General features: G+C 32.0%; 11 protein-coding genes and 1 non-coding gene across 16 annotated transcripts; 3 read left to right on the top strand and 9 right to left on the bottom strand.

Annotated features, from left to right (window-relative positions):
• Nucleotides 1-1,332: 1,332 nt before the first annotated feature.
• Nucleotides 1,333-8,770, bottom strand: LOC116774826 (facilitated trehalose transporter Tret1-like). The gene is made up of 7 exons (XM_032667598.2): nt 8,579-8,770; nt 4,109-4,264; nt 3,291-3,493; nt 2,769-2,955; nt 2,286-2,665; nt 2,078-2,192; nt 1,333-1,926 (listed from the first exon to the last, which is right to left on the bottom strand). The coding sequence occupies exons 1-7, from the start codon at nt 8,631-8,633 to the stop codon at nt 1,613-1,615; spliced, it is 1,410 nt and encodes a 469-aa protein (XP_032523489.2). The 5' UTR covers nt 8,634-8,770; the 3' UTR covers nt 1,333-1,612.
• Nucleotides 8,771-19,102: 10,332 nt separating this feature from the next.
• On the bottom strand, nt 19,103-27,626 carry LOC116774955 (facilitated trehalose transporter Tret1-like). Of its 2 annotated transcripts, none has more exons than XM_061524108.1 (7): nt 27,404-27,626; nt 21,775-21,930; nt 21,265-21,482; nt 20,719-20,905; nt 20,234-20,613; nt 19,958-20,072; nt 19,103-19,728 (listed from the first exon to the last, which is right to left on the bottom strand). In XM_061524108.1, the coding sequence occupies exons 1-7, from the start codon at nt 27,456-27,458 to the stop codon at nt 19,430-19,432; spliced, it is 1,410 nt and encodes a 469-aa protein (XP_061380092.1). In that variant the 5' UTR covers nt 27,459-27,626; the 3' UTR covers nt 19,103-19,429. The 2 variants fall into 2 exon arrangements, with proteins under 2 accessions (XP_061380092.1, XP_061380093.1); XM_061524109.1 differs by having other exon boundaries at nt 21,280-21,482; nt 27,404-27,625.
• Nucleotides 27,627-31,861: 4,235 nt separating this feature from the next.
• On the bottom strand, nt 31,862-38,625 carry LOC116774947 (facilitated trehalose transporter Tret1-like). Its single transcript, XM_032667739.2, has 7 exons — nt 38,507-38,625; nt 34,958-35,113; nt 34,408-34,610; nt 34,011-34,197; nt 33,503-33,885; nt 33,200-33,314; nt 31,862-32,367 (listed from the first exon to the last, which is right to left on the bottom strand). The coding sequence occupies exons 1-7, from the start codon at nt 38,559-38,561 to the stop codon at nt 32,069-32,071; spliced, it is 1,398 nt and encodes a 465-aa protein (XP_032523630.2). The 5' UTR covers nt 38,562-38,625; the 3' UTR covers nt 31,862-32,068.
• Nucleotides 38,626-45,544: 6,919 nt separating this feature from the next.
• On the top strand, nt 45,545-55,904 carry LOC116774665 (facilitated trehalose transporter Tret1-like). 2 transcript variants are annotated; one of them, XM_032667371.2, is made up of 7 exons: nt 45,545-45,739; nt 51,578-51,733; nt 52,377-52,579; nt 52,934-53,120; nt 53,279-53,661; nt 53,751-53,865; nt 53,946-55,904. In XM_032667371.2, the coding sequence occupies exons 1-7, from the start codon at nt 45,685-45,687 to the stop codon at nt 54,269-54,271; spliced, it is 1,425 nt and encodes a 474-aa protein (XP_032523262.2). In that variant the 5' UTR covers nt 45,545-45,684; the 3' UTR covers nt 54,272-55,904. The 2 variants fall into 2 exon arrangements, with proteins under 2 accessions (XP_032523262.2, XP_061380037.1); XM_061524053.1 differs by lacking the exon at nt 45,545-45,739 and adding an exon at nt 49,466-49,569.
• On the bottom strand, nt 54,489-86,254 carry LOC116774664 (ABC transporter G family member 20). The gene is made up of 16 exons (XM_032667370.2): nt 86,059-86,254; nt 69,986-70,140; nt 68,831-68,990; nt 65,893-66,155; nt 62,182-62,272; nt 61,147-61,288; nt 60,091-60,191; nt 59,663-59,766; nt 58,824-58,945; nt 58,331-58,455; nt 57,574-57,748; nt 57,352-57,455; nt 56,944-57,026; nt 56,228-56,381; nt 55,602-55,800; nt 54,489-55,119 (listed from the first exon to the last, which is right to left on the bottom strand). The coding sequence occupies exons 2-16, from the start codon at nt 70,099-70,101 to the stop codon at nt 54,905-54,907; spliced, it is 2,154 nt and encodes a 717-aa protein (XP_032523261.1). The 5' UTR covers nt 70,102-70,140; nt 86,059-86,254; the 3' UTR covers nt 54,489-54,904.
• A 6,424-nt stretch (nt 86,255-92,678) lies between these two features.
• On the top strand, nt 92,679-134,021 carry LOC116774814 (ABC transporter G family member 20). The gene is made up of 16 exons (XM_032667578.2): nt 92,679-92,817; nt 116,073-116,327; nt 116,605-116,764; nt 123,687-123,823; nt 124,283-124,408; nt 125,670-125,763; nt 127,042-127,227; nt 127,934-128,172; nt 128,313-128,556; nt 128,834-129,011; nt 130,560-130,675; nt 130,876-130,946; nt 131,452-131,549; nt 131,891-132,058; nt 132,700-132,807; nt 133,243-134,021. Exons 2-16 carry the CDS (start codon nt 116,077-116,079, stop codon nt 133,434-133,436), a joined length of 2,370 nt encoding a protein of 789 aa, XP_032523469.1. The 5' UTR covers nt 92,679-92,817; nt 116,073-116,076; the 3' UTR covers nt 133,437-134,021.
• LOC116774828 (lysyl oxidase homolog 2B) lies at nt 134,011-142,827 on the bottom strand. Its single transcript, XM_032667601.2, has 9 exons — nt 142,475-142,827; nt 142,139-142,279; nt 139,409-139,662; nt 138,924-139,155; nt 138,280-138,431; nt 136,717-136,853; nt 135,315-135,472; nt 134,835-134,929; nt 134,011-134,439 (listed from the first exon to the last, which is right to left on the bottom strand). Exons 1-9 carry the CDS (start codon nt 142,650-142,652, stop codon nt 134,317-134,319), a joined length of 1,470 nt encoding a protein of 489 aa, XP_032523492.2. The 5' UTR covers nt 142,653-142,827; the 3' UTR covers nt 134,011-134,316.
• Nucleotides 142,828-159,042: 16,215 nt separating this feature from the next.
• On the top strand, nt 159,043-165,212 carry LOC116774759 (facilitated trehalose transporter Tret1-like). 2 transcript variants are annotated; one of them, XM_061524141.1, is made up of 8 exons: nt 159,043-159,166; nt 161,574-161,729; nt 162,079-162,159; nt 162,914-163,031; nt 163,665-163,855; nt 163,924-164,306; nt 164,387-164,498; nt 164,724-165,212. In XM_061524141.1, the coding sequence occupies exons 1-8, from the start codon at nt 159,112-159,114 to the stop codon at nt 164,990-164,992; spliced, it is 1,365 nt and encodes a 454-aa protein (XP_061380125.1). In that variant the 5' UTR covers nt 159,043-159,111; the 3' UTR covers nt 164,993-165,212. The 2 variants fall into 2 exon arrangements, with proteins under 2 accessions (XP_061380125.1, XP_032523397.2); XM_032667506.2 differs by lacking the exon at nt 159,043-159,166 and adding an exon at nt 160,255-161,393.
• A 9,660-nt stretch (nt 165,213-174,872) lies between these two features.
• On the bottom strand, nt 174,873-190,820 carry LOC116774760 (facilitated trehalose transporter Tret1-like). 2 transcript variants are annotated; one of them, XM_061524101.1, is made up of 8 exons: nt 190,706-190,820; nt 188,393-188,548; nt 187,923-188,003; nt 184,497-184,614; nt 180,174-180,364; nt 179,713-180,094; nt 177,054-177,165; nt 174,873-176,717 (listed from the first exon to the last, which is right to left on the bottom strand). In XM_061524101.1, exons 6-8 carry the CDS (start codon nt 179,827-179,829, stop codon nt 176,446-176,448), a joined length of 501 nt encoding a protein of 166 aa, XP_061380085.1. In that variant the 5' UTR covers nt 179,830-180,094; nt 180,174-180,364; nt 184,497-184,614; nt 187,923-188,003; nt 188,393-188,548; nt 190,706-190,820; the 3' UTR covers nt 174,873-176,445. The 2 variants fall into 2 exon arrangements, with proteins under 2 accessions (XP_061380085.1, XP_061380084.1); XM_061524100.1 differs by lacking the exon at nt 174,873-176,717.
• Nucleotides 190,821-202,142: 11,322 nt separating this feature from the next.
• Nucleotides 202,143-211,550, bottom strand: LOC133319489 (facilitated trehalose transporter Tret1-like). The gene is made up of 8 exons (XM_061524095.1): nt 211,430-211,550; nt 208,533-208,688; nt 208,089-208,169; nt 207,833-207,950; nt 204,597-204,787; nt 204,132-204,514; nt 203,543-203,654; nt 202,143-203,006 (listed from the first exon to the last, which is right to left on the bottom strand). The coding sequence occupies exons 1-8, from the start codon at nt 211,482-211,484 to the stop codon at nt 202,735-202,737; spliced, it is 1,368 nt and encodes a 455-aa protein (XP_061380079.1). The 5' UTR covers nt 211,485-211,550; the 3' UTR covers nt 202,143-202,734.
• Nucleotides 211,551-223,457: 11,907 nt separating this feature from the next.
• Nucleotides 223,458-232,200, bottom strand: LOC116774956 (facilitated trehalose transporter Tret1-like). The gene is made up of 8 exons (XM_061524096.1): nt 232,082-232,200; nt 229,194-229,349; nt 228,750-228,830; nt 228,494-228,611; nt 225,260-225,450; nt 224,798-225,180; nt 224,210-224,321; nt 223,458-223,842 (listed from the first exon to the last, which is right to left on the bottom strand). Exons 1-8 carry the CDS (start codon nt 232,134-232,136, stop codon nt 223,571-223,573), a joined length of 1,368 nt encoding a protein of 455 aa, XP_061380080.1. The 5' UTR covers nt 232,137-232,200; the 3' UTR covers nt 223,458-223,570.
• A 12,604-nt stretch (nt 232,201-244,804) lies between these two features.
• LOC116775006 (U6 spliceosomal RNA) lies at nt 244,805-244,911 on the bottom strand. Its single transcript, XR_004353799.2, has one exon. It is a non-coding gene; the product is annotated as a U6 spliceosomal RNA (small nuclear RNA).
• Nucleotides 244,912-269,443: the final 24,532 nt, after the last annotated feature.

Genomic DNA, 269,443 nt, shown 5'->3' with positions numbered 1-269,443 from the left:
TTTTTGTTAAACTATATGACTAGCGAAGTTTAGAATCTAAAGTCTGAATATAAAGATAGTAAATATCCAATTATTCTGAACGTATGTATGTTGTTGATTCGAAGCCTTTATTTTGAATGTTTTCTTAAATTTTTCGGTTGAGTGTCATAAGTTACGAAACTTATGAAAATTTTGTATGGATCTTTTTTTCTACTTTATCTTTTAGATAATCTAACTAATAACTCTGCTAGTTTATAAGAGACAAATACTATAAAGGCCAAGTATTTCGCTTCAGCATTTTTCAAAGTTACATCGAACGAAATACGACTCTATATATTTATACAGGTTTTTGTATTCGATTGTCCGATAAGCCTTAAAAGATGATGTCATAATTAAAATATAGTTTGAAAGATTGAAAAACTTCTAGATTACACATAAATTTAAATTTATATTCTGCAAAAATATATACCTTAGCGATAATTTTTAAAAATATTTACCTACAAACAAACTGAATTTTACACATTTAAATTTATATTATTATTTTTTTATGCTGCATTCGTTTTTCAAAAATAAAATTTAATATTAAAAAATTATCGAAAATAAAAGATTATATTGCAGCGAGGAATTGTTTTAATAAAGAAAATAAAGATGATAAAAAATAATAATAAAGTAAAAACCTTTATCACTTCATTTTAATATTTATCCCCTCTGCACGTAATCACGGTCGTGGCAAAAGAACTAAAATGTCGGGATTATGTAGTTATACAATAATAAACCCTAGCTACATTTAAATGGATGCTCGCCAAGATCTTAGATATCTTTACTCAGCAAATCATTGAATCAATTTCTTTATTATTATTTAAGGCATTCAAAAATTTTTGGCGCTCTTCTATACTACTTTATAATCCTTCCAGCTTTCATTTTTTATACTCCTTTTATCTAACTTTCGTGTTAAAAGGCGTTTCTTGTTGAAAAGAATTCTCTTTTATTTAACTTTACTCCTAAATCGATCGTATTTTATCGAACACATATGGTATCTTAAGTGAACAATGTAATATCTAATCGCAATCTCAATGTGACTTAATTTAAACTTGAGAAACAAAAAATTACGTACCTAAATGTAGGTTTAAGATGTTACCTAAATATATAAATAGGTGATTATTCTCTACATTGATTTATTGACGATTGATTGCTGATAAAAATGTTAAGATAGCATTAGATAGTTTATGAAGAACAGATTTAATATGATATTTAAGGATATAAAATTGTTACGTGAAACAAGAGGTACATAGATTATGTGTTTGGTGGGGATGAGGTACTTTATATGTCAGACAATAAAAAAAAACGCAATGCTATATAACAATATGATGTAATAAATAGTTATATCCTCCTTATACTAAGTAGGACCCTTTTTAAATGTTACATATTTTAACTTTGAAAATCGTTCTTAAACAATACACTTAACTGTAGGCAAATAAAAAATTGTTTCAATTTTCTTTTAAATAAATAACGATTAAAACATTATGGCCTCTTTTAAAATATATTTAATTTTTTTTTATTTAGTTCAACTTTCATTTTAGTTCTCCCTCTATCCATAGTAGCTTCTGAGGCTTTTAAAAGTAGATATATGGTCTTAAAACTTTTGTATTTGACTAGTTCCAGGCTCATCCACTAATCTTTGACTACCCAGAGAAACTTGTATTTCATTAAATGTTTTTCCTTTGGTTTCCGGTAGAAATAAAGCTATTAGAATACAAACAAGTAAACACATTGCACTGAAAAACCAATAAGTTGCCGAAGGTCCAAGCACTGATGTGAATTGTACGAAATATTTTGAAGATAAGAATGCTAAAAATAAACTCGATGTCAGGCATATTGAATAACCAAACGCCCTTGCTGTTCCGTCGAATAACTCAGCTGTTACTACAAGAAGTAGACATCCGATACCTGAAAATAGAAAACGAAATTTTTTTTACCAGAGCAATTAAAATTAATTATTTAAACAATTTTTCTCATCATTGCATGAAGCAAAACGAAGTTTATTTTTAAAGACCTATATTTTATTCCAATACTATTAATCGACTTCCCAGACACTCACCAACATTAAAGTTGTATGTACATAATATCATCGATATAATAGGAAGATAATTCAGAAACCCAGTAATCACGTAGCCTTCTTTGGTGCTGAACGTGAAAAAGATTCCCAATCCAAGCTAAAATAGAGACGTTTATGATATGTTATTTAAATACATAAAAAAATAATTACAAACAGTCGGTATTTCAAAATATTATTGTTCGTTACTCACCATACCAACAAACATACCGAGGAGCGAATATATCAAAATAGGCCGTCGCCCAAAAATTTTTGTAAAGATTGTTGTACATAAGGCAGCAAGTAGCTGAATGCAACCAATAACTAATGATGCGATTTCTGGGGCAACGCTTGTATTGGTCGATTCAAATATGGTTTGCAAATAAAACGATATTGCGCTGTATCCTATCATGTTAGCTCCAGCACAGACTAGAATACCTAAGGAAAGTGATTTTAAAAACGTCCTGTCTCTTATCAATGCCATCTTGTTGACTTTGATTTGTTTGCTGGATCTATAATCCTCTAGCTCCTGTTTAATAATTGCGTCTGATTCTCGAACTTTTGATAGGACATTTATAGCCTCGTCTATACGACCTGGGAAAATATTTTTATAATTCGAAACATTCTAATTTTTAACCTATATCGAAATAATTGGTAAAACGCAGCACGCATTGCTTTAAAATGTTTTTTTTTTTACCTTTGGAATATAAATAGATAGGTGAATCTGGCAAGAATGGTACAGGTAAAAATGTTACGATAATAGTAATTGCCAGGAAAGCGTTGAGTTCTACATAAGACAGAAATGGTCCCACGCCCAGCGTTATCACAATTCCTAAACATGAAACAATGTGCAGAAAGGTCCCGAGAGCTCCACGATGTTCTTTCTAAAACATAACATGTCTGCTATAAAACAAGATTATTGATTTCTTTAACACATAAAACCTCTACTTCTTCATCGCTGTTTTATGTACGGTTATAAAATATTTATCATTATATTTTACTTCAAATTATGAACATATTATGATACACGTCTGAAACAAAATAAGATTTCAATTTTCGTTAGATCAATGACATGGTCACTATTAATAAATAGTTTTTATTGAAATATATGTGGAGAAAACTATAAAATTTTATTTTATTTGTAGACATTTTTATATCATTTTGTTATATCTATTACAATAAGATGTAAAACAGTAAAAATGTAAAAAAATATACTTACAGAGGCGATTTCGGACACATACATCGGAACAACAATGAAGATGAAAGAGTCAGTGAAAATCATAACGGTTCGACACAAGATCAACATCCACACTTCAGTCACGAATATTGTCCAAATAGAAGCGCAAATTCTTGGTATTGTTACTAAAATAATGCAGTATTTGCGGCCGATTTTGTCGATAAGTATTCCACCTAGCAGTGTTGCTGAAACATTCAATTATAATCACTGTCCCAATCTTGTATATATCGGCGCAAGCAGATTCAATGACGGATGCAATAGAAAATAACTCAAGGCTGTCATCAATTATTATAACAACTTATTGGTCGTCGTTACTATTGTTAAAAATAAAACGAAATCAAAGAGAATAGAACTATGTTTGAATTCTGGTATAAATATGACGTCTGGACGCACGACAGCAGACTGCAGAGTTCTGCGAGTGCGGATCATAAAGGATGTGATTATGAAGAACCTTCGAGAAATACAAGAACATTTAGAAGAATTGAAGTTTCATTTTAAAATATCTGGAACGTAGTGAAACAAGTGACGTAAGTGACGTCAGCGAGGCTGGCGTCCTGTCTTTAAAATAATGAATTTGTAATAAATCCTATATATATATTAAAAGACCTATGCTAGCACCTGGTGTGGAAACAGAGAAACGAGTTTCTATGTTAGTACGACACCCTCAGCGTGTTTGTTACTACGCTTTCATGATGTTTACCTAGTCGAATCAGATAGAATTTGCGTGGTGTTCAAAACCGTTCTCAGAAGCTAATATAGTGAAATCAAACCAGGTATTAAGATCATCTAAATTAGCTTACTTCCAACAGCAGCCAAGTAGCCTCCAGATACAATCCATGATCCTTCCTCTTCCGTAATGGGTCTCGACAATGGGGTATCGGTTCCGTTACGGAGTTTCACGAGCATCGGCGAGGCCCAGAACAAGCTAATACCCGTGGTTAGCGATCCGAAATTTACTGTAACAATTATTTTCACATATAAAACATTTCCATTTACTTTATAATATCATCTCAATTATATTTTTTCTTAAATTTAAAGCATCTTACAAACAAACAAAAGTTTCTCTTTATCAAGATAGACAAGGTTAATATTATAAGCATTCTATGAATTTCATAAGTATGGGAAGTTTGAGCGGCAGTCGGCGTATTTTAAATCGTTGTCTTACCGAATAATATTTTTGTAGATATAATAAAGGCCAAGGTTAGAGCCAAGGACAATAGTTAATGTTAGCCAATCCGCTCTGTACAACGCATAACTCATGGCAAAAACCAAAGCATTACAAATTAAGGTAATTATAATTGATCTTGTTGTCATTACGGCTGAACACACATGTAAAGTGATAAGTGTGTTTGTTTAAAGTTGAATACAATATTGTTAAGCATTGTTGACGATAAGATATGAACAAGTACTTGGATAGAGTTGTATAATAGCCGTATTATTATTGGTATCTAATGTTAATTTGAACTATTTGCACACTTGTCATTGTGTATTGAGACGGAACATAACGATGGATTCATTGTCATTATAAAAATATATATTAAACTTAATACATACTTAGTATATTTTATGCTATACCTAACTTTTTATTTAACAATCAGATGGCCTCTCCATTTTGCTATATCGTTATGCGTAGTTTTACGGTAACAAGTTAGGTATGTTTTATTACAAAAAATGCGTTTCGGGACACGTTGTTTTGTAATCTATATACCTAAGTATATTTAAAATTATCTATGCTAAATGAAAAGATAGAAACATATTTTTTTCTTTAGAATATATAAGACATATATATAATTAAATATTTGTCAGGTAACGCTCGTGTTATCGGAGACGTAGCTATAAAACACAAACATATAAATTGATGATTTTGTAATGCTTCAGAAGTATGGAATTACTTGTACAATATATCTACCGATATTTTTTGAGCTTCTTTAATTTTATGTCCAATATTAATAAAAAATAATCTGAAAACAAAAACTTTCAAACGACAAATAATTATAATTATAACACAAATATAATAAGGATACTAGAAGAAAGTGAGTTTTATAAAAATAGTAAAGTGACAAAATAAAACTAATGTTATTCGTATTTACTACGCGAATTTTATTATTTTAAAAACTACATCCTCCCGACGTTTCGTCTACTTTCCAGCAACCGTGATCACGGGCAGACGAGAGGATAATGCGAAAAATATAAGTTTAATTTAAAAGGAACATGATGTTAAACTTATTATTTATTATAAAAGAAATTAATGTATAGATAATATCAATGTTATATTCTCACTTTCCTTATTAGAATTAATGGGAGTTTTTAAAATAATAAAATTCGCGTAGTAAATCCGAGAAACATTAGTTTTAACTTAATGAATATTCGCGAAAAGTCTTAGATATCATTAAGTATAGCAACATTTTAAACTAAATAAAATGAGGAATTTTATGAATAAAAAATTCTATTCCATTAAATTTTAATGGCAACATGACAATGGATTGATTGTGGTCATGACTCACGCGGCTGAAGCTAAAATATTAACCGAATTGAATTGTTAACAATGCACTGTTTAGGGATTAACGCACAGGAAAGAATAGTAAACAATTACATATAGATCATTAAATATTGCTTAGCCAACGTCAAACAGATAGTTAAATTTACGTAAGCGTTAGTTTTGATAACTTTTAACCGTGGCTTGGCTTGATTGTAATTTATATATGTTAATTCCTTATTTCTGTGTATTTATATAATTTTTTAAATCAGTTTCTTGTTGGACGGTAGGCAGAATATAACGTTATTTGGTTCAGTAATAAAAAATATTAAAACAACTATGAGATTTCGTCTAATAGCCAGACTTGGGAATAATTGCTAGTCTGAATATCCTCGACGTTTTTTAACATGAGTTTACATAGAATATTATTTTTAGATCTAGAAAGTGATGAAAGTCGATATAGTTTATATAAGATAAATATTGAGAGAGCATATTTGTAAATACTTAGAATTCTAAAACTTTCTTTAGGCATTTAACTAAAATATTTTGGAGATGTCGAGAGAGAGAGGAGAGGAGAGTGAGAGAGTGTTTTCATCAATCTAGATATCGGTTTACACTTATATTATATTTAATTCGTTTTATTTTTTAATTCATATTAAAAAATCATAATAATCTATTAAGTTTCTGCTATTATTGAGAGAACATGCATATACAACTAAGCTTATATAGTTAGTTTGTCACGTTGATCAATCATATCGATATTATTATAAGACATTTAAAGTAGTAAACAAATACACGTGGAATACGTAATTAAATGTATATTTCTCATACTTACAAGTAATACATAATTGTTACAATTTTGAGTTATATTTTCTAAGATAAATCACATGCAAGTGTTTGCAAAAAGAAAAAAATATATTTTATGTAATTAAATGTCAGTAAAATTCACTTTATAGTATGAATACTGAATTTAAAAGTGTTTGAAAGTGCCCATGTTTGGAAATTAATCTAGCAAAGGCAATGAAAATGATTTGGAGAAGTTTTGGTACTTGATAGATATATAGCATTGCAATTTCATGTAGCGGAAGCCGAGGAGTAACTCAAATTATAATCTTTATATTATTATATTATTATATTTTTTATTACACATACTTAATTTCTACTACAGATAAACGGCAGGCAATTGGCACATGGCCGTTTTGCTGACAGTTTTTCTAGAACATAAGTATGTAATTATTTGTATCTGGCGTTTATTTTTGCTGTTTAGAATAGGTTCTGTTTATTTTCACATGAATTGGTTGTTAAAAATGTTTTTTTTTATATAATCATAATTAAAATTTTAATATTATTTTTATTATTAAAGGTATTTGAAATTCAACTGACTTCAGCAGAACTCAGATAAATGAAGTGTGTTTTTGTATTGAGATTAAGTTGTATCTTACGTTAAACACAAATACAATGTTGTTGTACTAGAACGCAGTCCACAACTCTCAACTATCGAGGTCATGTCCATAGTCAGTTGATAAAAGATAATTATATTTTATCCAACTAAGGCCATTGAAAAAGTGAAAAATTTACACCTCAATGATAGCAAAGGTATAACAGAAATAGATTCTGTCTGTCTAATTTCACTAAAATTATTATTGATTTTTACTTAAGAAAAAACATATATATTTATTATACAGGTTAAGCGACGGTCTTTGTTGATATGCTGACAACATATATGTCATGCTTCATCGAGATATGTCAAAACAGATTTTTTAAATAATATGTTTTGACATATCTCAATATAAATACGGTAACGTCAAACATGTGAACCAATTGAGATGCGTGATTATGAAAACCTAAACATATTTTCAGTGTATAAAAGTTAATGATTTTACGATATTTTATTTTTTATAACAAAAGCTAAACGAGATGGACTGTGTATTTGTTCGACGAGACAGTTGTAGAAAAAATTATGTCATAATTACAAATTACTCATTGACGTGAAAATGTATTATTTTTTATTGTATAACAAAGATTTAATATTAAAAAAAAAATACAGAATAGTGCAATATATAATAAGGATTTGTTTTTATATTTCTTTCTGTTGTCTATGATGAATACAATTAGAAATATTAATGTACTTAAATAATACAATTTTTATTGCAATTACAATGCATATATATATATATAATCAATTTAATTTAAACAAAATAATTAATTGTTTCAAATTTTACTGTTGTCTGTTTTTAAACTCACATTAAATTTGAATAGTAATACACCGAATAACAGGTATTTTGTTATCTACCGTCGAGCGTTTAATTTATCCTTAGACAGTTAAATGAGGCAAATATTGGACATCCACATTTTCCTATTAATTATAGCAAAAGAAGATAATAACTGTAATTAGCATTATAAAGGAAGAAATTAAGTTTTTTTCTCGATACGCTTTCAAGATATTTCCATTAGTTTTCGGTCTGTATATTTCTTTATATTTAAAATTTACTTTAATAGGATTCTGAATGATTGATGATTTTGAGAAGCTAATAACATGTGTCTAATATTTTGTTCCTTATAAACGTATTTTTTTTTTGTCTTGTAACTGATGTATTTTCTGTTTAAATATAGTTAAACAGTGTATGATAATACAACGTTAAACAATGTAAATAATGATCTCATTTCTATTACATATTTATAAAGTATATGTGAAATCCTAATAAATATATTAAAAATATTTAAATTAGTTTAATGCAAATATTCCAATAGATTTAGTTAGATTTTTTTATGAATAAAAAGTAAAAATATTTACCGACTGTCGCTATCAAATATTGCCGTACTACAACCGGTGATAGCACGATTTTCATTTTTGCTGTAAGTATTTATTTGAACCAATGCGAACACTTTCCGTACGACACTGAGGCGAGTTGCTGTTGTCACGACATCCTGTGATCAAATGGAACAGAAACCTGACAGCGTAATTATAAGATAAACTCGCTCGCCAGCGATCACATCTTCCGTTGACAGATATTTTTGTGTGCTGTACCAAATATTTATGTAAATATATATATAATAATCTTCCTTATATAATCATCTATCAATGTTTTAAATAATTACTATACTATGAAGCAAAACTTCGAACTAAGTATATCAAGAACACGTATAAAACAGAATGTTAATTCTTAGATTATAATCATTTACGCATATATAATAATAATAAATATGTGTTATATATATGTGTAAATTGTATTAGTTATTCATATATGTACATGTCTTTAATACTGTAAACGTAATGAATACAGATAAAATAAAATCATAGTAGTTATTGATTAAAATTTTAAGATGGAGCACTTGTATAAATACATATGGGTATAAAAATAAAAATTAAAACTCGCTTTATCTGATAACACCAAAGCATAAATATAATTTTCATTAATATCTTTTATGTTTCCTTCGTATAACAGTACCGGTTATACTATCAAGGCGAGAGGACAATTGTTTTCCCGGACACGAAAGTGGAGATTGAAACTGTCATAACATTACTATAAAATGTTATAAAAAATAACTATGCAACTGTCAATTGACATATTTTTCACATTGACTTCATTTACTGACACCTGCTGAATATATGAGAATACTCTTGCTGTAGTGAATACACACTTTCCATAAAAATATTTTGAAATGTCAGAGTATATTTAAATCAGTATTAAAATATTTACCTAGCTTAACATATAACGAGATCTAAGACTTTCGCGAGTTTTATTCATTTAAATGAAACTAATATTTTACGGATATACTACGCGAATGAATGGCATTCACATCTCGAGTGCCCGTGATCACGGTTGCTGAAAAGTAACCGAAACGTCGGGAGTATGTAGTTTTTTAAATAATAAAATCCGCGTAGTAAATCCGAAAAATACTAGTTTCGCTCATTAAAGTTGTAGAAAATTATATAACTGAATATAAAAACTTAAATTCAACGGTAGTGACTTTATTACTGTACTGCAATGTGCTATTCCTCAATTCTATTTAGTTGTATAGAAATTAAGATTTATTTGTTTTTCCATAAAAGCTTAGAGATTTTTTCTTTACATTCTTATTATTTTAAATCTTACTAATATAAATGCAAAAGTTTTGTAAGGATCTGCTAATGTTATTGTTCTAAACGGCTGTTCAATGTTCATTGCTCTGTCTGGCAAATACTGCTTAACGAATATTGATGAATTTTCACAGTTATATAGCCCAGATATCAGAATAAACATAGGCTTTAATTTATCCTGGGATTCTTTATAATTCTTTTAAGAACATGTTTAGTAAATGTATTTTGCATGAAGTTTTGACGTGTCCTTACTATACACGTCGCTCTGAGTTGGTTACCATATTTATTGTTTTATTACACTTGATATATTTCTCTATGATTACAATACCGATGATAACCAGTAAAAAATCTGGTAAAAATAACAATAAAATTTTAATAGACAGTTTTAATAGTCGTTTGTTACTTTATAATGAGGCAGACGTGATTATGTGCTATCTAGTAACGTCATACTTAGATGATTTCCATTGTACAGAGGAAGTAATTAGGTAGTCTTCAATTGCAACGAAGCTTAGCACAACTAAGGCCACTAATATTGAACCATATATTTTATGCTATATATACACTCATTTTGCTTTACTTTTTAATAATATTCAAAATATGTTTACTTTAAGCTCTAACAATAGATAACAAAAGATAAATTGAAGAGCAGTGTCTACGAAAAATAGACTAAACAAAAATAATTTGTTTTAATTTATTGATATAACTTAAAAAAATCTTTGAATAATTTCTAGGAACTGATGATATCTATTTTATTTGGCCAAATCACTACTAATGTTATAAAAGTGAAAGTAAGTCTGTCTATCTTTTTATTACCTTTCTACGCTTAAACCACTGAACCGATTTGGATGAATTTTGGTATAGAGGTAGACGGAACCGTGGAGAAACACATAAGCCTTTTATTGCGATCCTGGACCAGAATCCCGATCCCGAAACTCACGGGTGGAACCATGAAGTTCAGTTCAGTGGTCGCGTTTTAAATGATTGTTTAAATAATGTTACAAGCGGCGCCGTCAGTGCCATGCTAATTATAATATACTATAATTCTTAGAATTAACTATATTAAATACTGAACAATTGTAATTTTGTAATGGCAACATTTAAGTATCAACTTGTGTTTGAAAATTATAAATAATTCAGCCATTTTGTTAGACGTTACTGGAAGTAACGCTGAACATTGAAAATCAAATCTGAAACTGTACATAAAAAAATAAATGATTTAATTTAATTTTTTTAGTATAAAATTAAATCATCGATAAATACAATACTGAAAAAAGTGAATGCAAGAGCGGTGGGAATGCTGTAGATTTTTTAATGATTAGATTTTTTTAAAATATTTTTGCATAAGAGTAACGAATCGTATATATCGGATTTTATTATAAATTCATTGTTTTAAAGACAGGACGCCAGCCTCGCTGGCGTCTCTAATGTCACTTGTTTTAGTACGTTCCACATATTTTAAAATGAAACTTCAATTCTTCTAAATGTTCTTGTATTTCTCGAAGGTTCTTCATAATCACATTCTTTATGCTCCGCACTCGCTGAACTCTGCAGTCCCCGGTCGTGCGTCCAGACGTCATATTTAAACCAGAATTCAAACATAGTTCTATTCTCTTTGATTTCGTTTTACTTTTAACAATAGTAACGACGACCAATAAGTTGTTATAATAATTGATGCCAGTTATTTCCATGTTGCATCCGTCATTGAAGCTGCTTGCGCCGATACGGCCATTCTGGCAGGCGGTGCGTGCTCTGCACCTGCCTGGTGATGTGTTCTCTCTTGCTTAGCTTTCGTAATGTTCTCGTACCCGTTGCAGGTCTCGTAGAGTAGATGGGCCAGGTTCAAGAATTGATGCTTCATCATCCGAAGTCATGCCGATACGGTTATACTGATGCGTGCTCTGCATTGTTTTCTGTGATAACAGAGAGATACTTATGTAGTCTAGGTACTTCCACAGTAAACCTAGATAACTTTATATTGTTATAGTTATGGTAAACAAATTTGTTGTTGTCGTATGGGTTACGTCGTTTATTACGACTCATCGTGAGACGAAATCATAATATCAGGTCCAATTATTTAATCTACTTATGGCTTTGGGGCGTCACACGAACATTCATAACATAGGACGTCTCCATCCGCCTACAACACTTTTTTTTTTGGTTTTTTTTTTTTTTTTTTTTAATTGTTTGGCGTAAGACGTCTCCACCCGTGTACATTTTTTTTTTAAATTTTTTTTTTTTTTTTTTTTTTCTTTATTTGTTTGGCGTAAGACGTCTCCACCCGTCTACATAATTTTTTTTTTTCTTTATTTGTTTGGCGTAAGACGTCTCCACCCGTGTACAATATATTTTTTTTTTTTTTTTTTTTTTATTTTTTTTTTTTTTTTTTCGTAAGACGTCTCTACCCGTCTACATTATTTTTTTCTTTATTTTTTTTTGGCGTAAGACGTCTCCACCCGTGTACAATATTTTTTTAATTTTCTTTTTTTTTTTTTTTTTTTTTTTTTTTCGTAAGACGTCTCCACCCGTCTACATTTTTTTTTTCTTTATTTGTTTGGCGTAAGACGTCTCCACCCGTGTACAATATTTTTTTTAAAATATTTTTTATTTTTTATTATTATTTTTTTTTTTGTTATGGTTCGGATCCGCACGCCAAATGCATCTTTTATAGTAATATATCTCAAACTAAGTGTTAGACAATCACATTGCTAGCAATGATTAATGGTAATGCGTTTGAATGAAGCAATTTGAACAAAATGAAATACGCTCACCGGATAACTATTAGGTAGGCGAACCGTCCACCTAACTGCTTGCTTAGTAATTCTGTGTAGTCCCTCAGATGCTGTGAAGTCTCATCGTAGCTGGTCATGTGCCACATTCGTAGCTGGTCATGTGCCACATTTCGAAGTCATCCATTGTCTAAAATCACTTTACAAGATATTAATCATTCTCAATTATTTTCTGGATTTTGTATAGTTCACAAAATTTTAAATATAGGGATATCCGATTTCTGGGGTTATATTTTTATTATTACAATATCTCCCTTCTGGAATCTTTTAATCGTAGCTCGACCTCTCAAAAACCTAGCTTTGTATCTTCTCTCCGCCTCGACCATCCTGTTTTGAATGTGTTGGTGCATTACTTCGATTTAAACGGACTGATTGTTGAATTGTAATCTAAATTGTCAAAGCATAATTGACTTGTTCGTATGTGCAAAACATCGGCAAGGATACTAAATTTTCCACATGTATTCTTATCACGTAATAAATCTGCTCCGGTTAATATATCAGTAGTCGTTTCAAAACCTGGAACTATAGAAAATTATTTCTACATTAATAACTATTTAACTATTCATTGAAATAGTAAGGTCCGATCTCAATCCACGCAAATAGTTTACGATTTGTTTTCTACACCCAGAGATTTCATTTGCAATTGATTCTTGTATAACGCACCACTGCGATCTTGCATTTTATTTAAGAGTACATTTACCAGTTGGTATTAAATTAAAATTCGGCGTGATCTCCTTATTCCCGTCGGAAACACGATTCAAACGCATGACCACGGTTAGCAGAAAAGGAACAGAAATTAGTTATATTCGCAATAGATGTATTTGATCAGGATTTTGGAGTCGAGTATGCTTTCGTTTGAATTACAGCATCGTTTTTGTAGAGGCACTGCCGTGTGTTAACCAGACATGTTGCAAATATTACTATGAAGAGTATGTCTATTGTCGTATTTAAATAAAGCAATGGTCTCAGTAGTTTGATATTAAAATCATGCAAGTTCTTATAGATCTTATAGATTTCTTATAGATCGAGATTCTTATAGATGCAAGTTCTTATAGATCGAGTTTATACTCAAGTCTTCCCAAGGCCTCCCTACGTCATCTCATGGTATTCTTAAGGATACAGCAAGGAACTGTGGTTAGCTCAAGAGTAACACGCGATTAGTTCAGAGGTACGCTTTCCACATCTGTGGTGTAGACTTGTCTTCTCACGGCTCCACAAGGCATCCCTACGGAATCTCATGGTTCTCTTATGGATACATCAAGGACCCGTGGTTAGCTCAAGGGTAACACGCGATTAGCTCAGAGGTCACGCTCTCCAGATCTGTGGTGTATAATTGTCTTGTCACGGTACCACAAGCCTTCCCTACAGAATCTCATGGTTCTCTTTAGAATACATCATGGACACGAGGTTAGCTCAAAGGATAATAACAAATGTTAGCTATGGTCTCACGTAATGCCTCTTGTGTAGATGTTGCAACTAACCAATCGTCTGCACACTTTCTAGCTCGCTCCTTTAAAAGACTTTAATTCTAATGTCGTAGTTACTGATTTGGTACGTATTTACAGCCGTAAAGATGCGTTTGAATCAATCCCGAACACACACACTATCACCGGGATCAAAAAATCTTGTTAGTAATTTTAATCGTATCTCTTGTTTTTTTTGTAGTAGCAAACGTTCGGTCACGCTCTGCATTGTTGACATCATTTGCATGAAAGACTGAGGAGCGTTCTTCATTACGCAAGTTCTCCGGATGATTATTTTCTTGAGCTGGATCAGGATTTACAAATACACTAAGACCGGCAGTAACTGATCACAAGAGCGATCCCACTTCTGATATCGGATTTTATTATAAATTCATTGTTTTAAAGACAGGACGCCAGCCTCGCTGGCGTCTCTAATGTCACTTGTTTTAGTACGTTCCACATATTTTAAAATGAAACTTCAATTCTTCTAAATGTTCTTGTATTTCTCGAAGGTTCTTCATAATCACATTCTTTATGCTCCGCACTCGCTGAACTCTGCAGTCCCCGGTCGTGCGTCCAGACGTCATATTTAAACCAGAATTCAAACATAGTTCTATTCTCTTTGATTTCGTTTTACTTTTAACAATAGTAACGACGACCAATAAGTTGTTATAATAATTGATGCCAGTTATTTCCATGTTGCATCCGTCATTGAAGCTGCTTGCGCCGATATATAGTATGCGTTAAAAATTCCAAATTTGTAAAAACATGTCACTACCGTGGTATAAAGTTGTTTTCTAAATAGCCATAATCACCAACAAAATCTTTTAATCTCTAAAATAATATAGTCATTCATTAACGAATGAAAAGAGTAGCAAATATATTACAGATAGTTTCCGTATCTTAGGTAATTTTTAAATTATATTTAAGTTGTAAGATCATTTTCATCATTATATATATATATATATATATATATATATAATGATGAAAATGATCTTACAACTTAAATATAATTTAAAAATATATATATATATATATATATATATATATTCTTTTTATATATGTTATAATATATTCATTTCGAAACAGACAAAATATTGTTCTACGCTGTGCCGTGCCGTAGTCAAAATAATCAAATTGGGTCAGGACATAGACATGCCTATTGCATGATGACAAAAATGTTAGCAGTAGAATTTTTAAAAAAGGTAACAGTTGCATGTCTAATAGGTGGGTAGCTTAAAAAAGTATAACAACGATATTTTAAAACATTCAGACTCATGTTTACTGCATGTTAAATGTTTATTAGGAGTTAGACAAGTTTAAGTGACATTTATCTTTGTGTTGCATAAAAAGTTATATATATTTATATACTAAATATCAGTGTTTTGTTGAGGTAAAAGAGATTTCTTAGGTGTCACACCATATTTAGCATACATATTATTTCTTTTACTGAAATTAATTTGAAGGAAGCATCAACATACTTGTAGATACAAAGTAATTAGCAAATACGAAATACATCTTTGTGCGTAATTGCTATAAATAATGGTTAGATGTCTATTTCAAATTTATGTGAATAGTATAAATGAATCCTCGCAATCATCACGAGCCTTTCTAGTATTTCTTTAAAAAGAGCAAAACCTTACTAGTATGGCCTTTTTTATAATACTAAATAATTAAATTAAAATAATTAAATGTTCACGTTATATATTAAGAATACTTGCATTAAGAATACCTTTAATATAATCATATAAGGGAAGAGTAACTCTTAAATCTATAAATTTCTAACAAAACTGAAGACAAAATGTTTTTTTCCTACTGGACTATAAGAATGATTTAGAACTAATTGAATGGATACTTCCGACAAACCAAAGGTGATTAATTTATAACAATTTTTATTATAACTTATATGAGTTTTACATTGATTCTGTCTCTTATATGGATACTATTAATTTCTTATTTAATGAAATCAAAACCACACAATTTTAAACTGACTAAAAGTTGAATTGAGTTGAATTAATATTCATTTTTTTTTTGAAAAAATCTTTTCTTTAAGATTAACATATCAGCCAAAGCTAAATTGGCAGGATCAATAAATTTTATGGGATATGTTTTTGAATTTAAAAAAATTCTATTCTTAATTACGTCAATATAAATGAAGACAGTCATGAGTGTTTTTCTTATATAAATATAGTAAGAATATGAAAGTAAAATGAATAATAATTCGTTCATTGGTTTAAGCGGGGATGTGTAATAGACAGACAGAGTTAATTATTAATTTATAATATAAAAGGGACAATGAGTGTTACTATAAAGAGAGTCAATTAATTTCCCATCGAGTGTGAAAATCAAAACAGAAATATCCTCAAAGTTATCGTTGTCAATTATCTCAGACTAATAAACATTTTAGAACTGATAAGTTAATTGCCTGCGTGGGTAATACTTAAAATGTTTAGAACTGGCCAGTTAGAAATATTGTTAATGAAAACTTTTTTAGAACTCTTCGGTAACCTTATTTAGTCTATTGCTTTCATTTGTCATTTGTTTTTTGTGAATTTTCGAAAAATCTAATACTTGTTATACATGAAAATGAACCTAAATAGAGAAAACTATCGGTCAATGATTACTCAACAACAAAGCTATCATAGGCTGCGATTAACGTTTCTTTATGAAACATCAGTTCGTGCAAGTATTTTTAATTGCTTTAATGAGTTTAAGCGTGGACTTAGCAATCTCAATGATGATCAGCGTGAGGGACGTCCTTTAACAGCAACTCCTAAGATAACATCAGTGCTGTGAAACGCATCATAAAGGAAGATGAGAGAGTGACCTAACAGTAATACAGGCAAGACTAGTCATTGATATGAGTCAGGTTCAAAAAATATTAGATGTACGATTAGATATTGACGTCAGGAAGCTTTGTACCACGTGTATTTCCAATACTATAACCGATGACCAGAAACACCTCCGCATGGACTTGTGTCGCCAAATGGTAGATAATTTCAACGGCGGTGACAAAAATTCAGTATTTGACATCGTCACAGGTGATGAAAGCTGGATATATTGCTGCGAACCCGGAACCAAAAGACAATCAGTTCGGTGGATGTTTCCTTTCAAGGATCGGCCAACTAAGGAAAAGAAAGGTAGAAGTCAAGGAAAAAAGATGATTTTCTCTTTCTTTGGTCGGAAAGGCCATTTAGCAACAGTTGTGCTAGAAGATAGAAGGACAGTTACTGCAGACTGGTATATAAATTGTTGTCTAAGAAAAATTCGACAGCAGCGCCTACGAAGCAGGATCCTTCTTCACCACGACTATACTTCAGCGCACTTCGCAAAACCTACTGTTGAATATTTGACTATGGCACGTGTCGATACAATGAGTCATCTTCTATGCAGTTCTTACCTGGCGCCCTGTGACTTTTCGATGTTACCTAGGTATTCATAGAAATTGATCACTATCACGATTTTATATTCATTATAGTTTTTCAGTTGCTGGAAGCTGGGATCCCATTCATGTTATCTGGATTGATCCTATCATCTGACTGTATCTGTTATTCCCTCCACGTGTTTGCAAAATTTGTAATGATCAAGTTATTGTATGTCTCCAATATTAGGTATTTTATACAAATAAATTCAATTGAGCAGGTGTCTTCTGTCAAGAAAAGACTTTCATTGATTTGTAACACCTTTTAGAAGTAGATCTGGGGTAACCATTTGCCAACAGATGGAATTTTCTGTTGCAGAAAATAAAAATAAGAGAACTGGTCGTTTTAATTTCATGTAATTTTTACGAGGGAGGATATAATAGATAATATATAAGTCTAGGATCAGAACTGTTTCCAAACTTATTAAAGAGATGTTTGGGATATTAAGGATACTTGTACCAATAGTGATCATTGTCATACATAGTAATAGTGATTCTTTTAGAATTTGAGTTTTATAAAGACCATTTATATAATGTGTTACTGCTATCGAAATAATTTCTGCGGTACTTAATAATGTAGGTATGTATTTTATTGCAGAATATAAGTTCATTTGTATAATTATTAGTTCGATTTATTAATTGCTACATATGATTTGTAACGTTCAAGTTGATTTTAGTGATAAATTTTGAAAATGGAATTGTCCATATTTAGAGATTAGTCTTTTAGATGGTTGTTTATATAGTGCTAAAGGCACCTAAAAATATTTTTTTCAGAATGGCCCTGTCACAATCAAAATAATAAAGGAAAACTTGAAATAAAAAACAAATTATTAAAGGCGTGGACGTGGTTCACAAGAAGAAAATTTGCACTAAAAAAGATGCAACATTTTTAATTGTTTTAAGATCGAAATTGCAGTTTTTGAAACGGAACTTAGTCCTCTAAAAGAGATGCCATGACAAAAGGTAGAAAAAAAAAAACGTTTTCGATACAATTTGAAAACGTTTTGGTAGAAGATATTTTAACGTTGCAAAGCAATTTTATGGATTCACGAGGCCTGCATCTTTGCAGAATGATATACATGTAAGGCAGTCTCTTCTCTCTCTTTCTTGGTCCTATGTCCCCTAGATGGGGCAGAGGGCATCCACAGTACGTCGCCATCTCGTTCGATCTTGAGCTTCGCCTTTTATGTCGCTCCAAGTCTTGCCGATGTTTTTGACCTCTGCAATGATCGTCCGCCGCCAGGTCTGCTTAGGGCGACCACGTTTCCGCTTTCCTTCAGGGGTCCAGTCTAGGGCTTGTTTCGGTATGTGTTCCGGATCCCTTCGGAGCGCGTGGCCGATCCACTTCCACTTGCGACGTTTGATTGTAATTGTATTGATGTAAGGCAGTACGTATCAATTTTGCAAAATCAGTTTGGTGAATCTGGTAATGTAAGAAAAACATGGTTAGGGCAATTTTCGAAAAGTGAAAAGTCTAAAACTATTTTCAAGACATTTAACTTTTGTTGAAGTAAAAATTGATTGAATAAGTAAACCTACGGTAATTTCGACATTTTAAAAGCACCAAATTTTATCAACATTTATTGAAAATATATGTACATGTCTAAATATAAAATTGATTAACAGTTTTTTATCAATTAAAAATAAGTGAGGTTCTCAGTTTACGTTGTAATGAACCTTGTAACTCATCCTTTTAGGTTTGCAGAAAAGAATTTTCAAATATAACAGCTGGGTAAATAATATAAATAGGCAATGAAATGATGATGATGATGATGATGATGAGGAAATGTTCATAAAAAATTGCATCGAAAATACTTAAACAAAGTATCACGATAGACGTATCACTTCAGAAATCTAATAACTATGATTTTATCTACAGTGGTTAAGTATTAATTTACTTATTCCCAACCTCAGCCTCAATTTTCTTGTTGCCTAATGCAATTTGAATCTCAGTTATCGTTTTCCCTTTAGTTTCGGGCACGAATAAGACAATTAAAGTACAAATAATTAAACACATTGCACTGAAGAACCAGTACGTCCCAGAATAACCGAAGGCGTGGAACATAGCCTCTAAATATTTAGTTGTTATGAACGCGCTTAGTAAGAAGAATGTAAAACATATTGTATATCCAAATGCTCGCGTTCTTCCTTCAAATAATTCAACAGTAACTATGAAAAGAAGACAGCCGATTCCTGGAAATAATACAAAGGTATTTAAGTTTGAAGTACCCGATATATAGAAAATGTGTGTTTTTTTTCGTTTTGGGTCTTTTAAGATGAAAAATTTAAAGCTTTTTGGAATTACAATAACTGATATATTAAAAGTTTTGATAAGGATTGGAATTGAAACATTGAGTAGGTCTAAGCAGGCTTTAAAAATATAACATTAGAAAAAAACACTGAGTTTATAACTTATACTCACCAATATTGAAACTGTATGTAGCAAGTATTAAAGATATGATAGGAAGGTAGTTAAGGAAGCCAGAGATAACATAACCTTCCCTGGTACTATATGTGAAGAAAACTCCCAATCCGAGCTGCGGATACAAAACAGAAAACATAATACAAATTTATGTTCGTAATGAATAACTTACCCCTAATCTGTTACGGTATGTTTGTTTGAAAGTTGGAAGTTTTTTATATCTATTAAAATAATATATTACTAATTTTATACAAATAAGGAAAAGTTTTCACTTACCATACCACACAACATGCCAATGAGGGAATAAATTAAAATAGGTCGTCTCCCAAACATTTTTGTAAAAAAGGATGTGCAAACAGCAGCGCTCAGTTGGATGCAGCCAACTATAACTGATGCTACCTCAGGCATTAAGCTGGAGTGCGTTGCTTCCAAAATCGTTTGCAAATAAAATTCCACTGCATTGTATCCTACGGCATTGCAGCCGCCACAGACCAGAATGCCCAATGAAAGTGACTTCAGAAATGTTTTATCCTTCATTAAGGCCAACTTAGCTATTTTTTCTTTCTTGCTAGATTTATAGTCTTCAATCTCTTGTTTGACCTGTACATCAGTTTCACGGACTTTAGACAGGACATTTATGGCATCATCCGTACGACCTGAGATATGTTTGTTGTGTCAGTAATGTAATTTGAATCATTTTAATAGTAAAAAAGAGGGTAAGTAGGAGTTAAAACTTATATGCTAGTATATCTGTAACTTACCTGTCGTGTATAAATGGACAGGAGATTCTGGTAGAAAAAGTAGCGGTATAGACGTCAATACTATCACACCAGCTACTAAGCAGTTATAGATTGTATAAGATACAAATGGACCGATTGAGAGAGTTGCAACAATACCTATGCAGGCAAGTATGTGTAAGAACGTACCAAGAGATGCACGAAATTCTTTCTAAAAAAATATCGGGAGAAAGAAGAATGTAGAAAAAAAAGATATACAATTTTTGGTCTTCTTAATATTCCATACAAATTCATTGAAAATATTAAATTATTGGTAATGTTTATGATTTTAAACCTACTGAAATACAGAGTGTTCAATAAATTTATGTTCAAAATTTTGATACGTGTTAACAATTTGATTTTTAATGCTCTCAATTTAATCTTAAATAAATAAGTTAAATTAATCCGTGACAAAATCTAAGGTTGAAATATCATTATATTATATAGAAATAACTAATGTTTAAGTGGCATATAAACTTAGTTTTGAACATGTACATAAAAAAAAACTACTTTTTGAAAAAAGATACTTACGAAAGCTATACTCACATTAGCTATTTCTGATACGTATACTGGGATTACTACATAAATATAATTATCAGTCGACACCATGACCATTCGGCAAAATATCAACATCCACACCTCGGTAACAAATATCGTCCATATGGATGCACATATCCTTGGTATGGTAATTAAAATGATGGAGTACTTCCTTCCTATTTTATCTAACAATGTCCCGGCTAGTAAATTTGCTGAAATTAAAAATGTTACTTAAAATGTGGCGTCTCATGTTGTTTAACCATTCATTCACTCACTCATTCATTCATTCATTCACTCATTCATTCACTCATTCATTCATTCATTCATTCATTCATTATTTATTTATGGGAATATATACAGCTTACATTACAATAAATTATTTCGATAGCGTAAAAATAATTCGCCAGAACAGTTTCCACTGTTACATTTTAACATGGAGTGTATTTTATCTTACCTAAGAAAAAAATTGTTATGAAATATTAAAAAAAAACACAAGTATCTTACTTATGCAAGCAACCAAATACCCTCCGGAGACTATCCATGAGCCTTCTTCCTGTGTGATGGGTCTTGATAACGGAGTGTCTGTTCCATTCCGGAGTTTAACGAGCATTGGAGAAGACCACAGCATACTCACACCAGCTGTCAGTGAAACTAAATTTACTGAAATAAATATTGGAGTGAATAATTATATTGATAGCTTTGTTTCCATTATTTTTTTTCATTAACAGAACCTTACTATTGACTCTTAACCAAATCTGATGTAAACAAAAGAGATATTTTATTCTAGACAATAAAGCTCTAGTTTAAATAGTGTATATTTTAATCAACAACATAAACAATCTGAAAAACTGTTTATATTATTCAAGGACAATAATAATATGAATAAGCGAATGTAATCCAAATTTACTATTTTCAGAATGTTCCTAGACATCAAATAGCAATTAAATCCATGGATTTTATTTCTTGTATGACAAAATATTTAATTATGGCACACTCGTTTAGAGTCTGCTAACATCAATGTTCGTAAAACCGAGCTTATTTAAAAAAAAGCATATTTACACAATAGTAATAATACTAATATTACATTAATTACAAAGTAACTCGATGACTACACGTGAAAATCTTAGATCTCATTACACATATTTATTCAAATCATTGTAACTAAAGATTTCCTACTGATAATAAGATAATTATATATTACTAATAATTCTGTTAATTGTAGTTTTACGTTGATATAACAGATTGTATTAAGTCCTTTATTGCACTTAAATAGATCATAAAGTTGAAGTAAATACGTTGACTTTTACATTAAAAAAAAAACAACAAAAATATTATGAAAACCAACACAATTATATGACAACAACTTACTTGTATCGTACGTGATAATACTGTGGATACGTGAATAGATTTTAGTAGAAATAAAAAGAGAGTTGAAGCTGAAAAATAAACATAGAATTTTTTCAGTAAAATATATATATATATTTCTCTACTCACATCTTCTATTTACACAAACTCTTTAAAATCACGTTATATCCTTATTTCTACATGTTAAGGGATAAAACAATCTGAAATTTTTACATTTATATAACATATAATTTCCGTAATGTTGTTGAAATATTAAAAAATAGTTTTGAAATAACAACCATTTAACGAACAAAGTTTAATTATCATCATAGGAATTATAATAATATATTATTACAGCGTAATCTAGTTTTTGTGTTCTTATTAGTCTACATTATCGTATTTACAAACATGACGTATGAAACAAAGTAAATATTACAAAGGGACATCTAATCTACCGTATTACTAACAATATTTAAGATATAATTAAATCCTATGTAAATCCTATAGCGGTTTTCCTAAATATGAGCAGTATAAAAGTCTTTATTCAACAGAAATTACGTACCAAATTTAATGTGCGTTATCTACACTATTGTTAAAAATAATACGTCCTAATTAGATTCAATTTAAATAAGATAAAATAGGTAAACATCTTACAAAAATTAGTTCTATTCAATCATCAGGAGCGGAGTGTTAAATAATGATAATTAATTCCTTTGTATCAACAAAGTTATTAAGGAATAATGAGATCTAAGATTTTCGCGAGTATTCATTTAAATGAAACTAGTGTTATTCGGATTTACTACGCGGATTTTATTATTTAAAAACTACATAATCCCGTCGTTTCGGTGACACCTCGTCACCTCGTCTGCCCGTGATCACGGTTGCTGCAAAGTAACCGAAACGACGGGATTATGTAGTTTTTAAATAATAAAATCCGCGTAGTAAATCCGAATAACACTAGTTTCATTTATTAAGGAATTCTGCAAATCCCGGGTGTTCCGTAGTAGTTGGTGAAGATAAACATTACAAAATATGTTTTAGAAATATAGATTGAATACAACGATATGTCCTATGTAATTTTATTCTTCAATTTTAAGTACACTTTAGTTCGTTATATTTCACCATTAGTGAAAATAAAATAAACAAAGAATTATTATATATTTACTTTAAATGAATTGAGACAAGTTTTTTTTACATTATTTTATTTAAAACTTCTGTTGAACAATGTGTTAGTGTCTGATTTAATGTAAATAATGATTTATTGACATTCCTCTGTAAAGTTTGAATTAATTACGCAACTTGTTATTGAACAAACTATTAAATTTTATTGATCGTGATTATTATACATTATCAAATATCTGTATCCAACATATATAAAAGTGTAACATCTGGAAGTGTAACATCTGGAAGTGTAACATCTGAAAGTGTAACATCTGAAAGTGTAACATCTGGAAGTGTAACATCTGGAAGTGTAACACCTGGAAGTGTAATATCTGGAAATGTAACATCTAGAAGAGTAACATCTAGAAGTGTAATATCTGGAAGTGTAACAAGTCGCTACATAGCTAACACAGGTAATTTTCTTTCAAAATTTTTTTGTATTTCATATTTTTTTCTAACTTTTGTACCTATATGTTAATTAAAAATAATTTGTGTAATTTTCAAATTGTTTAAATTTTTTAATAACTGGGTCCTGTAAATATAAATGAATGTAATTTGTTTCTTTGGCTATAAGATATAGAATAAATATCTAAAGGATAAAATAAATAAAACTTTAAAAATATTTTTATCTTATAAAAAATATTCAATTAATTAATCTTAAGTTTAGTGTTATATAATAACTCTTTAATATTTCGATATAAATGATTATTTTGTTAAAAGCTTTATAATATAAATATAATAAAACAGTGTATCAAAAAAACATTGTCTGTGAAAGCAAGCAAAAATCTTACTATTCTTTTTTATATTGTAAACTTTGAATCAGAACAGATGCAACCGTTCCTGATTTCGGACGGACGAACCGCTACTAATATTTTAATATCAATACAAAATACCTAATCATCAAGATTGACCAAAATGTCCGTACTGAAAAACAAGCTCGCTATTTAGTTAATGTTAAAAACAATAAATTTATATTTGGAATAAGATGTCAACATATCTCGGGTATCTATATTCAAATGCAAATATAGCAATACGAATTGAAACTGTGGCATTCTAATAAAGTAATTATGTTGTAACAGCGTTGTGACAAACATACCTACATAATGTGAATTGTAATACGAGAACTTGTAGGTATAAAAAAATTATATCATTAAAATTATTCTACTCAATAATATTTACAATTGTATTGAATTTATAGAAAAAATAAATAAAAACAATATGCTTAGAATAAATATATATAAAATAATTATGTATAAAATAATTATGTCGACTAAAATACGTTTGAAAGTATAATACTATATCTATAGCTGTTATAATGTAAAGCCGATATTGATATTATTTTATTTATTTCAACATACATTCAATAGAATTTAAAGAAAAATTTATTATTTCTTTGCATTTAAACGAGATAAGAATTTAAAACTTATAACACATAAATAATGTGAAATATATTTGGAAAAAATATAAAAAAATATTAACGTTTTTAATGACTTATCAAACTGCTGATAACTTAATGCTTACGATTTTACAAGTTATAAATATTTTATAGCAATTAGCACATATTAAAATAAAATTTAATATATTATTATAATAAGTATGTGTTATTTACTTGCGTCCTTTTATTGAACACGTAAATTGTTTGAATGCTTTGGTTTATTTTTAAGATATAATAATAAGGCACTTAGCAACTTTAGGTTTGATTATATGCATTAGTATTAAGCGATGCTTCTAAGACTTAAAATAAGCTTTAAAAGGTTAAAAAAAAAATATTACAAATATGAAAACAGTACCCAGACATACAAGTCTGCGTCGACACACTATATACAGGACGTTCAGAATTTTTCTTTCATAAACCGACGTTGTTACTATCAGGTGGGATGATATATAAAAAACTGGAAAGGTTCCGTATGTAATGTGACGATGTTAATGTTAAAACCTACTAATATTATCATCGTTGAGGTTTGAATGTATGAAAGATCCTTTTTTTTTGAGGGCGAAAATCATTAAATAACTCTGGGTTTGGAAAGAGGGAGTGTCAGACTCGTACTGACTAAAAACCTCCAGTATCTTTTCCTGCTCTGGTCCAGGCCAAAAAATCCGGATTGGAATTTAACAAAACTTAACAATAATGTTATAAATTTTAAAACAATTAATCTCATAACGCCGCTTAATTTGATCGACAAAATAATAGAACAGTAATGTTTGTAGGTTTGATGACTTTGAAAACTTTCTGATGTTATGAAAAGAAATAGAAGGTGACTGCTTTCACAATAATATGCGTTAATCGTTTCTCATACAATAATCTACTTCAATACTGTCTGTATAACGTGCAAAGGTGTACCGATAGAATACAGTTAATGCTCCGTAGTGATGTCACAAAACTTGGAGTAAGCATAAAGGTCAATGAAATGCTGAAGTTACAATGCTATTTCTCACACATTTAAAAAATTAAACATGTGCGAGTCGGACTCGCCCATGAAGGGTTCCGTAGCAGCAAGTAGATGGCATAATATAAAAGTTATATTATAAAGCGTTGTAACTTTGATCGATATGAAAAAAATAATTTGGTTTTACATATGGTGTTTGTATGAACGACAAAGTTGTATAGGCGTTTTTTGAATATGTATTATTTCTTAAACAACTAATAATGATATCTCGTTCAAACCAATTTTCGTTGAAAGTTTCCATTGAAATCTACAGCATATATTTTTTTAGTTTTCTCATTCTCTTATTATAAAAGTTAGGGGGGGGGGACACTCATTTTTCCACTTTGGAAGCGTCTATCTTTCAAACAATTGATTTTGCAGAAAAATGGTTTTAGGAACCTTCATGTCTTTTTTAAAGCCCTATCCATAGACACCCATCACGTATAGGTTAACTGAAAAAAAATTTTTTTTAATTAGTTCCATATATCCCTCTTTAATTTTTATTCAAAATTCAAATAGCGATTAACAGAATACATTAACCTACAAAGTTTCAACTATGTTGGCCCAACAGTTTCGGAAATTAATGGCTGTGACATACGGATGGACGGATGGAGATACGCACAGACAGACATTACGAATCTATAAGGGTTCCGTTTTTTTGAACCCTAAAAATGACTTAGTTGAATTTTATGCGAAATTAATAATTTTCCTATTCTATACACACGACCATGAAATATTTCAATTAAAGTTTAACTACGTATAGTTTGCCTCAGTTAGTGATTCGTCATACCTATGTGTTTTTTATAGAATTAGCAAAAATAATTGAATTTAATGATTAATTATATGTTAAAAGATATTTTTTGTAGTTATAAGCTGTTACAAATATTATAGCTGACTCAAACGAAATAGACTAATAATATTAGTAAGCCCATCATATTATATGTAAACTTCAAATAAATATGAATACTTATATATGATGTCTCTAGAACCAATGTTAATGAGAGCTGACTGCACTTTTTTATACTATGTACTAGTAACACTCGATGTAAAAAATATATATATTTTCTTCCTTTGAATATTTTTCCGTCAAGAACATCAGATACGACACATTTAAAAACAGAAGTATTTCTTATACTAAATTTTAAAAAGCATTTACAAGATTTTAAGTACTTTTAATTATTATCTATGTTGTATATATTTACCCAGAGTAGCTATAGTGAATTGTCGTATTAGAGCCGATGATAATTTTCCTTTCATTATGCTTTAATCACTGGTACTATTGTTTATTAATATAATAAAGTACATTAATTATGCTACATGAATTTAATTTGTTCTCGGTTCACTTATTTCCGTAATATACACCGAGCATAATGATATACCGTCACACCGGTTATTCTGTATTGAATAGAAACACTACTGAGTGCTGATGCGTCGCTGTTAGCCTTATGACAGAAACTCATTACGATTGATAACCATTGCAAGTGTCATGTTTATCTCATATCATAGTTTATAACCGATTAGTTAAAACCAAAACTACTATTTTCAATAACTTTCAGTTATTTACATTATTTAATGGTTGATATAATGTTAACCAATTTATTAAAAATATCACATTGATTTTTATGTCCGTATATTTTAAGACATTTTTTTATTAAAATTTAATTTTAAATAAATGAAATCGGTCGCGTAATAATTTTATATAATTTGTTGTAACACTGTGTTGTAATTGCATACCAAGCGACTAAAGTAAGTCTTGCTAGCTGTGTAATATAAAAAATAATTGAAGCCAGGTTAGTCACACATAAATGTTCAATTTTCCTGTGTTGCACGCTCTTCTCTTATTATAAAGAATTCGCAAGAATATAACTTTAAATTTAATTTCCTACATCTTATTAAGGCACATGCTATTATTTTGTGATTTAGGAACGAATAAATGTTATTTGACAGATATTAAAAACTACCCTCAATTAATATACACTGTCTTAAGTTAATTGAAAGATTTTAAGGATTATATACCCAGACCTACATCGAAGGCAACTAAAAAGCTACAGTTAAAAGAAAAGTCAACATAAGAAACATTTTTTATAACAACATCTTTATTTCCGCTTGACAAATATTAAAATAGTGTTATATTTTACAGTTTCTGTGCTTCAGTCGCTTCTATAAATGTAAAACTGCTGCTGTAGTTCTTATGTTTAATTTGCGAGTTGGACTATAAGAAAAGAAATATATTTATGATGATTAGTTGTTAGTCAGCATATTAAAAGTATATATATTTTTTGCGTCAATATATATAACATAGTATAATATAATCTAGCCCTATCAAACTAGTCTATTTAATAAAATATGGTCAGTAGAATAAAGGGCCATATGATGTGTGTACTTGTAATAAATCACTTGAATATTTTTATCTAATCAAAATTCGGTTGAGAAATATTAATATTTCGTAATCATACCTTGAACCTTCAAATGAGAGACGGACTTATGACGAAACATTTTATAGTTGGTTAAGTTTCCAAGTCCACTTAATATATTCCAGTGCTACCTGCTTAACGTCCAGATAAATATATAATTAATTTATAACAAATTAACAATATTGCCTCTTTAAATGTATATAAAATTATATACATATATATAATTAATAAATTATATATATAATGAAAAAAATATTCAGCTGATAGACAATAAAAATTTCAAATACAACATCCAAAACACTGCTACGGGGCAATTATCTTAGGGATTAAACATATCCCTTACATGCGACATGCAACAGATGGACGAAAAGTTTCCGTATGTCAAAGGTTATATGTCAAAGGTCATTTTGCCATATTATATATACTATTGTTAAGAACTAATTTAAAAGATCTTAAACAGGATAATATGACATTACGATCAATTTAACAAATAGCTTTATTTGATGAAGCACAGCGTATCGTCCTTTGATAAAAAAATTGTAATCATACACTAGTACCATATATACCTAAAAACCAGCGAAGTTAAAAAAAAATCTTGTTATAAATGAGATCTAAGACTTTCGCGAGTTTTATTCATTTAAATGAAACTAATAATTTTCGAATAAACTACGCATGCTTTATTTTTTGTTAAAACTACATACTCCCGACGCGACGTTTCGGTTACTTTTCAGCGACCGTGATCACGGGCGGACGAGATGATCTCGTAGTATATCCGAAAAATATTAGTTTCATTTAAATTCTCGTTAAAAAAAATTACACTATTTAATTATTATAATTTCAATATTACAAAAAACGTTAAAATGATTCATCTTGCATTTATATATGATTAATGATTCAGAATATCGGCTAATACTTTACCCCTATCATAACAAAATACTACGTTAATAAGAAGTGGTGTACAATGTCGTTTTATTGAATGGTTTGTTGAAAAGAAATGTTGATATTCAGATTGAAACGTCTAACTAAACAAGTTTCGTATCAAGGCTATTTAAATTGGAATACTCGGTGTATGAAGTACCTATGAAAAGTATTTCTGAATACTGACAAGGTAGTTGTGGTGATATTAAAAAAAAAATCCTTCCTAAACGCTTTTACGTAGCACAAAATTCTCTAGATATACCCTCCATTAAAATTTTTTTTTTCGTAAATCCTTCTCTGTCCAAGGTCCGCACCGTTCAAATTCACACCCTTTTTCTGTTTACAAAGAGTATCTAAGTGCACTTTTCTTTAAATCTTGTTAATGAGACATCTTTTCGCATTATTATTCTTTGATATGTAATGTTTTTTATTTTTTGATATTTCGTGGTGGCCTGGAGGTAAAAGGCCTGCCTCATACGTGAAGGCGCGGGTTCGAAACCTGGCAAGTGCCAATGTGATCTTTTCCGAGTCATATGTACTTTTTAAGAGTATTTAGACACCACTGACAAACTGTGAAGGAAAACATCTTGAGGAAACCTGGTCTTATAATTTCAAATTATAAGATTGAAATCGCCAACCCATCTTGAGCAAGCGTGGTAATTAATGCTCTAACCTTCTCCATGCGAAAGGAGGCCTGAGCTGAGCAGTGGGCTCTGATAGGCTGATGATGATGAATGTTTTTTTACTGTTCGACATATATATATATATATATATATATATATATATATATATATATATATGTTATTGTGTTATAATTTATAACTTGTCTATTTTTATATATTTGTTTTTATGATTATTTTATAATCCTTTTTTTCCTTCTCTTGTTTATGCAGATAAATGGGTACAGACCTACACAACTATTGCTGATGCTGTTTCCTCTATCAAAAGCATTTTGGAAGAGATCTCTATGAAAAGATAAGTTATACTTTGTGCATCACATTTCTTTTAAAAAAAATCCCAACTTCCTAAACAAGATATAAAACTAGATTATTTGTTATAAAATAGCATAACAGTAGTATATACAGATTCTAAACATCTTGTTAAAACTAATTTATATTTAAATAAGAATGTATATGGTAACCATCACCTTGGAAGGTAGCTAAAATAATAGTTTGTGTAATTGAGGTTCTTATCGGTGAGGAATAGTTACAATAATTAATGCTCTTTATTAATTATCAATACTATTGAAGATATAAAAAAATGTCTATCATAAAACTTATATGTCTCTTTATTTATCCATTTACATCTTAAAATAGATATTAGTATATAAAGTTGTAGAAGTCCGTGGTTAGAATGTATATTTTTAAAGACATTGACACGTCCACTGTAACATTGTTTTTCAACTCTTATAAAACCAGCCAGAATAAAATTTAAGTGATTAAAATAAGATAAAAAATAATCAGATATATTAAAATATCTTTGCACTGAAAATACAGTGAGTACTTACGATCAATCAAGTTTTTATTCCGTTAGTTCCATAGTCAGCACCAACCAACTCTTTTTTCGTCAGCAGAATACAAAGTGCTCCACACGGGGTCTTCATGCTTAAATGCCATAATCTTTCAAGATTATTTAGTTAAAAAAACTGAATATTATTTTATCACTTTAAACATAATATATCTCTTCTGTCAGACATTTCGTTATGTGGTATCTTCTTTTGAAAGTTTTTACAGCAATTCAAACAAAGTATGCAAAGGTTCAGACTGATTGCCAAGTTCCATGTGTTGTTGAGATGGCGGAGGTAACAGCCTGATAAGATCAACAGTTGTTTCTTAGAATACATTCCTAGCTCATCGACTGACGGGCTTCTAATTGAAGATGAACATTCTCCCAGTTCAATAGGAGTCACCTCTGTATTTTCTATTTTAGAAATGGTTGAGTGGTAGGGAATTTAATAACAAATCATTCAATACACTGCGTATATTATTTCAATAATTAAAATTACCTTGCAGTCGATGTTTTGTGAGAAATACAACCGGGAATATTTAAAAATTTGACTGGAGTTATGACCTCCGACTATAAATTCAAAAGTGACTTCTAAGGTCGTAATATCATATCCGTTACCCGTGTCTTATATCTACATTGTCTTACTTTATCTAAAGTTTAAAATTTTTGGCACTCTAGACCTCCACTTGTTATGTGAATGTGTCTAGTCGTAATGATGAACAAGTCAAAATGTAAAAAAAAAACTTATCTTGAAAGAGAATATAATTTCTGGGCGAACATGTATAAAATAAATTTATCAGGGTTTTAAATTATAGTCTTCCAGGAAAGCGCTGATAGCAATCTCATTTTATTAAACACTATTTACATACACTTGTTTTTAACATTCTGATTTTAAAAATATTTATTACGCAGAAAAAAACTAAACAAAAAATGATGCATCATATGCTCCACCCAATTTATGGAAATTTAAATTTTCCGTTACGAGAATAGCTAAACAATTAAACTTGTTTAAACTAAAAATTACAGCGCTTAAATTTCTTGATCTTTTTTTTTAATATTTCCTCCACCTAATGCAGCCTGAATTTCTTGTAAAGTCTTGCCTTTAGTTTCCGGCAGGAAAATTGCTATTAATACACCGAATAATATACACAATACTGCGAAGAAGAAGTAAGTTTCAACAGGTCCCATCACGGTAGTCATAATTGGGAAGTATTTAGATGTAATAAATATAAATAGTACAGTCGCGATTTGACTAAGACACACTCCAAAACCTCGATGCTGACTGTCGAATAATTCGGCGATGACGAACCAAAACACCGAGCCGACACCTTAAAGAAATAACATTATATTATTGTTAACAGTATCATTTAATACCAACTGTGGAAATTAAACCCGAGCACTGAAATGATAGTTAAATGAAACTAATATTTTTCGGATTTCTTTTTTGGACATTGGACAGACAAAGAGGAGCATCGGTACAAGGGTTAAAGAACATATCTCAGATATCAAAAATAGGCGCGCGTCGAAGTCATCAGTGTGTGAACACACAATGGACAAACCAGGCCACTACATTCGGTTTGATAAACCACAAATCCTCGCTCGTGAAGACAGGTATATACCGAGGTTAATCCGCGAGCCTATTGAAATTAAAAATTTCCCAATTTCAATAGGGAATCTATCAAACACCTGGGACCCCCTTCTTAAAAATATAAAATCCCATGTCCGAAACCACACCACAGGACCTCAAGACACCGTGAGCGCATTCTGCCAGTATCCAGAGCGGTACGCCAGAAAATTAAGAAATCGTTGGCGGTAGATGATAACAGGACCAACTAACAGACACTCACATCTCGTCTGCCCGTGATCACGGTTGCTGAAAAGTAACCGAAACGGTGGGAGTATGTAGTTTTTTTTTTACAAAAATAAATCACGCGTAGTTTATCCGAAAAATATTAGTTTCATTTAAATTAATAAAACTCGCGAAAATCTTAGATCTCATTAACTGAAATTGTAGTTAAAATTGGTAAGTTGTCTTAAAGATATTAAATAAAGAAAACAATTTTAATAATAATAATAATTTACCGCATTTAATTAATACAGCATATATTTGTAGAATTTTCTTTATGTATATATTGAAAATTTGAAATTAATAGAACTCACCAGCACTATAAAAGTAGATAACAAGTATAACAGATATAAGAGGTAAGTAGTTCATGAAACCGGAAACCACATAGTCGCTTGATTCACTGACTTTGAAGAAAGTACCAAGACCAATCTGAAACACGAATTCGGTTTTCATGATCCCTTTTAGTACTTATACTTTTGGTTAGTTAAGCAATTCTGTTAGTGTGTAAAATAAGTCACATCTCCGTTTAAACTGAGAGAAGTAATCTATCCAATTAAATAAAGAAATAACCAAAATAGATAATATAATATAAACATTCTTTATCAAAATAAACTTACCATACCAAAGAAAATACCACATAGCGAAGACAACAAAATGGTCCTTCTGCCAAATTTATTGGAAGCAAAATTAGTGCACAACGCCGCAAATAACTGTGTGCAACCAATTATAACAGATGCTATTTCTGAAGGTAGCTTAGTGTTTGTTGTCTCAAAAATCGTTTGTAAATAATAGGAAACTGCACTGAAACCAACCAGATTTGTACTAGCACATAATAATATACCCAGAGCCAATGACTTCAAAAAAATTCTGTCTTTAAATAATGACATTTTATTGATTTTTCCATCGTCCTTCGATATTCTATACTCCTCTAGTTCTTCTTTGATTTCGGTATCGCTTTCCCGAATAAGTTTTAACACTCTAATGGCTTCCTCTTCACGTTCTGAAATCAGGTTTCTTATAAAAAATAATTTCTTACCCAGATAAATACTATTTTTTAAATTTATTGTGATTTTAATATCACTGAAATTATAGATATTTAAGGACACTCTGAAAAATAATATTCACCTTTAAAATATAAATGGTATGGACTGTCAGGGAGAAAAAATAGTGGAACAATTGTCAGAGCAATCATCGTGGCAATGAAAGTATTCAGAGCCGTATATGATATAAACGGACCGACAGACAAAGTTATAAGTACACCCAAACAGGAAGATACTTGTAACAATGAGCCCAAAGATCCACGATGTTCCTTCTGGAATAAAACGTTTAATAAAGCAATTAGAAATGTACGAAAATATTGATATCTTGGCATGGTGGCAGAGGTCTTTGTGATTTGACCAGTACGATGTAAAATATTTAGTAATATATATTATAAAAATTAAACATAACTATGTTAAAAGGTACATCAGTGATATAATTTCTGTCAAATGTAATTTATATACTAAACTCTAAAGATACTTACAGATGCGATTTCCGAAACGTAAACACTTACGATAGTATACGTAAAACAATCAAAGAGAATCCATATGGCTCTAACCAATATCAACATCCAAACTTCTGTCAAAAATATACAAAGTACAGCCATAATAAACTTAGGTAACGATGACATAATAATACAACGTTTACGACCATTTTTTTCTAATAGGATTCCACCAATGGCATTAACTGTAATGAAAAAATAATAATAAGTTTGGACACGAAGTCGTTTAAGGAGTCCGTACGTGGTGCATATTTTTCAATCACATAGAAAAAGAGAGTAAAGCAAATTTATATTTTTAAGTTTGATACTGTTAGGAATAAAAACTTTTTAAAACAAAAATATGTTTGGATAAAAGTAAGCTGTAAGAATAAGTAAGTTAATTTTTTTTTTAAACAGATATGAAACTTGAATTTAGATTATTTAAAAATTCGAACTTAATTATAATTTAATGAAAATATAAATAAAATATACATATCTCTATTTAGTTTTATTAGTGTATTATTTGAAATATTTTTGTAACAAAATAACTTACTAGTTATACTTAAGAGATATCCTCCAGATACGGTCCAAGAGCTTTCTTCATTCGTAATAGGTGTAGAAAAAGGTGTATCTGTCCCATTTTGAAGTTTTAAAATAACTGGTGACGGCCACGCAATACTCATGCCCGATGTCAGTGTTGCTAAATTAACTGAAATATATAAAATACGTAGACAAAATCGATTTTAATATTCTTTTACGACTTTTGAACGAAATATTACTCTAAGTCTAATCAAATGATTTAAAATGGGATCGAAATATTTTCAAGATATTAATACAGCAAGCAAGCACGCAAGTTCTGATTGGAAAACAACATAAATTTCCCACATAAGATAGATCCTAAGTTTTAGTTTTAGTCAATGTACTCAGTATTTATTGAGATACAGAAAAACATTGCTGCTAGTTGCTAAGCCTTAATGTTTTTCAAACTCTTCCTCACTCGTGTATTATTCTCTAAAGTTACACATAATAATTTTGTTGACTTATTGGGTTATAATTATTATTCAGGATCCTTTGTAGATAGAAAAATTCTACATATTACTAACGTTATCCTAATTGATGTTACCGAAGTTTGTATTTACCAATATATCCTTTTCTGGAAAATTTACGTTTAAAATAAATAAAAATAAAAAGTTGTCATGGTTTTCGACTAATCTAATACCATATGCACTGAACCTTAATTATTATACCCTATAAGCAAATTTTTAATCAAGTTCTTGGTTTTGAATTGTTGTACCGTTTAAAAAAATAATAATTTGACATTGAATTTCTTTGGAAATACTTTATGTATTCTTCTCAATCAATTTCATTCCCATCAAAGTAATTCTTGCTTGCTTGAAACAGTGATTGTAGTCAATTTCCGGGATGGCCTTCAGTTCCGCCTTCAGTTCAATTTTGAATGAAATGAACTGGTAATTATTTATTAAATATATAGCAATATCATATTTTAGTTTTTTGTAAATTTTAATTTAAGAACTTCTGCAGTCACTTTCCTTCGGCTGAAAACCGTGTTCATTAATGAAAATATATCAGCGGTCGTTCAACGTTTCATTATAATCATTTGATTTATATCATGGACTTTTATTTTTTACCCCGTTTGTTTTTTTTTAAATATTGAATTAATTATACATTTCCATGTTATTAGCACAAATTGTCAAACTTATTGTAGAAACGTAAACGTAACGTAGGTAGGATGGATATTTTTACTGTGAGTCAGTTCTGCAATAAGCGAGCTATTGAATGAGCGCGTGTTTCTCTCATAGAGATAAGTACCTACCTATAAACACTACAAATGCAAAGAACAACTGCTTGTACACAATTATTTGAATTGATCCATCCGTTCAATAATTTTAAACCCCTTTTGAGACACGCTACACCATCTGAAAAAGGTTCCATTCGATTTTTCATCTCAATACTGTCTTGTATTAATAAGATTTTCCTACGAATAGAACAAAAAATTTTGAATGGGATTTTTTAAAATATAGAACTCCTTTATATTGAAAGCGGGTTTAAAAGTAGCCTAAGTTATTTCTAATGGCTTTATTTACCTGCGAATTATAGTTTTTTTAGTTTCGACTTGTCTTTAGCTGTTAGACCTATTGGCTTTTACATCGTCACCGGGAGGGTTGGGTGGCCCGATGGGACCAAACCGTTTAATTCGTGCCCGAAGGGTCCGACGGATATAAGCCCGTCCCAAGGGTGCCTCTAGGAGGCCGGACCTAGGATTAGGACGTCGTTGAAGGGGAGGTTGGCATCGGGTGATGGGACTAAATGACGCCCCCGAGGGCAGAACGCCGGAGCGACGTGTAAGAAACGGGAAAGTTCCACAACAATTAGTCCAGCCGTTACATAAATTATGCCAAAATATAGACACCAAACGAATGACAATTTAATTTTCGATGTTAGTCATGTATATACCGGCGCGAGCAGCTTCAATGACGGATGCAACATGAAAATAACTCAAGGCTGTCATCAATTACTATAACAACTTATTGGTCGTCGTTACTATTGTTAAAAGTAAAACGAAATTAAAGAGAATAGAACTATGTTTGAATTCTGGTATAAATATGACGTCTGAACGCACGACAGCAGACTGCAGAGTTCAGCGAGTGCGGATCATAAAGAATGTGATTATGAAGATCCTTCGAGAAATACAAGAACATTTAGAAGAATTGAAGTTTCATTTTAAAATATCTGGAACGTAGTGAAACAAGTGACATTAGTGACGTCATGGAGGCTGGCGTCCTGTCTTTAAAATAATGAATTCGTAATAAATCCGATATATATATTTTCATATTTGTTAAGCGAAAAGCTGTCAATATAAATTTACAAACAGACACTTCAATTTTAATTATTAATATAGATAATAAAAATTATAAAACGACACAGCCCTGACTGTCAAATCATTTGAGCTATAATCCGTACAAATATTCATGAGCAGACACAAAAGTGCAAATAATATAATCATTATAAACTCGGCAATTAAGATTATTTGTAAAGAAATAACAAAAGAATGAATACAATGTTGTATTCAATGACGTACAAATTATGAGAACTTATTGAATTAAATCAATATAAAGGTGTCATTTAAACCAGAATATATCACCGAATTACATTTAAACATAACTAATTTTAAGTGAGAAATATTAGTAAGGGATAATTAAAAGAATGTTTAAGAAAAGATTAGAATTAATGAAATCAAATGCTTTATTTTATTGTATATTTAAAATGATTGAAGTCACTATCATTGATTTTCTATAGCAGTTCAGCTACAGTAATTATTTACAAATAAAGCATTGAAATAAAAAAAATAAATATCACTTTATTAAATGATATTAAAAGGAAAGTGAGAACATTAATCGAGAGATATAATATAGCAGATCATACGACAGAAAAGATAAATAAAAATAAATAAATATTGAAATATCACAACGCATTACTTGCAACTGGACGATCGTACTGGTACGTAAGGCAATAAACAGTAGTGCTTTATATTATTATGGAAAAGTGTTGTTATTCTTTCACTTCTGCAAAATATTTAGAAAAAATACGGCTAAGAACCACTACAAGGTAAGAAAGACAGGACAGAAATGACATTAGTAAATATAATGTTCTGGCCTAAACGAGTACGTGATTAATGTGAACTCTTAAATTATAAACTAAAAATAACCAAACTCCTTTTAAAGTCATCCTTCATGTTGAGAGTTAAATTAAGATAAAGTGTTACTTTGCGAACCAATATTTAATTTATGATCTTTCATTTAAAGTAAACGTTCCTATTTTCGAAGAATATTTTTTTTTATAAGATTTATTACGGATCAATTTAAATCACAGGCTCCTATTGATATGGCACATATTTTTGATCAAGTAGAATTTTGATGATGAAACCGAATATTTTTTTTTCTCATATATTGAAGTATTTTTTTATTAGTTTCACTGCTAACACTGAACGGTGATGTAAGCTTACTTTTGATAAAAATTTAATATAATGTTACCCTATTTTTACATAATAAAATGTTGATATATATATATAAAAAATATTTACCGATTACAACTGTTATGTATTGTCGTATTATGGACGGTGGGATATTTGCTATCATCTTATTTCAAGTTTTTGAACACAAAATAAATATACTGTGAAACACGATTTGTTCGGGCGGGAGGCTTGACAACAATGTGGCGTCGTAAGACTAATTTTAAGATGTAATTAGCATGAGGATATTGTAACGTCATTTACATTCGCCGATTATCTTAAGATAAATGCATTTCATTTTTTAAATATTATTACATAGTGGTATTCAAGTGTTCAGTACTAAATTTTCATTCGTCTTTTGCATGTTGCATTACATTTAACCCCTGTCAACGTTTTAGTGTATTAGTCTTGCATTGGCTTATCGTGTAACATAAATTTGTGCAAATGCTCCTCAATAATGTGTTTGGTCATTGAATCAATAAATGTTATTGTTAATTTTGCACAAGCACCCATAATGTTAATTGTACTCATTGCAGTCATATGTAAACAACAACAACAACAACAAAAGCAAACAATAATCTTAAAAGTAAAGGCAATGAATACAATCTGATATTAAATTTTATATAAAAAGTGCTTTCATAACGCCAAACACATTTTAGCAATTGTTTTATACGATTCCTTATCATTATAAAAATCATTTAGGAAAATTTTAGTTGTTATTATATTTTATAATTATTATTGTTTTTCTGAATACATTTGATATCATCCTACCATGCAGCTTTTTTTTCGTCATAACATGCACCAAAAAATGAAGTATTACTAAAGTAAATAGTATATGTGATAACGCCTATCTGAAACAAATACGCAGAGTACTATGTTCATCTTTGCTCTTTTTTTATTTCAGGCTCTAAACGACTAGTTAATTATTTTAAAACTGCGACTAGTTAATTATTTTAAAACCATGGTTACTTTTCAGCAACCGTGGTCGTGGGCATCTCGTATCGTTCGAATAAAACTCGCGAAAGTCTTAGATCTCATTATCTAAATGACTAGTCTTTATGGTAAAATTAAACTTACTATCTTGAAAATGGTTTACAACTCTAGCATCTAAGTATCAATCGTAGGATGACCATAATAATCAATATTGTTTCTGTTAATGGGAAAACTAATAATGAACTACCGCTAAAAAAAAACTTCAAATAAGAGGTCAAGTACCTTAATGGCTGAAGTCCTGTGGGTGATATTTTTATGTGACGCTTGAACTATTTTGATAATTTCTATCTTCGATCGCTTTTTAGTCCATTAGCTCATATCCTTAATTTGTCAATCTTTTCATATGAATTTCCTTAAGCGTGGAAACAAGACCATTGCATCCATGGCATATAAAGGGGTAAATAATTAAAAATTTTACGTTTTCGTCCAATTTCTAGCTAACTACTAATGTTCCTTTCAGAATTTGTTGAAAGCTATTCAACGAATAGTTTAGCCTATACTTTAACGTTAATTTTATCTTCAGTCCCTTTAAGTCCGGGTTTTGGCCTCTACATACCACTGCATAACACTTATCAAGGTCTTGGATGACAACTGTCTGACCGTCTTCAGATCATTCGGACGGTAAAATCTATGTTGTCCTGGTATGACGTCACGTCAGTGGTATAACAAGGTAATGTTTGTCTCCATTATTGTTCACTATATCTATTCAGTCAGGTATTGAGAATTCTACACCTGCTTAGCAGTAAATTCATAACGAACTTACGATGTGATTGATTTGGTCTTAAATAAACCTCCCAACATATTGGTGACAGTTATTGCCAGTAACCGCATGCTAACTAAAATGAAGTGGCAACATTTTACTTTAATAATTTATGACGTCCTAACTCTTCCACACTATTTTTCAGTTATAAAGAAGTTATAGTTGAGTTATATATTGACCACACTGCAATTGTCTATTCATGTTACAAAACTAAGATTCTTTTACTTTAAATTATTTATTCTTTCTACTTTAAATTATTACGACTTAAGTTTTCTATATTAAGAATGGATCAACTAATAAGTTCGAAAGACTTTAACATTGCCATTCAGGTTAGGTATTTATTTCATTAGGTCTTGTAGAAGAATAGTCACATTTCAAGATTTCTTCAAAGTAACTTGCCCGCCTCGATCTACACGTGACACCTCTTTTATACCGTATATGTATTTTGTTCTGCTCAGGAAAACGTTATTACTTAAGGGAAAGATTTCATTTTATTTGATTTCAGCGTACGTCTTTCTCAACACAACCTTTGGTTCTTAAAATACCTCATCTTGTATATTTAACATTCATAGACATTTATCACTATTTATTTAAGTCTTATTTACTTATTAGTTTCACCTGATTATATTTAATGTTAAAAGACGGTGAGCAATCGACGAGGTCGACTTGGAGAGGATGGTTTTAATTAAACACTGAATTAAATAATATTTGTATCTTTATATAATCACAATGTTTATCAACAATACTGCTCACTAGTAATAAAACACAGATACCACTCCTACTACTGAGATCTAAGATTTTCGCGAGTTTTATTCATTTACTCCTACTACTACCTAACTATTCATACACAGAAAAATGTGCCAATCGACATTTAGAATTGGGGGAGGGCGCTAACACCATATTATAGTGACAAAGCTTAAAGCTAATTTTAATTTACATTTGTTCAAAAATAACCAATAACACGAATCGTGTAAATGAAACTAATATTTTCGAATTACTTTGCATATTTTATTATATTAAAAAAACTACATACCTACTCCCTACGTTTTGATTACGGGCAGACGTGATCAAGGTTGCTGCAATGTAATCAAAACTAGTAATCCGAAAATATTAGTTTCATTTAAATGAATACTCGAGAAAGTCTAGGAATCGTGTTACTAATGGACACTTTAGGTCTCGAGTCTGCATTGTCTCTCATTTGATTTGTATCGACTTAGTCAAGATGCCAAAGTGGCGGGTTGGTAACCGCAATTTCAGGAAACTTATCAGCATTGATATTTTTAATAACAATTTTATGCAGATATACAACCACGAGATGGAACTTTTTCTGTTAATACGTATGATAGATCGAAAACAGGTAAGTTTGACGGTATGACTTAAGATATTAGTTCTCCATCCCTTATCGTTTATATTTCTCCTAAACACCTCCAAATACGACCCAAAGCGCGAGCATTTGAGACGCTATAGGGTGCTTGTCATGATGCGCATCCTTGTATGTAGAAAATAAAATAGTATAGTAAAATAGATGTATGTAGTAAAGAAATATATAATATTAAGCTCTTATTCATTTGAAATACTCGTATTGTTATGGGATAATTCTAACGTTTTAAGAATCAATAAACATTCGTATAAAATTTAAATATAAACGACTGCCGTACATAGACAGAGTGTCAGTATCACGTTCCGGCTCTCAGTAGGATTTCTTATCTTGTTTACAAGTCAAAACCATTACAATATTATAAATTGGAAAATCTGTGAGCATACATGGACTATAATTTGTTGCGAAATACTGTGTAAATGCCGCGGGATCATACAATAAAAGTTACACTTAGTGTAAAGCCACAGACACACAGACTGCAGATGCTTCTACCCTTCAGTTACTATAGATTCTTTTTTTACTCACTGTTCATTTAAATTAAACTGAAAGTTGCGAGAAAAATTAGTGAACCTATACTTACCGTGTAACCCATTGTTTAACTGGTTCTCCCATATAAGGGATCGTAGATTATAAATAATCATGTAAAAGCCAGAGTTTATTACCCGATATAAAATAAATATGAAATATAATAATAATAATTTAAAAATATATATATTTTTTTTAATCTTTTGTTATGTAATCTGTCGTATATATTTTTTTCTACATAAATTTTTTATAATAATATTCCTACCATTATATTAGATTGTGTTCTCAATACAAACAATTAATTATTTATATTATATGAATAATCACGCCTCCAGTTTGTTCTTCGGCACTTGAGTTTAAGTAGTTACCAAGGTTATATTTAGTTGATTGTTTTATTGTTGCCTTTTATTAAATTAAAATAATATATATTTTTTAAAATTTTATTGTATATGTCGAAGAGCCATGTCCAAGTTGATTATTAGGAGCTGTGACGTTGCGATGCTATCGTCACTAACACTATCCAGGTTATCCATTTTCACCAATAAAGCACTCTCACTTACTCGCACCATTTTATTTTCAACTTTAACTAACACTTAGTAATTTCTCCTGGATAGCTCTCACACCACCGTGTCCTCGCCACCAACGTCTCCGAATATAAATGGTTTTCGTGGAGTCATTACATTTACTCTTAATTTTAAATAATAAGTTACAAACATTATTCGTAGTAATTCAAATAATCATTAATCATTAATCATTACATAAGTTTTCGTAATCAATTATTAAACCAACTAAACTTTATATTGTCACTTAAAATTTAAAGAAATCATAATTGAATAACATTGATTATAAAATGGTTACTGTTTAAGTTTGTGGTTTACTAAAACTTATAAAAAAACTTATCTTTACATATTACAAATAACGATACGAATTGCCATTTACTTTCCTTCAATACAAATCGTACGACGATCTATAAAACAAATAATTTTGTTAAAGTTTTTACTAAGGCCTTGACATTGTTTATGTCACATCTACCCTCTAAAGTGAAATACATATGAAACAACTACCCTTTATAATGGTTTTTAAATGACGTTGCGCCGACATATATATATTTGATAATTCATAACAATATTTTGAACAATAAACGGGGCAACGGACAATTTACTGTCAAATTTTGTTAGATAAAGATAATCTATTATAAATCTTTGTATATTCGGTGTTGTCATAAATATATATGATTCTTATTGATTTGATAAGATAAGAGAAATAGTAAGCTAGGATAAGATAACTGTTAAGGAGTGATCGGAATAGTTTTCTTCCGATATATACTAATAACGAAGTGTAACAATTTTTGCATAAAACTAAATGAAACGGGATATTTTTTGTCAAATTTGAAGCACGAAAACGGAAAACCATATACGTATATAGTAGATTTTTTTTTTGTTTTACAAAACGCAGCATTCCGAGTCACTGTTAATTATTAATTAAAAAATTATAAAAAGAACTTCAAAAATAAATTGATAAGGGTTTAGTTGGTTTAAAAAGTAAATTGTTTAAATAGTCCAGCTTCTCGTCGAGATCACGGCTTCGTGTAGTCTCCTACGAGAGCCACTCGTTTCATTCAACTTCATTCTTTATATTGCAACAGGCAAATTAAACTGTCAACTAAAATAAATACCTTTTATATATATATTTCCTTAACATTTAAAAACCTTTTTTCTATAGCAATACCAAATATTTGTTTGGAAGATATATAGCGATACTTAAATTTACCCGAAACTTAAAATATTCTTGTGAAAGATAATGAGATCTAAGATTTTCGCGAGTTTTGTTAATTTAAATGAAACTAATATTTTTCGGATAAACTACGCGTGATTTATTTTTGTAAAAAACTACATACTCCCGACGTTTCGGTTAATTTTCAGCAACCGTGATCACGGGCAGACGAGATGTGAGTGTGTAGTTTTTTAAATACGTCGGTAGTATGTAGTTTTTTACAAAAATAAATCACGTGCAGTTTATGCGAAAAATATTAGTTTCATTTAAATGTTCTTGTGAAAATTAGAACTTTAAACTTATATTTATGCTCGTGGTCCTATTATTAAAAACTCTCAACTGTACCTACAAAATCTTTTTATTCTAAATAAAAGTAGGCGAAACAGCACACTCATAAACATGGTCTACTAGATAATAAGAGTACTTTAAATTTCAAACCTCGTGATTTTAAATAAAATATGTCACACAACGTAATAGATTTATCTTAATAAAAGTAGCTGATAAATTGGATTTTGTTATAGAAATAGTACTTGGTAAACGACTTGTTTACATGCATTTTTAAATTAAATGCATTTCTAAATCTTATAACAGAATAGATATACCTCTTTTAGTTTATCTGGCTTCATATAAAGAAACGAGGTGAGAAATCCCAACTATTTTTCCAAATATTTCAAGGAGTTCTCTGAGTGTTACATAATGGTACTAAGTATTTCGGATACTACGAGGTTTTTTTCTACGAGTACATGTTCCCCTACACGTAGTAATCCCCAAGTATCCGAAAACGTAAGTAAGAAAACGTAACTGTAACGCGTAGTATGCAAAAAAATTAGTCTCATTTAATTTTCAACTAGTTGTTGTTAATCAACATCTAGAAGGAAACACTTAATATGACCAATGTATTAGTCGTGGTGGCCTGGAGGTTAAAGGTCCGCATCTCATGCGTGAGGGCGCGGGGACGAAACCTGGCAAGTAACAATGTGATCTTTTCCGAGTCATATGTACTTTCTAACAGTATTTAGACACCACTGACAGACGTTGAAGGAAAACATCGTGAGGAAACCTGGACTTACAATTTAAAATTATAAGTTTGAAATCGCCAACCCGTCTGGAGCAAGCGTGGTGATTAATGCTCTAGCTTCTCCGTGTGAGAAGAGGCCTTTGCTCAGTAGTGGACTCCGATAGGCTGGTGATGATGATGATGCTTCCTGATTACAGAATATCTTATTTTATATTAAAAATTATTATCCATTAGAATTGTTATCGATATAGGAACAAATCGAGAATCACTCATCCAAATAAATTCGTTTCTTTTTATTATAATTATGTTATTTCTTACCTTTTTGTTGTTATATTTCATTTCACCGCTGTTATTGTAGTCATTGTGTACTTAAAGTACACAAGTGTTAATTTATAAGTGAGCGTTAACGATAATGTTACACAATCATATAAAAAATAAATAAATTATTTAATTCAAATTCTATAAACACAGCGAGAACGAGTAATTCTGACAAATATTAGCACTCGTATACAATGTCGGTATTGTTTTCCCCAAATATACATATCTAAGCAATGACTATTGTGGTATCGGATGAGTGGTAATGAACAATATAAGAGAAAGTATCCCTACCACATCGCCCGCAGACTTCAAAGCAAGTTTACGCTAAAGTCAGAAGCCAATAGCAAAGCATGACATTCGTTGGATATCTTCAATGAAGTAACTTGTGCGTCTCTTTTTAGCTGAATATAAAATAAATAAATCAAGTGTTTTTTTGACCATCGCAAAGTTAATCTGTGAGGTTTTATATTTGAACAAAAAACAGAATGAAGTTGAATATTTCGCAATGTATTATCCGTCAATACGTCGCCGTTGTGATTGGTAAATATATTTTTTATATATTCAAAAGGAAAACTCCGTACATAATTATGTCAGATATTAATATTAGTTGCATAACATGTATTATGACAATAGTACCTATTAACGTAATTATATTTCTGTGAGAAATAATTTTTATATTACTCATTATCAACTCGCGTTTAACAAGCTGAGTTCGGTCTCAATAGAATATAATATTTTTACTTCGGAACCCCTACTATTGTTAACACTTTAACAGTAGTAAACCATTTCCATCCTCAATTGTTAATGTATTGTGGAACCATTTATACCATCCTATCCATTTTGATAGTTGTAACTTTTGTCTTTCGTTATGGAATTTTTTATTACGGCCTTTAAGACTTCTTCTTACTTATTTTACTAACATCCTAATTTGTTACTAATTATTTTAGTAGTGTTTGATAATAACTATAAGTATTTTTTGATACTTTTAGAGTTTACGGGCAAAGCGTTTAAAGCCTGGTTTTTCCTTGCAAATTGTACACAACTATAATGTAACTATAATAGTAGTAAATAGATTCATGTGATTTTTGAAACAAAAATAGAAACATTCATATAAAAGCAAAAATATTTTTTTTTTTAATCAATTGTTCCGTGTCTATTTTAAGAAGCCAAAGTCTTATACAAATAATTATATTCAAACAGGTGACAAATAATTTTACATTAATAGTAATTCGGTTCAGTAATTGTGTTGAGTGAACAAAGAAATTATTCAATAACTGTTTTTTCTGAAAGGTCATTGACATAATATCATTTATTTCCAGTAATACATTATCACGTTATACTTATTATGTAAGTTACGAAAGAAATTAACTATAATTATAATATTACAACGTCATTTAAACAGCGTTTTTAAAATACGTCTGCGTCTGGAAGAAGGGTTGACAGGCCATTACTGAAAATGGTGAAGTAATTTATTACGTAATTTCTGTATTTTTTTTAATAAATGAATTTACATCCTAGACATAAATTATTCGTAAAAAAATTTAAATTACATTTACATGTTTATCACTCTTTACACATTTCAAATTATAAAATGCATCAAAAACTTTATCGTGGGTGAAAATATATTAAGTAATGTAAATTTTTTTAGACAAATAATTTTATACTGTCCCACTGCTAATAGGAACCCAGCGTGTACTCGATGTAGTCAGTATCGTTAGTCAAATCACCGTCAGTTTGAAATAAAAAAAAAAAAAAAAAATTAACTCTTTATCGCATTATATTTTCAAAATACATTTCTTTTTTTATTAATTCATTTATATATATACTCTTGTAAGCTTTGTCTCTATCTTCCAGAAATCGGAAAATTATCTTAATTAAAAATGAGTCCTTAAAACAAATTTTTTTTCACAGGTCACTGACACTGAAAACATTTGTTCGGACTTGGAAAATATAATTTATACGTAATTGATAATTCGTTCAGGAGTTTTAATTATGTAGATATATATAAGTATATTTGTTCAATAATTTGACAACGTTTTATTATAAAAGTAAACTTTATAATAAAATTATCATTTTCAAACATATGTACGTAAGTTCAATACCCCCTTCTTAACAGATGTTTAATTTTTTTAGAGTTTAAAATATAATGTTAATAGTATATTTGGCTTCTAAATTTCTAAATTCTCGCCTAGTTTTCAGCGTTTTATTTTTTTATGTCTTAAATTATTCGTTGCTACCATTAGCTATATTCCGATAAGATTTCAGTGAGGGTAGTTAACGTAATTAATTCTAACTAATCCGCTCAGTTATAAAATATGTATAATATACATATAAAAATATTTTTATTTTACAATTTTATCTTTATTGGATATATTTAAAAGTTATGATTAGATTATAAAGATTATTAAATAATCGGTAAATATGTTAAGGTCCCCAAGGAGTATAATAAATTTAAGTATGGTCGGTTAACATATTCCTTTTCTGCATTAAATTGATTTTTGCAACTAAATTGTTTATGTGACAAATGTTAAAAGAAAGAACAAAACTACCTCCTTTTAGTGTTAATCTTAAAAATAAATTGACCCAACAAATTAAATACACATTTATGATATTTAATTAAATTTTGAATTTTGGTAAATGTTGTCTTTTGTTAAAAACATATCCTTTGTAATACAATAGAAGAAAGAGATGTTAATCTTCTTGAGGTTAAAATTATGTTTGTCTTAGTCAAGAGGCTTAAATATAAGAAACTATTCTTATCTTTTTCGTTTCCACTTGTTATTGAGTAATTTTATTACATTATTAAAAGCATCGCTTTTGCTATTGCTTGAATAGCGTCAGTGCCTTGGAGTTGAAAAAAAGGCATAAAATATTGATTTCCAAAAACATTTTTTATTATTTCTATGATTGACCGTGGCTTTGACCTTTGCTTCTTATGGTTTCTAACCAAGTTTTGTAAAGCTGTGCAATATATTCTACACTAGCTGTTGCCCGCGGCTCCGCTCGCGTGTTAGTCGCTTTTTGCATAACTTAATATTATAACATACAGAAAAGAGATGATGACAAATGACCAACAAACACACCACAACCAACAAACAACGAAGAATTCCGCACCGCATGGTAGTCATTACACAACGGAGAATCTTGACACCGCGATCTAGGTTGATGACTTATTTTATCAACGCCATCTATCGAGCACAGTGTTCAACTCTTCAACCGCGCCCGCGCGCACTGCGTCATTTGTTATTTTTGTTACCTCTCATAAGTTATAATATTAGAACATATTTTTTTAGTAACTAATATAACTTATTAACTAATATATAACTAATCAATATTAAGTTGTAGTGTTTAAAAGTTTTGAAGCAGTGCTTAAAGTAAATTTTCAATTGACCAAACCTCTTTTTCCATTAACCGATTTTGACGAAACAAAGTTTTGACAATGCTCTTAATTATATGTAATCCAACTGTGGAAACCGCGTTCAAATCCGTTGAGTAGTTTTGAAGTTATAACGTACCAGACAGACAGACAGACAAACAAAAATTCCAAAAATTGTTTTTTTGGTTTCTATGACCCTTCTTTAATTGCTTTCTATAAATTTTTTGGAAAAATATTTAATGTACATACAGTCGATTTTCACTGTCTTATGTGTAGATAAGGAACATATAGATATAATTTTATCTTACAGTCACATAGGCTGTGTTAATTAAAGCTGTATGTCAAACGGCTTCATTTTATTTTTCCGAAACGGTTTTAATTTTTTCTTCAATTATTTTACACATTTCCCGAAGTTTCGCCAACCATGGTCACGGGTAGACGAGATAAAATGTCACAGATTTCAGCTACAACAAAAAAAAGTTGAATCTTCGATAAGAAGGGAAATTCTTTCATTTAAAATTTTTACTCACGATCATTATTTGACCCAAGCTTTCAATAATAATAAGATATTTCGTATTTTTACTCGATCGCAATCGCGGTAATAACAACATCAACATAACATTGTACTAAAATCTTTAATCTTTTTCAGGACAAAAAATTCATATTCTTTATTTATATAAGCCAAACATAGGAATTATAAGACTTTTTTCTATATATTTTTCGTCCTTGCAGTGGTCACGTACAGTTTGATCATTCGTTTTTATATACTACATACATATGTTTTTAATCGTACAAAACACTCACATAAAGCGAGATCATACTAACACTAACTGTACTAAATAGTTGCAACTTTTATTTGTATAGTGTGTGTGTGTGTGTGTGTGTGTGTGTGTGTGTGCATAAATTAAAGTTGTGCATTTAAATTTTATGACCTAATATTTATCTAATAACCATAACTATAATGGATCGTAACCAAATATATTATATCTATCATGTAAGTCAGCAAAACTTTCAGTACATGAATAAAAATCCTATTAGAGTAAATATGTTCTTTGGGATACAGAATATATAGAATGTTCATATAGTCAATTTAAACAGAGTACCAAGTCTCAAGGATATTTCTTACCAATGGTTTGTGAATGGAATATTTTGAAACTGACGGCGGTTAGATCAATGTAACTCATATAAAGGTCGTACTAAACATTGAGCACAGATAATCTTACAAATATATAAGTAAATTTCTTGATTATTTTTTTTCAAAAAACTATATTTGAACATATTTGCTTGCATTTTATTTAAAATAAATAAATGACAAACATTAAATGTTTTTAACAAATAAATATTTAAAGGTTTCATAACTCTTTATATTAAATAAATTTTTCTTAGGAAAATATTATTTAAAATAATATTTTATTATATTACTTTTGAATAAAAAGAAATACCTAGTATTATTTTATTAAAAAAAATACTTTATAAAAACTTTAAATAAATATTTGTTCAATAAAGAAAATCATTGAATAGCTTCGTAACCAGATTTTATTGGAGGAATAAATTATCAGCATATACTCTAGGAATATACACCGACCACCTTAAGTTATTGGGTATTGAGGTATTCTCGAACTTTAACTTCTGGCGGTAAATTGAGGCTAAGCCTAAGATTTAGCTACTGTGTGGCAGGACTTTATACCGGGAAAAGTTTTTGTTTCTAAAAAATTAGGTCATGTCATGTCTATAATACTTTGCGTAGTTCTTTTCAGATTTCTTGAGAGACTCGCAAAAACGATTTTGAGTTACCACACCTTGGTTAAAAACAATCTAGCAAGAATTGAGGATTTACTTTGGAGAATATGCTCAGGAATTACACGCTTTATTCCTGCATCTCCTTTTCATCATCGGATGATCAGATACACCAGGCCGACCTTCGTTCTAGACCTTCAAATCTGTATTAATCTTTACGCTTTCTCCTTGCTCAAGAGAATAGTAAATATTTGGAATAGTTTGCCTGCGTCTGTTTTCTTCCAATGCCAACTTTTATGTGTTTAACTCTAAAAGGTATAGACTGTCACTGAGATAGTGCGTTCAGCATCTATGGTCTCATTTCCACCTACTAACGGTTGAAATTACAGTTACGTGCAAGTTAATCGAAATTTAAAAAAGTTGAAGTCTTTCCTTCCTCATGCACACAAAAAGGGATCAGAACAGTTTGCGTGTACCTATGATTTCTGAATTAAATAAAAGAATTTTCTAAGAAAAAACAGAATAGCTTAGAATAGTGAGCAGGGGCGTGCACAGAGATTAGTGGTAGAGTAAGCAGAATATGTATGATAAAAAACGCTAAGTTCTGCTAGTCGCCCCTTTATGAAACTTATTTAAATCGGAATATCCAGTGAAGTTTCAAACATTCTTATTTTTATTATTTGTAAACAACAAACAAGAAAAACAAAATAACTTATTAATGTATCCACAATCCGCTAGCTAATTATAACTATCATAATTCCGCACAACTACAACTACCATACCATACGTATGCACAACTACCAGGTGCATATGCATCGCTCCGCGGCCTCTCTGGCTGGAAAGCGGCGCTAGACGCTAGCTGTGACCGATCGAAAATAATAGTTTTTACGTTCATAGATTGCAATTTTATCAATTTTACCAAATCGTGAATCAAATGATATTTTAAATGTCTGTTAACATTCGTATTTCGTAATGTATGATTAAAAGTATGAAAGTAAGAATTAAACGATGTAGGTTTAGTCGTTGTATGGGTAGGGTAAGCAATGTTTTTTTGCATCTATTGTGTGCCCTCTACTGATAGTAGGAAAGGACTATCCAAAGCTAATACAAGCAAATATCTGTTCTATGCATGCATGCATTTTTTATAAGATAAATTCAATAAATAAATTATTTTAAATAAAAATCGTGGTTTGATTGTGAAGTAACATAAAAATATATTCATTTAGAGCATAATTATTTTTTTAACAGAATATTATTAATTTTAGTCAATCTCGGCGTCCTAACAACGGGAATGAGTCTATCTTGGCCGTCACCTGTCATCGTGAAACTACAAAATGGAACAGACAGTCCTTTTGCTAGACCAATCACAGAAAACGAAGGCTCATGGATTGTTTCTGGAGGATTTTTGCTAGGCGTTGCCAGTGAGTTCAGTCTATTACGTTTTTCAATTTATGCGTCTCATTAGTTTATCTATAATTATTTACTATTTTTTTTAACCACCCAACAGTAATAAAATGACAGAAATATTGATCATTGGTTTTGAAAATAAAAATAAGAAACATTTAATAATTTTTATTGGCAAAATGACATTTACAATATAAGTTTAAAAATTGTTGTTGGAAATTAGTAAAAAGGCACATCGGAAATGTTTTTATTAAAACTGAAATGTTGGTTATTTCTGTACTACATTAGGCTGTAGATAATAAAGTTGAAGAAAAATCATATAAAAAGACAAAAATAAAGAAAAATAACAAAATTTTGGTTGATCAAACAGCGTTTCGGCTACAATTTTGCTAGAGGCATTTATTGCAGATCAGGTGTTATTCGTCAAATCTTGGGGATCTGGACACTTTTTACTTTGAAAAAAGTGCTTTCGTATACGTTGTGCTGATATGGAATAACTAAATATTTGAAAGAATTTATTATTATTTAGAGAGACTTGAATAAAAAGATAGCGACTTAACGAATGTAAAGAATTTATATGTAAATGTAGCTGCTCAGTTAACTACCGTATTGTGTTATGGACATTTAATCTTATTAAAGTATAAATTTATTATATTATAGCAAGTTTCCTTGGAGGAATTCTACTAGACAAAATTGGTCGGAAGTACTCCATCATACTTGTATCATTGCCTAAGTTATGTGCATCCATATCTTGTATATTTATAACTGAAGTTTGGGCTTTGATAATAGCGAGAGCAATATGGATATTCTGTGATTGCTTTACACTTGCCTTCGTACCAGTTTATTCTTCAGAAATTGCATCTGTAAGTATTTACATATGAGTTTAATTTTTATTGTTATTTTTAATTTTATTGTTATCTATTGATCAATTTTGAACTAAGGTTTTCAACAAATTAGTTAATATATAAGTGCAATTGAAATTTATTTATTATTATAATTATAATACACATAAAAAAATTAAAATTAAATTATGCCTTTCAGATATTTTAGTTTAGTCACAATTTTATTATTTTTTAACAAGACCGTGTCACAGACGGACAGTTTCATCTCATCTGTGTATGATTACGGTTGCAGTAGTAGTCACGCAGTCACATCCGAAAAACATAATTTCATTTTAAATGTGTACTCACGAAAATATCTATTTTTTTTTATTTCAGAAGGAACATCGCGGTTCTTTGGGCACACTATTGCAGCTTTTTTCCTGTCTAGGAATAGTTATTGCTTTGTCTGTCGGGCCGTTTGTATCATATAAGGCACTCAATATATTTATCGCCACAGTGATCGCAGTGACTAATGTGCCAATTTTGTTTCTCCCGGATAGTCCGTATTATTTATATTCAAAAGGTACCTGTTTATGAATTGTCGTTATGTATTTTTGTTTATTTTTCAGAAGCCTGAAGTGATTTTAAAATACAGTATCAGTTTGTTCTTCCTAACAGCAGTGGCTAACAAGTAACTCGGAACACATTTTGCACGACTACATTTATAAAACTATTTTTTAGGGCGTGAAGAAGAAGCTAAAAAGATTTTAATCTTTCTCCGGGAATCTGACACATTAATTAAAAATGAAATTGAAGACTACAAGTTATGGAGCCAAGAAAAAACAGTGGATAGGATAGCGTTACTAAAAAATAAAGTATTTCTAAAATCTCTCTCCTTGAGTATTTTATTATGTGTTGGTTCAAATTTAACGGGTTTCAATGCCGTGTCCTTCTATTTGCAAACAATTATTGAATCCACTCGGACTAAGCTGAGATCGGATATAGCTTCAGTTGTTATTGGCTGTATTCAAATATTTGCTGCTCTTTGCGCTACTTTGGTTTCCAATAAATTTGGCAGACGAACAATTCTTCTTGCCTCATTATCAGGAATCTTTTTGGGATTGGTGAGTATTCGTTATGAAGGACGGGATGAGTATTTATTTATTTACTTTACGTTTTTTGAATATTATTATCTCTATTGTTTTCTTTGCAGGTTGGTCTTGGAACTTTCTTTAAAGTCAGTGAATCAGATGGTTTCGTTGTTTCCGGATTTATGAACTATATACCTCTTATATCATTAATACTTGTAATTTTTTTCTATAGTTCCGGTAAGTTTACATGCTAGTCTTGATTTTTACGTACAGATATTTATAAAAATATTCAATATTGATCATATAATTTCTTTAAGGTATCGGATCATTGATCTGGCTGGTTATGGCTGAATTATTTGACAGCCAAAGCCGAGCTTTCGGTGTGTCTTTAAGTCTAATAATGGGAACACTGGTGATATTCCTTACAACAAAATACTTCCCGATAGTAACCTTAGTGGCAGGAGCAGCTGCTACCTACTTTTTCTTCTCAGCCATGTGTGTGGTCATCGGATCTCTAATAGCCATCTTTCTGCCAGAAACTAAAGGAAAGACTTTCCAAGAAATTCAAACAGAATTACAAGGCAGTGTCAATCTAAAAGATGGATGTGATAAAGAAAAACAAATTTCTGAAGTTAATTTATAGTATAATGATGTAATGATAAAAGGCAATAAGCCTATGTTCCAACACCATTGTCTTTTTCCAATTATACATATACTATGTATATGTTTTATTGAGACAAGATGTGATATATCAAAGATTTGACTAAATCTATTTTATATAATAGAGAAAAAACATTCGAACTGTTTTATTAAATCCCATAAAAGGACAAGATAAGTTTTGGGTGGATGAAAACATAAAGTATTTATAAACTGCACCTTTATTTTACAAAACATGTATAAACAATTAAAACTAAATGGAAAATCAAACTTTGATCTCACGACAGCCAATACATTATAATTTATCTTAAGCATATTTTTTTTTCTATCAGATTACGCTAATCAAGCTATTTACAGCTACCCGTGAGCCTCGAGCTCATAGTTATACCTAAATATCACCGGACAAGTTTGTGCCATAATCTATTGTTGAAAATGTCAAAGTAAATAAATATTACACTTTCAATGTTTGAGTTGCTGAGTTTGAGTTTATGTAATCACAAAAGTTCACAGAAAAGAAAGTTCAAATTGTTAGCCTTAAGTCGAAAGAACGTAAGGCACACAAACGTTTGATCTTATGTAATATATAAACATTAAAAAATCACAACTAAAATATTACATATTAAGTCTTTCGAAACCTTAGTCTCAGGAAACATAACGCTAGAGTACCGAAAATCCACCCTAAAGTTATCAAAAATCCGGTGTAAACGCTTGGGCTGGTGATGGATGAACCTTTCTCCATCATATCTCGTAACGATATTGAAGGTAGAGTGAAGGGCAGCGCCAAAGAGAAGAGTCGTAGTGCTTCTGGCATACCCTCCAGAGGCCAGAGAATACCTTGAAAATATAAAAATGTTCTTTAGAATTTTATATTCGACAAATATACAATATTAAATATCTATGAATAACATTTATCTAGATTTTTCGACATCATATTTTAAGTTTGCTACATATTTTATTATATTTCATATTAACACCCAGTCTTTCCTCGTTCAAACTCCGTTATACAATACAAAAATCTATTAAAAAATTAGAATTCACTGTAGAATATAGTTTACAAACCATTAAACAAACTAAAATACATTTTGAATAGGTGACATATTAATAATCATTCGAAATAATCAACAAAATATCATACTATTTATGTCTTCTACTATTTTCAAGAAACCTTGAACTTATATCTTTTAACAACAATAACTTTGAACAAAAACAACAGAAATAAATTAAATTTTTGTTCTTCTCACTATCATTTATTACCATTCAAATTGTTGAAATAAGAAACGGTCTCCATATTTTTTATTGATTTATTAAGTACTTACCACAGAGCAATATCATTGGATAGAAGCTGCCGGTTGCTATAAAGAAAGAGACAGTAAAGCTGGAACATAATACAGACAAAAGGAAGCCATAGCACATTCCTCCGAGGCCCTGGAGGAAAAGCAGCGCGCCACACGTCCATAAGGAGCCGTTAAATGGCAACTTGTAGCCCATAAACGCTACAATCATCATCTCGAATGTCTGTGAAATAATTTAAGATGGATTTAGTTATTGTTTGATACTTAGGAACAAGTTTAACTGGTATTAATGTTGATTGTAAATATTAAAGTATGTAGAAGTTTCAATGTTTTTTACTTGCAGTAAAACTAGTGTTAAATATTTAATATAAGGATTCTTTAATTTTTCCTAAGAAAGGAAAACTCAGATTTAAGTTCAGAGACTTTTTTTATAAAAAAATATAATTTTTTACATCGAAAAGAGCTAATAATTGATTTGGGACATATCCAAATAAACTGAACGTGGTACAACCGTCTAATTTAAATTCAACTGTTTAAGGAAAAAATAATTTTCAAAGGATATATAAGTGAAAATCTTGATTGGACGATTAGTACAAATTAACTAACAGCAAGTCCTCCTATAAACAAGAATACATCAGAACCGAACCCACCTGTACAAGAATGACCATGCTCTGTAAAGTAATATGAACATGCAACATCTCCTTGGGTCGGACTCCGGCAACCGCGCTTCGCTCCCACACACCCTCAAGACGGTCGGAGATCATAAGAGTCGACGTAATTATCGCAGCCAGAAAGAAGATTATACTAATAATAATAAATAGATTTAGAATTTGGAAACGATATACTTATTTAATTGCTGTAATAATTCCCTCGAAAATTAAAAATATATATATATATATTATTCTATAAAAAAAATACATATGCACGTAGATTACATGTTATAAAAAATACATGTTTCTTTTGGAGCAGTTAGAAAAATCGATTTATATAGATTTGCCATAACATATATAATTTACATGTGTTATTTAACAACATGTTTCCCTCATCTACAGGGTAAACAGTTGTTGCTAAATGTGCTAATCAGTATAATTATAACTGCGGTCCTTCTGGTGTTACGATGACTAAATAATTAAGTTAATTTCATAGAAATATAGTTCATTGGTAATATTAATAGGAAGATCTTTTCTATTTGTTTAAAACGACTGAAATGTCTTTCATCCAGATAATATCACTTTGACATTAAGATAAGGAATCCACTTTGTTTAATTTTATAAAATTAAGTGAATCCCAACAACGATATTTCATCGCGTTTTATAAAAAAAATATATTTTAGACGATTTTATAAGCAATATAATTGATTACTTACGTGACCATTACCCCCGGAGCCATGTAAGCAACGACCTCAGTATTCATCGATCCGTAAATGGGTTCTTCAAATCTCACCGGAATCTGATGTGTTATGAAAATGTTCGACATTTTTAAATATGAAGTCTAGAAATACGGCTAGCAAATTACTTTTTCTCTCCCTTTTATACTTAAAATTTATGAAAGGGGCTATTAAATTAACCACTCAAGACCAAAACGTATGCAAGAAACCGTATGTGTAACTAGAATTTTTTAATGTCATTAATAGCTCTATACAATAAAGTTAATAAAACTATTGTGAAAAAACAATATTTCTCTTGTTTAAGACCAATCAAACACATGCTACAAGTTATAGTCTACCAATTATCACAACCTAAATATTTAGCATTTATCTTGTATTAACATTTACCTGCACGAGGTCTTCATTCTTTCCGCAAGCAGCCATGGTACGACGAGCGAAGTGTTCGTAAGCTTTGTGAAGTTGCATCTTTATAAAGTGTGATATTTGATGGTCTGAAAAATAAAACCGATGTGATAGTCACAACTAAATGAAAAGTTGTAAGAAACTAAACATTTGTTATGACTTTTACAATATAAACTGTTATGGTATTTAAGTAACAAATAAATATACCGGTCATATCCAGCCAAACGCTGATAGTACTGTCGTTGAGGATGCTGTCTCCCACGAAACCTTCAGCAGCTCGTATCCCAAGCGCTAAGCTGAAGTTGGAAGGGAAACGGATCGCTCCATATAGCTTGCGAGTTGCTACAGCTTGTTTTGCTTCTTCGGTCGAGTTATATGTCGTCTGGGGCAATTACGAAGGCATTAGTTATGAATAATTATGGTGATAATAGATTATATTATTATAAACATGAATTTTTAAATTAAATAAAACACATTATCATATAACAAAACATAATTTTGATATTATTGCGTATATGATATATGTATTATAAAGTATCCAGAATTATTTTACTTAGACTGTTTATTAACAAATTTAATTTAAGGAAGATTTAATGAATTTATTTATCAAATAATTAGACACTATTAATAAATATTTATACTAATCAAAGCAAACATTTATAGGAATAGCCTTCTTTAGAAAAGAAATGTTTTTAAAGTTATTTTAGTGAAATGAACAATTTGATAAGAATAACTTTGAAGAAATAAATTTTAAACGCCGTGCTAAAGTAACGGTGACAACGATAAAACGGTAGGATTTTGTTAGATCCTTAATTTGTTTTCGTAATACATTGGATATTAATAGCATACTTCTAATATCGACAAACATTTTAAAGAAAACATCACATTTTTTACATACGTATCCTGAAACTGAGCATATATTAAAATCGATTGTTATATAAAAGTTTGTCCGCTAGCCACTTACAGGATACAATTTTCGTTTTTCCATTTCCTCCAGAAACCAGCAGCTCAGCATATATTGTTCGCATGTCTCGTCCTCCCTCTGTATCACAGTTGTTAGACTTCCATTCTTACACACATCTATACCCACTGGAAATGTAAAACAGAATAAAATTATAAAAAAAATGCTAACTAATTATTCAAGTACAAACGGGTCATACTCAGGAAAATTATTTTTACGAAACTTAATCAGATATTTAATAATTTTAGATTATTTTTTTTTTCAAAAATATTAATAATGGACCAGTGTATTACAGCATGTATAAGTAAAAATGTATGTGTGTATGTTTCTTTTCTCAGTAATCCCTTATCAATTTGATAAAACTTTGTTAAGCGCTCGGGAGGCCTTAAAGAAAAATAATGTAGATACCATTATTTGCTTTTTGGTGTTGCTCTTTATTGAACAGCTCGTAGAAAATGAGCGAATACACCTTTATTTCAAGGGTGACTGTGCTTACATGGTGACGTAGCAGCTTCGTAATTGACGACAGCAACGTGTAGATCACGAGGGTCATGACCCACGGCGAGGAAGAATGCGACTACTTGGATGATGGGGAATAGCACCGAGAATATTAGTCCCCTGGTGGAATAAATGAAAATCTTTACAAATGTGATTTTCTATGTGAACTAATAACAAATTGTACATACAAAATTCTTGTTGAATCATAAATTTTATTTTTTATATTCTAATATGAAAGATAATATTAAATCTTTCCTTGTTACTATGTTTTCAAACCATAACATATTTGCATAACTGAACGCGTTTTCCCGAACCAGTTTGTTTAGCAGGTATATTGCAAACACCTTCAATGAATATTGTTGGATACAGTAGGTAGATTAAATAAGCAATATAGTTAGAAGTACTTATGTTAACGAGAATATATTAATGCTAGTCTTAGAAACTAATTGACTGAGAGTGTTTTTTTATATAAACACGATGAACACTTAGTAACCGAATGATTTAAATTAAAGAAAAACAATATGTAGCAGATCAGATAAATTCGTTAATTCTAAAAGAGACCTGAAATACGACGATTATAATATTAATACAAATTAATAAGGAAGATTTCCGACGTATGTCACTAATTTAATTCCGTCACGTCACCAGCCAAATCAGTTGTCGGAAGACGTCCAATGATACGTGTTATGAATTAAATGTTAAAGAGTGGTATAACAAGAAATCAAAGACTATCCGTTAGCGACATATATATAGACAAACTATACCTGTTTAAATTATTCTTATCATAAATTTCCCAACTTCACATAAGTATGTAATGGTTCATGTCTTTTGTCTTACCCAGGATGCCTGGAAAACTGTTGTATACTTTTAATAAACACTGCTTTGTATCTGCCTTTTGAATTGCTCGGAATGTGCTGTGGCTTCTGTTTTTTAGTTAGAGCCTGAGATATAAGAGAACCAGATTTAGTTTTACAGACTTTAACAACTAACTTAATACAGCTTTGTTAACCTAAGACCATTTCAAAACTATTTCACAACAAACGTCATCATATGATCATCATCATCATATGAATAATCCAAGTAAGTGAAGTTAATTTTTTTGACAACCAGTTAACCTGCTAATTATATAAATAGGAATATTATAAAAAATATTTTATTTTATTTTATTTGTTCATATCTTCGAGGAGAGCCTGGGCTTATCTAAATCTGATTTTATAATTATTCAATTATTCTGTATCGTAAAATAAGTTTTTGATCTAACTTACGTCGGTGCTACTAGTTACTACATTAAACTCTTCTCTTGATTGGTATCGACTGTCATTAACTATGCTGCTCTCAGGTATAACATCTGGAGAAGCTGTGAGAGCTGGAATTACAAACATTCACGTCAATATATAACAAACATAAGTTTGAAAGTTTAATGTGTATATAAAAATTATAGTCATGAACACACATATGAAGTTTTTTAAAGTTTGAACATATTTTTAACATTTATTTGTCATTGCAGAATATTCTATTGAATGTCATGAATATTGTAATAAGATATTGTTGCTGTTTAATAATTAATTACAGTTACGAAGGAGCTCACGAGAAACAACAATTATATATTTTTTTCTTATTGTTTTATAAGCAATACACGCAATCTCTCGGTTGTTACAATAACATATTTTTTCTCCTTACTTTACTTATAGTCTATTACGAAATTAAACACGACTGGTAAAAACTGTTAATATTTTTTATAAGATCATCATCATCATCAGCCTATCGGAACCCACTGCTGAGTAAAGGCCTCTTCTCACATGGAGAGGTTAGTGCATTAATCACCACGCTTGCTCAAGATGGGTTGGCGATTTCAAGCTTACAATTTTAAATTATAAGACCAGGTTTCCACACGATGTTTTCCTTCACCATCCGTCAGTGGTGTTTAAATCCTCTTAGAAAATACATATGACTCGGAAAAGATCACATTGCTACTTGCCAAGTTTCGAACCCGTATGAGAGGCGAGCCTTTAACCTCCAGGTCACCACGACTATAAGATTATAGCAATGTGAAGTTTGAAAGTCATTAAAATGTGTGTGGAATATTTTTTGTCAGAATTTATAATGGCATTGTTAAATAAATAAGTAAAATAACCATCAAAGATTTTTATAATGAATAGAGTACTTCCTGTTTTTGTTTTAATGAGAAAAAGTCACAGGCACCAAATAAGATCTTGATTAAACAATTATGTAGGAAAATGAAATGAAAATTTGCTTAGTAGGAATCTATTAGTATTGTGAATATTAAGTGGTGTTAACACTGATAATTTAAAATGACTTACTAGGTCGTCTTCGGTGTTTCATTTCAGTTTGTCGCATCGCCATCTTAAGGAAGGCATCTTCAAGGTTATTGCAATTGTATCTTCGGAGGATCTCCTCGGGAGAATCTTCGTCTAATAGCTGACCGTCTCTGAGAAGACCAATCTAAAATATCAAAGTAGAATATTAAAATTAAATTCAATATTTTTTCAATCATTTTCTACATTTTCTAATATGTCTTGCACAATAATGTCTCTTGCTCATTTTGACTTTCCATTAATATTATTTTGAAAAATAATAAAAAAATAACTTAATACTCATTAATATGAGTTATTATTTATATCCATGCTAATTATTTACATAAATAAAAATATTTATTCGTTGTGCAATCAGAAAATCTTTTATTTTGCAGTTTACTTCTTATTAGTTTTTAATCTGACTTCGTAAATAAATTGCAACAGGTTTTGCAATAATGAAGTGGGAAGATAGCATATCGAATTGATTTAACTATGAAATTATTTTTTATAAATTTTTATGTAAAACCGTAAGTTATTATGCTTTTAAAACTATTAAATAAGTCCAATTTTTAAATTTCAAAACAGTATATTAATATTTTTTTTAAAGGAAAATTTTATATACCGTTAATTTTTACCTCTGTACATAAATACGTAAATATAAAACTAAATAAAATTCTTAACGGGTCAATCATTTTAAATTTCTATCGGCCGCAATTCAAATATTTACTCTTATAGGTTAAAATAACGCCCTGAATTTAATCGTTGCAATACACATTTACACAATTCTATGTAACTTTGTAAGATAGCTTACAATGGAACAATGAAAATGATTACGAAGTTTATATTAAAAGAATTATGAGAAAAATTCAATGCAAATTCCAAGGCTGTTATAGCACGATAATCCTAGCAATAGTTATATACTAAAGACAATGAGGCGTGGATCGTGTAAACAAATTTATCATAACTTTTTACTATTAATGTGTACATATATAAAATGTGATCTCTGTTTAAGTAAGAATAATATAACTATATTTCTATGACCTTGTGCGCTTGTTTCGTTTCATCAATGTAGTGAGTGGTGATGATGACTGTTGTACCACCTCTCGCCAGCTCAGCCAGAAATTCCCAGATCCTGTGGACAAATTTTTCGTTTCATAACATACCCTCGACCAAAAGCTGATTATCGAAGAGCCTGCTATTGTTTGAATGTTTATTGCTATAAAATATATGACTTTCTTGAGCTACATTTTATATAATTATAAAATAAGGGATGTGATGTTTTAATTTTATATAAATAAAAGTTTTTTATGTTTATCTAAAAATCAAATAAAAAACCGAAATTTATGTTTTATTTATTTTCGATGTCAGTAATAACTTGTCTTAAGGTATTATTATTTTTTATATTATTAAGGCTTTTATTCACAGTGAATTGTGATTTTTTATTTTGCAAAGGTTAAAGTATTATTTACTGTATACTACTAGTTACAGAAACAAGACGGTGATTAGATTATTAATTATTATTGGGGCTTTTAGAGAGTCCGGTTAGATTTTGACCAGCACTCGGAGCAAAATAAGAAGTCAAGAAACAATAAACTAAACAAATAATGGAGATATTCTGTGGAAACTTATTAAATACAAGTACAATTTTAAATCCTTATATTTAAACATAATACGAAAGGACTATAAACCAAACAAAATACTCAATTTTATTTGACAGGTGTATTGGGAGGAACTACTTCATGTAGGAAACAAGTTTTTGGACAAGAAAATAAAATAAGACTAATTGTATCGCAATCCGGGCCATATTCATATAGGCAGTGACGTATTGTCTTAATTTAAAACACGTTAACTGCAGTACTAGCATGGCAAATTCTTATTACGGTTACAGAGCAGGCCGCTTTTGGTGTAGAAAAACATCACGGTTTAAGAGCTATAGTCGGCTGAATGAATACGTCATTTAATGTCTTTTGATAAAGATAATCGAGAATTCTAGTACTTTTGAAACTATAGTTAAGCTAACCCTAAAGTGTATTTAACACTTAAAGCTACATTTTATTAAAAGATAAACCGCAATTCTTTGTTTATTTACGTATATGCGCATGTTAACAACAAATTCTTACCGCGCTAATGATTGTCAATTTAATTGATTAAATAAACTCGATTAATTCAAACGCAATATAAAGCATAAATGTATCAAGCAAGTACTATTTCCTTGACAGAGAGTGAATATGATAAATTAATACAAGGTTATTTATTACCTTGACCTAATATTTTAAAGTTGTGTTTAACATGAAGATTATTTATATTATAATCACAGCTATTGATATGATTGAAGGTTAGTTAGTTTGAAATATCCTGACACCTCTACATAGAAAATCGTGATATATTATGTATGCTTTAGGCTGATGTTATAAACAACTATTGTCAAATTGTTTGACCAAAAAATGTTGCATCGATTACAAATAAAAAAATACTATTACGAATTTTTTTAAGTGTAATATATTTTAATCGTTACTAATTTAATATAAGAATTGACATTGCGACTTATAATTATTAGAAATATGCTCTATATGGATGACTAAAAGAAGTGTGATATACAAGATAATATATAAATATGTGTTTTACAGTTAAATGAAACTAATATTTTTCGGATAAACTACGCGTACTTTATTTTTGGTTAAAACTACATACTCCGGACGTTTCGGTTACTTTTCAGCAATGTCGGGAGTATGTAATTTTAACCAAAAATAAAGCACTCGTAGTATATCCGAAAAATATTAGTTTCATTTAAATGAATAAAACTCGCAAAAGTCTTAGATTTCGTTATGTCTTTACGGTATATATTTTAAATGTACATATATATATTTTTTCTCAATGAAATGATTTTCTTTATTCTGCTTCAAAGTTTCTTGTTAATTTTTTTTTTACAAATAATTACTATCGAATGAAAGATTTAAAATAAGAAAACATAAATCTCCCCAACAACAGTATTTTACCTTAATTTTATACTATCACAATTCATTCAACTAAAAGATTTTAATTCTCCAAAAGTTTTAGTTCTCTAAAAGTTACTTTACGAGATCTTAGTCGTATCTTGTAGGCATATGAGTGTGTGTGACTGTGGCTACTTCGTAACCCTATAAAAACTGGTTAAACGTTAAAAAAGGACCTGTCCTTTGACAGAAATTATTATACACATTAAAGAATACCAGTTCTTTATCGCAAAATTGAATTAGTTACACGTGTCCATAAATTAATTTAACATTAATAATAATTATATGTTTATTTTAATGAAGTGTAGTTTAGAATAGATTATTGTTGTATCCTTTTCTTGTCTTAAGTGTATTCTCAGTTTATCTTTCAAAGCAATCGATTCATCCATGTAGTAATTAGTTTTCCTTTTCTTTTGTCTATAACTTTGTCGAACACTATCGTCATTAATCGTAACGAGTTTAACAGTCTAATTGGCAGTTATTTTATAGTTCTTTGGTGTTCGTTGAAGTAAGTTGTGAAAATTACAATCTAATTTACGCCATAGTTTTATTTGATCATTACTTAAAATCGGTAATTTGTATTTTTTTGGAATTTTATACACATTACAATACAAAATTATCATAATATTTTTTGTATATCGTTAAGTAACTATACTATAATCGATAAACTTTACCCTTTTACTATTTTACAACAAAAATAAATTAAACTGATGTATGTATATCAATTTTTTTTTTATGTACAATAAATATTAGAAAGCTTTTGACAATTTGTAAAAGTTGATAAATTGATATATTTCTTATAATTTTTGTTACGTTATTTAAGTATCCTTGGCATAATTATAACACTTCGAGCCGCCTCCGCAAAATTAATAATTCAATGTCATCCTTTGATTCCTCTTGGATATTTATTGTAAATTTAAAAAAAGGAGAGGAAAGCGAGTTTTTAAGAGAAAAAAATAGTCATTTCATTGCTTTTCAAACTTATATCGTAAAATATTAACAACAATATGTAAATACAATTACAAAAACATATAAAAAGTTTATAGTGGAAGATAAAATATTACAGAGGATTAAAGATTCCTCATTAAAAAAAACAAATTTGATGCAATAAGCAAAATATTATTCAAAGCTTTTATTTGTCTGACTGACGGAAGTACTTACTAAGCCAGCTAAATATATCTCTATTTTTTTTCGAGTATTTGTCTTTGAGTTTATAGCTTAACGTTAAACGGAGCAATTTAAGACTTTGGAGGTCAACGTAACAAAGCTTTTTATAAAAGCATTGTTAATGTTTAATCTTTAATGTGTTTTTAAATAGGGTTCAAATGGAATGATATCTGTATAATTTAAAGTTAATTATTAAGAGCGATTCTATTTTTTTGACGTTACAAAAAGTGGTTCCTTAGTCATTAATCAACTAAACGGACAAATGCGCAGTTAACTGACAAATGTACTGAATAAGCAATACGTAGTTGTATTGCATTTGAAGAAATAAGTAGACCCAATATCACGGTACGATATCGCAACGAATGCTTTGACACTGTCAGTATGACGGTTATTAGCATAATCTCTAAATGAAAATTAGTGCAATCTTCGGTGAGCGGATATAATTCAGATTCCAATTGTGAACATGGGATTTAATGAAATACGTTACATTTAAAACTAAAATTATAATGATTTGAATAAAATATGACTGTTTTTTTTTCTTCCTCATCTTTGCAGGTCAACAAAAAAAAACTCCTAATCATCGAAAACTCACCGTTCTCTTAAGACCGGATCCAGTCCAACTGTGGGCTCATCCAGAATGAGAAGTTCAGGCTCGTGGACCAGTGCAGCGGCCAGCGAGACCCGCCGTTGCTGCCCTCCGGAAAGTGATTTGATGAGTCTACCGCCTTTTGGGAGCTCTAGCAATCTAGTCAGAAATTCAAACTGTTCTTGGAGTTTCTTTGGCTTCATCCCATAGATCCTACCGAAGTAGTATACAGCATCCCGTACTGAAAATTCCGCAACAAGAGCGATATCCTGGGGGAAAAGATGTATTGAGTTATATTTAATGTTGTTGAAACAAATTCCCATATGATAGAGCAACTTTGATTATTTGTTCGTCAGGTTTAAAAAAAATGGAACGTTATTAACATGTTTCCGCTAAATTGACTTAAGCCAAGCGAGCAAATCTTATTATTCACACAATATTTACTTAACATTTTGCTAGTTAAACTTCCTAAAGGTCATTTCCACACGGCTAGTATGTGATTCTCTACTAAATGACTTGAATTTTTTAATCTGCAGTAATTTTCTAAAGCCAGGACGAAGCAAAACTTACAATCGTTAATAATAAATGTGGTCGTAAATACCTTTTATTTAAAATGAATATATTATTTAAACAAATTACAAGTTAATGATGTGTCACTTTTCTGTTGTGTAGTCATTATATCTTTATGAGTTTTTCACATACATCACTTAAATAAATAACGATTGTTTGTGAAGCTGGTAAAATCCTTTGATTACATATTAGTGAACACTTTAAGTTAATTCTACTTATAACACCTATATGGAAGTTTAAAATTATTATATGTAGGTATTTTTGATATATAATTTCGTTATTTTGCACGTCTTCGAAATATAATAAAAATTAATTCTTATGTTAGTTTGCTGACTATGAAATTATTTGGAAGCAATAATAGGTAAATTAAAAAAGTATACTGTGCTTTTTAAGAAATCGCAAATCATCTGAAGTTAATCGATAGGTTAAAGATTTTGGGGGAATAGATCGATTAGGGTTATGAAAATCTATGAGTGATAATTTGGAAATAAATGATAATGGGACATATTAATGTACATACATAACCAGACAAGATATATAAATATCAATTTTTTTTTCCATCAGCGTATTAGGATACGAAATACATGATTTAAATAATAATTCTGTTTATAGATGTATTTTGAAAAAAAAGTATCACAATATTTTATTTAACCGATCTCATAAATCTAGCAGAGTAAAATTAGTGAAACATAAATGTTACGTAATCATGGTTACCGCCCTACAATCCTTGTCTGCTGTTCCTCGTGCCTTTCATGGTACTCCTACTTTGCGGCCGACGATAATGCGACATGCGATAGTTGGTCGAAAAAATTTGTGGCAATGAATCAAGTGTAATCTTAAAAAAGTTTGTGAAAAAGGTTTTCATAGTTGTTCTAGAATTTTTGAGTGATAACAAATCAGAAACAAAGAGGTAAAAAAATAAGTAAGTATAGGATAAGTTGACAAAATAGTTGTTATAGATAATAATTAATACATTATTCATTACCAATCAGTCAAATTAACATTAAAAACACAAACGGGTTTAGTTACTGGAATACCAATTTGAGTGGACCTAACCCATTTAATTTGCATTTAAAACTACTTTTGTCAAAACTAATATTTTTCGGATTTTACTATGCGAATTTTATTACTTTAAAAACTACATCCCGACGTTTCGGTTACTTTTCAGCAACCGTGATCACGGGCAGACGAACCGAAACGTCGGGATGTAGTTTTTAAAGTAATAAAATTCGCATAGTAAAATCCGAAAAATATTAGTTTTATTTAAATGACTCGCGAAAGTCTTAGATCTCACTACTTTTGTCAGTCAAATTCCGGTGAGTAAACTATTTTCCTTATAATAAATGTTACTTTAGGACAATAAATTAGTATTTAAAAGAAAAATTATTTATCCTAGTCAAATACTATCGAAATGATGATTTCGATAAACTAATAAATTTATCGATATCAAAAATCGTCTTATGTATACATTATAAAATTGCGGCCCTAAAAATTTATAATGAGATTCACTTTATACCTTTTAAGAAAGAAAAAACAGTATTTTTATATCTTTATTGCCATCGATAACGCGTTTCTATAATTATATGACGTAAAAAACTAATTTATTATTTTACTCCACTATTATAATATTTTTGAACTTGGAAAGATCAGTATATCTATAAGAATAAATCATATTTGAGTATCTGTTTGTGATATTCTAAAAAGTCCTTTTTACCAAATGGATAATAAAGTATATTTTACACTAGAAAACTTGAATTTAATTTTGTCTTTGCTGTTTGTTTATCTCGTTGTTTCGGCGTAACTTTGTTACGGCTGGAACGGCTGCGACGCGATGTTAACTGGCAGATAGCTGATGTAATAAAATTATTTCAACTTTGGCATTCTTATTTTTGGTTTTAAAATCCTTTTCAAGAGTACAATGTTTGAAGTATAATCAAACTTCTTTTGCATAATATAAATTATAGCATCAAAATTAAATTTTGTGCGTTGGCCCTATTGAAACCTTCAAGACCTGTCATAAATTCTAATATATGTAAACCAAAAAAGGTTTTCTGATAGAAATATTTATTGATATGTAAGTCATCCTTTAGCCTATTATTTACTTGGTTATTTTAATCTGTATTTCTTTTGTAGTGTTCCACAACCATAAAAAACCGTTACCACCCCTCGAAACTACGTAGTATAGTAGTCGAATTTCCTAACCCACTTATAACCTATTTAAAAGACCAGTAATTTTTTGTGAATAGACATCTTTTAATCCTAAAGCATAAACACGTGAAAAAAAAAATTAAACGCAAAACCATTTTCAAAGAAATTACACACTGTTCTTGAGCAAGTATAAAGCTGTGATAGAATCGTGGAACTCTTAACATACCTGAGGCATATATCCCACTCGAGGCCCGGGAACTCCGCTGCCTTTCTCCCCTGGTCTTCCTCCCAGCACCCAAACTTCACCACTGTCGAGTTTTCGTCTGCCGACTATGCATGAGAGAAGTGTTGTTTTTCCACATCCAGAGGGTCCAAGCAGGCCATATCTATAGCAGTGATGATATGTATCTTCTTAACTTATCCGTTTTATATGTACGATATTAACGCACGTATACTTAAATCAAATAATAATCTAATATATTCAAACACTTATTTATAAACACTAACATAATATGCCTTAGTTTACAAGACCCAATTAAAAAAAAAACAAAATGTCTCTTAATTTAATTCCATGGCTGGTTCCATGGTTGTATTAACTTGTAGCGATAAGACTGCCATACCATAAAAAAAAATTGCTAATATATTCGATATAATAATAATCTTTGGATTTAAATTTACATAATTTATTGGCTAACAAACTTATAATTAAGGCAAAAAAACTTGTTGACATTGTTTTAAGAATTTGAATTTGTAGCGTATAGTATAATTAATTTCTTAATAAATAGCTATATGTTAAACTGAAGGTCTGTTATAAGGATCATTTCTTTAAAAACTGAATGAAACGAATGAAAACCTTAGTTAGTTAGTTACACTACTGATTACCAACTTGGAAAATGTGAAAACAAAATGACATACAGTCGACTCATAGCAAAATACGCTTCCTATTACTAATTAATATCTTCAGCTCTAGTACTTATAACCCAGCTCTGTCATTTAGTTTGCTATTAATAAATCGAGCTATGTAATAGTGTTATATCTAATCATCTACCTTCATAATCATTTGCTGTTGTCTATGGATGTCATAAACATCAATAAACTTATATTATATTTAAAGTGTTGTCAACTGAAACGCATTTTAAAACGTATTTCATATTAATTATTCAAACATTCTTACATTTTAATGTATATATTTTTTCAATGTCATGCGAGGATTATAATCTTTTTTTTCATATATAACAACAGTAAAGGTGTAAATAACCAAATGTTCTAAAGAAAAAAAAAATGGTTTCTGTTGTAGGACGAGGCCAGTTTTTTAAATATTGGACTATAATTTAAATCAGATCATTATATTGGTATTATGTTATAAGGCTTTATCGCTTACATAATTCCTTTTTCCACGGTCATGTCCAAGTACTGCAGGACTGGTTTGAAGCTGGGCTTGTCCTGTTTGCCATAATACTTGTAAGCCCGCTCCACAACTACGGCTGGTGCCGCCATTTTCTTTGTCTTGTCAATCAGTTTGCGGGCATTTTACATCTGTAAAAATATCATAGTTTAAAATTATGTTCTTACAGAATAAGAAGAAAATAATATTATATTTTTACATCTCGTTGTTCATAATTAAACCAATTAAAAGAGTGGCTATTCAAGATGAAGGAAATAACTTTATGATGTGTAGATATATTTTATTTAATATAAAATGCTTTTGTATAAAATTGCGGGCATATTATAAAACAGGGATATTATAAAGATTAAAAGAGATATGGAAACTTATTAATGAGTTTAAATTCATACTAAACGCCAAGATAAACTCTTCCAGCACCTTCCACATTTAATTCAGCAGTTACTTAATACAGCCGCAATGAAGCAATAAAAAGGAAAATAAAAAATATATATACATTTTAAAATCAGATGTTATCTAAAATTTCAACGAGAAAATAAAATCAATGCAGGTACGTAGTTTTGGGCGATTTGATGTTTTTAAAGTAAAAAAAAACAATTTACATTATTAACATTTCTGTATCTTGAATAACAATCTTAAAACTCATTAAAAAACATAATAGACCAGGAATTTAGCCAGATTATTAACAATAACACGCTTCAAAACGATTAAAAGATTCAATAGTTTTTTTATGTTCAACAAGAAACAATATAGGTATGTGTTTATAAACATGTAGTAAACAATGCTTCGAGAAATGTCTTGATGTAATAAAATTTAAAGACGCTAATTTCGGTACATTATAAGAATTTGAGTAAATAATTTTATTAATTCCATACCTTTTATTGTCAGTATGTTTGTACAATCATCAGACATAAATTAATAAATGTAACTAATAGACCCTTACTTACTATATTTGCGTCGAAAGTCATATATCCTTTATTAACATTTTAATCAGTAAGTGTGTAATCAATTAAAACGCGGACAGTACAGCGAGTCCTAGTTAGTTTTCAATATTAAATAAAAGTACCTTAGTTAAATGATATTTATTTAATAACGTATCTCCTTACTATCGTCTTCTTGTTTTGCTTTGCACAAATATAAGACCTTCTCACTGATTGCCTTTTACATTTAAAACAATACGATCCGTCATAAATATGTATTATTTTATCTTGTGATGAAATAAATATAATAACTTCTTGTAAATAAAATTACAATTCTTGTCATTATGACTTAATATTAAATCATTTAAGTCATAAAATAGTCACATAATCTGTGTATCGGGGTCAAGAAACTTGTTTGCTATGTTCTACTCTTTCCTACGCACACACTTAAATTTACGCACACATATGTTTATGTTATATTACAAGAGCTTCGGAAAGTGAGGGTATTTTCATAATCAGTATAAAATATCTATAAGAAATACCTCCTAAATCCAGGATATCAAATCCGAAAGAAAGTCTGGTACATACTTTTTCCAACTTCAGAATAAGACGTTGTACTTTTATTTAACATTTCTTATACGTGTACTTAATAAGGTTTTTCAATGTATAGATAAAGATATTTAATATTATTATTATAATGCAGATTAAATTAAATATATATAAAAGCTTCGCAGCCTTTGGTAAAGCAAAGCTTGACGCAACTGTTACGTGCTATCGGATGACCGGAACCAGTGTGCTAACCTTATGTTACATCATGCCCTCGTATAAGCGAAATTTTGAATATGACCTTCTTTGACGGCCTCAAGATTTTTTTACACATTCCACCTGCCTATAATATTGGCTGTATGATTAGTTTATTATCGTCGAACGAATGCTCTCGTGAGTCCGACCTCCATGTGTGACCTTAGACATATTTTTTTAATCCTCGACCTGTCGTTAATTAAAGGATTTATAATAACATAGAAAAATTGATATTTAGTCGGGTTTTAGAAATAATTAAAGCCAATTTCAATAATCTTAATATGTCCTAGGTGTTGCAAGATTTTATATAAGGATATTCATGGAGGCAATCCTGGTAAAAGGTGTTTCCAAATCTGACGTCTGAATGACTATTTGAATTTTAGCAAACATATGGAATTAGATAGTTGAAAAAGTGGAATAACAAAGTATTAATTTCTAACATAATTTTATCTTTTATTATAGTAATAGTGAAGGGGTTTTCTGACATACTGAAAGTAATCAGAGAGAAGTCTGTCTATTTGTGTATTTGTTTTTAGTGGGTATAGTAGAAGGTTCCATATATATCCCAAAAATAACATTTTTTTTTTTATGTTTAGGTATGTTCAATTATCACTTCTATATCTGCATGACAGTTGTTAATGGAAAATTATACAATTGTATCTTTTCTTGTTGACACTTTCCATCATTCTGTTGCAGAATCATGTTGGGCCTATTTACAGTAATAAAACAACTCTATATAACTTCTTATAATAAATTTAAAAAACCTTCTCATTCTTGGCCAAAAAATACTTAAACATGGAGCACTTGTCCTTGTACTAAAAAACTTAACAAAGGCTTAATCAGACTTCTAGAGGTAAGTGACAAATAAATAGAATTATCTCCGTTAAATAATTTACATTTCAAAGTATTTTTAAAATAACGGTGCTATGGATATTATTTTGCAGAATAATTACGTTTCGTCTGCCCGTGATCACGGTTGCTGAAGAGTAACCGAAACGTCGGGAGTATGTAGTTTTTTACAAAATCACGCGTAGTTTATCCGAAAAATACTAGTTTCATTTAAATAATTACGTTTATGAGAATTATAATTCATTAACTTTCCGTAAGGAATATTAATTCTAAAGAGGTTTTTTGCAAAAACAACCATTATGTACAACACATTTTTACAGGATGCATAACTGTTTTCTTCGGTGTCCAACCTTCTATAGGACCTATAACCTTCACCAGGAGACTGATAGGTTTGCAGTTTTGGTTATGTTGAAAGAATCAGAAACAAAAAAACTATTGTTAACAATATAAATAAATAAATATAAATATAACTATAATTAACAGAAGAAATCAGTCAAAAACTGATTACACCCAAGGTTACAAGGTTTAAACGATGTTTTAATTATCTTTATGTTTTTAAGGTTGGCTAAAAAAATATTTACATAATATATATAAAACCTTGTTTATGATTCTGTGGCGGAGGTCATACAGACAACAGTTTTTTATAAAAGTCTATAGTAATTGTAATAGTTTATGCTCTATAACATACGTTATATTATTAATTTTCATGAATGTTTATGTACTAAATATTGTTTTTGGGATATTTTTTTAGGGCAACATTAAAAATGTAAGTTAAAAAATAAACTGAAAATGGTATTCTTATTACAATAAGCATTAAACTTAAAACAGATCTCTAAAAATTACAATAAAAATGTATAATTGCAATTTTAAAAGTTGTTTTTTTTTATAATTAATACATCTCTAGTAAGATGTTTCACGTTATGGATAATAAAAGAGTCCCTTAATAACACTTTAAAAAATATTACGTCTTGACGAACTGGTATCAATTCAAAAGTCCTTTCCCAATCTGTCTGATTAAAATTATATCGGTGCTAGTTATATCCCATGTTAGAATAATTAAAACCACAGTTATTTTAATAGGGACCATTAAAAGGCACGGATGAAACTTTGTTGATAAACAAAGATACAGTATCAAATATCACAGTGAACTGCATGAACCCGGAAAGGTTCTGTTTTAACTTAAGTCATTAACGTCGTCGTTACAGTAATATCAATAAAACCAGAGTCTTTAAATTTTATGACAAGGATAAAGATAATGTTATTAATTGGGAATAAACGTAATTTGCAAGACATCCGACTGAGAATACGAAAAAAAAAAATGCAAAACATAATGTGAATTCAAGAATGTCTTTGTTTTCTCTGAAGTCACAACGAGGACGTTTGTCATAATTTTTACACACAAATATAAACTTAATGGCTAACTTGAAAAAATTCAAGAAAAGCCCAGAAAAAATTACTCATAATTTATAACTTTTTATTTCATAACATTATTAAAATTATTTTATTATTCGTTCGCTTTATACGACTATTAAAATATATATATCTGTTAAATCAAGTACATTGATATATTTTATTGTTTAAATTTATTCAATAAATAAAATGCCAATTTGTCTATGTCCATTAACTATATATGTACAATATTTCCTACTTTCTTTTTTTAAAAATTGCAATCACTGCGAACCATAGGGTATATTTTAGTTATTTTAATGATTTAGTTATTCATAGATACGGTTCCAGTTACTCAAGTCAGTGGTGACTCGGTCGTAATACCAATTAGGTTTCCCCGTCAATCATTTCAATTCAGAATTTGATATAAATATCTAGACCGATTTTGGTCATCCGCTACCTAATGGAGAAAGAAATCTTTTAAACTTTATATTTAAGAGATGTAAATTTTAATGAATTCACAGTTTTATATATTAACATTAAGTTATCGTATTAGCAATTGTGTAAGTCGAACGGTTGGAAAGCCAACATATGATTGTAATGGGTGGTATTCGAATTTGATCGGATGAACAAGGAAACAGAAGCTGGTTTTTAATAAAGATTTTTTTAATGATATCATTGGTATGTTACGCAGACGAGACGAAGAACTGTTATGCAATAATTCCTACTTTACGTAAAATTTCTTGTTTTTTATATTGTCATCCAATCAGGATGATTAATAATTAATGATATCTGAGATTTTGTGCAGAGACAAATAAAAATAATAATTTTTAACTTAGCAATGTTACAGCTTTTTTCCCCCATTTACACCATTTTTCAGTAACCAGAATCACGGGTTGCCGATATAAAACTTCTATAAATAAGATTAGTGTTTAGATACTTATTTGTATAAAATTTCTTATGTCGTTATATCTTTTATATACATTACTGTACGCATAATCGATTTAGTAAGCCTTTTTATAACAATAAGTACATTATTATGAAGTTGTATTAACGTTATACTATTGAAATAAAATTAAATTTGGAATTTTAGATAAAAATTTTCACCTCGGATAGCAGTAAAACCATTGATAGCAAAATAACTTACAAATTATAACTAAACCTGTACTGAAAATAGAATACCAAACTAAAGAATACAAGTACAAGTACAAGTACAAGTACAAGTACAAGTACAAGTACAAGTACAAGTACAAGTACAAGTACAAGTACAAGTACAAGTACAAGTACAAGTACAAGTACAAGTACAAGTACAAGTACAAGTACAAGTACAAGTACAAGTACAAGTACAAGTACAAGTACAAGTACAAGTACAAGTACAAGTACAAGTACAAGTACAAGTACAAGTACAAGTACAAGTACAAGTACAAGTACAAGTACAAGTACAAGTACAAGTACAAGTACAAGTACAAGTACAAGTACAAGTACAAGTACAAGTACAAATACCACAATACAAAAAACAAAAACCGTTAAAAAATATAAAATCGTTAAATCTAAGTCATACTTCATCCTCAATTCCACTAATAAATGGTAACCTGTTATAGCTCAAGCACTGAATACATTATTGACAAAAAAAGATGCCCTGCACGAGATTCTTAAGCGTGAGCGGACAATGAAGTTAATAATGACTGCCATATTGTGGGCTATGAAACATTAATGAAGACAAAATTAACAAAGAACACAGCTTGCGTTGGGCCATTATACTTATGAGACGTGTTAGCAAATAAGTCTTTCAAGAAAATACTTAAAATTAAACAATTTAAACCAAGGTTATGAATAAGCCTGTAGTTGAGTATGGAGCAAATGATCGGTATTCAATTGGATGTACATGTGTAGGTTTTAAGACGGCAAACGAACGGATAAAAATTACAAAATGACTGTTCGTAGTCATAAATATTTCGGTAATCCCAAATGTACTTGGCTAATCTCAATAATGACGAATCGGGATTTTGGAAAAAAAGGCAAGAAGTTGCTAGAATTGAGCATTCTGTTTGAAGTATGGAACAGGAAAAAAAAGACAAGAATTAAGAACTAGTGGTCCTTAAATAGAGCTGGTATTTACAGCTCCAAATATATATATATAGGCTGCTATAAACTGAATAGGTAATTTATTTTATAGACAGCGTAGCGACTATTGGTTAAAATCATACAATTCTATGGCGTCAATTTAAATTATCCTTTTGAAATTTTTTGTTCTCTTTACAAAACATATCCTTAATGTAACCGTGACAGCAATTGAAACCTTATATCCTACACAATTGGATTTAAAATTTCACATATGAATTCTCATAACTACACTAACCTTATGAGAAACTTAATCATGGTCCTTATTGTTTGATGTAACATGTCCGCTTCATTGTTCACACAAGTTTATTGATATGCTAATGTTGTTCTAAACGAGAACATCATGTATTTTTCTTTGTCATAGCTTAAATAATAATTTGCAAGATGATTTTGAGGCATACCTCCGCACGCTTAAGGTTAGTTTGTATTTAATTTATTACAGCCTGAAGGTTAAGTTAATAAAGCGTTAAACTTTATACGTTATAAAAGTGCTCGAAAATATTGCTATTTTTCATTGTAATAGAAATTAAAAATATGGAAAAGCTACCTTTAACAATAAAACGAACTTTAAGAAATTTATTTAATTCGGAATATCCAGTGAAGATCTAAACATTCTTATTATTATTATTATTATTATTTGAAAACAACAAACAAGAAAAACAAAATAACTTATTAATGTATCCACAATCCGCTAGCTAACTATAACTATCATAATACCGCACAACTATAACTACCATACCATACGTATGCACAACTACCAGGTGCATATGCATCGCTCCGCGGCCTCTCTGGCTGGAAAGCGGCGCTAGACGCTAGCTGTGGCCGATCGAAAATAATAGTTTGTACGTTGATAGATTGCACTTTTATCAATTTTACCCAATCGTGAATCAAATGATATTTTACATGTCTGTTAACATTCGTATTTCGTAATGTATGACTAAAAGTATGAAATTAAGAATTAAACGATGTAGATTTAGTTGTTGTACGGGTAGGTTGAGAAGCGCTTTTTTGCATCTATTGTGTGCACGCTACTGCAACAATATGCAATAAAGAATAAGTGCCTTTTAAGAACTTAATTATATCGCGAGGAGTAGAAATTCACTTATAATTTTAAACACTAAAGATTAATGATACATAAATTGCATATTGCGTCATCTTACTACTTATAAAGTATAGAAGTAAGGAAAACGACAATTAATCATATTGGATATTCCTGACTTAATTATGAACAAGGTGTCATCCAAAACTAACCCTATTTCAGTGTACATTACTTGTTATGTCCGTGTGAGGTCATAGCACCATTTTTGATAATACGCAGTGTATTGTTTAGCAACTGCATCATTGATTTGCATTCATTGAATTTTTAATGATAGTTCCACTGTATAGTAGACTCAGTATTAGACTGTATTAGTTACACTACATCCGTGCTACAATAATTTACTATATGTTACATTGAAGACTTCTTTACCTTTTATGAAATATAATTTTGAAACGATTTAATATTTAACCCTCTTTTTATAAAATGATATCTTAGTACACGTTTTCTTTAAAGTGATTAATATTAAATTAAACTTATGAATATTATTATTTTTTCTATTATTTGTACATATTAATCTTTACAGCAACATCTAAAGTTTTGAACTTTCTGAATTCATGTAAACAAAAACACAAAAATCTCAAAAATCAAATTAGTTGTTCACAAACAAAATAAAATAAATTACTAAAAGGACCGTACGCGGTATTTGAAATGAAAAATCTTTTTATCCAAGGAAAATATACGGGAATGGTATATTTTCCTTGGATAAAAAGATTTTTATATTAACCATATTTGATGGTTTGTTCATTCTCAATCAGAGGCTGAAAGGGTACATTGTATTCGACGGTCCCTCTCACGTTCATAAGCTTTTACGTCTATAGATATATTTAAATCGACATACAAAAAACAAAATCACATCAACTCGCACACAAACGTGAAAGATTTTGCAAGTTAATGCGAAAATAAATATTTTACTATATAAAATGGAACAACATATAAGACGTCCAGACACACCATTAAGCAATGTTAATGTATTGCGTAACAGTCCTTCCGAGAAGATATCGAGAGGTATGGAGTCGTACAGTGTGAAATGTACTATGTATTATTCCGTCATTGTATTTAGTAATTCAATATAAATTTAGCATTCTTATTATAACAAAAATCTTTATATTTCTGTCAAAATATGTTTAATATGTAGAAAACATTAAATGCCTGAATCGATTTAAGACATCATAGTTAAAGAAACGTAGAAAAGTATTTAGGCAACCTATCCTGGACACTGCAAAATCATATACCACTCATGTCTATGTTTTTTAGACTACATAATCAAAATTTAGGTTAATAACTACCAAGAGCAATAAGAAGAAAAAAAAGACATCAATAGTACGATTCTTACTTGTAACAAGTCAGATTATTTTTATTCCTGATAATATTAAAAATTTAATGTTGATATAAATAATATTGATTTTCAAATTAAACTTGTTCAGTCCTTTTTTGTGTATAAAAAGACTATATTAAATAACCTTTGAATATTATTTTATTTATTTTTATATATCCTTGTTATTTAAAAACTAGTTCACGTCATTGAGTTAATTCATTTAATTATTCTTTTAAGTTCTCACAAGACACGCTGTGTTATATCATATTTTGCGAAGAAAACTCCAAAGATATAGGTATTATTGTGTAATAAAGTCTTTTTATTGCCCAAAAATATAGGCTGACGCACATGCTAGTAGGGTCAGAGATAGTCAGGAATAAAAGAAACAGGCGTTTTATTCATTATCGTCTTTATATAGAGAAAATAAGGAGATTATTAAAAATATATAAGTTTTTTGGTTTTTCCAAGCCTTCAAATTCTGATGTAATTTTTTTGTTTGTCATTTATTACATTATATGTAATACAGTTTTATGAAAATCAATGATTTTATTCTTATTATATTAATTCTAAAACTCTTTAGTTGATTGACGTCTATAATTTTACTTGTAAAATGAGACATCGATGTCGGAGCAGTAATTATTAATTACTATCAAATCTTTCAATGAACATGGCGTACTACAAGAGCTTTAAAAGAACTTATACGCATCAATACAAAAAAAAAATATTAAAATTGTTGGCTCACATTAAGTAGTAATATGTAAATAGTGAACTGTTTTACAACGTATTTAATTTAACATCCACATAATGACAGAAAAAAAAATTAATTCAACACATAAGAATAAAAAATTGCACGTAAGTTACAGTATTATTTTATCTTACTGTAAACTGTTAGGTTAGTTGCAGAGAATTTAAAAAAAAAAAAACATTTTTTTTACTCCTTGTTCTGTGAAAAGGTTTTTATTTTAAAGCAATTAATAGAATTATTTATTTTTTGATTTGTAAATACATAAATACGTTGTGACAATGGTTTCTTAAATAAATTTTAATGGTACCTATATAGTCATTTATAAAACCAAAAAAAAAAAATCATAAAAACGACAATTATACCATAAAAAAAAATTCAAGCATAATTTTGTTGCAATTCATTTGTACCAGAAACAAATATGTGTAGAAAATTAGATTTCGCACTGGCAGATACTTTTAATAAAGATAAGGAGAAAACTCGCCGCCTTTAGTTTGGTTTTCAGACCTAACCCAAAAAGTAAGGGTGTATACTTGAGTGGATGTGTGTGCGTTTGTGTCTTAGTGACATTGTAGCTCTTAAAGGAATAAACTAATTTTAATGCTATTTTTCATTTGATAGTCAGTTTCCAGACGGAGGATCCTATCTGAGCTGTGTTAATAACGGTCCAGGAGTCTAAGAGAATTAGCTCTTTTGTTAAATAGTTTAAGGTGTTTCCTACGTATAAGGAAAGCTATGAAGTCCTTTGGCCTTGCCAGTGTTACCATCGGAAAGGATAATTAACGACTAGAGAAAATTTTGTTCGATATATAATATTTAATTATTTGATATAATTTTTCGTCTATTTCTTTTAATGTGAAATTAATACTCTATATCGCTATTCTATTCAGTGTGAAAATATAATTAATATAACGTAAAAAATACCGTTTTTCTTTAAATGTCGTGGGGTATGAACAATCGTATCGTTTGGTATAAATATAATTTTATACCGTTAGTATAGATTGAGGTCAGTATGTCAAGTAAAGAATTATGTGCAGAAGGTAGATCATTTTTCTATATTGGTTTAGAAAATTGCAAGCCACAATCATATATAAATCGATTCCATAAAAAAAAAAAATCTCTACATGTTAATGAACTATATCTTTAACTATATTTCCTTTTCGAATTCAAACTCCAAGGCTCTCCAGTTATTTGGTATGTCAAACAAATTATTTAAAGATCAATGAACTTCCTTAAATCGGCGGTTAGATTCAGGAAATGTCATTTGTAATATCATTCTAGGTCTAAAGGGCAGCAGTTAATATTTACAGTGACCTCAACATATTGTTAATTAATGACAGTTTTTTGCTAGTGTTTTTTTTACATAAAGTGGTAAAGTTCATAACTTTCATTATATCTTTTTAATATACCCTCATAGCAAGATGGCAATTAACAATAGATACGGAGTTTCACGTATTTTATTCACAGAACATATACTATATGTTAAATTCATGAATTCACAATTGGATATACCCGTATTCAGTTTGACAAAACAAGTTTGTTATAAAGATACTTACGATATAAAGATACTTATGTCATAAATATACTTACGATATAAAGATACTTATGTCATAAATATACTTATATTTGTTTTGAAGTTGGTTTTTAATTGTCAAAGGCATCTAGTATACGTTGAAATAACGACATAGAAGAAGTTGACCTACAAATGGCAAGTATCATTTTGCTACCTCTGGCTATTTACAAGTTCTCTAATAAAGAATGAATTTATTATCAGCTAATTTGAACAATATAAACAAACAATACGTTGATGATGAAAATTATGAGAAGACGAAGACATAATTGCGTATTTAATTTGCATGACCGTAAAAGGTTTTATATTTTTATGATTAATTGTATGCCTATTCAATCACAATGAACTACGCAATAATAAAATTACAACAATCTTCAAGACATACAATAAAGTACTAATTACCAACGCTTGTTAACTTTTCCATGTTAAACTAGGTACCTACTTAATTACTACTCGCAGTTTTTATAAAGTTTATTTTTAATAAGCTATTCTATACATAATATAAAAATGATTAATTTATATCAAACCTAAAAACAGGTGTACTTTAAGCATACAATTTGTTAAGGGGACAGAATGTGTGTTTGTGTTCAGTAAGATATCATGTTTTTTGTTATCACCAAAATGACTGAAATATTATGCAAAGATTGTATGCTTCTTAACCATAACACTATATTATTTGTGATTTAATTGAGTTAAAGATTTTGGTAAGGAATTTCACAATTTATTTGTTACGTACTTAAATTTTTTTAAATATAAAAACATAAAATTAATACAAAAAATACAATATAATAATCAATGTACAAAGTACACTTTAAAGACGATCAATAATATTGATAGTTTTCATATCTATTTAGTATTTAAAAGTAGTTATTTTTAATCTCACATATTTGTAACGGACGCGAGCTGAATCATTACGCATGAAGGCGTACGACGTAGATATTGATTTCTAAATGTAAAAGTTATATTGTATTATATAAAGTATTTGGATAGATCCATGAAAAACTGATAGAAAATTCGAGTTAAATCGGATGTACTCTTATAAATATAATCGGTAAAAATCGATTTACAGATTTAAATAGACAAATAATACTCAAATATCAGCTAAATTAAATATCGGAAGCTATTATAATCTTGTGGCCTCTGAGGGAGATTTAAAGGAAATATAAAAAACATTAAATATTTAAGAATTGTTATAAACTAATTACACATAAAAACATTATTAAATTTTAGTTCTAGTTGTACGATTTTATATGATAGTATATTATAGTATTTAATTCCTGTATTGAAATAAAATATGATAGTTGTAATATCACTTATTATAGTTAATTTTGGAGGGTATCTTTATATCTAAAATTATTTTAACACGACTTTAATAAAATGTCATAAACATTATATGTTAACGATAATTAATAAGATGCCATATCGCTGCTGATGTAAATAGACGTTTGTTAGGAAGAACATGTTAAAAAATTTCGTAACAGAAATAATTCCAAACAAAAATTACTTCGACTAAAATTATTTCCTCCGATCAACCAACGCGAAAACCTAATATTTGATTTTCAGTTACGAAATTATTTTCTAATATGTAAATCTATTTTTTGTTATAAATATTTCATTTGAATATAGATTGATATTTTTAAATTTAATTGTTTTTGTCAATAAATGATAAAATATTTGGTTTAAAGATGTCTCTGTAACTAATCATTGTTACAAATGCGGAAGGATGTATGTATGTATGTTAGATAAATCGCGGAAACTGGGACACTGGACAAATGACTAGAGAATGTAGTTTCCTCGTGGGCTCAATTATTTGATGTTTCTTATGGAAATGTTTTTTGTCATAACGTATAGGGATCGCAATGCCATGCTGTTATAACGATATGTTTGTTAAAGATTATTTTGGCATTTCTGATATCTCTTTTCAGTGAAATCTAAGTATAAACAATGATTATGAAAATGCTTTAGTCCCATATGTTTTTGTATTAATTTCTTCTCTGATCATTTATGTTTCATTAACTATAATAATCTAAAAATAATAGGCCATTTGTGTGTAGATTTGTTATCTAGACTGTTGGTCTGACCCGTCGTTTGTCGCGACTACATATTTTATCTAAAAACATGGTGATCATTCTACAAATTAGAAGTAAGAGTTACCGGACTTTAAACTGGTATCTTGCGAAAGTTCATTGGTTTTGTTAAATACGTTTATTATTCAGAATTATATATACTAAGTAAATTAAAAATTTTGATTTGGCTCCAACAATGCGGGGTTATTGCTATTGAAAATTACTACTTCTTAAGTAACAAACAAAAACAAACCATGTTCAATGAATCATACAATTGCTCCGTATATTTATATATATTTTTCTTCACAGGTTCAATAAACCCCGTTCTCGACGCGTATCTATTACCAAGTGAAATTAACCTTGTTTATTTGAGAGTCCTGTCACGAGCGAGCTTGTAACACTTGTCCTTGGTAAATAAGTGCGGATATATATTCGTGTGGCGTACTGAAAATGATTCCAAGTGCTCTCGCAACTGTTTCCTTAGAGTATTTCGTTTATGACCTTGATTGATATGCAATTTTGCGTGCTGATAACTTTTAGTTTATTTACAATATATAACATGATTTATAAAAGAAAAAAATCAAACGCGAAACGAAAGGCGACAAGTAAATGAGAGTTTTGTTTACAATAAACAATAGGTACTGTTTGTACAATATACTTATATTTAACTTTGATTATTTTTTAAGTATAAAAATCACATTTAACATATGAAGTCAAATGTTTTTGTTGTGTTTAAAGTTGATTATGGTTAAGTTTATTACAGTTGAGTTGCTGTTAAAAAAATAATTTCATATATTAAGAATGGTATTATTTACAAAATATCCAATTCCAGTTTCCTACCATGGACTCGTATGTCATTCATAGACCTTTGTAAATGGAATTCAAATGTCTCTCGAGTATTGTGTTGATTTTTATCTCTTTCCCACGACTAGAATGTGAAAGAGAAAGATCATGTCTAGTTAGATTTCTAGAATTTGATTTTCTTTATACGAAGGTACAAAACAATTAGCTCTTAACTCACATATGTACATCTTTATTATTCCTAATGTTTTGTATTTAATTCCTTCTTCAAGAGGTTTTTAAAATACCACTGCTATTAGTATATTTTGCGAAAAAGGAAAACAATTTTTTTTTATAAAATTCTAATATTAATATAAAAGCACGATAGAAATACTTCATTCATGTACAAAAAAACAGTGAGACATAAAGTTTATTACCTGTTTTGAAAATAACATGTTTTGTTGTTTTCTTGATAAATAAAATATTTTAAAATGTGGAATCTTAATAAGGTCAAAACATGACTAGTTAGGTATTAAAAATTATTATATAACGATTTTGCAATTCATCTGTCAAAATAAAACAAGGCATTGAAAAGAAATATTATAACCTATTAGATTATTTTCAAATGTCAATTTAGCTATATTCTATCCAATTAACCTTGACGAGGTTTATAATATTATGGCTTAAAAATTAAAATTAAATATCGCATTTAACATTATAAATCATTAACTCATTAACTATTTTACATACATACATTTCATTTTCTTTATTTTTGCAACAACAGGTCGCTTGGTAGAAATATTTAATGTCTGTGTATTTTTAGGGCAAAGTCGCTATGATTATAGGCACGTGAGATTACACAGCTATTGTCTCGTTTGGGGAACGCATGCAATAGCAAGATTGCAATTTTACTGTGCGTGCGCAGTCAATAATAATATGCATTAACACAACAATTTATTATCTTCTTTAAAAATAATAATGCAATTATATATTCTTGATCTTTAGTAGCATATTGGATTTCTAATATAAATAATTTATGCGAAAAAAAAAACTTTTTTTTTGTTTTAATACACGCGTGTCTTAAGTTATATTTTGTATATAAAAATTAAATTGTAACAATACATATGAATTCTTCAATAGGCTTATGGTGTTCCAAATGATTGAGATGAATATTACGAAGGTGATAATTAAAAGAACATTTAAAGATTTATTAAAGGATAAATGTTAATACGTGTTAAGCAACTTGACATTTCCGACGGCCCTTTTGAATTTTCCACGGCTGCTAGTAATTTATGTTAGTCATTTGGTTTTTTCGTTAACTTTATGTCATATAATATTGACACATATATATTTTTTTAATGACAATTCATAATGATAATTTGTCTTTCGACTTATTCTGCTTCGTTAATTATAATTAACTTTTTTTACTTGTATATATAAATCATCAATACATATTATAAGACTAAATCACTCCCCGCCCCGTCTGTCTGTCTGTTAGCGATAAACGGAAAAACTACCGCACCTATTATCAAACAGTTATCACCACTCGATAGCGTGATTCTCGAGGAAGGTTTTAGTATATAATTTGTTAAGTTTTTGTATTTACTTGTGTGTACATTAATGATATTTGTTGAAGATGTCGGGAAAACATGAGCCGTCTGAGAGCTTTAAACGAAAACGCTGCCTAAAGTCTTTGAGATGTAACAAAATAATATATGGTGGAATTGTGTGTCTTATATAGGTGTAAAGAAAAGTAATCGTTGGCATATGTCTATACCTTGAGAATAACATACTATATCCATTTTACAAATTTTAAAAGTAGGCTAAATAGGCTATTTTATATTATTTGTAAAGAGCCCGTGCGAAGCCGGGTCTGGTACCTAGTGTTTTAACATTTTATAGTTAGATAAAGATATTTTAAGACGATTATTTGTACGCATCATATTTTTTACGAACGTGTAAAATATTAAACAGCTGCGGTTCTTAATATAAATATATTTGGATTTCATTATCAATGATTATTTTCCGTTTGTTACAGCATATTGAGTTCTTTATTATTGTAGCCAATGTTATGTGAATAAATTGCTTATACCTGCTTGTTAAAAATGTTACATCATTATATTGTGTCACACTATCATATTCTGAATCTCTTGCGAATATAATCAAAATCCGTCCTATTTTTTTAATATGATTACATAAATTTTATGACTCTTTTTGAGTTAAATATATATTTTTAACACCTTTGATATTTTTTTTTTTAGTTTATCACTTATATAATTCGACGACCTGAATTCGGCATTTCATTTTTATTTTTAAGATCAAAGCAAATAGAGCGGAAACAGAAAAAAATTATAGTTTATTAAAATTTACCAATTACTCATATAGGTCGAGAAAAATACTCACCAAAAAAAAGATTAAAATACAACTTCCTTTTGTAATTAAACCGAGCACTTGCACTATAAAAAAAAACAATGTCACCAGCTTTATATATTATTTGAGTTCCAATTTTATTTTATAAAAAGAGGTTAAGGTTGATAAAAGTTTGCCGTAGTGTTTTGAAAGTATTTTTTAGGCAACCAACGCGTGACGCGTCTGATTGTTAACTGCCAGATAGCGGTCGAGAGATCGCTCTCTCCCAGCGACATAGAGTTACAAACCTTGAGACGCGGCAACTTAAAAATTTGTTCATGTTCAACTTACTATATTGCCAAAAGCAATTTAAAGTTTGCTATTAAAAATATCAATTAAAGATGGACGTCGTTATAATTATAGTTTCGGTGAAGTAATTTTTTTTACATAAATTGTTTATTGTTCTCTAAGTTTCAAGTATGTTTTTATTATTTTAATGTTAGATCGTGCTGTATTTTAGCATACATCTTATATATTATACATTATTCTTATTTATCTTTTTTTTACCTTTGCTCGTTTCTTTCTAAATATCAGCCATGATCTCTTCTGACACATAAAATTTCATTATAATCAGTTTGCAGGAAAAGTAACCGGCTGACAGACAAAATAACATTTGCATGACGTCCTAAAACAAGTACCTACTTTTTGTTCATAAAGTTGCAGTAACCACCGTGTAAATCACAAAATGAAACAAAACAATATTATTATTATTATCATTATATTATAATAATAAATTATTAATTCGGATTAAAGTAATCAAAACACTAAACCTTATAAAATTCTAATGAGCTTAAATTTACAACATTTTAAGTAAGGAGATTTAAATCTTATTCGTTAAATTTGTTCAGAATTGACAAGTCAAGGTGACGGTTGATGATTAAATTATTTAAATTTTATATATATGAAAACATGTCCGTATATGTAAGTATTATACTAAGTGTAAATATTTAACTATTATAATAAGTATTATAGTAGTATACACTATAATACTGAAAATGAATACCCTAGAACATTTATGTAAGAAACGAAAATGCTGGTTGCCACCTCTCTTCTTTTATAGGCCTTCTTTATGATGTCACACTAAGTGAACCTTTCTTTGAAGCAAATTTCAAATTAAACGATTTTGTAGTAAACGTAAATATTATTCATTGAAGTTATTTTGTCTTGGCATAAAAATATTTAAAAGTGCTCGATTCAAATGTTAAGACTGATTTCTTAAGATGTAAGGCAACAAAATATTATTTCAAATGACGAATCAATGCAAGGTTAGTCATAAAAGAAAGTTTATTTGTAGTTTTGAGCATCATAGGGTATTATGATTTTATATAAACAAAACCATAGGCTGTTTGGAATATTGCAATAGTGTTCCGTATGTTGAAAATAATTCATTGCAGCCTTCAATAAGATTTCAATTCGATGTCCAATGTCTAATAGTTTTCTTGCCGACCTCTAAAACAAACAAATATAGAAGTCTCTGAGGCCAGTGTATATTATATAATTATTTTTTCACAACCGATTGAGTTTTGACATAATTATGTGAGTCCGAATAACTTCCGCGGTAAGTGCCTCAATTTTACAATTCAAAATGTATACCTAATAATATACCTAGATATTTCATATTAAATAAGTAGTTATTTTGAGACATCTATGACAATTAATGATTTATATTACTCTATGATGCGGTCGCTTGAATTAAAAAAGAAAATTAAGGTAGATTCAAAATTGTGTGACTTGTTAAGGGTGTAAGAAAGTAAATAAACAAGTAAATAATTAATGAATATAGAGGGCGCTCGTGATAGTACATGAGATAGCTTAGTAATTTATGATCATGACGATAGATGGCTTTACTAGGTAAGTGAGTTTACTAAGTGCTTCGCAAAAGTTTCTGTAGATGGCATTTATACCGAAAAAGACATTCAATTTTACTTCGACGTCATTTCATTGCTTGTCAAGAGATGGCGTTTGAATAATCTACTTTTGATACTATTTCTGCATATCACTCCAATTGTCGTAATTATCGAAAAACGAGTCTAGTTCTATCTTATTCATAATTATTATAAAGAATAGTTCTTATAATTATAAGAAATAGATCTAAAGTGCGTAAATTTTTAGTTTAAGTTAAAATTCGAAAACAATCCGAGAGTCCAGTATAACTCATAAGTGGTCATTCAACCCCGACAGACATTCACTGATATAATCTGTTCTATAACAAAACGTAATTCCAGTATCTATGTACTTATATATTTCCACGGTTTTGTTCTCGGCTTATAAATGTTGTACTTTAAATTTATTATCTACCTATTTCTATTTATCTATTAGTAAACTAATATGCAGTGGGTGTATTTCATTTCCTATTTGGTCCAATGTAATTGTGTTAATCTCAAACAATTAATAATATTTACTGCAACAAACTTTATGACGTTGTAATTGTTCTTTGAAATGTCGTTACCGTGTGTAGTGTTACAAAGATCGATTTACTAATATTTGATCTTCAAAACAAGACGCCTCCGAAGTTCATAACAGCATCATTATTTTTCGTGACTTTCATTTTGTTCTTCTGTACGTGCCTGTCTGTTTAAAATGTAAAATATTTACGTGCCTTTGTTAACATATTTACCCTGATATTGCTGATGATTAATGTTCTTACATTTCTTTATAGTATTAGATATAGATGTTTCAAATAATTTATTTTATAAAAGATATTAATAACCTAATTTTTGAAGCCACGTCCGACTAATTACATACAATGTTTATTGTATTTTTGAGATATGCCTCATGGGGATACAAATAAATATCCAGAATTCCTTATTTTCTTCACTTATAATGTCCTTCTTGTGCCACTGATATAATTGGAAGTAGTTAAGTAACATCCTATGTTCCACAACCGAGACTGTAGTTGAAACGATAATTAATCTATTATACATTGTAAATACAGTGTATAGCTCACTTAAATATTTGTTATTGAATTATGAACGTTTCTTTCGAATAAAACGAGTCTTAAAACTTTTAATGTATATGAGATTAAAAAAATTACACTTTCGTTACTTAATCTTTGTTGTATATATTGTGATTTATTAATTGTACTGGAGACAATGGACTTTTATATATAGATTACCCTAATATATTCGTTGATATGATATATGTATATATATATATATATATGTATATCAGAGCAGGTTTATGTCAGAGCATGTAACTCGTAAACGATAGTGCTTAAATATACCATATATAGTGTTTCTGTTTATGTTTATAGTCATAATAATTGTGTTCTACTTGAACAAATGCCAAGAATTGTAGTAGTTGTCTTGTAAATGTCATGTTGAATCATTTACTCTTATGTTAACGGAAAAGTTTGTATAAAAAAATATATATTTGAAATGTTATATTTTTGTACGGTTTCTACAAAGATACAAGTAGTGATTTTACATGTTAGAAATATTATTTTCAATTAATATTTCATAATTGTATATGAAACAATTGTTTTTTTTTTTACAATTTGAACACTTTTCTGCTAGTAAATAAAACATACGACAAATATAGATGATGACTGTTAGAAAGACAATTATTCTTCAAGAACTCACGTTCATATTTCGGTATAAATTTCTAAATCTTATATAAAGTTTAATTGTTATTTACACTATATGTATTGGTGACACTTGCTTATTTACCATAACATTATTGTAATCATCATCGTCGCAAAAGTCTTTGCAGACTCGTCGTGGTCACCATGTATCAGTATCCGTATACATGATGACTTTCTTGGGAAGATAGTTGCAGTGGTTTCCCTTGCCTTCTGCAACAGAACTTTTTGGGGCTATTTAGACCCCAAGGCTTGCTGTAGCCTCTTCCTGGCAGTTTACCGGCTGGGGTTGTGGTTATCCCGCCATTGACCGGTGTATTGTAACACTATGTTATCACCAAAAAGTTTAGACAATTGACATAAAGATGTGTTTGTTTTTTAAATATTATTTCTTACGTTAAATTAACCTTTAAATACGTCATTCAAGTAATCAAGATACAACTATCACGGAAATGACATGCTGATAAAAAAATAATAATTTAATAACAATTTATATCAAAATACATTTTAAACAGCGTTGGATTCCCAATAATCTATAAGATAGTCTCATTTGTTTTTCTTGTATAAAAGTGAAAAATGAGGATTTGCTAACCGTTGAGAACTTAAACAATTAAAAAGATGTGAATGTGTCATTAAATATTTTTTTGTTAAGGCTATCCATTGTTTGTCGTTACAATGACAATTGAATAAAATCATTATTTGAAGGTAAATCGTCATAACAATGTCGCATAAAGGTGAGTTTTTCCTGGATTGATAATTGATTGATAATCCTCATTCCTCAGTTTTGTATCAACAAATCATTAATTGGAATATTTTATAACGATTGCTTTAAATATAATAGAATATTTTTTAACCTAAAAATACAAGTTTCGTAACTCAGTAATTTATATGTGAATTGTAAATATTTTAAATACGACCTTAATATCAGTATAACGTGTCTTTTTATTTTGCACGTATAAATATACAAAAATATCACTTCTGCAAAGTTTATGCAATACTGGAAAATATTAACAACACGAAAAGTCATAGGATTCTGTCAAATATTTAATTTTGTTCTTGCTAATTACTTACTGACAAATTCTTCCTTTATATTCGGTTGTAGTGGCAATTCTCAAAATGAGTCGTTGGGAGACTGGTGAAAACATTGAAGAATATTTTTTAACTTGATTTCATGTTACTTTTTAAAGGTTTTCATTTTGGGATTGAGTTGTTCAATCGGCAAAAACGCAGTCATTATCCCACATTTAGATTTATTTGCAATTTATATTTTTTTGGGTGAAACCTTGAAACTTAGAGGCTGTTGAACCTGTTGAGCTGCAATTAAGTATACTCGTTTGGTTTGGATCATAAAGGAAGGTTAATTTTGTGACGTCATTCAAAATCCCATTTCGTGCCAACGCAGGAACTTGTTTGGTTATTTTTGATGGAATTCTAAAGTATGAATATAACATGACAGGGCTAAGAATATCTTAGAATTAAGTAATTTTATTTACTGAGTTTGAACATTTTCATACTTAAAACAATCACATCAAGTCATTTACTTCTTTTTTACCTAATATTTTTTTTTTAAAGTTTCGTTTTTGCTTTTGCAAAGAGATCTTACTTTGTTTAAAAAATCGAAGCTATTCTTATCTCAGAAACACGTGTGAGTATCAAATTATAATTAATATTACCTCATTAAAGCAAAAAATCTAATTTCTAAATGACAACAAACTAAATATAAGGTATTTCGTCTAGTACGACGTACGTAAATATTTCATATATTTTAATTACCATTATTTTATTTTACTTACCTAAAATCAAGAAGTATTGTAAGAAGCGATGTCTAGTTGCACAGGTTAAGTAAAATAACCAAACCATTCATTTAAGTTCCATTGCCTAGCAATTATAATTTTGCAATTAATAACTTGGCACACTTGATGGACAAGCTGCATCTGATGATGATGATACTTTGCAGCCACCGTGATCGCGGGCACACGAGATGATTATCTGGTCAATAAAATAACGTGAGGTGTTCCGTAAAATATTAGCTTTATTTAAATGAATACTCGCGAAGGTCTTAGATCTAATTTTGTAAACTCTCATGACATATAATATAAATGCTTAAATAAGATTCATGAAGTAGATTATTTTTCATCAAAATGTCTTGAAGTTATTAAGTAGGGTCTTTTATTATAGTCCAACTTACGTTGAATTCAATGAAAGTAATAATTCTGATGCAAAATGTTTAATTCTTCCAATTTATACGATTTCCTTTGTGCACGATTATTTAATTAATTGTTCAGCCTATATATAGTGTTACTAAATTTACGTCGGCTAGAGATAATAATTCAAAAGTTCGAGATTAATTTCACAAAAATATGTCGTTATTTTTATGACATATTTTTTATAAAATACAACAAACAACTAAGGTTGTTAGATATAGTTCTGAGATATGAACAACCAGTAACCATATATTATTTATTGAGCCAACTTAATTTAAGTGTATAACAATTTGTGTATATGGTGATGGAACGTCAGGTGCGCGTGCGCATGTTACAAAATCCACCTTATATCCTCAGTAAGAGTTCGACTCATCCAACGAAACACAGACAGTTCCAACGTTTACCATAATTAATCGGCGTCAATACTATTTTAGTTTATATTTATTTATTTTGGTCGTTATATGTATGTTCTGGAAACTTCCAATAAACAGCAATATTTTTAATACTCAGGTTTATAAATATAGAACAAAGTAACTGTATAGTTTGAAATGCAAAATCTAAGTTAACAAGACTCAATTCGAACGTGTGGTCATATAAATTAAAAAGATTAACTAACACCACCTTGGTCCGTTGGGTTTTAGTCCAAGTGATTCACTTTCGTCATACATTTCGCAAACCAAGACTACACACAGACGAAAAAGTACTCCACAAAACTTAGGAAATCCGAAATTAAGTATATGATTTAATCAATATTTACGATAATGGACTTTTTGGTGTTATAATAGAGATGGTTTTAGATTAATTGCCACGAAGGCGAGCAGGCTTTGCAGACTGCGCAAGACACAAGTTCAGTGCTAAGCGATCTTGCGTCGCGCGCGCATTACTGTTTTTTTTTTAATATTTTATATAAAATTTTTCGTTGTGTTGTGTTTGTTTTATGGCTTGAGTGTGTTTTTTCATTAAACATATGTAAGTAATAATATAGTAATACATTTTTTTTTTAAATATTACCTTTATTATATTTATTAAAGAAGAAAAAAGCGAGTAGATTTATTTGAACGCAATTGATTCACATAATTATCATTAAGAAATAATCTTCGTGCTGAGGACGGACAGACCTTCGGTGTAGTTACCACTAGGATGAGATTATAATTTAAATCTTGTTTTTATTAAGCGGAAACATTTTTTTTTCTACTATTCACTTATAAATCACAGTGATACAAAAAAAAAAAAAAACTACACAAATTGCAATAAATTAAATTGACATTTGCATAATTGTATTCGCATTATGTGTTACAATGGTAGTGCTATCATATATATATTAATAAATTATTATTAATGGTGTTAACATTTCTTAAATAATATATTAATTTAAATGTGATTAAATGATCATTAAACTAAAATATATTAAATTTAATAACGCCTAATTGCTCGCCTAGAGGCTAGTTAGTAATTGTGTTACGGGAATCTGATAAAATATTATTTTTCGTAATAAATTTTTGTCGCTTTATTAAAATGTGTTATAAGCAATCTGGCTTAAGGAGTGAGGTTTTAATTTAAGGTTTAGTTTCTTAATAATTTCGCCTGAATACTTTGTCTAAATATATCTTAAGGCTTACTTTTTTAAATTTAGGGAATAGAAAATTACTTATCCACTGCAACTGATGTATTACGGGCTTGTATGTTAGCTATCTTAAAAAATCTCAGAGCATATAAAATCTTGTAGTCGAATATCCGGATACTTACATAACCAAAACCAGGTTAAGGTTACTAATTATTTGGTAAATTACAATAGTTGAAAATCTCGTTAATGACGTCATGAGGCCATTTTGACCGGTATATATCTGTTAGTTACAATATTTAACTATTAAAATGGAATATCTTAGCAATTTAAATGTTAAAATCTAAAAAAAAATTGTCGTAAGACTTGAAAAACTTGTACGTTTATAAATAATATTAAAAACTTATAAATTCATCATTTTATAAAATAAATATTACCATTAGAGAACAGCTATAAGTGAATACAGTTTTTTATAAATAATTTTTTATTTATTACACATAACTACAGTTGTATTAAAATCTACGGGAAAGGGGATTCCTTTGTGTCTAAAGATGATAAAGTATATGCTATATTTCATGATTTTTTGAATTGGATTTTTTTCTAAAGTCTTGTGTTTTATTTATTATTTTTTCTTTAGACTATACTTTAATCCTACTCTAATTTTTCCGATTTAAGAGGTCCTTTTTGAAAATCTACATGACATTTCTATCTTTATGTATGTTTTATTGAAAAGAAATATGTTTGTGAGTAAAATCAGATGGCGTTATACAAAATTCGTTAAGTATTTAACAAGTATTCACAATATATAGCTGGTAAAGTTACAAACTTATTTATCATTTTAATGTCGTTAGATTCATATTAAAACGATGAAAGCCTTTTTAATCCTTTTTTTTTTGTTTACAATGCAAGCTATATTTTTAAATATAATTCATAATGTTTTAATAAATATAATTTTAGACACTTTTGATTCTCACAACTTGATTGCAATAACTTTTAAATGATTGATTGGCATCATTTGTTTGGTGTTCGATAAAAAGATTTAATTATCGATAAACAAGAATAATACAAGGATGTATATATAGTTACTATATTAAGAAGCAAGGTGAGTTTTAAAAGCCTTCGTAATGTTTATAAAAACAGGACACCAACTTCCTGCATCTTTAATTTTTTGACGTCATCGAATCCGTATCTACGTTAAATCGTTAATTATACGATGAAATTAAACCTGATACCTTTTATATATCAATTTCCTGAACATTTAAAAAGAAAATAGTTTCATTATTTTGTATATAACCTTCATTTCGTATATTTTTTAATCATTTATTAATTATTGAAATAAAATCATTGTTTAAATTGTTTTAATTTTGTTCAATATATCGTACATCATTTTAAGTATTAAATTCGTTTCCTTATTATTATAAAAATAAGCAAAGAATATTTTGATAATGTCACAAGGAACAAATCATGTATGGGTTAACCGGTTTTGTACTCTATGAAGCCTTTTTACAGCAAGCAGTGCTTTAAGAATATTATGTAGAATTAATTATCTTACGAATACAGGCGAGAAGTATACAAGCTATAAACAATTTGAGAGAAAAGCTGGAATTTAATGTGTTCATCATTAGAATTATTGCAATCATCTACCTGACTTAGCAGTACGATATTATGTGTCTTTCTTTCTTCTTCTTTCTTGGTCCTATGTCCCCTAGATGGGGCAGAGGGCATCGACAGTACGTCGCCATCTCGTTCGATATTCGATATTATGTGTAGGTAAAAACATTTTTATATACGCCATTGAAAACCTTAGGTTTCTAATAGACATACTTTAAAGTGCAACGGAATCGTTTACTATAATTATAATATAAATAACATTGAAAAACATGGAATTTTTCCATTAAAAAAAAATGGAATTAACACGTTTCACAATGTATGTATATATATACATATATATATGTATATATACGACCTCTCATATATTTATGTGCCTTCTAAATAAATTAAAGTCATAATTTTAAGCCACTTTTTTGTTAAATATCTTATGTATGTATATTTAGAAAATTTTCTGTCTGTCTATCATTTAAAAGAGTCGACTTATGTATAACTAAAGTAACAATTTAAATTCGTAAAATGCACAACATGCCTTACTAAAATAATGTTTTATCAAGATTCTTTACTTGCTAATGTTTTTCAGGCGATATAGTTTATTTTGTATTAAATACTATAAAACTAAGTCCGTCTTATAATACACAGAGTAAACCAGAATACTATGAAACAAGCAAAGGAAAATTCCCAAATGCATTAGCAATAATTTCTTCACCTGCTGACGTCAATCTGAATTCCAACATAACAATTGAGAATTCTGACCTCAAACGTTTTATATGAACAATAAAATATTATAGAGATATTTTATTAAAATTATATGATATCAGTTTCAATAGACTATAATCGATTTAGGTATAGTTTTTACTCGTGACTTCAGTCGCTACTTCTGGAAATTTTGACTTTTAAAAACAATTCATGCATTTTTCATTTCAGTATGCATGTGTGTTCCAACATGTATTTTCTATTGAAAAAATATCTTTTGATAATTAGTACGCATAGAAAAAGTAAAAAAAATGTAATTTTAAAGCGCATACGTTAAATATCTATCCGTCTTTTGATCGGTCTTTTGGTGCTGTTTATACGACCCTTACAATGTTTATATGTGAATATGAACTCTCTATTAATGCTGATTTGATAATGTTATATATATATATATATACATATATAATACATAAAACGCGAATACGAGAAGACGGTAACTTTATGTATTTTTTTTTTTAATTTTCCATTCATCTTGCCACAATTCCTTGACCGCGTGAATGTGCTAGCGGATATGATTATTATTTTACTTTCGCTACACGTTAAGCGTACCTATGTCTTAATTTGATATCATAGTGTGACGCAATAATATTTCTTATTAGGTTACAGACCGGCAAATCAAAATATTTTTGGATACAAAATTAATTTACAAAATCAATTTTCTACTTAACAATTGGTCTTTAATGACTGAACTGGATGGCTATTAGTTTCACAAAATTTTTCATTCAAGTTATTATTATATGATCGGTGCACCAATCACGTTGAAATTAAAGACATGTTCCTGGTTGTGTGTGGCCAAATATTATATATATATATGTTTCAATTAAATATCTTTGTCCATATTTCATACATTAAGGGGTGTCAGCTAGTTTGACACTTTTTTAAAACTTCTGTTAAATATTTAACGAGTATTAAATATACTGTTTTAATATTTGCAACTGCAGGTGAAAAGTATGTAAATACGCATGCATGCAAAATTGAGAAGCTATGAACATTTTCTTTTTTAAAATAAGTCATCCCAGCCATACCCTATCGATATTTCGCTTTATATTATTTTAGTGTACTGATTAAACTAGTTCCTGATTTGTAATAATTGCTTATCTGTCTAGAATATGAAGGATAATAAAAACTCTTTAGTCACTGAAGGTTTGTCGAGCTCATATCACATTCAAGTTGATGTTTCATAATAATGAGTACTTAAGAAAATATCTGTTGACTTGACCTTACTCGGCCTTTAAATGATACCAAGACGAACCAGTTATTAAAAAGATTGTTCAATATATTTAAAAACTAAGATGTTAAAATGTAGTGATTGGTGTCAGCTCATTGAAAGGGGATCATGGAAGACAAAGCTTTCCATACTTATAAGAGTCCATAGTCTAGGAATCTCTAACATTTTTTATTAAGTCCATAAGTTAACATTGAAGAAGAGATAAAGGTCGCGCTGAATGCCGCGAGACGTAAGAGGACTTATTACGCGTGATGACAAAGTTACAATTAAACGTAATTGCAAAAAAATATATCACCATTAAAAATCTAACATTCGGAATTCAAAATTATTATATTCAAAATACATTTTTAAGTACACACGTCAAACAGCGTAAGTTGGTAAAATCACATGCCTCTTATTAGATTCCATTTGGTCTCCATTGATAAATAAATATGACAAATCTGAAACCAAGTGTTGGACGATAACTATTTATACCAACAATGTCTGAGACATCGTATTGTAATTGACGTCTTCATGCAAACTTCTTGTTTTTGATGGGCTGAGATGATAAATTCGACAATATAATGTTTCATCTAATATACAGTATGTTATAAGACTCGTAGAGACCGATTAGTATATTTTAAATTCAATGTACTTTGTAATTCTTAAAGTGGTATAGGTTATTATATAATGTGATGCTTGTTTCAGCTTAAACAATTCCACTCACTTTTCTCTATGGCGAAATATTTTTGAGGTAATAATTTATATTATTGTCACAACATTGCCTATTCAATATTTATATCCAGTGTTGAAAAGAGAAATAAAATTAAAAACGTCTAACGCCGACTTTCAGTTATATTGTGAATTATAAAAATATAACTTCAATCTTTTTTTTTTAAATAAACAAAATGTTATTGTAAACAAGTAGGTTAGACTAAGCGCTTAGTGTAAATCCAATTCTATCAAAGATATTTTTCTTACCTTATATTTTCTTTACTTCTAATAAATCTTGACAGACGTTTGTATTTATAAATATTAAGTTTATTTTCAATATTTCAGGAAATCTAAAAGCAATAAGAACGTTTATTTAATTTATTAATTTGATAATCGTTAGTTAACTTCATAAACAAAACAAACATATAAATTAACGTTAAAATTAAAACGTCAATTAAATTACACATTGTTTAACACAAAACTATGTTTATATAGCTGTTTGTAAGTCTCCCTAAATATGAATTAGTAAGTAAGGATTTTGTCTGTTTATTTTATGTTTGAATTTTATTGTTATGAGACCGATTAAATAAATACCTTTTATTAAATAATTTAAATGTCAAATATATTAATACTAATACATCATCGAAATACATCTAACAAGAAACTTTAAAATGTCACAAAATGAATATACAAATCACCTTTTTCTTACTAGGTGACGGTTTTTCTTAAATAATCTCTGAAAATTATACATTTTTCGTGCATAACTTAAAAATATAACGAAGAAAATATCTTAAAAGGCTTATATTGAGAATTGTGATTTTTTTATAAAAAAATTTAAATATTTAATATCAACGGAGATTAATGAATTATCGATTTATATTTGAATACTCCAAATAGAATTAGTTTAAAGTGTTTGAAATTATTAACACTAATTACATACCCTGACTGCACGTGTTTCAGTGTACAGCTATGTATACAGATAAATAGTATAATGATCCTGTTCTATATGTTTATTTATCTGAAATATGAAGATATATTTATGCAGCGGCATTTTAGCGTTACTTAAAGTATTAATACTGATTTTATACTAAGATTTCACACGGCCCGTCAAAATTTTCGTTAGCTGTATATCACGTATTCTAAACCCACATTGGAAATTGAATAGCATCTTATTTTAATTTAAATGAAACTAATATTTTTCGGATATACTAGGCGTGCTTTGTTTTCTGTTAAAACTACATAATCCCGACGTTTCGGTTACTTTTCAGCAACTGTGATCACGGGCAGACGTGATGTGAATGTCTGTCAGTTTGTCCTGTTCACGTGTCGGTTACATAAAACAAAACTATGGTGTTTATAAATTGAACTATTTTATGAACATTCTATAAATAAGTCAAATGTTAGAAACCTTTGAACATTTTTTTTTTATTTATTTTTATATTAAAATTATAAAATATTAACATATCATTACGTTCCATTCTAAAATGTCAAAATTATTAATATGAATTGGTACATTAAATAAGCATTTATTTTACAATCCAGAAATAGACTCGTATATATTAAAAAATTAGTAGCAAATTGTTTGAAAAACTTGCATCCATAAATTTTTGAAGGATATATTTCCTACAATTACATGAAGAATCTGTTTCCTGGTCAATACATAATAAATTATTGGGGACATATTGCAGGTAGCTATAAATTTTAATTTAATTTTCGAGTAATATGATGTAAAGACATCGTCCCATATTATATGAATTCTATATTTTTACATAACTAGACGTAGACTCGATAATTTTTTTTTTCAGTTTCATAACTATGAATTCAAGATTGTTAACATTTTATAACGGTTCAATTAGTTCAAAATTTCTATGGTGTTTCTAAATTTATTAAAATTCATCAAGTACCAATTAATATACTATATATAATTAATATTTCAAAAAATAACTTCAAAGCAATTTTAAGAGATTCTTTAAAAATATAATTACGTATTCGCATGTGGTTGGAATAAACAATTCGTACATGTATTTGTATCTTCCAAACCGTTAAGGTTATATATTTTATTTTTAGAACGAGAAGCATCGCCAGCGAGAGAATAACATAATTATACACACCACGATTTTATTTTATTACATTATTAAAATATCAGTACAAAAAAAACAACCACTTTATCGTTTAACAACCGAATGTTAATCTATTATAAGGATGTGAAAATAATAAGGAAGGTGAATTGACACTCAAAATGGCACGTATTAAAATTTAGTATTTAATAAATTCTTTACATGCTTCAAGTGATTTTAGGAGACAAAAAACTGTGAAGGTCAGTTTTTTGCCATTATAAGATTATTTAGCTTAAGAGACTGAAGGCGGATAGGTGGTCATATTTTTAACATATGTACATAAAAAAAACAATTCTCTTACGATGATTATTTATTGAACGGTTTTTATACTTGAGCGTGTTTTTCTATATAAGATTTTTTCTTATAAAACGTTAATTAAAAAATATTGAAGGTATAGTTATATAATGACGTGATTTTCACTGACTGACTATCATGTTAATATGTATATATCATCTTAAAATTATCCTCGGGACGACGGGTTTTTTCAAAAATGGTTTTATTTTTATGATAAAAGAGTAAAAAATATATACATATTTGATCATAATTCTAAAAGTCTCAAAGACTATTAAATGACTGACAAAATACTTTAGTAATAAAAAGTATATAAACCTTTTATAAATAATAAAAAAAAAACTGTAGTAACTTAATTACCACGTTGTACATTATTTCGTTTGTTGCCCTTTTTGTCTTCTTACCGTACTTGTTAAGGTGCTTAACGTTTTGCTAGTAACAGAAAAGCCTAAGGTTTCTTTTCAATAAACTATTTAAAAATGTTTAAGTTAATTTGTATTTAATGCAATTAATTTTCTTACAATCATTATTTTTTTCTATCAAGCGAATGTTTTCATTATCATCATCAGTAATATAGATTAGCAAAAACTTGTATATAAACATCACGTTTGTATGAAGATTGCCACAATTACAATATTATTATACTTATAATAAATTAAAAGATATTTCTTTTTATTATTCGCATTTGAGATACTTTAATAGTTTAAATAAACTTTGAGTCTGGGATTTTTTTTATCAATTTTATACACACGAGTGCACATAATTCGCCCGCAGTTTATTTGTTTATGATTAAAAATTGTATATCTTTATTTTTAGCCACTGAAAATTCTATTAAGAAAATTACTAGAATTATGTGTTTTTGTGTGATTGTTTAAGCAGTAAACTAAGTCGTTGTTATTTCATGGAATTACTCAAAGAATGAAGTAACGTGTGTCGGTTTTATGACTTTTTACCAGAATAAAAGCTAAATCATAATGAGATCTAAGATTTTCGCGAGTATTCATTTAAATGAAACTAGTATTATTCGGATATACTACGCGGATTTTATTATTTAAAAACTACATAATCCCGACGTTTCGGTTACTTTGCAGCAACCGTGATCACGGGCAGACGAGGTGTGAATGTCTGAAGTAAATCCGAATAATACTAGTTTCATTTAAAAGCTAAATCATCTCTCGCATTATGTATGACACTTGGTCACCACACAGTTAAACCCGACAGTTATAGATGATTTTGTATTTGTTTATAACTATAAAATTAAACTATGTTTTTTAAATTACGCGTATTTTATATACATATATTATTTTACATTTTACCCGACGTTTCATTTACTTTACAACAGACGAGATAAAAAAACACCATTTTCTATCTTATTTTATAAGATTTAAGTCGTTAAAGTTTGCTTATAATTAAATTAAATATGTTTTTATAATTAATAAGAATTAAAAATCATTTATATCACTTATTCAACCGACTCGTTATGAGTTGACTTATTGAGACCTTTATAATGTTTATGATCTACGTATATATTCAAAAACAACACTTATATTCTGTGTTATATAAATTTAAATATAAATTTGAAAACGTGAAAAAAGGACTTATTTTCAATATTCCTCTTCATAAACGAACAGGATCGGAAAAGGACTAAAGAAGTGAAAATTATTTAATGTGTCCGTATAGATCGATATTACTTAACAAAATTTAAGTAATGCCGTTTACAGCTAAGAATTTTGCAAAGTTTTTATGACAGCTAATAAAATTCAAGATTTTACTTATAACAAGGATATAACAAAATTTATTATAAAATTATATCAAGACAAACATAGTACTATGAGTCTGAATGAATTAAATCGTCTAAGAATTGTGTTAATTTTTATTTACATAAAATTACACACATAGCTATATAAAAATGAAACATAATGATATGTTATTTGTATGAATAATTAGTTTGTGTTAAAAGCGCCCTTACACGTGGTTTACTTTTCAAACAAAATAACCGGAAACATTGTAAATTAATAATATATATTATGTAATATTTTACGTTGTAAATTTTAAAATGTAATGGGAACCGAATGCTGTTTTAGAATGGAAACGGAACATATTCTATTAAAAAACGTACATAAAATATAAACAATAGCTCTGTTGTCAATCTTTCATATTATTACGTAATACTACGAGCATCTGCTTAGTAGAGTTATGTTTGCTCTTCACACACTCAATATATTTTATACTCTTACTTAGTATAGTATACTTTGATGAAAATAGTGATTTTATATGACATATTGTGCTTTTATTATTAGTTAAAAAATATCTATGTTCTAAATACAGATTTAACATACTGTTAATTTTTGATATTATATTATTAAAAATCTTAATGTAAATAAAATAAAATAATGTAAAACTAAATATAGTGTGCATGATAATTGTTTGAGAATTATGTTGTTTCGTGATTCTCTTTAAATAATAAAATTAAACAAAATTGTACTTAAATGCGCAGACGCAAGTGGCTCGCATGACATGGATATTGGTATATTTAGCTATTCCTACATGTTCAAGGAAGCATGTCAGGCGCAACCGTGTAAGGCTTTTAAAGGTTATCAAGCGGTTAATTTCAACCAATAATTAACCTTCAGGCAGCATTGTTATTTGTTTATAATGATTTTCTTACCGGACATATTTTTATTTTATAGAAATCAAAAAATAAAATATATAACAGTCCAAAGGAAAATCTTCGAAAACCGACAAAGTTCATATTACAGTTTTATTAATAAATATTATAGCATGGCATTCATCAGATTTAGAAGACAATATTTTATTGTACCATTAAATTCAATTTGAAACATTATTTCACAATATTGGAAATAAATATTCAATTTCAATGGAAACCTTCATACGGCCTTGGACAGAGCAAACATGAGAAAACATTCTTAGAAAAATATGAATAGTGTTAAGTGCTAAAGGCAACTAGTTTGGAATTCTAACATAGTGAGTCATTAGCGAAAACCAGAAGCTCTTATATTCCAGGTGGTAAACAGTGCTTACAAAAATTTATTTGAAACGGCGGTTTTTTTTGGTTTTCATATTATGGAGTATTCTTGTTATCCTTTGTGGAAATTATTTATAACATCAATACTCAAAGGTATGGGTTATCGTCTTAAAATTGATGCGAGTTTTATTATAATTGTTAATCAAAATACAACAGACCACAGTTTTGAAACTGTAATCCAAGCGATCGAGCAATGTTCCGTCTTTTCTGGTCCGGTTCTGAATGTTAAGAAATAAAAGCAACGAATATTGGCAGCAGATATGGTCGCAACAAAATTATATTCGAAAATATCGCACATATAACATTTTATAATGACCATGTGGTACCGTTTTTGGGCAATGTCAAAAACCTTGGACTAACTATTTATAAAAAAAAACTCCTGCAAGTCCCAAGTCAGCAAAACATAATTTATCTATCAGAAATTTTAAATGTTTGAGGACTAAAATTATTCTCACCTTTTGCGTACTGTTACATATTCCCAATGCACCCTTTTCTGCTGACTCTATACCTTATTCCTGCCTCATCAGCACCTCTTCTCCTTGCCCCCTCTCAGCCATCCATCACACATTTCAGTCTCAATCCATCATCCATAAAAAACGGTCGTGTCTACTTTCCATACTAAATCTTTTTTTTAAAAACCCTTCGACCCCGAGGCTCATAACATTTGGTGGCAGCGTAAAGGGATTCAAAGAGTCCCCGGAAACGTCTCTCCTTTATTTAAAGTGTTAAATTCGGTGGAAAAGTGACAATTGTGAAAAGAATTATCATACAGATATATATATATCTATAAATAAACTTTTTCCATATCCTGGCAATTTAAATTACAAAACAGTGAATAAAATTGAATATTTGCCATATAAAATATATTCAATTCATCAACATCAACGCCCAGAGAAACAGCTCCGATCTTTATTGCGAGAAGAATTCAAGAAACATGATCCTGCCCGTTATCGCTCTGTAAGTGGAAGCCTTATGTCTTGGTCATTGCCTCAATATTATACTCTATTATTTTTTTGAACTTTCACATTAGTGATTTGTCTGTTTGTATGGTGTTTATATTGTACTTTATACTGTCTATTTGTGTTTTATATTACATTTGGACTATTTTATTATTATTTTTGTTATATTGTAAAATATTTTTCTGTGTTTGGGGTGATTAAAAATGGCTGAAAGTAGATCACAAAGTCCCAAAAATGAAAGACCAGAAATAGCTGTAACCGACACCGAGGACGATAGAGAAGGTCTCTGTCCGCCTCCTTCAGGACCATCAACCAGGTCCACGTCCAAAAGGAAAACACCAGTAGCTAAACCAGAATTAGAGCTCTCAATCTTATTAAAATTCGTTAAGCCCTATGATGGCCGAAGAGATACATTAAACTCATTTATAATTAATTGTAATAATGCTTATGAATTGGCATCCGAAACCCAAAAAGATATTCTTTTCAAATATATACTATGTCAATTACAAGGAAAAGCCGAAACCGCCTGTTCCATTAAAGAATTCACCAACTGGCAACAACTAAAAGAATTTCTTAAGACACAGTTTAGTGTCCGTAAACATTATGCTCACCTATTGACCGAGTTACAAGAATGCAAACAAAAATTAAATGAACCAGTTAGTCAATATGCTTTAAGAGTAGAAACTTGCCTTTCATCGTTGCTCACAGAAATTTCAATCTCACACGGAAATAAAAGCCGTGAAATGATAGGTCGCACAGCAGCAATGGAGGAATTAGCCCTTCATCATTTTCAAATGGGATTAATACCGCGTATTTCAAATATAGTGCGATGTAAATCAGTCAAAACTTTAAATGAAGCAATAAATGCAGCGATCAGCGAAGAGAAAATTCAACAATCTCTTAATAAAAATATTAATTACAATACAAACGATAACATCCGTGTAAATAAACCTTATAACTTTAAATCAAATTTTCAAAACAATCGTAGAATCCCAAATGAACAATATGTTCCGAACCTAAACCCAACTACTTCAAATTTTAATCGCCAGCAAAGTTCAAATGATTCCAAAAACATAATCTGTAGATACTGCAAGACTCCCGGGCATACCCTGGAACAATGCCGCAAACGCGTATTCAATAACCAACGGTTCAGAAACCTCCATCAAAACCAAAATGTAAGAATTCCCATTCAAACTATGCCCAATATAAATTTTATGACCGAAGAAACTAATGATGAACAGTCTATTGAAAACCTTAATGATGAAAAGGGTTACGATACTGTTGACATTTTACCAAAAAACGAGTAAAAGTCTCGTCCCTGTGCCGAACGGGACTGCCCAAGCCAAAAATCGGCACCCCAAAATCTAAACCGATTCCGCTACATGGCAATCGGAGTATCAATTCACCACTGGCATCGTTACATGATTCGCCAGTCTCCACTGTATCCGTGCAGCGACAGCAAAGTCTTCGTCTGCCAAAGTCCACTGTATCCGTGCAGCAACAGCAAAGTGTTCGTCTGCCAAAGTCCGCTGTATCCGTTTCTCATAATGAAACAAAAATCTTTGAAATCACAACAGATCCGACCAAAGTACTACTTCCTCATGTTATTATCAATTCGTCAATTTCTGAAATTCCATTAATTTTGCTAATAGATTCTGGCTCAGCAATTAGTTTAATTAAATCCTGTTGTATTCAGAAACCTGTAAAATTAACAAAAGAACAAATAGATTTGAAAGGGATTGAACCCGACAAAAGTTCTACAAAAACTTGTGGCCATTTTCCCTTAAAATTATATTTATCCGATTCCTTAAAAAAATGTGTGAGTCATAAATTTCATGTTATAAATAAAATACATTTACCTTACGATGGAATCATTGGGACCGATATGCTCAATTCATTCGGTTGCAACATTAATTATACAACGAATAAACTCCAAATAAACGGAACTCAAATACCGATGTATTTTAATGAACCAATCTATACTATTCCTGCTAGATCCGAAATGATCATAGAATGCTCTGTTTCAAACCCTGAAGTGAAAGAAGGGCTCATATTAGACCAAAACCAATTCAAAGACATCCTCATAGCTAACTGTTTAGTGAGAGTAAAAGGTAACAATAGGGTTAATATATCCGTTGTCAATGTATCCGAATCTCCTAAATCACTTTGTTCCAATATATTCCTTACCCTAATTTCGACTGACTCCGACAGTATTACAGAAAATAAATCCCCTGAATATTCTATTAATACCGTACAATCCTATGACTCGCTTTCGCGCACCCAAGAAGTTCTAAATCAATTAAGAACCTCACATTTAAATAACGAAGAAGCCAATGCTCTCCACAACATTTGCTCGAATTACTCAGATATCTTTTATTTGCCTGGAGATCCCCTATCTTTTACCAGGACTCTGGAACACGAAATCAATACAACGAACAACGAGCCAATACATGTTAAGTCCTACCGTTTTCCTGAATGCCACAAAAAAGAAGTTCAGAACCAAGTTAACAAAATGTTAAAAGACGGGATCATAAAACCTTCTATGTCCCCGTGGTCTGCTCCCATTTGGGTTGTTCCAAAGAAGCTAGATGCTTCTGGACAACGGAAGTGGAGAGTTGTAATCGATTATAGACGCCTCAACGATGTTACAATTGGTGATTCATACCCAATACCTAACATTAACGAAATATTAGATCAGCTTGGTAAATCCAAATATTTCTCAACTCTCGACCTAGCATCTGGATTTCATCAGATTAAAATGACATCAAAAGACGCAGCAAAAACAGCATTTAATGTTCCTCAAGGACATTTCGAATTTCAACGGATGCCCTTTGGTTTAAAAAACGCACCTTCTACATTCCAAAGACTAATGAACACAGTGCTCACAGGACTCCAAGGTACCAGATGTTTTGTTTATTTAGATGACATAGTAAATATTCTTATGACCTCAATTCACATATTAAAAATCTTGAGTTAATATTTAATCGTCTCAGACAACACAATCTCAAACTTCAGCCTGACAAATGCGAGTTTCTTAGAAAAGAAGTTTCTTATCTTGGTCATCTTATTACTGATAAAGGTGTGAAACCTGACCCTGAAAAAGTCAAAGCTGTATCCCGTTTTCCAATTCCAAAATGTCCTAAAGATGTCAAATCATTCCTAGGCCTCATGTCGTATTACAGAAAATTTATTCCCGATTTTTCACAAACAGCGAAACCCTTAACAACTCTTTTAAAGAAAGATATTCCCTTTATTTGGCATAATGAACACCAACTAGCTTTTGAAAACCTAAAAGCACGTCTTATTTCACCCCTCTTCTCATATACCCAGATTTTACAAAACAATTTACCCTTACATGTGATGCTTCTAATTATGCTATCAGCGCAATCCTTTCTCAAGGAGATCTGAATAAAGAACAACCAATAGCTTATGCCTCTCGAACTCTTAACAAAAACGAAATTAATTACAACACTACTGAAAAAGAATTATTAGCTATTTTATTTGGATGTAAGACCTTTCGACCTTACCTTTATGGTCATAAATTCATAATAATTACAGACCACAGACCTTTAAAATGGTTATTCAACCATAAAGATCCAGGAAGTAAACTACAACGGTGGCGCTTAAAGTTAGAAGAATTCGATTATGACATTCAATACCGCAAAGGCAAATTAAACTCTGCCGCAGATGCCCTTTCGAGATATCCCGTGAATCCTATATATCCAGAAAATAACGCAAACCCTGAACAACAGCAGCAAAATCCAAATTCACCCGACATCATGGATGAATTACAAAGTCTTTTAATGTCCCCACCTTCAGCTGTTGAAAATCTTCTTAACCCTGAAATGGAACAAGAAGTTTTAGACTATTTTAGTTCCATCAATAACGATACACCTGTCAACGTCGAACCCAATCCACAGCCTTCAACTAGCAGACAAAATCCTGAAACTTTACCTGTATCAACGAATCGTAGCTCTCAACAATCTTTACCTTCTAAAAATCTACATTTATCTAACGAAAACTTACCTTTACCCGCTGACTCTAATCCCAAGACAATTCAATCCACTGAAAACCAGGATAAATCGCCTGACAATGACTATAGTAATTTCCTTAAATCCCCTACAAGAACATATAATACCACGATTACAGAACACAATGAAAGTCTGCTAAAATGTACACAAAATTTAATAATAATACCAACTTCAATAGACTTAGACGAATCCATGCCCTATGTTCAAGAAATACTTGATAATTGCCCCGAAAATACTCGCGACGAATTCTTGAAACTAGAAAGAGACTTATTCACCACACTACCTCTTACAGTCGAAAATAAACACTATCTCTTCTTATTTACTAAAGTACATCACTTTGACAATTTTTCTTATCCAGATATATACAGATCCTTAAAATTCACCCGCGACCAAATACTAATGACTTACCCAACAATAAACGACGTCAGCATATCCGACTTTAAAAACGCATTCGACAAACATTCTTTTGTAAAAATATTTAATATGTTAGGCTACTTATTCGACGGAACTAACATTAAAATCCATATTTACCATGACAACATAATTTATCCTTCCCCTAGTGAGATCCCAAAAATCCTTAAAGAAAATCATGACCTTCCTATCGCAGGTCATTTAGGTAACCTTAGAATGTATAACCGTATACGTGAACGATTTTATTGGAAAAATATGAGAAATGATGTTGAAAATTATATCCGTAAATGTCAGTCATGCCAAGCTAATAAAGCCCTACGTCGAATAAACCGAGCGCCTATGATAATAACATCAACCTCAACAACTCCTTTCGAAAAACTCTCAATTGACATCGTAGGTCCATTACCCGAATCTGGAACTGCTCGACTCAAATTTATTGTTACAATGCAAGACGACCTTACTAAATATTCCTTAGCATATCCTATCCGCTGTAATACTGCAGAAGAATCCAGTGAATGTCTCGTACACTTCATATCTATGTTTGGTATTCCTAAACATATACTCACAGATCAAGGAACCAATTTCACAGCGGAACTATTTAAGAAGACATGTGAATTCCTTAAAATTAAACAGTTGTGGTCGTCGCCGTATCATCCGCAAACCCAAGGCGCCTTAGAAAGGTCACACTCTACCCTAAAAGAATATCTAAAAACATACGTCAACGAAAATCAAGACAATTGGCCTCGTTATGTATACACCGCGATGTTAGCATACAATACCTCAATTCATTCCACAACACATTATTCTCCTTATGAATTATTATTTGGACATAAACCTCGAATTCCAGACTCCCTATATGACGACAACTCTGCGGTAACTTATCCCGAATATGTTAAAATGCTTCAACACAGAATGAAACACTCTCGTGAAAAAGCCCTTGAATTTATACACAAATCTAAAGCAAGGTCCAAAAGTTATTACGATTCTCATAGTCGTCCTGCCACTTTCAAAGTGGGTGATTACGTCATGTTAAAAAATCATCTCAGGCTGCGAAAAGCCTTATCACCTTTGTGGAAAGGCCCATACAAAGTGGTCAAAATACACGGGAATCACACTTTATCATTATTAATAAATAGACGACATGTAAAACATCATTACGATGAAGTCAAACACGTTGATATTCAAATATAATCTTCTACTTAAAATATTACCTTTTTATCTTATTTAAGTATAGACTAAGTTATATTCAATAACTATTATTGCGAATAAATAATTTTAATGTATCTCTTATTACAGCATTCTGGCCCAAGGCTATTGTCAAGAGTATGTACACGAAATCAACTCGAGTCCTGGAATATATTTTGATCAAATCGGTGAACTTAAAATTAATATAGGTCATTTAGACATTGTAACCCCGATAGACATTTCTCATATTGAACCACACATTAAAAACATTAATTCCATTTTAAATACAACTCGTCACTTGTGTAAACAATTTCTAAGCGAAACTTCCAATAATAATTTGGAATGTAATAATGTTCTTGAACCCCTTACAATTAGATACAATGATATGGTTTCCGAGTATTCCTCTATAACCCATTTAATAAGTAGTAAAAGAGTTAAACGAGCCTGGGTAGGAGGCATCGGAACCTTGGCAAAAACAATTTTTGGGACTTTAGATGAAAACGATGCTATTAAATATGATAATGCCATTCGAAACATCCAAGACAACGAAAAGAGAATAGCATCTTTAATTAAGCAAAATATATTAATTACTACTTCTTCCTTAAGTGAATTTAATGATACTCTACATAAAATTAAGCTTAATCAAATTGTACTCAATGAAGCTATCAACAAATTCTCTATTTCTCTAAATAATATAACTACTCTTTCAAACATTTACGATATAGAAAATAATATTCATTCTATCCTCAATAGCTTAGAAGCATCGATACTTACCTTATCATTCCAAATACAAGACATAACAAATGCAATTATTCTCACCAGCAAAAACATTCTTCATCCATCAATTCTGCGTCCATCGCAATTATACCAAGAACTTGTTGATAACTACAGGTACTTACGCGTAGATTATAAATTACCTGTAAGCTTAACGTTGAGCCAAATTCATGTATTAATGAATATTTCTAATGTAGTTTGTTATGGTTTAGATAATAAAATTATGTTTGTTTTAAGATTACCTTTAGTTTCCCCTAAGGAATATAATCTATATCATACAATTGCTTTGCCTACTCCTTATAAGAATGTTAACCCAAATTCCTTTAGTTTTATAATACCTAATACAAAATATATAGCAATGACCAAGGATAAGTTAGAATACTGCAACTTAGAATCACTCAAGGAATGCAAAGCGATAAATCACCGTGAATTCATCTGTGATGTGATGACTGTATACCCTACAAGTGCAAATCCCAGTTGCGAAAGTGAAATAATGTCCAAAGTCGTTAATTTCCTACCAAAACAGTGTAAAACGCAATTTATTTACGGAAATATTGACCTGTGGAAACCGCTCTCAAACAATAATTGGATTTTTGTGCAGTCGCAAACTAATAAACTTTATCTAGAATGCCAAGATAAAAATATAATTGAACTAAGTATTATGGGAACAGGTATTGTAAACGTCCCTATCAATTGTGTGGCATATTGTAAGTCTACTAAATTGATACCCAAATTTAATAATTTTGTAATTAATGTAACCTCCATAAAATCCGATTTTAATATAATTAATGACTCTTGCTGTATTCCAGACAAATTTAAGTTTAAGATAAAGAAAGAGTCTCCTATTGAATTAAATAACTTTGACCTTGATATCTTTACTAAAGAATCGAGATCTGAATTAAACTCAATTTCATCTGAGGCAGATAAAATTTTAGACCAACATCCTATAATTCAATATGAGACTCATTATTCTATTTTGTTAATAATTATAATTTGTATCATTCTTTTATTTTGTATTCTTAAACTTTATCTTTATATTAAATCGAGTGGCCGTTTTCCTTTCAATTTTCCACGTCCTTCCATGCCCGCTCCAGTAGACTCATCAGCCTCACCAGCAGAAATACCTATCCCTGAAACAATCTCTTTTACCAGAAACAATGATAGTCGTTCTGAATCTAGAGATATCCCAGCTCCTTCGTTAAGAAGAAATATATAACTCTCCTTCTCTTTTCCCTAAACATCGTATTTCAACCCCGATGTTTAGTCTTCCCCGGGGAGCTGTTACATATTCCCAATGCACCCTTTTCTGCTGACTCTATACCTTATTCCTGCCTCATCAGCACCTCTTCTCCTTGCCCCCTCTCAGCCATCCATCACACATTTCAGTCTCAATCCATCATCCATAAAAAACGGTCGTGTCTACTTTCCATACTAAATCTTTTTTTTAAAAACCCTTCGACCCCGAGGCTCATAACAGTACCATTGCTGTTTTTGAACTGAGGTAACAACTTTTCACCGCGTACTTTTTTTAGCTCCGTAACTATCTTTGCTGGAATTGGCATGTACGTATTTCTCTATATAATGTCCTTATAATCTTATCATTTTCCTATTTATTTAATAAAATCCATCCTTGGTCATCTAGCAACAACGTTAAGCATATTTCTATGACAATTAAAGCACTCAATGCTTCTTTCTTCCAAAAATCCTTTACTGTCCTTTCAGTGTGGTTATGGAACTATTTTGCTAGTTATGAAAAAACAGTCTTTCTACTGCTAATTTTAAATGAAAATTAACTCTCCCCTGCGATATGATTTTAAATATAATTAATATGTGAATTAGCACCTATCACCAACTTACTCCCTTTTCTTTATATCCGTAATCGGCCATCGTATTTTAAACGAAAAGAAAATTTTAGGCTATACGTTTTATGCTATACGTTTCAGATATAAAAAATGGCATTATGAATAAGATTTCCATTTCATATGATACAAAGTGCAGGGATAACTACTTTAAAATGTTAAAATATATCTATTAACTAGAATCTCAATGACCAATGATTAAGTACTTTGACATTTATGTTATGTGTCCATAATAATGATGTTAGTTTTAACATTTTTTATGGATAACTTATTATAATAAGTGACCTAGGCGACTATTGATTACATTATTCAAAAGTTTTGACGTCTATTTTTGTGACGTGCTAATTCATATCTAAATATATATAAATGCCGTCCAAATAAAATGTTTCGTATAATAAACATCTTCAATACGGCTTATACTAATAAGGCACCTACTTAAAAAGTGTATTAATTTTATTCTAAGGTGTGCATTTTTATTAAAACTACCACAGGCCTTATGGGTCTGCTGAGTGAGTAAGCATATATTTAATTTATACCATTTTTAAGAGGTTCTTCTTCATGTACCGTGGCGTTGAAAAAAGATATTTAGAATAACATATGTATATGTATTTAATGTTCAGGGAGTCAAAATATAGGCATAATGGACTTTACGATAACATGAAATACAAAGTGGGGAAATCAAATTAGGCAACACAAGCTAAACGAGCTACATAAAATACCTTTGTACGATTTACGTTAGAGACAGGATATATATAATTTATCTTACATTCCGTAACAAAAACTATCGATTAAAAATCGCTTTAGAGTTGAGTAAACATGGTTTACATTGGAAAAATTCTGATCAAAATATAAAATGTAAATTGATTAACTTTAATGGTGACAAGATCAAAGGAATGAAACCTATGTAAAGATGATACGGAAAATTAAAATTATTAAACATTAATATTTTTGAATATTTCGCAAAACTATAGTTCAATTATGTCTATATTGTATGTATGTTTGTACCAAGGTACATTATTCCTAAGAATGTTAAGAAATTTTTGCTGATAGTCGAATAATATTATAACACTAGGATAATTTATTTAAAAGTCTAAAAAATGTACATATGTATATTAAATACATATATAGCAGCGGACGTGTACTACCGATTCAAAATATGTTTGGTGTAATAAAAGTAATCTCGATGAGTCCATATGTTAATTATATATTAATGTTACTAGTAAATAAGGTTATCGTTTTTGGATGTAATGCCAAGTTATTAATGAAGAATCGATTCGGTGCTTATTTAACCTAAAACCCTGACACGTTTTCGGAACCTTGTTATGCCCAAATAAATAAGAGACGTACGAAATTATTGACCATCCTTATTTGGCCTAAAACGCCTTTAATAGTGTACTCCTATTGGCCGTTTGAAATTACATTAAATCGGTTTTTATATGCCAAAACAGGTATGATGTAGTGGAAATGACTTTGAATTAAGAACAAAATTGTCCGTTTTAGACTTAAATATAGTACATATTTTAATTTTAACACGTTTTAGTTTAATTTGTTCACCAATTTACTGACACTCGATTATCAAAAGTCAATAAACCATTAAGGGCCAGAAGGTAATTAACAAGACTAGAACATTCTTCTACATTATGAGATCTGGGACTTTCGCGAGTATTCATTTAATGGAACTAACATTGTTCGGATTACTATGCGTATTTTATTATTTTAAAAAACTATAGTACCCGTGACCACGATTGCTGCAAAGTAACCGAAACGTCGGGAGTATGGAGTTCTTTAAAATAATAAAATACGCGTAGTAATCCGAAAAATATTAGTTTCATTTTTCTACACAACTCAATGATAGGCACTGGTTATAATAAAACTGAAAAAATATTTAAAAACTTGGATTATATTAAACATTACTTTCTCGTTTAAATACAATTATTTTCAATAATTATCCGACGAATATTATAATATAATCCAATTACGTACAATATATATTACATGTATATATATTATAACGACTTATAATATATATACATATAATATGTTGTACGTAAAAACTTTATATATTTTTTTTCCATATGATGTTATGTTTTCATTAATGACATAAATTATGAGACCAGACACAATTATGAGAAAATCTGCTCAAGTTTATCATGTATAATAACTTTAAAACCGGTTTGGAATAATTTGATAATATTCCCCTTGCTTCCGTCATAAACACGTTTACGTCATGACTTGTTTATCAGAGGAATCCTTTTCGGTTTTTCTAACATCATCATTTTATACAAAAAAATTAATAGAACTTACACAGATATGTTAGTACTGACGTCACGCGGTAATTGCCAAACTATGTTACGGTTAAAATACAACATACCTATACGATGCTGTATGTTTAAAGCTACATAAATTAACAGTGCATAATATTTAATAATCTTATTGTTCTGACTCCCTGATATTATAGATATAGATAATATCAGGAAGATAACTGGATTTTGAGTGTGCCTCAATCCGCATGAATATCGGAATACGCTCTAGATGTTTAAACTGTGGAAAAACAACATGTACGGTAACCAACCGGCAGCGAAACTTACTGTCTGTCTGTGTTACTTACATTTATACAAAACATAACTGTTAGACAAGGAAATATTCGGAATTCCGAGATTGATTAATAGAAAAAAATACATTCATCGTAAATCTTTCGACATTTGAATAGGTTGCGGATTAACTCCATATAATGTTCATATAAGGTTATTAAAGTCGTTAAGAGATTTTTAATGAAACAACAAATCAGTCCATAGTTATATTCTTTCAAAATTTTCCATTCACATCACATATTTTCTATTTATATGTCATTGAAACCTGACACCTTAATATACTACTCTTGGCCTTCCATTAGGAAATTAGTATTTTTTTTTGTTTCCATGCAAATGTTTTCTGAGATAATTACCATAAAAACAATTTGAATATTAATTTATTAAATGGATATCTTCTGATATTCTTAAACTATATATGTATAAGTAAAATGTATAAAATGTAGATAAAATAGTTTGTTTACGGGAATAATTTTATGATCTTAAAAAACGAACTAATGATCATTCTGACTATATAAATATAGGTGAAGTTGGGACTTTGACAAGTTTATGTACTTCGAAAATTTAGTACTGATATAAATAAGAATTTAGAAGTTTAATTTTCATTACAGAGCTATAGTTATATTTATGATAGTAATAAAATAGCAGTTATATATTAATTAACACAATACTCTAATAGCGATAACGTTTAGTTTTGTGTAGAATGAAGTAATACTTGTATCTGATGACTGTATAATGGTTTTTATGTTTGAAAATTTGGCACATGATGAGAGCTTTTTGTCTGCTAGAATGACTCATCTATAGACACACAAGATATCAAATTTATTTTTAGAATATGCATGAATTTAAAAATAACCTATAACCGTCCTTGCCACATAGATGACGATGTTATTACAGCAAAACATCAAATTAATGTAGACATTTAAATATACAAAACAATACGAAGCCAAAGGTGATATGTCAAGTACAAATATGAAATAGAATTGCCCATTGTCAATCTTATGTTTATGAATATGTTTTGTCACCAAAATGAAGCATCCAAGCTTGGTTTGCACAAAGGAATCCGAAGTTTTAATAAGAAGTAAAGAATACTTATTTATATATATATATATTTCAGAATCATGACAGCCTACGACAATGAAGGTGCGGACATAAACATGGAAGATGTGGGTCCAGATAGCGTGACTATCAGTACAATAGAAGAGGATTTGACCGCCAGAAGAAACCGAATGCTGAAACCTCAAAAGTCCACAGTAGCTTCACGAAGACAGCAAGCGGTGTGTGTTAGAAGAGCCCACAAGAAGTATGGACCCAGAAATAACCCAAATATCATCCTTGATGGGTTAAATATGACGGTACCGAAAGGTGCAATGTAAGTTGATTTTTGTTATTGTTATTCTGTTTTTGTTTTGAAATTTATTTAGGTTTATTACAACGGGTTGCAAAATTATATTTTATGATTTGATTTATTCTGTTTTATTAGTGCTAGACCATTGCAGTCGAGACTTATTTTACTGGAAACTATTTTATTTAATTTTCTATACACTTATAAAAAAGAAGAACTTAAGGTTTAAATTTATTTTTAGAGTTGCGAGTTTTCACTCCTTGAAATTAAGTTAAATGAAATTAATATATTTTTATTTCATCAGATACGGCCTTCTTGGTGCTTCAGGGTGTGGAAAAACTACACTGTTGTCATGTATAGTTGGAAGGCGGAGATTAAATTCCGGGGAGATCTGGGTTTTAGGTGGGAGACCCGGTGGACCCGGTAGCGGGGTACCGGGACCCAGAATTGGATACATGCCTCAGGTACTGCTTTCTGTGATTATTTAATATTAACAAAATTTAGAAAAGGTATCGATAACGCTGAAATATGTAGTTAAAAATGCTAGTCTGTTTGAATATCCCTTACTCTATAATATAAGATAGATGGCAAAAAAAATACGTTTCATTTCTGAAATGATAGTTGTTAAATTAATATTAAAAATCATAACATTAAAAAAAATTGTTTAAAGTCATCACCAGATAAATATCTATCAAGCATAACAACAGGCTTTATACATAAAATAAGAAAGACTCTATCAATGATAACATCTTAATCTTAACCGCAAGGGTGCTCTATAAAGGAGCCTTTTCAGCCCACCAATAAAACTCTATTTATAAGGCCCTTCATGGCCTTTGAAAAGAAATCGTTTGAAATCCTCGAAATTTAAGCGATATTTATTTTTCGGTTGCACGCTTACTCGGTTATTTGGTGCTGATAGTGTGCCAGTCTCTGAATCTTATTACTGTATCAATGATATAAATATTTTTAGAAAACCTTACCTTTCGTATTTCGATATAAAAATTTCCATGCCTATTGTATTTTATATGATATGACTTATGATGTTTCACACAATATTTTAAGTATGAATATTTTTTTAATAGTTTTAATATTCCTAAAACATGTTTGCCGGTGTTATATTTTATTTGGATATAGTAATACGAGATCTCGTATCGTAAGATACAAGAGAGTAATTAATGAATTTCTGATTTTTGTATTGCATACATTAGACGTGATGTTGTATAATTTGCACGTTTAACACAGTTTTTAGTTAAGAAATCAGTGAATATAAAGTGAATGATTATTTTAAGATATAAATAATTACGATAGCAAAATAGAAATACTAGTTATAATGATGGAAAGCCTTGAGTTCAATCATATATTTTTATTTTAAATCCATCTGCTACTTGTTAACTAATCTCTTCCATAGTCTACGTTCAACAGTTCACTTGCACGTCGGAATATATTGTTTGATTCATGTTTATAACGTTACAATCATTGTAAGGGTTACACAATCATAACCTCTTAAGTATCCTAAAATTTGATTTGATTTCCAACCTAATTCCTGACTGATTTATTTATATATATTACTTATATCTTTTATACTAATTATTCGTGAAAGACGTTTAAACTGACAGTATAAAATTAAGATTCAAACACGATCTACAGATACAAATATCTGAAACCTACTTATGTAACTAGATTTATAAATAACAAGGACTTGTATCAAGTTAAAGGTTAAACTATTGGAACGTAACGAGCTAATTTTGAATAACAAATGTAATAAGTAACAGGAGAAAGAAAATAACAAAATATATTTTTTATGAAAAACATCATATTGACGCATAATTTCAAAGTGGTGTAATTCAAAGAAGAGCACAGCTTATATGTTATTTTTGTAAAATAACAACGTCAATGCCTTCATTATTTATTATTACAACCATGCAACTGGTTCTTGACGTCAATAAGCAAAAACCGTTTGACGTTTCGGTAATATTCCTACAGCTATAAAAACAAACAACTGCTATCAAAGAGCTAAAAGCTAAATCAATTGTGTTCCCAATGGCTTGGTTACTATAACTTAGTGTTACAAAACTTTTGATAGGTCAGATTCTGTAATCAAATTTATGATAAATAAATAAATACATAAAAAGTCTTATATTTCTTGCATAAAAGCAAATGTAACAATGGTATTTATAACTAATATTTTTTTTTTTTGTCTAGCTATTGTATCTTTACTTGCACAGTTTAGTGCATCTACAGCTTTAGACAGTTTTCTAAATTTGTGTGGCGTATTTTTTGAGATTTTTTAATATTTAACATGCTTCGTTCTAGTCCGCGTTGACAAGAAGTAATTCTTCTGTTTATTTCTGCGGTATATTTCCAGGAAAGTCGTGGTGGCCTGGAGGTTAAAAGGCCCGCCTTTCATACGTGAGGGCGCGGGTTCGAAACCTGGCAAGTACCAATGTCATCTTTTCCGAGTCATATGTACTTTCTAAGAGTATTTAGACACCACTGACAAACGGTGAAGGAAAACATCGTGAGGAAACCTGGCCTTATAATTTCAAATAATAAGATTGAAATCGCCAACCCGTCTTGAGGAAGCGTGGCGATTAATGCTCTAACCTTCTTCATGTGAGAAGAGGCCTTTGCTCAGCAGTGGGCTTCGATAGGCTGATGATGATGATGATGATGATGATATTTCCAGGATTGACAACCATAAGTTAAACATGGTAGAAGTCAACTCGAAATAACTTTTGTTTTAATTTTTATTGGCTTATTACTTTTAAAGATTTCTTTCAGGCTCCAATATTTGTCCGAAGTAGTTATTCTTCTTATTATAACTAATTTGCTTTCCCAAGTATATATATTAGTGTGTATAGTTTAGTACTTCGTCACCGACAGATATTGTAGTTTCTATGCTGTTTGTTATTAGCATTGTCTTAGTGAGATTCATTTCTAAATCTACCTCTCTGCTCAACTCGTTTAATGAATTTATAATTTTTTGTATTTGCTACCAAGATTCTGACACAAGTACTAAGTCGTCAGCAAATCGGAGGTGACTCGGGAAGTTGCCATTTATGTTAGGCCCGCTGGTTTTTCAGTTCAGTTTTCTTATTACTTACTCTAGGACAGCAGCGAACAGTTTTAGGGAAATCGGGTCACCTTGCCTTACTCCTTTGTTGTTAGAGCAGCTTCGTCAAAAGTTTTTCATTTTAACTCTACCCGTGTTGCTGCTGTAAATGCTTCTCAATATTTGGATATATTCGTTCCCTACCCCCTGTTCTATTAATGCCTTCCAAATACTTGGATGTGATATGGTATCGAAGGCTTTTTTGTAGTGGATATAGGCGGTAGAGCTTTCTGACTTTCTTGATATTTCTCAATGAGTAGTTCCAAAGTATGAATATGACCTATTGTAGAGAAACTCTTTTTAAAGCCTGCTTGTTCCATAGGCTGTTTGGCTTCTGATGTGGTACTCGTTCTATGATTTATGAGGAAGGAGAATAACTTATATATACATGGCTTTAAGCTTATGGGTCTATAATTTGCAATATCATGCGGGTCTCCTTTTTTATATACTAATATTATTTCTGACTATGATAATTGTGTCGGTGTTTTGAGAGTTTCCAAGATGCTATTAAAAAGGTTAGTTAATGGTAGAGCCAGTAATTAATGGCCTGCTTTTATGGCTTCATTTGTGATGTTGTCTGAGCCGGGGCTTTTGTTTTTTTTTAGCCTATTTATTGCCTGGACTACCTCTATTTCGACAAATGGTGTGCATCTCGTTGGCAGCTGTCTAGTTTGGAGGGTTAATATTTTCAGTAACTTCTTGGGCGCTGTATAAAGATTTGTAAAATTGTGTTGCAATTTATATCATATCTTTACGGTTATTAAAAGTTTTCCCCTAATTATTTAGTCGTTCAATCCATATCTTGTTGGTACGTAGATCCTTAAAAGCTCTTTTTGGACCGTCTGACTCTACTAGATGTCTCTCTATAGTTTCCGATCCGTATTTTGTGTAGTCGTACTTTATGCGTTAACTTCTTAGCTTCTGCAAAGCCTCCAGTTCAATTTTCATCACCATCATCATCATCAACAGCCTATCGAAGCCCACTGCCGAGCAAAGGCCTCTTCTCGTATGGAGAAGGTTCTGGCTTCTGGCTTCTTGAAGGCTTTGAGAAACATCTTTTACTATTGCATCGTAAAAGGTTGAGACTGATGTATTTTTACAAGGAGTTTTCTTCTAGTAGAGTTGGTAGGTGGGCCGAGATGCTCTCTGGGTATTTAGTGATTTCTTCATCGCTTTTCAGTGTAGCATATTGTATGTTTTTAAATATGGATTGGTTCTTTTTCAATATTGATAAAGTTATCGTTGCTCTTATTGGTCTGTGTTCGAAGAGAAATTTAGATTGCATACCTCAATATTTTGCACCCTATCAGGTTTATTTGATAAAATGTAGTCATTTTTATACTCCCCATTGGGTGAACGCTAGGTCTGTCTAAACTTTGGGTGCTTTTTGAAATAAATGTTTGTAATTGCTAATTTACTTTCAATTGCAACATTGATGACTCTTTGATCCCTTTGGTTTCTTTCACTATACCCATAAGCTTACATTATTAGATGTTCATCGAGTTAAGGGTATCCTATTTTTTCATTAAAATCACCTATGATCGTATGTGTTATGCCCAAGGTCCATAGGTTTATACAGATTTATGTATAACAGTTCTATCTCTTCTTCTTTTGCGGCATCTGTGGGCGCAGATACTTGAAGAAAATATCTCTTGTTTCTTTGTATGACTATATAGGGGACTCTATTAGAGATAGATAGATAGCCACTTAGTCTTGTTTCCGAAATTCTAATAACATCAAAGTTTACGTTCTTTAGTGCTTCTGAGAGTTCTATTATACGTTCATAAGACGATAAACTTCTAACGTTGTATGTAAACATATACATTTTTTTAGATATTCTGGGTGATGGGATAATTTTAGGTAAATTATTTTTTCTTTTCTTTGGAGGGTTTTAGTCATAATCTTCCATAGTGACAACCGGGTTGGAAGATACTTCTTGTTTTTGCTTATTTGTGTTGTTTCCTTTTTATAATTCATGCGAGAGGGGGTCTTAATTGTTATAAATTGTTATCTTTGTTTTCGTTGTCTTGTTGAGATACTTTACTAACACTATTTTTAGTTGGAAAGTTTAGCACACTTTGTTTACTGGCTTGTTTTATGACATGCCTTGATTTATTGTTTTTTTTTTTTCAGGATTAAATGTTATGCAATTATTGATTTTCATTTGTATTTAATACAGGATATCTAGATGTATCATTATTGGGAAATACCCCTTAAATGTTCAGTTTGTATTCAACTTTATAAAAAGAAACTATACGATAAAATCTTTACAGTTTGGTAAAATGCGAAAGAATATATATATACGATTTTTTTATTTAATATAAAGAACAGAACCTACAAAATAATAATGAAAATAGGTTCAATAGCCAATTAAAATTTAACACCTAGTAATGAAATAAAAAATGGTTATGTTAACTTATGAACATAAAATAAATATATTGGTATTCACTCTTCTTGTAATAGATCGGACGTTTATTTACTTTTCAACAAGCTTTGTCGTAAATGCGAATAACGCATCAATAATTTCTTAACCGACGATGAAACGGAGGTTGTCAATTGGAAGCGTATACAATTTTTTTTAATATATAAAGAAGCATAATTCTCTAACAGCAATAATTCACTGAGAATAACTTTTTATCAAAAAGTCGGATTTTGGGATATCTTTTCATATAAAAGTAAGGGATTAACTTAACATTACGAGATTTTGAAAAAAAAAAACGTACACGTAGTTAATATTAGCAATCAGAAGTTTTGGTGAAGTAAAGTTATAAAATAAAATCTAAAAAAAATATTAAGCTGCAAATAAAAATTATTCTTTTTAATGAACTCTCAAAACTACGTTAATATAATTCATTTATACTAATTTACGCCTTAGTCGGCGCCAAACATTCAATGACTTAGATCTATAATTAAAAAGTACCTTAAACAAAGAAATAAAATGCGTCAAATCAACCATGCAACATGTGCTCTCACATGAGTACCTGTTGTAGTTACTGTGTCTATGCGAACCCATCATTATACGGGAATCGTAATTAATTCATTTTATTTTGTTTATTTCTTTGTTCTAAACATATATACTAGAAAAATATTACCCACTTGAGGCATTCCATAAAACTATTGGTACACTTGAGTATTGAACAAGTACCAGTAGACTCCACAAAATAAATATTTACATAGCAGAATATATTTGTGTTTCGCAATGTAAACACAGCTTATATTGACAGTCTATAATTCATAATTATAGGAAATATGACTTCACGGCTAACAGAACAGATATCTATCATTGACGATTAGGTCACAGGAAGTAGAGGCCTCATTAAACCATAACTTAATGTTATTCTGTTAAACCTGTAATCTATAAAGCGTTTCTATTCAAGTGATTAAACAATGCTGAACTCTTCGCAAGATTATATGTTCCTAAGCTGTTATAGTAATCACTATAGTTATTGAAATTCAATCTAATATTTTAATGTTTCAACAGCGCGTTATTTTGTTCTGACATTGACTAAAATAGATATTTTTACAATATTAAGAGCTATAAAATCTTTATGGAGAAATAGAACAAAGAGATAAATAGAGAAAAATGAGGCAAATCGTACTTTTCTATTAAAACCATCGAATAGCAAATTTATAATAAAATTGTAAAGAGAAGTTAAAATTTTACAGTAATTTGGATGAAGTTCGCAACGCCAGCAAATAATTAGAGCAAATTTGCCTGACTTACAAACAAAAGAACCACTACATTGATCATCGCTAACTCATAACCAGTTTTGTTGGTTCCTCGATCTATTATCTCATAAAATAAGTATAACTTAACAGGTCCCTATAATTTGGTTGAAAATGTATTGAAGAATTCTATATTTTTATATTAAGAATGAAATAGTGATTCATATTACATTATTTACTTGTCTAGCTAGTTCTTTTAATGGCGAGCAAAACTGGATAATTCTGTACATATAATCGACTTTTTATATTCACATGTTTCAGGGTCGGAAAGCAGAATTAGTTTCTTAAGTTAATTATGTTGTTACAAAAGTTCTTAAACCATCTAGAATTCACAGATGTACGACAAGTATAAAGTTTCTTCAACGTCCAGACAAATAGTTTCGAACTTAATTAGACACGTAGATGTCACAATGGAACGTGGGGATAAAGTCGTGAATTTAATTTTGTTAGCAGACGCAAATGTTTTCTTAAAATATTAGTTGGAAACTTAATAATATAATTCACCGTCGTATAATGGACACAGCCCAATATAATGTATCTTATTGCAGGAAATCGCCTTATTTGGAGAGTTTTCTATCAGAGAAACGATGATATATTTTGGCTGGATAGCAGGCATGGCCACGAAAGTTGTTGATGTAAGGATTGACTTCCTAGTAAATCTGTTGCAATTACCCAATCCTACCAGGTAAACAATTGTTCATTTATTTTTCTTTATAACCAATATATAGAACGTAGTTTGTGAGAAGCATTATTTCTACAAACAACATATTGTTTGCGTGTTCATTATAACTAACTGAATTGAATTTACTCTCTTTCTATAGTTTCCTCTAAAATAAAATGAAAATTCAATAACCCTCTATCTTTCTTCGTCAATAATAAGGATACCATTTAATATCAAAATCCAAAGCTAACCTACCACCAAATATTATCCTATGTCTGTCAACTAAATATTATATACTAAATCTTTCAATACTAATGATTTACCTAAAAGTGTATAATAACAATAATTAATATCTTTTATGTTTATGTGAACTAATAAATTTCTATAACATGCTAGGGCCTTTGGTACTTGACGCTGAATCGAAGAATATCTTTGTATTGTTTTATATAATGTTCTGTATAAATCTATATGATATATTTATAGGCAAGTCAAGAATTTATCAGGGGGGCAGCAGCGCCGCGTGTCCCTAGCCGCAGCGTTGCTCCACAGCCCTGAACTTTTAATCCTGGACGAACCGACGGTTGGAGTGGATCCAGTGCTTCGGCAAGGGTCAGACATGAGTTTTTAATAATAAAGGAATACTTTAAAAGTAAAATAACAATAATCTGCAGTAATATATGATTTATACACATTTTCATCTAAGTACTTCCGATTATTTTCGGTCGTAAGAAGTTAGCATGCAATATTTTACACGCAAACCTCTGTCTATAAAAAATCGTACCTTTTTCCTTGTTTATAGTATCGTAAATTTTGAAAAGGTTTATTACTTTTTATTTACTTATCAGATACAGGTTTTTACGAAAAATTGGAAATGTCAATTAGTCAGTACATAAACTATTGTTATGCAATTTTCTTAGGTAGATACGTTGGACGAAACTAACAATCATTTAAAAATTGTTACAATCCAAGCACGAATTAATGCCACAAATTAAAGTGTCGCACTTTTGATAGTTGACATATATTGGTAAATCTCGGTACTAATTTCATCTAAGATAAGATATAGAATAACTAAATATTCTTAATCTTTTGTATCTTGTTTTTTGCACGGAAATTCTACCTGTATAGTTTTATTATATGTAAAAATGACGTTACTATTAGGTAGCAATAAAACTCTTCTCTGTGAGACACGGTAGTCCTTTTTTGTCATTAGCATGATGTTTTTTAGCGGTTGCATAATTCATGGTCAGGGCCTCGAAATATTTAAATGAGTTTAAAACCATTGCTGTGGTCGTTATCGCAATAATAATCTAAAATTTATATGTTCTTGTACAATTTACCAACCTCCTATTGCGAACTTATACTATTTTATAATTACAATATAATGAGAGAAATCTGTTATTGAACATTTGAGTTATAATAAAAAACAATATATATTTATGAATTAATAAGAAAAAAAGATTTTTTATTTAAGTTAGAAAATAAAAATGTATTAACGGTGTTATGTGTACTAAATTTCCAGTATAAGGGCTGTAGTTAGAGACCCTACATTGACACCGACTGTTATTAAGCTAAATAAGAAAGAAATGGCTGTTTTCAATAATATTAATATGTAGTAATTTTTTTTTATAGTCGTAGCAACTGAAACGATAAATAGGCATTAAAATATAGGAATTATGTTTGGGAATCTACCTATAATATTTTAGGTACTCTCTTTAAGGTCGCAAAGAAAATATTTGGTTATTTTGTAAACACATTTGTGAACATCAGCCCTTTTTGCCGTCGATTAAAGTCTTCCCAGAGGCCATTATAGTGTAGCTGACTTTTATACTTTTTGTTATCCTTTGCTATGAACATTTATTTTATTTTGCAGGATCTGGGACCACTTGGTCGAGATAACGAAGGGAGGAAGAACCACTGTTATAATTACGACTCACTACATCGACGAAACGAAGCAAGCGAATATTGTAAGATTTTTTTTTTGTTATTAATAATATAATACTACGTGGGATTTAAATTTTCCATATAAAAATACAATATTTTAAAATTGACTTTAGAAAAAGAAACAAATAAGAAGGTACCAGCAATTAAAAACAATTCGAAATTATAAATGATTTAAAATCATGGCTGTAAAAAAAAATTTACTATCACAACAAAGGACACAACAAAATTAAGCAAGAGTTTATCAGAATCTGTATAAAAAAGTATGTAAAGTTAACATAACTTACTTCTGATAGACTGATATGACTTACAAATTTAAAGGAAAACTCACTTAATAAAATATACATAAAAAGACATATTTCTACAGGTAAAACTAAAAAATATTGTATTGTAAAGCCACAGTCCTTTTCAATTGGCTGAACGTAATTACATTTTTTATTTATTTTTTATCCAGTGAACAAAAACTGTGGGAAATAATATTTTTAAAGCTGTTATTAAGGCAACTGCAGTTACATTATCGTTATCTTCTTATAAATAAATATTTTACCACTGTAAATATCAACAAGATTAAAAAGAATACACTATAAGTAATACTGCTTTTTCTTGTAAATTGTTTATGTATTCTAAATTTTTAGTTTATTATATAGTTTTTGTACTGTCCTTGCATTTATACTCTTAGAACGCTTTAATTTTTTAACTCTTTTTAGTTAACTTACGTTTATTTTTTCTATCCACCTATCGCATGTTGAATATAGTAGTGCCGTTTTAGCAAAATGAAATGAGCTGACCTATTCGCGATCACTCCCTATAACTTGTGTGTTATGCACAATAAATTTAATAATGATGTATCTCATATTTTACTTGCGTTTACCGTATCAATGATTAAATATACAATTAACATATTATGTAAACACAAAGTACTTCATATTAGAACACGCTTAATACTTTTTTACAAGGGGTGAAAAGCTGACGATGACGGCGGTGACACGCTGTTTCACACGTGTCACAATAACCGTTTACCCTTAGGAAGTGTGAATTTATTCCATAGGGTCTTACACGGCGTGCGTGGTGTTTAAGTGGAACCTTTGTTTAATTTACATGACATCTTTGAAGGTTATTTTTGTTAAACAATGTAAGTGTATTAAAAAAAAAATTGGCACATGCATACATTATGTAAAGTCTGAATTTTGATGTATGTGAATGCGAAACCTAAGAGCACACATCTATTTAATAATATGATATTCATTTTGTAAAATCGCTACCAGTAGTAAGACATGGAGATGTATCGCTAACTTTTGTTACAGATCGGTTTGATGCGTGGTGGTAGATTCCTAGCGGAGGAACCGCCGGCGGATTTGATCCAACGTTACGCGGCCGACAGCTTAGAGGATGTCTTCCTTAAGCTGTCAGTTCTCCAGAATCTTGGCAAGCGACGCCGTTCGAGTATATTGGCCGATGTAGTGGAACGTGTTGAAATACCAGCGTTGCCGGTGAGTTGAGGTTTAATCGTATTCAAACTATATAATTGTAAACTATAAATCAATTCATCTTTTATAGTGTGGGATAATAATTTTGTCGGTGCAATATTCCCATTAACACCCGTATACTCTAGCACGATTTATTTTAGAACATCCCTAAATGTCTAGACAAAGACGCTATTAAATATATCTTTAAATCAAACACCAATAACGGCTGCTATAGTCGCAGGTTTCTTTATAAATGTTAAATAATACACATACTATTTACCAATTCGTTGAATAAACTTTGACAGAACTATAGAGTTCAGAATTATAGAACTATAGTATTCAGTATTGAGTGAAGTAATAAATCTTTTAATCTCAACGCTTGCAGTTGTTTTTATAAATATTAGACATTGAAATTAGATAGCACTATTTAAATAACAAGATAATATTGTGCAATAACATGATAATACTTTGAATGTATTATGTCCAATTTGAAGGGTAGGGATCCCAAAAGTTCAAACTAATATACCTACATTTAATTATGCAAAATTATTACATTATATTAAGAAATAATTTTATACTAATATAGAAAAATTCACTGAAAATAAAAAGATATTGTCAGTATGATCAAAGACATTTTTTTTAACATTAGAGAATAGTTATAACCAGCTACGTTCTATTTCATAAAGACAATGTTTTATTATACTACCATTGTGGTCAATTATTGCTACAGGATCCCTCAGCAGATATAGAAGAAGCTGAAATTGGTGAAATTTCTGGAGAGTTTGGGGACAATGTATCTATGAGTAGCAAAGGTAGAACGATAGTTACGGAAACGCACGCAACTATAGAAGCTTTACCCCCAGAAGAGAAGCAAAACAGGGCTTTTATAGAGAGGATTAAACCAATGAAATTACATCACATGGAAGCTCTTATTTGGAAAAACTTTTGGAGTCTCTTCAGGAATTACGGGTTAGTTTCATCGTCGTGTCTATAACTTTATGGTTAAGATAATAGACATACTTTCAGGTCTTTGCTAGTTCTACAAATTTACTTATATACAATGGTACAGTAATGCCTCTGAATTCAGAACCCGTGTTATTTTATTTCAGGTTGTTAACATTTATAATAGGATTACCGCTATCTCAAATGATCCTATTTTGTCTCGCCATTGGCCACTATCCTCTTGAACTACCGATTGGCGTAGTGAATTACGAGGTGGGACCTAACAATACTAACGTGTTATGTCATTATAATAAAAATACTTGTCCTCAAGATCCCGAGACCTGGGAGTGGAATTTGACAAGGTTCAGTTGTACATATTTGGACTATTTATCGAAACGTCAACATAATTTGGTGAGTAATTGTAATTTTGTAATTATTATAATGAAAATGTCTTAATTCGTATCACTAAACTGTCATAGACATTATTTATTAGAAAAGTCCTCCTTAGTAATTCATGAATATGAATAATATATATAAATTGCGAACAGCCTCCGCAGTTAAATATATTGCGAATTAGTATTCAAGTGTTCGTGATAATTTAATATTATGAGAATTTTTCCCAAATTCATTGATAATAAAACCAGTACTTTAGATGTCAGTTTATAGTGTAATGGTAAATTCTTTGCAGATTCCATTTCCATCTAAAGCTGTAGCATTGGCGGAAGCTGCGAGGGGAAAAGCTAGGGTTGTGCTTGTATTTCCGGCCAACTTTTCCTCAAGCTTACAAGATAGAGTGAGAGATGCAAGACACGCGGATAATTATACTTTAGCGTCATCGGAGATTGAGGTTCACTTAGATGATACAGGTATTTAGAATTGATAACGATTAATACAATATCGTTCGTTACGTATAATATCATTTCATACTTCTGAAAACTTGATTATTTCAATTCTATACAGCAAGGTAAAGAAAAAATATTTGAATGGCTTGAAATCTATTATGACTTTACATAATATTTATTGGTTTTGCTTGTAAAGTTTTGAGCGTAGAGTTTGATTTAAATCAACTTGAATTTATTCTGCCATACTCGTTGTAGTAAAACTGAATTTTATTCAATTAATTAGAATAATTAAAGCCACAGAGCCTCTTTCCATGCCATTCATTTTCTATTGATACATCCTTCCCAAATTTTCATTACACGTAGCCGTTTACGTAGCGTGTGACTGTCAGACGATACTTATTTTTACAACTTCGTTTCAATAAATTTTAACGGTGTGTAAAAGTTTTCAATAGATTAATTAACTCTAGAGAAATGTTAAGATTTGTTCTTATTAGATGTACTAAGGATAAATGCGTTACATTTAAACGAAATTGTAATCTAGAAAAAAGAATAAATAGTTCGTAAACAAAGATTTATTTATTCATACACTATAAATGTCATATAACTGAATATTTTTCATTCCTAATTTAAGGCAATTTATACATTTATTTATCGTCCAGGTAAAAATTGCTTTTACATCAGGAAGTGGCCGTAACGAAATAGCTCTTCATTTGCATACAAATTAGATAAAAACAAAAATTTGACGTTTTTTTAGACTCTACCACACTGTACTTAGGTTCATTTTAAATAATGCCAAATTTTTCATCCAGAATTTTTCGGATTTCATTTGTTTAATTTTTATGAATATACGTATTGTTCTATGTTATAAATACTTTAATGTAATTTTTTTTTCATCATATCAAATTTTAAGTTAATAGATTTAAATTGTTTAATAATAAAATAGAGAGCGCAATTTACAAAGATAATTGCGGAACCGATCAAGAAGACACAAACAGGGTGTATGATAAAAAGTCAAGCCTTATCACCCTGATATTGCCTCCTGATAATATCCCTTTAAATCTCCTTTTGAAGGTTTTGCGGCTAAATTGATATTTTACCGACATTACCCACGTTATTTCATATTAATGTGATTTTGTTTTTCTGTATAAATAGTATAGATTTGAAGTTTAATAGCGTTTGTATATCAAATAGATTACTTTTAGCAAAGAAATAACAAAATATCTGGTCTTTATATACGAGCTTAGAATGCACGTATTATATTTTGTACACTCGTATTTTGTCAATAGTGATATTATTATAATTATGTTTTAAAACCTATTCCTTGATCGATTGGTTGAATTAGGATTATATTTAAAGAAGGAAAGATTCACATTTCATAATTAAACTGTAAGCGGTTGATAAATATTAATATCTACTGTAGGTTATAAAGGAATCGATTACGAAAACGTTATATTTGGTATACTTTAAGTACCTGTCAAAGCAATTTGTGCTTTCTTTTCGTTTTACCTGTCTAAAATTTGCTTTCAGCTTTACAAAACTTTTTATCATTTAATAATTTTCTTTTATTCACAGACAAACAAATGGAATGGATGTTAAACCGTGATATTCAGCTCTCGTTAATGGACGCGACTGAGCATTTGACGGATATTTGTAATCTGCCTAGACGAATGTTGTCTGTACCAGTTCATGTAAGTCCAACAAAACACAGGAATTTAATCACATTAAAATATACACCCTTCCTTTTTTCTATATCATTCATATTGTATCATTTAAAATACGACATAGTTAGTTAAGACATAGAATTCATTATGTCAGAACAAAGTGATATTTATTAATATTAATTCAAAATAGAAAACCTTTTTTATGTATTGAGTATTTTTGTTCACAGTTTAATAAGCCCATATTTGGCCTCGAGGTTCCAAACTTTACTGACTTCGCTGGTCCCGGAGTAATATTAACGTGAGTTTGTCATTTTGTTATTTATACATATTAATAAAGATTAAAATCGGTTAATGAGAAATAAAGTTGAAGTAATCGATTCCCTTATCCTATATTCTAGAATATTCTAATGATATTTGCATTCGTTTGCTAATTTGGTTTTTATATTTACATATTCGTTTAATTTTTACAACACTGGAAAATTGAAGACTCTTACAGGACTAGAGATTGTTTCGCTATAGTATTTTATTTGTATGAAAATTAAATGTACATTACTCTGAAAAATACATCATGTTTTATGCTCTTGTGGCTTTCTAAAAATATTTTTATTTTTTGACCTAACTCATGTTATCAAAGCCAATATCGTTTTTTGATTTTTTTCGCCCGTGTTTATACGAATACGAATATTCCAGCTCCCTGATAAAATAATATATAAACGTCTACAAAACATTAAATATGCAATTTTTCTCTGCAACTACGAAAAGGAGTGTTAACTTTCTTATTAAGTATATATTTTTTTTCACAGAATTATATTCTTCTTGGCCGTCGCTCTGACTTCTGGTGCCATGTTACAGGAACGTAATGAGGGTATCTTGGAAAGATCTCTTGTATCGGGTATCACAGGTACGGATATGAAGAAATTGTCTTGGACTTTTCCTTTTCTTTAAAAGTAAAAAGAAAAAATCAAACTTTACGTTCATGCTTTATATTTATATTATATTAAAAATTATATTTTATGTTACGACTGATATTAATTCCTTTTATGCATCCATGGGTAAAAAGTCATATAATTTTTTAGATAATGAACTCGTTTTTTATAATAAGTATAAAATTTAGTTTCATATAATTATTACGCTTCAGAATTATTCGTTTTGGAATATCAATACTGATTTTAAAATTGTAGTTTAATTGAAATATCGAGCAGCCAAGAACCGTGTGTTCTTAATTCAAATTTTTGTCACTAGGCACGGAGATTCTGTTCTCTCACGTCATAGTTCAGATGCTAGTGATGGGCGTTCAAACGGTAACTGTACTCCTGATCGGTTTCCTCGTATTCAAACTAACTCTTGAAGGTTCTCTTGTGTGGGTGGTAATACTCACACTTATGAACGGACTCTGCGGGATGACGTTTGGTAAGTATTATTAATAGTACCTTTCCTAAGTTTAGATTTATATATAAATGAGCACTTATTGCTATTTTTGCAAAACTTTACCAATGCTGAACCAAAGGAATTTAAATATATTATACCGTTTAATTTTCTGTAACTACTTTTTAAAGTTACCTTCAAATACTTTAAATAGTGGTCACTATATCTTTTTCATTATTTCACGTAAGCAAATTGTTTTTGATTATTTATTTTAAAACAGACGCTTTTATGCGATTTCTCACAATATTAAGTTCTGAGGAAACCTTAAATAACGGAAAATATTCTACGTATATCGGATGAATTTCATACCATGTTTTATATAGATGGCAAAATAAAGCTTTGTACTCGTATAGATATATAAAAACCATTCTTTTTTCATTATAAAACATGTACGTAGATTGTACATAGTAGATGGTAATGATATTTTACTAGCTACAATAATGAAATCTTATTTATATTGTCTTTGAATTTAGATAATATTATTTACCTGGCTTTGATTTGCCTAATTGTATTTTCCTTAAACTACTATTATTATTCAGAAGCTTTACACTGTAAAAGCAATAAATTTAATAAAGCTAATGTTATGGAAGTTATAGAAGTGTTTGTATCAGAATATTTTTTTTCAGGTTTTGTAGTCTCATGTATATGTGATACAGAGCGAACTGCCACTTACCTCGCTCTGGGATCTTTCTTACCAATGATGTTGCTCTGTGGGATTATATGGCCAGTTGAAGGTGAAAAAAAAAATTTAAATATACCCACAAAACTCACAATAAATGCACCATAAATACACACACAGGATCACACAATTATCTATTGTAAATTATTTTTGTTCTTTAGGTGTTCAATTTAGAACCAGGAAAAAGACCAAAGCCATTTCCTTAACAATTGTTTTCATCGAGTAACTAGATGGATATAGGTTTTGAAAGTCCTGACATTCAGTTAACTATCCAATGATATTAAAAAATATTTCTGTGAAAGAAATTCTTTTATATTACATTGTTTACTCTTGGTAGCATTTCTAAGATTAACTTGACCTACGTAATATATTTTTTGAAGCTGCTTTTGTTTCTTCTTCGTCATTAAAATATTTCATATAATTAACAATATGCATCCTTATATACTATTGAATTTTGCATTTTTTTATAATTTTTTTTTGATGTTTGAAGGTATGCACAGGGTGCTTCAATGGATAAGCTATGTACTCCCACTAACGAAATCAACGGAATCTTTGAGGTCGATGCTGCAAAGGGGCTGGTCCATCGAAGTTCCTACAGTGTACTCTGGCTTTATATCAACAGTTGTGTGGATTGTTGTATACCTCACAGTCAGTATATTACTTATAAAGTTCAAGAAAGGTTGAGCTGAACGAATATAATATTATGTAATATTATGTGTACTATTATAGGAAGGGTATTTTTGATTTCTTTTGTTCTCTTCGCTTTCGATACTATTTTTTAAGTCGGTTATGTAAAGAGTTTTATATTATGACTTTTTAAAAACTACTAGTTATTAGTGGAGTCTGTTATTAAGATCAGTTAATTGTGATAATATTTCGGGTGAGGTTCACAAAGTGATATTTAATCGTAGTTAATTTTTACGGGATCAAAACTACTTGAATAATTGTAAAATTATATACAATTGAACATTTATTAATTTATTTTAATTTTATACGGTCATTTTATTGATTTGGTGTGTTGTAGAAAGAATGTATTAATTTGAACTGGGGGATTTTTTTTATGTTAAAAAAATATATATTATATACTTATATTGCATCTGCGACATTATGCAGTTTTGTAGTTAGTGTATTGAAGTAGTGTTCAATGTTCATATAAATTTGACTGTAAATATAATGTTAACAAAATTAGGTATTATGTAATAAATATTAAGAGATTAGTCGGTTTGCTCAATGTAGACATGATATATAAGAAAATAAATTTGAAATTCATTACCGTTTTTTATTAAAATAAATTTAATTATAATATGAAGTAAATTTTGGCTTACTTTATTTTTACATATATTAAACATACATACAAAACAAGTATATATATATATATATATATATATATATAAATGATTAACACAATCAAAAATAAATAAAGAAAATGTTTAGGTTACATTCTTTGGTTCCTAGACAAAATTTTACATTAGTTCAAAGTACTCTAGACACAATAATGTCTATTCCTTTCACGACTATCTCAACTTATAATCGGGAGCTGATGAACAAAGTTAAGTTTTTCATTTTATGGCTTTTCCATATTACACGAGTAAACGTAAGCGTTAGTATCCGACAAACGTAGTGAGCACACAGCGGCATTGTTGTGATAGTTTTGTTCTGCAACGCGGGCGTGTGGGTTCACAGCAACCTGTGTAAAGATATACAAATACATATATGAAACTATTAATAATCCAGTTACTTCAAATAGTTAGTTTAATTTTAATTTTAGAATTTTATTACTATTTAAGAGTACATAAAATCAATTGACAATGAAACAGAAAATAATGGGAGATGCTACAAAAACTTCGTCCCAGAATAATATATAGGTGTAAAGATCATAAATGTTTGTCTTAATTGTTTTATCATTGGTTATTATTTGACATTTTGATTTATACTTTATAACTGGTCTTCGATATTAATCTTGATATGAAGACAATTTTCTAAATATGTTTCTTGTCCAATTGTAAAAGACGCATGACATATTGCCAAGCAATCTGGGAACTTTCTATATCAAAAAATATATAAAAAAAATTGATTTCTCACTTTGAACGTATAGTCTCCTGGAGCCACGTCCGTTACATCGACCCATTGGCAGTCGATATTGTAAAGATAAATATCCGAGCAATTGATAGACACACCTAAAAACATATTTATTAGATATCTCAAGAATGATCTGCTAATTACATAAATCACAAGATAATTATACTGTTATAATAATTATTGTGTAATCGGTCCATAATGAAATAAAAATTAAATTACAACTTATGTGTTAATTTGGAGTATAAATTATATAAAGGGTCAATGCCTTTAGTATATTTTGTTTATAACTATTATATATCTAATATTCATAAATTCATACAAAAGTTTACGTATGTACCAAGAGAAACAAATGCCATGATTTTAACAACTAATATTTTAGCAGGACGATATTATAATAGCATCATAAAAAATATACACATTTGTAATCTTTTTCGCTATGAATTCCACATGCAAAACTAAAAACATTTTATATAAAGATAAAACCTTGGTCGCCGTAATTTCTGCATGAGTATTTTTTCTCGACCCCCGGCAGGCAGGTATTGTCTTCCAAGCAGAATGAGGCTTTGTGTCCCTCAGCTACTCTACGTCCCGTCATATCCAGAATATCGAAAGTAGCGAATACCTCCATACTGTGATAGTGCCTTTTAAATAATAACTACGTATGAACTATGTATAAAAAAATAATATATTAATTTTCCAGATAAAAATGTAGTGAACTTTTACACAAATGTACTTTATTTTAGCAAACATAAAACGAAATCCCTAAAGACGCAGTTAAGTAGAAAAACTAAAGCAACATGTAACAGTCCGAGTAAACATGATGAGTTCACCGGTTAAGACATAATATGTTGAATATTCAAGTTCTTATCTAAGGTTTTCATAACTTATTTGACGATATAGAAGTAACTTGCGAGTGAGTTTCAACCTTGGCTTCCTTACTAACAAAGAGCAAACACCTTGACTATTAGCTTCTATAAAAAAATAATTATATCAATTGTAAATAAGTCATGTGTACCAAACTATTGTGTGTGCGTAAATAAGTCTTACCTCAAACATAACTGAAATAGATTTTCTTAATTTGTTTCTGCGTCTAATTATAATTTAAATATAAAATATTACCATAAATTAAAGATAAAAACATGAAGACATCACGCGTTTGATATAAAAAAATTAATAAAAACTATTCCTACTTAATAAACATGCCGTGACAGATGAAAAGCTATAAATAGATTATGCATTAGGCCTACTTTGCCCTTTTAAAAACTGATAAAAAGTTTTCGCCTGAATGAAATATTAAGTACTTAGATAAAATTTTCACATAGATAAATATCAAATTTCAGATACTTTATAAAAGTTGCTATATCAAGAGATTTTTAATTTATATAAATAAATATAAAATAATGTTATAATATTTTTCTGAGTGTGAAAATAATTACAGTGTTCATTTGAATTCCTCAAACAACAATTACAATCGTTTGAATGGATTCGACATTTGGTTTCATACTTGGACTCATCTCTGAAAGCAGTATTAAAAAAAAAGACAAAGACGTCTGAGGAGACAAAACTTAAATCCTTTTTGATATAATGATTTCCATATTTAAAAATGATAGAAAATATTTTTTAAAATATATGAGCGATATGAGAAATGTAATTAGTTGCTCATTACTATTGTTAAGAGACGAAATCTCTCATCATTCCACGGATCCATCGCGTTGCAGGGAGAGGAGCTTCAACAGTACCTGGGACTTGCAGCCCAGGTGTAGGTTTAAGGGGCCCTTCAACGCGCGTTAAACGCTCACCTCGACCGTCCAAGCTCCTCTCTCCTTATGTATATTTCGTTCGTAATTACTATGTCGTAAATGTTCGTAATTACTGTCATACTTACATATGACATAAATGCCACTGCCACAAATGTTTCGGTAGATAAGGTCTGAATTCTGCGTTGCCGATATTGAGCGATGCTGCTGTGAAACGCAAAAGACGCCGCGTTTCGAATTGCCAATTCGGATTTTTTTTTTGTATCTGGAAATCGGTTATATAATTACATAAGAGCAGACAGAACACAAAGTGGTCTAAACAATAAGAATTTAAGTTCAAACAGTCTCAGTAAAAATCACTTTATGAAACTGCAATAAATACAGTATTAAATTAAAGTTATCATTTATATACTTTTACTGTAAGAAATTTCATAATGAACGAAATGTTGCGTACATGACTACAAATCAAAATGATTGATTGTTATGCTACAAACTTTTAAGTTATTCGCGAGAACTGTGTGAATATTGTTTATATGTCTACCCCTGTTTTTGTTAACAAACATTTTATATACAAGTGTCGTGTCAAAATAATTTGTTTTTTACCTCGTGACGAATATTTGATTACTGAAAAATATGTTTGACATTAGCTAGTTAATCGTGTAATCTTCATACGATTAAAATATTATAACATCACTTTCATATTTCCTCCAATAGACAATAATGAAAAGTACTTTATATGGATTTTAAGATTGCCTCTCACCAGTTTCTACTTGCCAGTCTACGCTTGAAGTCGTTAAACCAGGTATAAAGGGTGGTACGAGAGATCATTAAAAACTTACTACTGAAGGCTGTCGTAAAATTGTCGAATGGTATGAACTAATATAAAATGATATTTCAATGCTCATACATAACTATATATATATAAAAGAGCTTCCTACTTATATATACTTTTGTTTTTAAAAAAATATATATAACTTCGTAAGAAATAAATGAGATTGTAGGTTGATAAACAAGTGACATAATTGTTGCACAACGATTTCATATCTGCGAAACTATTATCAAATTTGGGATGTGCTTGTTCAAGGTAAGTTTTATAAAATGTAGGACTAATCAAATACTAGAAATCACGTCTCTAACTGGAGTTTCATAGAGAAACAACAAGATTATTGTCTTAGCCTATCTTTTCTACAATTTAAATTCTTTTAAATTATTTAGGTTTTCAGACTAGATTTTCATTTAATAGTAGCTGTATTTTGTTTTATTCTTTTTAAAAAAAGTTTATTTGTCAATTCTATCACTTATTTTTCATATATTACATTTCATCTTATCTAAATTATAGGAGTGTAATAATTCACAGATTTATTACAAGTTTATGTAAAGTAATGAACCAAGGTCTAATAAATTGTACTGTAGCTTATTTGCATGAATAACGATGTAGATGCGTATCTACCATCAAGTCTATGAGTCTACAATTGTCTTAAGTGACTCGAAACAAAGGCAAGGCAAATTTTACTAGGTTGAATTTATTGGATGTGTTTAGTATAATGATCTTGATATTAATGTTTCTTGTTAGTCCCCAACAAGAAAGTATAAGTAAACAAATATTTGGAACTAAATCTGGCAAATTGTGTAGTTATTAAGGAAATTTTTATGAGAAAAATATACATAGGTCACTAGATATAAAGGCTTACCTCATAAGCGGATTTACTCAAACAGTTTTCTTCCATTGCACACTGCAGTTGAAACATAGGTACATCTTGAAGATGGGCACTTCTTACTATAGCCAACGAATCAAGGTGAAGATCCGCTAAGTACTGAGTGCATACTACAGCAGCCACATGTCCTAAATTTTTGGATACGAATGATTAATTGTCACTTGTGTTAATTACTTATAAAGTATAAAAAAATCTAATAATGTAATAATAACAATTTTATTCTCGAATATAATCACATATCCAGAGATTTTTTATTCAAACGGGTTTGTAACAAAAAATGTGAAGCTTAGCTACAAAAATTTTTAAAATAAATGTCAAGTTATGGAGAAATTAACGTGTAAATGAAGGCCTATCGGTTCGGTAGTATCGAGTTGATTACTGATTTATGCGTTCAATATTTGAAGCTTGATGACATAAAACGAAAATACAATTTACATGTTAATTACATTAAATTATTTGAAGACAGAGAGTTACGTAGATCTTAATATTATGAAAGTTTCTCCCAGCGATATTTTGCTTTAGATTAAAAATAGTTCTCTTTTAAGTTATTATAAGTGCAGTGGTTAAATATTTATTGAAACAGAAAATAAACGTCAAAAATGTTTCCCGTCAGATCTTACCAATATCTCCTGGACAATAGGTCTGACCAAAGTTTCGATGTTTGCACATAAACAAATTAGATTCATTCCCTTCACATGCTACACCACTTAAAATTATAGCAGAGTTTCCAAAGTAATCAGTCTGTAAAGCTTGTTCAGCAAAACCGAGGGCAAGGTGTCGACAAACAGCTGCAGCCTCAAAGATAGTCCAACCATCCGGACAAATGCTACCCCAGACTCCATTGTAATAAATCTGAAGTTGCAAAATTTCTTTACATATAGAAAGGCAATACCCTTATTAAGAGTTATTGCAATAGCTTTATGCATAACTAAAAAAATAAACTTAACGACCACTCAAACATTACTACTGCTAGAGAATTGAGCATTATAGAATCGTCTGACCGAAAAATTTAATTGTCATGTCTAAATATTCATTTGTTACATATTTCACCAAATTACAGTGATTTTTACCAACAATCATAAAATATATTTTTTGGAAGTCTTACTTCAACTCTTCCTTCCCTGCTACTTCTGCCTCCTACGAGCCTTAAGCTTACTGTTCTAACATCGACAACTTCATGTATTTTTATTTTTTCCTCTTCTTCTATCTTGATGGGGATAGAATTTTTAATTTTATCGTCACATATGACACCGGCTACTTCATTGCTTTCACAGTCAGAAGAACCCCATCCAGAAAATACACATTCTGTTAGTGATTTTTCATCACCTTCGCAGACAGTGTCGTCCATCCAAAATTTTTCTTAAAAATAATAATTTTGTCACAGTTTACAATTATTCTATAAAATAATATATTATATCATTGGCAGAGAGCTTAAATATTTTTTTTTATCTGAAATACCTTAGAAATATTGTTAGAAACAACATTAATACATCTTTTGTAAGGTCACAAATAGTAACATTATCAGAAAATAATTGTTTATACTAATCAAATTAATAGGAATTCTTAATTTAATCATTTGCAATAATAAAAAAATATATTTTAAATTTAAAAATGTATTATATAACATAATATAGGTTGATGTATTATATTTTATAATATCAATTGTGTCATTATCATAATAATGTCAATGGTGAGTCCTTTTAAAGCAACAAGGACAGATGAGTTAGTCGTTTCCAGTCTAAGTAATGCATCATTATCTGTATATGATAAAGAGACAAATCTATAAGGAGGTTTGAATAATGACTTCTTATTTTACTTCTAAAACTTTTTCTGAGATAATATTTTGTTATAGAATAAATAGTACATATTAAATTACCTATTAAAAGTTAGTTTAAAAGTAAGTTTTTTTTAAAATTTACTGTCAAGGGATGAGTGGCTCATTAGGAACTTATCGTTGCATTTATATGTAAAAGTAACTAAAATAATAGATAAATCTCCAGAAATGTTTATTGTACGTGTAAGTTTCTACAATTACAAATACAGTAATTAGTGGAGATCGTTTCCAAGCCTATATACCTCATCATTCAATCCATCTAGATATTATCATTTAAAGGATTCTCTTAAAAATATAAATATATGAATTAAATAACAGAAATTATTTTCAAAACCAAAACAAGTAAGGGAATTTTGTATCGTTAAATATAGAACAGAATATATTTATGGGAAAATAAATTAAATATAAAAAATATTAACTTTTCCCGCATTAAACCTTATTATAAAAAAAAAACTTTATGCATATTATTTAGTAAAATGCTTAGCATGATCAAAAAAATCAAAATAAGCAAAAATCACTATATCAGATTTTTCCATACGAAACGCATTGAAATATTGATACCATTCTTCGATTTTATCCGGATTAAATTTTTTGTTTTTTTTTTTTCTAAGACATCGTGTAAAAAAATCTCTAATAGATTTTATGTCAACTTTACGAATATATTAAGAACTTTTCACGAGATTTATGAATTATTCTTTATTTCTTGTCTAATAAATGTAACACTTTTCTGTTTAAACAGTTATTTGTCTTTCTTTGGTAGGAAATGTATGTTATTCAAATGCCAAAATTCCGTAAGCAATATTCGTATCCACAGATTATTATTCTTACTTGCTCTCAAAAACAATCATATATTCAATTCTTATCCTGGTCACGTCACTTGTAGTTGTGTTGTTGTACTTGTAGTTATAGTTGCAGAACATATAAAATGTGCAAGGAGAATGGCTGGGTAGCGGTAATAGATTTCGAAGTTTTTATTTTTACCTAATGCGTTTACATGTTCAAATTTCTGATATTGCAAACGGCTAATTATACACAATTTGTAAAAATGTATGTACTATATATACATATATAAACATATATGTATATATATATTTAAATGTAGATGGCCAACTTTATTCACTGTTTTATATTATGTAATAATACATTTTAACTGATTATTATTTTTCTCTTATACAAAAAAAATTGTTTGCATCTTCAATAAAAAATTTCAACACTTCGTTAGGTTCCTTGAATATTCAGAAAAAGCCGTCGAAAACAAACCGCAGCTGAACTATATCACAAAATAGCTTATTTTCCATTCATAGGACTTGTTTATAAATATGTATAAATGTAAATTTGTATTTTCTACTCATAACTATTGCTTAAATTTTAGAAACAATCTTAGTTGAGACTTACTTATATTTTAATTTTTAATTTAATTTTGGGATAAAATTTAACATCATTTGAAAACCTGTCCATTGAATTATCTAACTCATTCTGAGCAAACTACTTTTAGGTTTGCACTTACAAAAAAAACACATTCTATATGTACGTTAATTTCCTTGTTAAGTTTTACCTTTTTTATTTATTTATTTTAATTTCTTTAATGGATTTTTGTAGATTTGATACGTTTTAAATATTAAAAGAATAAATGGTACAGTTTTTATTTTGGTATAATTTTTCAAAAATAATAACCGAACTTGATTGTGTCGGAGCGAGATTTAAACGACATTAATATATGCTTTCCGATTATAGTGAACTGTCAATTATATTTCAATCGTTCCAATGTAATAGAGCATAATTTGAAGTCTGAAGCCATTAGTGGTTATTAGCTGTATCAAAATTATACATTTCAATTGTCCTACGCTTTAGAAGTCTACAATATGTATATATTCAAAGTGTATGTAAAGTTTATTATTAATACAATTCTAAAATCTATGCATCTAAGGGGTAAAAGGAAATTCGAGGTTTTTATATGTAAATATAGCTTTTATATAGTTATCGTTATTATTGTGGTACTACCTTCAGTTTCACCAAACTGTCCACCGTGCGTCGCTGCGCCACTTTTATTGAAAATTCCACAAACGACTGTGGCGGCAGCTGCATCCCACGAATCATCACACACTGCACCCCATCTACCAGCGTGGTAGATGTATACATTGCCTATCAACGAAAATATTTATACATAAAATTTTAGAGAACAATAAAAAAAATATTCCTAATCCAGTATCCACTCTATCGAATTTTTTTCATTTACAACCTGGTTGTTACCATGTTTCATAGAGCGTCTTAGTCTATCTTCGTACATACTGATATATTTGAAAAAACGAAAATGAGAGAATAAAAATTTCAAACTACCTTCGTATTTATTCGATCCTCCCACTAACTTTATTCTCCCCTCCAGATATTTATTACTGTTCAACAACCTTTGAACAAAAGCCGCTCGCGTTGCTCGTTCATTTTCACTTAAGTCTTTACACAAAATTAATGCTAAACTCATTAATATTATTACAACTTTGACATTCATCACAATCATTTTATAAAACGAAACAAAAGTTATATTTGCTGCAGATTTATGAATCTTAAGAATGTTTATATATTATCACCATCAACATGTATCATTTTTAATAAACAGTCTTCCCAAATAAGAACCAGTTTTTATTGACTATAAACGACAATGTACACTTGATGTTGTCACAACACTATTTAAAACACCAGAACGATCCCGATAGAATTCTAGTTCAATGTCAAGATGGCGTCATACATTATTTCACATTACAATGAATTTCGAATAATGAAATGATCGAGTGTGGAAAACAACTTTTAATTTCCATCAACGAATTTGTAAATCATAGTATTTTCTTTTAAAAAGTTTTTCTAATTGGTAAATTAATCACGTAAATTTTATAGCAATCTCATCTTCTCTCACATCAGACCGGTATAATTATAATATAGATATAATACAGCTAAGTCAAACAAAAAAATTGTGACAAAAAATTTGTTTCATACGTCACCATTCAGTTAGTGTCTGACCTAAATATACAACGGCCATCTGTAAATTGAATCGCATCACACAGTACGGCGTACTAGTTTTTGTGGAGCCAATTAATGGACAAATCACGTTGACGTTCCATTACTTTTGTTGCTATGTTTTCATGTAAAAATATTTTTAGTTGTATTGAAATAAAGTACACATTTAATTTCTCAAACTAATACTAATCTTATGGTCATTTGTTTACTAATTGAAGATCTGTAATGGTTCAGTTGTAAGTGTGTAATGGTCTTAACTAACTCATTAAGGCTATTTTAATGAGCTTAAAATGCAAAATTTCTAAGAATCATATATAAAAAATCCATTTTCCAGCTTAAGGTCGAGTCAAACTTTTGTAAAGTATATTTTTCTTAATAAGACGTTTTGTACGATATTTTTTTAAGTTTTTGTTTTTATTATGTACAACACATTGCTTAAGAATAGAGCCGATGATTAAATAATATTTGCGTCATAGAATATATACATCAAGTGTGAATGTTAATAAATTCTTCACTATATTCATATAAATAACCAAGATATTAAGTAGCTTCATTTATTTGGAATACCTGTTGTAAAACATATTAAAAGTACTTCCAACGGACGTTTATTTTACTTAAAACAAAATTTTACAATTGCCTTTTTATTGGTATCGTTAAAACCGACTAGATGTGAAAAAATTTAATCATTGTTTTTTGTTTCCTTATTAAAGCAAAAGCAACTAACAAAAGTAAATGTACTCAAAATGTTTTTAAATCACTTAAACACGCCCTAATTATGGAACACGTTAAATATATTTCAAATTTCATTTTCCTTAGTTTGGGTTGGTTTTAACAGGAAATCCTTTCATAAATAATTTCATCCCATAAATAACGTTAAGTAAAAGCATTCTGGTTTTGTATTTTTATCAAATAAATTGACCAATAAAATAAATCGGATCTTTTCATTCGACTTCAGCAAAATGTAGACAGTTAAAATTCGAAATTTAAATTATTTGAACGTATGTCCATTCTTATCCTCCGAAAGGGTTGACGAAATCTTAGAAAATAATAGTTAGGTTATTATATATTGAATAAAAAAAAATACAGGTTGCATTCTGAAAACATAATTTTTGTTCATACAAAAACATCTTCTTTTACCTTATTTTTACATCTAAAATATTAAAACACTTTGCTACAGTTATCCTCTTGAAAAAAAAAACGGCTGCAAATAAGTGTATATAGTAATTAAAACTTTCCAAATAAATCTCAAATATCATATATATATTCAGTTTTTGATTGGGTCAAATGTCTGGAGGATTCTCGTATTGTGAAAAGGGTAGCATACGGTATCCGCGGATATTAAAAAAAGAATATTGTGATCCTGATTACACGCATCAAGGATTTATGTGGACTCAAGAAGAATAATGTTTGCTAATTTTTATTCTGATATGTCTGTTTTTGGATACGGATAAGATGAACGAAATAATAGACGTTTTATACAATTTAAAATTATGTTTAAACTTCAGTTGTATATGTATGTTATATAAACATGATTTGTTTAGACCTTTGAGAATTAGGTTTGGCCACACCAATTCTCAGCGGAGCGAGCTAGCTAGTTAGTTTCTAACAAACCGCAATCCAAAATTCTATCATCTTCTATGTACAGACAACTCAAATATAGAAACATGTATTAAATTAATAAAGTAGGTGAGAACTCAATCATTTCATAAACATTGTTAAACGTTACCTTATGCTTTCAAATTTGATTTTTTTTTTTTGATTGCTAAAGTACGATATCAAACAATTTATCCTGAGTCTTCATTATATGTAAATTAACCTGAACTTACGTCAGGTGCGTAACTTCCTTTGGGTTTTTATTATTAAGTCTTATATGATTATTATTATACAGTTATAATATTCAGGTGGTAAAGTGTAGCTGTGGTCAAGTTAATACAGCTCGAACATGGACTGGCTCGACCGGAAGAGTAACACCCTCTCACAGAAGATCGGCGTGAAGTAGTCTTTAATCCGAGAGTGAGAAAGCCGAATGCCCTTTCCCTTCTCCCATACTCTCCTCCCTCTTCCACAACCAAGATTTGCAACGCATCCACAACAAATCTCATGTTACAAATGTCCATGGAAAACGGTGACTACCTTCCATTAAGTAGGCCACCTGCTCGTTTGCAACCTTTGAAATAAAATATAAAATAAAAACCCAGGCAGTGCTCTTACTTACAGCGTGTTAGGTGTTCGAAATACGCGATACAAATCAAAACGACGTAAGTCGACACAATTTTTTTTGTATGTTTACATGTAAAACTCGATTGTTAGCTTCCACACGGACTCAAAATAAAAATAAAAACTCGTTTATACAAAAGCTATACTATGATTTATTAACTACCGTTCATTTTTAAAATCTTTGTACTTGAATTTGATATTGATTGATATTTATTTGTGATGTCTCGTACTAAATATTCCAAGCAGCAAAACAGGAAATACTTATATTATTTTGGATTCTTTGGAGACTTGCGTTTGTCTTGCAACCCAATTCAAGTTTTGAGGTCATTTTGATATGTTTTGTGTTTAGTATAAAATTATATATATATTTTTTTTTAATAAAGTTAATTTAGAAGCTGTTTATCTAAATCTTAAGAATAAATGGTTTTATGTTCACTGGTTACTGAAAAGGGTGATAATCTGACGTAGGTTAAATTGGACCGGTATCGCTAAAGTGATACTCCGTTTTAAGATGTTTTCTCGGGACAAAGAATCGTTTACCTAAAAGTATAAATAAACGTATTATACTGTAATTAGTTCATTTTCTTTTATTATATTTAAAGTATATATAATTTATTACAACTAACAGTTTCAAAAAAAATCGTAAAATGTGTTAACTATTTTAACATTTTGTATATATTTTTATTGATATTGATTTAAAAATAACGATAATGTTCTTTTTATTTACTGATAATGAATAGCAGGAACATTAGTTTCAAAATTGTTTACGTAGTTCTTAAATCATAACAAGCTTCATTGAGTACTAAGAACGCAGTGAACTGGATGTCCAAAAAGTATAAAAAAAATGTATGCATATTTCTAAAATATTTTTTCATTTCTTATAGTAACAATTCACCCTATTTACACTCAGATCACGAGGGAAGTCCGGTCGTAAATAACGCAACATGACTGTGGTTTCGTGGTGTATGCCGGTACGTTAAATAAACAAAGAACTTTTAGAAGACAAATTATAGTAATATTTAAAATAAGTAAAGCCATTTATATATAGTTATTTTAATCTATTTACACAAGCAATTTTCTTTTTCGTACCTGCAAGTATTGACTAGCCATCCGTTTTTTATTTTATGTTTAAACACACATGCATATATTGTGAAGAAAAAAAAGATAATAATGAGCGATAAATAATTCCAGAAATGGACGTTCAAAGTATAAAAAGTATTTTATAGAAAAAATTATGACATATATGAATCTCTTTTCGTTTGAAACTATTAATAATCTAAATAACTAAAGGTGACCGTTTACAAAGTTTTCATTAAAATTTCATGTTTTCAGATTATTGTTGTGTTAGATATGGGCCCCTTAAGCCTACAGCTGGGTCGCAAGTTCCATGCACTGTTAGGGCTCCTCTCCCTGCAATTCTACAATTTTCAATATCTTTAATTCATTCTTTCTATGCTGTAGATTTCACAACATGTATTTCCTATATATACTGTTACGTAGAAAATCTCATTTATTGTTTTCATTAGACATTTAGAATATTTTTTGTATGTCCATCGTGTACGACTACGCTAAAGCATTTGATTGCGTGCTATGGGAAAACCTATGGAAAGTGAAGGAACCCTGGTTATAGGGGTACCCCGGAACACCTAATAGATTTTATCCGCAACCTCTACGTTAACAACCAATCTTATGTCAAGCTGGACACCGACTGTTTAAATGTGTTCCAAACTAAGAAAGGTACAAGGCAGGCCTGCATTTTATCTCCCTTGCTTTTTAATATACATGAAGAATACGTCATAAGGAAATCCCTTGAGAACTGGAATAAGGTTTTTCAATTGATGGAAAACGCCTGTCCAATTTACGCTACGTAAATGACACAGTTCTTCTGTCTACAGACATTGAAAACATGATCACCATATTAAATAAGTTAGAGGTGGACAGTGGAAAATTATGTCTAAGGATAAATCGTCAGAAAAACAAACTCATGGTAGTTGACCGCGCTCTCAAACTATCAAATGCTCAGACTGTCCAGGGCATTGAGCAGGTTGACAGTTTTTTTTATCTGGGCTCAAAAATCTGTAACGATGGTAGCTGTGTTCCAGAGATCCAACGACGCATCGGAATGGGAAAAGGTGAAAACCTGAAGAAGTTGGTCGTAGTGGGTAACATAGAGGGCAAAAGAGTCGAAGGTTGTCCACTTACTCGATGGGCTGTTAAGGAAGCCACCTCCTCAAAAACTTTTTACCAGGCTATGAGGGCAACAGCGGACTAGAACAAACAGCGTCAAATCGTTCGTTGCGGGATATCACATGGCCACGATCAACGGTAATGAGGGACCGATAAGGGAGAGTATTCGCCATAGATAATAATAACTGGATATTTTTAACCATTCTGATTACTTCTGATTGTTTGAAATTGAATGATTTCACACTTCTTAGTATTAACACAAAGGCGTACAGGGTAATTGAATTTACAACTGTATTAAATTATTTTTCTGGGTATGTATCAGCTGCTCACGAGTACTTTTCATGTATACAAACCATATTTGTTGTATTATTCATTTATAAAGTACTTTCAGCGCTGTTTTAATATATAGAGCAGGATCATACTTGGGTAACGAATTTTTGGTAAATTTGAGAGTTTCAGCAATCCTTTTTAAGCTTTTCTTGTAAAGTGAGATAAACACTGAATGCATACATAATTATATCAATTTTGAGTTTTAAAGTAATGTCTATAAGATATTAATAGTAATAATTGAAAAGCATGAAGTAAAGTAAATTTTATTCTCAAAGACCCTTAACATATGAATTAATAAGCCTTCCGCTTTTAAGTTATTTAAAAGAAAAATAATCGCGAGTATGTGTAAATTATTTTTTATTCAAGTAAATTTTGTAAGAAAAAAAATTAAATAAATTTTTCAATATTCTTAATAAAACAAAAATTTTGGCACTAAAGTTTATTTTAAAGTTTATTTGCAGAACAAAAGAAATATTAACTTATATAAATATTAACTAAGTAAAAATAAAATAGCTTGTTATTAACAATATGATGACCTCGTTACAGATAAACATTGGAAAGAGGGGACAGTTTTATCAAATCATAGATTTTGTAGGACAAATACTTTTTCGAATAATTTAGAAAATTATCTTAATTATCTTGGGATTAAACAAAAACTTAATTAGGAATAATTATTTGATAATCATCGAATTGTACTATTTACCCTCGTTACCTCTGTTAACTACCACAATCGAGAGTTTTTTACAGGAAATTTTTCGCAGCTAATCATAATGAGTTTATTAATGAAAGAAAGTCTTGTTAGTAATTAAGTACAAAGTTTACCATTGGTCTAGGACTATTATATGAAATATTAATTAATTTCAAAATATTTATAACATCTCGTATATTAGAAAAAAGTTTACACCCTTAATTAGGAGGTGGTAAAGCCGAGCTGTAGTCATGTAACTACAGATCGAACATGGGCTAGCTCGTTCGGGGAAGTACCACCCTTTCACAGAAGATCGTCTTGAAGTAGCCTTTAATGGCTGCGTTTCGTCCGATGAGTGAGAGAGCCGGTTGCCCTTTTTCTATTCCCACCTTTTCCTATTCCTAAAAAAACTAAGGTTAGCAACGCACCCGCAACAGAGATGTAGCTGATGTCCATAGGTGACGGTAGCTACTGCCCACCAAGTAGGTCATCTGGTCGTTTGCCAAGTTTAACGTTAAAAAAATATGCGACTAGTTTGTCTTATTGCTTGGTATCTTCTACAGAGAAAATATGTTAGAGTTCAATATAATGTGGTTTTATTATAAACATACTGTTTTTAAATTAAATCTCTTGTATTCAATAGCAGGTAAGATAAATAAGTATTATTTAAACAGAGACTTAATAATAATATCATGAATAACATGATGAATGATAATAAAAAGAGAAAATCATCAGTACTTTACGAAGATAACGAAGTAATGAAACATTTGCACCTGAAAGGAAAATATAGTGCATCTAACCAATATTACATTTGGAAGTCTCTGGAAAATGTATAATTACATTAACGCTCCAATATATATTAAAATATTTATCAAATAACTGAAGTTTTTTTATCTATTCGATTATTTTACAGGAAGAAAGTCCATCACTTTTATCGCTTTACATTTTGCAAACAAAAGAAAAACCAATTCATCTATTATTATGGCCACTGATATTCTTCGAACTATTTTTCAGAACTCCCAACGAATAATAACATATTATATTCATGAAAAGAATTTCATGAATATGATATGCGTCATCACATTTATGAACTCGTGTAAAGGTAATAGATATACTTAGCTGAGGTCTTATAATGCACTCTTTTACCCTGACAACAAATTTTATTTGTTAATAAGCATGTACCTTTTTTTTATTGCCAAAGGATTCAGTGTAATTAAAAGATTTAAAGCAATTGGATTAAAATAACAAACAGTACTTAAAAAATATATCTTTCTACTTATGTATGAATTAATGACGATGGTGATTAACTCGTCTTAGATGTACGTAAGCATTTCAAGGGCAGGGCATTCGCATGTATTAAATTTTATTTTTATTTTGAGGATATTTGGAGGATAGACCTATGTGATTCAAAAGTTTATAAAAGACAGTCTGCCTTTTTTTTAATTTAAGACATTAATGTTATTGACTTATTTTAATTTATTGTTTTATAGACATACTAGCAGACCCGACAGGCCAAGGACCTGGGTAAGGTATATTATTTGTTTTTAAAACCATAAATCATGGGTTATAATAATAAGGTCCTGATTTTAGACTAATATACGTCTAATAAAAGATTAAAATATGCTTAGAAAAAGTATAGTTTTATAATAAAGGTATATTATAATAAAATGTTATGTTTACCGGTCACTCTTCAAAATGTTTGATTTTATAAGAACCACGTTACAATACAAACATAAAAATAAATAAAATAGTAAAATCGATCTCGACGTCCACGCGTGTTGGCGTGACCAAGCGGAATAGAAAAGACTATCAATTAAAGGTACTATCTTATCTTCTTTAATTCTTAAATTTCTCTGAAAATATAAATTACACAATTGCTTACCGTTAAACTGTGTTGATAACTATAAAATTTTTCTGACATGCAAGTCTGAATTTTAGTAATTTTATGAGTACGATAAGAAATTACTTTTTGCAAAGCAATACTTTTATCTAGTCATCACAAAGGCCTGCAAAGCCATACTTTTATCTAGTCATCACAAGATTACTGTCACTGTAAAGAAAACGAGTACTGGGATAAAATGTTAAAAATAAACGAGAGAGATTGAAGCGAAAAATTTATTTTGTTATTAAGTGTGTATGAGTATTAATTTAAATTTTTATTATTAATATCTGACAAGTACATATTATCTTCATATAAAATAAATATAAATTATTTTATTACTTATATATTTCCAATGAAAACCTTTAATTTGGTCCCAATACCTACAAAATCATAAAAATAACATCTTATTATTTAACTAAATGACATACCTTTCACAGCCATTGTCTGCAATATCTACTTCCGATAGACTAGTTTTTTTAAATAATGAAACTTTTTTACTTCATATTCAATGGTTATATTTTAACATAAAAAATCAGGGTAAATAAGATATTATAATTTGCTATATGCCAGGTAAAGTGAGATATAAGAAGAAAGTTCAGACAACTGAATACATACCAGTGTAATAAGGTCTGTTACAACCTTGAACAATTAATATTCATACATTTCATGCCGAAAAATATTCTAAGAAAGATAGATAATTATAAACTATACATATATTAAGGCTCGGTCAAAATCAAAATTATGAAGGTTTCCAACAGGGAATCATTTAAGATATATCAAATAAATATTGAAACTGATTTTACAGACCCATTTACATCTCCAGAGATTCAGTTCATTAAAAATAAAGCAAGAAGAGAGTTAGCACTGGTTAACAGTTTTACTTCCAGTTATGTATAGTATCTTGCTACAGTAAATTGAAATACAAAACATATAAAGTTAAGAAAAATCTACTGATCTCATGTTTTCACTTTTTGTGAATAGATAGTTGCCTAATTTGATTTTTTTTTATAGGCCTTCTTTATTTCATTTAAAAAAAATCATAAACTACTTGTATTGATATTGGATCTAGTAAGATAATTAATAATAATAATAATTCTGAGAGGCCGAAAACATTTTATAGCAATTGTAATCTAGGTTAAAGATATATTCGTTTAAGACCCTACGATGCTAGAGTAATAAAACCCCGGTCATGTTTATGACACTTAAGATTTTTGTAACTTGTCTAATACTTCCCCATCTGTTATTTTATTACTCATGATGATGATGATTAAGCTAATAGTGATGACGCCGACGAAAATACTGCTCCTGTACGACGAAGAAGGATAATGCATCGTAAAGATGATTACAAGCTTTCCCTGCTCAAATTCAAAGATGTGGAAGAATCTATGGAAAAGTTTAGTGGTGATGATCACTTCAACGTAAAAAGATGGTTAGATGATTTTAAATTAATAGCTGAACCGTGTAAGTGGGCGGATATATAAAAAGATATAAAGACAGGGATCACATTAAAGAAATCATTAAAAGAAGAATTTGAAGAATTGGTTGATGGTTACCAACATCATAGCAAGTTACCTCAAAGAAAAACAAACCGGATGAGAACTACCAGGCGTATATACACAAAATGCTAGATATTACTTATCAAGCGGATGTTGATATTCGTTCAGTGATTCAATATATTATTGACGGAATTCCTGATGAATCAAATAATAAATCAATACTCTATGGTGCAAAGAATATGCTTCAACTAAAAGAAAAAATGTCACTATATGAAACCATGAAACGTAGTTAAGCAAAAATTTTAAAATAATAAAAGGCAGGGATACAAGGACAATAAGAAGAAAAAAGCTTCAGATAGTGATAAAAAAGTGAAAAGTTGTTTTATTAGTAGCACGAAAAACCTTTTAAATTATGCTTTTCTATCAAAAGACAAAGAGGTTAAGTGTTTCGAGCGCTATGAACATGGCCATATTGCTGCAAAGTGTCTTCATGGATCATCGAAAGCCGGTCAAAAGGAGACCAATATCGTTTCAAAGGCAACTAGAAAGAAGTTTCAATCAACGAGATTCAACTTACGGCGCTGATAGATACGGGCAGCGACTTAACTTTATTGAGAACCGAAGAGTATATTCAAATAAGTTCACCTATATTACTTAAGAATAATGTTAAGTTTGATGGTATTGGGTCTTCTTCTAATGAAACGATTGGTGAATTTGTAACTGACGTAATAATAGATGGGGTCAATTTCAATGTTAAATTTCACGTCGTCTCAGGTAAAATTTTAAAGCATGCGGTTATTATACGCACTGATTTTCCTTTCATTATCTTCTGCAATAGTAGACATAATATAATGTGGCCATTGACTTTCTAGTTGTAATAACCAATGTGGCCCAGTGGTCCATAGTGATTTTTTTTATAAATTCCACTGGAGTTTGTCCTCTTGAACAGGCATCTGCAGGACTGTCTTCAGATTTTATATGTCTCCAGCTGGTAATTGATGTCTTGGCTTGTATTTCAGGTACTCAATTGGCAACAAATATTTTAAGTTGATACAAAGGAGTTTTTATCCAATTGAGTGTGATGGTTGAAACGGACCACATTATGACTTTAGATTATTAAACTGGTAATATTTCTCCGATAGTTTTACAAAGAGTAGCTAGCATTAGAGCAGTACACATTTCTAATCTTCCTAGTATTTGTGTTCGTAAAGACGCTACCTTGGTTTTAGCGCATAGAAGATTTACCTGTATTTTACCTGAAGAAGTAAATTGTCTTAGGTATATACATGTCAAGTAAGCCTTCTCACTGGCATCCGGAAATCCATGTAATTGAATATTACAGGTATCTACCAGTACAAGTGATCGTTTGTAGTTTATTTCTGGAATTTGATTCAACTCTGTAGTAAAAGGTCTGCCATGCATTTTGAATATGCCGCGGCAATTCTGGATCCCAAGTAACTTCTTAACGCGAGCATTCTTGTAGAATCAGTCTAGCAGCCAGAATATGTGGTCCTAATAATCCTAGAGGATCAAAAATTTCAGCTAAGATAACTCTCATGGTTACTTTAACTGGAAGTTTGTTTAATTTATAAAATAGCAAGTCTCACTGTGTTTGCCAATATATGCCAAGAGTTTTGAGCATTGTATGTACTTCAATGTGTAGATTTTTATTTATGTGTTCTTCTGGTAATCCTTCAAGCACCTTTGGTTCATTTGAAGCCCATTGTCTGATCTTAAATCTACCTCTTTGTAAGAGCTATAACAAATCGTTTCTAATTTTTATGGTCTTACAATGGATTTCATACCTGCAATCAAGTCATCGACATAGAATGCTTCCTTGACGATCTCTGCTTCTTCAGGAAAATATTGTTTAGCGTCTTAAGCTACTTGTTCCAGTGTACGTATCGCTAAAAAGGTTGCTGATGTTACCAAATGAGTCGACAGTTAGTTGATAGTCCTTGTTTGCTCCTGATTTATCCCTCCAGATAATTTTGAGATATTTGCAATCCTGTGGTCTCACCCACACGTACCGAAACATTTTTTCAATGTCACCAACTAGTATAATTGGATGCATCCTGAAACGAATCAAATGAATAAATAACGCTTTCTGTAGAGTAGCTCCTGTTAATAACATATCATTTAATGATAATTCAATGCTAGATTTTGCTGATCCATTTTTATGGATTCATACTTTAGTTGTGTTGCTTGATTCTTTCAGGACTGCATAGTGAAGGAGCTAAAATTCTCCTTCACCTGCTGAATTGTAAGATAGTTCCATAGGCCCTAAGTCGAGGTATTCTTGCATAATGTTTTTGTATTGTTTTGCAACTCAAGATTCGTTTTGAATTTGTTTTCTAATGATTTGAATCCATTGAGAGCTTGTGTTTGAGTCTCTCCGAGCAGTGATTGCTTGTAGCTAAATGGAAGAGCCACAACATAACTTCCATCATTGTTACGAGTTGTATGAGTGTTATAATGTTGTTCATATAAATTTTCTTCTACAGATAAATGATTATTAAGTTTGGGTCCATCTTCTATTGCCCATGTCTTAATAAGTTGTTGAAGTGCTTGTATTGTTTGGTTTTGATATTTTCGGACTTATTATTTAATGATATTGCTCCACCGATGACCAACCGAATTGTGTATTTTGTAAAAATATATCTGAGCTCTCTGGTACTGACATATCTTTTTGTCCAGGAATGAATGCTGATAAAGCTGGTCTTGTCCCAATGAGAAGGTCAATATTGCCTGGTACATTGAATGTTGGAACCGCTAGGTTGATTTTGTCTGATAAATTAAACTTGAATTTATCAATATAATTATAAGGGTGTTATTTTGTAATTTCTGGAACAGTATAGAGTTCCAAATGTCTTTTAAAATTATTAAATCTCGATTGAATTGTTGTTTTGAGTCTGAACGAAGTTTTTATGTCGTTTTTATGTTAGAGACGTTTTTATGTCACCGAGTCCACCAACTGCTATAAAATATTTTCATCTAGTATATTTATTAGTGCAATAACCATTATTTCTTCAACTTTTTCTCTATTTAGAAGAACTACGCCCTTAGTTATCGGGCTTGATGACGTCAAAAGTCAATCCTTCTTTTCTTCATTCTTTGTATTTCCTTTTTCCAAGTGTAGTATCGTACTATGCACTTTTCCACACTTGAAACAATTAACTCCGTGGCACTTATTAGTGCGATGATTGTTTCTTAAGCAAATTAAGCAAAGATTGGTTTTTCTTGCTGCATGTTTCTTTGAGGTACTGTTTATTCAAGTAATTTTTGCTTCTTTCCGTAGAAAGGTAAGTAGATCATCAAAATTGCGTTTTGTTTTGCTTATTTCTCTTCGATACCACTCTTATTTGGTTGTATTATTCAATTTGGAAATTGTGTGATATAATAAGGGGGTATTCAATTGGTCGGTTGGTTCACCTAACACTTTCAGACCATGACCATGCACTAAGATTTCTTTCATTATTTGACGGATAGATTCACCTGAAATGTTTTGAATTTTTGGAATGGCAGCCAGCAATTTGAAATGTCTTGCAATTATCGTTTTCTTATTGTTATGTGTTGTTTCAAGAAGATCCCACGCTTCTTTATAGTTGTCGTTTATAGCTTCATGGCCCACGATAATGTTTGGTGCCTCACCAAATAGTGCATCTTGCAAATATGACATACGTGTACCGTCAGATATATCAACCCGCTCATACACTTTTGACTTGAACCAATGGGAACATGATTTCCATTCTTCAAGTTTGCCATCAAATTTGCGTAACTCTCGTTTAGGCATTCTTGTCAGATTGTGGGCAAGATTTTGATTGCTACTACTCTCTGAGATAGCTGGAGTCACCGATCCGAATGAAGATTAACTGTAATACAAAATTAATACATAAAATAGTAAAATTGAATTTAAAGTAAAGAGGGTGGTGTCAATATGACGATAGTAGAAGTGACAAATTTATATAGAGAAACATGCTTTGACACAGTGAGGTAGCGTTAGTGGCCCATAAGGATCAGCTAGCTTGGGACCTATTTTTTATCTCATGCTCTTTACTGAGGTCACAAATAATTTTTATGAGGGTTCCATATATGAAGCAATAGAAATCTAGATAACAAAAGTAAAAGTAAAGGATCAACGTAGATTTTTTTTTTATTTTGTAAAGATTAATAAATAAAAATAAAACATTTTTTGAAAAAAGAGTGTTTGTAAAATCATAAATTTTGAAGCGTGAGAGAATCTTCTTGTACAATTGTTTTGCAGATGTTTTGAAAGTTATAAAAATGTTGTATTTAACAAACATTATATTTTACCGTACGTCTGTTTGTTGTTTGTCTTGGTTTCGAACAGTGTTATAAAAACTGAAATATTATAAAAAAAAAAGATTTCTGGTTTAAAGGTTGAGAGGGTCGTTAAAAACTGAGTTGACTGTATTTTAGGTATAAGAAAGTATGGTAAGCAAGAAGAATGTTAAGATTACAACAGGGGCCTTAAGAGCAATGGTCCGGTAGAGAGTGTTAATGGCACCATTATTCCTTTATTGACAAAAGTGGACTCCAAAATCTCAAGAATGGTATAAGCATCTAAATACCGAATAAAAATATTTAAATGCAACAGTAGTACTGGATCAACACCATTCAAGCTATTATTTGAAACTAACATGCGTTTAAGAAACGATCCCAAAATACGTACAATTATCGAAGAAGAATGGGTAAAAATATTTGAAGAAGAACTAGACAAAATACGGAAGAAAAAATCAAGAAAATTCAAGAATATAATTTGCAAACATATAATAACAAGAGAAAATAAGCTACTAATCACTAAGGAGATGATCAAGTGGCAATAAAACGTACGCAATTAAATCCAGGTTTAAAGGTACTCCTTGGACTAATCCTCGATAGTCGGTGGAACTTCGGGCCGCACTTTACACGGCTTGCCCCTAGGTTGTTGGTCACCGCTTCTGCACTCTCGCGCGTGCTGCCCAACCTGGGGGGGCCCGAATGCTCATGCCGGAGACTCTACATGGGGGTCTTACGGTCGATGGCTCTATACGCTGCGCCCGTGTGGGCAGAGGCCCTGACGGCCCGCAACGTCGCTGCGCTGCGAAGGCCGCAGCGCGTGATGGCTATTAGGGTCATAAGAGGGTACCGTACAACCTCCTTTGAGGCAGCGAGCCTCCTAGCCGGATCCCCCCCCTGGGACCTCGAAGCAAAGCTCCTCACGTCGCTCTATTGGTGGCGCGTAGAGGCGGTCGAGCGAGGCGAACTCCTGATGCCTCGACAGATTGAAGCACGGAGGGCGGAGCTCCGCCAGGTCCTAGTGGCAGAGTGGCAGACGCGCTTAGCGCAACCCACGGCGGGTCACGCCGCTGTAGCGGCGGTAAGGCCTGTTATCGAGAGGTGGCTCAATAGGAGCCACGGCGCCCTCAGCTTCCGGCTGACGCAGGTACTCACCGGACACGGGTGTTTCGGGAAGTACCTTTGTCGTATAGGCCGGGAGCAGACGTCCCAGTGCCACCATTGTGGTGACGGCCGCAATGATACGGCGCTGCATACGTTGGCGGAGTGCCCAGCTTGGGCCGAGCAGCGCCGTGACTTGGTCGCGGCTATAGGTGATGCGGGAAATCTCTCGCTTCCGACTGTAGTGTCTGCTATGGTAGGGAGCGAGTCAGGGTGGTGTGCCGTCGCCACCTTTTGCGAGGCTGTGATGCTCGCAAAGGAGGCGGCGGAAAGAGAGAGAGAGGCTGCCTTCTCTCTCCCCTCCCGCAGCAGACGCATTGGGCGCCGAAGGGTGGCTGAATTCCGGCCACCGTAGAGCGCGGCCTGTGGACGACAGATTCGGGGCATCGTGTCGTCCGAACAGTTGCAGGCTTCGAGGCGGCGGCGTGTGTCCCGCGCGCGCCTCATAGTTGAGTCCTGTGGCCGGGTGACGGCCGCAGAGCGGCTGACGGGGCCCACCTGACCATCTGGTGGGTTAATACTTGTCGGGGGGGTGGCGACGAATGCTTTGGCGATACCCGCCCCTTTGACATACGGGTACATGAGGAACGCGGGTTGGTTTTTAGTCAGTAAGAGTCTGACAGTCCCCTTCGCCCTTCCCCGAGGGCGACGGGGCTCCATGAGGATTTTCCAACCCGAAAACAAAAAAAAAAAAAAAAAAAAAAAAAAAAAAAAAAAAAAAAAAAAAAAAAAAAAGGTTTAAAGGTACTCCCTAAATACTTCGGTCCATATCGAATAGTTCAAGTCTTGCGAAATGTTCGATATGTAGTGGCTAAGGTAGAAGAGCATGATGGTCCAAGAGAAATAACAACCTCAACTGATTATTTAAACCCCAGGCTGATGATGACCAACACACTGATTCGAATTCATATGATTTAATTGAAAGTAACTCTGGAAGTCAAGTAACGAACAACAAGTTACATCTGGGGTCAGATGTTGTTCAGGATGGCCGAATGTAGTATCGGGAACGTCGTGGTATGAATGTGCACATGTGTTTTTTTCTTTTTTGTTGTTTTCTTCTTTTACTTTTAGTTAAAGTATTTTATTACATTGTAAACTAAGAGCTTTTATGACACTGCGATGCTAGAGTAATAACACCCCGGTCATGTTTATGACACTTAAGATTTTTGTAAATTGTCTAATACTTCCCCATCTGTTATTTTATCACTCTTGCGATTAGTGTGTAAGTTAGATAAGCATAGACCACATTCCCAGAAGGGGCAAGTATGGGTCATAACCTTTCAAAAAAAGGCGAACTAAGTTACTTCTTAAGCCATAACTCAAGCTAATGATTGTATGAGAAAAATCATCTCTTGTACCAAATATATTTTTAATAAAACTTAATATAACCGAATTATCATTAACCTTACTATATACCCGATATTGTATTATTATAATTGTGTAAGCGACATTCCAAGCATATTTTATTTTGCAAATATTTTTCTGAAACGAGAGGATTTTTATAAGATTAGATTTTGAAATAATGAATCCTCACAAAATGTAGATAAAATGTCGTTAAAAATAATACTTCAACAAACAATGATCTCGCTGTGAACAATAAATGAATGAAATAACAATAGTTTGTAGGTTTAGAACAGATTTGTTATCAAGTGCAGCGAGTTATCAGCGATATAAAACAGTGCCTCAGTTTATTAACTTTCATGAAATGTATAAAATAAAAATCACTGGATTAAAACTTCAAGTCCTCCTGTCATCATGTAGTAAGTTATTTTTTGTCTAGATTTTCTGTCAAAAATCATTTCTGCTAGTTAAAGACTAAAGTATTTTTAAATAGAGTACTTAAAGTATTTTCATATATTTTCTTCAAGTCAATATATCTATATTAAATTATATGTATCACACGAAGTTGTCAGATTGTCGCAAGGTCCGTAAACATTGACTCCATGTTTAACAAGTGTTTAAAATTCTTTAATAGACTATTTGCGACAATGCAATAACATAAAGGGACAAAAAATAATGTAATAAATGTCATTTATTGTAGGCGAAGGTTTGAGAACTTTTGAGAAACTTTTTCCAACAAAGACTGAAATTATTGAAGTGACAATAAACGCTTACAGTGAAGTTTTGAGTCAATAAAATAACAAAGTGAAAATTTGACGCCAAACATAACCCCAAAGCGCATGATTTGGAATTTTGTAAAAGTGTAGCCAGTGACATCTGCTGAAAGAAGCCTACAGTACCAATACACACAACAATCGACCGGGACCGCTACTAAAAGATAATAGATCTTAATCAGTTCGTAGTCAAACCACAAGAGGACGCTATTTACAATTATAATTATACCATTACTAAACAACTTCTGTAAAAATGAAGAAAACCATCTGAAAAATATTAATGTGCTTAGACAAATACAAATAGATCTAGGTGATTAAAAATTAGAAATCAGAAAAAGTGGGGAAACTATAATAAAACAAGATACACAGAATGTTAATAAAATATTGGAGGATAATATCTTTAAAATTGAAGAAAATTAAGAAAAAGAAATAAAGAAAAGATAGAAAGTCAAGAGAAAAGAATATACTACTTGGAAAAACAGACAAAGCAAAGAAACTTAGTTTTCTTTGAAATTTAAGAGACAGAAACAGAAAAAAGAAAACAACACAAATAATTAGAAACAAGAAGAATCTTCTAACCCGGTTAACCACCGTGGAATATTATGACCAAAACCCTCCAAAGAAAACAAAAAATAATTTACCTAAAATTATTCAATCACCCAGAATATCTAAAAAAAATTATATGTTTACATACAACGTTAGAACTTTGTCGTCTTATGAACGTATAACAGAACTCTCGGAAGCACTAAAGAACTTTGAATTGAAGAAATTGTAATTTCGGTAACAAGACATTTGGGTACAAAAGTAGAACAATACAAAAATTTTATATTATGTCACACAAGCGTAACTTGGGCTGTATGGAGTCGGTTTTCTAATAATCTTAAATCAAAAGAAAAACATTGAAAGCTTCATCGGCATCTCTAATAGAGTTGTTCTATCCTATCCTGTCCTAACATATTTAATGTTCATACATGGAAACAAAATATACTTTGTACAAGTATATACGCCCACAGATGCAGCAAAAGAAGAAAAGGTAGAATTGTTTTATATACCCTAAACCGGATGAATATCTAATAATGAGCTTATGGGTATGGTGATGAATCTGGCGTTCACAAAATGGGGAGCACAAAAATGAAATTGACTATATTTTTTCAAATAAACCTGATAGGGTGCAAAACATTGAGGTATGGAATCTAAATTTCTCTTCAGATCACAGACCAGTAAGAGTAACGATAACTCTATCAATATTAAAAAAGAACCGATCTATATTTAAAAACATACAACTTGCTACACTGAAAAGCGACGAAGAAATCACTAAATACCCAGAGAGCATTTCGGCCCACCTACCAACTCTACCAGAAGAAAACTCCGTGTAAAAATACATCAGTCTCAACCTTTTACGATGCAAAATTAAAAGCGGTTACTTAAAGCCTTCAAGAAGCCAGAACTGATAATGATAACAAAAAAACATAAACTATTATCAGAAAATACATTAACGTTATTAGAAAGGAGACGTGTATTAGAAAATACACCAAACAAAAATAGGTTCATGAAAATTGAACTGTCGGCTTTGCAGAAGCTAATAAGAAAACGCATAAAGTACGGCTACACAAAATATTGATCGGAAACTATAGAGAGACATCTAATAGAGTAAGACAGTCCAAAAAGAGCTTTTAAGGATCTACGTACCAACAAGATATGGATTGAAAGACTAAATAATGAGGGGAAAACCCTTAATAACCGTAATGGTGTGATCGAAATTGCCAAACAATTTTACAGAACTGTACAGCGCCCCAAAAGCTACTGCAAATATTAATAATCCAAACTGGATAACTACAAACTCTACGAAATGCACACCTTTGTCGAAATTGAGGTAGTCCAAGCAATTAACAGGCTAAAAACAAACAAAAGTTAATTTAAAAAGTAATATTTAAGGTTAATTAATGAGATAATAACGATGAAATATTGTAAAAGGAATAGGTCATTTCTGATACAACTTATTCAAAGAATGTTAAAATATTATCCCTATATAAACTGTACATTTTTATTTCAGTGTATCTGGGTCAACTATTAGTAGGGTTCACAATATCTTGGTCGGGGCCAATGATACCGAAATTGCAAGATGTAAAACATTCTCCTATTCCAAATGTGTTAACAGATACACAAGCTTCTTTAATTGCATCTTTAATATATATTGGGTGCATACCAGGTAAAAAGCATTTACTTAAAAATAAATTAAAGGAATTATTCTTAACGTACTTAAAAGCTTCTCTTCGTATATTATATCCCTATAAACTAATTATGACTATTGTAACTTCAATAGAGTACGAGAAATTCTAGTACAACTACCATTGTATACATTCAGTTTTTCAATACCTAAATTCCTAAAGAGTGTTTAATTATTATTCTCCTACTCATAGGTTCTTAAAAATGCTCCATCCCGACTTTAATTTTATGTAAAAAGATTCTATATAAATTGTATCTTAAAACTTATATTATTAAAATTGATTTTTAAAGAAATATATGATCTACATTATCTTTTCTATCTATATTTTCAGGCCCATATATTGTGGGATGGTTGTCTAACATGAAAGGTAGAAGACCGTGTTTTGTTCTTGGTGGTGTTATTGGAACAATAGGTCAGTTACAAACCCTTCCTATTCATAATCAGAAATAACGGATTCTTTACTTATTTAAATATTTCACAGTTTTTTTGTGTCATAAAAATAGTTAAACCCAATATCACTTCTATCACTCATTCCTACTAATATTATAAACGTGAATGTAACTCTGTCTCTGGCTGTTACGTTTTCATCCTTAAAACACTAAACAGATTTTGAAGAATTTGCGGTAAAGATGGAACCCTGGAGAAGGACATAGTCTACCTTTTATCCTGATCTTGAAATTAAGCTTTATCTTGGGCAAGTCTTATATAAAGCAACTTTAAAGTCAAACAATCTTTCAAGGTCTTTTCATCATTTCCTAGTGTGTCCTTTAGTCTTAAGTAAATTATGGAAGACTAGAAAATTTTCGATAAATTGAATATTAAATATATAAAAAGATTAAAATAATAAATTTAACTGCCACTGAAACAGAATAACACAGTTTTCGAGATATTTATTTGTTTTCAATGAGCGTTGTGTTATTTTTCTACAAAACATTATTTATAATTTATATGGCCAGTAACATGAAGGCGAAAGTATAAATAAAATCGTATTTATTATTAAGCAACTCAGATTTAAACATCAGCAGGAACTGAAAAGTATTTGTAATTAAACATTTTAAGACGTGTTGTTTAATTTTGTAATTTTGAGGACAAGCTGATTTTATTTTTGGACGAATTTGACTTTTTTCTGAAATAATTTAATGTTAAGATGTTTTAACTTTTTATAGGTTACCTCTTGTTAGCGACTACTCGTACTCTAGTGTTGCTTTATATCGGAAGATTGATGACTGGGGTTGGAATTGGCTGCATTTTTCTGATGATCCTGGTGTATACTGGGGAGATTGCGTAAGAATTATAATAGATATAAAACCTTGCAAGAAAATTTGGCAACAAATTAATTGTATTCATATTATACATTATATAGCACATCTCAAGATATATGCGTGTACTAGTTTTTGCCCGTGATTCCGTCCGTATGAACATTCGGTTTAAAGTTGAGTTAAGTATGAAGTGTGTAAACCAATACATCTCTTAACCTACGTTGGAGTCTTTTCATTTTAAATAATGAACATTCCGACATTAGTTCCATCTGTCTGGCAGATTTGTAAATCTATACCATCTGAGGGGGCCACCCAAATACTAAAAAAAAAAAATGTTTTGCGTTCTTTTTTATCGTCCATTTAAATCAAAACGAATGCGTTTAGGAGGAGTTCAATAACACACATATTACACACGTGTAGTAGAATTATATATTATTTATAATTATGGGTGAAATGCTAAACAAAAGTCACATTAGAATAATTTAATCTACTATTGAACTTTAAGGATACTTAAACGTAATAAGATTAAGAATTACTCGTATTTTACCTATATGCAATATATGAGGATGAAACTTCAAAACATTTTGATATTTGAGTAACTGGTCTGACTTTCCTATCTTAAAAACATAATCTGAAACTATTTTAACACTGTCTACAGATCCACCAATATAAGAGGAGTCCTGCTCACACTTATTGGATTGTTCACTACTATTGGATCCATAGTATTATTTTCGGCAGCATCATTTTTATCTTATAATGCGACATCGTATCTTGGTTTCATATTATTCGCAACATTCACTCTATGTGCATTTATGTTACCGGAATCACCGATGTACCACGTTTTGAAAGGTAAGGAAATTTTATTATTATTCAAAATTCACCTATTCAACAGATTGGAAAACAAAGTTTTGTTTCAGAAAATGACAATGCTGTAGAAAAAATACTCCGAGATTTGGATAGATTGGAAGATTTAGAAAAATTTATCTCATCAAAGAAAGATTATAAGACTATAAGTAGTAAAAAAGACTGGGAAGATTTATTTACAATAAAAAGTAACAGAAAAGCATTGTTTCGAGTTATGTCAATTAACATTTTACAACACTGTAGTGGTGTGATGGCTGTTGTATTTTTTTCTTCAACAATATTTGAAATAGCTGAATCGAAAATAGAAGGTAATACAGCGATGATAATAATTGGTGGTTGCCAACTATTGGGAAGTGGATTTACACCCTTCGTTATTGAGAAAGTAGGAAGAAAACCCATATTGATGATTTCATGTGTTATTTGTTCTATAACTATGGTAAAATCCCATTTTTTTATGTGCAACAAGAAACAATCCTAACTTGTATTTACTATTTAAAAATGACATTTCATTTCTAGCTTATGATGGGGATTTATTTTTACTTATTAGACGTAGAGAATTCAGCGGTAGGAAATATGAAATGGTTGCCACTAGGACTTTTAATATTATTCTTTATTGGATACGATTTAGGTAAGTGAAGAACAGCAGAGTGCTTAAGCTAGCTAAGCCCAACAAAAAAATTCTGTAAGCAGTTGAAACGGATCATATTTAGCAATTAAATAGTGTTATAACGTTTAAAAGTGAAAGCAAGAACTCCCGTAGCAGTCAACGCTTTTAGTAATTGAAATGACTTCTATATCTTATACTAATAGTTTTGTAGTTATACACTTTATTATTTCTAACTTATTTTTTTAGGACTGGGAATCATCCCAAATGTGTTAGTGGGTGAGATGTTTACCCCAAATGTTAGAAGCAATGGTTCATCTTTAGCATTAACCACTTCCTGGATATCAGGTTTCTTAATAACCACAGCGTTTGGAGCGGTTGTGAACAAGATTGGTGCATTTTATCCATTTTGGTTCTTTTCCTTTACGAGTGCCATAACCTTTTTTTTCACAATATTTTTTGTACCGGAGACAAAGGGTAAAAATTTGTTGGATATCCAAAAAGACCTTCAAGGTTGAATTATGTTTGTATGGAATTCTTCTTTTCCTGACAACAACTTCTTTTCCTGATGACAAAGAATTGAGTTTTTATACTTAAATTTATTTAGGTGTTGTCAATTATCTTTTCACTTCATACATTTTCCTCAATTAAATATTAGATTGCTTATTGTGAAAGGTTAGAGAGAAAATAAATCTATTATCAAAAATATTTCTCTCAACTATTAGTAAATGTATAGCCATATTATAAAATAAGTACACAGGTAAAGTATTTAAAAAAAGATATTTTTCAAAGTAAATGAATACTTTAAAGTGAATTTTGAATATATTGTCCCCACGTTTTATATATTATGATGTTATTAATGTGAGTAAAAATCACATTCCATATTGGCACTTAGAAACAAACCGATATTCGATATGTTACATAGTAAATTAATAAATTATTATATTTCTGTCGACAGTCGCCATCGGAACTTAGCACTGTAATCTCGTCTCAATGAATAAATTGTAAATTATAATATTACAATACATGTATATACTAGATTGCCTTTTTATTACATCAACTACAAGACCATCAGGCAAAATATTATACAGATTTCATATTTTGAGAAAAGATTTTAATATTTTAAATCTAATAATCTTATTTTCTTACTTCATCATCATCATCATCATTGAAATTGTCTTACTTCATCATCATCATCATCATCATTGTCTAACCTAGGATAATTTGTTTATATCTAAAAGTTGATTTTATGAAGCAAATCCCGTTTTGTGCGCAATGTTGGAGGGTTAGAACATTAATTATTTATTTGTTTCTAATTTCATATTTAAATTACAGCAGTATCCAAGGAAAAGGCATATGATATGTAAATAGAATAACGAGTTTAAAAAAAATTACTTTGTTTAAAATTCAAGGCATTTAATTTGAGTCACTGAAGACTTATTGAAAATAAAAAGACAATATCTTAGATCTAATTCAAAACAAAGCACTTGAGACGGGGGCATGTAATAAGTACATTAACAGCTATACATTTAGAGGAGATATATAAATTCAAGGCCATTATAAGAGGAATGATTCCACAGTACTTGACTGATGTCAACTGCTGGAGAAACAGGTTAGCACAGTCTTCCCTACCTTTGTCCTACCAAGTTAAGACAAGAATTTTTTTTTCGTGTATGATCTAACAATATTTTGAAACCAGAAACTGTATAAAATTTGAGATACATTTTTAATCTGTCGAGACTTTAAATTTCGTTCCTGTTCTAAGAAGAAATTTTTTCATAATATACATATATATCTACAGAATTTGTGAAATGTTAAATATTTTTCTACTTTAAAAAATAATAATTAATTAAGTAGGTAACACTTTGGTTGAATAACAAGAGAAAAGTGTCAACTTATTACAAAAAAATTACATCAGTTAAGCCGAATTGGTCTCAGTGTTATATTTTGTCACCTTAAAATTGTAAATAGTTTCAGTTCATAGCTGAAACTATTTAGAGAATTCACGGCCATTGTCGAAAACAAAATGCCATTAATCACTGGGACAAGTTAAGGCTTGAGGTCTTGACAATCATACAAACAACTAACTATGTAACAATAAGTAAAACAAAGAATTTTCTGGAAATTTGTTGAACTGAATATAAACGCTGTAATTTTAGTTGTTTCAAAAATCTGTTCTATATTTCATTTTATTTCAGTGACAGAGTTATATTCACCAGTTGTTTACAGTATTTAGTTCTAATAATTTATTAATTGACAGCAATTAAAATGAAATAAAAAAATAATAAACTTTATATTTTCTTAGCTTAAATATAAAATAACAATGACTGGCTGTTATATATTTTTTATATTTTTATAGATGTTTGTTTGCCTATTGTAGAGCGTAAAGTACTTAGTGGCTTTCATTTGGTATTTGTGACGATATTGCTTTATAAATTACAATAATGGTGGTTCAGAGTTAAAAAAAAAAATATATGTAGTTTTTTAAAATAATAAAATACGCGTAGCGTAGTATAATCCGAAAAGATATTAATTTTATTTAAATGAATACTCGTGAAAGTCTTAGATCTCATTAACCTATAATTTTGATTTTCCTTTCTTGATTTAGTCATTTAGTCATCATCATTTCATTTCATCATTCAATATTTTTAATAAATTATTAATGTTATTTCTAGTTTCACTTAAATATATAAACTCATTAAATTAAATTTTCTGAAAGATCTTTGGATTTTAGAAAACTGTAACCCATCGTCATAAATCCAAACCAAACCTCTATTGCAAGAGTTTTTAAAATTATGAGAAGTCCGTGAATTACTTTCTTTGGTAATTTATTTGTCCTTCAATGATTTCGGTAATAACATTTTTCTTTAGAACCCAGTCATAAGAGATCATGCAACACAAATAATTTCGCTTAAAACCGCTCATTTTAGCAAAAGTTGTCGTAACACTCGTTAAATTATAATTAAAATAATGGACTTTTTCTGTCAAACAATTTTTATCTTTATAATTAACAAAAGTAAGAATGTTCTAAAATAATTCAAAAATTTACATCTACTTCAGGTTTTTTCCGTGTTTTCATCCACACGAATGAGTTTTTACGGCTATTTAACTTTTCTCCATGAATGACATCCCTCTTATATATCTTTCTCAAACAAACTTATTATTTTTTTTCAAATATTAGGAAAAACTTTAATAGTAAAATTAAGAAACAATTTGATCTATATATGTATAGCTACAGAATAATGTAAATATATTTAATTCTACATGATTTTCCTTATCATTGATTGCTTAAACTTATTTCTTGATGCTGATTTAATCTGAAAAACTAAAATATGTACCGATATTTTTAAATTTAGTTCATAAACGGTTCCTATTTTATGTCATAGACAAGTTTAGCTTATTAATAGTACGTCTTGGATATGACTTTTAAATGAAATTGACTAATTAGCTGTACTTTTAAATGTAACTTATATTCCTGAGCCTTAATACGTAAACTATAAAGCAAATGTTAGCTGTCAATGTTTGAAATTCTCTCGCTTTTAATCAAAAATATTTGTAACATACAACTAAACAAATATGTTTTCCCTTTAAAACCGAATTTCTTAATCCAGAAGTTCTATTACAGCTCTTTTCAAACATTCCTATATTATGCGGCGAATTGAAAGCATCATGAATCAACATCGCTGCACCAAATACTTAAACTAGCAAAATTGAATATATTCCTTGTCAGAAATTTTTAGGGGTGTCACTAATAAATTTTATAATATTTGTCATACTGTCCCTGTAACAAACATAATGGTTGAAAGAGCCTAATATCTGCATTGTCCATCCAGCTAAGGACAGGATAATTTGCAAAAGGGAAACGGTTCAAAGGCACACATTATCCTTCGAGATTACCCAACATTAGTTTAAACTATAGCCATATATTGTATACTGTTCTGTAAGTGTATTGACACTTGTTCTGAGATTAGGTTCGTTTCCAACTACTTATTTATTTTTTAAGCGACTAGGTTTAAACAAGTTTCATATTTATAATTAAATATAATAAAATTATACATATTAAGAATTAAAAAATGATTTTGAAAAATTACTTTCATCTATGGTGCAAAATAGATTAAGTCAAATACAAGAATAAAGTTGTACACGTAATTTAAATTTTAAAGATAGAAGTAAAAGTATATTATGTTTTTTATACTCACTTCATTCAAACACTAACTAAATGAGAATCATAAACTTCGTAGTATATACATATAATGAAGAGTATCGTCAGACACAATATAGGATAATTATTTATAATCAAAATTACAGTTCTACTTGGATGTCATACTCGATAATAATATATTTTTGACAAAATTTGGATGCCGTTTACACAATCTGAAATAAGAGAAGGAAATTATGAATGGTATACTGATCTTCAACACTTTCATAGTTTATTAATGATGGTAAGGATGATAAAGTAGAGAACGACAACGATTGCTCATTTAACGTCATAAAGCCACCTACGTCTTTTTGGATATTTAAATGACTTTTTTTTAACTTTTTTCAAGACTGAATCCACTTATACATAAATAAGAAGTTATCCTAACCTTTTTATAGATTGTAATGGAGCAGAATGTTGGACACTATTCTAAATTTATGAACAGTATGAAACGCTTCCTTACATTCCCAAGCTGATATTAATTAACAGAAAAATTATTTTCAACAGTAAAACACGATACGGTTGTCTGAATGTAACTTTCGTGTCTTTCTCTATAATCTTTACAATAATTTTAACAAAATAAGTGGCATTTAAAAGTTTATTTAGAAGAGTTACGTTGTAAAGCAGTGATACATATTTATAATACATTTTGACATCACACACAGACACACACACACACACACACGCACACGTACACACACGAACATAAACACACGCGCGCGCACACGCAAACAGTATTAAATTTTCTTATCGTCTTCATGTTGCAAAATCAAATTTAAATTATTTAAAATTGAAATTTATAAAAAAATTAAATTTATTTATTCCAGGACTTGTTTTCAAAACCCATTTTTTAAAAGACTTCAAAAAAGAGGAAGTTTTTCAACTCGGTCGTATATATATGCTTATTTTTATGATTGTTCGAGAATAACGTCGTCGTTTATGAACCGATTTTGGTGATAGTTTTTTTTAATAAGAAGTAGATATTTTAAAGGTGTTCCCATGATAAGGAAACCAGGGTATAATTATGGCAGAATAGAGAAATCGAGGGAAACTTTCAAAAATTGTAGGGGCATGAAAAAACACTACCATTTGATGAAGGTCTGGGGTAGATCTGAGGATGGAGATGAGAGACGGTCGAGGGAACTCTTCAATGATTAATAGCAGATACTTTGTGTTTCAGCTTCATTAATTTGTATTGATAAGAACTTGACAGACAGATAGACGATGACTGTCATTAGGGGTCTGATGATGAAGACGAAGGATAGTGCCGGGAACTCCTTATCGGTTTACAGTAGTTACATTGTGTTTGGACTTAATTCATTTATATTGCTGAGAAATTTGCACCTATATGGATTATAATGAAGGTCTGCAGTATATCTGATGATGGAGACCATTGCTCGGTCTACTCATCACTTGAAAGCGTGAAATAAAATATTTTTTTACTAAAACTAAAGAGACACAAGTAGTGAACTAAAAAGCAAAAAAATAATTTATTTGTTACAAAGTAATACGTATTTTAATTTAGTTAAATAGAAAATAATCTTGAATGATTATTTTATAATTTTGAAGGTGCCAATGAATGTGTCTAAAAATTGTTCAAATGGTTGCTTAAAGGGTGCAAAAAATATTTCAACAATTCTTAGAGATATGTGAATAAGTTTGATTTGATTACCAAATTAAAACGAATAAAAGGGTTCTTTATTCGAAAAAAATCTATATTTTTTATCACTGCAATGTATATATAAGTTACTATTAATTTAGTATTTAGATCAAACAGTTTACTGTAATAGAGAAATAATTGTAAGGTTTAGTACTGTAATATAAATAAATATGTTCGGTTCTGGAATGTTGTGACAACCGAATTCAGCAATTTATTTGATTTGTAAAACATCTAGCCATTATATTAACGTTTCGAAAGTTTGTAAAAGTTCGGCCAGATCGAGTAACTTTCAAAATTGAAATCGAACTGTTGTACATTGTTTGTTTGTCTGGATATCTCGGAGTTTAGAAACTTTCAGGCATTTCTAATATCCTGTTGCTACATTGATTTGTAGAAATAATGTTTTTATTAATTCTAAAACTCCATGTAGGTGATTAGGGTCGCAGTAAAAAAAAATATGTATTTTTATTTGTCAGTTTTAAAACTTTTAATATTATGTATAATTTTAAATCTATTAAATAAATGTAAAATAATACAAAGTATTGTTAAAGGAAATCACTGGTCCTAGCGTTCACACTCTAGATCACTGTTTTGTATCTTCATTAAGATTCGAGCGTTATTATTTTAAATGAAAAAAATAAAAAGATATTTTTTCCCAACTCTACAAAAAAATCTTTTGTCTTCCTCGTAAGCCCAACATATTGTATGAACTTCCGGGGAAACTTGAATAAGAGATAACAATCACTCACAATTGTTTAAAAAAATAACTGACTCAGAAATAATAACACAAATTGTATAGCCGAGTTTTGTTATATAATTTGCAATCCCTGCTATGTCACATAGACTTGCCATCTGGAATGTGATAGTATAAAAGATTTTGATGGCATTTCGTATTTTGATTCAGTATAGGTATCGCAAAATTAGAAGACATTCTTCCACATAAACGCATCATATAAACGAGCACGCTTCCAGATCAGTTATTTAACCGTAAAAAATACAGAACTAAGTTAAGCAATATTTCTTCTGTTTGGAGATAACAAACTTATCGCAACTTCGTGTCCCAAGTTTTTAATGTGTGATCAAGTTTAAACATATCTTAAATTAGCATCGCTTAAGTATGTGACGAAATTTAAATATTTATTAATTTTTATCTACCGTAATGTGTAATGTTTTCAATAATATATATGATAATCAAATAGTTTTATAAGATTTGTCTGTAACTTTATTTACATTTTACCTAGTATTATATTTTTTATTTTCTATGTGCTATACATATATCCCTTCCTTTGAAATATATATTTTTTGCTAATAATTGTTATCTTTCCGAATGCTGACTACATATCCTTACTGTAATATTCAAAAGACAGCCTGGCTCACCTGTATATGTTATTTTTGTTGAAGTACTGAAAAATCAATTTATAATTTCATAAAAAAATCCAATGTATTCGATGCTCAATAAGAAATGGATTGAAACTGTGCTATAACGGTTAATTTTTAATACCAATTTTTTGTATAGGTCTCCCAGTCTGCTCCTATGAAATGGGGCCAATTTAATAGATGAACCAATTGATAGATTTTTATAAATAAAATTAATATGTAAATGTGTTCTATGTTTGCATAAATATATTTTTTTTATTTTTCGGGTAACTTTAAATCAGGTTTAACGGTCTGAATCACTTTTGAAGCTAGAAGCTAAAACTACGTATTTTGAGCATTCCAATGTGTGATATCAACACTCAAATCTTGATTATATGTTATCAAAAAACCGAAGTTGTCTCATATTAATGTTTATCTATCTCAGTCTGACACATAGTTCCTCGGAAGGCTGGTCTTAGTTTTTGTTTCGACTGCTAACTATGTGAAGAACCGCTAATATTAAGATTGCTTCCGATACATAATAACTTGAATTACGGTTAAATTTTACATCACCTATTATTCAATGTTTGTGTGTATTTAGCTGTAATTTCTCTCATATAATTTTCTTTTATATAGACATATCGAAATGCACGCACTTCATAATTAAGGCACTTATTTTTAATATTCAAACAATTTTCATTCCTTTTAGAATAGACTATAGGAGTAAAAAACTATATTTTCGTTACGAAATGTGAATATTGTGAAACACAAATTACTACAAAGAATTGCATTTTGTTTTTAGGCCCTTAACTTTTATACGATTTATTGTAGAACATTTCATTCGTGGTTTAATTCATTATTTTTACGTCAACTGGATTCAGTGTTGTGTAATACTGTCGAACTCGTTTAAACAAATGCAACGCCTAAACAAATAGAACGTATAACATAAAAAACGAAACTGGACTTCTAAACACAATATTACTAAAGAATAAATACTGAATATATAAGAATATATATATATATATATATATTTAAGCCCTTAAAAGCTTTTTTTAATTTTAGATTCACCTATGTGAAGTACCATAGCAACGTTTCATCACAAACTGATCTATTAGGAACGCTAAGAAGACAAACATAAACCGCAATTTTAATGTAAATTGACATATAAACATCTTAATACGTATTTTTATTGTAGTTTAAATTGTCCTAATAATTTTTATGATCATCATCATCAGTTCATCGGTGCCCACCGGTGAGCAAATGCCTCTTGTCACATGAAGAGATGTTTTAAAATTATAAGTCCAGATGTCCTCACGATTTTTTTCTTCACCGCTTGTCAGTGGTGTCTAAATACTTTTAGAAAAAAATCACATTGGTACTTGATAGGTTTCAAATCCGCGCTCTCATGCATGAGAGGCGGACCTCAACCTCCAGGCCACCACGACTTGATTTTAGTCACTCAAACTCAAACATAATACTCAATCAAATGCACTGCACTGCACACATGCACTTGCATTTACTCATCTGTATTGTTAACCCAACATTATCTAATCGCTGTAGAAATGTGATGAGCCTCTGTTTATGCATTTTAAAGTGTGATCCGGTCACTAAAATATAAACTAACAGAAAAATAATCTCGTCGATTCCCCAGAGCAAACATTCTATAGCGCGCTGAAAAAAGGCTTGCGCGCATGATAACCCAAACACTAATCAAGTGTAATTGAAGAGATCGCGACGAGTGTTCGTCCAGGCTATTTTCTGAGAGTTTTCGTTAAGCAAAAATTGATTTTGCCCCATAGATAAATAAATTTTACTAAACTGACTGCGTGTAAGCACGACAAGGCCTGGCGTGCACATCGCACGCTCTCTGGAAAGTCGATGGCCTTCGTGAGGGTCAGCTCCCGCTGGTCTTGCATGAACAATTAGTCCCGCTCACGTTCTGGCACCATGCCCATGATGAAATTATCCAGCAAGGCCTCCTCCAAATTCTTGAGTGCAAAGTGTGTCGCCAATCCTCTTATCCTGGCCGCCCATTGAGTGTGCGTTTCACCTGGACGCTGTGTTGGCAAATAAAACACTGGCTTTTCAGCAAACCCGAATCTTTTAGGTGTGAAGTGGTCGTCGAGGAAATTTATGATCTTCCCATAATACAATTCTTCTACCTTCTTAGGTAACGCCAGGTCACTCGCAAGTTTAAACGTTGACTCGCATAATGACATTAATAATATCGCCCTCCGCTTGACTGTAGCTTGTCCGTCTGCGAGGTATTGTCGTTCGCGATGAACCAATGTCCCCGTGGCAATTTGTAGGTATTCCACTCCTGTTCCTGGTTATCAAAAGTGGTAAGGACACCATATATGGTTCACGCTGACATTTTTTCAGCAAATTATAAGTTCGCTTGTCGCCACGTGTTAAGTATTGTGCGGAGTGACAGGGACGTCATTTTAAAACTCAAGTCAGTTGCACACTAATTGCTTTATTAAAAGAAAGACAGCACGCGGGACGCAGCACGCAAACATAGACAAATGCCATAAGTAACAGATAGAATTAAAACCAAAACAACAATTTTATTGTATAGGCTCCTGACATAATACATACAATATGTACAGTTTATAAGTTTGCAAACTATGTGGGCGCTCGATATTTAATCATAAAAAAATACCTTTCAGTAAGTCAGTTAACACAATATACGTCTCATATAAATTAAATGTAGTAGTTTCTTTGTAGAAAATAAATTTACAATAGACAGTGATAAAGTACTAAAAGGTGCTTTTTGAAACGCCGTTTTTACACCACTATTGTAATATTTTTATTGCGATAATATTATAAATCTATCGCGAATGAAAATTTAAAAAATCGAAGTCGAATAAAATTAAAACAATATATTCTTTAAAATAATATGTTAATGCAATAAATACTTATCATTTCTGCTCTTAAATTTAAGGATATTAAAAAAAGACTAATACAAAAGGTTAATTATATTTTGAGCTAGAAATATTGAGAAAGAATTATTGTTTAATATACGAACTCTGTGTGAGACATTTTTTGTATTATAATAATTAAACTGAACACTATCGGTTAGTCATTTTACTTTCATATAAAATATATATATATGTCGGATCGCCGAGCCCATTAGGGTCTAGTGAACTACTCATATTGCAATCCAATCACTAAAACTTCAATACACATTGCAATAACTTTATTTCACTTATTACTATTTGATTAACACCACGAAAGTAATTTACTATTATAGAATAGCAATTATGAATTTGAGCCACGTGGATTGGCGAGTGTGCGTCCAACACCGTGTCCAAGTGAACACTGCCCTTACAATGTGACTGCTCCCATTTATATACTTTGGTGACTGCTACGATGTTGGCGCCACTCGCAACCCCACTCGGCAATCTAACTGACGTTAGCGTCGGCTCTTTGCAAAATTAAAATAAATTGAGTTTCTTTTTAAAATTACATTTGTAATATTTATCAACTAAATATAATCACATAATTAAACGAACACATTTAAATATAAACATAAAAGAAATATAATCAAAACATCAAATAATTTTCTTAAAATGAGGTAGTTTATAGGATATTTTCTGGATACGCTGTCATATATATATTTTAATATCGTTTGGAATATCAATAATTATCAATCATACCATAGGACCAGATTACAATTAATTTTATTTCATTGCAATTCTATGACGAAGTATGTAACAGTCATTTAATTTATAAAAACTTAATATTCTATAACGCGATCATTGAGGTTGATGTTTAACACAAAACCTGATGGAGGTAGAATGTTTTATATACCAGTTTTCATACGTTGGATAGAAATGCAGTCGTGCACTTTCGTGAAAGGTGGCCTTTGTTTAGGAGTAATTTTATAAAAACTTTTAAACGTATCAGAACACAAGAAAGAAATATAAAGTGATGAGATTATAAAGAGCTAAATGTATTGGTAAATTTTACACAAATACTTACATACATGTAAATGATATACATAAGAATTTGATAAAGCAAATATTTTGAAAAATAGGGAATGTACCAAACATAGGTATTAGTTTAATGAAATAAATTTAACTAAAATATAAATTAATTATTGCATTCAGTAATATCCTACTAGCCATATCCTTGTCGTAAATATAATGATTGATATCTTTAAGGTAATGCATAAGTCAAACAAAAAATCAAAAATTAATCTAAAGAATTTTTCGTATTTAACTCAATGTTGCTCGATATAAGTCAGTACAATAAGGTGTTCAGAAAAATGTAATACTAAATAAATATAAATCCTTACGATGCATTTGGGCATCCCAAAACAAAAGAGGAGAAATCATCCTGTTGAATGGCTAGAGGGCGGTGGAAACTTATAATTAAGAATATTATATATAAGAAGCAATTTAAGATTCTTGTTACCGACTTCTATATTTCTATTCTTTTCTCTCTATAGTTCTCTCGATGTAAAATTATCATCCTGTATTATGTTTCTGTAACTTGTTGTCTGACAGTTTACATTTAAAAATAATTTTACGGGTATTTTTGTACATTGGAAGAAAATTTATACAACCTCTTTAAGGTTCACTATGCGTTGTTTTCGTAATTATATCCTTAGTGTTCGATCAACATATATTACAAATTAAATTTTAAGAAAGATACAATAACATTTATGTTACTGTTCACATAGAATTAAACTCTTAGTGAAATAACAGCAGGAATAACCAAACATTATGTTTTATGGCCGTGGCAATGTGTTGCTATATTTTGTCCAAATCCATTTGTATTTCTAACAAACTTTTACCCTTAGTTTCGGGAATGAAAAATATGGTGAATAAGAAAGAAAGAGCAGTAGTACAGGAAAAGACCCAAAATGGAATGAATGGGCCAACGTCGTTAATTATCGTTCCGAAAACTGTTGTAACCAGGAAACCAACTAAGCTGCTCATCGTCATTGTTAATGTTGAACCACAGCTCCTAACATTTGGCGTAAACATCTCACCCATCAAGACATTCGGTATGATTGCTAGACCTGAAAAAATATATTGTAAATGACCAGAACATATGTGAATAAATAATAATGCTTTTAAATGGGTCAAAGTCAAATGCAGATTAGGAAAAAGAGGCTGAAAATCAGCAATGTTTCATCGAACCTTACTTTGTGGGACGCCTCTTTTTTATAGCATAAATTGTAAATATAATAATATTTATATAATAATCTTTATATAATAACTTCTTATTTCATTGTTAATTTTACTTTCTTATTTCATTCATAAGCATTCCGTTTCTTAGTCTATTTTAAGTTTTGTTTTAAAATTTTCAATTTATATCGCAAGATAAAGAAAATCCATTGCTATGAATAACTTACCTGAATCAAATCCAAGGAAGAAAATTGTAAGAACTACGACTGGCAACCAAGATACATTTTGTATCCCTGGATTTTCAATGTCCAACAAATAAAAATATAGTCCCAGCGTGAACTGAAATATAAACATGAAGATAACATTAAATTCAAATATAAGAAATTTTATATAATTGTTGGTCGATACACCTCAAACAAACAATTTGTTTATAAATGTAATCATCGAATTGGAAGACGTACAAACAAGAATTATGAATTAAAATAATAAATTAAATAGTAATTGGGTCGTAATTTCCTCTAAAATACAAATTCCAGCCGTACGTGAAACTAAAGAAGTAAAAAGACATAAACAAGTATCTTTGAAAAGAAAAATAAATTAAAAGTCATACATTAAAAACACTTTAAAGTAGTAAATAAAGTTTTGTAAACCGTATTATTTTGATTTTTGATTTGAATTTTACAAAAGTTAAATCTAAAACCTCTTGTCAACTTTTTTATTTCTAGGTCGACAGATGTAGATCCATATAACATGATACAATTATCACATTGTAAGACAATTGTTAAAATATCAATTACTCTACATAAGTAATAATGGAAGTAATTTTGTATTTCAGGGGTCATGATCAGTATAGTGCAATGGCAAAGTCAACATAAAGTACAAGTAAAAATGTGTCCTTAATTAATGGTAGGTTCTTTTTGAACACTTTCAAATAGAGGACAGCAAAACGATTTGAAATTATAGAATACTTTACATATTTTGCTATTATATTCTAAACAACTATTTAAAATTTTTGTCTATATTTCTAAATAAGAGTCAATTAAATCAAACGAAGTGCCAACCTTTGGTCAAACTATATTTTTTGTAAATTTGATATAACAATAACGGGTAAGTTAAGTTTCCAGGCTCAAAATATCCTAAATTCTGAACAAACGTATCACCTAACCTAATTTTTTTGTATTAATATTTTTTTTGGAAACTGTTGTGAAAAATTTTGTAATGTTAAGACGAAACCGCTTAGCATTCAATGGATTCACCGTGCGGGTGCTGGATTCATCGCGTTGCAGGGAGAGGAGCTTCAACAGTGCCTAGGACTTGCGATCCAAGTGTAGGTTTAAGAGGCCCCTATCTAACGCGCATTAAACATTCACCTCCACCGTCCAAGCTCCTCTCTCTATCTAACTAAATTTGAAAAAAACCTACAAGAGCTGCCTTCGAAGTACGTTCCCAGAATGAATTGATATTATTTCTGGAAAGGCCCAAATCTTTTAGTAGATTTTAGAGAGATTTAGCCTTTATACTTCTCACTTCCACTTCTACCGCGTACAAATCCACGACCAACCTATTTTTAGCGAGTTCGTTAGTGAGCTCATAATATTTACTGACCTGACTTGACTGTCTTTGGGGATTTTGGTTTTCGAAGGTACCGTAAGCTCTAATATCACAAAACGCTTTAAAATTCGTGAATACATAAATATGTCTGGTCTGGAGACCGTCGCACAAATATCATCTGGGATTTGGTATTGTTTCTCATACGTATCCATCATTATAGTTCGATCCAAAGCCGCATTAAGGATAGAGTAAGGCTTGACGTTTGATTTTATGGTCCTAGTGCCTTTTCTCACAAAACCTACTTATCACTCGTTTGTGGTTATTTCCCTTGGTGCTCTGGCTACCGAAAGACTAACCGCTTCGCGTGTGATTTGTAGAGCCCTATCGTGATGACACGAGTATTGCTCACTATCCAGGAGTATCTTACATCCCACAAGCAATTGATTATCAGTTCTAACTGCCTTCCCACAGATATAGCAAGATTTTTCGTTACCTTCACTCCATCTTACTAAATTACTTTGATCTGGGAGAGTCATTTGAAACGCATTGAGATTAAATTATAAAATGCCGGCGACCGATCATGAATTCAGGTGCTCCATTTTAGTACTAAAGGGATACAAAAATCTCCTATGTCTAAACACTTGTTCGGCATCTCTAAACTCATTGCATGGATCTTATATTTAGCATTATCGTCTTGCCGAATAAAAGACTTCAATATATCCGTATCTTTGACTTTCTTAATTGATCCTAACCCTACTCTGTTACTTTGCGCCCCTATCATAAACTGATTATGGAATTGAAATCTTAATTCTAGCTCTGTGGCATCTTTGTCTTTTGGCAGTGATGTAACGACGTCATCATGGGTTTTCCCCAAGATATATCTCTTGGAAACTATTAGGTATTTTTTAGAGCTCTGACGACCATTTTAAACTCATCAAAAAACTATTGCGATCCCTGAATAAAGCTGATCAATCAGCCTTTAGCACGAGCCCGAACCACAACTTCAACATCTTTATGACGCCTGCATCTAATTTTGACAAAAGTGTTTTATTAAAATTATAGACGAGTAAAGGCCAATTTAAACGTGAAGTTAGGTAATTTTCGTAGATCCAAGCTTTTCTGACGTTACTGATCTCTTGGCTGACCTGTATGTACCTTTTTGAGATCGTTTAAAAAGCTTTCTACAATTCCTTCTGAAATTCCTTCCTTAAATTAGGATAAAATATATTTTTAACAAAACATTAAAATCAAAATAACTAAGGTATGAATGTAAAATTTTAGTAATTTAACTAGCTCAAGAAGAAAGTTTAAAGTGCATTTAAAAATATGACGTACCATAGACAAACAACAAATTGCACAGGAGATCATCAAGATGACCTTTCTCCCTATCTTTTCAATAAAAATAGGGGTCACGGTGCTTCCCATTAATTGAAAACATCCAATAATTATCATTCCAAGATTTCCTTCTATTTTTGAGCCGGCTAATTCAAATATTCTAGGGAAAAAAATACGACGGCCATCACACCACTGAATTGTTGGAAAATGTTAATCGTCGTCAGTCGGAATAATGCTTTTCTGTTATTTCTTAATGTAAATAAATCTCTCCAATCTTTAATATTGCTTATAGTTCTGTAATCTTCTTTTGCTACAATGAATTTTTCTAAATCGTCCAATCTGTCCAAGTCCTGTAATGTTTTCTTAACAGCATTGTCATCTCCTGTAACAATAGTCCGAGCTTCAATGTTGTAAAGTTTTGAAATAATATAAGTAAAATTTTATCTGTTACCAAATTTAACCTTTTAAAACGTGAAACATCGGAGATTCTGGAATCATTAGTAGGCCTAAAATAAATATTATACTGAATGCCAACCCAACGGAGGTTGATTCTCGATAAGAGAGGAATGTTGCTGCTGAGAATAATGACATCGAACCTAAAGTTGTAAATATTCCTGCAATGGCAAGCAGGGTACCACGCCTATTGGTAGATCTGGGAACAAAAATTTATTTGTCACAAAGACAACATCATTAATATTTTTAATAAGAAAATATATTAAGGTTAACGAGTTATTTCTTTGTCCTTTTAAATATATATTTAATATGAATTATGATTATTAATGACTAAAAACGTATGATTGACGAATTCATAGTGACTAGAACAAAATAAATACCACAACTTATCAAAATCGTATTACATCTCAAAAAGGTTATCAAAAATAAAGTAGAGCAGCCAGAAATAGAGATACAGTACAAAACAGAAACGCAGGCAAACTTTTTCAATCTCTTTCTGTGCGCATGAGAAAGTAGAAAGCGTATTGCTTTGTGTACCGGAAGCGAGGAAGATCTACAACGAAGGGATAGAAGCCCACTATGCGTCTGGTTGTCCGGTGATAGAAACGGTAATGTAATGCCCGTATACATATATACGTCTCGGCGTGACTTACTGCCGAATTATTGCTAGGAGCCCGAGTTACTTTGCAGCTGTCTTAGCTTTGGACTCACCCACCGCCCAAACTTAAGGTTCGAGGATACCTCAATACCCAATATCTGGAGACGGCTAGAGTATTCTAAGGATACGTTTCGAAAAGGTGGAGTCAGGGTGAACGGAGTCTTCTTGGCAGTGAAAAGACACGCTTCCGTTTTCGTGGCGTTAAAGTTCACAAGATTGGAATCTCCCCCTTCGGAGACTGCCTGAATTGTGCAATTGAACACGCTTTACCATGGCCTTTCCTTCTAGCTCTAATTGATCCCGACTGGACCTAGGACTAGGTTAATATAGTGATATAAAATTTCTCAGTTGACAGCACAGTCGTTAAGCGTTACGACTGTGCTATCGATTTCGTAATAAAAACCACTCGGTAAAAACAGGTATATAATTATTATGTTGCAAACTTTGAGCTGTGTAGAGGACAGACCCCTGAGGTAACGCAACGTTAACAGCCATTGGCTCAGACGAGCAGCCATTAACAACTATTTGAATTTCACGGTCCCTCAAAAAGTCAGATATCCAGCTAACTAGACGAGGGTATATGCCATAGCTGAAAAGCTTACCAATAAGGCCAGAACCTGACGAAAGCTATCGAGTAAAACTGCGAGGGCCACATCGTTATTCTCTAGAGCTCTCTCGTATAAATGTGTGGCGTGTTCCAGACGATCCCCAGTTTTTCGATTTCGGCGAAATCTATATTGACGGTCACTGAAGAGATTATTGTCTTTTAGGTATGCCATGCGGGGTCCGTTTTTTATACGTTACATAACCTTACAGATTATGGAAGTATAATTACTTGCTATGGAAGTATAAAAGATCTGCTTATTACCGTCCGATATATTAATATCGGACTGAGCAGATACTTTCGCGCCATAATGATTAGTACAGTAGAGACAAACCTTCTTTAACGTTCTTTTGTAGGACTTGGTAGCTTGGTTAAAAGCTTTTTTCTTAAATAGCCTCCAGAGTTTTACGGTTTTTAGTACATAACTCATGAGTACATAACTCATGAACGATAAGCAGAGCATATATTAATTATGCTTCTCAGCCTTATCACATTCGGCTGTGAACCATGGACGAGCTTTGCCACCAGTGGGTACGTCGGTAAAGGGGATAAAATATTCCATTGCCTGACGTAACACATCAGTTATAGCGTCCGCGCGTCTCGACGAATCTCCTGTAGACAATCAAACCTACCGCCAAGGCTAACATGCAAAGAAATATCGCAACCCATATAGCGAGACTTCAAGAAATATGATTATTTGATAAAAAATATTTTTGGTATTGTTAAATATTACCAAAGATCTTCTTTATTTAATATAAAAATATATTGTTTTTGGTTTCGTCGAATTTTCCTATTATTAATTATAAGAAGTCTCAAAATAATTCTTGTAGAGTAATGAGATCTAAGACTTTTGCGAGTTTTATTCATTGAAACGAAACTAATATTTTTCGGATATACTACGCGTGCTTTATTTTTGTAAAAATTACATACACCCGACGTTTCGGTTACTTTACAGCAACCGTGATCACGGTTTACGTAAAATTAACGCGAAGTAGATCAGAAAAATATTAATTTCATTTAAATTCTTGTAGAGCTCTAAAACCCAACATCGCGGAAGTTTAATACAAACTTTCAAGCCCTAGTTTTAGGAGGTGAACTCCTACGCTGGGAAAAAGAAGGCGGGAGTACTCCCGTTGCTTCCAGTCTCAACTTTAGGTCTGGTGTCAGGGTAGCCTTTAAGCCCTTCCTTCGACTGAAATTTAAACTGTATGGGTCTCTTCAGTGGCGTAGCTAGGGGGGAGCGGCAGGGGCGGGCCGCCCCGGGTGTCACCCATTTAGGGGTGACACCCGAGCCCGACTATGACCATCAGATGTAAGGGGTTTTCCAATAGGCACTTCGCCCGTTTTACGGTCGCGATGATCGTCCTGCCGAGTCGACTATCCGTCGATTGGTGGACAAATTCGAGTCAACCGGGTCAGTTAACAATCAGTCGGTTCCCGTGCGTCAACGTAACGCGAGATCTGCCGAGAATATCGCCGCTGTGCGCGACAGTGTCCTCGAAAACCCGCGGCAGTCAATTCCGCGTCGCGCACAGGAACTCGGCCTTTCGCAGACGACAACTTGGCGAATTTTGCGTTGTGACTTGAGCCTGCACCCGTACAAGATCCAGCTGACCCAAGAGCTCAAGGTTAATGACCATAGACAGCGCCGTGTGTTCGCTGACTGGGCATTAGAGCAGTTGGAAGTTGACGCCGATTTTGGCAAAAAAATCATCTTCAGCGACGAGGCGCATTTTTGGATGAATGGCTATGTCAACAAGCAAAATTGCCGTATTTGGGACGAGACCAATCCACACGAGGTTCACCAAGTGGCAATGCACCCGCAGAAAGTGACTGTTTGGTGCGGATTTTGGGCCGGAGGCGTGATTGGTCCGTATTTTTTCGAAAACGATAATGGTGTGGCCGTCACCGTCAATGGTGAGCGATACCGGTCGATGATAACCAACTTCTTTTGGCCTGAAATCGAGAATATGGATCTGGACAACATGTGGTTTCAACAGGACGGCGCTACGTGCCACACAGCACACGCTACGATGGAAGTTCTGCACGATCAAGCGCCCTTAATGGAAAACCCTATTGTTCTTTCTACCTATAATAAATCGTAAATCTGTGGCAGAGAGATAATTATAATATCCTACCACAAGCATAATAGATTGATATTTAAAAACATAACAATGTGCACACTGTCAATCGGTCAGGGATTCCCCCAAAATTTAATACCCCGTTCGCGCATAAAAAACGCTGGTCAGGGGATTCCCTCGATATAGAGCTATCACTTGTATTGTGGATTGGGCAATTTCTTTTGTTTCCGTCCGCATTCATTTCAATATTCTTTTACTGAAACTGAAACCAGATTAAACAATCTTGGTATTTTAACGATAGAACATGAAGCAACACAAAGTATAAATTTTAAATTTTGAAGACGTGATTTCGGACTTCGCAAGTGTCAAAGCTAGAAGGAAGAAATTTTAATATTTAGCATTATAATATTTTTTTCACATAATGTACTTATATTTGTAATACTCGTATTTTAATAAAACATAAATGATTATAACTTATTTTTATATTACAAGTTTTGATTGAGTTTTGGGGTGACATCTACAAAATCCGCCCCGGGTGCCACCTATGCTAGCTACGCCACTGGGTCTCTTAGCAACATAATCCCTCCGAGGAATTCGGTGAATACGAAAGCGGTCCCGAAATGTTCCACTATGGTGATGAGGTTGACTGTTGGTTGTTTTATTGGCTAAATTGTCAGGCATGCGAGGCTAAGCATGCTTGCCGGGAGCCTTACATAACCTCCCCGATCATCGGACCTGGGTGATGGGGGGTATGCAACAAAGATTCTTTCCAAAGAAAAAAACGTTTGAGGGGTACATTTCAAAATTTTATAGTTGTAACTGATATGTCGTTTTAAGATAATGATAGCTAACAAACAGAATTTTAGCTTTCTAATACCTATTTAGACTAAGAAGTTTAATGATAATCAGTAAGTGACAAAATAAGTGTTTTCAACTTATTAAAATCGTGTTGTACTAGCCTCTTAAAATTATATATTTTTATACTAACGCTATTTCTCCCAGATAAACGATGACCACAAGAAAGATGCAGCCAACGCTTAATCCTGTCAACAGTCTTCCTATGAAGAGCATCGGCACATTGTGGGTAGTAAGAAGCAAAATATATCCTGAAAGAAAAATAATATTATTGTATAGAAAAAGTCTATATATATAAAAATCAATGCCACTTTTCGTTGTAATGTTATAACTCAACAACGCATTTACCGATTTGGCTAATTTTAGTCTTGAATTATTTGTGGAAGTCCAAGGAAGGTTTGTACGTAGAGAAAATTTTAACAAAATTATTAAAAGGTTTATAATCAACATCTTTCTATACTCCCATATACAAACAATTTGTACTAAAACTTAACAGTCAATTTGAACCTTAATACCATACTATAAAGTTCAAGTAGGTATTAGTGAAGAGATTTCTTGAAGGCAAAACAATCGAAGACAAACAAAGTGACGTTAGTTCTGTCTAACACATTCAATGTCATCATATGTCCTTTCATTTTAGCAGCGATAATTATTGCTTTGTGTTTATATTTTTTAAAATACTGTTGAGTTTATTCAAACAATCGGTGAGTCTTGAATTAGTATAGTAAAATTAAATTGTTTAATAGTGAATTGTTTAATAGTGAATTATTTAACGATATTTTTATATATGAAGGTAAAATGCCACGAGACAGACGACCAAACATAGGCCCGCAAACGCGTGATGCAAATCAAGTGGCAATATTAAGACGATCTCAGACTGCAGATGAACGCGCACAAGTTAATGCGTCTCAGCGTGAACGTAATGCACAGAATAGATCTGTTGACCCTGTACCTGTACTGAATCTTGCACGGCGATCACGTATACGTCGTGCTGTTTTGGCTGAAATGCTGCGTGCTGCGTGCTGCTTTTAATTACAACAGTCAGATTGATTATAGTACGCACGGATACATTGGAATGAAGGACGCAATATGTCCAGTGTCCACATTGTGATGCGGCTATCTTTTCAGGTGAAACGCCCGGCATGTATTGTGCTAATATTGTGCTAATGGTAAAGTGAGATTGCCAACATCAAAAACTCCACCCGAACCATTGTATTCATTTATTTTTGGGACATCTCAAACCTCTCAGCAGTTTTTGAGTCATATTCAACAATACAATTCGGCATTTCAAATGACTTCTTTTGGTGCTACTAAAATTATTGTAGATAATTTTTTGCCGCCTTTTAACATAAATACCACAACAGGATTGTCCCATGTATATATCAATCCGAATCCATGAAGTCTTAAAAATTCTGATCTAACATCTGCCTAAAATTGCATACATATTACAGATTCAGGGCCAGATTTATCTTCAAGCTGGTTCGTTATTGCCATACCCCGACGCGGATCTTCAATTTTTGCAAATTTATTTTATTGGTGATGAAAATCGTGAAATGGATCAACGTTGTGCAATTGTTTCAAATACAAGGCGAGAAATTATTCGTAAGCTATAAAGGTTCTTCCATCAGCATAACGCATTACTTCAATTGTTCAAAATTGCTCTCGATCGTATGCCATCTGATAATCCCAAAATTGTAACAAGAGCTGATAGAACACCTTTTGGAGAACATGCAAGACGATTCAATGCACCGAAAATTGATGAGGTTGCAATTGTTATTCTTGATGATCAGTATCAATCCCATAATATTATCCTTCATCGCAGAAATGATCAATTGCAACGTGTTTCGGAACCGCATCGTTATTATGATGCATTACAATACCCAATATTGCATTGGAAAGGTGACGATGGCTACCATATCAATATACCGATGATTGATCCGTGAACAGGTAAATAATTGATCTATTTTCAGTGTGTTAATATTTCATTTGTATAATTTTATAATGTCAGATTTTGCACTTATCCTCAGGTCTACATGTACAGAAAAAAGTTAGTGCCATGAACTTTTATTCGTATCGATTGATGGCCTGTTTGGAAGTCATCAGTTCTTTGGAGATATGTAAGTAAATTGACACTGAACATTAAAATGCGTATTCACCTACATAATGTTGCAACTGCCCATGAGTTTTCAAAACAATTGTTAGAAATTGTTGATGGCAAAATACAAATCAACAGTACCAACAGACTGATCACTGTACCGAACATTTTTTACCGAACATTTCAAAATCATGATTGATTGAGAGAACGCGTCCTTTTAACTCCGAAGAACCTTCATATCAATGCCATTAATTTTTAAATTCAAGTGAAACTGCCAGGTGTAGTCACGACATATAAATCAATTGACAGTATTATGAATCAAGATGAGGCAATGAATTATCCAATTGAATTTTTAAATTCATTGGAACCGAGTGTTATACCACCGCATTGCTTGAATCTGAAAGTTGGTGCTTTTATTATATTATTGCGAAATATTAATCCACCAAAACTGTGTAATGGCACCAGATTGGCAGTGAAAATGTTATTGCCAAATTTGATTGAAGCTACAATCTTAACTGGTAAATGAAAAGGAGAAGTGTGTTTGATACCGCGTATCCCTATGATTCCAACTGATATGCCACTTGAATTCAAAAGATTACAATTTCCTGTGAGTTTATCATTTGCGATGTCCATAAACAAGGTCCAAGGGCAAACACTTCACGTTTGTGGTGTGAATTTGGAGGAGTCATGTTTTTCACATTTCCAACTTTATGTTGCCTGTTCCAGAGTCGGTACCCCCAATTCTTTGTTTCCTCATGCTCAAAATGGAAAAACAAAAAATATTGTTTATCCAGATGTTTTAGACTAACCCATATAGACTCACCATAGTAAGAGTATCCAATTCTCTTGTATTTTTTAGTTTTTACTCTTTGTCACAGTTTAGAAATAACGTTTGTTAGTATATCTTTGTGTTTATTGCAGATAAAAATAATATAAACATTTACATTATGTTTCAGTAGTGGGTTTTGTTCAGCAGTTTCATATTTTCGAATTTACAGAAAGTAATAAATTTTATTTTCATGTTTTATTTCTAAGTCTATTTATTTTAGCACACCAAGTACTTCGAAATATTAAAGATAATACAATGAATGAAGAAGGTTACAACAATTTATACACCGTTTGTGCCCAGTGGCAGCGGCGTATTAAAAAATGTTTTTGTGTTTTTATTTTATAATATTGTTTTCTACACATTCCCTAAGAAACCGTTTTATTTTTACTGGTCAATATCATTTGGGTCAATTGGACTTTTAAACAGCTAGCAATTTAAAATATTTTTTTGTTTGAATGAAAATGAACTTGATAATCATTTCTTTTTTATTACTATGCCTTATACGTAGCGAAACACGTACCGGGCCTCTAGTAATTTATAATAACAAATACGGATGTGAGCGAGTGTATAAAGTCAATTGTTTAAAAGTATCAAAATTTTGATTGAGTGAGGTGCCCTTTATTGCATGAACTAACCTGTCATACTGACAAAGCCACCTAGTAGCAAACATGGTTTTCGACCCTTGAAGTTTGAAAGCCATCCAACCAAATATGAACCTGAAAAAGTTAAATAAAAAACATATTACTGATGTTATAAATGAGATTTTATGAGGATGTATGTATCTATGGATGTTTCTTAGACTTATACAAATAAAAACTACTTAAAGGATGTTAATGAGGCTGAGAGTAATTTAGCCCAACCATCAAAATAACACATGGCCTATTGTTTATTATAACATTCTATGTTATCTCTGAAGGCATATAGTCATAACAGTTCTAATAAGAATGAAGTCACGAAGCGTAAACTATAGATATCGCTAACCGTAGCTTGCTGTATGTAATGCTTTACACACGTTACACATCCCACTTACCCAATTCTGAAGTCCAACAAACGAAGTTACAGGCAAACTTTTCTTGTTTAAATTTGCATAGTAATTTTTACCCACCTGGTATGGAGCCAACGTATAATAGAGATGCAGTTAGAGAAGCTTGTGCGTCGGTCAGATTTTGTGATAGAGGAGATTGATCTAAATCCTGTAGTTTCGGTATCATGGGCCCAGACCACGAAATTGTAAAACCAACAAGCGATTGTCCGATGTACACTAAAATGAATATTATATTTAAGACAACACAGAATTTAATACACTTACGTTGTAGACGCTGATCTAATTTGGTGAAAATGATTTGCAATTGATTCTTTAATAAAGTAAATAATAAGGCTCTCATTTTATTATGACTAAATTATGGACAAAACAACACCAACGCAAGGATATAAACAACTCTCGGGGGTTCGTATCAATAATTACATGAATTATAAGTTAAAGGCTGTTCCGTATGAAGTCCGTAGAATATCCGAAAAATATTAGTTTCATTTAAACGTCTACATACTTTTTTTTTTTGTAAATATTCTTTGTTATAATTCTTTATATTATAAGCTTGAATTTTCATATCGTTTGCTCGTGATCACGGTTGCTATAATGTAACGGAAACGTCGAGAGTATGAAGTTTAAAATAATAAAAAGTACGAGTGCAAATTACAAAATATTACTTTCATTTTAATGAATACTCGCCACAGCCTTAGATATCAATAATTAAGTGCCTTTTTAATACTGCTTCGCAGTTTGTACTGAGTTGTACCAAGGTTGTTTAAAAAAAAATCTTTTATATCACGTATAGAAGAACTCCAATAACTTTTATTCGACAAAATGTATTTTTTTCTTATTGTATTTAATTTTTTCACCATGGATTTAGTTTTTAAAATAGTCTTATGCCAGGCAAATTATCATTGTGTTATATGACCAATTAGTCAGCAACATGAACATTTTAAAATCGAAAATTCAAATAATGATTAACTTCTATGCTTAGTCCGTCAACGTTTATAAATTTGATTCTAAAGTAACATTTCATTCGTGATCTCATTCGTTATATTTAAGTCGACCGGATGTGGTGCCGTGTCAAACCGTTGAACTCGCTGAGACGAATACAAACTGTCAACATATAGAACGCAAAATAAAAACACTGAAACGAGGGATTTGTAGAATACAACGAAAGCAACAAATAATATTTAGAAGCCTGGTGCAACATCCTTATCAGCATACGAAGTGTACCTTAGCAACGCTTCATCACTATCACATCAGATCTATTGTATTGTAGAGAGATTTAGCCGTTATACCTCTCGCTTCCACTTCTACCGCGTACAAATCCACGACTAACCTATTTCTAGTGATTTCGTTAGTGAGCTCGTAATATGTATTGACCTTGATGGTATGGTTATTTCCTTTTGCGCTCTGGCTACCGTAAGTCTAACCGCTTCACGTAAAATTTCCCGAACCCTATCGTGAAGACTCGAATAATAATAATGAAAAAGTGTTGGTTCATTTAGGTTTAGGTCAAGGTCCTTTTAGGTCATTCTAATTTAGTGTTCAATTAATATAAATTAGTGTTAATATACTTAATCTGTAAGAGGCACCGACTTCAATAGGTGATTAGATAGTAACAAACTGTAAATATTTAGTCAGGTAGTAGATTATTTTATTGGAAAGTAATAAGAATAGTAATCGTAATTGCTTATTTACTTTATTTATTTATTTCCCTCGTATTTTAGAGGATTTTATTTTAAAATCTGTCTTAGTGACCGTGAGAGCGCCTGAGGTATGCAAACTTTCAGATAATAGTAGAATTTTTTAAATCGGTCCAGGAGTAATAATAAAATTGGGAAACATTTGCAACGAAAACGAAAGAACCTCCTCCTTTTTTGAAGTTAGTAAAAAGATAAATAAATTTGTCTTCCCAATATGGAGGTCAAATATAATACGCCTTAAATAATGTGTGTCATATATGTTTCAATATTTTAAGGATTTTCCTAAATTTTCTCAGGATTCCATAATCAAGCCTTGTTGTAATCATCACGGAATCTTTTGGGAAGTCTACCCCTATAAATAAAGAAATCGAAATCACTTGGCGTTGAAGTTACCCGTTTATTTGTCGCACGCATACTTAATGCTAATTTCAGATTTATATGGTTTTCTCATGGGTGCCATTGCCAGAACCAGACCAAATTGAAATGAGACCAAACGGAAAGCACGAGCTTTCAAATAAAATCATTGCAATCGCTTCACCCAGACAAAACTTAAGAGCTAACAAAAAATTACAGATGAATTGAGAACCTCCTTCTGTTTTGAAATCGGTCAATAGACGCAATGTAGCTTAGTATTTAATTAATTTAAAATATATATATTATAAGAAATGTTATTACTTACTACATAATGAAATAAGTACTTGAAGTTGAAATCCACTTAATTTAATTTTATGCATTTTATTCAAAACACAAATAACACGACGATATCAAAATGAACACTAAATGTGGAGTGTGTAAGCTGTGTCTATATTGAGATAAAGATGTTTGGCATATTTATGATTATTAGAGTATTGTGTCATTTCCTTCTCTCAGATAAGATAATAATATTAAATATATATTTCTTTGAAATTACAAAAATATTTTCTGTGTGTACAGAATATCAAAAGTGTATACAAACTGAAAAATACCAGAACGTAATAATATATCACTTATAAAATAAATATAGACTTTACACTCTTCAGATTACGTAACTTGCTGTAATTATAATCTGTGTCAGTGAAATAGACCGTTTGCTTCCTAATCCTTTGGATAAATTTAATTTGAAAAAATAGATAAATGCGCATTATGCACTAAGTTTAGCTCAAAACAACGTTATTTACCTACCTACATGGTCCATCGAAAAATTTAATTAATTATATTTTTAAGAACGGTAACAAGTCAGTTTATAAAAGAAGTCAGAAAAGTAGTCTGTTATTGTTTAATTATAATAGATTTTACTAACTTTATCTTCATAATTATGTTCCATTATTAAAATTCCGAAAGTATTGCTATTTTCTTGTCTGTCTGTCTCTTTCTCCACTTTTACTTTCAATCAATCAATATGATGTCAATTGGAACGATCGTCTGCAGAATTATGATTCCCTGGTAACTTTTTCCAGTTTGAGCTGTCAAATCTAACATTTTCAATTCAGCCATACAGTTTTAGTTACAGATTTTAAAATATTAAATTAAAAAATAATTAATAATAGTAATAAATTAGTTTATGTATTCAGCTATAATAATTTTAAAATATATATGTTTTTAGGTTAGCCTTTGTTTCGACTGATATTCTTTTTCGCTAAGTATATGGTTCTTCTCCTACGGTCATTTTACATCAATCAACTACAGCTCTACTTACTTATTGAATTCAATGAGTACTTCAATTTTATGATATCCTAGTTACTGATGTTATGAAATAAACGAGACCTAGACCTACTCATAAGCATGCTCACTACATAAATAAATGATTTCCACGGCATGCTATGTAACCAGAGCTGGGCCGCAGGGCCAGCAGCAATACCCCATACAAAAAAAAATAAACGAATAAACAAGCCCTTTACTTGATACAATAATATTTTTTAATACGTATAAATAAGTTAATATTAATTTGAATCAAATATTTGACTATAAGTTTCGTTCTGGAATGTTGTGACAACCGAATTCAGCAAATTTATTTGATTTGTAAAACATCTAGCCATTATATAAACGTTTCGAATGTTTGTAAAAGTTCGGCCAGATCGAGTAACTTTCAAAATTGAAATCGAACTGTTGTACAATGTTTATTTGTCTGGATATCTCGGAGTTTAGAAACTTTCAGGCATTTCTAATATCCTGTTGTTACATTGTTTTCTAGAAATAATGTTTTTGTATTTTTTTAAATGCAATGTAGGTAGGTCATTACGGTCTAAGTAAAATAAATGTAAATGTATTTTTTCTTTCAGTTTTAAAACTTTTGATATTATTTGTAATTAGGTGGTAGAGACTTGCTGTTGTTAAGACAGTGCAGCTCGAGCATGGGCTGGCTCGATCGAGAAAGTACCACCCTGTCACAGAAGATCGGCGTGAAGTAGCCTTTAATAGCTGCGTTGCCCTTTCTCTGCTTCCACCCTTTTCTGCCCTTTCCTTATTCCCACCCCTCCCTCTCCCTAAAAAACCAAGGTTGGCAACGCATCCGCAACAGAGATGTTGCGGATGTCCATGATCTATGGTGACTACTGCCCATCAAGTGGGCCGTCCGCTCGTTTGGTACCTATCTGATAAAAAAAAATATTTTTTCAAATAAATATGAAACAGCACAAAAAGTAGTAGTACAGGAAATCACTGGTTGTTGCGTTCTCAAGATTACTTTATGTATTTTAATTTTGTTTTTTTTTCTTTAATCCTTTAATCCTTTGGTCTGATACAACAGTGTTTTTTAGTTAAAAATACAGTAAACCTTATAGTAAAGACCTTAAATAGAGACTGGTGACGGCTTTAGCGTGTCCGAAGACGATGAGATGAAGATTTTGAATTATCGAGATATTTTAATAAAATAATCCTATAATAATGATAATAAAAATTATAAAAACTAACAAATTAAAAGTAAACCAAAATATATTTTTACGACTCTACAAAAAAAATATCTTTTTTCTTAAGCCTAACATATCGTACGAATTTGCAGAGGACCTAGTAAAAATATCTTATTGATAGACGTTATTAACGTGAATAAGAGATAACAAGAATACAAAGTTGTTGCAAGAAACGTAACTGTCCCAGAAACAATAACGCACGGGTAGTATAACAAAGATAAGATATGATAACATCTACTTATACGATAATCAACTTTATCATAATTTTATCTTAATTTTACCACCATAAAATTATTAAATACTGTATATATAATATTGTTAACAGAAAAATTATTTCATTTTATTTTTTAGTTTTAGGATATCTCCGCAACGAAATAATAATAGAACGAGAACACAAAAAGATATAAAAGAAATACTTTTCGGTACCATTGCAGTAATCGCGATCACGGACAAACGACATGAATTGATAATGAAACGTCGGGAGTATGTACTTTTAAAATAATAAAAAAAACGCGTAGTGTATTCCAAAATCTTAGTATTATTTAATTGCATGTATGCGAACATCTCAAATATCATAAATATAAATGAATGTTTGAATATAAATATACTTTGTTTTATATATTTTAACTTCTTTTGAAAAATAAAAAAGAATATCTAATATTTGCCTTTGTAGTGCATGTTAGATTATGTTAGTATTATATACAGTCTGAAGACCGAACTAGAAGACAAAAACTATCGTAATTAATTGCATAAATTAAAATAAATTTTACAAGTCTTTAGGGTTTAGAATATATAAAATATAGGACTTCATTATTTATAATATAGAATGTAAATACTAACAAGCAATCTAACGTTCTTGATAATTGTAGACGGAAATCAAGATCGCGTATCTTACTCAGGTAGGTATGTGTGTGTAACTGGTTGTTTAGGCAGTTTGTACATAGACGTGAATAGAATTTGTCATAAAAATGTTTTTACTTATTCTTCGTTTTGTTTTAAAACTATTTAAGCAACCTCGACTAACTGTTTTTTTTTGTCCATTCTGGACTTTTTTTTTTGTAAAATTTGCGGCCCATATAAAATTATAAATTAAATTAGTTTACTAACCGTGAAAACGTATACTTTAGTTTTTGTTGGGATATTATAAGTTCTTAGTGAAAAAACAGCAGAAATAACGAATTAGTAAATTTATTAGGCTAATCATGAAAATTGTGATGCTATTTTTTATCTATATCCACTTGTATTTTTAATAAACTTAGTTTAAGGAACGAAAAATACGGTGAAGAAGAATGCGAGAATAGAAGTTAAGGAAAAGAACCAAAATGGGACGAATGCACCAACGTCGTTTACTATCGCTCCAAAAGCTGTAGTTACTAGGAAACCACTTAACCAGATCACTGTGATGGCTAAAGTTGAGCCATAGCTCCTAACGTTTGGCGTGAACAAACAAACTCACCGATCAAGACATTCGGGATTATTCCTAGACTTGAAAAATATATATAGTAAATGAATGCTATTGCGAATAAATGATATCACTTTTAAATATTAATAAGTTAAATGTTATTCTGATTTAAAAGACTTATGACCTTGGACTAGTTTGATTTGTTTCAGCATCATTCCTTTTCCTGTTCTTTTTAGTTTTATTTTGGGTTAAAAAGTTAAACTAAAATAAATATTTCAACTTTATACAATGAAAAAAAAACTATTTTTACTATTTACTTGCCTGAATCATATCCAATGAAAAATATTATAATAATTAGAAGTGGTAACAAATGCATAGTTTTGATTACTGGATTTTCCAGATGCAACAGATAAAAATATGTTCCTATGACGAACTGCAACATAAACAAGGTCATATCATTCAAATACATGATACATTCAAGTATTTAAAATTTTATATCAATATTCATTCACCTCAATAAAAACGTATTAACGTATAGATAAAAAAAAATTATCAAGCGACATTAAATCAAATAAGGTATAAATTTAAATTGGTATTTGAAGAGCCCTTGAGTTTTAATTTCATTTTAAATAATAATGAAATATGTTGATGACAATAATGAAGTAAAAACCCTTGATTAAATATTGTTTAAAAGATAATGTATTAAATTTCACTCATCATCAAATACATTGTAGCAAAATAAAAATGTTTGGAGACTATATAAACATTTTGATTTTTGATTTGAATTTTATAAAATTAAAATCTGAATGCTTTTGTAGACAATTTTATTTTTAGTGTGTATACAATGTCTGCCACTGTTGAGGTTGTTTGGAGGACGTAGGTCGATAAAACATGTTGTGGGGATTATATTGTAAGATAATGGTCAAAATAGCAAGGATTATTATTAATAGCATCATTATTAATAGCAAGGATTATATAAAAGTATGTCCTATCCAACAAATGACTACTATTAAATACCTTACTACACTATTGTATACTATTACATATTGTGGACTATCTTATTTCAATAAAAGTGAATAGGATCATATGTAGTCCCAACCTTTAGTGTAACTATATTTTTCACCAAATATGGTGTAACAACTACGAAGAGGTTCTATTCCTTACGTTTTCAGGCTCGAAACTATAGTAAATTTTGAACAAATGTGTCGCCTTACTGATTAATAAGGCCGTGAAAAATTACAGTATCAATAAATTTATTGTAAACCGAACTGTAATGAACGAACAATATATAATAACATACTTTTAATATAACTTATTCATTTGAATTGACTTTCTAAATGTTAGTTGTCGGACTAGATTGAGAAAAAACGTTTAAAGCTTCAAGAAGGTAAAATAATATGACGTACCATAGCCGCAGAACAAATCACACAGGATACCATCAAGACGATCTTTCTTCCAATCTTTTCAATAAAAACCGGGGCCACCGTGCTTCCCAGTAATTGAAAACCACTAATAATTAACATTCCTATATTCCCGTCTATTTTTGATCCGGCTAATTCAAAAATAGTTGACGAAAAAAATATAACAGCCATAACACCACTGCAGTGTTGTAAAATGTTAATTGACATAACTCGGAACAGTCCTTTTCTGTTACTTTTTATTGTAAATAAATCTTTCCAGTCTTTTCTATTACTTATAGTCCTGGAATCCTCCTTTTATGCAATTATTTTTTCTAAGTCGTCCAATCGGTCTAAGTCGCTAATATTTTTTTTACAACATTATCATTTCCTGTAACAATATTTTTCTTATAATGTTGCAAATTTGTTAAATAATATCAGTATTTGTACTTCGAACTGTCAAACGATTTAACCTTTTAAAACGTAAAACATCGGTGACTCTGGGATCATAAGTATGCATAAAGTGAATATTGTAGTTAACGCTACCCCAACGTAGTTTGTTGCTCGATAAGAGAAAAATGATGATACTGAGAATAATAAAGTTGAACCTAAAGTAATTGCTATTCCTAGAATGGCAAGCAAAATCCCACGGATATTTGTAGACTTGGCAACAAAAAATTATTTATGCCAGAGACGAGATTATTATAATTACAAATTTATAAATTTTGTTTTTATTAATTAACCTTATTATTTCAAATCATAAAAGATTAAATTATCGTGACTTTGTTACAAAGAATAATCTTATTTATGATATCGCTATCGTTCAATGACACTTTCTGAAACAGTCGTTCTTACTGATATAAAAATAAATATAACGTATGAAAAATGTAACCTATTTATCACTTAGTAGTTTAGGAAAACCAGTCGTAAGAGGTTAACGCCGAGTATCGGGCGGCAGTCGAACTTACCCGAATAAGAACAAACAGATGATGATAGGAAATGATTACCATTACCCACTACTCTGTGATCCGCACGTGTCACAGAACCGGGGGCACCGACTAGAAAGCCTCAATAATAATTAATTTATCCCAATGGTACAAGCAGTTCCAGGCAGTCTGAAGATTTATTTATACTCAGTACTACAAATAAACTTTAAACAAAATCGAGTACAAAATGCTCTTAACACCTCCACAATTTCAAGTCAGAAAAGCGAACAAGAAATCAATCAAAAAGATGAACAAATAAGTCATGAATGGCAGTGAGATACGAGTACCAAATAAAAAGGGAAAACTGCTTGATAGTCCGACTGAACGCTTAAACAAACATATTAACACAGAAAAATACAGAGTTCTTTACATAACAAATTCGACATCCCGAGCGAAGGCATTGATACCAAAAGCGAAAATAAAGAATAAGTCCCAAAAGCGAGCCAATCTTTATAACCGCCATTGTCGATATAACTCCTCTGCGGGAACTTATTTTAAAAGTTGTGGACTGATATAAGTGTTCAGTGTTATCGAATCTTACAAAACAATAAGAGATAACCTAATTAAAAATAAACAAACTTAGAAGTGAAAGAGCGTCCAGAGTTATTATAAGAGTTCTACATGCGACAGAAAATACTGATGTAATAAAAGAAGGACTGCAAAGTAAAGGACATGAGATACGTCAAATAATTAACTTATTGCATAGAGCAACTAAAGAAAAACTACACGTTTTCTTCATAGACCTACAGCCACGACCTAACAACAAGGATGTATTCAACATAAAATATATTAGCCACGTCGAAGTCAGAACTGAAGCACCATACAAGAAAACAAAAGAAGTGCTGCAATGTAAGAGATGTCAAACTTAAGCATCACCCCCCCTCCCGCAACTTGAACAAAGTACTAGCAATAACGTTAAATCTGAGCAACTCTCAGGTCTCAGCTATGCCAATGCACTAAAAAACAAACGCGACGAGTCAGGTACTCAACCGCAATCTCTTGTCTCATTCGATAGATTTCAAGCTATAATGAAAGAAATGAGGGACAGAATGATTGATCAAATGATCAAACGAGTCACATTTGTCACAGCTCAGAAGGCCTAAGTATCCGTATGATCACCTGGAATGCCAGTGGGCTGACCGACAGATGGAGAGAACTCGAGTTATTCATGAATACAGAGGATCGTCGATGTAGCTTAGTTATCTGAAACAAGTCTCACGTCCAGATCCTACGTAAAATTTCACAACTATACTGTTTATAGGACTGATCACCAGTAATAGTGAAAAATAACATTAAGCATTACTCCCTCGAACACTACCAAATGGAGAAAATACAAGCAACTTCAATTAAACTACAGCACAAAAATACTGACACTACCCTATTTGCAGTTTATTGCCCACCACGTCACAAAATCGAGTCTGAAGATTTCAAATAATTTTTCAACAAATTGGGCTCAATATTTATTCGTAATGGAGACTGGAATTCTCAACACACGTACTGGGCATCAAGGCTGATTAACCCAAGAGGCAGACAGCTATATAAAGCCACTCAGGATCTAAATCTCGAATGTATATCTCGCGGAGAACCAATATACTGCTCTACGGACCACAGTAAAATATCAGATTTGCTAGATTTACACATTTTTAAGATCTTGGATCCAACTGTTTAAAAATCGAAAAATGTGATGACCTATCCTCATATCACATGCCAGTTATCTTAAATTTATACCAACAGGCTATTTTCTTAAAACCAGCTAAAAATTCTATAATAAATATACAAACTGGACAAAATATAGAGAATTCATAAATAATAATATAGACCTTAATGTTAAACTAAACAAGCGATGATATTGAAACTTGCATTTAAAAATATAATGTCTGTATTCATTTGGCTGCCTTAATCTCCACTCATACATATTAACAGAAAAGCAAAAATGCAACAAAAGGAATAGACAAGAAACATAATCGAAAAGATTAGTGAACGACGTAAACTAAAAAGAGATTTAAGACTTTCGCGAGTTTTATTCATTTAAATGAAACTAATATATTTCGGATATACTACGCGGATTTTATTATTTTAAAAACTATATAATCCCGACGTTTTGGTTACTTTTTAGCAACCGTGATCACGGGCAGACGAGACGTGAGTGCCAGTCAGTTGGTCCTGTTATTTATCTTTTCTTAATTTTTTTTTCTTAATTTTTATCTTTTCTTAATTTCTTAATTTTCTGGCGTACCGCTCTGGATGCCGGCAGAATGCGCTTACGGTGTCTTGAGGTCCAGCGGTGTGGTTACGGACATGGGATTTTATATTTTTAAGAAGGGGGTCCCAGGTGTTTAATAGATTCCAGCCATCTTCTCTATTGAAATTGGGATGTTTTTTAATTTTAATAGCCTCCCGAATTAACCTCGGTATATACTTGTCTTCACGAGTGAGGATTTGTGGTTTATCAAACCGAATGTAGTGGCCTGGTTTATCCATTGTGTGTTCACACACTGCTGACTTCGACGCGCGCCTATTTTTGATATCTGAGATATGTTCTTTCACCCTTGGACCGATGCTCCTCTTTGTCTGTCCAATGTACGACAAGCCACCGTCACAATCGAGTTTGTATACACTCGCTAGTTGCAAAGGAATGTTACTCTTGATTGGTCTCAAGAATTGGCTCACTTTCTTGTAAAACATGCTCTCACCATCAACAACCTGCCAATTTTGATTACTTTTGGTCCAGAATGGATTCTATTGATAAGGAACTAGCACAATCTCAAGTGTTTAAATCTTCAAGCCATTTCTAAGATTTTTTCAGTCTATCCGCTGAATATATTTCGTTTAAAACCTTGATTTTGAAAACATTATCTATGTTACTGCAACAGTTACAGCTATTATCGGCAGGTTTTGATAAGCATGTGGCCATTTCCAGAAACAAAATGCTACTTTTTCTCGGACTGGATGAAACTCCTGACACTGAGACACATTCCATCATCAAATTCGTACTATCTTACCGCATGAAGGTTGCTGGACAGGTCGATGTCTGTCAGTGTTGATGTCTGTCATAGACTTAGTACAAAAAGGACAAACCCTGGCCTAATCTTGTCAAATTCTCAAGATGCAGAATTAAAAACATTGTCTAGAACTCCAAAACCGTGCAGAAAGGTAGTGGTTGCACTCTGTTTGAATTTCTCACGAAATCAAGGCAGGAAGTTTTCAGGCTTCGGAATCGGAAACATTTCGGTATAAAAAACTGCTAGACTTTCGACGGGAATATAGTTGTCATCTTACGAGATAAAAACAGAAGAAAGATGGTGTACTACGGTGAGCTGAAGGACTTCATTGAGAAGTTTCCTAATGGTGCATCACTAGTAAACCAACATTCTAGACGTCGTCGTGTTCAGAAAGTTAAATAATAATGTTTCCGGCACTTTCTTTTCTAACTAACAATGTCGTGATATTTGTTTCAAGTGTTTCTTTGGGCGACATTTATACTGTGATTTCTAGGCGACAATTCTATCAATTGGTGTTGAGATATTCGTAATCAAAACTTTATCATTGCCACAGTGTACATGCATATATTTTGTTTGTGTTTTTTTTATTATAAAGCGTGGCGTGACGAACTCCCTGAGGTACAATTAGCGCTTAATAGCACTTACTGTAGGGTTACAGGGTTTACTCCAACGAAACTAATGTTTGGCATACGTGCGAAATCTTTAGGGATATCATCAATACCTCAATATTCCGACGAGCCGAGATTGGATTTAGGCACTATCTGCAATGAAGCTTCCCTCAACATCGAAAACGCACCGCAAAAAGAAGTAGTTGAATTCAGTAAAGGCAAGGCTCAAGGAAAACCTTTTCCTCAGGGAGATTATGTTTTTTTTTAAATGTAACGAACGTAACCAAACTAAACTGCAAAGAAAGTTTAGGGGACCTTTTATTATAATTAAAGTTCTTTATAACGATAGGTGCGAACTGAAACATATTAATAGATCTAATCGCATCTTAAACTACTATCACGAGAACTTGCGTGCAGTACCCAGGGGCTTTGCGAAGGGTTAGTTGCAATATCCACTGTACTAAGTAATGATGAGCCTGAGACGGCGGGGCATGATCGGGAGAAGGGAAACGAAGCTTCATCAGATGATGAAAGTGACACCCTTTTGGTTTCAAGTGCCCGCACTATGACCGCTAGCTCGGTAACTCTGACGGCCTCCGAAACTGATAAACCATAAATGATTTATGTAAGTTTGAGCTACATATGTATCTTTAAGTCGATTTGTGTGTTTCTGTGGGTTTTTTGGATGGTATTGATGGAAGTGGCTGGTTTAGCGGTCAATTTCTCTAGTACTGCTGGAAAGAAAGCGCGAAAACTTGCTCGAAAGAGTCCACGTCCAGTCTACGCTTTCATAAACTATTGAAGATGAAGGGGCTAGCTCTTTGGAGTCTACGTCCGGGCCATCGTTCACTCATATATGTGTCAATCTTGTTAAAACTTGAATTTAAAGAGAGATGTTAAAGGCAGTACATTCTTTAAAAAAAAAAATTAATTAAATTTGGATTTTAGTCAGAAATGGTCGAGTTTTATACTGGCAACTTACAGATTGTTTCTTTTTTTTAGATAAGACACCCTAATCGAGAAAACGCCCATAAGATGCACAGGGACGTGCGTTTTTCAGTATGGCCATGATGGCGCATTTGTAATTTTAGAGACTAAAGAGATTATTTTTACGATGTCACTGTCACGAATGTCACTGATGGAAGGATAGACGATTTCAAGTGACAGTCCGCTTGACGTAACTCGGGGGACTTGCGGTATGGTGCTGAAATCGGTAAATTGATCCCGTCGAAGGCGGTGCATACGCCACGTTGTCCGCGGAACGTCCTGTGATTTTGATTAATACTGAGTACGAACTTTGTAATTGACCCTTGGTTATTGAGTGTAGTTAATTGTTGTGTTTGTTAATTCATTATTTGAATTATAACATCGATTACCTATACGTCAAATGTTAATTATTTTCTCCCCGCCCGTTAACCTACGCCACTATGGAACAAGGAAATAATACTGATAGCGGACCAAGTTTCTATGTATTGGTAAATTTTACACAAATACACACATGTGAATGAAATACATAAGAAATCGATAAAGCAAATAATAATTTTTCATGAAATAAATTTAATTAAATTTTAAAATAATAATTATTGCATTTACTAATATCCTACTAGCCGTATCCTTGTTATGAATATAATTATTGATAACTTTAAGGTAATGAATAAACTTCGTTATAAGTGGAAAATTTTGTTGAATATATTTTTATGTAAATCTGTGTAAATTAATTATTTTGAAAATACCAATCAATAACAGTTATTTAATGGTGGGTTAACGGTAAAAGTTATAGTTGGTCAATGAAAACTCAAAAATTAATCCAAAGAATTTACTCATAAAAAATAATTTTACAAATTTAACTCAATGTTGCTCGATATTAGCCAATACAATACGGTGTTCAGAATGAATGTAATACGGAATTTGGGCATCCCAAAAATTACATTATTGCGACCGTCGAGAAGCTGTGCTGTTACTTCCTAGAGAGCGGTCGAAAATTATGATAAGAAATGTTATTTATCAGAAGTAGTTTAAGATTATTGATACCGACTACTACCTTATTGGTTCTTTCGATGTAAAACTGTCTTCATGTATTATGTTTGTGTAACTTGTTGTCTATCAGTTAACTCATAAAAATGATTTTACGGGTTCTTTTCTACTTGGGACGAAAATTTATACAACCTCTTTAAGGTTCCACTATGCGCTGTTTTCTTCATATTCTTTCCTTGTATATTCCCATATTTTCTTCTCAATGTTCGATCAATATATATTATATTTAAATGAATAAAACTCGCGAAAGTCTTAGATCTCAATGTATATTATAAATTAATTTTTTAAGAAAGATACAATGAAGTTTTTGTTGGTGTTTGCATTCAATAAACCTTAGTGAAATAACAGCAGAAATAACCCAACATTAGGTTTTATGGCCGTTACATATGTGTTGCTATTTTTTGCCCAAATCCATTTGTATTTCTAACAAACTTTTACCCTTAGTTTCGGGAATGAAAAATATGGTGAATAAGAAAGCAAGAGCAGAAGTACAGGAAAAGAACCAAAATGGAACGAATGGGCCAACTTTATTAACTATCGTTCCAAAAACTATTGTTACCAGGAAACCAATTAACCCGCTCACTGTGATTGTTAATGTTGAACCACAGCTCCTAACATTTGGCGTGAACATCTCACCGATCAAGACACTCGGTATGATTGCTAGACCTGAAAAAATATATTGTAAATGACCAGTACATATCTTGTGAATAAATAATAATGTTTTTAAATGGGTCAAAGTCAGCAGTCAGTCAGTCAAAGCAGATTAGGAAAAGAAGGTTGAAAATCAGCAACGTTTCATCGAACCTTACTTTGTGGGAGGCCTCTTTTTGATAGCATAAATAGTTAATATAATAATATATATTGTGTTCTTATTTCATTAATAATTTTATTTTTTATTTCATTTAGAAGCATTTTGTATCTTAGTCTGTTTTAAGTTTTGTTTAAAAATGTATAAGAAAGAATATTTTTTTATAAAAATAATTTTCAATTTATATCGCAAGATAAAGAAATAACAATAATAATAGATGATAAATAACAAGGACCAACTGACAGACATTCACACCTCGTCTGCCCGTGATCACGGTTGCTGCAAAGAAACCGAAACGTCGGGATTATGTAGTTTTTAAATAATAAAATCCGCGTAGTAAATCCGAATAATACTAGTTTCATTTAAAGAAAATCCATTGCTATGAATAACTCACCTGAATCAAATCCAAGGAAGAAAAATATAAGTACTACAAGAGGCAACCAATGTACATTTTGTATCCCTGGATTTTCAATATCCAACAAATAAAAATATAGTCCCAGCGTGAACTGAAACATAAACAAGGAGATATCATTAAATTCAAATATTAGAAACTTAATGTCATTATTCTTAGATAAACCTCAAGCGAACAATTTGTTTACAAGTGTAATCATCGAATTGGAAAAAATATAAACAAGATTTATGTATTAAAATAATAGTTTAAATAGCACTTGTGTTGCAAAAAAGTCTAAAATATTAATTCCATCCAAAATAACGGGTTACTTAAGTTTCCAGGCCCAAAACTATAAAAAATTTTGAACAAACATATCACCTTACCGTTTAATAACGACGAGGAAGGACCCAGTATTAATATTTTTTGTAAAACGTTGTGAAAAATTTTGTAATATTTAATAAATTAGGTTAAATTATATGAATATATATTTTTACAAAACTCTATAACAAAATGTAAAGATTTAACATTGATATTTTAGTAATCTAACTAGCTTAACAAGAAAGTTTAAACCGCGTTTAAAAATATGACATACCATGGACAAAGAACAAATTGCACAGGACATCGTCAAGATGACCTTTCTCCCTATCTTTTCAATAAAAATAGGAGTCACGGTGCTTCCCATTAATTGAAAACATCCAATAATTATCATTCCAAGATTTCCTTCTATTTTTGAACCGGATAATTCAAATATTCTAGGAAAAAAAAACATGATAGCCATCACACCACTGCATTGTTGGAAAATGTTAATCGACGTCAGTCGGAATAATGCTTTTCTGTTATTTCTTAATGTAAATAAATCTCTCCAATCTTTAATATTGCTTATAGTTCTGTAATCTTGTTTTGCAGCAATTAATTTTTCTAGATCGTCCAATCTGTCCAAGTCCTGTAAGGTTTTCTTAACAGCATTATCATCTCCTGTAACAATGTTCCGAGCAACAATAATATAAATTTTTAACTAAAATTGGGGTCTATAATTTCATCTATTAACAGATTTAACCTTTTAAGACGTGAAACATCGGCGATTCTGGAATCATTAGTAGGCCTAAAATAAATATAATGTTGAATGTTAACCCAACGGAGGTTGTTCCTCGATAAGAGAAAAATGTTGCAGATGAGAATAATGACATCGAACTTAAAGTTGAAAATATTCCTGCAATGGCAAGCAGGGTACCACGCCTACTGGTAGACCTGGGAATTAAAATGTATTTGTCATAGACACAAGATCATTATTATTTTTAAATAAAAAAATATATGAAGGTTATTTCATTACGAGTTATTCATATTATTTCTTTATTCTTTTAAATATAAAGATCACTATATAAATACAATCATTTATTGTATAATATCTCAAAAACTTCATCACAAATAAAATAAAAGCAGCCTAAAAAGAAATAGAAATACAGTACAAAACAGAGACGCAGACAAACTGTTCCAATCACTTGATGTGTGCATGAGGAAGGAGAAAGCTTGTCGCTTTGTCCAGAAGCGAGGAAGATCTACAACGAAGAGATGGAGGCCCACTGTGCGCCTGGTTGTCCGATGACAGAAACGGGATGCGGGGATTAAATCGTGTAATTCCCGTATACACCATCCAGAGTGTATCCTGTAGAAGGCCGGGAGGCTGGCTACTTTTTGCCTGTGCTCTAGGCTGACGAGGTTGGATTTAATCCAGTTGTGGTCACCATTAAGTCTTTCTGCACGTCTCTCCGCTGAGTCCAAGCAAATGAGGTGACATTTGGCAACGCTTGCCCAAATGTGACAGCAGCATTCCACGACTGGATCTGTGCTTTGTATAAACAAAGAAGCTGTCCCGGCGTGAAGTACTGCCGGACTTTTGCATGGACCCCGAGTTTCCTTGCAGGTGTCTTAGCATTGGACTCAATGAACAGCCCAAACTTAAGGTTCGAGGATACCATAATACCCAATATGTGGAGACGGCCAAAGTATTACAAGAATACATTTCGAGAAGTTGGAGTTAAGGTGAACGGACTCTTCTTGGCAGTGAAAAGACACGCTTACGTTTTAGTGGCGTTAAATTTCACAAGATTGGCATCAACCAATTCGGAGACTGCCTGAAGTGTGCAATTAACACGCTCTACCATGGCCTCTCTTTCTAACTCTAATTGATCCCGTCTACCCTGGGGCTAGGTTTATATAACGATGTAAACTTCACACAGTCGACAACATAATCGTTAAGCGTTACGACTGTGCTATCGACTGCGTAATCAAAAAAACTCGGTAAAATCAGATCATTAATGTGCTGCAAAATTTGAGTTGTGTAGAAGACAGACCCCTGAGGAAACGCAGCGTTGACAGCCATTGGCTCAGACGAGCAGCCATTAACAACTACTTGAATTTCACGGTCCCTCAAAAAGTCAGTAATCCAGCTAACTAGACGAGGGTATATGCCCTAGCTGAAAAGCTTACCAATAAAGCCAGAACCTGTCGAAAGCTTTCGAGTAAAACTGCGAGGGCTACATCGTTATTCTCTAGAGCTCTCTCGTATAAATGTGTGGTTTGTACCGGATGGTCCCCAGTTTTTCGGTCAGTCGGTCACTGAAGAGATCTTTATCCTTCAGGGGTCCGTTTTGTATACGTTCCATAACCTTACAGATTATGGAAGTAATTAATATCGGACGGTAATTAGCAGGATCTGTTCGGCTCCGCTTCTACGACACAGGAACCGCGTTGGCAAGCTTCCACGACTTAAGCACTAACCTAGTTATTAAAGAGAGGCGAAAAAACGTGTCAAAAAAGGAGAAAACTCGGGTACACATGTCTTTAGTATAAAATAGCTGAAATACCATCCGGGCCACCAGCTTCGTACACGTTAAGACTACGCAGAGTTTTCAGTACCTGTTAGTTAGTAATGTGGATCTTTTTCCGCACACAGGTAAGCGAGGGGGTGTGCGATTACTGCTATCTAGACTTGAATTTTGGGCGAAAATAAAAACGAGCAGTGTGGCTTTTTTTGTTTACTGTATGGACTGCCATCTTACCATACCATCAGGTTTAGCCAGAGGAAGTAATGAGAATTGACAGAAATTTGTCCCGACCGCTTTGGCTAGAGTCTAGAAAATTCTATTGCAGAAAGACTGAGCAGATAATTTCGCACTATAATGATTAGTACAGTAGAGACAAGCCTTCTTCAACGTTCTTTTGCAGGACTTGGAAGCCTTTAATCAATTCAAGGCTTTTTTTAAAATAGCCTCCGGAGTTTTACGGTTTCTACTATGTACTCATGAAAGATAAGCAGAGCATATATGAATTATGCTTCTCAGCCTTATCACATTCGGCTGTGAACCTTGGACGAGCTTTGCCACCAGTGGGTACGTCGGTAAAGGGGATAAAATATTCAATTACCTGACGTAACACATCAGTTATAGCGTCCGCGCGTCTCAATGAATCTTCTGTAGAGATGCAAACCTGCCGCCAAGGGTAAGATGCAAAGAAATGTCGCATCCCAAATAGCGTGACTTAAAGAAATATGATTATTTGATCTAAATTATTTTTGGTATTATTAAATATTACCAAAGATCTTCTTTATTAATTAGAAAAATATATAGTTTTTGGTTTCGTCGAATTTCCCTGTTATTAATTACAAGAAGTCTCAAAATAATTCTTGTAGAGCTCTAAAACCCAACATTGCGGAAGTTTAATTCAAAGTTCCAAGCCCTTCTTTGGGGAGGCTAACTCTTAAGCTGAGAAAAAAAGGCGAGAGTACTCCCGCCGCTTCCTATCTCAACTGTAAGTCTGGTGGAAGGGTAGCCTTTGAGCTCTTCCTTTGATTGGGATTCAAAACAGTATGGGTCTCTTAGGAACCTCCGGGGAATTGCGGTGAATGCGAAAGCGGTCCCGTAATGTCCCACTTTGGTGATGTGGGTGGCCTTTGCTTGTTTGAGTGGCTAAGTTGTCAGGCATGCGAGGCTAAACATGCTTGCCGGGAGCCTTACACAACCTCCCCAGTCATCGGGCCTGGCTAAAAGGGGTTATGCAGCACAGCATCTTTCCAAAGTAATAAAAAGTTTGAGGTGTACAAACATTTCCAATTTTTATACTTGTAACCGATATGTCGTTTTAAGGTAATGATAGCTAACAAACAGAATTTAAGCTTTCTAATACCTATTTAGACTAAGAAGTTAAATGATCATCAGTAAGTGACAAAATAAGTGTTTTCAACTTATTAAAATCGTGTTGTACTAGCCTCTTAAAATTATATATTTTTATACTAACGCTATTTCTCCCAGATAAACAAAGACCACAAGAAAGATGCAGCCAACACTAAATCCTGTCAACAGTCTTCCTATGAAGAGCATCGGCACATTGCGGGTAGTAAGAAGCAAAATATATCCTGAAAGAAAAAGAATATTGTTGTATAGAAAAAATAATTTATAATTAAAAATACGGATGTGAGCGAGTGTATAAAGTCAATTGTATAGAACAATCAAAATTTTGATTGAGTGAGGTTCCCTTTATTGCATGAACTAACCTATCATACTGATAAGGCTACCTAGTAGCAAACATGGTTTTCGACCCTTGAAGTTTGAAAGCCATCCAACCAAATATGAACCTGAAACAGTTGATTTAAACAACCTTACTAATGTTATAAGATTTTATGAGGATGTATAGATTTTTGGTTGTTTGCTGGACATATACATAAAACTACTGAAATGATTTTGATCAGGCTTGGAATAATTTAGTTTAAATATCAAAATAACTATTCCGTTTAATAACATCTTATGTAGTCTCTGAAGGCATAACAGTTCTAATTTGAATGAAGTCACGGAGCGTAGACTATAGATGTCGCTAACCGTAGCTTGCTGTATGTAATTCAACACACGTTACCCATTCCACTTACCTAATTCTGAAGTCCAACAAACGAAGTTACAGGCAAACTTTTCTTGTTTAAATTTGCATAGTAATTTTTACCCACCTGGTATGGAGCCAATGTATAACAAAGATCCAGTAAGAGAAACTTGTGTGTCGGTCAGTTTATGTGATAGAGGAGATTGATCTAAATCCTGTAGTTTCGGTATCATGGGCCCAGACCACGAAATTGTAAAACCAAGAAGCAATAATCCCATGTACACTGAAATGAGTATTATAATATTTAAAAAACACAAAATTTTCTTTACTTACGTTGTAGAGCCCGATTTAATTTGGTGAAAATGATTTGCAATTGATTCTTTAATAAAGTAAATAATAAGGCTCTCATTTTATTATGACTAAATTATGGACAAAACAACACCAACGCAAGGATATAAACAACTCTCGGGGGTTCGTATCAATAATTACATGAATTATAAGTTAAAGGCTGTTCCGTATGAAGTCTTATATAACAAATGTTTACTTTTAAGAAAATTCCAAATCAGTAATTCAGTTAGTCTATTCAATACCATCAGCTGTAATTTATTACTTCAAACTTTTACTGCGTCACTACTTGTGTATAATAAGTCGTCTATAGATTTTTTTGTTTTGTAAATATTCTTTGTTATATTTCTTTATATTATGAGTGTGAATAGGTCACCTTGGAATGGAAATTGGCTATGAATTTTAATTTTTAGAGTTATTTCTTTAGAATAGATGAATGTATATTTGCATAATATAAATTAACGCGTGAGCACCCATAGGCGACGGACAGGACGTTTTAGTCCATGATTCCAGGGCCCCCAGACATTACTTATTTTCTGAAGGACAAAACATATATAATAAGTTAGTATTAGTGTAAGCGTGTACATATCTGCTAGCTTATACCGACGGCCAATTCTCAGGTAACAGGTGCTACAGGTATACAAAAATTGTTCTCAGTTTACTGATAATCTGAGGACTGCTTTTTACGTATATTGATAGAGAATTTGTAAATAATTTTAAAAGAATACTGTCAGACACCTTCTCATGGCAGATTTTTTTACCAGACACTTTAAATATCCACATTAAAAAACACAATCTTCGTACGAATACGTACAAATTAAAAAATGTTGGCAGTGGATGACAAATAACAACACCAATTAACAGGCATTTTCATATCGTTTGCTCGTGATCACGGTTGCTATAATGTAATGGAAACGTCGAGAGTATGAAGTTTAAAATAATAAAAAGTACGAGTGCAAATTACAAAATATTACTTTCATTTTAATGAATACTCGCCACAGCCTTAGATATCAATAATTAAGTGCCTTTTTAATACTGCTTCGCAGTTTGTACTGAGTTGTACCAAGGTTGTTTAAAAAAAATCTTTTATATCACGTATAGAAAAATTTCAATAACTTTTGTTCGACAAAATGTAATTTTTTCTTATTTCATTTAATTTTTTCACCATGGACTTAGTTTTTAAAATAGTCTTATGCCAGGCAAATTATCATTGTGTTATATGACCAATTAGTCAGCAACATGAACATTTTAAAATCGAAAATTCAAATAATGATTAACTTCTATGCTTAGTCCGTCAACGTTTATAAATTTGATTCTAAAGTAACATTTCATTCGTGATCTCATTCGTTATATTTAAGTCGACCGGATGTGGTGCCGTGTCAAACCGTTGAACTCGCTGAGACGAATACAAACTGTCAACATATAGAACGCAAAATAAAAACACTGAAACGAGGGATTTGTAGAATACAACGAAAGCAACAAATAATATTTAGAAGCCTGGTGCAACATCCTTATCAGCATACGAAGTGTACCTTAGCAACGCTTCATCACTATCACATCAGATCTATTGTATTGTAGAGAGATTTAGCCGTTATACCTCTCGCTTCCACTTCTACCGCGTACAAATCCACGACTAACCTATTTCTAGTGATTTCGTTAGTGAGCTCGTAATATGTATTGATGGTATGGTTATTTCCTTTTGCGCTCTGGCTACCGTAAGTCTAACCGCTTCACGTAAAATTTCCCGAACCCTATCGTGAAGACTCGAATAATAATAATGAAAAAGTGTTGGTTCATTTAGGTTTAGGTCAAGGTCCTTTTAGGTCATTCTAATTTAGTGTTCAATTAATATAAATTAGTGTTAATATACTTAATCTGTAAGAGGCACCGACTTCAATAGGTGATTAGATAGTAACAAACTGTAAATATTTAGTCAGGTAGTAGATTATTTTATTGGAAAGTAATAAGAATAGTAATCGTAATTGCTTATTTACTTTATTTATTTATTTCCCTCGTATTTTAGAGGATTTTATTTTAAAATCTGTCTTAGTGACCGTGAGAGCGCCTGAGGTATGCAAACTTTCAGATAATAGTAGAATTTTTTAAATCGGTCCAGGAGTAATAATAAAATTGGGAAACATTTGCAACGAAAACGAAAGAACCTCCTCCTTTTTTGAAGTTAGTAAAAAGATAAATAAATTTGTCTTCCCAATATGGAGGTCAAATATAATACGCCTTAAATAATGTGTGTCATATATGTTTCAATATTTTAAGGATTTTCCTAAATTTTCTCAGGATTCCATAATCAAGCCTTGTTGTAATCATCACGGAATCTTTTGGGAAGTCTACCCCTATAAATAAAGAAATCGAAATCACTTGGCGTTGAAGTTACCCGTTTATTTGTCGCACGCATACTTAATGCTAATTTCAGATTTATATGGTTTTCTCATGGGTGCCATTGCCAGAACCAGACCAAATTGAAATGAGACCAAACGGAAAGCACGAGCTTTCAAATAAAATCATTGCAATCGCTTCACCCAGACAAAACTTAAGAGCTAACAAAAAAATTACAGATGAATTGAGAACCTCCTTCTGTTTTGAAATCGGTCAATAGACGCAATGTAGCTTAGTATTTAATTAATTTAAAATATATATATTATAAGAAATGTTATTACTTACTACATAATGAAATAAGTACTTGAAGTTGAAATCCACTTAATTTAATTTTATGCATTTTATTCAAAACACAAATAACACGACGATATCAAAATGAACACTAAATGTGGAGTGTGTAAGCTGTGTCTATATTGAGATAAAGATGTTTGGCATATTTATGATTATTAGAGTATTGTGTCATTTCCTTCTCTCAGATAAGATAATAATATTAAATATATATATTTCTTTGAAATTACAAAAAATATTTTCTGTGTGTACAGAATATCAAAAGTGTATACAAACTGAAAAATACCAGAACGTAATAATATATCACTTATAAAATAAATATAGACTTTACACTCTTCAGATTACGTAACTTGCTGTAATTATAATCTGTGTCAGTGAAATAGACCGTTTGCTTCCTAATCCTTTGGATAAATTTAATTTGAAAAAATAGATAAATGCGCATTATGCACTAAGTTTAGCTCAAAACAACGTTATTTACCTACCTACATGGTCCATCGAAAAATTTAATTAATTATATTTTTAAGAACGGTAACAAGTCAGTTTATAAAAGAAGTCAGAAAAGTAGTCTGTTATTGTTTAATTATAATAGATTTTACTAACTTTATCTTCATAATTATGTTCCATTATTAAAATTCCGAAAGTATTGCTATTTTCTTGTCTGTCTGTCTCTTTCTCCACTTTTACTTTCAATCAATCAATATGATGTCAATTGGAACGATCGTCTGCAGAATTATGATTCCCTGGTAACTTTTTCCAGTTTGAGCTGTCAAATCTAACATTTTCAATTCAGCCATACAGTTTTAGTTACAGATTTTAAAATATTAAATTAAAAATAATTAATAATAGTAATAAATTAGTTTATGTATTCAGCTATAATAATTTTAAAATATATATGTTTTTAGGTTAGCCTTTGTTTCGACTGATATTCTTTTTCGCTAAGTATATGGTTCTTCTCCTACGGTCATTTTACATCAATCAACTACAGCTCTACTTACTTATTGAATTCAATGAGTACTTCAATTTTATGATATCCTAGTTACTGATGTTATGAAATAAACGAGACCTAGACCTACTCATAAGCATGCTCACTACATAAATAAATGATTTCCACGGCATGCTATGTAACCAGAGCTGGGCCGCAGGGCCAGCAGCAATACCCCATACAAAAAAAAATAAACGAATAAACAAGCCCTTTACTTGATACAATAATATTTTTTAATACGTATAAATAAGTTAATATTAATTTGAATCAAATATTTGACTATAAGTTTCGTTCTGGAATGTTGTGACAACCGAATTCAGCAAATTTATTTGATTTGTAAAACATCTAGCCATTATATAAACGTTTCGAATGTTTGTAAAAGTTCGGCCAGATCGAGTAACTTTCAAAATTGAAATCGAACTGTTGTACAATGTTTATTTGTCTGGATATCTCGGAGTTTAGAAACTTTCAGGCATTTCTAATATCCTGTTGTTACATTGTTTTCTAGAAATAATGTTTTTGTATTTTTTTTAATGCAATGTAGGTCATTACGGTCGTAAGTAAAATAAACGTAAATGTATTTTTTCTTTCAGTTTTAAAACTTTTGATATTATTTGTAATTAGGTGGTAGAGACTAGCTGTTGTTAAGACAGTGCAGCTCGAACATGGGCTGGCTCGACCGAGAAAGTACCACCCTGTCACAGAAGATCGGCGTGAAGTAGCCTTTAATAGCTGCGTTGCCCTTTCCCTGCTTCCACCCTTTTCTGCCCTTTCCTTATTCCCACCCCTCCCTCTCCCTAAAAAACCAAGGTTGGCAACACATCCGCAACAGAGATGTTGCGGATGTCCATGATCTATGGTGACTACTGCCCATCAAGTGGGCCGTCCGCTCGTTTGGTACCTATCTGATAAAAAAAAAATATTTTTTCAAATAAATATGAAACAGCACAAAAAGTAGTAGTACAGGAAATCACTGGTTGTTGCGTTCTCAAGATTACTTTATGTATTTTAATTTTGTTTTTTTTCTTTAATCCTTTAATCCTTTGGTCTGATACAACAGTGTTTTTTAGTTAAAAATACAGTAAACCTTAAAGTAAAGACCTTAAATAGTGACTGGTGACGGCTTTAGCGTGTCCGAAGACGATGAGATGAAGATTTTGAATTATCGAGATATTTTAATAAAATAATCCTATAATAATGATAATAAAAATTATAAAAACTAACAAATTAAAAGTAAACCAAAATATATTTTTACGACTCTACAAAAAAAATATCTTTTTTCTTAAGCCTAACATATCGTACGAATTTGCAGAGGACCTAGTAAAAATATCTTATTGATAGACGTTATTAACGTGAATAAGAGATAACAAGAATACAAAGTTGTTGCAAGAAACGTAACTGTCCCAGAAACAATAACGCACGGGTAGTATAACAAAGATAAGATATGATAACATCTACTTATACGATAATCAACTTTATCACAATTTTATCTTAATTTTACCACCATAAAATTATTAAATACTGTATATATAATATTGTTAACAGAAAAATTATTTCATTTTATTTTTTAGTTTTAGGATATCTCCGCAACGAAATAATAATAGAACGAGAACACAAAAAGATATAAAAGAAATACTTTTCGGTACCATTGCAGTAATCGCGATCACGGACAAACGACATGAATTGATAATGAAACGTCGGGAGTATGTACTTTTAAAATAATAAAAAAAACGCGTAGTGTATTCCAAAATCTTAGTATTATTTAATTGCATGTATGCGAACATCTCAAATATCATAAATATAAATGAATGTTTGAATATAAATATACTTTGTTTATATATTTTAACTTCTTTTGAAAAAAAAAAGAATATCTAATATTTGCCTTTGTAGTGCATGTTAGATTATGTTAGTATTATATACAGTCTGAAGACCGAACTAGAAGACAAAAACTATCGTAATTAATTGCATAAATTAAAATAAATTTTACAAGTCTTTAGGGTTTAGAATATATAAAATATAGGACTTCATTATTTATAATATAGAATGTAAATACTAACAAGCAATCTAACGTTCTTGATAATTGTAGACGGAAATCAAGATCGCGTATCTTACTCAGGTAGGTATGTGTGTGTAACTGGTTGTTTAGGCAGTTTGTACATAGACGTGAATAGAATTTGTCATAAAAATGTTTTTACTTATTCTTCGTTTTGTTTTAAAACTATTTAAGCAACCTCGACTAACTGTTTTTTTTTGTCCATTCTGGACTTTTTTTTTTGTAAAATTTGCGGCCCATATAAAATTATAAATTAAATTAGTTTACTAACCGTGAAAACGTATACTTTAGTTTTGTTGGGATATTATAAGTTCTTAGTGAAAAAACAGCAGAAATAACGAATTAGTAAATTTATTAGGCTAATCATGAAAATTGTGATGCTATTTTTTATCTATATCCACTTGTATTTTAATAAACTTAGTTTAAGGAACGAAAAATACGGTGAAGAAGAATGCGAGAATAGAAGTTAAGGAAAAGAACCAAAATGGGACGAATGCACCAACGTCGTTTACTATCGCTCCAAAAGCTGTAGTTACTAGGAAACCACTTAACCAGATCACTGTGATGGCTAAAGTTGAGCCATAGCTCCTAACGTTTGGCGTGAACAAACAAACTCACCGATCAAGACATTCGGGATTATTCCTAGACTTGAAAAATATATATAGTAAATGAATGCTATTGCGAATAAATGATATCACTTTTAAATATTAATAAGTTAAATGTTATTCTGATTTAAAAGACTTATGACCTTGGACTAGTTTGATTTGTTTCAGCATCATTCCTTTTCCTGTTCTTTTTAGTTTTATTTTGGGTTAAAAAGTTAAACTAAAATAAATATTTCAACTTTATACAATGAAAAAAAAACTATTTTTACTATTTACTTGCCTGAATCATATCCAATGAAAAATATTATAATAATTAGAAGTGGTAACAAATGCATAGTTTTGATTACTGGATTTTCCAGATGCAACAGATAAAAATATGTTCCTATGACGAACTGCAACATAAACAAGGTCATATCATTCAAATACATGATACATTCAAGTATTTAAAATTTTATATCAATATTCATTCACCTCAATAAAAACGTATTAACGTATAGATAAAAAAAAATTATCAAGCGACATTAAATCAAATAAGGTATAAATTTAAATAGGTATTTGAAGAGCCCTTGAGTTTTAATTTCATTTTAAATAATAATGAAATATGTCGATGACAATAATGAAGTAAAAACCCTTGATTAAATATTGTTGAAAAGATAATGTATTAAATTTCACTCATCATCAAATACATTGTAGCAAAATAAAAATGTTTGGAGACTATATAAACATTTTGATTTTTGATTTGGATTTTATAAAATTAAAATCTGAATGCTTTTGTAGACAATTTTATTTTTAGTGTGTATACAATGTCTGCCACTGTTGAGGTTGTTTGGAGGACGTAGGTCGATAAAACTTGTTGTGGGGATTATATTGTAAGATAATCGTCAAAATAGCAAGGATTATTATTAATAAAAGTATGTCCTATCCAACAAATGACTACTATTAAATACCTTACTACACTATTTCATATTGTGGACTATCTTATTTCAATAAAAGTGAATAGGATCATATGTAGTCCCAACCTTTAGTGTAACTATATTTTTCACCAAATATGGTGTAACAACTACGAAGAGGTTCTATTCCTTAGGTTTTCAGGCTCGAAACTATAGTAAATTTTGAACAAATGTGTCGCCTTACTGATTAATAAGGCCGTGAAAAATTACAGTATCAATAAATTTATTGTAAACCGAACTGTAATGAACGAACAATATATAATAACATCACTTTTAATACACCTTATTCATTTGAATTGACTTTCTAAATGTTTGTTATCGGACTGGATTGAGAGAAAACGTTTAAAGCTTCAAGAAGGTAAAATAATATGACGTACCATAGGCGCAGAACAAATCACACATGATACCATCAAGACGATCTTTCTTCCAATCTTTTCAATAAAAACAGGGGCCACCGTGCTTCCCAGTAATTGAAAACCACTAATAATTAACATTCCTATATTCCCGTCTATTTTTGATCCGGCTAATTCGAGAATAGTTGACGAAAAAAATATAACAGCCATAACACCACTACAGTGTTGTAAAATGTTAATTGACATACAGTCCTTTTCTGTTACTTTTTATTGTAAATAAATCTTTCCAGTGTTTTCTATTACTTATAGTCCTGGAATCCTCCTTTTATGCAATTATTTTTTCTAAGTCGTCCAATCTGTCTAAGTCGCTAATATTTTTTTTACAACATTATCATTTCCTGTAACAATATTTTTCTTATAATGTTGCAAATTTGTTAAATAATATCAGTATTTGTACTTCGAACTGTCAAACGATTTAACCTTTTAAAACGTAAAACATCGGTGACTCTGGGATCATAAGTATGCATAAAGTGAATATTGTAGTTAACGCTACCCCAACGTAATTTGTTGCTCGATAAGAGAAAAATGATGATACTGAGAATAATAAAGTTGAACCTAAAGTAATGCCTAGAATGGCAAGCAAAATCCCACGGATATTTGTAGACCTGGCAACAAAAATTTATTTATGGCAGAGACGAGATTATTATAATTACAAATTTATAAATTTTGTATTTATTAATTAACCTTATTATTTCAAATCATAAAAGATTAAATTATCGTGACTACGTTACAAAGAATAATCTTATTTATGATATCGCTATCGTTCAATGACACTTTCTGAAACAGTCGTTCTTACTGATATAAAAATAAATATAACGTATAAAAAATATAACCTATTTATCACAAAGTAGTTTAGGAAAACCAGTCGTAAGAGGTCAACGCCGAGTATCGGGCGGCAGTCGAACTTACCCGAATAAGAACAAACAGATGATGATATTAAATTATTACCATTACCCACTACTCTATGATCCGCACGTGTCACAGAACCGGGGGCACCGACTTTATTGCCCGTGAAATGAGGTAGAAAGCCTCAATAATAATTAATTTATACCAATGGTACAAGCACTTCTAGGCAGTCTGAAGATTTATTTATACTCAGTACTAGAAATAAACTTTAAACAAAATCAAGTACAAAATGCTCTTAACACCTCCACAATTTCAAGTCAGAAAAGCGAACAAGAAATCAATCAAAAAGATGAACAAATAAGCCATGAATGGCAGTGAGATACGAGTACCAAATAAAAAGGGAAAACTGCTTGATAGTCCGACTGAACGCTTAAACAAACATATTAACACAGAAAAATACAGAGTTCTTTACATAACAAATTCGACATCCCGAGCGAAGGCATTGATACCAAAAGCGAAAATAAAGAATAAGTCCCAAAAGCGAGCCAATCTTTATAACCGCCATTGTCGATATAACTCCTCTGCGGGAACTTATTTTAAAAGTTGTGGACTGATATAAGTGTTCAGTGTTATCGAATCTTACAAAACAATAAGAGATAACCTAATTAAAAATAAACAAACTTAGAAGTGAAAGAGCGTCCAGAGTTATTATAAGAGTTCTACATGCGACAGAAAATACTGATGTAATAAAAGAAGGACTGCAAAGTAAAGGACATGAGATACGTCAAATAATTAACTTATTGCATAGAGCAACTAAAGAAAAACTACACGTTTTCTTCATAGACCTACAGCCACGACCTAACAACAAGGATGTATTCAACATAAAATATATTAGCCACGTCGAAGTCAGAACTGAAGCACCATACAAGAAAACAAAAGAAGTGCTGCAATGTAAGAGATGTCAAAGATTTGGGCACAGCAAAAATCAATGTTTCAGACCTTACTGGTGTGTTAAATGTGTAAATCACCCAACAAACACTTGTACCAAAACTCCTGACACAGAAGCAGTATTCGCAAATTGTCAAGGCAAACACCCAGCGAGCTACAACGGATGTACATATATAATACAAGCAATATTAGAAAAAAATACTTAAGCTTAAAATCACCCCCCCTCCCGCAACTTGAACAAAGTACTAGCAATAACGTTAAATCTGAGCAACTCTCAGGTCTCAGCTATGCCAATGCACTAAAAAACAAACGCGACGAGTCAGGTACTCAACCGCAATCTCTTGTCTCATTCGATAGATTTCAAGCTATAATGAAAGAAATGAGGGACAGAATGATTGATCAAATGATCAAACGAGTCACATTTGTCACAGCTCAGAAGGCCTAAGTATCCGTATGATCACCTGGAATGCCAGTGGGCTGACCGACAGATGGAGAGAACTCGAGTTATTCATGAATACAGAGGATCGTCGATGTAGCTTAGTTATCTGAAACAAGTCTCACGTCCAGATCCTACGTAAAATTTCACAACTATACTGTTTATAGGACTGATCACCAGTAATAGTGAAAAATAACATTAAGCATTACTCCCTCGAACACTACCAAATGGAGAAAATACAAGCAACTTCAATTAAACTACAGCACAAAAATACTGACACTACCCTATTTGCAGTTTATTGCCCACCACGTCACAAAATCGAGTCTGAAGATTTCAAATAATTTTTCAACAAATTGGGCTCAATATTTATTCATGATGGAGACTGGAATTCTCAACACACGTACTGGGGATCAAGGCTGATTAACCCAAGAGGCAGACAGCTATATAAAGCCACTCAGGTTCTAAATCTCGAATGTATATCTCGCGGAGAACCAATATACTGGTCTACGGACCACAGTAAAATATCAGATTTGCTAGATTTACACATTTTTAAGATTTTGGATCCAATTGTTTAAAAATCGAAGAATGTGATGACCTATCCTCAGATCACATGCCAGTTATCTTAAATTTATACCAACAGGCTATTTTCTTAAAACCAGCTAAAAATTCTATAATAAATATACAAACTGGACAAAATATAGAGAATTCATAAATAATAATATAGACCTTAATGTTAAACTAAACAAGCGATGATATTGAAACTTGCATTTAAAAATGTAATACCTGTATTCATTTGGCTGCCTTAATCTCCACTCATATTAACAGAAAAGCAAGAATGCAACAAAAGGAATAGACAAGAAACATAATCGAAAAGATTAGTGAACGACGTAAACTAAAAAGAGATTTAAGATTTTCGCGAGTTTTATTCATTTAAATGAAACTAATATATTTCGGATATACTACGTGGATTTTATTATTTTAAAAACTATATAATCCCGACGTTTTGGTTACTTTTCAGCAACCGTGATCACGGGCAGACGAGACGTGAGTGTCTGTCAGTTGGTCCTGTTATTTCTCATCTACCGCCATCGATTTCTTAATTTTCTGGTGTACTGCTCTGGATGCCGGCAGAATGCGCTTACGGTGTCTTGAGGTCCAGCGGTGTGGTTACGGACATGGGATTTTATATTTTTAAGAAGGGGGTCCCAGGTGTTTAATAGATTCCAGCCATCTTCTCTATTGAAATTGGGATGTTTTTTAATTTCAATAGCCTCGCGAATTAACCTCGGTATATACTTGTCTTCACGAGTGAGGATTTGTGGTTTATCAAACCGAATGTAGTGGCCTGGTTTATCCATTGTGTGTTCACACACTGCTGACTTCGACGCGCGCCTATTTTTGATATCTGAGATGTGTTCTTTCACCCTTGGACCGATGCTCCCCTTTGTCTGTCCAATGTACGACAAGCCACCGTCACAATCGAGTTTGTATACACTCGCTAGTTGCAAAGGAATGTTACTCTTGATTGGTCTCAAGAATTGGCTCACTTTCTTGTAAAACATGCTCTCACCATCAACAACCTGCCAATTTTGATTACTTTTGGTCCAGAATGGATTCTATTGATAAGGAACTAGCACAATCTCAAGTGTTTAAATCTTCAAGCCATTTCTAAGATTTTTTCAGTCTATCCGCTGAATATATTTCGTTTAAAACCTTGATTTTGAAAACATTATCTATGTTACTGCAACAGTTACAGCTATTATCGGCAGGTTTTGATAAGCATGTGGCCATTTCCAGAAACAAAATGCTACTTTTTCTCGGACTGGATGAAACTCCTGACACTGAGACACATTCCATCATCAAATTCGTACTATCTTACCGCATGAAGGTTGCTGGACAGGTCGATGTCTGTCAGTGTTGATGTCTGTCATAGACTTAGTACAAAAAGGACAAACCCTGGCCTAATCTTGTCAAATTCTCAAGATGCAGAATTAAAAACATTGTCTAGAACTCCAAAACCGTGCAGAAAGGTAGTGGTTGCACTCTGTTTGAATTTCTCACGAAATCAAGGCAGGAAGTTTTCAGGCTTCGGAATCGGAAACATTTCGGTATAAAAAACTGCTAGACTTTCGACGGGAATATAGTTGTCATCTTACGAGATAAAAACAGAAGAAAGATGGTGTACTACGGTGAGCTGAAGGACTTCATTGAGAAGTTTCCTAATGGTGCATCACTAGTAAACCAACATTCTAGACGTCGTCGTGTTCAGAAAGTTAAATAATAATGTTTCCGGCACTTTCTTTTCTAACTAACAATGTCGTGATATTTGTTTCAAGTGTTTCTTTGGGCGACATTTATACTGTGATTTCTAGGCGACAATTCTATCAATTGGTGTTGAGATATTCGTAATCAAAACTTTATCATTGCCACAGTGTACATGCATATATTTTGTTTGTGTTTTTTTTATTATAAAGCGTGGCGTGACGAACTCCCTGAGGTACAATTAGCGCTTAATAGCACTTACTGTAGGGTTACAGGGTTTACTCCAACGAAACTAATGTTTGGCATACGTGCGAAATCTTTAGGGATATCATCAATACCTCAATATTCCGACGAGCCGAGATTGGATTTAGGCACTATCTGCAATGAAGCTTCCCTCAACATCGAAAACGCACCGCAAAAAGAAGTAGTTGAATTCAGTAAAGGCAAGGCTCAAGGAAAACCTTTTCCTCAGGGAGATTATGTTTTTTTTTAAATGTAACGAACGTAACCAAACTAAACTGCAAAGAAAGTTTAGGGGACCTTTTATTATAATTAAAGTTCTTTATAACGATAGGTGCGAACTGAAACATATTAATAGATCTAATCGCATCTTAAACTACTATCACGAGAACTTGCGTGCAGTACCCAGGGGCTTTGCGAAGGGTTAGTTGCAATATCCACTGTACTAAGTAATGATGAGCCTGAGACGGCGGGGCATGATCGGGAGAAGGGAAACGAAGCTTCATCAGATGATGAAAGTGACACCCTTTTGGTTTCAAGTGCCCGCACTATGACCGCTAGTAACTCTGACGGCCTCCGAAACTGAAACCATAAATGATTTATGTAAGTTTGAGCTACATACATATGTATCTTTAAGTCGATGTGTGTGTTTCTGTGGGTTTTTTGGATGGTATTGATGGAAGTGGCTGGTTTAGCGGTCAATTTCTTTAGTACTGCTGGAAAGAAAGCGCGAAAGCTGGCTCGAAAGAGTCCACGTCCAGTCTACGCTTTCATAAACTATTGAAGATGAAGGGGCTAGCTCTTTGGAGTCTACGTCCGGGCCATCGTTCACTCATATATGTGTCAATCTTGTTAAAACTTGAATTTAAAGAGAGATGTTAAAGGCAGTACATTCTTTAAAAAAAAAAACAGTTAATTAAATGGGGATTTTAGTCAGAAATGGTCGAGTTTTATACTGGCAACTTACAGATTGTTTCTTTTTTTTAGATAAGACACCCGAATCGAGAAAACGCCCATAAGATGCACAGGGACGTGCGTTTTTCAGTATGGCCATGATGGCGCATTTGTAATTTTAGAGACTAAAGAGATTATTTTTACGATGTCACTGTCACGAATGTCACTGATGGAAGGATAGACGATTTCAAGTGACAGTCCGCTTGACGTAACTCGGAGGACTTGCGGTATGGTGCTGAAATCGGTAAATTGATCCCGTCGAAGGCGGTGCATACGCCACGTTGTCCGCGGAACGTCGTGTGATTTTGATTAATACTGAGTACGAACTTTGTAATTGACCCTTGGTTATTGAGTGTAGTTAATTGTTGTGTTTGTTAATTCATTATTTGAATTATAACATCGATTACCTATACGTCAAATGTTAATTATTTTCTCCCCGCCCGTTAACCTACGCCACTATGGAACAAGGAAATAATACTGATAGCGGACCAAGTTTCTATGTATTGGTAAATTTTACACAAATACACACATGTGAATGAAATACATAAGAAGTCGATAAAGCAAATAAATATTTTTTCATGAAATAAATTTAATTAAATTTTAAAATAATAATTATTGCATTTACTAATATCCTACTAGCCGTATCCTTGTCATGAATATAATTATTGATAACTTTAAGGTAATGAATAAACTTCGTTATAAGTGGAAAATTTTGTTGAATATATTTTTATGTAAATCTGTGTAAATTAATTATTTTAAAAATACCAATCTGGGTGGGTTAACTATAAAAGTTATAGTTGGTCAATGAAAATTCAAAAATTAATCCAAAGAATTTACTCATAAAAAATAATCTTACAAATTTAACTCAATGTTGCTCGATATTAGCCAATACAATACGGTGTTCAGAATGAATGTAATAAGGAATTGGGCGTCCCAAAAAAAAATTTACATTATTGCGACCGTCGAGATGCTGCGCTGTTACTTCCTAGAGAGCGGTCGAAAATTATGATAAGAAATGTTATTTATCAGAAGTAGTTTAAGATTATCGATACCGACTACTACCTTATTGGTTCTTTCGATGTAAAACTGTCTTCATGTATTATGTTTGTGTAACTTGTTGTCTGTCAGTTAACTCATAAAAATGATTTTACGGGTTCTTTTCTACTTGGGACGAAAATTTATACAACCTCTTTAAGGTTCCACTATGCGCTGTTTTCTTCATATTCTTTCCTTATATATTCCCATATTTTCTTCTCAATGTTCGATCAATATATATTATATTTAAATGAATAAAACTCGCGAAAGTCTTAGATCTCAATATATATTATAAATCAAATTTTTAAGAAAGATACAATGAAGTTTTTGTTGTTGTTTGCATTCAATAAACCTTAGTGAAATAACAACAGAAATAACCCAACATTAGGTTTTATGGCCGTTACATATGTGTTGCTATTTTTTGCCCAAATCCATCTGTATTTCTAACAAACCTTTACCCTTAGTTTCGGGAATGAAAAATATTGTGAATAAGAAAGCAAGAGCAGAAGTACAGGAAAAGAACCAAAATGGAACGAATGGGCCAACTTTATTAACTATCGTTCCAAAAACTATTGTTACCAGGAAACCAATTAACCCGCTCACTGTGATTGTTAATGTTGAACCACAGCTCCTAACATTTGGCGTGAACATCTCACCGATCAAGACACTCGGTATGATTGCTAGACCTGAAAAAATATATTGTAAATGACCAGTACATATCTTGTGAACAAATAATAATGTTTTTATATGGGTCAAAGTCAGCAGTCAGTCAGTCAAAGCAGATTAGGAAAAGAAGGTTGAAAATCAGCAACGTTTCATCGAACCTTACTTTGTGGGAGGCCTCTTTTTGATATCATAAATAGTTAATATAATAATATATATTGTGTTCTTATTTCATTAATAATTTTATTTTTTATTTCATTTAGAAGCATTTCGTTTCTTAGTCTGTTTTAAGTTTTGTTTAAAAATGTATAAGAAAATATATTTTTTTATAATAATAATTTTCAATTTATATCGCAAGATAAAGAAAATCCATCGCTATGAATAACTCACCTGAATCAAATCCAAGGAAGAAAAATATAAGTACTACAAGAGGCAACCAATGTACATTTTGTATCCCTGGATTTCCAATATCCAACAAATAAAAATATAGTCCCAGCGTGAACTGAAACATAAACAAGGAGTTATCATTAAATTCAATATTAGAAACTTAATGTCATTATTCTTAGATAAACCTCAAACGAACAATTTGTTTACAAGTGTAATCATCGAATTGGAAAAAATATAAACAAGATTTATGTATTAAAATAATAGTTTAAATAGCACTTGGGTTGCAAAATAGTCTAAAATATTAATTCCATCCAAAATAACGGGTTACTTAAGTTTACAGGCCCAAAACTGTAAAAAATTTTGAACAAACATATCACCTTACCGTTTAATAACGACGAGGAAGGAGCCAGTATTAATATTTTTTGTAAAAGGTTGTGAAAAATTTTGTAATATTTAATAAATTAGGTTAAATTATATGAATATATATTTTTACAAAAGTCTATAACAAAATTTAAAGATTTAACATTGATATTTTAGTAATCTAACTAGCTTAACAAGAAAGTTTAAACCGCGTTTAAAAATATGACATACCATGGACAAAGAACAAATTGCACAGGACATCGTCAAGATGACCTTTCTCCCTATCTTTTCAATAAAAATAGGGGTCACGGTGCTTCCCATTAATTGAAAACATCCAATAATTATCATTCCAAGATTTCCTTCTATTTTTGAACCGGATAATTCAAATATTTTAGGGAAAAAAAACATGATAGCCATCACACCACTGCATTGTTGGAAAATGTTAATCGACGTCAGTCGGAATAATGCTTTTCTGTTATTTCTTAATGTAAATAAATCTCTCCAATCTTTTATATTGCTTATAGTTCTGTAATCTTGTTTTGCTACAATGAATTTTTCTAAATCGTCCAATCTGTCCAAGTCCTGTAATGTTTTCTTAACAGCATTGTCATCTCCTGTAACAATAGTCCGAGCTTCAATGTTGTAAAGTTTTGAAATAATATAAGTAAAATTTTATCTGTTACCAAATTTAACCTTTTAAAACGTGAAACATCGGAGATTCTGGAATCATTAGTAGGCCTAAAATAAATATTATACTGAATGCCAACCCAACGGAGGTTGATTCTCGATAAGAGAGGAATGTTGCTGCTGAGAATAATGACATCGAACCTAAAGTTGTAAATATTCCTGCAATGGCAAGCAGGGTACCACGCCTACTGGTAGACCTGGGAATTAAAATGTATTTGTCATAGACACAAGATCATTATTATTTTTAAATAAAAAAATATATGAAGGTTATTTCATTACGAGTTATTCATATTATTTCTTTATTCTTTTAAATATAAAGATCACTATATAAATACAATCATTTATTGTATAATATTTCAAAAACTTCATCACAAATAAAATAAAAGCAGCCTAAAAAGAAATAGAAATACAGTACAAAACAGAGACGCAGACAAACTGTTCCAATCACTTGATGTGTGCATGAGGAAGGAGAAAGCTTGTCGCCTTGTCCAGAAGCGAGGAAGATCTACAACGAAGAGATGGAGGCCCACTGTGCGCCTGGTTGTCCGATGACAGAAACGGGATGCGGGGATTAAATCGTGTAATTCCCGTATACACCATCCAGAGTGTATCCTGTAGAAGGCCGGGAGGCTGGCTTTTGCCTTTTTGCCTGTGCTCTAGGCTGACGAGATTGGATTTAATCCAGTTGTGGTCACCATTAAGTCTTTCTGCACGTCTCTCCGCTGAGTCCAAGCAAATGAGGTGACATTTGGCAACGCTTGCCCAAATGTGACAGCAGCATTCCACGACTGGATCTGTGTTTTGTATAAACAAAGAAGCTGTCCCGGCGTGAAGTACTGCCGGACTTTTGCATGGACCCCGAGTTTCCTTGCAGGTGTCTTAGCATTGGACTCAACGAACCGCCCAAACTAAAGGTTCGAGGATACCATAATACCCAATATGTGGAGACGGCCAAAGTATTACAAGAATACATTTCGAGAAGTTGGAGTTAAGGTGAACGGACTCTTGGCAGTGAAAAGATACGCTTACGTTTTAGTGGCGTTAAATTTCACAAGATTGGCATCAGCCAATTCGGAGACTGCCTGAAGTGTGCAATTAACACGCTCTACCATGGCCTCTCTTTCTAACTCTAATTGATCCCGTCTACCCTAGGGCTAGGTTTATATAACGATGTAAACTTCACACAGTCGACAACATAATCGTTAAGCGTTACGACTGTGCTATCGACTGCGTAATCAAAACGACTCGGTAAAATCAGATCATTAATGTGCTGCAAACTTTGAGTTGTGTAGAGGACAAACCCCTGAGGTAACGCAACGTTAACAGCCATTGGCTCAGACGAGCAGCCATTAACAACTATTTGAATTTCATGGTCCCTCAAAAAGTCAGATATCTAGGTAACTAGACGAGGGTATATGCCATAGCTGAAAAGCTTACCAATAAGGCCAGAACCTGTCGAAAGCTTTCGAGTAAAACTGCGAGGGCTACATCGTTATTCTCTAGAGCTCTCTCGTATAAATGTGTGGTTTGTACCGGATGGTCCCCAGTTTTTCGGTCAGTCGGTCACTGAAGAGATCTTTATCCTTCAGGGGTCCGTTTTGTATACGTTCCATAACCTTACAGATTATGGAAGTAATTAATATCGGACGGTAATTAGCAGGATCTGTTCGGCTCCGCTTCTACGACACAGGAACCGCGTTGGCAAGCTTCCACGACTTAAGCACTAACCTAGTTATTAAAGAGAGGCGAAAAAACGTGTCAAAAAAGGAGAAAACTCGGGTACACATGTCTTTAGTATAAAATAGCTGAAATACCATCCGGGCCACCAGCTTCGTACACGTTAAGACTACGCAGAGTTTTCAGTACCTGTTAGTTAGTAATGTGGATCTTTTTCCGCACACAGGTAAGCGAGGGGGTGTGCGATTACTGCTATCTAGACTTGAATTTTGGGCGAAAATAAAACGAGCAGTGTGGCTTTTTTTGTTTACTGTATGGACTGCCATCTTACCATACCATCAGGTTTAGCCAGAGGAAGTAATGAGAATTGACAGAAATTTGTCCCGACCGCTTTGGCTAGAGTCTAGAAAATTCTATTGCAGAAAGACTGAGCAGATAATTTCGCGCTATAATGATTAGTACAGTAGAGACAAGCCTTCTTCAACGTTCTTTTGCAGGACTTGGAAGCCTTTAATCAATTCAAGGCTTTTTTAAAATAGCCTCCGGAGTTTTACGGTTTCTACTATGTACTCATGAAAGATAAGCAGAGCATATATGAATTATGCTTCTCAGCCTTATCACATTCGGCTGTGAACCTTGGACGAGCTTTGCCACCAGTGGGTACGTCGGTAAAGGGGATAAAATATTCAATTACCTGACGTAACACATCAGTTATAGCGTCCGCGCGTCTCAATGAATCTTCTGTAGAGATGCAAACCTGCCGCCAAGGGTAAGATGCAAAGAAATGTCGCATCCCAAATAGCGTGACTTAAAGAAATATGATTATTTGATCTAAATTATTTTTGGTATTATTAAATATTACCAAAGATCTTCTTTATTAATTAGAAAAATATATAGTTTTTGGTTTCGTCGAATTTCCCTGTTATTAATTACAAGAAGTCTCAAAATAATTCTTGTAGAGCTCTAAAACCCAACATTGCGGAAGTTTAATTCAAAGTTCCAAGCCCTTCTTTGGGGAGGCTAACTCTTAAGCTGAGAAAAAAAGGCGAGAGTACTCCCGCCGCTTCCTATCTCAACTGTAAGTCTGGTGGAAGGGTAGCCTTTGAGCTCTTCCTTTGATTGGGATTCAAAACAGTATGGGTCTCTTAGGAACCTCCGGGGAATTGCGGTGAATGCGAAAGCGGTCCCGTAATGTCCCACTTTGGTGATGTGGGTGGCCTTTGCTTGTTTGAGTGGCTAAGTTGTCAGGCATGCGAGGCTAAACATGCTTGCCGGGAGCCTTACACAACCTCCCCAGTCATCGGGCCTGGCTAAAAGGGTTATGCAGCACAGCATCTTTCCAAAGTAATAAAAAGTTTGAGGTGTACAAACATTTCCAATTTTTATACTTGTAACCGATATGTCGTTTTAAGGTAATGATAGCTAACAAACAGAATTTAAGCTTTCTAATACCTATTTAGACTAAGAAGTTAAATGATCATCAGTAAGTGACAAAATAAGTGTTTTCAACTTATTAAAATCGTGTTGTACTAGCCTCTTAAAATTATATATTTTTATACTAACGCTATTTCTCCCAGATAAACAAAGACCACAAGAAAGATGCAGCCAACACTAAATCCTGTCAACAGTCTTCCTATGAAGAGCATCGGCACATTGCGGGTAGTAAGAAGCAAAATATATCCTGAAAGAAAAAGAATATTGTTGTATAGAAAAAATAATTTATAATTAAAAATACGGATGTGAGCGAGTGTATAAAGTCAATTGTATAGAACAATCAAAATTTTGATTGAGTGAGGTTCCCTTTATTGCATGAACTAACCTATCATACTGATAAGGCTACCTAGTAGCAAACATGGTTTTCGACCCTTGAAGTTTGAAAGCCATCCAACCAAATATGAACCTGAAACAGTTGATTTAAACAACCTTACTAATGTTATAAGATTTTATGAGGATGTATAGATTTTTGGTTGTTTGCTGGACATATACATAAAACTACTGAAATGATTTTGATCAGGCTTGGAATAATTTAGTTTAAATATCAAAATAACTATTCCGTTTAATAACATCTTATGTAGTCTCTGAAGGCATAACAGTTCTAATTTGAATGAAGTCACGGAGCGTAGACTATAGATGTCGCTAACCGTAGCTTGCTGTATGTAATTCAACACACGTTACCCATTCCACTTACCTAATTCTGAAGTCCAACAAACGAAGTTACAGGCAAACTTTTCTTGTTTAAATTTGCATAGTAATTTTTACCCACCTGGTATGGAGCCAATGTATAACAAAGATCCAGTAAGAGAAACTTGTGTGTCGGTCAGTTTATGTGATAGAGGAGATTGATCTAAATCCTGTAGTTTCGGTATCATGGGCCCAGACCACGAAATTGTAAAACCAAGAAGCAATAATCCCATGTACACTGAAATGAGTATTATAATATTTAAAAAACACAAAATTTTCTTCACTTACGTTGTAGAGCCCGATTTAATTTGGTGAAAATGATTTGCAATTGATTCTTTAATAAAGTAAATAATAAGGCTCTCATTTTATTATGACTAAATTATGGACAAAACAACACCAACGCAAGGATATAAACAAATCTCGGGGTTGGTATCAATAATTACATGAATTATAAGTTAAAGGCTGTTCCGTATGAAGTCTTGTATAACAAATGTTTACTTTTAAGAAAATTCCAAATCAGTAATTCAGTTAGTCTGTTTAATACCATCAGCTGTAATTTATTACTTCAAACTTTTACTGCGTCACTACTTGTGTATAATAAGTCGTCTATAGACTTTTTTGTTTTGTAAATATTCTTTGTTATATTTCTTTATATTATAAGTGTGAATAGGTCACCTTGGAATGGAAATTGGCTATGAATTTTAATTTTTAGAGTTATTTCTTTAGAACAGATGAATATATATTTGCATAATATGAATTGACGCGAGAGCACCCATAGGCGACGGACAGGACGTTTTAGTCCATGATTCCAGGGCCCCCAGACATTACTTATTTTCTGAAGGACAAAACATATATAATAAGTTAGTATTAGTGTAAGCGTGTTCATATCTGCTAGCTTATACCGACGGCCAATTCTCAGGTAACAGGTACTACAGGTATGTAAAAATTGTTCTCAGTTTACTGATAGTCTGAGGTCTGGTTTTTACGTTTATTGATAGAAAATTTGTAAATAATTTTAAAAGAATACTGTCAGACACCTTCTCTTCGCAGATTTTTTTACCAGACACTTTAAATATCCACATTAAAAAACACAATCTTCGTACGAATACGTACAAATTAAAAAATGTTGGCAGTGGATGACAAATAACAACACCAATTAACAGACATTTTCATCTCGTTTTCTCGTAATGACGGTTGCTGTAATGTAACGGAAACGTCGAGAGTATGAAGTTTAAAATAATAAAAAGCGCGAGTGCAAATTACAAAATATTACTTTCATTTTAATGAATACTCGCCACAGTCTTAGATATCAATAATCAAGTGCCTTTTTAATACTGCTTCGCAGTTTGTACTGAGTTGTACCAAAATTGTTTAAAAAAAAATCTTTTATATCACGTATAGAAAAACTCCAATAACTTTTGTTCGACAAAATGTAATTTTTTTTATTGTATTTAATTTTTTCACAATGGACTTAGTTTTTAAAATAGTCTTATGCCAGGCAAATTATCATTGTGTTATATGACCAATTAGTCAGCAACATGAACATTTTAAAATCGAAAATTCAAATAATGATCAACTTCTATGCTTAGTCCGTGAACGTTTATAAATTTGATTCTAAAGTAACATTTCATTCGTGATCTCGTTCGTTATATTTAAGTCGACCGGATTTGGTGCCGTGTCAAACCGTTGAACTCGCTGAGACGAATACAAACTGTCAACATATAGAACGCAAAATAAAAACACCGAAACGAGGCATTTGTAGAATACAACGAAAGCAACAAATAATATTTAGAAGCCTGGTGCAACATCCTTATCAGCATACGCAGTGTACCTTAGCAACGCTTCATCACTATCAGATCTATTGTATTGTAGAGAGATTGAACCGTTATACCTCTCGCTTCCACTTCTACCGCGTACAAATCCACGACGAACCTATTTCTAGTGATTTCGTTAGTGAGCTCGTAATATATATAGACCTTGATGGTATGGTTATTTCCTTTTGCGCTCTAGCTACCATAAGTCCAACCGCTTCACGTAAAATTTCCCGAACCCTATCGTGAAGACTGGAATAATAATAATGAAAAGTGTTGGTTCATTTAGGTTTAGGTCAAGGTCCTTTTAGGTCATTCTAATTTAGTGTTCAATTAATATAAATTAGTGTTAATATACTTAATCTGTAAGAGGCACCGACTTCAATAGGTGCTTAGATAGTAACAAACTGTAAATATTTAGTCAGGTAGTAGATTATACTATTGGAAAGTAATAAGAATAGTGATCGTAATTTCTTATTTACTTTATTTATTTATTTCCCTCGTATTTTAGAGGATCTTATTTTAAAATCTGTCTGAGTGACCGTGAGAGTACCTGAGGTATGCAACCTTTCAGATAATAGTAGAATTTCTTAAATCGGTCCAGGAGTAATAATAAAATTGGGAAACATTTGCAACGAAAACGAAAGAACCTCCTCCTCTTTTGAAGTTAGTAAAAAGATAACTAAATTTGTCTTCCCAATATGAAGGTCAAATATAATACGCCTTGAATAATGTGTGTCATATATGTTTCAACATTTTAAGGATTTTCCTAAATTATTTCAGGATTTTATAATCAAGTCTTTTTGTAATCATCATGGGATCTTTTGGGAAGTCTACCCCTATAAATAAATAAATCGAAATCACTTGTCGTTAAAGTTACTCGTTTATTTGTCGCACGCATTCTTAATGCCAATTACAAATTTATATGATTTTCTCATGGGTGCCATTGCCAGAACTAGACCAAATTGAAATGAGACCAAACGGAAAGCACGAGCTTTCAAGTAAAATCATTACAATCGCTTCACCCAGACAAAACTTAAAAGGTAACAAAAAAATTAGAGATGAATTGAGAACCTCCTTCTGTTTTGAAATCGGTCAATAGACGCAATGTAGGTTAGTATTGAATTAATATAAATATTATTAGATATTTTTTACTTACTACATAATGAAATAAGTACTTGAAGTTGAAATCCAGTTAATTTAATTTTATGCATTTTATACAAAAAAACAAATAACAGGACGATATCAAAATGTACACTGCAATTGTGGAGTGTGCAAGCTGTGTCAATTTTGAGATAAAGAGGCTTGGCATATTTATGATTATTAGAGTATTATGTCTTTTCTTTCTCTCAGATAAGATTATAATATATTAAATATATATGTACATATATTTGTTTAAAAATACAAAAAAAAAATTCTGTACATATAGAAACTTAAAAATACCAGAACATAATAATATATCACTTATAATAGACTACGTAACTTGCTATAATTAAGGACACTACTAATTATTTTGCTATAATTAAAGACACTACTAATTTATTAAATTTACATAAAAATAAAAACAATTCTAAATGAATAACTTTCAACTATCTTGATTTAAACTAATCGTTAAATGAAATCCGAATATAATACAATCGAAAGATTTAAACACACTTCGAAAATCTACTAACGACTAAACTAACACACCAACGGGCGTTACGAACGAAAAAGAGCCCTGATGTCCTCTGACAACTGCTTACGAGTATATGTCGTTTGAGTCTCTCCTACCCTCTCATATCCCTACATTGATTCTCTCCTACCCTCTCATATTCCTACACGGCCTTTCCTGACATGAGCACGTCCCCGGGCTCCTTTGTGTTTAACTTTCATGACGTCCAAAACGTAGTATTAGCACCAAGGGCAGAAAATTCTTTTTATTCGCACTGGACGTATTCAGTTTTGAATGTCTTGACATTCCAGAAGGACTTGGTTGCGGCTCAGTCTCTTCCATAGGCTGGTCAACCTCGGGGGGCAAGTTGGCGTCATAACATAACTCTTTTCCTTCATTGTCTACGTCTGAAATTGAGAAATATAACGGCAGAAATCTTTTCGATTTTTGATTTAACTCAACAGTAACATCATGGTTAACGTAAACGTAAAGTGAGCTAAATAAACATAGCCCACACAAAGCGGTTGTAAAACATCCCAATAACCAACCACTTGGGGCGGGACTTGTCGGAAGATCGCCCCCTCACACCTCGTCAGAGACCCACAAGGAATTGCTTGAGGCATGACTTGGTGTGTGTGTGAAGGTTATCATAAAAACATGCTTCAAACCATACCATCTGATACAGACAATGTTGGCCGACCAACATCCCATAAATCAACTCATGATCTTTGAATACCATAGCTCGAAAGACAACTCACTATCAAAGTCAAGTTTCCGAGTATACTAAATTAATTCCTAACCAAGAGACTAGATTCTCAGGATAACGTATCCGATGCACTCCAAGATAAACAATTATCCCAGACTCAGCCCCCTCCCGAGATAACCGGCCCGATGCACTCCAAGGCAAAAGGCTATCTCAGGCTCAACGTCCCTCTTGGAATCACCGGCCGGAAGCACTCCAAGGCAAACGGTTATCCCAACCTAAGCGTCCCCTCCGGGATAACCGGCCCGATGCACTCCAAGGCAATCGGTTATCCCAGATACAACACCACTTCTAAGACAACCGGGCCCGATGCACTCCAAGGCAAACGGTTGCCCCAGGCACAGCGCCACTTCTGGGATAGCCTGTCCGATGCACTCCAAGACAGCTATCCCGGACCCAGAGATCTAATCTCTAATACAGCGTGTCCGATACACTCCAAGACAAACGCTCACATCCTAACAAGTAACTCATGTCCCCTCGCTTTAACCCCAATACATTTAGAGATTTGTGTCAAAACAATATTAAAATAGAAAACACAATGGGATTAAGTTTCAATAAAATCTGAAAAGGGGTTTTAGTCAAAATTGCAGGTAGAATAAGGCAAATACCTCACCATCAAAGAAAGCAGAACACACTCCTGGAGTCCATTCTCCCATCCACGGAACCATATATTCCGCAGCTGCTCGAGTCGATTTGCCGTATGGGCCAGCTAACAGCTGCAGCTCATATCGGCCGTGTGATAGTGTCTTCATAACCCGATATGGTCCCCGCATACATGAGTCCAGCTTCCTTGTTGACTGAGCCTCCTTGCTAACAAAAACTAAGGAGTGTAGTTCAAAAGAGTGAGCCGGTTTACGTCTCTAGTTAGCATAGGCATCTTGACGAGCTTGGTTGGCACGAAGGAGTTCAGATGCCCTCTGACGACTCATCTGACGAAGGACTTCTCGATTACCACTTGAGCCTTCAACAGTAACGTCTCGTATCAAACAACGTATGAGCGGTGTGGCAGCTTCAATACCTATGAGCAGGTTTAAGGCAGAATATTGAGTTGTCTTGCATTTTGTTATGTTTAGGGTCAGCTGTAACCTCAACAAAACAGCTGGCCAAGTCCTTGACCCAATTAAGGAAATCAGTGCTTTGAAACATGCGTCCCCGATCAGCGACAATTAATTTTGGAGTTCCAAAGAGAGACACCATGGTAGTGAAGTGTTGCTTTAGTTCGTCAGTGTCTTGTCGGAACATGGGATACAATAAATAAAATTTTTAAAACGCGTCTATAATAATAAGTACATGACGGTAACCGTCAGTTTCTGGTAGGAGGCTCAAAGTGTCCATATGGACTGTCTCAAATGCTGCGTCTGGTTTTTTCCCATGAATGAATGAGCTGTGAAAGAGCACGAGCTACCTTTTTATGAGAGAAGCAAACCAAACAATGGGAAATGTATTTTTTTGCAAATGTTCTCAACCCTAGGAACTAAAAGTGTTTTGTTATCAAGTCTACAGTTTTATCAACTCCTTGATGATCATGTTCGTCGTCAAAAATACGCATAAGACAGTCTATGGCCTTTTGGAATATAACAACAAAAATTAGGATTTTCACCAATAGGTGTGAGCTTGACTTAAAGGATGTCATAACGACTGAGGTTTAACTGCCCATTCACCAGTTTTTGTCTTAGAGAGTGAGTTTTCTCGTCAGAAGCCTGAGCAACTTGCGCCCAATTTAGCGGTCTTTTAATGGTACATAAGTTAACCGGATTGCGGCTAAGATAATCTGCATGGGACAAAAAACAACCTTTTCTATATTCCAGGTTAGAATCGAATTCTTGGAGGTATACCCACCACCGAGCCACCCTTGGCAACAAGTCTTTCTTACGTTGGGTAAGTTTTAACGTTTTACAGTCAGTAACCACGATGAAGTGTGCAACCACAAGATAATGCCTGAAATACTCTAATACCTTAATCACTGCCAGCGTCTTCAGTTCGTACGAGTGGTACTTACTCTCAGCCCCCTGAGTGAGTCTACTACAATAAGACAGTACTCGTTTACGATTTCCCTTATGCACTCGCATCATGATGACTCCGTAACCAATCGAGCTCGCATCTGTGTGGTATTTCTATTGGCAGCGTAGGATCATAAATGGCGAGTACTGGCTCACTTGTAAGACAATCTATGATGTAGTCACGAGCGGCCTGTTTTTCAGCACCTCAATGAAAATTAATTTTTAGTAAGTGCCGCTATTCAAGCAGCCCTTTGGGCAAACCCAACTATATACCGCCTAAAATAGCTAGGTAACCCCAGAAATTGCCTTACTGGCTTAAATTTTTTTTTTTTTTGTTTAGGCTGAATCAATTAAGGCCCGCACTTTCTGACGACTTGGCCTATACTGACCTTTACTAATCGTACGACCCAGATATTCAATAGTGGTAGTTAAAAACGAGCATTCCTTTATTATTTGCTTTTCAAGCAAATCTGTTATTATGTCACGACCACGGATCGTTTCAGCGTGTGAGAGTTGATATGACCGATTATACACAGGAATGCTGGATTTAAGTTTAATTGACATGCTGCCTATGTTTACGGTTGATGTAGCAGTTCCCGTAATAAAGTACCGAGAGAATTCATTAATTATCCTCTTAGTAACCCTCTCTAAATAGTTACCTACCAGAGGTATATCAATTGTCATCGAAACATCAGACTGAACAATCATCACCATTTATTCATAAAATATGTGCATGGTTCGAGCCTAGATAACTTAACGCCCTCACTATTTGATGAACTCCCTGATAACCGTTCGATTTTGGGTCTCTTACTACACAAAGCTTCTCTTTGCCCCAACTGCCCACAGAAGAAGCACCTGATATCACTCAGATTCCGTTTACGTGAATACTCCAGAGATCGTCTATCTGTCGTAACGTTGCGCAATCCCGAACGAGAGTATAGTTGTCTCGAAACACTAATTGTACTTGGTTTAACATAGATTGAAAAGAATTCGACTAAATCATTCGGAAATAGTTTAGCATTTGTCGCCGTAGCCCTAATATTTGGATCAGTGACACAATAATTATAACCGAAATAAGCTCCTCACCGAGTCCTTGCACTATAGGTAAGCAAAGTAACGACCGGCGTACATATTACGCGTACGTTGGATAGTGATCGGAATTCTTAGTCATAACTTCAAACAATATTCCAGCAAAATCTGGTACTTCAGGAGATAAAGGTTTAAATTCTTTCTTAGAATTGGTCCAACTACGGTAGCTAGACACCCATTCATTGAGCCAAGATTTCGCATCCCCTAACAAACAATTTCCTATTCGCGAAAGGCATTCTAAATCATTCCAATTGTTTAAAACTTTCGCGCAATCAATATGCACCAATCGTCAATCATGTATGCACCAATCGTCAAAGTTGTGTAGATTTGGGTCAAAGTTCGAAATATAGTAATACCGAGATTTTTCAGCCGTACTAATTGATCTGATGGCACTAGCAATGCAATCGGTAACACTCGCCTGTACTAATTCCAACGGTATACCCGCGTCGCCTACTTGTCGTGATCGAGCGAGGTCTCGGATCCTGATGATGATAACATTCTGAATGGTAGCTTCACATCAAGTCACATGCGTCGGAGAAACCAGATGCCCTATCGACAATAATTCACGCATTCTATAGGGTACACGACGATCGGAAACGCGAGATATATCGCGGACGCGCGTTGGTGTCTGCAACTGTCGTGATGACTGCCTATTACAAACGCTACCGGGCGTCAAACCTTTGTAACGTAATTCCTCATAGTCGTGTGAATTCACCGACGAGCGGTGCGGCATGGGCGAAGCCCTTGTTTTCGCCTCTAACGTTTTAAGACGAGACATCATTGCCTCCATATCAAGTCTCAACATGTTATTCTCATCTAAAGATTGCTCACGGGAACTATTGCCCTGACTCTAGCTACGATCACGACGAGGATTACTATCAGGAACACTGCGGCTACAATTGTGTTCACGTTCAGACATTTTAGTAACAAAATAAAATAATTAAATAAGTATAATCGCTAGAAATTAACGTATCAACAGACAAACGCAATAAAAGTTTACTCACCGCTTAATCAAAGTAATTAACACAAATTAATATTCTCGATAATAACGTAACACGATATTTAAAATAACTCAGTATCTAAAAAAAAGTTATAATGAAATATTTAACAAAACACAAAAAAATAATAATGTGTGGGTAAATTGAAATAACAAGGCCTTACCAAACGGGGTTCTCAAGGTACGTATCCCACTTCTGATCTTAGAAACTAGGTAAGAATTGACTTTTTAAAAAATAACATTCGATACAATTCCACTGCAAATTTATTAAATTTACATAAAAAAAAACAATTCTAAATGAATAACTTTCAACTATCTTAATTTAAACTAATCGTTAAATGAAATCCGAATATAATACAATCGAAAGATTTAAACACACTTCGAAAATCTACTAACGACTAAACTATCACACCAACGCCCGTTACGAACGAAAAAGAACCCTGATGTCCTCTGACAACTGCTTATATGTCGTTTGAGTCTCTCCTACCCTCTCATATTCCTACAATATATATATATATATATATATATATATATATATATATGACATGACATGAAATTGTTTAATTAGAAAACTAAATTATTATTTTTTTATTTGGGATATTTTAAATCTTGTATTGTATTGTATGTATCGATGTGCTGCTTCTTAGTGAACGGATACTGGTTTATCGTAAGGCTTATTAGTATTGAAATATTTGTAATATTTTTAATATGAAAATTTTTTTTGCACTCACATAAAAAGCTATGGTTTATACCAAATAAATATACGAAAAAATTAATTTACATTTTGATATTCTATTCATTTCTTTACACTAGCTTTAAACATAGCGTATGAAAATGAGATTATTTTTTTATAAGTGTCGTGTTAAAATAAGGTTGATGTACTAGCATATTTAGTTTTTAGTTTTCCATATATGTATATCTATTATCCATCACTTATATATTACACTAATATCTAATTATTTATTTGTACTTGTTTTGCCCAAATATAACGATAGATTTAGTCTTTTAAATTATTAAAATATATTTTTATCTCATAAAAATTTCTCGGAGTCATCTGCATAACCACTGACTGACTGACGATAATGAAGAATAAAGGCATTTGTGACGTCAGTAATGCTGACATGACTCTTTAAAACAATGAAGTGGTTTTTAATCCTATAAATATATATCATAATGATACATATGTACATCCCTAGACTAAATACAAGTAAATAAAAACAGAAAATAAGTTACTTAATAAAGCATCTTTAAGAAGTTTTGCATTGTTTCAACAAATACTTTGCTGAAAATATCTTCAAGATCAATCATCCGATCATATGTCTGATGAGTTCGGGGAGGCCATTTCAGAATAGATTTTCGTATAGTGTGATAGAATTCAGGAGGTGACCAGACCATCTAAGAAAGCGATCCAACTTATTTAAGTTACAATTATAAATCCAACTTATTTAGGTTATTAGAGCAAAATACATCGGCATTATCAAAGAGAGATAGGATTATTCATTAAACTAGTAGAGTTTTGGTTCGATGGGGTAAGAAATCCTTACGCCAATATAAAACACGTAGAGACTCTGTGATCTTATTGCATACCTCATCTATATGACTATCCCATCTCAATAAAACGTCAACAGACAGTCCAAATTTTATATAAAGACTCGTGAGGGATGGGTTTATAATTGTTAACCAGAGGCTGATATATTCCCTGTAGTTGACTGAGCTCTCGCTGCTTTCGGATGTCAATTGCCTGGCATTAGTTATGCTTCACTGTCACTCAATACTTCACAGATAAATCATTGACATACTACAGATGTTCATTGATGGCCTCAATTGCGACATCAATGCTATCAAGAGTGGGGCGTGTGTAAATATGAAGGTCATCAGCGTACCTATGATAAGAGCAGGGGAGATCGATAGTAATAAATTTATAAATAAAGAGAAAAGAGAAGAGGAAGTATACCGTCTGGTGTTACATCGCAAATGAATTCGTACCAATCAAACAAAGTATTATTAACGCGTACAGTTCATTGACCCCGAATATAATCAAAGAGCACTAAAAACTTTGAAAAAAAATGTTAAATGTGATAAAAGAGCCGAGATAAGAAAATTACAAATAAGAGCCGAGAAAAATTATGACATATGCTTGAGATTATTGGTGTTTCGATACCTTGGCCCTGATTGCATCTATTCCTCAAATATTTGCAGGGACTTAAGTCAAATTCGAAAAGATTCAGCTTAACTTGCGAAAAGCATGATCTCGTTTCTTCATCGCGACTTTTATTTTATTATGTGTGTGTATCGTAGAGGGCACCAGCTTGCGCATTTAGTCGACCAACTGCGTCCTGCAAACTATCAGCCTGCAATACATCTGTCGAGTTTATAAAGGTAACCTCATCAAGAAAGCTTTATTTTTAGTATAGAAAAAATCCCCAGGTGCAATACTGTAGATTTGGTCGTCGAAGGTTTCATAACATAAGATATGTATAATCGGTTATGCTTTGAAAGAGTCGGGCATAGATAATTAATTTGCCATGATTCACTCTTTCGTGATGAGGGGATATGAGGTTGGGGTAAACCGTTGTTTTAAAAAGAGAAAATAGATTGTAAGAAAGGGAGAGAGAGTGAACGTTTAAAAATATTTTTTTGAACATGACGATTATAGTTATATATACCACATCATATGTACAATCTAAAATACCATAGACAGAATTTCATTTACTTTAATGTTACAGTTTTATAAAAAATTATTAAAGTGAGGAAAACTTATGACTGCGTCAATAAGTGTGCTTCATTAAAACAGTCATATTAGAATCTATAAAAATGTTTTTTAACATTATTACTATGATTAAATGATTCTTTTATATTCATCTATGACCGGTTGAATATTCTTCATAAAATATAAATGTAAAGAAAACTTGTTGTTCGGCTTCAGATAATGAATATCTACTATTAATAAAATTCTGTACAGATGTCTATGTAAACCACATTAATCTAATGGCATAGCAGTGGCATATGACACGAACTAAGATTAGATAGGGATTACTCAGATAGCTAAGAAGTGTATTGTACCCTTTATCTGCACGGAGGACAGCCAGGCCTTCATCGTTGCGAAGGTGTTTGAGTGCAACTGATTCTTGACGAGAGATGTTTTGTCGAGGCAATTTGCTCCTGGCGCAGAACATACGATACATCTTGCCTGATTGCTTCAAGCTCTTCTTTCGTGACCTGATTCTTATGAAGACATTCCTCAACGTTACAGATAATGTCTTTGAACGGTTATTTTGATGGTACTGGTGTAAAAGTTCACTCCTTTTTTAAGGATCTCAATGGTTTATTTTTCTAAAGTTTGCTTTGACAGATAGACAACAGTTACCGGTGTCTGTGTTGCCTGACTTAAATGAGTATTTATAAGGATTATCATTACTACTACTAATTTTAATTTTTCTCCTTTATTATTTTAATATATTAATTTTATTATTTTTCGACTGATTATAAGTAAATTTTTTACGTTTATTAATTATAGCAAAACATTTTTACCAATCTGTCTTTGACAAATATTTTTGTATTTCGTGACTCAGAACATCAATTTGAAAATGTAACTGCCGTGCATCCCACCGATTTTATGTAAAAGGAGGACAAAGTAACCGTTTACTTGCCTGGCGGAGTATCCTGCCGCTACGTTTGATGTCTTTTTTAAGTGATATTTTGACACACACACAAGATCACAGACCTTATATTTTCTTGATTATGTATTTCGGTTATAATAAATTTTAGATAAACCTTTGGCATTTAGCATGTTCTCGATTGCCTTCTAGCGTGAAGAACTAAGTCTTTGTTGTGGGACTCTGATATAGTCAGGGTAAGTTGGAGTCGGTCTGGAGCTGAATCATAAATTGAGCTCAAAAGGAATGCTTTATGACCATAAAGAGTGAAGTTAGGAGTGCGTACTTGTATTGTATGCTGGCATAGTAGTATATATATATTTTGACCAATATGTTTGATTTTCATTTACATATGATTGCAAATACTCCTTGAGAATGGAATAACTTCATTCCAGAGCACCTAGGGTCTGGGGATGGTAAGAAGAAAACCACAATTGCTTAATTTAAGAAAATGAACAAACCTGTTTGAATAGATCTGAAGAAAAATTTCGTCTTTTATCGGTAAAAATATATTTAGAGAGTCCAAAAATGAAAATGAAGTCTAATTTGTCGAAAGTAAGAGGATCATTAGTAGGATTAATTGAGTCACTTTGCTGTGTTTCAATATTTTGAATGATTGGATTATTTTCGGTGATAGCTGGTGATGCAAGAGGATCTTCTGTGGAACTTAAATGAATATCGTCACTTTCATAATCAGGTTGTACAACAATTGTTTCATCATTGGGAATTACAACGGGATTTAATAGATTGGGATAATTAACTGGGAATCGAGATAGAGCGTCTGCGTTGCAATTAATCTTTCCTTTTTTATACTGGATTTCTTAGTCATACTCTTCTTATTTAAGGCGCCATCTCACTAATCTAGGACCGGGACCTTTACGATTAAATAATCAACTCAGTGGCTTATGATCTATGATGATTTTAAATCGATGACCAAACAAGTAAGATCGAAAGGTTTTTGTACCAAATATAATAGTAAGACATTCCTGCTCAGTAATTTAGCTATATTTAAATCTATAGGTGAAAGAGCCTATCTGTGGTCAAGTTACTGCAGCTTGAAAATGGGCTGGCTCGACCGGGGAAGTACCACCCTCTCACAGAAGATCGGCGTGAAGTAGCTTTTAGTGGCTGCGTTTCGTCCGATGAGTGAGAGAGCCGGTTGCCCTTTCCCTGTTTCCACCCCTCCCATTTCCTCAACAAACAAGGTTGGCAACGCATCCGCAACATCTATGTTGCAGATGTCCATAGGTGATGATCACTACTGCCCATCAACTTAACCCATAAAAAAAATTATATCATGACTATAAACACAAAAAAAAATTACGTTATTATTATTTAACAGTCTTTGGTGTAAGTTATTCATAAAAAGTAAAGTCCGTTACCTTCATCCAAATGACTATACTGCTATTGTGTTATAAACTGATCATTTTATAGGGATGATAACAAAGGTCATGGAATTCTTATTTACCTTTTACTTTTGGTTATTTACCTAAATTAAGAAAGTTGGCTTCTGTCAATCCTTAACACATAATAATCAATGATATCGGAGAGTTTGTGATTATTTTGTTTCTGGGGATGCTAAATCTTATTTAAATAGTCAAAAGGCGCAGAGGAGAAAAAGAGATATTCATTTTGATATGTCAAGAAACGATGAACCTCGACTTGAGTCGAATTATTAAGACTAACCGTTAATACAAATTTTAGGTTATTATAAGATATTTTTTGTTATACCTGTACAGTGTTCTACTAAACTCCAGTATTTTCAGGTATAGTTTTTTTATTGTTACATCGTTTTGCATAGTACATACGTATTGATGTTATCTTGAAGGGCGCCTCCGAACTTGAGTAGGTATAATACATTTTATATTTCGTGTTAGGAACGTTCATATTTTGTTTTCTTTTCAAAAATAATTGTTTTATACTGGCTCATATAGGTATGTACAGGTTGTTCTTTTTTAAAAGAATACTGATTTGTACTTATACACAATATTCTCTCTGACTGGGTAGCTTGAATTTCTGTTTGTACCTTTCACTTACTAGTTGCAGTGTTATAGAGTGATGTCATTAAACAGTGTTTTTACTTGTAAAATGCGTTAGTATAAATACATATGCATGACAGTTCGATACATGTTTTAACTCAGATTTAAGCTAAGCTTAACTTAACCAGTGTGTATTACGACTTATTTCAACAAATTGTATTGAGTATGTTACACTATCAATTTAATTACAGTTGCCCTTAAAGTTATTAAAGTTGCCCTATTGGTTAGATTCTCTTTCTTTATGAACTATTTTTTTACATTTTGACTTTCTATAAGTTTGATAACAAACTAAAATTGCTTATGTAATTTTATGAACGACAAGTTTATATTCAATAAAATCTTAATCTATGAATGAATTTTTTTTTTGATTTGGTTTTAGTAGTAGTTAAGGTATTGTATTATTTATTGTTGATTGTTTATTTTTGAGTAATTGAGGTAGGTAAATAAGTAAAAATTTCGATCTGCATATTACCTGGTCTTATAATTTCAAAATTATAAGATTGAAATCGCCAACCCGTCTTGAGCAAGCGTGGCGATTAATGCTCCATGTGAGAAGAGGCCTTTGCTCAGCAGTGGGCTCCTATAGGCTGATGATGATGATGATGAAAAAAAAAACGGCTTCAAAAAGCAATATAGGAACACAGGAATTAAAAAAGAAAAAATAATTTTTGACTTAAATACTATTTACTTTTTTTTATCCCGGGGGAATGTGATCTACACAGACCCGACCTAGTGGGGACAGGACCGGGTTATGTGGGGATGGTAGACGCCCCTTGAGGGGACGCCCCGACCCACTAAACCTAACCGGGTGCTCCATTCTGCTCCGCTGAAGCATCACGGGCTCTCTATTGCGCACCGCAATGCACCGGCTGTCTGCAGTCCAGACTCGTTCTTGAAGAGGACCTACACTTCCCCTCTCCACTCCATCGATGTCACTTCCGGAAAATGGGAGGCGCGCACCAACCTGAATCCTCTAATATGGGCGACGGATTTCCCCATCCGCCACCCATAGGCTCCATCCAACGCCCGACGATGTTGCTATGTGAGAACAAAAGCCGTCACGTAGGCTCGACGCCGTCAGCCACCTCTCTCACGACGCATGGGCAGGGATGCGGTGTTTCACTCCCGCTCCCTTTCTGCCTCCTCTTTAGCCGACAACATTGTCTTAGCAAAAAGTTCAACGGCCAGCCAGGCCTATTCACTCACGACCATGGCGCTTACCATAACCGGCAACGAGAGGTCCGGCCCTATGGTAGCCACCAGTGCGCCGCGTTGATTATCCCAGACGGGACACACGGCACGGAAATACTATTTTAAATGTCTCCAATAAGTCCACTAATTACCTAATTTATATGAATGAACACTATTTTTATTACTTTCCAATAATCTAATCTAATAGCTGACCAAATACTACTAAATTTGTTACTATCTAATCACTTTTTGAAGTCGATGCCTCTTATAGATTAAGTATCTTAACACAAATATGTAATAATAGAACACTTAATTGGAACGACCTAAACCTTAATTAATCTACACTTTTTAAAGTCTACTATTTGATAGGTAAAGTTAAAATTAAAATAGTATTTATGTGTTTCATTTATTATTTTTTGATTTATAGTTTCGGTGTTAATATTTTGTTTTGTTGACGCCGTTTTCATTTTTGCCATGGCGATGCCATTCGAATTTCAAAAATGTGGAACGCTTCACGATTTTGCGTGTCATCGTTGTGCAGGGGACATGTTAATCTTTTCTGTATCGTTCCCGTTTTAGTATATGTACTACCGAAGCGAGTACATGCAATGAGACCTAGACCACACTATTTTACAAACAAAACTACACCCAACAAACAATTACCATTAACTGGTAAACGGAAAATACAAACAAACTACGAAAACAATCAAACGGAAGAAATATGTTTTCCCCCAAGCCGACTGGTCCTCGTGGGAGATAAAGACCACAACCCTCCCAGAGCACAGAGAAACAAATGCAAGAGAACAAAAATATACATCGCAACCCTTGACGTACTCACCTTGAAAAATTAAGGAAATCTTATAGAACTAACAAATGCGTTAAATGGGATTTCGTTGGCCTCAGTGAAGTAAGACGAATGGGAGAAAGAATTATTTCTCAATCAGAATTGGAACGACGCCAGGCCAACATAGTATTGGTTTCATTGTCAAGATATACCTTGAAAAATCTATAGAAGAATTTATTGGCATCTCGGAGCGCAAAGCAATAAAGAATTTAAAGTTACTGGGATATACAGATTCATGGTCTATTTTACAAATATATTCACCAACAGAACAGTCGGACCTGGATACAATCGAGAAAGTCTACCTTGACATAAATCACACTATTCAAGAATATGGCCACAAAAACCTTATAGTCATGGGAGACTTCAATGGCCAAATTAAAACTAAGCACCCAGGAAAAGAGAGGGTATTAGGACCATACATCTATGGTAATAAACTTAGAAATAGGAATGGAGAAAAACTTATAAACCTCGCACTAGAAAATAACTTAACTAAATCGATTTTATAATGACCACCTAAAACAATTGTTTCACAAATTTTGACGCCATTAACAAATTTAACTGCAACACCAACCATAAATTAATCAGAGTTGAAATTATATCTTTTTTTTTGTATAAAGAGGAATGTGCTCAAAACGTATCGAGCCCTGCTGGAGCAGGGTGTTGATTATGTAGAGATGGTTAAAAACTACCTCAGAAAGAGGCAGCCCGACCCACTAAACCCCGGTGAGTTCCTGGGCTCCGCAAAACGGACGAGCCTGCGGGATTGAAAAACACACCGCAGCTTTGTCAGCGGCTGTCCGTACCTGGACCCACTGCTGTAGACGAGATACTTCAACTTATATATTTTCACCTCCAAAGCCCAATAGAGGCGCACAATAGCCGAGGACTTTAAATTCAAATAGTGGTGGCAGAAACCCCCGTCCGCTACGCATTATTCCTCTCCGACGACGTAAGACTCTACGAGGGTACAGACGCTGCCATCTAGACTCTACGTCTTCGACCCAATCGACTACGATGGATAGGGAGAAAGTTAAGGTTTTGCTCACTCTTTCTCTCTGCTACCTCCTTTGCAAGCATTATGCTTTCGTCGAATACCAACACGATTTGCTAACTCTCTTCATTGCCGATCATCGAAGCAATGAGAGCTGGTAAAAATAGGTCCGGCCCAACGATTTGTACAAGACAAGATCTGTACAACCGAAGAAACCTAGACCGAGACAGGAACTAGCAATCGGTAAGCTCAGCAAGCATCAAATAGACCAACTAGTAGTCAAGTAACGAGATAAATTCACAGCCTTCAAAGAGAAAGACCTTGAGAACGCAAGCAAAATACAACTGGATAGAGAATATTATTAAAGCTAAATTACAACATGTTGCTAAGATCAGAAATGAACCGAGAAATTGGCTAACAACTAATACCATTCATTTACACGACCAAAGAAACCAGGTAATCAACGTAAAAGAAGAAAAAGACAGAAGAAAGCATTAAGCGAAAATTAGTAAACACATCAAAAAAAAAGATAAGAACAGATAGAAAAAAGAGATATTAATATAGATAGCCAAAAGAGAGACAAAGCAGCAGGACTCCACAGCATAGCCAACGAAATTCTAAAAGAAAGTAAAGAAGTTATAACGCCTGCCCTCATTGTCACGTTCAATGATATACTAAATACCGAAATTATCTCACAACAATGGAAAGATTAAGACATTATTCTTCTATATAAGAAAGGAGATAAATATGAAATATACAAGGTCTTTGCCAAGATCATACTTAATCGAATGGAAAAAACATTACATACACCTAGGAACACTCAAATTGATTATGCAGATGAATATATTTACCTTGGACAGCTAATAACAGATGATGAAAGAACAGAATGTGAAAGAATAATGATTAATGGCTGAAGAAGATACTGGGGTTTGAAAGAGATAATAAAAGATAAAAGCCTTGATATGAATATCAAAAGTATATTATTTAACACTGGCATCCTACCAGTACTTATGTATGGCATCCAAACATGGCTCTTAACACAAAGCATTATTAGCAAACTTGCAATATGCCAGTACGCAATGGAAAGGAGCATGATGAACGTGAAAAAGTCAGACCGACTCAGAAACCGTGTAATAAGAAGCAAAACCAATGTTATTGACATAACGTGCAAATTAGAAGACGTAAAAGGCGATGGGCAGGGCACGTGGTAAGAGAAAAAGATAAATGGAGCAAAATTAATACTCAACGGTATCCTAGACAAGGCAAGAGGAAAAGAGGCAGACTGCAAAAGAAATAGGATGACATAAGACAAGTGGCAGGCGTTACATGGAACAGAGTGGCTCAAGCAAGATGTGAATTAAAAAGGTTGGAGGAGGCCTTTATCGACTGGCAAACAGATCTACAGAAAATATGTAAAATTCAAATAAGACACTAGATTAAGGTATATTAAATTTAAGTTTTCTTCGTATTTTTATCATTTAATGGTTCTATAGATCTGAATAAAAGACTATCATTATTATTATTATCATTATAAAATAGATACGTAAGATAAATTACAAAGTTTAATAGAAAAAGAAATACAGCACAACGTCATCAGGAGTCATCCGAAAAACGTAAAGAACGACTTTCTTAAATGCATATTTATATAAAAATAATTTAATTCCCTTAATTCATAGAGGATCCTTTTATATTATAAACTTGAATTGGTTACCATGGGACCACCTGGGAGATGTAATCTTTCAAATGAAAGAATAATTTCTGATATCGGTCCAGGGTAATCGAGGAATCGGGGAACATAGAAACAAAAACCCCACAATTCACATAAGCTTGATATTTGAGATGTGTTCGTGAGTCATACAAATACTTGCCTGTAACGTAGAAACCTGTTATTCTTCTATTAAATATAATTCAAGACATCTGTATTCAATAATGTGTAAATGTATTTTATATCAAGGAAATCTATGATTTAAACGTTGATTATGTCTATTTATAAATCATAAAAAGTTACTTCCTACTATAAACTATTGCAATATTTAAAGCTATTATTCAACTATTTCAATAATAAATAATGTACGTCAGACATTAATCTAAACATGTAATAAATGCGTGAAGGAACGCGGTTTCTCTGTGCCTTTATGAAGGCTTATCTGATAAACGGCTTATAATATCCATATAGTTTTATTAGCTAGGTCTTATTCTATCTGCTTTTTTAATATTTTATAAACATACAAATCATACAAAAGAATCACCTTGTTTAGTCCTAATAAATTCAAAACAAAGAATTGATAGATTTTGTTTCTTTATTTTTTGCTACACTGAAAGAAGTCGGACAATTTTTGTAATATCGTTTCAGCGTACTGAGATATTTTTTCTGTTAAATCTTACACATTACTGATCACTTCTGTAATGGTTATATATTTATAAATATTTAGATAGAACAGATGTGAGCTGATAATGTAAATAGTACAAAGTGAGACCAATAATTAATAACATTCGACAACACCTAACATTTTATTCTTGTTTTTTTTTCTTCTAAATATTTCTTGTTTTTCTGACTTTATTTAAAAGGCACACCATTATTTATTTTCCTTAATGATTTTTTAATTTGGCTATAAAAGCCCTGTTATAATTGTAGCTCAACTAGATTCTAAGATTTAAGAACATAATTACAATAAGACAGAGTAGCAGGATTTATCAGCTTTTCAAAAATATATCATCATCAGCCTATTAGAGCCCACTGCTGAGCACAGGCCTCTTCTCGCATGGAGAAAGTTAGAGCATTAATCACCACGCTTGCTCAAGACGGGTTGGCGATTTCAATTTATAATTTGAAATTATAAGACCAAGTTTCCTCACGATGTTTTCCTTCACCGTTTGTCAGTGGTGTCTAAATATTCTTAGGAAGTACATATGACTCGGAAAAGATCACATTGGTACTTGGCAGGTTTACAACCCACGCCCACGTACGAGAGGCGGGCCTCTAACCAGGCCACCACGACATGTAATAAATATATAAATATTATTAAAGAATTTTTTGAAATCGTTAGATTTTCTTTCGAAATAAAATTTCAAGAGCAGCTAATCTCATAGGAATTTTCGTAAACATTATACAGTATTAAATGATAGGGCCCGTAAATAGAATTTTATACCGATGACAAGACCAAATAATTACGTCACTGCTCTCCATTGTCCCCGATAACGTGAATAGAAAAATCATAATACTAAAAATAATGATACCTTTTTTTTTTGTTGACGACAAATAAGTAAATAAGTTTGTCCTAAACTATTACATTACTATTGGTTCTAAGAATGTGTCAAGTAACACGTCTTTAGTCTTTGTTAAGGCTAAGACACTTTGTTCGTGTGATTTTATTGCTCAGCACTTATCACTACATTAATTTGACGACAAAACACTACACTAACTGAAACGGCTTTGGTCGTTTCAATTTTCTCACTATATTAGTGATACCAAGGAGCTGGGTTGCCTGAACGTTGACTTGATGAAGTCTCTTTACATGCACTTCAGCATATTTTTGTATGAATTGAACTACGACGTCCATGTTCAGGTCACCATGTAGATCACAGTTATAAATGTACCAGGATGCATTGACAATATCCCTGAGTAGTTTATTTCGGAATAGTTGTATAGTCTGACGATTGGTTTTGCTGGTACAGCCATATATGTAGGTGGATATTATAATACTGGTATCAATACCTATTTATATAGCAGGACTTTGTTATATACTGATACAGGAGAGTTTTTTCCCTAGCAGCCAGTACATTTTCTGGTAACATATTTTTAGTTCCGATCTTTTCTTCTTGACGTATGCTTTCCAGCGTGGCTTCGCGTCTAAATTCACCTTGCGGTATGAGGCTGTATTAGCGTATGGTATATATGGTAGCTCCACTATTGATAAATACCGAAAAATACTGTGTTCTGGTATTTGTAAAGTCAACATGAATTGACATGCTTTCATTAAGACCAATACGCCATTTTTAATGATTGTCACCTATCACCTTTGTTTCAGTATTGTCGACAAAGATTGCAATGCATTGTTTTTTATTGACTGGGATATCACTGGTTTGTCATATGTCCTGAATTGATCCTAACATGCTTCCTTGTGGTACCCCAGTTTTGATTGGCCTTATTTCTGAATAGACATCTTCTTGACGAATTCTAAATACCCTATTTAGTCTATAAGACTCAAGAAAAACAGCAAATTGTCGCGGAAGCATTATTTTGAGTTTATGGATGAGTCATTCATGCCAAACTTTATCACAGGCTGGTGCTACATAAAGAAATTTGGCAGAGCAAACCTTTTTTTTCCTCTAGCGCTTTTTCTACCATATTAGTTATTCTATGTACCCGATCAATTGTTGAATGTTTTTCTATACAGCGAAATTGATGGTCAAGGATAATGTTTAGCTAATGGTGCAGCCAAAATTAACTTAGGATTAATGTAACATCAAAGTAAATTCTGTCTATTGTATCTTAGATTGTACATTTAACATCTATTACATATAACTATAATCGTCACAATGTAATATAAAAATATCTTGTTTGATTGGTGCCACTTGTTTTGCGATGTAACAAGAGACGGTATACTTTCTCCTCTCCTTTTTTCTTCATTTATCAATTTATTACTAAAGATATCCCCAGCTCTTATCATCGGTACGCTGTTGACCTTCATATTTACACACACGCCACTCGCGATAGTATTGATATCGCAATTGAGGTCATCAATGAACGTCTGCGGAATGTCAAAGATTGAGTAACAGTGAACCATAATTAATGTCAGGCAATTGTCATCGGAAGCCAGCGATACCTTATTCAACTACAGGGTATATAACTGCCTCGATTTACAATACCGTTCTGACCCCACATTCTTCATTAAAAAATTTCAGACTTTCTATTGACGCTTCATTGAAATGGAATATTCCTATTGGTTGATGCTCAATCAGGTCAAGTAGTAAATTAGTGTTTTATATTAACGTAAGAATTTTTTACCCGATCGAACCAAAACTCTACTAGTAAAATCAATGATTCTATTTATCATTGATTATGCCGATGTATATTGCTCTAATATTTCTAAACCTAACCTAAAAAGTTGGATCGCTTTCTTAGATCTTTTATTTGCTTTATTTTAACTTTATTATATATTAATTACATACCGATATTGTTCTCAGCTTAAATGGCTGCCAATTTCTAAACAAAGCTCATCTCGATATTTTTATCATTTTTTTTTTATTCTGAATGTTGAACATTCTGCTCAGAATTTAAAAACTAAATTTCAGATGCTGGAGATCTCTCCCAACTTTCATTTTCAGTTAGACTCACACTTTTCACTCCTTCGCATCTAGTCGTTACTCTTCGGATTCTTTCATAGTTCTCGCAATCTTTGCAATTATAAGCCTTATAAATCATCATCCCATCGCTCACAAGCAGCACATCCATGTATTCAATTCATAAAATCTATGGAAATTCAAAACAATTTTATGCAATACATACCACATATACATATTTTATAACCATGATGATTATGGTCTCGTATAATAAAATTTGTATAAGTACAGAAAATACTTTTTGTCATTTTGCACAAATATATATATATATATATATATATATATATCGGATTTATTACAAATTCATTGTTTTTAAGACAGGACGCCAGCCTCGCTGACGTCACTAATGTCACTTGTTTCAGTACGTTCCAGATATTTTAAAATGAAACTTCAATTCTGCTAAATGTTCTTGTATTTCTCGAAGGTTCTTCATAATCATATTCTTTATGATCCGCACTCGCTGAACTCTGCAGTCCGCTGTCCTGCGTCCAGACGTCATATTTATACCAGAATTCAAACATAGTTCTATTCTTTTTGATTTCGTTTTACTTTTAACAATAGTAACGACGACCAATAAGTTGTTATAATAATTGATGCCAGCCTTGAGTTATTTTCATGTTACATCCGTCATTGAAGCTGCTTCCGCCGATATATATATTATAATCTTATCTGAGAGAACAGAAACACATAATGCTCTGATAATCATAAATATTGGTAGCAATAAGCAAGCAATTTTGTCTCTAAATTTACACAGTTAACACAATCTACTGTTGCAGCGACTATTTTGATGTCGTTGTTTTTTTTTTTTTGAGAATGTATAATATAAAAATAACTGGATTTCAATTTAAAGTACTTATTTCATTATGTAGTAAGTAATAAAATATATAATAACGTTTTTAACATTAAGCTACATTGCGTACATCTTCTTTAATAAGTATAATTTATTGATACAAGTCCTTGTGACCTTGACAAGTCCTTGAGAGCTTTTTAAATCTTTGCGTTGGTGTATATTTGTTCTTATAAATAATAATTTATCAGTAGTAAATTGCTGCCCACAAATTAGTTCAACAACAAAGGTAAACAAAACGCTGTTTTGTAGTACAGTATTTATTCATTTTGGTGTATCTGGGATAAATGCCCATTGGTTTTACAATATCGTGGTCTGGACCCATGATACTAAAACTTCAGGATCCAGAGTCCTATAGGAGACAAAGGACTATCAACGAAATTGACCTAGATACAAACTCTTTTTATTGCATCTTTATTATACGTTGGCTGCATACCAGGTAGGTAAAAATTATTATGAAAATTGAAACAAGAATTTTAATTTTATCATCTAGTTTTTGAATGTAATTTCGTTCGCTTTATTCCAGAATAAGGTTTAGAGTGAAATGAGAAAGTGAGTTAAAGCATTACATATAGCATCCTGTCAGTAGCAAAATCTATAGTCTGCACCATGTGACCTCATTCAAATTACAACTGTTATGCCTTGATAACTCCAATGATTACAAAGAATGTTATGATAATCTATATTCTATGTTTTACTTTGATGTCTGAGCTGCGCGTATATTATACTCTATGTCTCATTTAATTCCTTTAAGTAGTTTTTCATAAACGAGCAACAAATGTCCATAGCTTGCAATTATAACTTAAGTAAGTTTTTTTTATAATTGAACTGTTTCCGGTCCATATGTAGTTGGATGGCTTCCAAACGTTAAGGGTCGAAAATCATGTTTGCAACTAGGTAGCTTTATTAGCATGATAGGTTAGTTCACGCCCTAAATATAGCATAACTCAATAAAAAAATTAATAACAAATGTTTTAAATAACATTTATCCTTTTCATAAATATAAGATATTATGAAGGCACAACAAGAAAATCGGTTTAGCTTAAAGAAATAAGTAGATTCTGCAAATATTATTAAAATTACAATTTTTATTAATAATAAGGAGTTCCTGGTCCGTGTTCGTCACAGGTACATATGTGTCATCAAGTTTTAAATACCAATTTTTGTAAAATAAAATTTTATATATATAATATTTAAAACTAATACTCACACACACATTCGTATTTTTAATTCTATTTTTTATAGGATAATAATTTATTTCTTTCAGAATATATTTTGTTTATTATTTCTCACACTCTGATAATAATCTACGTAGCAAGAATATTAACAGGATTAGGCATTGGTTGTGTCTTTTGTCCAAGATAAGATAATTATTGAATTATCTTGTCTCTGTGACAAATACATTTTTGTTCCCAGGTCTCCCAACAGGCGTAGTACCTTGCTTGCCATTGCAGGAATATTTACATCTTTAGATTCGATGTCGTTATTCTCAGCTGCAACCCGATGTGGCTGAGGAGGCAGCGATGGTGAGAGCATGGGCCGAAGTGCCCGACACTATCGCTGGGGATGCGGACAGCATGGCGGACCTCTTTTGCGGACGACATTAAGGTAGTCTGCAACGCCGCCATGCCGAAGACGCAGGCCTGCCCACGAAACAGTGGGAAAGTATATTGGTGGACGCAGGAACTGTCCAGCCTGCGTACCGCCAGTATGGGAGCCAGACGCGCCTACCAGCGTTGCCGTAGGCGCGCCCGAGGAACGCCTGGCGTAGAGGAAACTCTATACCGGGCCTACCAGGACGCCAACAAGGCATTGCGGACGGCCAAGCGCAAGGCCAAAGAGGATGCCTGGGACCAGCTTCTGGGTATCCTCAACAACGACCCTTGGGGTAGGCCCTACAGGGCGATTAGGGGGAAGTTGTCTACTCCAGCTTCCCCTGCCTCCTGTATGGAGCCTGGGCTGCTGCGGAGGGTATTGGGGACGTTGTTACCTGATCCGGGAACAACGTCCCCACCTCCGGGATTCCGCACCTCCGCACATGACAACCGCTGATCTCGCTCAGGGGGAGCGGGTCGACGGCCCTCCTGTGTCGGACGTGGAGTTCAGTACGATCCGTTCAAGATTTCGGCACAAACGCAAGGCGCCGGGGCCGGATGGGGCCCCCTCTAAGGTGATGGCTATCGCCTTGGGACCCCTGGAGGACCGCTTTCGAGCAGTGCTCGACACCTGCATGGCGGCGGCCCGCTTCCCCGGGCGATGGAGAGTAGGGCCACTGTGTCTAATCCGTAAGGAGAGCCGTCCGGCGGATGCCCCAGAGGGATACCGGCCAGTGGTGCTACTGGATGAGGCGGGGAAGGCTTTCGAAAAGATTCTCGCCTCCCACATCATCCAGCACCTGGAAGGTAGAGGACCGGACCTGGCGGAATGCCAGTACGGCTTCCGCACTGGTCGGTCTACGATCGACGCGGTGAGCCGCCTAAAGAGGACTGAGGCGGCTTTCAACAGGGGGGAGGTGGTGATCGCGGTGTCCCTGGACATCGCGAACGCGTTTAACACCATCCCCCATGAGTGTATCACGGTGGCACTCAAGTATCACCGAGTGCCTTCGTACCTCCGCGCCATAGTCAGGGACTACCTGCAGGACAGGATGGTCCTCTACGAGAGCGCGGAGGGCCGCGTCAAGTCGTGGAGAGTGGCGGCAGGAGTACCTCAGGGTTCCGTATTAGGCCCTCTATTATAGAACCTGGGGTACAATTGGGTTCTGCGGGGCGTGATGCTGCCGCGCATGGATCTGCTTTGCGGATGTCACGCTGGTCGTGGCGGCAGCGAATGGTTGGAATGAGGCGGTCAACCTTGCGTCGTTCGGCACCTCTTTGGTCGTTCGGCGTATCTGCCTCCTGGGTCTGGAAGTAGCCCTCAACAAAACGAGGGCCATCTCATTCCATGCCCCCCGACGCAGAGCCCACCTGGAGCTCAGAGTACTGGTAGAGGGGGTCCAAATTCCAGTAGAGGTTCATGCTAAGTACCTCGGCCTTATCTTGGACCCCCGGTGGAGCTTTGAAGAGCATTTCAAACTCCTAGCTCCCAGGCTATGCGCCGCCGCAGCTGGTCTTGAACGGCTCCTTCCCAACGTGGGAGGGCCGAACACAAAATGCCGTCGGCTGTATCACGGGGTAATACGGTCGATGGCACTATACGGAGCTCCGGTGTGGGCTGAGTGCCTCACACCCGGCACGCGAGCCCTTTTGCGCAGGCTACAAAGAATAATCGCGACCAGAGCCGTGCGGGCATATCGTACGGTTAGCCATGGAGCGGCCTGTGTACTAGCGGCCACTCCTCCTTTGGAAATCAATGCACTTGTGCTTGCGGAGGTGTATCAGCACAAAGTCGAGGCGAGACAGCGGGGTGATGAGCTTGCTCTGGTAGACATACAGCAGGCCCGAACCGAGGCGTAGAGAGAGGCTCTACACCAGTGGAAGGAGGCACTTGCCAACCCCACCGCAGGTCAGTGGACGATAACGGCGTTTCGTCCGGTGTTAGAGGAGTGGGTGGGGCGCCAGCAGGGGAGCCTCACCTTCCGTCTGGTGCAGATATTGACCGGACATGGTTGTTTCGGCCACTATCTGCACCGGGTCGCAAGAAGAGAAGAGACGCCGCAGTGTCACCACTGCGGCGATCCTGACAACACTGCCGACCACACAATTTTAGTGTGTCCGGCATGGCAGTATGAGCGCCGTGAACTCACTGCGGCGCTCGGCGGGAGGAGCCTCTCGCTTGAAAATATGGTCGAAGCCATGATTGACAGCGTTGAGGCTTGGGAGGCTGCCGCTTGCTTCGCCGAAACAGTTATGTCGGCGAAGGAAGACGCGGAGAGGGAGCGGGAGGAGGATGCTCTAGCCGCTCCCCTCCGGCGTAGACGAACGGGTCGGAGGAGTCGGGTGAACTTGTAAACGCCTTTCTCCGATGAACTGGCGGTTTGACCAGCCTGCGTCAAATGGCGCTGACGCAGGTAATGCACCTGGTCACCACGTCTGGGGGTTATCTTGGCTCTCCCGAGTAATCCCCTACCGGCGCGGTAGTCCGGCACATAGAAGTCGGGCGGCCCGAGGGTGAATTTGGCGAATTGCTTTAGCAGGCCCCAAATCACCCTCAATATGGGCAGGAAGGGAAGCCGGGGAGTTTTAGTGGGTATTCTCAGTGCCAAAAACATCAGGCGCTGGGCGACCCCCACACAAATCCCACTGTCGAGCTAGGGCAGTGGGCAGTCCGTAAGCGGATTTCTCCCCGAGAAAAAAAAAAAAAAAAGAAAGAATGGTCGATGGTATTTGGAAATAGGAAGGCATATTATCGTTGGTTAAACATTGAATAAAAAATTATTATATTTAGTATGCAGTAACCATTAATTGGCCGTAAGAACAAGGAATTTTTCAACGGTACTCCTTAGCTCATACTGAAAGTAGGGTCACAAATACATACTCTATGGCAATGTTTTTCTGAAACTTTTTCTTATATGTGTAATGGCGAGTAATAATATCAGGATATATGTATAATATATAGAAAATAAAAAATATAATACTAGGTAAAATGGAAATAAAGTTACAGACAAATCTTATAAAACTATTTGATTATCATATATATTATTGAAAACATTACACATTGCGGTAGATAAAAATTAATAAATATTTAAATTTCGTCACATACTTAAGCGATGCTAATTTAAGATATGTTTAAACTTGATCACACATTAAAAACTTGGGACACGAAGTTGCGATAAGTTTGTTATCTCCAAACAGAAGAAATATTGCTTTACTTAGTTCTGTATTTTTTACTGTTAAATAACTGATCTGGAAGCGTGCTAGTTCATATGATGCGTTTATGTAGGAGAATGTCTTCTAATTTTGCGATACCTATACTGAATCGAAATGCGAAATGCCATCAAAATCTTTTATACTATCAGATTCCAGATGGCAAGTATATGTGACATAGCAGGGATTGCAAATTATATAACAAGACTCGGTTATACAATTTGTGTTATTATTTCTGAGTCAGTTATTTTTTTTAAAACAATTGTGTGTGATTGTTATCTCTTATTCAATTTTCCCTGGAAATTCATACAATATGTTGGGCTTACGAGGAAGATTTTTTTGTAGAGTTGGGAAAAAATATCTTTTTATTTTTTTATTTAAAATAATAACGCTCGAATCTTAATGAAGATACAAAACAGTGATTTAGAGTGTGAACGCTAGGACCAGTGATTTCCTTTAACAATACTTTGTATTATTTTACATTTATTTAAAAGGTTTAAAATTATACATAATATTAAAAGTTTTAAAACTGACAAATAAAAATACATATTTTTTTTTTTGCTGCGACTCTAATCACCTATATGGAATTTTAGAATTAATAAAAACATTATTTCTACAAAGCAATGTAACAACAGCATATTAGAAATGCCTGAAAGTTTCTAAACTCAGAGATATCCAGACAAACAAACAATGTACAACAGTTCGATTTCAATTTTGAAAGTTACTCGATCTGGCCGAACTTTTACAAACATTCGAAACGTTTATACAATGGCTAGATGTTTTATACAAATCAAATAAATTGCTGAATTCGGTTGTCACAACATTCCAGAACCGAACATATAGTCAAATATTTAATTCAAATTAATATTAACTTATTTACACGTATTAAAAAATATTATTGTATCAAGTAAAGGGCTTGTTTATTCGTTTCTATTTTTTTGTATCGGGTATTGCTGCTGGCCCTGCGGCCCTGTTCTGGTTACATAGCATGCCGTGGAAATCATTTATTTATGTAGTGAGCATGCTTATGAGTAGGTCTAGGTCTCGTTTATTTCATAACATCAGTAACTAGGATATCATACAATTGAAGTACTCATTGAATTCAATAAGTAAGTAGATCTGTAGTTTTGATTGATGTAAAATGACCGTAGGAGAAGAACCATATACTTATCGAAAAAGAATATCAGTCGAAACAAAGGCTAACCTAAAAACATATATATTTTAAGATTATTATGGCTGAATACATAAACTAATTTATTACTACTATTAATTATTTTTTAATTTACTATTTTAAAATCTGTTATTAAAACGTTTACCGTTGTTAGCTAACTGTATGTGAATGCTGTATGTAGAAGATGTTAGATTTGACAGCTTAAATTGGAAAAAGTTACCAGGGAATCATAAAAATTAGGAAAATCCTTTATTACACACATTATTTAAGGTGTATTATATTTGACCTTCATATCGGGAAGACAAATTTAGTTATCTTTTTACTAACTACAAAAAAGGAAGAGGTTCTTTCGTTTTCGTTGCAAATGTTTCCCAATTTTATTATTACTCCTGGAACGATTTAAGAAATTCTACTATTATCTGAAAGTTTGCATACCTAAGGCGCTCTCACGGTCACTAAGACAGATTTTAAAAAAAGATCCTCTAAAATACGAGGGAAATAAATAAATAAAGAAATTACGATCACTATTCTTATTACTTTCCAATAAAATAATCTACTACCTGACTAAATATTTACAGTTTGTTACTATCTAATCACCTATTAAAGTCGGTGCCTCTTACAGATTAAGTATATTAACACTAATTTATATTAATTGAACACTAAATTAGAATGACCTAAAAGGACCTTGACCTAAACCTAAATGAACCAACACTTTTTCATTATTATTATTCGAGTCTTCACGATAGGGTTCGGGAAATTTTACGTGAAGCGGTTAGACTTACGGTAGCCAGAGCGCAAAAGGAAATCACCATACCATCAAGGTCAATACATATTACGAGCTCACTAACGAAATCACTAGAAATAGGTTCGTCGTGGATTTGTACGCGGTAAAGTGGAAGCGAGAGGTATAACGGCTAAATCTCTCTACAATACAATAGATCTGATGTGATAGTGATGAAGCGTTGCTAAGGTACACTTCGTATGCTGATAAGGATGTTGCACCAGGCTTCTAAATATTATTTGTTGCTTTCGTTGTATTCTACAAATGCCTCGTTTCAGTGTTTTTATTTTGCGTTCTATATGTTGACAGTTTGTATTCGTCTCAGCGAGTTCAACGGTTTGACACGGCACCACATCCGGTCGACTTAAATATAACGAATGAGATCACGAATGAAATGTTACTTTAGAATCAAATTTATAAACGTTGACGGACTAAGCATAGAAGTTAATCATTATTTGAATTTTCGATTTTAAAATGTTCATGTTGCTGACTAATTGGTCATATAACACAATGATAATTTGCCTGGCATAAGACTATTTTAAAAACTAAGTCCATGGTGAAAAAATTGAATAAAATAAGAAAAAATTACATTTTGTCGAACAAAAGTTATTGGAGTTTTTCTATACGTGATATAAAAGATATTTTTTAAACAACCTTGGTACAACTTAGTACAAACTGCGAAGCAGGATTAAAAAGGCGTTTAATTATTGATATCTAAGACTGTGGCGAGTATTCATTAAAATGAAAGTAATATTTTGTAATTTGCATTCGCGCTTTTTATTATTTTAAACTTCATACTCTCGACGTTTCCGTTACATTACAGCAACCGTGATCACGAGAAAACGAGATGAAAATGTCTGTCAATTAGTGTTGTTATTTAAATGAAAGGCTGTTGAAATTAAAAAACATCCCAATTTCAATAGAGAAGATGGCTGGAATCTATTAAACACCTGGGACCCCGTTCTTAAAAATATTAAATCCCATGTCCGAAACCACACCGCAGGACCTCAAGACACCGTGAGCGCATTCTGCCGGCATCCAGAGCTGTACGCCAGAAAATTAAGAAATCGATGGCGGTAGATGATAAAAAACAAGGACCAACTGACAGACATTCACACCTCGTCTGCCCGTGATCACGGTTGCTGCAAAGTAACCGAAACGTCGGGATTATGTAGTTTTTAAATAATAAAATCCGCGTAGTAAATCCGAATAATACTAGTTTCATTTAAATGAATACTCGCGAAAATCTTAGATCTCACTAGTGTTGTTATTTGTCATCCACTGCCAACATTTTTTAATTTGTACGTATTCGTAGGAAGATTGTGTTTTTTAATGTGGATATTTAAAGTGTCTGGTAAAAAAATCTGCCAAGAGAAGGTGTCTGACAGTGTTCTTTTAAAATTATTTACAAATTTTCTATCAATAAACGTAAAAAGCAGACCTTAGACTATCAGTAAACTAAGAACAATTTTTACATACCTGTAGTACCTGTTACCTGAGAATTGGCCGTCGGTATAAGCTAGCAGATATGAACACGCTTACACTAATACTAACTTATTATATATGTTTTGTCCTTCAGAAAATAAGTAATGTCTGGGGGCCCTGGAATCATGGACTAAAACGTCCTGTCCGTCGCCTATGGGTGCTCACGCGTCAATTTATATTATGCAAATATATATTCATCTGTTCTAAAGAAATAACTCTAAAAATTAAAATTCATAGCCAATTTCCATTCCAAGGTGACCTATTCACACTTATAATATAAAGAAATATAACAAAGAATATTTACAAAACAAAAAATTCTATAGACGACTTATTATACACAAGTAGTGACGCAGTAAAAGTTTGAAGTAATAAATTACAGCTGATGGTATTAAACAGACTAACTGAATTACTGATTTCGAATTTTCTTAAAAGTAAACATTTGTTATTTGTTATACAAGACTTCATACGGAACAGCCTTTAACTTTTAATTCATGTAATTATTGATACCAACCCCGAGATTTGTTTATATCCTTGCGTTGGTGTTGTTTTGTCCATAATTTAGTCATAATAAAATGAGAGCCTTATTATTTACTTTATTAAAGAACCAATTGCTAAACATTTTCACCAAATTAGATCAGCGTCTACAACGTAAGTGAAGAAAATTCTGTATTGTCTTAAATATAATATTCATTTTAGTGTACATGGGACAATTGCTTCTTGGTTTTACGATTACGTGGTCTGGACCCATGATACCGAAACTACAGGATTTAGATCAATCTCCTCTATCACAAAATCTGACCGACGCACAAGCTTCTCTAACTGCATCTCTATTATACATTGGCTCCATACCAGGTGGGTAAAAATTACTATGCAAATTTAAACAAAAAAATTTGCCGGTAACTTCGTTTGTTGGACTTCAGAATTAGGTAAGTGGAATGTGTAACGTGTGTAAAGCATTACATACAGCAAGTTACCGTTAGCGACATCTATAGTCTACGCTTCGTGACTTCATTCATATTAGAACTGTTATGACTATATGCCTTCAGAGATAACATAGAATGTTATAATAAACAATAGGCCATGTGTTATTTTGATGGTTGGGCTAAATTACTCTCAGCCTCATTAACATCCTTTAAGTAGTTTTTATTTGTATAAGTCTAAGAAACATCCATAGATACATACATCCTCATAAAATCTCATTTATAACATCAGTAATATGTTTTTTATTTAACTTTTTCAGGTTCATATTTGGTTGGATGGCTTTCAAACTTCAAGGGTCGAAAACCATGTTTGCTACTAGGTGGCTTTGTCAGTATGACAGGTTAGTTCATGCAATAAAGGGCACCTCACTCAATCAAAATTTTGATACTTTTAAACAATTGACTTTATACACTCGCTCACATCCGTATTTGTTATTATAAATTACTAGAGGCCCGGTCCGTGCTTCGCTACGTATAAGGCATAGTAATAAAAAAGAAATGATTATTAAGTTCATTTTCATTCAAACAAAAAAATATTTTAAATTGCTAGCTGTTTAAAAGTCCAATTGACCCAAATGATATTGACCAGTAAAAATAAAACGGTTTCTTAGGGAATGTGTAGAAAACAATATTATAAAATAAAAACACAAAAACATTTTTTAATACGCCGCTGCCACTGGGCACAAACGGTGTATAAATTTTTGTAACCTTCTTCATTCATTGTATGGGGTTTTCCAATAGGGACGCTTGAACTTTGACAGCTGATTGCGGCCATGTTGTTTGAGTGACAGCTGTCAAATGTAGTGTGTTATATTCATTCCGTCCTCCCAAACCACCATGGCAGGTTACAGTGTCGAGCAGCACGTGCAAATCATAAAATTGTTTTATGAAAATGGGTCTTCAGTTCGAGCAACGTTCCGCGCACTTCGCCCGTTTTACGGTCGCGATGATCGTCCTGCCGAGTCGACTATCCGTCGATTGGTGGACAAATTCGAGTCAACCGGGTCAGTTAACAATCAGCCGGTTCCCGTGCGTCAACGTAACGCGAGATCTGCCGAGAATATCGCCGCTGTGCGCGACAGTGTCCTCGAAAACCCGCGGCAGTCAATTCCGCGTCGCGCACAGGAACTCGGCCTTTCGCAGACGACAACTTGGCGAATTTTGCGTTGTGACTTGAGCCTGCACCCGTACAAGATCCAGCTGACCCAAGAGCTCAAGGTTAATGACCATAGACAGCGCCGTGTGTTCGCTGACTGGGCATTAGAGCAGTTGGAAGTTGACGCCGATTTTGGCAAAAAAATCATCTTCAGCGACGAGGCGCATTTTTGGATGAATGGCTATGTCAACAAGCAAAATTGCCGTATTTGGGACGAGACCAATCCACACGAGGTTCACCAAGTGGCAATGCACCCGCAGAAAGTGACTGTTTGGTGCGGATTTTGGGCCGGAGGCGTGATTGGTCCGTATTTTTTCGAAAACGATAATGGTGTGGCCGTCACCGTCAATGGTGAGCGATACCGGTCGATGATAACCAACTTCTTTTGGCCTGAAATCGAGAATATGGATCTGGACAACATGTGGTTTCAACAGGACGGCGCTACGTGCCACACAGCACACGCTACGATGGAAGTTCTGCACGAGCAATTTCTGGACATGGTCATCTCGCGCGGAGGCGACGTGAACTGGCCACCGAGATCGTGCGATTTGACCCCGCTGGACTTTTTCTTGTGGGGTTTTCTTAAGTCGCAGGTCTATGCCAACAAGCCGCAAACCACCGATGCCCTCAAAGTCAACATACGCCACGCCATCGATCAAATACAGCCCGATTTGTGCGCCAGAGTCATCGAAAATTGGACCTTTCGTGTGCGCGCCACCAACCGAAGCCGTGGCGGTCATTTGAATGATGTCATATTCCATACATAATGGGGTCGATAGACCTTCCAAATAAAAAAAAAATTCGCAAATATCTTTCCTACATGTATTTTTTTTTGCATTTCAAAGATCAAGCGCCCTTAATGGAAAACCCTATATTATCTTTAATATTTCAAAGTACTTTGTGTGCTAAAATAAATAAACTTACAAATAAAACATGAAAGTAAAATTTATTACTTTCTGTAAATACGAAAGTATGAAACTGCTGAACAAAACCTATTACAGAAACATAATGTAAATGTTTATATTATTTTTATCTGCAATGAACACAAAGATATACTAACAAAGGTTATTTCTGAACTATAACAAAGAGTAAAAACTAAAAAATAAAAGAGAATTGGATACTCTTACTATGGTGAGTCTATATGGGTTAGTCTAAAACATCTGGATAAACAATATTTTTTGTTTTTCCATTTTGAGCATGAGGAAACAAAGAAACCGACTCTGGAACAGGCAACATAAAATTGGCCATGTGAAAAACATGATTCCTCCAAATTCACACGACAAACGTGAAGTGTTTGCCCTTGGACCTTGTTTATGGACATCGCAAATGATAAACGCACAGGATATTGTAATCTTTTGAATTCAAATGGCATATCAGTTGGAATCATAGGGATACGCGGTATCAAACACACTTCTTTTGATTTACCAGTTAAGATTGTAGCTTCTATCAAATTTGGCAATAACATTTTCACTGCCAATCTGGTGCCATTACACAGTTTTGGTGGATTAATATTTCGCAATAATATAATAAAAGCACCAACTTTCAGATTCAAGCAATGCGGTGGTATACCACTCGGTTCCAATGAATTTAAAAATTCAATTGGATAATTCATTGCCTCATCTTGATTCATAACACTGTCAATTGATTTATATGTCGTAACTACACCTGGCAGTTTCGCTTGAATTTGAAAATTAATGGCCTTTATATGAAGGTTCTTTGGGGCTAAAAGGACGCGTTCTCTCAATCAATCATGATTTTTGTAATTGTGAAGAATATTCGGAAAAACACATTCAATCAAACTCATCTATTGATTGCGCAATTGTACAAAAAATGTTCGGTACAGTGATCAATCCGTTGGTACTGTCGATTTGTATTTTGCCATCACCAATTTCTAACAATTGTTTTGAAAACTCATGGGCAGTTGCATCATTATGTAGATGAATATGCATTTTAATGTGTGTCAATTTTCGTACATATCTCCAAAGAACTGATGACTACAAACAGGCCATCAATCGATACGAATAAAAGTTCATGGCACTAACTTTTTTTTGTACATGTAGACCTGACAACAGGTGCAAAATCTGACATTATAAAATTATACAAATGAAATATCAACACGTTGAAAATAGTTCAATTATTTACCTGTTCGTGGATCAATCATCGGTATATCGGTAGCCATCGTCACCTTTCCAATGCATTGTAATGCATCATAATAACGATGCGGTTCCGAAACACGTTGCAATTGATCATTTCTGCGATCAAGGATAATATTACGGGATTGATACTGATCATCCAGAATAACAATTGCAACCTCATCAATTTTCGGTGCATTGAATCGTCTTGCATGTTCTCCAAAAGGTGTTCTATCAGCCCTTGTTACAATTTTGGGATTATCAGATGGCATACGATCGAGAGCAATTTTGAACAATTGAACTAATGCGTTATGCTGATGGAAGAACCTTTACAGCTTACGAATAACTTCTCGCCTTGTATTTGAAACAATTGCACAACGTTGATCCAATTCACGATTTTCATCACCAATAAAATAAATTTGCAAAAATTGAAGATCCGCGTCGGGGTATGGCAATAACGAACCAGCTTGAAGATAAATCTGGCCCTGAATCTGTAATATGTATGCAATTTTAGGCAGATGTTAGATCAGAATTTTTAAGACTTCATGAATTCGGATTGATATATACATGGGACAATCCTGTTGTGGTATTTATGTTAAAAGGCGGCAAAAAATTATCTACAATAATTTTAGTAGCACCAAAAGAAGTCATTTGAAATGCCGAATTGTATTGTTGAATATGACTAAAAACTGCTGAGAGGTTTGAGATGTCCCAAAAATAAATGAATACAAGGGTTCGGGTGGAGTTTCTGATGTTGACAATCTCACTTTACCATTAGCACAATACATGCCGGGCGTTTCACCTGAAAAGATAGCCGCATCACAATGTGGACACTGGACATATTGCGTCCTTCATTCCAATGTATCCGTGCGTACTATAATCAATCTGACTGTTGTAATTAAAAGCAGGACGCAGCACGCAGCATTTCAGCCAAAACAGCAGTACGTATACGTGATCGCCGTGCAAGATTCAGTATAGGTACAGAGCCAACAGATCTAATCTGTGCATTACGTTCACGCTGCGACGTATTAACTTGTGCGCGTTCATCTGCAGTCTGAGATCGTCTTAATATTGCCACTTGATTTGCATTACGCGTTCGCCGGCCTATGTTTGGTCGTCTGTCTCGTGGCATTTTACCTTCATATATAAAAATATCATTAAATGATCCAATATTAAACAATTTAATTTTACTACACTAATTCAAGACTCACCGATTGTTTGAATAAACTCAACAGTATTTTAAAAAATATAAACACAAAGCAATAATTATCGCTGCTAAAATGAAAGGACATATGATTACATTGAATGTGTTAGACAGAACTAACGTCACTTTGTTTGTCTTCGATTCTACTTGAACTTTATAGTATGGTATTAAGGTTCAAATTGACTGTTAAGTATTAGTACAAATATTTGTATATGGGAGTATAGAAAGTTGTTGATTTTAAACTTTTTAAGGATTTTTTTTTTAATTTTCTCTACGTACAAACCTTCCTTGGACTTCCACAAATAATTCAAGACTAAAATAAGCCAAATCGGTAAAGGCGTTGTTGAGTTATAACATTACAATGAAAAGTGGCATTGATTTTTATTTATATAGACTTTTTCTATACAATAATATTATTTTTCTTTCAGGATATATTTTGCTTCTTACTGCCCACAATGTGCCGATGCTCTTCATAGGAAGACTGTTGACAGGATTAAGCGTTGGCTGCATCTTTCTTGTGATCATTGTTTATCTTGGAGAAATAGCGTTAGTATAAAAATATATAATTTTAAGAGGCTAGTACAACACGATTTTAATAAGTTGAAAACACTTATTTTGTCACTTACTGATGATCATTAAACTTCTTAGTCTAAATAGGTATTAGAAAGCTAAAATTCTGTTTGTTAGCTATCATTATCTTAAAATGACATATCAGTTACAAGTATAAAATTTTGAAAAGTACCCCTCAAACGTTTTTTTCTTTGGAAAGAATACTTTGCTGCATACCCCCTATCATCCAGGTCCGATGATCGAGTCCACGAAGGAGGCATCTGAGCGGGAACGGGAGGTTGCGGCTGATGCACCCTCCCTCCGCAGACGACGGACGGGGGCGCGCCGGGGGCGATATCAACGCCTCCTCCAATAGCGCCCCTGCGCCCCGGGCTGGGGTCGGGCTGGTAACCCGGCTCCTGTGAAAGCACGGCGTCGTCGGGGCGGTCCTAATTGCCGGGATCACCCCCTTTCTCCGAGGGAGTAAGTCCGGTCTTTGCCAGGACCGGCCAGTCGCTGGTGTGCCCTGTCGCTGACAGATCCGGGGTGCACCAACATAGCGGCCGATGGCTTTCGCAGTGGTTTTAGTGAGTAGGGACCTGCCCAGGTCGAGTCTCACACATCCTCTCCGGCCCCACCAAGGCTGGTGAGACGGCTCGTAAAAAGAGTTTCCCTGCGTCATCAAAAAAAAAAAAAAAGGTCCGATGATCGAGGAGGTTATGAAAGGCTCCCGGCAAGCATGCTTAGCCTCGCATGCCTGACAATTTAGCCAATAAAACTACCAACGGTCACCCTCATCACCATAGTGGGACATTACGGGACCGCTTTCGCATTCACCGCAATTCCCCGGAGGAATTATGTTGCTAAGAGACCCATACAGTTTAAATTTCAGTTGAAGGAAGGGCTTAAAGGCTACCCTTACACCAGACCTAAAGTTGAGACTGGAAGCAACGGGAGTACTCCCGCCTTCTTTTTCCCAGCATAGGAGTTCCCCTCCTAAAACTAGGGCTTGAAAGTTTGTATTAAACTTCCGCGATGTTGGATTTTAGAGCTCTACAAGAATTTAAATGAAATTAATATTTTTCTGATCAACTTATCGTTAATTCTACGTAAACCGTGATCACGGTTGCTGAAAAGTAGCCGAAACGTCGGGTGTATGTAGTTTTTTACAAAAATAAAGCACGCGTAGTGTATCCGAAAAATATTAGTTTCGTTTCAATGAATAAAACTCGCAAAAGTCTTAGATCTCATTACTCTACAATAATTATTTTGAGACTTCTAATAATTAATAATAGGAAAATTCGACGAAACCAAAAACTATATATTGTTCTATTAAATAAAGAAGATTTATGGTAATATTTAATAAAACCAAAAATAATTTTGATCAAATAATCTTATTTCTTTAAGTCTCGCTATATGGGTTGCGATATTTCTTTGCATGTTAGCCTTGGCGGCAGGTTTGCTTCTCTACAGGAGATTCCTCGACGCGCTATAGACGCGCTATAACTGATGTCTTATGTCAAGCAATGGAATATTTTATCCCCTTTACCGACGTACCCACTGTTGGCAAAGCTCGTCCATGGTTCACAGCCAAATGTGATAAAGCTGAGAAGCATAATTCATATATTCTCTGCTTATCTTTCATGAGTTATGTACTAAAAACCGTAAAACTCTGGAGGCTATTTAAGAAAAAAGCTTTTAACCAAGCTACCAAGTCCTGCAAAAGAACGTTAAAGAAGGCTTGTCTCTACTGTACTAATAATTATGGCGCGAAAGTATCTGCTCAGTTCGATATTAATATATCGGACGGTAATAAGCAGATCTTTTATACTTCCATAGCAAGTAATTATACTTCCATAATCTGTAAGGTTATGTAACGTATATAAAACGGATCCCTCATGGCATACCTAAAAGACAATAATCTCTTCAGTGACCGTCAATATAGATTTCGCCGAAGTCGAAAAAGTGGGGATCGTCTGGAACACGCCACACATTTATACGAGAGAGCTCTAGAGAATAACGATGTAGCCCTCGCACTTTTAATGGAAAGCTTTCGACAGGTTCTGGCCTTATTGGTAAGCTTTACAGTTATGGCATATACCCTCGTCTAGTTACCTGGATATCTGACTTTTTGAGGGACCGTGAAACTCAAATAGTTGTCAATGGCTGCTCATCTGAGCCAATGGCTGTCAACGTTGCGTTACCTCAGGGGTCTGTCCTCTACATAGCTCAAAGTTTGCAGCATAATAATTATATACCTGTTTTTACCTAGTGGTTTTTATTACGTAATCGATAGCACAGTCGTAACGCTTAACGACTGTGCTGTCCACTGAGTAAATTTTATATCACTATATTAACCTAGTCCTAGGTCCAGTCGGGATCAATTAGAGCTAGAAGGAAGGGCCATGGTAAAGCGTGTTCAATTGTACACTTCAGACAGTCTCCGAAGGGGGTGATTGCAATCTTGTGAACTTTAACGCCACGAAAACTTAAGCGTGTCTTTTCACTGCCAAGAAGAGTCCGTTCACCTTGACTCCACCTTTTCTAAATGTATCCTTAGAATACTCTGGCCGTCTCCAGATTTTGGGTATTGAGGTATCCTCGAACCTTAAGTTTGGGCGGTTGATGAGTCCAAAGCTAAGACAAGCAAAGTAACTCGGGGTCTTAGGAAAAATCCGGAAGTAATTCACGCCGAGAAGTATATATGTATAAGGGCATTACATTACCGTTTCTATCACCGGACAACCAGACGCACAGTGGGCTTCTATCCCTTCGTTGTAGATCTTCCTCGCTTCCGGTACACAAAGCAATACGCTTTCTACTTTCTCATGCGCCAAGAAAGAGATT

The sequence above is a fragment of the Danaus plexippus genome, chromosome 23 (genome assembly GCF_018135715.1).
Source record: "Danaus plexippus chromosome 23, MEX_DaPlex, whole genome shotgun sequence".
Lineage (NCBI taxonomy): Eukaryota > Metazoa > Arthropoda > Insecta > Lepidoptera > Nymphalidae > Danaus > Danaus plexippus.
The sequence above is the reverse complement of the archived record's forward strand: the minus strand, read 5'-3'. Positions and strand labels throughout refer to the sequence as shown.

Coding starts and splice junctions, on each gene's coding strand:
- LOC116774664 (XM_032667370.2), bottom strand. CDS start 70,101: ATGGCGGCACCAGCCGTAGTTGTGGAGCGGGCTTACAAGTATTATGGC. Junction 66,156..68,830: donor GAGTGGGATATATGCCTCAG/GTATGTTAAGAG, acceptor CTTTTCCCCCAG/GATATCGCTCTTGTTGCGGA. Junction 55,120..55,601: donor TCCAATGATATTGCTCTGTG/GTAAGTACTTAA, acceptor TATATTTTCAAG/GTATTCTCTGGCCTCTGGAG.
- LOC116774760 (XM_061524100.1), bottom strand. CDS start 190,760: ATGCATAAAATTAAATTAAGTGGATTTCAACTTCAAGTACTTATTTCA. Junction 188,004..188,392: donor ATACGTTGGCTCCATACCAG/GTGGGTAAAAAT, acceptor TAACTTTTTCAG/GTTCATATTTGGTTGGATGG. Junction 180,365..184,496: donor GTTTATCTGGGAGAAATAGC/GTTAGTATAAAA, acceptor TTTTGTTCCCAG/ATCTACCAATAGGCGTGGTA.
- LOC116774759 (XM_061524141.1), top strand. CDS start 159,112: ATGTATAAAATAAAAATCACTGGATTAAAACTTCAAGTCCTCCTGTCA. Junction 162,160..162,913: donor TGGTGTTATTGGAACAATAG/GTCAGTTACAAA, acceptor AACTTTTTATAG/GTTACCTCTTGTTAGCGACT. Junction 163,856..163,923: donor GATGTACCACGTTTTGAAAG/GTAAGGAAATTT, acceptor GTTTTGTTTCAG/AAAATGACAATGCTGTAGAA.
- LOC116774955 (XM_061524108.1), bottom strand. CDS start 27,458: ATGAAAGGAAAATTATCATCGGCTCTAATACGACAATTCACTATAGCT. Junction 21,931..27,403: donor ATTCACTATAGCTACTCTGG/GTAAATATATAC, acceptor TATTTATTTCAG/TAAATTTAGTTTCACTGACA. Junction 19,729..19,957: donor TACATACAGTTTCAATATTG/GTGAGTATAAGT, acceptor TATTATTTCCAG/GAATCGGCTGTCTTCTTTTC.
- LOC116774665 (XM_032667371.2), top strand. CDS start 45,685: ATGAAGTTGAATATTTCGCAATGTATTATCCGTCAATACGTCGCCGTT. Junction 51,734..52,376: donor ATTTTTGCTAGGCGTTGCCA/GTGAGTTCAGTC, acceptor ATTATATTATAG/CAAGTTTCCTTGGAGGAATT. Junction 53,662..53,750: donor CAGGAATCTTTTTGGGATTG/GTGAGTATTCGT, acceptor TTTTCTTTGCAG/GTTGGTCTTGGAACTTTCTT.
- LOC116774828 (XM_032667601.2), bottom strand. CDS start 142,652: ATGATTGTGATGAATGTCAAAGTTGTAATAATATTAATGAGTTTAGCA. Junction 139,156..139,408: donor GCAGGGAAGGAAGAGTTGAA/GTAAGACTTCCA, acceptor TTGCAACTTCAG/ATTTATTACAATGGAGTCTG. Junction 136,854..138,279: donor TGAGTAAATCCGCTTATGAG/GTAAGCCTTTAT, acceptor ACCGATTTCCAG/ATACAAAAAAAAAATCCGAA.
- LOC116774947 (XM_032667739.2), bottom strand. CDS start 38,561: ATGATAGCAAATATCCCACCGTCCATAATACGACAATACATAACAGTT. Junction 35,114..38,506: donor ATACATAACAGTTGTAATCG/GTAAATATTTTT, acceptor TATATATTTCAG/TTAATTTAGCAACACTGACA. Junction 34,198..34,407: donor ACGTTTCGGAAATCGCATCT/GTAAGTATCTTT, acceptor GTTTTATTCCAG/AAGGAACATCGTGGATCTTT.
- LOC116774814 (XM_032667578.2), top strand. CDS start 116,077: ATGACAGCCTACGACAATGAAGGTGCGGACATAAACATGGAAGATGTG. Junction 125,764..127,041: donor AAACGAAGCAAGCGAATATT/GTAAGATTTTTT, acceptor CTTTTGTTACAG/ATCGGTTTGATGCGTGGTGG. Junction 128,173..128,312: donor AGTCTCTTCAGGAATTACGG/GTTAGTTTCATC, acceptor ATTTTATTTCAG/GTTGTTAACATTTATAATAG.
- LOC116774826 (XM_032667598.2), bottom strand. CDS start 8,633: ATGAAAATCGTGCTATCACCGGTTGTAGTACGGCAATATTTGATAGCG. Junction 3,494..4,108: donor CTACTTGGCTGCTGTTGGAA/GTAAGCTAATTT, acceptor TGAATGTTTCAG/CAACACTGCTAGGTGGAATA. Junction 1,927..2,077: donor TACATACAACTTTAATGTTG/GTGAGTGTCTGG, acceptor TTCTATTTTCAG/GTATCGGATGTCTACTTCTT.
- LOC116774956 (XM_061524096.1), bottom strand. CDS start 232,136: ATGCATAAAATTAAATTAACTGGATTTCAACTTCAAGTACTTATTTCA. Junction 225,451..228,493: donor GTTTATCTGGGAGAAATAGC/GTTAGTATAAAA, acceptor TTTAATTCCCAG/GTCTACCAGTAGGCGTGGTA. Junction 225,181..225,259: donor GATGTTTCACGTTTTAAAAG/GTTAAATTTGGT, acceptor CTATTGTTACAG/GAGATGACAATGCTGTTAAG.
- LOC133319489 (XM_061524095.1), bottom strand. CDS start 211,484: ATGCATAAAATTAAATTAAGTGGATTTCAACTTCAAGTACTTATTTCA. Junction 207,951..208,088: donor TAGCCTTATCAGTATGATAG/GTTAGTTCATGC, acceptor TTTTTCTTTCAG/GATATATTTTGCTTCTTACT. Junction 204,788..207,832: donor GTTTATCTGGGAGAAATAGC/GTTAGTATAAAA, acceptor TTTAATTCCCAG/GTCTACCAGTAGGCGTGGTA.